Here is a 287,467-nt window from a genome sequence, read left to right on the forward strand (position 1 = left end):
TCTGCTGAAGCCAGGAGAGTCTTGCTCTCCCGGCTTCAGCAAAAGGAACCCGAAGCCTCTGGAGGCTTCAGGCAGCTATCCCTGAAGCCTTCGGAGTGCAGCGTGAGTTCCCGCAGCACGAGAGTCTTGCTCTGTCGACTTCAGTGAAAGGAACCTGAAGCCTGCGGAGCGCAGCGAGAACTCGCGCTGCGCTCTGCAAGCTTCAGACGGCTATCTCTGAAGCCTGGAGAGCGAGAGGGGTCGGTGCACACTGACCCCTCTTGCTCTCCAGGCTTCAGTGAAAGCAACGCGAAGCCTCCGGAGCATGGAGGGAACGCTCCCTCTGCGCTTCGGAGGCTTTGCATTGCTATCGCTGAAGCCAAGGAGCCTGCATTCGCTCCACAGGACGCACACACATTTCCCCTTAATTTTTGGAGGGGGAAAAGTGCGTCCTATAGAGCGAAAAATACGGTACATTAAGTCTCCAGGTTCGATCCTGGCCATCTTCTCTGAGAGAGAGAGAAGTTGCAGAGCTGTTGGGCTAAGTGGACAATCGTCTTTAACGCTTTGTGAAAAGCAGCAGCTTATGTTTCACAAAACCTGTTTGACCAGGAAAGACGGCGACACAAAAGTGCCCACATGTCATAGGGAGGCAGTGCCTGACTCCCGCTTTAACCTTTCAAGTTAAGGTAAGCTAGGACAGGAGACCCAGAAAGAGACTGTCTCATTTTAAAAGGAAACTCCTGTTTCAAACAGCTCAGTTTACACTGGCACGCACGTCTCGCGATCAAGCAAAGAAACCGAGTCGCATTAGAAGTACATCTACTCAGGTTTTTTTTTTTAATTCAATATATTAAATATATATTAATAATTGGAAAAAAGTCACATACTGGAAATTGGAAAGGAGGGATAGACAAATATAAATGTCAAAAAAAAAAAGTTTGGCAGACTTTACAATACAAAGTTATATACACAGAAAGGCAGAAGTTGTCCTGCAAATTTAGGGCGAAGCACATTTCTCAGTGGCTCATACAGAAGAGCCCGCCCCCTCCCCCCGCTTTCCCTCCTCTGCCATTCATTCAACCATCCATTCATCTGTATTTACAAAGCCAACGTGCCCATCCTCTTATATACAACTTTTACACACACAAAAAAGAACACAAAAACACCATCCGACAAAACTTGGCCGCCCCTGACGAAGCGGCAGGTGGGAAGAACAAGCTATCTGAGGGATATGTGCCTGCTTACGGCGAAAACTGGACCGCCACTTCCCCCAAGTTGCACCGAGTTCGAGATTGCAAGCAGCTTTTATGGAAGGGAGTTGGAAAAACTAAAAACAAAAAACCTCATCCAGTCCCCATACTTGAGAGGGAATTCTTTGCCAGGGCCAGGAACATGGATAAAGTAAGAGAAGGCAATTCTTTTTTCTTGTTTTTTTTAAATCCCTAACCAGCCTTTGACTATTAAAAAAACAACAAAAAACACAAAACACCAACATATTCCACATGTATTACACAAAGCTGATCTGTGCAACTGTATGGAATTTAGGCGTCGCATTGCACGTGTGGAGCCGTTGGCAAGTTACATGGGAAAGGCAGCATTATTTAGGGATATTGTGCATGTAACCCTAGAAGGCACACCGGGATATTTCCCCACCCACCCCCCGCTCCCCACAAGGTTAAAAAAAAGAACAACACAAACTCCAAAAAAGTTGTCCGAAGTTCAGAGAGAGGAAGAGGAGACGAGAGAAGGAGAGCAATGTCCCACTAAACTCCAAGATCAAATAGGGTGGGCGAAAGGAGAAAGGGGGGTGTGGAGACATGATAACGCTAGTGGCCTTCATCTTCCGACCACTAGGCTTAAAAATTTTAAACATCCTCTGTAATGTCTCTGGGGGAGAAAAATGTCCCTGCAAAGTCCCCTCCAGGTGATGGGGTGGCAAGGAAATCCCCTCTGCCAGTTTCTGTCCATCTGCCACCCCCCCCAAATATATATATATATAAAGCCACCCTCCCCCCAAACAGGAAGAACCACTGATTCACGGCAGCTTCCTTCCTTCCTTCCTTCGGAGTCCTCAGAAAGGCAGCGTGTCCATGAATATTTTGTCCACAATGGGGGGCGGGGGGACCAGATCCTCGAGCTTCAGGTAGAAGATGCGCTGGAGCCCTTGAGTGCACAGGGTGCGGAGTTCGGGGAGCTTGCCCAGCAGCTTGGAGAGGCAGTTCGGGTGGAGCTGCTCATTGGTGGTGGAAGTCACGTGGTCTTTAAGGCAGCTGACAATGCGGTTCTGGAGGTCTTCAACCTTCTTTGGCTCTTTTAACCCATGGCGGTCTGGTTTGGAGACGTCGGTGAGAAGGAGGAAATGGCGGCGGCAGCAAAAAAAGAATAGGGAAGGAGCTGTTAAACACGAGAGTGAACCAAGGACTTCTCCTGGTATGCCCCGAAGAGGACCTTAAATAACCATAGTTTATAGAGGTCCCGGGCCCTAAGGAAGTCAGATTATCCTCCACCAGGGCCAGGGCCTTCTTAGTGATGGCTCCGACCTGGTGGAATGCTCTGTCCCATGAGACCAGGGCCCTGCAGGATTTAACTTCCTTCCGCAGGGCCTGTAAGACAGAGCTATTCCACCTGGCTTTCAATTTGAACTTAGCCTGATCTTTCCTTCCCTCCCTCTCCCCTTTTTATTAAGATTACCCGTTCCGGGATCCCACAGCTAATTCTCCCCTGGTCTCCTCGCTGGCCCAAATAGGACTAATTTAGTCAGCTAGCCCTGGTGATCACCTAATGTTTATTGGATGGATTTCCCCCCTAAATTGATTTTTGAATTCTGAATTTATTGCTATTCACATTTTATACGGTATTTTATGCTGTTTTTTGTTGCATCAATTAAGTGTTTTAAATTTGTTGTTAGCCACCCTGAGCCCGGATTTCTGAACTGGGAAGGGCAGGGTATATAAAAAAATAAATATTATTATTTATTATTCTCCCTGATGCAGTCAGACATGTTGGACTCCCTAAGGTCCCATAAGTATCTCATGGTGTCCCATGCTACTCAGGTGTTGGGACGTAGCGTAGGAAGGACCAGGAGGACTGTGTCCCTGGGCGCAGATTTTTGAAAGGGCGCAAGGGGGCACAACCGGGTGCCCCCACGACAGGCTCCCTCCCTTGCCAAGCCACGCCTTGGCTGGGCCATAAGGACTGGAGCGGCGGTGCCTTCCAGATATTGCTGGACCCCTCCCTCCCAGAGCAAGTAAAGGTAACGGTAAAGGGACCCCTGACCATTAGGTCCAGTCATAACCAACTCTGGGGTTGTGGCGCCCATCTCACTTTATTGGCCGAGGGAGCCGGCGTACAGCTTCTGGGTCATGTGGCCAGCATGACTAAGCCGCTTCTGGCGAACCAGAGCAGCGCATGGAAACACCGTTTACCTTCCCGCCACAGCAGTACCTATTGATCTACTTGCACTGGTGTGCTTTCGAACTGCTAGGTTGGCAGGAGCAGGGACCGAGCAACGGGAGCTCACCCTGTCGCGGGGATTCAAACCGCCGACCTTCTGATTGGTAAGTCCTAGGCTCTGTGGTTTAACCCACAGCGCCACCCGCGTCCCTCCCAGAGCAAGTAGATCTGATCTATCCCTTTCCCTGAAGGCACCTAGAGATGTCACAAACTGACTGGGAGCCTTAAGCACCTCCCTTCCAGAGATCTGGTGCTTCCTCGATCCTGCCTCTCAACCTGCGCTTTCTGCAGCCGCGCCCGTGCACCCCGGAGAACCACCCCAGTGATGTGGGCGCCGGGCCTACCTGTGATGATGACAAGTGCCGCGAGGCAGGAGAAGGAGGGCACATCGATGTTCATGCGGTGGAGGCTCTGGGAGAACTCGATGATGGAGTCGATCCACTCTCCAAAGCCTCGGACACACTGCATCCGGTGGAGCACCACCCCGTTGCAGAATATCAGCTTGCCTTCTTCTGGCTTGGACCTGCGAGAGAGAGAGAGAGAGCACGGTTTGAGTTGAAACTTGGACAGTGTGTGTCAGTCCCTGGAGGGAAGGGTATAGAGGCAGCGGGGCAAGCCATGGGAGTTTGCCAGGCCATGTTGGCTTGGACTGTGCAGTTGGAGCTCATTGCCAAACGCTGCTGCTTCATTGGAATCCCAGGGTCACAGGCAGGCACAGCATTTGTTCCAGACAGAGGTCTTGAGTCGAGGAGCTTCCTGAACTGGCTGTGAAAGCCATGTCCGCGCCCACTGGGCTCTCCCACCCACCCACTTTGGGGCAAAAACAGCACCTGTGGTCTTCTCTCTCCCACAATTCCCTTGTCCCAGCATGACACGCGGAGACCCTTCCCTTCCAGAGTAAGGAAGGAGAGACTGTAAACAAAGGCTTCCTTTGCTCACAGCGTCCCCTATCAGATGTCTAAAAAGGTAAAGGGACCCCTGACCGTTAGGTCCAGTCGTGGCCGACTCTGGGGTTGCGGCGCTCATCTCGCTTTATTGGCCGAGGGAGCCGGCGTACAGCTTCTGGGTCATGTGGCCAGCATGACTAAGCCGCTTCTGGCGAACCAGAGCAGTGCACGGAAACGCCGTTTACCTTCCCACCAGAGCGGTACCTATTTATCTACTTACACTTTGTGCTTTCAAACTGCTAGGTTGGCAAGAGCAGGGACCGAGCAACGGGAGCTCACCCCATCACGGGGATTCGAACCGCCAACCTTCTGATGGCAAGTCCTAGGCTCTGTGGTTTAACCCACAGCGCCACCCGCATCCCTATCAAATGTTTAGAGGGCCCATAATGCAATAATGTTCAATTCAAGGGCCCTGGGTCTATATATGGAGGATTCCCTTCTCCTCTTGCATCTGTTTGTTTTATTTTGCCGTACTGCCACCGTCCCTGCAACCCGATACGAGGTGACCTACTGAGCTTGCCCCAAATTTAGAGGCTAAGCGGATCACTGTGGGTTTCGTAGGGCAGCCCTGCTGCTGCACATTTACCTGTACGCTAGCCGGAGAATGAAGAGCTCCAAAAAAGCAGATTCCAAAAGCAGGTCTTGATCCTCTTTCGGAAGCTCTAGGAAGCCCTGGATCTTCTCCGCCCATTTCCGGATGACGTCCATCGAGCCTGTCAACAGGTCGTAGAACTGCTGGACGTCGACACAGTCCTCCTTCTCAAACTGGTAGGAGACAGATTCCTGGAACTGGGGAGGGGAGGAAACAAGCAAAAAGGTTGACGAGCAGGCACAACCCAGCTCATGGCCCCCGCACCTGATAACACACTCATTTTATTTTGGGAGAGGGTAGAGAGACGGGCAGGAGTGTAGACACTACCACCAGCACAATGACATTCTCCTTGCTAGCTCTGATAGAGAGGAATCCAGATTGATGAACTCAAGACTCTCATTTGAATGGCCAAATAATGCACCTCAAGCCAGAGATTACTAATAATGGCATAGGAGAGCTGAAAATAATGCCAATGTATTTCACATCTGGCAACCATTGCACCCCTTGGGTTTCAGATAGCACATGGGTAGACGAATGCCCGCGACGGGGTTGGCTCCCGTTGCTCGGTCCCTGCTCCTGCCAACCTAGCAGTTCGAAAGCACCTCAAAGTGCAAGTAGATAAATCGGTACTGCTCCGGCAGGAAGGTAAATGGCGTTTACATGCACTGCTCTGTTTGCCAGAAGCGGCTTAGTCATGCTGGTCCCATGACCCGGAAGCTGTACGCCGGCTCCCTCAGCCAATAAAGCGAGATGAGCGCCGCAACCCCAGAGTCGGCCACGACTGGACCTAATGGTTAGGGGTCCCTTTACCCTTTCCCACATTCTATCTGAAACCAAAGGGATTGCATTGTTTGCTAGGTGTGATTCCCCCCCTCCCCCCAGCTGTCCTACCCCAATATATTGTATTCTCTGCTCACGAGCCATTTCAAGCCATTTCTAGCGTCTTTTCAAGCCATTTCAAGTGTCTAGGCTGCTGATTTGGGGCTGGAAGGTGTATCCAAAAACAACCCCCCCCCTTCAGCTCAGGCATATTCCACTAACAGGACCTGCGGCATCTGTTGGGAAGGGCTTCGCCCTGCTAAATTGCCTAGCCCTTTGCTCCAAGTCATTTCATGGCATGTTAGACTACCTAGGCACTTAAAATGGCACCATTATTTCAGGGCATTTCAGCCTGCCACGGGACCATTTGGGGCATCCCACAAGGAACAAAGTACAAATGTGTTTAATTTATCTGCCTGGCACATTCTCTCTCTCCCCCCCGCCCCAAGTCAGCCATGAGTGCCACAGACGGTAGGAACGCAGATCAGTAAGTACCTTGGAATAATCAAGCTTTGTTGCGCTGGGTATGGAATCTATGTGCGCTCTCACAAGAGAGGAGATGAGGCTGACTGGAGAAGTGTCTTGAGTTTGCTTGGGTTTGGAGGGCAAACGACCACGCCGGCCTTTCAAGCTGTCCGTCCGCACCACTGAGGGAAGGAGGAAGTGAAAAAAGACACACATTCAGAGAGGTGGGGAGCAGAGACGTGCGGGAACTATCCACAGGACTAACCGTGTGGCTTAGGAAGGTTTTTAATCGCAGAATGGAATTTGGATACCGGCCAAAGTGGAGTAGGCATTGGTCTAGTTGCCGTATGCTAGGTACGTTTCGCAAGATGGCGGGTTGGGGTTTAGCCACACCAGTATTCTGTACAGTGGTACCTCTGGTTACGAACTTAATTCGTTCCGGAGGTCTGTTCATAACCTGAAACCGTTCTTAACCTGAGGGACCACTTTAGCTAGTGGGGCCTCCCACCGCCGCGTGATTTCTGTTCTCATCCTGATGTAAATTTCTTAACCCGAGGTACTACAGTGGTAACACTTCAGGTTACATACGCTTCAGGTTACACACTCCGCTAACCCAGAAATAGTACCTCGGGTTAAGAACTTTGCTTCAGGATAAGAACATAAATCGTGCGGCAGCGGCACAGCAGCAACGGGACGCATCATTAGCTAAAGTGGTGCTTCAGGTTAAGAACAGTTTCAGGTTAAGAACGGACCTCCGGAACGAATTAAGTACTTAACCCAAGGTACCACTGTATTTCCAGGTTAGCGGAGTCTGTAACCCAAAGTATTTGTAACCCGAGGTGCTTGTAACCTTAGGTACCACTGTATTTCACAACTGCACAACAGAAGTGCGGAATGCGATACTTGTATTAAGTGGGAGACCTCTCTCGATGCTACTGAACTACAACTCCCATCACCTCTGACCATTGGCCAAGCTGGCTGGGGGCTGATGGGAGTTGGAGTCCCACAGCATCTGGAGGGCTGCAGGTTCCACATGCCTGTTTGACATCTCAAGTGCTGGTCTTGGACAGTCAAAGGAAGCTTGCGACAAGAGTTGCTTCTCCTCCCCTCATGCTAAGTCATTTACATGTCCTCTCTCACTGGCTCTTTGCTCTGAATAATTCTGCTCCTGACCCCACACTTAAAAAGCCCCAAACCCCTTTGTGTAGATCTCTCTGGTCAGAGCGAGGCAATGACACTAGCAGACTGTTGTTAACTAGTGCACCCAGTCAAAATATGGCACAGATCACATCAGCGCAGAACCTAATCACTCCTTAATCCTTCTGACAATTCACGGCGGAAGAGCAGATATTCCTGACTGCTTCAATGGACACTGATGACTGTAAAATGAGATTTAAATCTGCCAGTGATTGCAAGGACCAAACGCATTAAGGTGCTTGCCTTGGGCAAATAACACAGGCCGCAAGCCGATTAAACCCCTGATCTTATTAACACTTTAACCTGCACATCAAACTCAACAAACAGGGACGTCTCTTACCTTCTTTGACCATTCCCACAGCAAGGCACTTCTGGAAACGACAAAACTGGCACCGGTTTCTCCTCCGCTTGTCCACAGGGCAGTCTTTATTGGCTAAGCAGATGTATTTGGCGTTCTTCTGTACAGTGCGCTGCGGGAGACAGAAGAGCAGCGGGGACACTTAGGACTCATCACACGCATATGCGCAAAAACACACGGGGCATCTCCAAGCTCGGTGTCGAGAAAAGACAAAAGGCCGGTTTATTTATTGCAGTGTTCCTACAACCCTGCCGTTTCCAGTTTCACAAGGGTACGACAGAAATCGTACGCCACCTGAGGGCGGCCGCAGCTTCCAGACACAGCTGTGCCTTCACATTTCCGCATCTTGAAAGACCTACATTGGCTCCCAGTACATTTCCGAGCACAATTCAAAGTGCTGGTGTTGACCTTTAAAGCCCTAAACGGCCTCGCCCCAGTATATCTGAAGGAGCGTCTCCACCCCCATCATTCAGCCCGGACACTGAGGTCCAACGCCAAGGGCCTTCTGGCGGTTCCCTCATTGCGAGAAGCAAAGCTACAGGGAACCAGGCAGAGGGCCTTCTTGGTAGTGGCGCCCGCCCTGTGGAACGCCCTCCCACCAGATGTCAAAGCGATAAACAACTACCTGACATTCAGAAGTCATCTTAAGGCAGCCCTGTTCAGGGAAGTTTTTAATGTGTGATATTTTAGTGTATTTTTGGTTTCTGTGGAAGCCGCCCAGAGTGTCTGGGGAAACCCAGCCAGATGGGCGGGGTACAAATAATAAATAATAAAATTATTATTATTATTACTGTTACCATAATGCCACAGAAATGGGGTGATGAAAGATGGAAATGGCACTGAGAAGGTCTGACGTCAGAGAAACCGAAGCGTCCCTCTCTCCAAGATCTGCGATTGGCTCACCTCAACCACTAAAAGTCTGAAAGGTCTTTGTGTGGTATGCATAAGATCTGGGTCTTTCTGCATTCATGCAACTGGAGAACAGTTTAATGCAATATGCATTAAAAAGGGGGCAGGTCTGAGCAGCCGCATCCCTTACCTTTCCTGCCCCAACCTGGCCACAGTGATCCATGCGACGGTCACCTCCAGGCTTGACTACTGCAATTCGCTCTACATGGGGCTGCCCTTGAAGCTGTCCCAGAAACTCCAGCGGGTGCAGAATGCTGCAGCGAGGCTCCTAACAGGGTCTCTGCCATGGAAGCATATTCACCCAGTGCTTTTCCAGCTGCACTGGCTCCCGGTGGAGTACAGGGTCAGATTTAAGGTGCTGGTTTTGACCTTTAAAGCCCTTCACGGCCTAGGACCCTTGTACCTACGGGACTGCCTCTCCCAGTATGCCCCACGAAGGACCTCAAGGTCCATAAATAGCAACACCCTAGTGGTCCCAGGCCCTAAGGAAGTTAGATTGGCTTCAACCAGAGACAGGGCCTTGTCAACACTGGCCCCGGCCTGGTGAAACGCTCTGCCTCAGGAGACCAGGGCCCTGCAGGATCTGATTTCTTTCCGCAGGGCCTGTAAGACAGAGTTGTTCCACCTGGCCTTTGGCTTGGAGCCAATTTGATTCCCTCCCCCTCTTTCTTTCTTTTTTCTTTCTCCTCCTGTGATGAGGCTGCTAATATTTTCATGTTTCAATATTTTAATGTTGTATTTTAATCTTGTTTTTAAGTTGTAATCATTCAACTTGTTTTTATTATTGCTTGTTAGCCGCCCTGAGGCCGCCCTTGGCTGGGGAGGGTGGGGTATAAACAAAAATTAATAATAATAATAATAATAATAATAATAATAATAATAATAATAATAATTGAAGCTCTCGGTCGTGGGACAAGTTAGAAAGTCACACATCCCAAATGGGGCCGTTCAAAATGCAAATCAAACAACTCTGGGTAGAAATCTGAGCATTTTGAAGCAGCTGAATGTTGGGTCTGCTGCACGCCCAGCCAAAAATTATATAAATCTTGTAAATAAACAAGCATTTACTATGCCGCCACCTCCTCCTCCCAGCTATTTTGCAGAAGTAAAGTACCTGAATTACAAGCAACGGGTCACATGGCTGCTTCAAAGCGACAGAGACAACATGGATCCCCGCCATTCAAGTTTGGCCAAGAGAATTAGCTCAGAAAGTTTCAGGATTCAAAATGTCCCCAGCCACCCACCCACAGCTTTGCAAATTCGGAGATCTGGCCATTTGACAATTGGCATGAGGCCACGTCTACCCACAAACAAGTTGGTATCGCAGCTATTCCGTCGCTTTGGCTGCAATGGGGAGGCAAGCTAAGAATCTCATAGGGAATTTCTTCCTCTCCACTGCCCAGCAAGGACATTGTGATCAGCAAATGGAACCCGGTTAAGTTTTGCCACGGCCAGATGATTATTAGCTTGTGGTAACATGGAGACGGGCTTTATCCTTGTGGCACCAGTGTTGCGGAATACCCTCCTTGCCGAGATGTGAGAGACCCCATTAGTATTGGAGATCCGACGGATCCTGCAGACCCATTTGCTCAGGGACACATTTCCCTGAACATGAACGTCTGACCTTATTGTTTCAGCTGTGTTTTGATTACCATGCTTTTTAACTGCCTTGATTTATTGTACATTTTAATGACAGATGCTGCAATGCTCTGTGTAATTTAATTATGCATAGATTTTGTAACGGATTCCATAGTTGTAAAAGGACTCAGAAGCCATTTTTGCATATAAGGGTTAAACAAACAAACAAACAAAATGACTTTGCAGCATCTTCACAAAGCTACGGGTCCCATGGAAGGAGTCACGAGACTTCAAGTGGTGCTAAACAAAACAGGTTTGTAATACAGATATACCCTTAGACACATCTGCTGCTTTTAAGTACCTAGACTTACAGGGGGGTGCTCAGGCACTGCCTCTCTTGTAGAAATGCCAGGGTCCATAATAAATAAACAACAACAACAACAACAATTTATTATTTATACCCCGCTCATCTGGCCGGGTTTCCCCAGCTACTCTGGGCGGCCTCCAGCAAAATATTAAAATACAGTGGTCTGTTAAACATTAAAAGCTTCCCTAAACACGGCTGCCTTCAGATGTCTTCTAAAAGTCTGGTAGTTGTTCTTCTCTTGACATCTGGTGGGAGGGCGTTCCACAGGGTGGGCGCCACTACCGAGAAGGCCCTCTGCCTGGTTCCCTGTAACTTGGCTTCTCGCAGTGAGGGAACCGCCAGAAGGCCCTCTTGGTTTGGTTTGCAAGACCTGCTTGTGTTCCCTAACTCCCTCCCTACTCCTCTGTCACTGAGGTTTTGTGCCCTGAAGTTTATCACCTCCAAGCTTCTAAATGTATATGTTTATAATTTTCTAAAACTACAGTAGAAGTGGGAACTTTAGGAAATGGGGAGGAGGGTTGTACTGTGAGCAGATCAGCCTCCTCCTGGCCACAGGCCCTTGCTCCAGAGTCACTACAGTTAATCCAATTAAATTGTTTTCATTAATTTGTTGTTGCTTGGTCTATCCCAGCGTTTCCCAACCTTGGGTCTCCAGCTGCTTTTGGACTACAGTTCCCATCATTCCTGACCACTGGTCTTGCTAGCTAGGGATGATGGGAGTTGTAGTGCAAAAACAGCTGGAGACCCAAGGTTGGGAAACAGTGGTCTATACGCAACTGTGTTTGATTACCGTATTTTTCGCTCTATAACACGCACCCAACCATAACACGCACATAGTTTTTAGAGGAGGAAAATCCGTAGGCATGCCACCCGTAGGCATTCCCTCCATAACACGCACAGACATTTCACCTTACTTTCTAGGAGAAAAAAAGTGAGTGTTATGGTGCAAAAAATACGGTAATTTGTTCTTGTTGTTTAGCGATCGCAGTGTTTGTTGTTAAGAGCATGGTGCTGATAACGCCAAGGCTGCAGGTTCGAACCCTGTATGGGACAGCTACGTAGCAGGGGGTCAGACTTGATGTTCCTAAGGGTCCCTTCCAAATCTATGGTTCTATTATAAGCAGAATACATATATTAAATCAACTTGACTCCAGAGATTTGCAGGGAGGAGGAAGTTCTCAGAATTCCCCTGCTGAATTCTCAGAACCAGAATCAGGGTAGGCCTTTCTTGGCCAGGAGATCAATAAAGGTAAAGGGACCCCCTGACCATTAGGTCCAGTCATGACCGACTCTAGGGTTGCGGCGCTCATCTCGCTTTAGTGGCCGAGGGAGCCGGCGTACAGCTTCTGGGTCATGTGGCCAGCATGACAAAGCCGCTTCTGGCGAACCAGGGCGCACGGAAACGCCGTTTACCTTCCCGCCGGAGCAGTACCTATTTACCTACTTGCACTTTGACGTGCTTTCAAACTGCTAGGTTGGAAGCAGCAGGGATCGAGCAACGGGAGCTCACCCCGTCGCGGGGATTCGAACCGCTGACCTTCTGATTGGCAAGTCCTAGGCTCTGTGGTTTAACCCACAGCGCCACCCACGTCCCAGGAGATCAATACTGAGGGCTTAATACATAGAGACTGCTTGGCTACTTAAGCATCTCCCTGAACTTTCAGCTAAGAGCCAGGGCCTAGTCCAGGGACAAGTAGCATATGGCCCTCAAGATATTGTTGGACTACAACTCCCATCATCCCTTTGACCATTGAGCCAGGCTGGCTGGGGCCGATCAAAGTTGGAGTCTCACAATTTCTGGAGGGCCACAGGTCCCCTTCCCACCCATGCCCGCTCTGGTCTATTTACTTGTGGAGATGTGTGCAGGCTGTTGCTCGCAGCAGAAAGGAATTCTGCACTCCAGGAAACAACTCCATTCCTAACTTTTGTTGGTTTAATTGTGGAAAGTTACTAGATGGAACAAATGCGAACTTTTCAGCCTCTGAGAGATGGAGGGCTTCCTAAAGGTCCCGTAGCCTGCAGAAAGCTCATCTCCAACCTTCCAAAAATGCTCTTGCCACCTACCCCTGTGAGGGGACAGAGAGCTCTCACAAAGACCTCCTTTATTTGGAGAGGCCAGGGAAAGGTCCGATGACTCATCCCTGTAGCAGTCAACAGAAGAGGCTTCCTCCTTCTCTCCTCCTCCTCCAAAAAGTCCCAGCATGCTTTGCACTGCCTCTAGAGACACATGGAGGACTGGAATGCCTTGCCTAGCAGCATCCAGCACACAGAAGCACGCCCCATACATTTAAAGCACATGACTCTCCCTTTTTTGAAAGAAAAAGTATCATGGGAACTATAGTTTACTCTTTCACAGAGCTATTCCCAGCACCCATAGCAAGCTACAATTCCCAGAATCCTTTGGGGAGGGGGAGTTAAGCGCATTAAACATAGATATAGCTTGAAAAACACCACCACCAGCACATGAGAATGTTCTCAGTTTTGAGGGCGAGCCAGAAAGTTGTTCTTCTTACCTTGAAAAACCCCTTGCAGCCTTCGCAGGTCCGGACACCATAGTGTTGGCACGAGGCGTTGTCTCCGCACACGGCACAGCGCCCCTCGTTGGACCCCGGGCTGCGCGCCTTGCTTGGCGAGAGCGAACTGTCCATTAAGCCGGATCCGTCCAGGACCGGCGAGGCCTGGCTGAGCGGCAAAGGGGAAAAGCTGACCGACGAGGAAGGTTGTGGAAGAGAGAAGACGTCTCCGTCCACCAAGTGTTGGTGGGTGGGCGGCTGCATCTTCAGGGGGCTCTGCGGAGGGACCCCGGGGCTGTGAGCCGAGGGGCCGAAGGAGAAGTAGGAGGGCTGGGCGGAACTACTTTTGGGAGGCTCCGTTGCCGCTGACGCCCAAGGCCTCATGCCCTCGTAGGCGTGCGTGGGGGAATAGGCCCCAAAGGAGTTCTCCCAAGATGGCGCCTGGGAAGTCTGGTAGCTTGGCGTGGATGGGGAAGGGACGGAGCAGGGGCTGCCGTAATAGTCCGAGCCGCTGGAGGACATCGTTTCGTCCAGCTGGCTGCTGAAGGAGCCGGGGTAGCAGCCGTACACTTGGAAATCCTCCAGCTTGAAGGAGGCAGCCGTGGGGTTGGCGGCTGGGATCTGGTAGAGGAAAGCGTCAAATTCGCCGGTGTAATTGTCCATGAAGGTGCTGAAGCTGGGCAGAGAGGTGGCGGCGGCAGTGATCTCTGTGTTAACCAGGTCCATGGTGGGTTTGCCAAGCTCTGGGGTCAAGAGGTCCGCTGGGTAGCGCTCACAGGGGCCTCCGCTCTGAAGCAAGGTCCCATATTGGGTTTGGATACAGGGCATCTCTAGGAGGAAAGGGGAGAGGGAAAAGAGAAGAGAGTCGGCTGTCAGTTATGGGATAGTCGGTCGTATAATGTCCTCTGAGAGGGAGCAGCTGGCCTGTTAGGGAAACTAGGGCACTGCCCCACCAATCTCAGTGTAACCTCAGCCAGCCCCTTGCCTTATGCACAGCCCAAGCGAGTGGTATTGCCTGTTGTCGTCTTCCTCTTTAATTTCAGTGTTGCCCCCTTGTAGGATGGGGGCAAAATTGGTTAGCTCTGCCTCTCATTAGCCCTGCCTGCACCTGCTGTTCGACTCTCTAGCTCCACCTGCTGTTGGCCTCCCTACCTCCCACCCAACCAGTCTCAAAGGGCGCCAGCCAACAGCTGGCAGGGTGGGTGTTCCTAGTCTAGAGACACATCCATTAGCTGGTTAGCACGAGATGTCAGTGGCTAAATGCCTGCTATGAAAGCGGAAGGGGAAAAGGGAGCCCTGCCTAAGAGAGGTTGCTGCTGGCGAGCGCCCTTACAAACAGAGCTGACCCAAGACGTTTTTGCTACCTGAAGCAAGGGACAATATGCCACCCCCTGTCCCCAACACCAGGGGGATGCTAACAGGACCAGCAGCTGAATCCTGCATCCTGACAATATAGGTGAAGCATCTGAGGGTAGCAGGGGGGTTGCTGGGGGTGTCACACGACACACAAGAGCCTGGCTCTCCAACACCTTGCTGCTGCCCCCAGCGATTGCTGACTTGTTATGCCCAATGATAGGGCCTGCCCTGCTCATCTCATCAAAATCTTGGCCCCCATTCATGCAAACAGTTTCTTCAGTTTCCCATACATGTAGGCATGCCAGCCTATTTCATTCATGCAAAGGAGTCCTCTGCTCAAAGGAGGCCTTTACAGATTTGTGGGGAACCTTTTGTTCATGGGAGGAAGGAATTTTGTAGGAAATTTTATCCTGTATTTTCATCTTGCGAACCATTCTGGGATCTTTGGATGAAGGGCGGTATATAAATTTAATAAACAAATCAGCAGGAAACAGAGCCAAGCACAAACTCTGGGCATTCCTAGAGATACGTATCTCCTTTGGGTAATAACAGCACTTTGGGTTAAATGAAAACACCTCCATTTGCCTTTGTAAAATGCACGGCGCCAGCATTTTACTGGCTGCCACTGTCGACTAGAGGCAGATGCAACATGCAGCCAACTATCCAACTTAAAAGAGACTGCCAGGGATCGCTCTTTTGCAACATCTAGTCTCTGACACCCCCGGCTAACAGCAAGAACAAGGTCTGTAGATCTAGCTGGTTATGGGGCATTGTGCATGGCGATGGTCATTTTTGTTGAAAAGGCACCAGAATTCTTAAAGGATTTATTTCCTAGCCGTCTGATCCGATATCCAACAGGTGCATGATCACTGGGTGGAAAGACACAATAGGAAAGACCCTCCTGTTGTCTGCATCATGACTGTTGTGCGTGGGCGATGTTTATTGTTCCTTGCCTAATAGGAGGCACGCAGCTGGGTGAGCTCACTTCCACTCTTATTCTTCCACCTCGCACAAATTTGCTGGGAACCTGCTGTGGGCACAAGCCTTAGGCAACAGTTTCCTTGGTAATGCGGAGAATGCAACCGACAGCACAACTGGGCAACCAACCAACACAAGATCCTTTTAACTTTGAAGCTGAGACGATGATCCTGGCTTGTGCCAACAGAGGATGAGCTTCAAAGGCAAGGAGGAAAGCAAAAATCACATCGCCCCACCTCCAGCAAAGCCACCCCCAAACAGCCAGCTTATATAGGACCCACGAGGCATGCCTAGCAGCTTGCAGGAGCAAACACATGCTCCTTAAGGGAATGGGTATGCTGGTTCACACTATTTACTTCCTTGAGGAGGGCGATGTGGACTGCCTGAAACTGGCTCACCAGTGCAGACATTTGGATAGGGATCATAGATTGGAGAGTAGGAAGGGACCCCAGGGGTCATCTAGTCCAACCCCCTGCAATGCAGGGACCTCAGTTTAAGTATCCATGACAGATGGCCATCCAACCTCTGCTTAAAAGCCTCCAAGGAAGGAGAACCCACAACCTCCTGAGGGAGAACGTTCCACAGATGGATGAGTGAGGGGAGAGAGAGGGGATGAAATATAAATAAATAGGAGGAGGAGGAGGAGGAGAGTTTGGATTTGATATCCGGCTTTATCACTACCTGAAGGAGTCTCAAAGCGGCTAAAATTCTCCTTTCCCTTCCTCCCCCACAACAAACACTCTGTGAGGTGAGTGGGGCTGAGAGACTTCAGAGAAGTGTGACTAGCCCAAGGTCACCCAGCAGCTGCATGTGGAGGAGCGGAGACGTGAACCCGGTTCCCCAGATTACGAGTCCACCGCTCTTAACCTCTACACCACACTGGCTCCCATTTGGGCGTCACTCCTGCTGGTTGAGGACAAAATGGAGATGCCAAAAGGCATTTGTGCAAGGAGTCATGTTCTGGAAGTGAAGGGACAGCATAGGAGCCTGGGGAGAAGTTTTAAGGACTTTTTATTCCAAACACAAAAGGTAGTTATCCAATGGGTTTGAACCAGGGCTGGGGAAACTGTGGCCCTACAGATCTTGCTGGAGCACAACTCCCATAATCCAGGAATTACTGGGCCAGGGCTGGTGGGGAGGGACACTGGGAGGGACACAGAGCCCACAGCTTTGCTTTTAAACAGGCAAGACCACCAAGGTACTGAGGCTGGACTCAAGTCCTCAACTGGTGTTGTTTCAAGATGACGCAATGCTTGGGACTTCCCAAGTCCACCTCCAGACCTTCAGCTTTTCCTTTCGTCCTCATCTTCCCCGATTCCGGATCTCTCAATATTCCCACAATCCAAAGTGTGGAACATAACAACAGTGTGGACTTAAGTGCTCTCGGATATTAGGCTGTTTCCTTCCTATCAAGAAAATAGCTGGACTTGGAAACTATAATCCATAGTCAGACATCACTAACAGTAAGTAGCTCACATGCATTTTTCTTTTCGCTTCCTACCCCCTTAAAGATGGACAGCACACCTACAAAACTGAGAAGAGAATGCTGTCGTTTTGCAAAACTTACTTATTTCGTAAGATTTACGGCTGGCTGATTCTAGGAGGGGGAAAGCGTGAGAGACATTCTTGCTCCATGCATCTCTCATGCACGTAATGAAGAGGAAGATTGTAAAAAAGAAAGAAAGAAAAAAAGGATTATCTGTTGAGTCACACCTTTGCCTGATCACTGCTCACATTGACCTTAAAAAGTGCTTCTTCTGAAGGGCTGTCCTTATCTCTTGAGGCTCAAGCTGGGCAGCAATTTAAGCACTGGCACAGACAAGATACAATAAATCAGGGTGGGGGAACTGCCTTTACCTCCCAAAAGGCACCCTCATGCTGAAAGTGCGCTCTGTGGGGGTTTAACAGCAAATGTCCCCCCGCCCTGTGGAAGAGGAGACGTAACAGGAGTTTTTGGCCCAGGCGAAAACCAAGACAGTAAGCAAGTTGCGGCAAGTTGATAATGTCATTCATATCGCAGACCTTTAAAGGTTAGATTCTGTTTGGTGAAGGAGCTTTAATCGGCAGTAAAGGATCACGGAATGCAGAGATACGCAGAGTTCCAAGGACAAGGTTAAGGAGCTCTCCTTGGCGGGAAACAAACTCCTCTTTGGTTGCAGTGGTACTGGGACAACTGCGGCTACGGACCGGTCAGAAGCACAATCCCTCTGTTAAGCTGCTGTTGGTTCAGCCGGCCTCTGGAAAAGAAGGTAGGTTCTCCCACTGAACTGAACCCGGATGCCCTCCCTCCTTGCCCAGTTTAGAAAGAGTGCCAGGAAGCACACGCCAGATCCCTGTGGCAGAGCAGAGAACCACGTGGGCAGAGGAAGCCGATGGAATGGCAGGTGCTTCGGCTGTAGTGAGAACAGGTGACAAATAAGGGTCCGTTTCAGTTACCTGAATGGGCACCCAAATGTTGACCTTTGCAACACACCTCCTTCCAGGGCAGGAAGTGGCAGAAGCAGCCCCCAGGGTTTCTAACAGGTTGCCACTAAAGTGGCATCTGCAAGGGAGTCGCCATCACCAGTGTTAGAAATTCAGATCTATAAACTAGGCTCTCTTAATCCAAGATTACAGCCACCAAAGCAGAATGTCTAGTTGCCATTTTGGGGCAAGACAGCTCTAAAGTCTTATTTTTCAAACGATGGACTGAGCATGATGGATTGTCAGCTAAACATCTGGCTAGATCAGAAGACAACCTTGAGATAGCTGAAGAACTTTTGAGATCGTAAAGAAGGAAAGTCACTTGATCCAGGGACAGCCCACATATATATTGGCCTATTCCGACCTCTTTTTCTGAATGGTGACACAGACCATTCATAACGTAAGAATATTCTCCGTAACTGTGAGCAAGGCAGTGGGGTGGGGTAACTGAAGACAAGCCACAGCACTTAACTACAACATTGTTCACTACTCCAGCTCAGGCTGCATAGAAAAAGCATTTCGGCTCCTGAAATTCATGCCGATTGTGCAGATAAAATATAACTGATAGAAATCTACAGGATGTGGTATTAGTGTGTAAAAACAGTCAAGATCCAGTGATCCCCAGGCACGAACCTCCAGATGATGGAAATGTCAGGTGCCTTCCTGGCACCCAGGCATCTTCAACTGGTTGCAAGTGGCCGTTAGCCAGGTGCAAAATGCGCCTGGCTAATTTTGAACACTGATCAGGGCCAAAGGTTCCATTTGCCCAACGAGTGGGTGGGCTAACCCCAACCGATTGCTTTCTAAAGAAGAACCTTCTCTGCTTGATACCAGTGTGCTGCCACACTCCCAGCTTCCTTGCTGCCACATAGGCTCGTTATTCTGCTGCCCTAAAAATAGAACCCTGGTACTTAATTGTTAAAGCTTGTTAGGATTTACAGTGCTCTAACACAGCAACAGATGCTACCCTGGGCTCTTCCTTGTGACATAGTATTTATTAGCTCTCTACCCCCCCAGAGGAAGGCCTGACGTCTGCAAATGCAAGAGGGCCATCTCCCTTGGTAGTACAAATCGAGATAGTTCCATTACACTCGCTGGAGATCAAATCTCAGGGATTGCGGCTGGGATGGCAGAGCACAAGATGACAGCCAATACCATTGGGGCTTCTCAAACAAGGGGGCCTCTTAGCAAAAGGAGGAACGGGGAAAGAAGGCTGCAAGGTGAGAGCATCAGTCGAATGGTGCGACAAATAATGCTAACTTTCTATTGATATTTCTGTCTATAGACTGAAGGAGTCCCATGGAGGAGGGATAGGCAATGTGGTCCCCTCCTAACGTTGCTGGACTCCATTTCCCATCATGCCTGGCCCTTGCCTATGCTGGCTGCTGGCTGGGGCTGATGTTGCTGGTGTCTAACATCACCAAGAAGTTAGTACACCTTGGCTACCCCAGGTCCAGAGGTTGATCTACTCAGGTGAGACAAGCAGCCGTCACAGGTCCAGGAAAAGGGAACGCATCATTGACAATGCTCTGAAAACACACTAAATTTGGACAATTCAGGGGTCAGGAAATACTCCCTGCAACTCCTGCCCTGCCCCATAGACTCTAAAGGAATCTCGCAGATCTACACTTGCCTTCTGTAGAGATTCCATACATTTGCTTACTATCTTCTCTGTATGAAGAGCTTTCAAAAGGTAGCACAGGAGATTTTCTGGATGCAAACAGGGCTGCTAGCTTGTGCAATGGGTTTTGTCCCCTTTATTCGCTCTAGCAGCCCTTCCAACCAGCCACCATAGCCGTACCTTCCAGCAGTGTTGATGTATAAATACTGAGCAGGTGACATGCTCGATGTTAGTGTATGATTTTTTCTCAAGGCAGAAAAGCAGGGCGGCAAGGGCTTTCCTGGCCAGGTGGCATGCAAAACATGCTGGCAATACCACACCCACAGTTCATCCCCTTTATGACTGTTACCAGCATGACACGGGGTAGATAGTCACGGGTTTTAACAACGAAGACTATTCTCACAACCTTGTTTAGGTCAGGGCAGATTGCTATCCTGCTGCCAAAACGTAGGGCTGTATTCAGCTAAGTTAATGAATGTGCATGGCTGCATTAGGTTCAATAATTTCTAGGGTTCTACTTTTATGTTTCTACGGAGCGGTTTGGATACACCAGCAGAGGTTCTGCAACTCTTTCCCAGAGTAGGATTTCACCTTGCTCTTTGGGATGCTGCAGAAAGACACCTTTTGTGTTCATGCAAACTCTGGACCAAAACTCTTCCCCCAAAGCCTCAGGGACCGGCCAACTGAACTACAGTGGTACCTCTGGTTACGTACTTAATTCGTTCTGGAGGTCCGTTCTTAACATGAAACTGTTCTTAACCTGAAGACCACTTTAGCTAATGGGGCCTCCTGCTGCTGCTGTGCCACCAGAGCACGATTTCTGTTCTCATCCTGAAGCAAAGTTCTTAACCCGAGGTACTATTTCCGGGTTAGGGGAGTCTGTAACCTGAAGCGTATGTAACCCGAGGTACTACTGTATGGGAAAACCGGGCATTTGTGTGTTGCACTAAGGGACTCACAGCATCCAATGGGGGCTTGTAAGTTGCACATTTGCCTCCAACAGAGGCTCCAAATGCCAGGTGCTTGCTTTGCCTGTGTGCAACAGCACCCTGTGTACTGTTTCTTGCACACAGCCCTCCCCAGCCGTCCAAGAACAGTTAATGGGTGCAGTCTTTCCATAACAACGCATTCACCTCTCCAGCTCAGCCAGCCCTTTCCAGAGCCTTGTTGTTTTCCCAAACACAAATGGCTTCTGTGGCACATCACAAACAAGCAACGGAGGCATGGCTACCTCTTGTACATTCGTGGGCTTGTTTGCTTTTAAAAATTTTTTACGGACGGACCTATCTTGGTACAAGTTGGCCTCTCTTGCATTTCACAGCTGGGGCATTCAGGTGCCATGCCTCCACATTCCTTGTTTTAGAGAAAGACAGACACCAGGAAGCATAAACTACCTTGAAGCACATCTGGATAAATCTCATTAGTTTGGAGTTATTCCAGAGTTAGCCTGAGGATTAATGCTTGTGTGTGTGTGTGTGTGTGTGTACACAAATCTACATTGGTGTAGTTGTTCTGGGTTAGACAGATCATTGCTCAAGCCCAGCAAACTTTCCCCAACAGTGGTCAGAAAATCTGAATGCTCACAGCATTGGCTATGCTGGCTAGTGTATGGAGGGGGCGAAAGATTTCATACCCCTAGTTTAGAGAAATCAACTGGGCACTAACAATATGACCTACTAGCTCCTTGCTTAAAATACTCCCTGCGTTTACAGACTAGACTGCTCAAGAGCACCCCCTGCCGGAAAGCCAAAACAGTAAGGATAGATCACTGTCTCTGCACATGATTATGTTGGTGCAAATTAACCATGGAAGGGTTCCTAACTTCAGAACCAAAAACAGTAGCTGCTGATGCTCATGCATGTTTTAAAGCTACAGATATCAAGGGGGCTTGGAACAGCAAGTTTTACTGTTGGTTTGCTACATATGGGTGAGGTTATCATTCCACTCTATGGAAGAAACCCCCACTGTTTATTGGCCAAGACGTTCCAGCGATAACCGCTGGAAATAATTGCTTGTGCTCAAGCCCACCTGAAGGAGGTGGGTCTAGGTTGATTCCAACCCAGATGTACAACTATCTAGTGGTATTATAGATGGTGGCCACACACTCCCCTCCCCCTGCCTTTAACAGCTATGCAGAAGGCAGAAATCAAACAGGTGAAGCTTCATACAGTTACATGGATGGCATGATGAGGAAAGCTACACCTGAAAAACTTCTGAAGAAGTCGACATGGCAATCAACTCTGTACTCCATGCTGCCAACAACACACAAAAACAAGCTTCCAATAATTAGAAACCAGGCACAAAGTTATTGAGCTGTCAACATCAGATTTCAAGAAGCCCAGATCAGCCACCTGGGATTTTTCCTAGTTCTGATTGTCAGACAATTTGCCCCTTGCTTTAGCCTGCCAACAGCAGTTTCTCCTAATGGAGGGTATTTGGGTGAGATGTAATGAAAAGTAGCAGGTCCCTTTTGTAACTGAGGCTACACGCATCTTTACCACTGAATCCAAAGGGACTTCTTTTTTCTTTTTTTAGTAAACCACATTCTTTGTTGTTTTAATTCCAGTAAAACAAAACAGACCAAGTAGACATCTTCGGGATGGCATCCTCGCTATTGAACACCACTTCCACAGGATGAGCTCATATTAAACTACGATGAAATCCCCCATTTTATAATGATAGACTCAACTGATTCACACACCTAGGTTTTTCACCTTACGTGCAGAAAGTTGATGTGGCCCGGAAAAGAAGGTGCCCGTGATGAATTTGGAACCGTGACAAAAAAACGAAACCCGCTGTGATCTGGCTCCTCAGCCTTTGAAGTCTAGCGCACCAACTTAGAAACAGGAGGAGACCCTGGTAGCTGTGAAAAAAACAGGCTGCCAGGTGCTTGAATTTGATGCTGCACCTGTTGCTCAGAACATGCCAGGAACTGCAAGCCCCTGAGAAGCCACATGAAAGAGGCCATGGCGAAAGGAGCCCTCTCTGATTTACGCTCCACACCACCTGTGCTGACAGCAAGCTGCTTTGCAAATCAAAACTTACAATTACTATTATTATTGAAAGAAGAGCATCTCTTTTTGAGAAGGAGGGGGAAGAAATTGGACGGATAAGAGGGTGCTTCAAAATCTTCCCTCTGCACACTTTGCATGCAAACAGGTCCCCCCGCCCCACCCTTTTCCATCTTGAAGAGGGGTTTCTGCATTCAGGAAGCAAGGGCAGGACCAGCAATTGGCTTTACAAAAAAAATTTCCAACCCGATTAGGATCAAATGTCCCCGGGGACACTCTGCAAAGGCTTTACCTCACGCAGACAAGAATCTGGCACAAAGAGCTCTTCCTTGGTGGCCTCAGAATAAGGAAACAAACTTGAAGTCATGGAGAAACCTGTAAAGGGGGGGGGGGCGGCAGGGCACATTCAGCCTGATAAAGGAAACTTCTGCCTCACTGGAGAGCTGCAGGTGTCTAACAAATCAGTGGCAACCTCAACAAAGATGGAACTCATTATTTATTTCCCCCTCTCCAAAATATGGAGCATTACAAAAACCAAACCATGTTACCAGCCTTGCAAGGGAAGTTTGCAAGGGAACAGTCTTCATTATTCAGAGCCCACTGAGGCTGGCTGCACATTGTATTTTTGGCTATCAAACGTCCACCAGGTTGCCTTCCAGTAATGCAAACTCACTTTCCTTCCAAATCAGACACCATTAAACTTTTGCCCCAATAGACACCCCCCGTCAGATTACACAGCTGTCACAATCAAGGTTTAAATATACATATATAAAGCAAAACCCACTGCTTAAAACTCACCAGCACACACCTGCCAAAACTCCCAGAAGCTCAGGTTACTGCAACTTCATCCTTTAAAATGCAAATGTGGGCTCCCTGAACACTTGAAACAAGTGCATCATTATAGTTTCCTTAGCCCAAACCCAGTCCACCCCCCCAACCCTGCAAATCCAATCCCCTTGCACTTTTCCAGTACAAAAATGCCAACATCTCCTTCAATACATACCACGGGGGGGGGGCAGGGACATGCCCCAATACATCATTTCACACCTTCCTCATTGGATCATATATATTTTTGCAGTTTGATTGAAATTCAGAAATAATTCTCCTGCGTTTATTTCATTTCAACATTTGCTTGCATCACTTTTATCCCACTCAGTTAACGACGTCCTCTGAGTCAATTATACCTAGGAGCCATATGCGGGACAGCTTTCAGAAGCTGCCAACGTAACGTCAGGTTTAATGTTTGCACTATGAAAATGAGCAGCCCTGCAGATCCTGGTAACGCACTGACTCCACCTTAGAGCAACTTTTCGAAGTCTGCAAGCCTAGACACACCTACTTAGGAGCCAATCACTGAGAAACTCCGTGGGGCTTAAATCTAAGGACCGAGTTCTGTTCACCCCCTAAGATGCACCAGGATAAACGAGTTAGATCTGTAAGGGTCCGCTGCACCTCAAGTCCTGGATTTAGAATGCATACATTAAGCAGTGTCTATACCTAGCCTTCCCATTTTGCAGAAAAAACTTTCCGGAGTAGAAGCTTCCCCAGCCCAAAAGATATAACCGCCCCCGCCCCGATCTCCTGCACAACCAACTTTTCACCGTGCAAGAGCACCCCGGGCACAAAGCAACGCGCTACAATCCGTGTACTATAAAGTTCTTTTTTTCCGCCTTCCAAAACAAAACGCACCCCGCATCTCTCCGCACCCCTCCCCATGCAACCCCCCCCTACATCTGCCAAAAAGTCGACCCTCGGGCGCGCATCTTAAGCACTTTCCGGGAGAGGGGAAAAAAAGGAGAGTTTTAAGAAAATCCACGTACCCAAGTCAGCTCAGAGATCGTTTTGCTGCAGTTCCTTCCACTTTTGGGTTTTCTTTTCGAAATGGGTTCTTTTTGGTGGTGGGGGAGCCTTTTCCCCCTCCAAAAAATAAATAAATAAAAAAGTCAAGCTTGCATCGAGGGCTTGGCGGCAGCGATTGCCTTCCTCCTGGTCCGCGGCAGCCCAGAGATGCGCGCGAGAGAGAGACCTGCACGCCGTCTAGACGCCGAGTAAGCCACTGGGGCTCACCAGCCCGTGGCCAGGAGATTCTCTTAAGCTCTCTGTGACGCACAGGCGGAGGGGTGGGCAGGGAAGGAGGGGGGATCCTCTGACGCACGCGCCGGGCTGCAGGCTTCACCATACAAGGCAAAAAGGGGCGGAATGTTCCGGCGCCCGCGGAGCGAGGGGAGGGGTTGGAATGTCTGCGCGGGTGACGCACGCGGGGTTCCATTGACGCACGCCTTGGAATTGTTTGATCTAAAAATAGAACGAGCTGCCCCCGGCTAAAAATAGAGCCCTTTCCCTAAGCCGGGGAGACGAGAGAAAGTGTCATAGGAAAAACCAAAAGGGGGAACGGGAGGATCCAGGGAACGGAAATGAAGGGGCGACGGCAAAATAATAATAATTAAAAAAAAGACCGGGCGATGCAAGAGGCGAGCGCGGTCTTGCAAGGCGAGCTCCTAGCAGCGCTCGGAACCGCGGCTTAGGCAGCTCTCGCAGCGGTGCAGACACGCCGGCAAACCCCCCCCCAGCCGGGCGGTGGTTGCACCCCTCCCTCCTTCCGTCCCTCCTTGCCAGCCACGAGGTTCTCAGGACAACCCCAAACTCCTCTCGCGTCTGTGCTTCCAGGGCCCTCCCCTCCTATAGTCGCCCGAAGCAGCGGCTCCTCCCCTTTCCTGGGAGCAGGGGCCGGCGGAACGCCCCGAGACTTGATTTAGAAGATGCCCACCGGAGAGGGAGCGGAACGGTGCCAAGCGGCACGCGGGGGGCGGGCGATGCTCTCTGCTCAGATCGTTGCAAAAGCCACGACGCCGCCACCATGAATACAAAGAGCTGCTGCCCCCCTCTCAGGAGTATTTGGGGATAATGCGAGCTTTACAAACATGCGGGATTTGGGTTGCAACATTTTGAGCGTTATTTTGCTTGCAAGCGTCGTCCACTCCCTTCTTCAATAACAGCGCACGGTGAATTCAGACGAGGACCCCCCCCCCACACTTTCTTGGCCTGGAGATGGGAAAACAGGATTTCTGCATCCCCCCGCTGCTGTGAAAGGCACAGGGGCAAAAGCCACTACAGAGAAATAAACAGAAGTTGCAATCCTATGGTGAGAGTCAATTTCAGCGAGGGCATGACTTTCGCTTTTCTAACCCCATTTAACCAAGGCTGGGATGTTTTCCAGGTTTTTGCCTTCTTGCAATGCAATTAATTGGCCCCTGCGGCATGGTTTTTAAAGGCACATGACTGAGCTGAAGCTAAGCAGGTCTGGCTACTGTATTGATGAGAGATGGCCTGGGAACCTAAGGCCTTAAGTCCCTATCTTTGGGCGGGGTGGGGGTTAGCTTGGTTATAAAATTAAACAATTACATAAGTAGAATTTTAAAAATATTTAAAATATTTCCCCCCATGCTTTGAAAATGCACTACCACTAAGCCGACAACCCGATTGAAGAAATGTTAAAAATCAAGAGTTTCAGTTCATTTAACCAAGAATAATATTCATATCTGTCAATTAAACAACTTTTCTAAAAAAATATTATGCACCCAAATCAACTATGTACTGTGTTTTCAGATGATGCACACATCCTTTGTAGTACATGTCCTTACTTCTCTCCCATACAACCCAACTAGGGGCAGGATATTTGTTAATTATTCACAAATGTTCAGTACTACTGGCAGCACTAAAAAGTTAGAAACAATAAACCCCGTATTTTTCGCTCTATAAGACGCACCAGACCACAAGACGCACCTAGTTTTTGGAGGAGGAAAACAAGAAAAAAAATATTCTGAATCTCAGAAGCCAGAACAGCAAGAGGGATCGCTGCGCAGTGAAAGCAGCAATCCCTCTTGCTGTTCTGGCTTCTAGGAAAGCTGTGCAGCCTGCATTCACTCCATAAGATGCACAGACATTTCCCCTTACTTTTTAGGAGGGAAAAGGTGAGTCTTATAGAGCAAAAAATACGGTAAATAAAAAAACCAAGAAAACCATACTCTGCACATTTATAACACTGGTGCTGGGGGGAAAAGCTGCAGCGAATCTGAAGCTCACTAGATCTCCAAAGTGGATAATAAATTAGGCTTGGGAAATGAGTGTAAAGACGAGGGCAGAGCCCTGCCAGCTTGCATCAAACATTTGCCCTTTATCACCATCTCTAGTTGGCTGGCTCTGTTTTGGGAAAAAGCCTGGTGGAAACCCCTCCCCCCCCCGCCCCGCGCATGTTTTGCTCAATCAAACAAGGGAAACTAGAGACAAGGGTGACTCAGGAGTCCAGAAAACTAGGTCAAGCTTTCTGCACGTGCCCCAGTGCACCTGTAGCTGGCTGGGTGGCTTTCCTTGCATGCCCCAACCATAAATAATTTTTAAAGAAGTACAGGGGTACCTCGGGTTACAGACGCTTCAGGTTACAGACTCCGCTAACTCAGAAATAGTGCTTCAGGTTCAGAACTTTGCTTCAGGATGCAAACAGAAATCGTGCTCCGGCGGCACGGCAGAAGCAGGAGGCTCCATTAGCTAAAGTGGTGCTTCAGGTTAAGAACAGTTTCAGGTTAAGAACGGACCTCCGGAACGAATTAAGTACTTAACCCGAGGTACCATTGTATTTCTCAAAGCCGGGAACTCTGCCACAAACAAGGCACTGGCAGTCATCCCTGCCTCCACAACCTCAAAGAAGCCTCTTTCTCTTTACCTTCCCAGCCAGCTTTCTAAGCCCACTTCCAAATCCTTATTTTGCTCTCTGCAATTTTGTTTACAAGACCTTAACAGCCTGCCAGTCCCCCCCCCCCCCCAGCTTTTACGGCAAGTTCTGGTAAAACTCTTGAAAAATGGAACTCTGGAATCACTCCCTCTTGTATTTTTTAAGAAACAAACAGGGGGCGTGGAAATAAGAAAAACTTGGGGGGGCACACAGCCCCTCCTAATTCCCCTCCCCCACCTTCACATCTCCACAAGCTAAATTTAACGCAATAAAACCTAAATATATTCTATATGAACAACAGTAATATCAGATAAAACGCAACAATGAAAAATTTTGCTCTGAGCGGGAGTGAGAAGAGGCGGTAACAGCTTTTGTTAAATAAAGATGTTGTCTGTTCCAGTCTAAAAAAAATTTGGGTAAAAAAAATCAATGTTTATTTTTTTGCAAGAACCTTACGGAAATTGCTTTGGGAGGTTTGCCTGAAAAGCGCCAAACCAATAAATATTCAAAAACCTTAGCCTCCACCATCACAGCCTCCTCAAATCAAAAGAGTCAAAGTACCCATTTGGTGCTACTGCCAGTCCTAAATTGTCCACAAAAATTTCCAGGCTATAGTTCAGGTAAGATAACCTGGGAGACAAGTCATTGGAGCAAGCATGCCTTTAAAATACACTTTCTCTTTTCTTTACTTTTCATAGTTTGCATAGCCTGTTCTATTGGGTTGTAATAACCAAGAGTCATAAGAGGAAGCCAACAAACATGTGTGAAGACTTTTCAGGGTTTGGCTCTAGTGGGATTAACAGATTTCATTCAGGTTCATTCACTGAGTCCTGGATTTTGGAATGAACAGGCAGCACAAGAAATCAGAGGGTACTACAATTAACTCTAGACTAGCTGAAAAGCATATGATCATCAGTGCGGGATCTTGCGGTCCTTTGCCAGTAAGAGAAAAATATTTGGGCTGATTTGCCTCTATGGCTCCCCACTACTTAAGTCCCAAATGAGGGTTCTCAATCTGTACCCACTTTCTTTGACCTACTACAGCTGTGCTAATGCTCCATAATGATGATGATGACAACAATAATTTTATTATTTATACGCCACCCATCTGACTGGGTTGCCCCAGGTACTCTGGGCAGCTTCCAAAATATATAAAAACATAAAACATTATTACAGTGGTACCTCAGGTTACATACGCTTTAGGTTACATACGCTTCAGGTTACAGACTCTGCTAACCCAAAAATAGTGCTTCAGGTTTGCTTCAGGATGAGAACAGAAATCGTGCTTTGGCAGCAGCAGGAGGCCCCATTAGCTAAAGTGGTGCTTCAGGTTAAGAACAGTTTCAGGTTAAGAACGGACCTCCAGAACGAATAAAGTACTTAACCTGAGATACCACTGTATTATTATTATTATTATTATTATTATTATTATTATTATTATTATAAAAAAACTTCCCTAAACAGGGCTGCCTCCAGATGTCTTCTAAAGATGGTAGAGTTACTTATCTCCTTGGCTCGGGGGTTGGATAACTCTGTACCCTCCAACATTTATCCAGTGAAAATAGGGGTGCCCTAAGGAAAAGCGGGACATTCCAGGATGAAATCAGGAACCGGGGCAGCTTCTGTAAATCCGGGACTGTCCCTGGAAAATAGGGACACTTGGAAGGTCTGCCACTTTAGCTAATAATCATGACCAACTTGCGTTCATTAACTTCAATGGGTCTGCGCTGAGTAGGCCTTCACTGAATACAACCTCTCTGCTTTGTCAGAATACAGAAGCTGCTGTGGACTAGATTCCTGGGCTTAAATTTACTTGTTGTTGCTGTTTAGTCGTGACTGATTCTTCATGACCCCCTGGACCAGAGCACGCCAGGCACTCCTGTCTTCCACTGCCTCCCGCAGTTTGGTCAAACTCATGCTAGTAGCTTCGAGAACGCTGTCCAACTATCTCGTCCTCTGTCGTCTGCTTCTCCTTGTGCCCTCCATCTTTCCCAATATCAGGGTCTTTTCCAGGGAGTCTTCTCTTCTCATGAGGTGGCCAAAGTATTGGAGCCTCAGCTTCATGATTTGTCCTTCTAGTGAGCACTCAGGGCTGATGTCCTTAAGAATGGATCGGTTTGATCTTCTTGCAGTCCATGGGACTCTCAAGAGTCTCCTCCAGCACCATAATTCAAAAGCATCAATTCTTCGGCAATCAGCCTTCTTTATGGTCCAGCTCTCACTTCCATATTTATTTCCAAATTTACTTGAGAATAGTACAAGTTCAGGAAAGGTTAAGTGAGTAGCCCAGGGCATGTCAGTATCTCTGCTGCAGGGCTCTTGCGAAGCTAAAATGATATTCTGAGTTGCTTATTCACAAGGAAATGAAGACGGGTGGGGAGAAAGATCACTTCACAGTGTGCCAGGCACACTTGGTAAAGCTGCAGTGGCTATACAGAACCTCCATGTTTAGAGCAAGTTAGGCTGCTGAACAACAGCTGCTGGGGAGCAGAAGCGGGAAAGGTCTATTGCCTACAGGCCTCGTTCGGTGAACTTCCCAAAAGGCATGTGACTACCGGCCACTGCAGAAGGCAAGAGCCCAGGGCTAGATGGAGCCGTGATCCAATTCAGCAGAGCTGCTCTTATGTTAACCCGCAGCCCCAAGAACAGCACCAAGGGCACCTGCCTCCTAAAAAGCAGTGCCAAAAAAATGGCAATTCAATAAAATATGGCCTTTCCCCTCCTAGAAGCCAATCCCTCCTTTTCTTTTAAAGGTCACATAATAATACTGCATGGCAAAGACTACTTTGAGGGCAAATGAGTTACAAGCAGGTAAATTAGTTGCAAGTAGGGATGTGGGTGGCGCTGTGGTCTAAACCACAGAACCTAGGGCTTGCCGATCAGAAGGTCGGCGGTTCGAATCCCCATGACGGGGTGAGCTCCCGTTGCTTGGTCCCTCCTCCAGCCAACCTAGCAGTTCAAAAGCATACCAGTGCAAGTAGATAAATAGGTACCACTCCGGTGGGAAGGTAAACGGCGTTTCCGTGCGCTGCTCTGGTTCGCCAGAAGCGGCTTAGTCATGCTGGCCACATGACCCGGAAGCTGCCTGTGGACAAACGCCGGCTCCCTCGGCCTATAGAGCGAGATGAGCGCCGCAAACCCAGAGTCGTCCGCGACTGGGCCTAATAGTCCGGGTTCCCTTTACTTTTACAGGCCCCTACTCGTATAGCCAATGCAAAGGCTGCCGTGCTAACATCATCATCATTATTAAAATTTGTATATCACCCTATACCCGCAGGCCTCAGGGCAGATCACAAGATAAAATCACAATATAAAAACATAAATAGTAAAAGTAAAAACAGCTCAATAACGTTTTTGCCTGGCACCTAAAGGTGTATAATGAAGGTGCCAGCCAAACTTGCCTGGGGAGAGCATTCCACAAACGGGGAGCCACTGCAGATAAGGCCCCGTTCTTGTGTTGCCACCCTCTGGACCCCTGCTGAACTCAGCGTGGCGTACTGTTGAGTAAACATGCATATAAGATCAGGCTGTGTGTATGTGTTTATAAAGCTTTGCCTTAAAAATCCTTGCCCCAGCGGTCAAACCCCAGAGGCCCCAGCCACTTTGCCGGGAGTTTAGTGTCACAAAAACAAAGTCAGCCCAGGGCGGAAGGAGTTTTTCCTCTGCCTGGTCTACTCCCACTCCCCCCCCCCGCTCCCCATTTTCCAACTTGGCGATACATCAGGGGCTGCAACCTCCAAGTGGAATTTTGTAGGCCAAGCATAAAAGACGCCGATAACTCGGCAGCCGGAAAGATTGATGTATTTTCCTATTGTTAAAAATATTTTTAGCCTCGGCAGCCTCTGGGTTTGCTTAAAGGCCTCGCGCCTGTTAAGACCGACTGCGTAACAAGATGCGTTTTTCTTGCATGTTTGAGCCGAAGACTTGGCCGGAATCCCAGAGCAGCTGCTGAGGAGAGGAATGTCATTGTCAATTGGTTGGTTACCCCAGCACTCTCGAATGCTGGGTTTTTTTTTGCGGGGTGGGGGGGACAAACCCTAAAATTTCAGGAATTAAAACCAACAGTGCCTTGTTGGTTTGTTTTTAAAATGTTGGGTTCGTAAATAGATGATAGAGGGATACTGCTAAAATCCAAGTCACAGAATCCTGGCGCTACTGGAAATCTGAAGATGACTTAGCTTAGGGATGCGAACCTGACACCCCCCAGCTGTTGTCGGTACCAACTCTCATCGACCTCGGCCAGGGACGACCGAGTCCAGCAACATCTGGAGTACCATGCCTTCTCCATCTCTGATCTAGCCAACCCTCTGTCCTCAGAGGGGCTCAATTTCTCTGTATCAGGTTCCCCACAGAACACTGTGTTTTCAATATTTTTTTGGGGGAAGAATCATGAATCTAGGACTGGACTCTGAGCATAAAAAGAGCTTAGCCCCCCCCACCCAAAAAACCCTCTTCTTAGATCAGTCACTGATTTCCTTGGCCTAGCTCCCCTCGCAGGTTTTTTGCAAGGATAAAAAATAGAATAACCTCCTCTATAGCATCTTGAGCTCTTTGGGAGAATGAGAGAATCCTGATGTGACCAATGAATTTGGAAATGATTGAGAAGGAATTTTTAAAAATAAAAATAAAACAAAACATTAACTTTCTGTAAAGAATTCTACATATACACTCCAATCCATCATATTTTTATTTTTTTTGACTTCCCATCTTGTTTTCCATGAATCCCCCCCCCCGTTTTCTATCTCTTATGTCCTAACAATTTTACAATAAGTCCTAATTCTTTCTTTACTCGTTATTCAAATCCTTCCCGCAAATTCATCAAACTGTAACATTTCTTTAAATAGTCCAAAATCATTCTGTTGCTTTCAGCTGGCCAGTAAAAATGTACGGTAGTTGACGGCTACTCTAGAAGAAGAGCAGAAAATGAGAGGAGCACCCCCCAAAAGGCAAAAACCAGACTGCTAGGCAGGAGACCTCAGAGTTTAAAAAGCTATTGGAAAGGCACGTATATGTAGACGACAACCAGTCCTCACATTAATTCAATGGAAAGTTCCACTCTGAAACAATTTAAGGGCACTTCGAAGTGGTTTGAGGTCTGCAGCCGTACTGAAGTCTCAGAGCGAGGCAAGCCCTTCTCTTGAAAGCATGGAAATGTGGTTGCCAGTGGGGGTGGAGACCAGGGGAAAACCTACTCAGATCTCTCTGTGCTTCTAGCAAAGCCTTTGTGCCTCTCCTACACTCAAAATAATCTCTAAAACCATCAAGCAAGGAACCTGCTATGTACACATGGAAAACGCCGCACACTGGGTTTCCACTCTTGAACAAACGCGTTAAAACAGTAATTATGTAATTCGAAATTCAGAAGGCAGATTGGTTTTTATCATCCGATCTGGTCTAGAAGTCAGAATCATCTAGGTAGAAAGCCTCAATTAATCAAGTACGTTTGGCATATATAAAGCAATGTTGCAAACTGATTTTCAGGATTCCAGGCACCCCATTCCCGTTCTCTGCCACTACCCATCCAGTTTTCAGCTTTCCCCAGCAGTCAATCAGTATTCCATGTGACTGGTTCTCTTTGGTTGCTCTGAGCCTTTTAATGATTCCCCCACCCTCCCAAATATTTCTTGTACTTGTGCAAATCTATTGGGTTTCCCCAAAGCCTGCTGGTACCTTACGCAGGTGTCGGTTACATAAGGATCAGCACTCTGAGAATGGATATCACTATTGAAGAGGACAAAATTCTGTTTATATCATTATTAATATATATAAAGGGAGAAACACCATCCCTGGCTCAATAATTAAAAGACACTGGAGAGAAGGAGGGAGAAGTCTTTGTATTCACGACCCCCCCCCACTACAAGATCAGTGCACAACTTGATCACTGCTAGATACTAAGTCAAAGATCAGGAACTCTTAGCCCTACAGATCTTGCTAGATTAAAGGCAAAGGTAAAGGGACCCCTGAACATTAGGTCCAGTCGTGACCAACTCTGGGGTTGCCTCTGGGGTTGCGGCGCTCATCTTGCTTTATTGGCCGAGGGAGCTTCCGGGTCATGTGGCCAGCATGACTAAGCCGCCTCTGGCGAACCAGAGCAGCGCATGGAAACGCCGTTTACCTTCCCGCCAGAGTGGTACCTATTTATCTACTTGCACTTTGACGTGCTTTCGAACTGCTAGTTGGGCAGGAGCAGGGACCAAGCAACGGGAGCTCACCCCGCCGCAGGGATTCGAACCGCCAACCTTCTGATCGGCAAGTCCTAGGCTCTGTGGTTTAACCCACAGCGCCACCCGCGTCTTGCTGGATTACAACGCCCATAATCTCTCGTACCAATTGATTTGAAAAATAGTTCAGTTCCAAACTCATGCTAATAACAGGGGAGGGGGGAAAACCAACCCAAACTCTTGTTGTTATGGTTCTAGTGCAACAAAACAAGACTTTTTATTTATTTTTTACCCATCAGACAAGCAGCCAGCCCTATATCCGCTGCCAAGTTGGACCCTGCTTTAACACCCAGCAACACCATGTACCGCCAGCTGCATCCAAGTTATCCCATAGAGAAGATAGATTAACTACACAAACTGTTCCGGCACAGTCTGGTTCTGAAGAAAAGATGGCTTGCGAGCCTGGTACTCGGGGTATGTTCCCAAGGCAACCCTTGCGTTTCAGAGTGTTCCCAACTTATGCGTCAGACTTCAGCGCTTGGAACTGGGTGCCAGGAAGGGTAGCAAGCCGCTTGCTGAGTTATTAAAAGTGTTTCCGTACCAGATGTCTTTTCTCGGAGGCGTCTCAGTGTTCTTCCACCAATCTCTCACTTACACACCCCCTTTAGAGACTTTGGAGTACCATCGTCCAAAAGGAGGCGGGGAGGGGGAAAACGATGTGGCAGTCGCAGGGCCTTTTCGCAGTGGCCCCCAAAACTAAACTTCCATACGAAGAATACAGAGAGGCATCAAACCGTGCGACAACATTATAGAAAACTTCATTAATGTTTCCCCTTGTGAGGCAGGATTTGGATTGATTCATAAGTCTGCCAAATGGATCTTTTACAATATGGATTTTGTTACTGGTTGCTTATGTCCTCATCTGGCAATTTTTTAATTTTTTTTTTGCAGAGGATCACTGTGAATGGGTAGTCAAAGGCTGGGTGAATTCTCATTACCACCACCACTGTCTCGCCTGTTTCCCTCTCTGCCATTGATGGGATGTGCTACTCGTTCCATCCCCGCCCCCCTCCCCCGCCCGCCGAGACACAGCAAATGAAGAAACAGTCAGAAGGAAGTCAGACCCAAGAACCTTTGGTGCTGCCACAAAGGACTCTGGGCATTGCCACCCTTTGTGCAAGGCAGCCAGGCAGCGTTCAAAATCTGCCAGCTGCCCACACTCCGAGACGGAGATGCGCTGTGCAATTCCTGGATTCCAATGCACAAAAGCTACTCTGTCCGCAGGCAGAACAGGGTCCCTGGCATTCTGTTCTGCCCAGTGGCATCTCATTTTACAGAAACCCTGACTGAAGAGAACAGCTGGAAAGTGGGAGGTTGTGCCCCCTCCCCGCAGCCCAGGTGCAAACCGGATTAACGAAAGGTACAAAGTCCTCCTGGCCTGCTAACTGAGTGTTCTAGACAAGAATGTTGCAAGAGTCTCCGAGTTCCTGGCTGGTGTTGCGGGATATTCGAGAGGGTACAGAAACTTCTAAGAAGGGAAACATTCCCAGGATGGTAGGTGGTGCCTCTCTCTGATGAAGACCTCAAAGCTGGGTAAGTAAGCAAGCTGAGGCCCTAGGCCAGCTGTTCTCAAACTGTGGGTCCCCAGATGTTGTTGGACTACAACTCCAATCATCCCTGAGCCTTGCTAGCTAGGGGTGATGGGAGTTGTAGTTCAACAACATCTGGGGACCCACAGGTTGAGAAAGGCTGACGTAGGCCTTTAACCTCCTCAAGACAGGCGTAGCAGGCAGATTTGAAGATACAAAAGTCCTGTGGGCAAGGTGTGTCACAGGAACACCGCAAGGACTCGGGACAGCCTGGGTCGGAACCCCATTCAGCAACAAAGCGGATTTCATAATCTCGGGCCAATCATGGTCTTTCAGCTTGGTCTACTTTGCAAAGCTGGTTTTTAGGAAGCAACAAGTACAGTGGTACCTCAGGTTACATTCGCTTCAGGTTACAGACTCCGCTAACCCAGAAATAGTGCTTTAGGTTAAGAACTTTGCTTCAGGATGAGAACATAAATTGTGCTCTGGTGGCGCGGCAGCAGCGGGAGGCCCCATTAGCTAAAGTGGTGCTTCAGGTTAAGAACAGTTTCAGGTTAAGTACGGACCTCCGGAACGAATTAAGTACTTAACCTGAGGTACCACTGTACATCCTTCATTTGCCACCCCAAGGCCCTTGGAAGAAAGTTGGGATACAAATGCGATAAATAAATGAATGCTGGCAAGTTAAGCAAAATAGCTGGATCCTAGATTTTAGGCTCATGTTATCTGAGGAGGAATTTACCTGTATCCTGGTTTTTTACAGGTGGCACCCAGCGCTTCTCCTTTCTAGTACACGTTTGTGATGTGCTTTGTTTCAGCAATTGTGCTTTATCTAACGTTCCCTCTCTGATCATTCACTGGGTCTGTATATCTGTTAGATTCAATCCAGGCCAGTGAATCTTGAATCGCCCAGCCCCCCGCTTACACTGATTCATGACAAAACTCTGGTAAAGTCTCTCCAGGAAGCAAAATTATTTTGACGTTGGCGGTTCTGTGCTCACGGGGAAAATTTGTGGCGGAGTCAGAACTGAAGTCAGTATGTAAAGCCCATCATTGAAGGAGAGGAGACTCTTAAACCTGTCTGGGGAGAAGCAGGAGATAGCTTTCTCCGCTTCTACAGAAGGAAAAACTAAAAAAGAGAGGCATTCTCCAAAGCGTCCTGACCCCAAATGACTTCTTTATTGTTCAGGAAGTTCCCTTCCCTTAGGCAATGTACACCTGCGGCACATGTATCTAGGGAGTCCTGCCATAAGCATTTTGATTGGCAGAAAGTAAATGTATCTTTCCTGGCACAGGAACACAGGTAGAGGACAAAGTGTACGAACATGTCAAACTGGGTTTTGGAGAGAACTTCCAAGAAAAGCAACACCGTTAAGAGGAAGAGTCCGGATTTGCAATAAAGGCCGTCTTGTGTTTAGGAAACCATACATCCTTTGCCGTAATTGTACCCATCCCCTCTCACATAATCAGGGCGGCTAAACTGTTGATCTTTCCTATTTGCTCAGGTCTGGTTGAAGGGTGGGTGGGGGGAATATTCTCATAGTCTAATGTTGATATCTGGATTGCTGGTGGACTCCAACTCCAATCAGCCCTGGCCAAATGGTCAGGGATAATGGGAACTGTAGTCCAACCACATTTGGAGAGCTGCAAGTTCTTCACCCCTTCTTTAAGCGGGTGGCGCTGTGGGTTAAACCACAGAGCCTAGGACTTGCCGATCAGAAGGTCGGCGGTTCGAATCCCCGCGACGGGGTGAGCTCCCGTTGCTCGGTCCCTGCTGCTGCCAACCTAGCAGTTCAAAAGCACATCAAAGTGCAAGTAGATAAATAGGTACCACTCTGGCGGGAAGGTAAACGGCATTTCCGTGCGCTGCTCTGGTTCGCCAGAAGCGGCTTAGTCATGCTGGCCACATGACCCGGAAGCTGTATGCCAGCTCCCTCGGCCAATAAAGCGAGATGAGCGCTGCAACCCCAGAGTCGGTCACGACTGGACCTAATGGTCAGGGGTCCCTTTACCTCAGATCAGGGCAACCACCACCAATGACCCAAACTAACATCCTTGCTCCTTGGGCATCCCTTGGCAGAGTAGAGAATGGACCCTTTAATACCGCTGCGCTGGATAAAAAACCCCAGTTAGCATAATTATTTATTCCAGGGTAAATAGTTCTCCTGCACATTCCCCGCAGCTCATTTTAATTGGCCGAACTGTTTAAGGCAGTTTCTATTTGAGAAAAACACCCGTGACTCACAACCAAACAAAAAAGTAGCAATGCAGCTCGATAAAATCGTGGATGGAACCATCAGCTCCTTTCCAGGCAGAAACTCAGCCCTTCTATCTAAAGAGCATCGGTCTTATTTCGCTCAGAAGGCTTGTAGCCACAATTAGTTCCTGGGTTCCCCCCCCCCTCCAGGAAAAGGAATCCTTGCAAAAGGAATCCTTGCAAAAGGAATCCGGGCAAAAGGAATCCTTGCTTCGAAGTGTGACTCACCCGTAACAGAAAGTTCCATAGGTTAGGTTATTTGCTGTCTGAAAGGAGTGTTGCCTTTGATCGCACGGGAGCCGGACTGGTGTTCCTCGCTCTGTTCCCTCGCTCTCTCCCTCTTTCATCTCAAGCAAAGCTGCAGGTGTAGCGAACACCTTGGCCAAGAGGAGCCATCTGGCAGGCGGCCAGCGGCGGTGGAGGGCAGCAGCCCGCAGCTGGTTTCAATCATCAGGGGCCGGGCCGGGAACTGCTTCGTGGGGTTTGGCAGGCAGAGCACTGAATGCACGCATGTTTGTGTTTCAGAGGAAGCCAAGCCCACAGCGGCGTCAGAGAAAGCGTAAGGGGTGTCCCACCCACCGCTGGACGTCAGCAGCTGGACAGGCAGCGGCTCGCGTCAGCAGGTCTTGGAAGAACACGCCAAGAGCCATATATAGGCCATGTGGGGAATCCCTTCTAAACCAGGAATCTTTCCCTTCCCCTCCCGAGTTGACCTCCTAAAAACGTCACTTTCTAGCCAAAGCTGGGGGAAAGCATTTGGGAGTCCCAGAATGGCTGGCTGGTGCCGGAATAAAAAAACACACAACAACAACCCTGATGCAATTGAGCAGGCTGGTGACTGTTTTAGCACAGTTATGAAAGAGCTTGTTTCGCCAGAACTGAAGGCCAAACGTTGCAGCGTTGCCCTGATCCACACACTCTTTTCAGCACCCCTCAAAAGTGCTGCTGGTCTCAAACTGACCAAACTCAAATCACATTAAAACTGAATTCCAAGTACCGTATTTTTTGCTCTACACCAGACCACAAGACGCACCTAGTTTTTGGAGGAGGAAAACAAGAAAAAAAAATATTCTGAATCTCAGAAGCCAGAACAGCAAGAGGGATCGCTGTGCAGTGAAAGCAGCAATCCCTCTTGCTGTTCTGGCTTCTGGGATAGCTACACAGCCTGCATTCGCTCCATAAGACACACACACACATTTCCCCTTACTTTTTAGGAGGGAAAAAGTGAGTCTTATAGAGCAAAAAATACGGTACATACATGCACAGTGAAGGCACACTCCCAGACCCTTTGATCCCAGACAATCCCACTTTTCCTTAGGACGTCCCTATTTTCACCAGAGGGCATGGAATTATGCAACCCCCAAGACAAGGAGATAAGGAACTGTGCAACCTTTAGAAGACATCTGAAGGCAGCCTTGCACAAGGAAGTTTGTTTAATGTTTTATTATGCTTTTATGTATGTTGGAAGACGCCCAGAGTGGCTGGGGCAACCCAGTCAGATGGGTGGGGTATAAATAATAAAATCATTATTATCATCATCGTTATTATCGTTATGCAACAGGACATCCCTATTTTCATCGGAGAAATGTTGATCATCATCAACAATCTGAAACAATGCTACTTGAGTCAGTTACCCAGGGGTGCCAAATCAATCACGAGGCCCCAATTCCTACTTGGAGTTGTGCAAGCGGAATTGTCATGCGCACAATGTCTCCCTTTGTTGAACAGAGCAGGGAGGCTGCTCTGCCGTATGCCAAGACCTTTCATTGCTATCTGCACCGAAACACCAAATGTAGGGCTGCCATACCTCTGGAATTTCTGGACATACATGGGAAAAGCTCAACAACTTTGCCAAAAAAAGATCTCAACAACTTTTGCACCCAGATTTTCACTTTTTGAAATATGGCAACCCTAACCAAATGAAAAGACAATGCTCCATCGCAACCCAGGAGGAGGTCAGGTACTATCAGACATTCAAGATGCATGGCAGGGGACCTCCTAAGTACCGTATTTTTTGCTCTATAAGACTCATTTTTCCCCTCCTAAAAAGTAAGGGGAAATGTGTGTGCGTCTTACGGAGCGAATGCAGGTTGCACAGCTATCCCAGAAGCCAGAACAGCAAGAGGGCTTGTGGTCTGGTGCGTCTTATAGAGCGAAAAATACGATAACTGAAGTTCCATTTTCATGACCTGCGGGCAAGGATCAAACACCAATTGGACTACAACCCCCATCATCACCAACCATGGGCCATCCTGGCTGGAGCTGATGGGAACTGGAGTTTAGCAACATCGATAAGCCTACAGACCTGCTATCCCTGGCCTACCAAGAGGAAGCATGCCACAGGAAGAGCCAGCCACAGAGTGGGCACTGGGGCAGCCAGATCAAGGTATTTTACACAAGTCCAATATTAAATTGTATGCCTTTAAATCGGCAAAAGCTATTTTGAAATTCGCTGCTTGTAAAGGTGGAAATCTGGTTAACCCAGCTCTGTGTAGAAAACAAAAACAATGGCCCAGATTTTATATGGTGCAGAGGTTTGGGGTACCTCAAAGGTCTCCGGTCTGGAACCCCCATAGAATTATTTTTTAAGAGTCCTTGTAGGTTTACCCAAAGGTTTATCTGCCATGGTCATGTTGGAAACTCGCATGTTGAGCATAGAGAGCCAAAGAGATAAAAGAATCCTCTGCTATTGGTTTAGAATTCAACAGGTGGACAACACTAGGCTACCCAAAAAATGCCTGATTGAGCTCTCGAATGGATTACCCCTTAAAAACTGGGTACATCACAGTGCCCAACTGATGGGCAAATGTGACTGAGATCACAAGTCACCCAAAGGGGTGTTTGCACATCTGACATCCAGGAAAGGGTTCCCTGCGGTGCAGTCGCAAAGGAGAAGCACACCACTAACAACACTTGCTCTGAGCCAAGTCACTATCCTATCCAGACAAAAGATGTGCTCTCTAGGCCTTCCTCAGTGCTTCAGCGAGTTTCAAAAGGTGAGAGGCGTTCGAGAGAGGAAAAGAAAGAGAAAGGGAGAAACACACAGAGACCCACACAGAGAGGAATCTCATAACTTTCTGAAGCCCATATCTAGGGCAGTGTGTACAGTGGTGCCTCGCAAGACTTCTGTGATTCTCTTCGTCTAGCGGTTTTTTCGTCTTGCGAAGCAAGCCCATTGAAGGATTAGCGGATTAGCGCTATTAGCGGCTTATCTGCTGATCAGATCAGCTGATAAGCGGCTTAGCGGCTTAGAAAAAGGGGGGGGGGAACCAGCAGGAACTCGCAAGACATTGTCATCTTGCGAAGCAAGCCCATAGGAGATTCGTTTTGCGAAGCACCTCCAAAACGGAAAACTCTTTCGTCTAGCGAGTTTTCCGTCTTGCGAGGCATTCGTCTTGCGGGGCACCACTGTACTTGCACCAAGTGGCAAGAGGCAGTATTTGGGTTACCGGTATTTATTTCTTAAACTTATGCCCCACCTTGGATAAAAATATCCAAGGCAGCTAGAAGTTAACCAGTTAACAAAGTGAGTTCAGACAGCATTTCCACAGGAAGGAGCTACACTAAATACTAAATGCCCACTGCCCAACACACACACACACACACACACACACACACGACCGTGCTCATACAATTTCTGGCTTAACTTCGCATCAGCAAGTACTAGGGGCTTGGTTTGTTTTTTAATAACTAAATTTATTCTATGAGAAAAACCACATTTCGTGCTTAGCCAGCGTGATTACAGATACGCAAACACATGCAGTCCATCTTAATTCTCAAGGAAATCTATATGACGGAGGGAAAAAATATAGCACGAAATGGTTTATCCTGCTGGGGACAACCACATTTTAAAAAAAAATATTTTTTTTGAAGCATTGTCAAGGTTTTGTTAGGCTGTCCATGTAGCAATCAGCACTGAGGCTCTAGCAAGAGGAAGAAGCAGCAGAAAAAAATACTTCATTTGCCAGCCAAGCAAATATTTCCCCCCCCCACACCCACCCACTGAAACATATACAATGATGTTCAAGGGCTTAAATCCTAAACATGAATGCTTTGGCATATATGCTACTGAACTCAGTGGGACCTACTTTCAAGTAAACATACTGAAGAGTATAGTGTTAGGTTCGCTCCTATGCAAATGTATTTGAGAGTGACCACTCCTCTGTGAAGCAGCACGTTCACCAATACAAAATCTGTAGTAGCCCAGGAAATTTCCATTATGCGAACAAAATTAGCATCTTCATTTCACTCCAAACACAAGTCTAGACACCCACACTACTATCCAGTGGAATAGTATGCAGGCCACTCCGACATATGTACCCAGCTCCAGAAGAGGGGTTGTGTTTTGTTCTGCCAAGGTGGGATACAGAGTGCCAGACTGCATGAAGGAGATCTACACTGCCTGAAAGCATCTCAATTTGCAATTCAGCTCACTTACTGGAATGGGGGGGATCCCCCCCCTTAATTGGAACAATCTTGTAGAAAGGCAAGACCAGAACTAGCCTGGCCTTTGCCAACTCCAAAGAGAAAGAAAAATGACACAAAAGTAGTCAGGTGGCCAGAACCCTTCTAATATCCCATATATTGTTATTCAAGTGAGAACGGTTGGGCTCTTAGCTGCCAACTTTTCCCTTTTCTTGCGAGGAATTCTATTCGGAATAAGGGAATTTCCCTTTAAAAAAGGGAAACGTTGGCAGCTATGGTTGGACTGCTCTACAATAATACCTGCTCACTGTAGGAAAGAATGGCAGCTTTATGCAGGAGATCTCTCAGTAGAACCCAGAGATATTAAAAACTATGATCAACTAAACCAGTCCTTATGAAGGTCTTCTAAAACGCCATTGCAGGTACCTAGGAGTAAACCCCACAGAAAACAGTGGGATTTACTTCTATGTAGCCAGGCATTGCTTTGCCTTCCCAGCAGGGCTGCCACCCATAGGTGTAGCCAGAATTTATGTTGCGGGGGGGGGCAGGATTTATGTTGGGGGAGCCGAACCAAGCTACCTGCGAGGCAATTGCTCAGTTAGTTAAGTATTTTATGTATCTACTTGATTTAGGGGAGGGGCAGCTGTCGTCCCCCCCCCGCCTCCCTAGATACGCCCATGGTGCCAACTTGAACAAAATATTGAGTGGGGGGCAGGTGAGCCCTGCCCCACATAATCGATCACAAGGGACTATTTTAATGTCAATGCCCATCAACTTTTTGGGGAGGTGGCCCCCTCAAATATTTTATTGCGGGGAGGGCCGAAGGGATCTCCTCCCCTAGGAGTTGGTTCCTATGCTTCCGAGAGAGAAAGGGAAATCGATCTTCCCCACCACCGACGCGCCTCTTCCCCACATCTCACCTGGCGGTCGCTGGCGGTCCTCCATTCGCACCCCTGCTTCCCTCGCTCTCCGCGCTCTTCCCCAGGCGGGCAGTCCGGTGCTGGGATCTGGCCGCGGCCTCCGGAGCCATGCCGAGCCCCCAGCCCGCCCCCCACCCACGCGATGGGTCCCTGACCCCCTTCTTCTTCTCCGCCGCCGCCTCCCGCCCCCTGCGCGCTCGCCCCGGCTGCTCGCTCTCCATCCGTGCGCCGCTTGACTTTCTGCAAACCCCGCCTCCCCGCCCCGGCTTGGAAGGAGCCTCCGTGACGTCAAGGCCGGGCTCCGTTGACGTCGTCGGAATCCCAGCCATCAATGGGGCTAAAAATAGACGCCTCCGAACCCGAAATACTACACGCCCAAGGACGCGCGAGGCTCCCCCGCACCGCGCGCCGAAGCAACGCGCGGCGTTGCTACGGAGCAGGGTGGGGCTGGCTGGGGCTGCCAGGGGAGGGGAGCAGCGCCGCGGCCTTTGTCCCCAGTGGGAAAAGAAGGGCAGGGAGCGCAGCCTTGCAACGCCGCCGGCCCGCCTGTGTGATAGGAATTTTATGGTCTTAGATATATGGTAATGTTCATAATGTATGGAAGTGAGAGAACATTTGGGGGTGGGAGTGGCAGGCTTTATGTTAGGGGGAGGCAGAACCGAGTTATCTGTGACGCAGCTGGTCAGTTACGTATTTTTATTTCTTTATTTACTTGATGGAGGGGGCAGCTGCCTCCTCTGCACCCCCCTGGCTCGCTTATGGCTGCAATGGATTGCTCTGAGGTCACTTCGGCACCAGATTATTTTTTTTTTTTAAAAAATCGTCCCTGTCCTGTATTTTTCATGAACAGAGGTGGCTACCCTACCGGGGCCTCACGGCATACTTGCACCAGTGCACTGATGTTGCAGGTGTTGTAAACAAAAATTGGCCTTTTCCCTTATGGGGTATCCAAGAGCCCATATGGAGTCCTTACATAGGTTCCCTATTGGTAGGAGAAGATAACAGAGGCCAACCAGAGAATATTGAGAAGCAAAGCAGCTAGTAAGCTTGATCTTTATTGAACTGTTGCAACAGGGTGCTCCCCTCACCCGCAGGAAAGGAGGAGGAACCCAGAAAAATGGCACACAAGGCCTTATAAAGACTCTTGAAATTGCCACCCTGTAGATCAAGACCAACCCCAGACATCATCATACATACATCACAGAAGGGGTGTAACCTAAGACCACCCCTCAGATACATCCTACCTACATCACAGAAAAGGCGGTCTAAAACAGAAATTTTGAATGTTGTTTTTCTCCTGTCATTGTTTATCGCCTGTCTGGCAGGTTACTTGTTTGGGTTGCCTAGGGAGCCTGGCCAGTCTTTTGTAATGATAAGTACTTAGTTCCTGGGCCAGGTCACAGGCTCACACCCTATTCAAACACAGACATACCCTTAAGACAGGATTTGTGAGGAAAGAGACAATGGAGAGGTTTCCCACTTTGACCTTCCAGAGAAAACATTTGCTCAGTTTAGGAATCAAAACGGTTCCAGGTTGGTCTTCCCGTGCTGATCTATGTACGTGCTTGGTTGGTACACTTATGAACATTTGTTGTTGTTGTTTAGTCGTTTAGTCGTGTCCGACTCTTCGTGACCCCATGGACCAGAGCACGCCAGGCACTCCTGTCTTCCACTGCCTCCCACAGTTCGGTCAAACTCATGTTAGTAGCTTCGAGAACACTGTCCAACCATCTTGTCCTCTGTCGTCCCCTTCTCGTTGTGCCCTCCATCTTTCCCAACACTAGGGTCTTTTCCAGGGAGTCTTCTCTTCTCATGAGGTGGCCAAAGTATTGGAGCCTCAGCTTCAGGATCTGTCCTTCCAGTGAGCACTCACGGCTGATTTCCTTCAGAATGGAGAGGTTTGATCTTCTTGCAGTCCATGGGACTCTCAAGAGTCTCCTCCAGCACCATAATTCAAAAGCATCCATTCTTCGGCGATCAGCCTTCTTTATGGTCCAGCTCTCACTTCCATACATCACTACTGGGAAAACCATAACTTTTACTATACGGACCTTTGTTGGCAAGGTGATGTCTCTGCTTTTTAAGATGCTGTCCAGGTTTGTCCCACCCCCAAATAAATTCTGGCTATGCCCATAATTGCAGCCTAACAAAATGGCCCCTCTGGAATTTGTCACACAAACATACACATGAATTTATAAATCTGTCTGTCCTTGGCTACCCAGAGCTTAAATACATGACCTTTCAGACACGCATTTGGAGAGGATCTCTAACTTGGCAGACAGACACACAGACTTGTTTTTGTAAAACAAAACTATCAATACAGGACGCAGCCTTTTGCATTGAAATAGGAGACAATCACAGGTGGCAACGCTACGCGCGGGGGCAAAGCAAGCACTCCAGTTTATGGGAGGGGGGGAAAGCTCAACCCCAAAAACAAAGCCCCCCCCCGTTTAGCTACCGTCACGCCTCCTCCTTGTTGCACTTTTAAAAAACCAGGAGCCGTCATCAAATGTATGGGGGCGAAATGAGCTCTTGGCAATTTGGCACTGGACAAAAATCCCTTCCTGAATTTCTCAGGGCGGTTTTTAATAGAAAGCGGGGGCAGCCCCCACTCGACGCTGGCTTGCCGATGAACGTGTGTAGGAGGAGGACGCGGATCGCACTGCGCGGCCGCAGCCCTCCTCCGCCGGAAGCGCGCGCGCTTGGGGGAGCGGAGCAGCGGAGAGCCGGGTGGGATTTGCTTCGGAGCGAGTGCGCAATGGAAACTAGTAGGGAGGTTGCGCCCGGCGGCAGCCCGGTCCTGACTCTGTGTACCTGGAAGTCAGGTTCTCCCCCCCCCCAAATTGAGTGCAACGGGGCTTCCTCGTGAGTAAGTACGCCTAAGGTTGGATTTAGCCCTGTAGAACTTTACTGGACCCGACGGTTTCATAGTAAATGTAGTAGGAGCTTGTTGCAAGGCGGTCGTCCAAATGGCTCTTCCTTGGGAGTAGAGTTTATCAAACTGGGGAACTGGGGCAGAAACTTTACTATCGAGTAAAATATACAGAAGAGGAACGGCTTGTTGGGTGGGACAGTTAAGGTGAGAGTGGGATGTGGTCTTTGCTTAGGGGTTCCCTGGAACTATCTGAAGAAGTGTGCATGCACACGAAAGCTCATACCAATAACGAACTTAGTTGGTCTCTAAGCTGCTACTGGAAGGAATTGTATTATTTTGTTCCTGAAATGAAAGTTATTCCCCTCCCTTTTTTTATCCCTTTCCCTCCCACTCCTTTTGGGCAGCCGCCAAACAGAAGAGAAAGGTCAGCAGCCACCTTGTAGCCCCGCCTTTCCAATGTCGTGAGTTTCCGCCTTTGCAACGATTTCCCGAATCCTGGCTCGCCTCCAAATGTCTGACCGGTTCCGGTTTTGTAAAGATGCCATTGTCGCGCATGGGGCTAACGCGGTTCACGTGCTGCCCTGCGAAAGGCGACTATCCAGGGCGCTCATTTCAATGATGTGTCTCTTCCGTTTTCAGTCCCTCATTAAAAACCACCCATTCACTTAAGAGAAGGGGGGGGGGGAGCCCAAATGTCTCATTGAACAGGCGCATGTGTAGCTAGCTACAGTGGTACCTCGGGATGCGAACGGGATCTGTTCCGGAGCCCCGTTCGCATCCTGAACACAACGCAAGACGCGACGGCGCATCTGTGCATGCGTGGGCCGCGTTTTGCCGCTGACGTTCATGCATGTGACGCCATTTTGAGCGTATGTGCATGCGCGAGCGGCGAAACCCGGAAGTAACGCTCTCCGTTACTTCCAGGTGGCTGTGGAGCGCAACTCGAATGCACTCAACCCAAAGCACATTCAACCTGAGGTATGACTGTAGTGTCATTTTTCTAAAAAAAGAGGTGCTGGAACTCACCGTAAACTTTTCCTTGTTCTCTTAGAATGGCAATGGCGCCCACTTGAGAGGTGCTGCAACTGAGCTCCAGTGAGCTCTGACTGAAAAAGGGTCTCACATATACAGTGGTACCTTGGTTATCAAACAGAATGCGTTCCGGGAGTCCGTTCGACTCCTAGAACCGTGTGAAAAACAAAGCACAGCTTCCGATTGGCTGCAGGAGCGTCTTGCAGCCAATCGGAAGCCGCGCCGGATGTTTGGCTTCCAAAAATCATTCGGAAACTGGAACACTCACTTCCGGGTTTCGACTGTTCGGGAGCCAATTTTTTCGGGAGCCAAGGCATTCCGCTTCCAAGGTATGACTGTGCATGTGTACAGTGGAAACTTGTGTTACGTACCATCTTCCTTGCGAACGCCACAGGTTGTGAGCTCCGCTAACCCGGAAATAGATGCTCCCGGTTGTGAACTTTGCCCCGGGATGTGAGTGGAAGTCGCGCGCCTCATGTTACGAGCGGTTTCGGCTTCAGTACGGACCTCCAGAACGAATTAAGTTCATAACCAGAGGTATAAGTTTTGTGCTCTGGCAGCACATATACTAAAAATATACTATATATCCACACACATATGCAGTGGTACCTCGGGTTACATACGCTTCAGGTTACATACGCTTCAGGCTACAGACTCCGCTAACCCAGAAATAGTGCTTTAGGTTAAGAACTTTGCTTCAGGATGAGAATAGAAATCGTGCTCCGGTGGTGCGGCGGCAGCGGGAGGCCCCATTAACCAAAGCGGTGCTTCAGGTTAAGAACAGACCTCCGGAACGAATTAAGTACTTAACCCGAGGTACCACTGTAATGAACTCCCCCAGAAACGGACAATAAGGGAAAACTAAGACAAGCTGTTCAAAGGATATTAAGCAGTTCACCCATAATCCCCCAGCCTCACTCAGCAGGAAGCAATAAAACAGGCTGAGATTGCAAGTACTGTTAGGTAGATTTTTCTTAATACTGGAAGAGGCCTTTGCTGAATAGGGCAGACCTTTGAGTAAACATTACAAAAGTGTCTTATCCGATAGGGAGCTTTCTGAGGATCGCCTTTTTCATCCCACTTTCAGCTAAGTGCCGAAGAGAAGCGGCTCAGCGGTGCTGAAGGACGCCAGCGTAGAAGCAGTCTTAACTCCAGGTAAGTGTGCAGCCACATGCAGAGCTTATTGAAACTCGCTTCTTGGGATGGCACTGTACAATTTCGCTCCTGAAAATGCCCCCAGGACGGGGGGGGGGGGCAGATTGCCTCTTGGGACATGCCTGCCTGGTGCTTGTCTGGTTTGTTTTCACAAGTCACATTTTAAGCCGTTCTCTGTCCCTCTCGGATATGAAAAGGGATTTGCAAAGGCTAGTTTCACACGTGGCATTTACGTCATAGTGCCAAACTAACTAGAAGCAAAACTGGTTTTATTTTTGAGTAAGCAAGCTTTTCTAATGGGAGATTCCGGGCACTTTACCTAGGGTCCATGTTTACTTTTGGAATGTGGCACAGCGGAGACTCTGGTGTCTTTAGGATATATGGTTTATTTACACATATATAGAACCTGAGTCCACGATAGAGGGGTTCACAGCATCAACACCCTGAAAGGGTCTTGTTTCTCCTATAGCTGCAGCCTTGGATTCAAACAGAAATCAAGCATGGCTCTGCCTCTCTGTCTTCTTCCGGCTTGCGGCTTTACATCTGGCCCACATCACTGCCAACTCCCAACCTAGGCTTTGTCCTTCTAACTCTGACGTCTAGCACAGAGCCCCCTCTCCTTTGTTCTCTTAATGGCCCATCACCCAGGCGATCACCTTGACACAGGAAGCTAAAAAGGTAAAGGTAAAGGGACCCCTGACTGTTAAGTCCAGTTGTGACCGACTCTGGGGTTGCAGCGCTCATCTCGCTTTATTGGCCGAGGGAGCCGGCGCACAGCTTCCAGGTCATGTGGCCAGCATGACTAAGCCGCTTCTGGCGAACCAGAGCAGCACACGGAAACGCCGCTTACCTTCCCCCCGGAGCAGTACCTATTTATCTACTTGCACTTTGACGTGCTTTCGAACTGCTAGGTTGGCAGGAGCAGGGACCGAGCAACGGGAGCTCACCCCGTCGTGGGCATTCAAACCGCCAACCTTCTGATTGGCAAGTCCTAGGCTCTGTGGTTTAACCCACAGTGCCACCCGCGTCCCACGAAGCTAGCCTGGCTTATATTTTAACACTTGCCGGTTCCAGGGTTTAGATGGATCTTGCGTGCAGCCTACTTTCTCCCTGCCCCCCCCCCCACAACTCATAACAATATAATCAGCAGTGGCCTGTTGCCCCTTGGGACTGGTAGGGCGGAAGGCGGGGAGGCTAACAGTAGGTGGTGCCAGAGCTAATGGCAGGCAGATCCAAATCATGCTAGTTTTGCCCCCCCCTCCTCCCTGCTGAGCTCTGCACTCCACTGTTCGAAATCCGTGTGACATGGGAGCTGGTTGCAGGTTTTTTGCGGTGGCACCACACTCCCTAAAGTGCAATGAGTGGTTCAGATCTCTGGCTTCTTCCAGGGATGCAGCCCACAAGGCCCTTTGTTGTTGTTGTTTAGTCGTTTAGTCGTGTCCCCATGGACCAGAGCACGCCAGGCACTCCTGTCTTCCACTGCCTCCCGCAGTTTGGTCAAACTCATGCTGGTAGCTTCGAGAACACTGTCCAACCATCTCATCCTCTGTCGTCCCCTTCTCCTTGTGCCCTCCATCTTTCCCAACATCAGGGTCTTTTCCAGGGAGTCTTCTCTTCTCACGAGGTGGCCAAAGTATTGGAGTCTCAGCTTCAGGATCTGTCCTTCCAGGCCTTATTTCCTTCAGAATGGAGAGGTTTGATCTTCTTGCAGTCCATGGGACTCTCAAGAGTCTCCTCCCTTTACACTTTCGCTTTGTAATTTAGCTTCTGCGAGAGGTCCGCTCTTTGTTGGCTGAGGATGTTCTCACACGTGGTGTTAGAAACACCTCCTGGCACACAAAAAAAGCACGTGTGCTGGATTGTGAACATCAGTAGCATCAGTAATGCGAGGCCGGCCGGCATGCATGGTTTGCCTTCTCATTTCACACCAGATTTAAGTGTCGCATAGGAAAATGTTGTGGTGCAGGCACCTGCGTATTGAGGGCGAAGTGGGTTGTGTTGTTTATGGCGAGTGATGTCATGGGCACTAGGCAAAAGGTGCTGTTGGTGTGTGCAACCTCGTTTCAGGCCGTAAACTGTATCACAATGACCTATTAATCGCTGGGTGATTAATTAATTGATGAAAAATGTGTAGATGTGAAGTTGTACAGTCATGCGGGAGAGCTGCGGTTGCTGTGTATCAGGTGCAATATGCAAAGTCTTTCAGTGCAATCCAGATTACAGCACAAAATGTTAAAGCGGGGCAGGGAAACTGTAACCCAGAACCTTGTTCCTATTTTGTTTTTTGGAGAAATTGGGGAGGATGCTAAAATGTTGCTGCTGTAAATTACTAGAACTGCCATTCTTCAGATTTGAGGCTGTTCCTTTGGCTCTGGAAGTTAAGATCTCTTCGATGTCGCATCTAGCACACATTGCAGCAACTTGGAGGCTGCTTTTGAGGCAAAAATAAATAAATCGGAAATTTCAGCTGGTTCAGAATATATGCTGCTAACTGGGACCTGCTGTACAGAGCCTATTTTGCCAGTATTTAAAATCCTTTGCTAATTAAAAGTGCTGCTATTAAGCTAAGCTCTGTCTGGGTCTAGGAGTTGTGAGGGCTCACCTTTTCCTGCATGGACTAGACTAGCGTTTCCCAAACTTGGGTCTCCAGCAGTTTTTGTATTACGATTCCCATCCCTGACAACCGGTCCTGCTAGTTAAGGGTGATGGGAGTTGTAGTCCAAAAAACCCAAGTTTGGGAAACCCTGGACTAGACTATCTACTGAGACCGTTCTCCGACAACCTGTTCCACGTGCCCTACCTTAAGCTGTGTCTATCCAGGACGGGACCTTTCATGTGGTGGCACCCTGAACGTTTTGACAACCTTCCCATGCATTTCTGCCTGGCTTGCATCAACACTGTTCTCTCCCAGGCACCGTTCTGTTCTCTTGAACCTTTTAGAGCAAATAATATCTTCCCGTCTTTCCCATTTTCAATTTCTTCTATTTGTATCTCTTTACAAATTTGGGTGGTGTTTTGTTTCCGCTAAAATATTTTATCTTCACATTGCTTTAGAAGCTGCGTGTACATCACCTTGAAGATCTATAACCATTTGTTAAATACAGTGGTACCTCAGGTTAAGTACTTAATTCGTTCCGGAGGTCCGTACTTAACCTGAAACTGTTCTTAATCTGAAGCACTACTTTAGCTAATGGGGCCTCCTGCTGCTGCCACGCCGCCGGAGCACGATTTCTGTTCTCATCCTGAAGCAAAGTTCTTAACCTGAGGTAATATTTCTGGGTTGGCGGAGTCTGTAACCTGAAGCGTATGTAACCTGAAGCGTACGTAACCTGAAGCGTATGTAACCTTAGGTACCATTGTATTATAGAGAAGGCAGCCTGTGGCACCCCTGGGAATCCCCGGTGGTTTTCCTTTTGAATTGTTGCTGCAGGACAATTAAGTTTTTCTGGATCGGCTTTAACAAAACCGGCGCCTCAGATTTAAAACAACGAAAGGCACGCGCTTGCAGAGAGCTATAACACTTCTCCACAAAATGCAGGACTTTTCAGTTGTTCCGTGTGCTTGCTGGGGAGAAATGACTGGTGGGACAACACCTCCAAACCACATACTTGCTAAGCATGACGCGATATATTACCTATAGGTGTGTGGTTCCATTTTTCTGCAGTCCCCGAGGTTGCAGTCTGAAGTGGAAGATTGGCACAGGGAGAGGGAGAGGAGCTTCTAAACCCTTACCTCCCAGCCTCCTTTCCCACCACCACTGAAAAATCGCACAGGCCCACAGACGTCTTCTCCCCCCTGTGGAAAAGACTTGCGTACCTATGTATGTTTCCTACCACAGCGGGGCTCAAAGCAGCTCGGAGGCTGGTGGTTTTAGGCAGGAAAGAGCAGCTCCAGGGGAAAGGGTTAAGAAACCCCTCTCCCCTAAGGGAAGGGCCATGGCTGAGTCACAGGGGAAGGGGCAGCGCAACTGCTTCCCCATACACAAGGTTCCAGATTTGGCATCTCCAGGTGGGACTAGGAGAGACCGCTGCCCAAAAGCTTGGAGAGTCACCACTAGTTATTGCATACCCTCCCAACATTTCTCCGAAGAAAATAGGAATGTCCTATTCAATAATAATAATAATAATAATAATAATAATAATAATAATAATATAATTTATACCCTGCCCATCTGGCGGCTTCCAACAGAATATTAAAATACAGCTGTACTTCAGGTTAAGTACTTAATTCGTTCCGGAGGTCCGTACTTAATCTGAAACTGTTCTTAAACTGAAGCACCACTTTAGCTAATGGGTGCTGCCGCTGCACCGCTGGAGCACGATTTCTGTTCTCATCGTGAAGCACAGTTCTTAACCTGAAGCACTATTTCTGGGTTCGCGGAGTCTGTAACCTGAAGCGTATGTAACCTGAGGTACCACTGTACAATAGTCTATTAAACTTTAAAAGCTTCCCTAAAGAGGGCTGCCTTCAGATGTCTTCTAAAAGTCTGGTAGTTGTTTTTTCTCTTTGACATCTGGTGGGAGGGCATTCCACAGGGCGGGTGCCACTACCGAGAAGGCCCTCTGCCTGGTTCCCTGTAACTTGGCTTCTCGCAGTGAGGGAACCGCCAGAAGGCCCTCGGAGCTGGACCTCAGTGTCAGGGCAGAACGATGGGGGTGGAGGTGCTCCTTCAGGCAATAGGTAAAAAAAGGTAAAGGTAAAGGACCCCTGGAAGGTTAAGTCCAGTCAAAGGCGACTATGGGGTGCACCACTCATCTCACTTTAGGCCGAGGGAGCCGGTGTTTGTTCACAGACAGCTTTCCGGGTCATGTGGTCAGCATGACTAAACCGCTTCTGGCACAACGGGACACCGTGACGGAAGCCAGAGCGCACAGAAACGCTGATTACCTTCCCGCTGCAGCAGTACCTATTTATCTACTTGCGCTGGTGTACTTTTGAACTGCTAGGTTGGCAGAAGGCTGGGACACAGCAATGGGAGCTCACCCCTTCATGGGGATTCGAACCGCCAACCTTCTGATCGCCACCCTAAGAAGCTCAGTGGTTTAGACCCTTGCCATTGTTCTTTTGTTGGTATTTCCTCTGTCTTCCAAGCTTGTGCTAATATAATTCTTGCCGCTGTTGTTGCATACATAAATAATTTCCAATTTTCTTTTTTTAAAATCTTGAGTCCACTTGAGTCTCGAGTGACACAAATGAATTCACAAATATCCCCGAGAGACATACCTGCTCCTTCCGAGGGAATGTAACCCCATCCAGAGCAGGCGACACATCACACCCATCCGGTCTGAGGGCTGCTCACCAACAGGCCTTCCGTCTAGTCTAGATTCGGTTTCAGTTTCTCAGCTTTCTGAGGCAAGACATCGATCTGTCACATCCACACAGCGCAGCCCAGAAAGTTTCCGGCTGCAGAGGTTTCCATCTTAGTCCTTTGAACGAGTTAGGTATACAGTCAGTCATATCTCGGAAGTCGAACGCCTTGCGACTCAAACGTTTTTGGCTCCAGAATGCCACAAACCTGGAAACAACTGTTCCAGTTTGTGGACATTCTTTGGAACCCGAACGTCCGGCGTGGCTTCCGATTGGCTGCGGGAGCTTCCTGCAGCCAGTTGGAAGCCGCGCCTTGGTTTCCGAACGTTTTGGAAGTCGAACGGACTTCTGGAATGGATTCCGTTCGACTTCCGAGGTACAGCTGTACTTTAGCATGGGCGTAGCCAGGATTTTTGTTGGGGGTGGGGCAGGACCAATGTGATTGGTTGGTTAGTTAAGTATTTCTATTGTTTTACTTGATCGGGGGGGGGGGCAGCTGCCCCCCGGCTACACCCATGTACTTGAGCCTATTGAAGTCATAGAATTATAGACTTGTAGGGGGACGCGGGTGGCGCTGTGGGTAAAACCTCAGCGCCTAGGACTTGCCGATCGCATGGTCGGCGGTTCGAATCCCCGCGGCGGGGTGAGCTTCCGTCCTTCGGTCCCAGCTCCTGCCCACCTAGCAGTTCGAAAGCACTCTTAAGTGCAAGTAGATAAATAGGTACCGCTTTATAGCGGGAAGGTAAACGGTGTTTCCGTGTGCTTCGCTGGTGCTGGCTCGCTGGCCACGTGACCCGGAAGTGTCTCCGGACAGCGCTGGCCCCCGGCCTCTTAAGTGAGATGGGCGCACAACCCTAGAGTCGGACACGACTGGCCCGTACGGGCAGGGGTACCTTTACCTTTAGGGTTGAAAGGGACAAAGAGGGTCATCCAGTCCAACCCCCTGCGAAGCAGGACTCGAATCCACAACCCTGAGATTTAAGAGTCTCGTGCTCTATCGACAGAGCTGGTAAATCATTGTGCATAAGTGTATTTTATGCTTCACATCCCCTTTACTTCTGAGCCTGACGTATATCCTGCCCATTGAGGATATTTGCTGGGCTCTTCTCGCCCCCCCCCCGCTGGAACTCACTGGAACTCAGTTCCAGCACCTCTTATTTTCTAGAAAAAAATAGCACTGGGTTTTGCATATCCTGATTGCACAGCATTTGTTTGATTTCTGTTAGGGAGAAGGATCCAAGAACAATGGAAGGAAGTGATGACCTTTGCAGTTCTCTTTGCAGCCTTAAAGGGGGGGGGGAGAGAGAGAGGAGAAAGCTGTGATGTTCAGGATGCCAAATATTGGCCCCCACTGCCATCTGCACATGAGAAGAAGAAGAGTTTGGATTTGATATCCTGCTTTATCACTACCCTAAGGAGTCTCAAAGCGGCTCACATTCTCCTTTCCCTTCCTCCCCCACAACAAACACTCTGTGAGGTGAGTGGGGCTGAGAGACTTCAGAGAAGTGTGACTAGCCCAAGGTCACCCAGCAGCTGAATGTGGAGGAGCGGGGAATCGAACCCGGTTCCCCAGATTACGAGACTACCGCTCTTAACCACTACACCACACTGGCTCTCAGTGATAACATGAGGAGATAATAATAATAATAATAATAATAATAATAATAATAATAATAATAATAATAAATTTTTATTTATATCCCGCCCTCCCCAGCCGCAGCTGGGCTCAGAGCAGCTAACAACAGTAAAAATAACACCGTTTACAAAAAATCACAATCAATTAATTGAAATACATTCTAAAATCAATTCATTCTGATGCAAGCTCATCAGATCCCGAATACACAGGAAAGTCCCCAATACACACACACACAACCTTTCACCTTGGGTTTGGGGCAGCATAGCAGGGGATGGGTTGCATTTATTTGTTTGTTAAATTTCTTTGCCACCCTTCATCCTAGGATCACAGGGCGGTTTTCAATACAAAAAGACAAAAATCATAGAATTGGAATGGATCCCAAGGGTCGTCGAGTGCCCCCCCCCCCGCAAAGCAGGAATTGTTTGTCCACCACGATCCTGAGATTTAAGAGTCTCATGCTTTGCCGACTGAGCTATCCATTTTTGTGCATAGAAACAAACAAAAACGATACTCTTCCCCCCCACCCCGGTCCAGTTTAAAAGGCTGTAGATTGAACATTTAGCCAAAGGCCAGGGAGAAGAGGAATGTTTTTGCCCGGCAGCTAAATATATATAATTATATAATAGTAACAATTTATTATTTATACCCCTCCCATCTAGCTGGGTTTCCCCAGCCACTCTGGGCAGCTTCCAACAAAATATTAAAAATACAATAAAACACCAGACATTAAAAAGTTCCCTAAACAGGACTGCCTTCAGATGTCTTCTAAAAGTCAGATAGTTGTTTATGTCCTTGATATCTGATGGGAGGGCGTTCCACAGGGCAGGCGCCACCACCGAGAAGGCCCTCTGCCTGGTTCCCTGTAACCTTGTAGGGAGGGAACCGCCAGAAGGCCCTCGGAGCTGGACCTCAGTGTCCGGGCAGAACGATGGGGCTGGAGACGCTCCTCCATGTATACTGGGCTGAGGCCGTTTAGAGCCTGTGTCCAGAATTGCTATTCCTCTTATGACACAAATTTCACCTTTTCCTGCAGCAGCAACCCCCTGGTGCATTCTCAAAATCTGCTCCAGGGGATTGGGGTACCCTCCAGAGCAGATTGGGGTTAGGAAGGGCAGAGGAATGAGACCTGCGCGTATCGGGCAGTACAGTGGTACCTCTGATTACATACTTAATTCGTTCCGGAGGTCTGTTCTTAACCTGAAACTGTTCTTAACCTGAAGCACCACTTTAGCTAATGGGGCCTCCTGCTGCTGCTGCGCCACTGCCACAAGATTTCTGTTCTCATCCTGAAGCAAAGTTCTTAACCCGAGGTACTATTTCTGGGTTAGCGGAGTCTGTAACCTGACGCGTATGTAACCCAAGGTACAGTGGTGCCCCGCAAGATGAATGCCTCGCAAGACGAAAAACTCGCTAGACGAAAGAGTTTTCCGTTTTTTGAGTCGTTCCGCAAGATGAATTTCCCTATGGGCTTGCTTCGCAAGACGAAACGTCTTGCGAGTTCTTGCGAGTTTGTTTCCTTTTTCTTAAAGCCGCTAAGCCGTTAATAGCCGCTAAGTCGCTAATAGCCGCTAATAGCCGTGCTTCGCAAGACGAAAAAAACGCAAGACGAAGAGACTCGCGGAACGGATTAATTTCATCTTGCGAGGCACCACTGTACCACTGTATATGATTCCTGCAGCCCAATACAACCTGATCACACATTAGCAGGTAATGAAGAGCTGTTGTGGATCGGGCTGAAAAGGAAGTCCGCCTTGTTCTGCGTTTTGTTCTCACAGAGGCCGACCAGAAGCCCATGAGAAACCCGTACGGAGGACATAAGCACAGCCACACTCTTGTGAATCCTAGCAACTGGTCTTCAGAGGCATGTCTTTCATCTCCAGCGCTGAAGGCAGAAAATAGCCACTGTAAGTATCCCAGGAGTGGAAGAGTTGCAGCAAACATTGCCTCCACTCCCCATCTAGAAGAAATCCCAGTGTGATTCAAGAATCAGCTTATCAAAATGTTCAGGTGCTAATGCTCATTTGGGGTGGTTCTCCACTCCAGTGTGCTAACCCCAGACTCTTCAAGTTTCCCTATTTTCCAGGGACAGTCCCGGGTTTGCAGAAGCCGTCTCCTTTTCTGATTTGATTTCGGAATGTGTAAAGGTAAACGGCGTTTCCGTGCGCTGCTCTGGTTCGCCAGAAGTGGCTTAGTCATGCTGGATAAAAATCCACCTGTTCTGAAGCAATTTCTTTGCAGGAGTTGGGGGCCCAGGCTTTAGTTGAAATACTGTGGAGTTGTAAGGGTGAAGAAGCAGGAAATTAGAGCTGGAACACAAAGAAAATAAATGATCATGGTGTGTTTAAGGGATAGCTATTGTATATGTACTATTGAACCAGGATTATCTTTCTCTAGCTTCAGCAAGGCTGTGCTGCACTGCCCTCGTGTGGTGAGAGCTTTAATTAAACCTGAGTAGGATTTCTAGACGCAGTTCTGTATTATCCGACAGCTACTGCAGAATGAGGAACTCTGTTAGGACCACAGTACTGTATCACAATTATCCCCCCCATTATATTTTATTAAGTTTCAGCATTTTTAGCATATATAATCAAAACACAATTATGTCTTTTTCTCTTGTTTTCGTTGTCTTCCCACCCCAATTTCCGTGGAGAACCAGATACACAACTATAAGATGGGGGACACCTGGCTCGCCAGTAGTACATGCAAAAAGGATCTAGGGGGTCCTAGCAAAAAGAAAAGAAAAACTAATGCTATTCTTGGATCCAGTAACAGAAGTATAGTGTTCAGAACAAAGGAAGTCAAAGTCCTGTTCTATTCTGCTTTGGTCAGATCACTCCTGGAGTACTGTGTCCAGTTCTGGGCAGCACAATTTAAAAAGGATATTGATAAACTGGAACTGGGATGCGGGTGGCGCTGTGGTCTAAACCACTGAGGCTTGATCTTGCCAATCAGAAGGTCAGCGGTTCGAATCCCTGCGACGGAGTGAGTTCCTGTTCGGTCCCCAATCCTGGCAACAGCACCCCAAAGGGGACTGCAGGGCCTCTGGCCAGCCTAGTTCCGTACAGGCAGGAACGCACAGATTCCAGGGTGTCATAGATGCTGGGGTCTTTAACCACGATCCCTAGCAGGGAAGAAGGGTTCCAGTTAATAATAATAATAATAATAATAATAATAATAATAATAATAAAAAAATTATTTATACCCCATCCATCTGGCTGGGTTTCCCACTCTGGGCGGCTTCCAACAGAATATTAAAATATAATAATCCTTCAAACATTAAAAGCTTCCCTAAACAGGGCTGCCTTCAGATGTCTTCTAAAAGTCAGATAGTTGTTTATTTCCTTGACATCTGATGGGAGGGCATTCCACAGGGTGGGTGCCACTACCGAGAAGGCCCTCTGCCTGGTTCCCTGTAACTTGGCTTCTCGCAGTGTCCGAACCGCCAGAAGGCCCTCGGCGCTGGACCTCAGTGTCCAGGCAGAACGATGGGGGTGGAGACGCTCCTTCAGGTATACTGGGCCAAGGCCATTTAGGGCTTTAAAGGTCAGCACCAACACTTTGAATTGTGCTCAGAAACGTACTGGGAGCCAATGCAGGTCTCTCAGGACCGGTGTTATGTGGTCTCGGCAGCTGCTCCCAGTCACCAGTCTAGCTGCCGCATTCTGGATTAATTGCAGTTTCCGGGTCACCTTCAAAGGTAGCCCCACGTAGAGCGCGTTGCAGTAGTTCAAGCGGGAGATAACTAGAAGACCTTACCTGGAAGACCTTGGCCAACTACGCAATCTTTGCCGCTCGGCTTGTCCAAGCCTTGGAGGAGGCGGCAGCTCTGACACCGGGCAGATGGCACTCAGAAACCTTGTTTATTGCCGCATCGGAGAATCTGACTCATCAGAGACCTTGGAAGCCCAGCTGGTCCCAGATGATGACGAGGCAAACTGGTGAGAATCCATGTTGCGGATGGACTAGCAAACTTTCCCAGCTCTTGATCCTTCTAACTGGGAGTTTGCCTTGCACCATTTTAAATAAATTCATTCAACCTGAGACCAAGTCCCTTTGAATGGCATAATCTTCTTGGCTCTGGCAGGTCATTGGGCAATTATGTCCAGTTGTGGAAAAACATGGTTTTGTTCTTTCTGTTGTTGAATATTTTCTGTAATCTTGCGTCAGTAAAAAAGTTGTGGGGTTTTGCTTACAAACAGGATTACTCTTATCCATCTTCTCTCTGTTGTTGTTGTTGTTATTGTTGTTGTTTTTTGTCTATGCAAAAAATCAGTACAATGGTACATCAGAAGTCGAACAGAATCTGTTCTGGAAGTTCCTTTGACTTCCAAAATGTTGGAAAGCCACGTCAGACGTTCGGCTTCCAAAGAATGTTTGCAAACCAGAACACTCGCTTCTAGGTTTGCAGCATTCGGAAGCCAAAACGTTGGACTCGCAAGGCGTTCTGCATCCAAGGTCCGACTGTAATTATCTTTCTAGCATCACTTCTGCATTTGTCACTTTGACCAGCAGATGGTGCCAGAGAAGAACTGTTTGTTATATTGTCTAAGGCAGGGGTCCTTTTTCAGCCATGGGCTGCTCCACCACCACTCAGACCTTGTGGAGGGCAGGACTATATTTTTTGGGGGGAAATGAACGAATTCCTATGCCCCACAAATAACCCAGAGATGCATTTTAAATAAAAGGACACATTCTACTCATGTAAAAATACGCTGATTCCCGGACCGTCCGCGGGCCAGATTGAGAAGGCGTTTGGGCCGCATCCGGCCCACGAACCATAGGTTGCCTATCCCTGGTCTAAGGCACCTTTTACTGCTTTGTGTGAATTGGATAACTGCTGACTTGCGTATGGTTCCAAAGATTGCAATAGTTTGAACATTTGGCACGTTTTTTGTGTGTGTTTTGTACCACTTCATGCCAATGTTGCCAGCGAAAGAAGAGTGTCTTGTTTGTGGGCACAAGAAACATTTGAACGATGAAGCCATCACCAAAACACACACATATTGATGTTGAGAATGGGGCAACTATCTGTCTGCCCTTAGATGTCTCTCTGCTTACCTATATGCAGAATTCATCATGCGAAAGGCTGGGCTGGATGAATCCCTAGCCGGAATTAAGATTGCCGGAAGAAATATCAACAACCTCAGATATGCAGGTGACACAACCTTGATGGCAGAAAGTGAGGAGGAATTAAAGAACCTTTTATTGAGGGTGAAAGAGGAGAGCGCAAAATATGGTCTGAAGCTCAACATCAAAAAAACGAAGATCATGGCCACTGGGCCCATCACCTCCTGGCAAAGAGAAGGGGAAGAAATGGAGGCAGTGAGAGATTTTACTTTCTTGGGCTCCATGATCAGTGCAGATGGTGACAGCAGTCACGAAATTAAAAGATGCCTGCTCCTTGGGAGAAAAGCAGTGACAAACCTAGACAGCATCTTAAAAAGCAGAGACATCACCTTGCCAACAAAGGTCCGTATCGTAAAAGCTATGGTTTTCCCAGGAGTGATGTATGGAAGTGAGAGCTGGACCATAAAGAAGGCTGATCGTCGAAGAATTGATGCTTTTGAGTTATCGTGCTGGAGGAGACTCTTGAGAGTCCCATGGACTGCAAGAAGATCAAACCTCTCCATTCTGAAGGAAATCAGCCCTGAGTGCTCACTGGAAGGACAGATCCTGAAGCTGAGACTCCAATACTTTGGCCACCTCATGAGAAGAGAAGACTCCCTGGAAAAGACCCTGATGTTGGGAAAGATGGAGGGCCCAAGGAGAAGGGGACGACAGAGGACGAGATGGTTGGACAGTGTTCTCGAAGCTACCAGCATGAGTTTGAGCAAACTGCGGGAGGCAGTGGAAGACAGGAGTGCCTGGTGTGCTCTGGTCCATGGGGTCACGAAGAGTCGGACACGACTAAACGACTAAACAACAACACCACACCGTCTTTGATTAATCAGGCATCGTTCTAAAAGTGGTAGTCGCTCCTTCTTCCCCCCTCCCCTTTTCTAAGTTGGGACCTGCCATTTAATTCTCCCCTTTCCCCTTCCCATCACATCGTTCCGGGCTTTTATTGGCAGAAGGAGCCAGACAGAGGCTTAATACCCCTTGCACTCTGACGCTTTTGCAGCATGGAGTAGCTGGCATTACAAGGGGAAAGGGGGCAATTGCCCTATCCCTATCGTCAAGGAGGGGATACGGGTAGTGCTGTGGGTTAAACCACAGAGCCTGGGACTTGCCGATCAGAAGGTTGGCGGTTCGAATCCCCATGATGGGGTGAGCTCCCGTTGCTTGGTCCCTGCTCCTGCCAACCTAGCAGTTTGAAAGCACGTCAGAGTACAAGTAGATAAATAGGTATCGCTCCAGTGGGACGGTAAACGGCGTTTCCGTATGCTGCTCTGGTTTGCCAGAAGCGGCTTAGTCATGCTGGCCACATGACCCGGAAGCTGTACGCCGGCTCCCTTGGCCAGTAAAGGGAGATGAGCGCTGCAACCCCAGAGTCGGCCACAACTGGACCTAATGGTCAGGGGTCCCTTTACCTTTATCGTCAAGGAAGACGTCAGGCCGAACCTACCCATCCTCGCTAGTAGCCAATGGTAGCCTCTTCCTGCATGAAATTGTCTAATCCTGTTTTAAAGCTCCCAGGTGACCTGGGTTCTTCCAGATGACCTGTTGCTCAATCACCCAACCTCATTTGTCCGCAGGGTGATTGAACGATGTTTGTTATTTAATGAACATTTGTTCTGGGTTGTGGTTGTTTTTTGGTGTTTTTTTTGTCAATTAATTTTTATTAGTTTTCCAAATTTTTAACAAATGAGCAACAAATTTAACACAGATTTAAAAACTGACTTTTCATTCCCCCCCTTCAAAGTGCTTCTTTCCCCTCCCTCCTGTGCTGCTTACAGTAAAATACTTTTTCTTAATTTCTAATACTTTCCCACCCACAGTTGTAATTTGTTCACGGGGAGATGTGACTTTGCTTCCAAGCAAGCGCAACCCCACATTTCCCAGAGTGTTTCTACGTCACTTTCCTTTATCGGAAAAAGTCTGATCTTTCGTGCGAAGCAAGCTTTGTTGCGCAAAACCTCCCAAATATTCTGTAAAAACGTCACATCACGAATGTGCTGGTGTGGGATTGTATCCCACCAGAAAACTGTGGCAGACTGTGAAATATACTCAGAGTTGAGAGTGGATTTCATGCTCTTTATTCGGCTCATAGCGGTGAGGAGGAATGGAAGTTCCCCCAGAATGTCTGCTTTATATACATTAATTACACAATGGGCTCCAAGTGATTGGCTAATTCCATGATTCACCTGTAGGCCAATCAGGTTGCGGATTCACTTCCACCTGGAGCTGGATTGGGTGGCTCCTGTGGACTAATCAGACTGCTGCATTCTAGATCCTATTGTTCCAGGACCAATCAGACCGCTGCATTCTGGATCCTATTGTTCTAGGACAAATCAGACTGCTGCATTCTGAATCCTATTGTTCTAGGACCAATCAGACTGCTGCATTTTGGATCCTATTCAACTCAGTACATAACAGACTGGAAGCACTTTTTTTTTGCAATGGAAAAACAAGAGCATGTGTTCCCCAGACACAGAGGCAGGGAAGGGGAGCAAAATGGTTCACATTCAGCCCAAGATGTTCTTTAAACACAGCCTAGAATGGTCCCTCACTGCCACCGGAAAAGCTGGGGAGGGAGTTTCCAAGCAGGAATTCCACAAGATCCCACAGGAAAACAGGCAGGAAAAGACGCTGGATGAACCTAGAGTGCGCCAAAAAAAAAAGAAAAAAGTCCCGGACATGTGTCCCTTTGCAGCATTCAGAATAATAAGCTCAAGATGAGGTTTTCTTCTCTCTCTCCCCCCCCCCCCAAAGTCTGCCTGTCGCATTTGCTTCATTGCTGAATCTCATGCCAAAGGCCCTCCTTAGCTAGCTGGGGACGAGGCACAAGTGTGAGTCACAAACAGAAAACTTAGGTCGGGCTCAGATATTTCAAGGCGCTGCCCGGAAAACGGACTCTCCAAGCCTCACGCTAGCGTGGAAGGGACAGCAGTCTAGGAGGTTATTCAGAGTCCATGGCCAAAACTGAGTTAACGTAGCTCACTTGACTGCAGCTGCACTTGGAAGCGGGGGAAATTGACAATGCCAAATTGTTGGGTTTCCCCACCCCACCCCCATTTTTTTAAAAAAATCAAGTTTCTAGGCGGCATCGTTATGAGGAACAGCTTGTGAGAACACATTGATGCAGTTCAGTAATAATTGCTCATTGCTGTTCAGCATGGATCGGAAGGTTATGTGCTGTGTTATCAAGCCTGCTTCGTCTTACTTCGTCTTACAGTGGTACCTCAGGTTAAGTACTTAATTCGTTCTGGAGGTCCATTCTTAACCTGAAACTGTTCTTAACCTGAAGGACCACTTTAGCTAATGGGGCCTCCTGCTGCCGTCGCGCTGCCAGAGCCCGATTTCTGTTCTTATCCTGAAGCAAAGTTCTTAACCTGAGTTAATATTTCTGGGTTAGCGGAGTCTGTAACCTGAAACGTATGTAACCTGAAGCGTATGTAACCCCAGGTACCACTGTAGTTGCTCTGGCCTCTGCTTTGCTTAGTACAGTGGTACCTTGGGTTATAGTGGTACCTTGGGTTCTCCAATGCGGCAATATACAAGGTTTCTGAGTGCCATCTGCCCGGTGTCAGAGTTACCGCCTCCTCCAAGCCTTGGGCAAGCCGAGCGGCAAAGATTGCGTAGTTGGCCAAGGTCTTCCAGGTAATGCTCGCTCTCCCACGCACCCATCAAAGAGATTGCAGATGGAGTGATAACTCTTTCCCTGGTAACAAGAGCAATCACCAACTGTTGCATCGCCTGAGCAAGGCCACCAGAAGTGCCTGTAAGTGCCTATCTCTCCATCTCAGGGTTAGCGGAGTATGTAACCTGAAGCGTATGTAACCCGAGGTACCACTGTATTAGTTTATTAAATTTCTACACAGCCCTTCAACCAAGGATCACAGGGCAGTTTACAATATAAAAACACAAAACATAGTAGCAAACAAAGAGCCAGTGTGGTGTAGTGGTTAGGAGCAGTGGACTTGTGATCTGGTGAACCGGGTTCGCTTCCCTGCTCCTCCACATGCAGCTGCTGGCCAGCATGACTAAGCCGCCTCTGGCGAACCAGAGCAGCGCATGGAAATGCCGTTTACCTTCCCCCCGGAGCGGTACCTATTTATCTACTTGCACTTGGACGTGCTTTCGAACTGCTAGGTTGGCAGGAGCAGGGACCGAGCAACAGGAGCTCACCCCGTCGTGGGGATTTGAACCGCTGACCTTCTGATCGGCAAGCCCTAGGCTCTGTGGCTTTAACCCACAGTGCCACCCGCTGTCCCTTTGAGCTTCAAAAGCCAAGTCCAATTTTTCCTATAACGTTGACAAGCAGGGCAGCTTCCTGTTTCCTCTTGTGTTTCCAGAGCAAAAATTCAGCATGCCTCATTGCCATGTTTTTATGCTGGATAAAGCTTGACATTGCATTTCTACTTGTGCAGCTGTTAACGCAGGGGTAGGTAATCTAAGGCCCGTGGGCCGGATGCAATCCAATCGCCTTCTCAATCCGACCCACGGACGGTCCAGGAATCAGTGTGTTTTTACATGAGTAGAATGTGTGCTTTTATTTAAAATGCATCTCTGGGTTATTTGTGGGGCATAGGAATTCCTTCATATATACCATATTTTTCACTCTATAGGATGCACCGGATCATAGGAGGGGGAGAACAGGGGGGGGGATTCTCCCTCTCTCTGCTCAGCGCCCCTTCAGCGAAGCGGCAGGAGAAACGGAGCCCCTTCCATTTCTCCTCCCACTTGGCTGAAGGGGCGCTGCGCAGCTCTCCCTGTCTGCTGAAGCCAGGAGAGTCTTGCTCTCCCAGCTTCAGCAAAAGGAACCCGAAGCCTCTGGAGTGCAGCGCGAGTTCCCGCTGCACTCCAAAGGCTTCAGGCGGTTATCCCTGAAGCCTGGAGAGCGAGAGGGGTCGTTGCGCACCGACTCCTCTCGCTCTCCAGTCTTCAGCGAAAGCAACGCGCAGTGTCCAGAGCGCTCCCTCTGCGCTTCGGAGGCTTCGCGTTGCTATCGCTGAAGCCAAGGAGCCTGCATTTGCTCCATATGACGCGCACACATTCCCCCTTAATTTTTGAAGGGGAAAAAGTGCGTCCTATAGAGCGAAAAATACAGTATTTTTTCAAAATATAGTCTGGCCCCCCACAAGATCTGAGGGACAGTGGACCGGCCCACGGCTGAAAAAGGTTGCTGACCCATGTGTTAAAGGGACCTGTCAATCACAGGAGGCTGATCTCAGGTGTCAGGGAGCCTTGATTTCTAGATCAGCATTTTGGTCTCCTGAGTTTGAGTGGAAGGCCTTGAAGGAAGAGCTTCCTTGCAACTAACGATATATGATATACAATATCTTTATTGTCATTGTCCCATGCAGAACAATGAAATTGAAAAACTACATAAAACATTCAAAACCCCCTAAAAACTCTGAAACCCCATTTTAAGCTACACTATTACTATAGAGACCCCTTATGCTGCGTTTAGAACCAGAATTGGATTAGCGTAGAAACTGTTTCTCAGGCGGTTAGTCCTGGCCTTTATAACCCTGTACCTTCTTCCAGAAGGCAGAAGCTGAAAGAGATCATTTCCGGGGTGCGCACTATCCTGCGCTATCTCTGCCGCTTTCTTATGGCACCTGGCAGCATAGATTTGATCTAAGGTGGGAAGAGTGCACCCAGTTATTCTCTCTGCAGTCTTTACAACCTGGGATAGCATTGTTTTTTCCCTGGCTGTGCAGCTCCCAAACCACACACACAGACCATAAGTTAATACGCTCTCCACAGTGCAATGGTAAAATGCCATCAACAGGTCCTTTGAAAGATTGTTTTTCTGGAGGATTCTCAGAAAATATAACCTCTGCTGTGCTCTCTTCATCAGGTCTTTGCTGTTTTCTCCCCAGGTTAGGTCATCTCTCAACTCCATTCCCAGAAATTGAAACACCGAGACCTGTTCCACGCACTTCCCCTCAATAATAAATGGCTGAATATTCAATTTACATTTCCTAAAGTCCACAGTGATCTCTTTTGTTTTCTTTAAGGTAAGGAATAAGTTGTTTTTCCTGCACCACTCCCCCAATCCCTTCTCTCCAGACTTTCTCAGCGCTTTACTGCTGCCCTCCAGTTAAATCTCCAGGCATGCCCAGCGTACAGGGCGTGGGATGCTCCCTGGTGCTAAATCCAGTTGCCTCCATGCCTCGCATGCCATTGCAAACCAAGCAGAAGGTGCTTGGTTGTCTGGGGCCCACTGGCCTGTCACAATGGGTTTGCGTCTCAGGACCGCTGCGCCTGCGTTGGCAAAGCTCAGAGCCTCTGGAATGCAACTGTTGTTTTTGCCTTGGCTGGCTGTTGGAACGCCAGGTGGGAAATGCACACCCAGAGACGCTGACGCGCACAGATCTCTGCACACGTCTGCAGACATGCACGAAGGCACTGCCAGGCAGAAGCAGGCAGAATTGACGACAGAGGACGAGATGGTTGGACAGTGTTCTCGAAGCTACCAGCATGAGTTTGACCAAACTGCGGGAGGCAGTGGAAGCCAGGAGTGCCTGGTGTGCTCTGGTCCAGGGGGTCACGAAGAGTCGGACATGACTAAACAACTAAACAACAACAACCCCCTACACAAACTACAGTTCCCAGGCTTTTGTTAAAGTGGTATAACCGTGCTCTAAATGTTCAGGTCATCGTGCCTCGAGATATATTTTTTGATTAAGCGGTATATGAACAAAAAGGGTGTGTGAGCTTCCTGGCTTGCTCTTTCTATAAAGGCACATGGGCCGTTACAGCACAGGGTTTATATCAGGGGTCAGCAAACTTTTTCAGCAGGGGGCTGGTCCACTGTCCCTCAGACCTTGCGGGGGGGCAGACTATATTTTGAAAAAACCCCCCAAAACAAACAAATTCCTATGCCCCACAAATAACCCAGAGATGCATTTTAAAGAAAAGGACACATTCTACTCATGTAAAAACCCGCTGATTCCCAGCCCGTCCGCGGGCCGGATTGAGAAGGCGATTGGGCCGGATCCTGCCCCCAGGCCTTAATTTGCCTACCTAGGTTCTGTTTCCAGAACCTGTCTGGGCTTCCTCTCTGAACAAGATGTTGCCTGGCTGTGTCAGAAGGGGGCGCTCTTGCTGCACAAGCCAAGGTCAAAGGGGTTGCCCAGACAAGCAGGAATGCGCTCTGCATTCCACATGCCCATTTTATACTTAAAATCATTGGAGTTGCATTAAAAGGTATGTCAACAAAGTATTAAGAGAGGGGCTCTTTGGAAGAGTGAAGAAGAGGGTGGGAGCATCTGAAGGGAATATCCCTACCCAGATTTTGGAAAACCTTCAACCTGAGCAATCTTGAGTTCTGGTAAAGAATGGCAGATAGCCTTGGTGTGTGATCGATCACATAACCTAAAGGAAGCCAAGGGACAAAGCGCAACACGCTAACTTTTTGTGATTTGGGTCAGCTTCATTTCTTACACAAACCAAACAGAACACAACCAGCCCATCCCTCCAGTTGTACCAAGGTATTTGGCTACAATAAACATGCAGTGATTGGCCATTTTGCTTTCTGCATTTTTTTTTTGTTAATTATGCTTTTCAGGTTTATACATTTCACCAATTCTACAATCCTTTTAACATTTCAAAGCTCGACTTCCTTCCCCCTCTTTCTGTGGTTCCTTAAATTTATTTCTAATACCTTCTGCATATCCAAATTAATTTAATTTGCTCATTTGTTCAGCTGCTTTAAATGTGTACTCTTACAAAACTGCAGGTTATTACAACAATCCTGCCAATGTTCTTATCTGTTTACAGTTTATCTGTAAATATTCAATAAACCATTTCCACTCTGTTATAAAAAGTTTGTTATCTGGATTCCTTATTCTTCCGGTAAGTTTCGCCATTTCTGCATATTCCATAAGTTTTTGTATCCATTCTTCCTTTGCTGGTACATCTGCTTCTTTCCATTTTTGGGCGAGTAACATTCTTGCCGCTCTGGTAGCATACACGAATAAGTTTCTATACAGTAGTTCTGTCCCTATAATTCTCAAAAGAAAAGCTTCTGTTTTTTTTTTTTTTTTACAATAGCTATTTTAAACATCCTTTTCAATTCATTATATATCATCTCCCAGTAAGCTCTAACCTTACTGCAAGACCACCACATATGGTCAAAAGAACCTTCTTTCTCTTTACATTTCCAACACTTATTTGATTTAGAATTTATACATTTTTGCCAATTTACTCAGTGTTAGATACCTCCGATGGAACATTTTCATATAATTTTCTCTTAGACCAAAAAATGCTGTGCTTTCTGCATACCTTTGCTATCCTTCCGTCTCCGCTCTTTGCTGTGTGACGCTTATTCGTTCTTATGTTGGTTTCTTATTGAAAATGCAATGAAAAATCTACATTTTTCCAAAAGGGAAGTGCCCACATCCCGTGCCTTCTTTCTTTTGCCTTCTCGGGTTGTGCTTTGTTCATCTCTACTGTACGTGGATTTGCTCAGGTGTAAGTCAATGTTGTGTCATCTGCATATCTGAGGAAATATCAACAACCTCAGATATGCAGATGACACAACATTGATGGCAGAAAGTGAGGAGGAATTAAAGAACCTCTTAATGGGGGTGAAAGAGGAGAGCGCAAAATATGGTTTGAAGCTCAACATCAAAAAAAACGAAGATCATGGCCACTGGGCCCATCACGTCCTGGCAAATAGAAGGGGAAGAAATGGAGGCAGTGAGAGATTTTACTTTCTTGGGCTCCATGATCACTGCAGATGGTGACAGTAGTCACGAAATTAAAAGACGCCTGCTTCTTGAGAGGAAAAGCAATGACAAACCTAGACAGCATCTTAAAAAGCAGAGACATCACCTTGCCAACAAAGGTCCGTATAGTTAAAGCTATGGTTTTCCCAGTAGTGATGTATGGAAGTGAGAGCTGGACCATAAAGAAGGCTGATCGCTGAAGAATTGATGCTTTTGAATTCTGGTGCAGAAGGAGACTCTTGAGAGTCCCATGGACTGCAAGAAGATCAAACGTATCCATTCTGAAGGAAATCAGCCCTGAGTGCTCACTGGAAGGACAGATCCTGAAGCTGAGGCTCCAATACTTTGGCCACCTCATGAGAAGAGAAGACTCCCTGGAAAAGACCCTGATGTTGGAAAAGATGGAGGGCACTAAGAGAAGGGGATGAGAGAGCACGAGATGGTTGGATAGCGTTCTCGAAGCTACCAGCATGAGTTTGACCAAACTGCGGGAGGCAGTGGAAGACAGGAGTGCCTGGCGTGCTCTGGTCCAGGGGGTCACGAAGAGTCGGACACAACTAAACGACTAAACAACAACAACAAAGTCAGGAAAATGGGGCACCGTTTCTTTGACTTGGGGAGCTACTTGGCAGGCCTTAAGCCACCTGTGCCCTCCTCCCTTTTACTTTTCCGTTATGCCAACGAAAAAACGACTCAGTCGTAATAAATGTGCTGCGAGGTGTGGGGGAAATGAAGGCAGCGGAAAGATACTGGCGACGTCCCTCAGTTTGCTTCCCCCTCCGAAGGCTTCTAGAGATCGCAGCCGAGGTCACGACAACTTCCCCTCCACGCCGACCGCCATTTTCTTTGGCGTCATCGTGGTTTCCCATCTCCGCCTCGACTTCCTCGACTGTCCATATATGTTTCTTTTCTCCTCAGCCCTGCCTCTTGTGGCTTGCGTTGAGGGAAGTCTCTTTCCTCACAGACGAGGTTTGTTAAAACGAGTAGGTGTTTGCTTCCTGGAAATGCGATGGTGCGGTTAAGAATTGAAAGATTGTAATTTTTTTAAAAAAATTATATTTATTAAAATTTCAGAGAAAAAAAGAATTACACAAAAACAAAAAATAAAAATACATGGAAAATACAAAATACAACAACAACAAAAAAGGAATAAAAAAACACTTAAAAAGAAGAAAAGGAAAATGAATCAATCTTTCTAAAGCTTACATTCATATCCTTGTTTCCCTGACCTCCTCATACCTCCCTTTTTTGTATTCCAGTTCAATTATTTAAGTCAGCAATTTCTTTCCCTCTTTGTTTTCTCATGATCCTTTAACTTAACATACTGTAACTTTAAATTTTCATCTGTTATCAATCCTTTTTTACATACACCTTTATAGCATTACTGCTTAAACTACCTAGCTACATTCCAACATCATTCTAACATTCATTAATTTTGCAATATTTCTGTAAATAGTCTTTAAATTTCTTCCAATCTTCTTCCACCGACTCTTCTCCCTGGTCTCGGATTCTGCCAGTCATTTCTGCCAATTCCATGTAGTCCATCACTTTCATCTGCCATTCTTCCAGTGTGGGTAGCTCCTGGGTCTTCCAATACTTCGCGATGAGTAGTCTTGCTGCTGTTGTTGCATACATAAATAAATAAAGTTCTATCCTTCTTTGGCACCAATTGGCCGACCATGCCCAGGAGAAAGGCCTCTGGTTTCTTCAGGAAGGTATATTTAAATACCATTTTCATTTCATTATATATCATTTTCCAGGAAGCCTTAATCCTTGGGCACGTCCACCAAAGGTGAAAGAATGTAACTTCAGTTTCTTTACATTTTCAACATTTCTTATCGGGCAGATGATAGATTTTTGCAAGCTTGACTGGTGTCATGTACCACCTGTATATCATTTTCATAATATTCTCTCTTAAGGCATTACATGCCGTAAACTTCATACCTGTGGTCCATAACTGTTCCCAGTAACTTGTAATTTTTTGTGTGAGGGGGGGCTGGTGGGCTAGGGCAAGAGGGGAATTCCCTTTGGGGCAACCTGAGGAGGGGGCGTCATCTCCCGGTGGGGGGCAGGACCTGAGGGCACCCCCTCTGTCCTCTCCTATTCTAGGCGAGCGAAGACACATAATCAGGGTTCAAGGACATATTCCAGGTAGGCAAAGACACTCAGGGTGAGTTGGGTATGGAGCTGGGCTGGTGAGGAGTACGTATCCTCCAACATTTCTCTGATGAAAATAGGGATGCTCTACTTAACACAGAACCTAGGGCTTGCTGATCAGAAGGTCGGCAGTTCGAATCCCCGCAACAGGGTGAGCTCCCATTATTCGGTCCCAGCAGTTCAAAAGCACGCCAGTGCTAGTAGATAAATAGGTACCGCTCCGGCGGGAAGGTAAACGGCATTTCCATGCGCTGCTCTGGTTCGCCAGAAGCAGCTTAGTCGTGCTGGCCATATGACCCGGAAGCTGTACGCCGGCTCCCTCGGCCAATAAAGCGAGATGAGCGCCGCAACCCCAGAGTCGGTCATGACTGGACCTCATGGTCAGGGGTCCCTTTACCTTTACTTAACAATGATAACAATAACACTTTTATTATTTATACCCTGCCCATCGAACTGGGTTGCCCCAGCCACTCTGGGTGGCTTCCAACATATATAAAAACGTAATGCAACATTAAAAACTTCCCTACACAGTCATACCTCGGGTTGAAGTCGCTTCAAGTTAAGCCTTTTCAGGTTGCACTCCGCTGCGACCTGGAAGTATCGGAGCACGTTACTTCCGGGTTTTGTTGCTCGCGCATCCGCAGACACTCAAAATGACGTCATGCGCATGCGCGGAAGCAGCGAATTACGACCCGCAGACGCGGGATGCGCTCGCTTCAGGATGCGAATGGGCCTCCAGAACTGATCCCGTTCGCATCCAGAGGTACCACTGTACAGTATCACCTTCAGATGTCTTCTAAAGGTTGAAGAGTTACTCATCTCCTTGGCTTGGGGGTCACATAACTCCACATCCTCCAATGTTTCAATAATAATAATAATAATAATAATAATAATAATAATAATAATATAATTTATTATTTATACCCCGCCCATCTGGCTATGTTTCCTCAGCCACTCTGGGTGGCTCTAATCATCATCATCATCATCATTATAATAATACTAAAGCGATAATATACCAAACATTAAAAACTTCCCTAAACAGGGCTGCCAGATAGTTGTTTATTTCCTTGACATCTGATGGGAGGGCATTCCACAGGGCGGGCGCCACTACCAAGAAGGCCCTCTGCCTGGTTCCTTGTAACTTCGCCTTTCACAGTGAGGGAACCACCAGAAGGCCCTCAGAGCTGGACCTCAGCGTCCGGGCAGAACGATGGGGGTGGAGACGCTCCTTCAGGTATACTGGACCGAGGCCGTTTAGGGCTTTAAAGGTCAGCACCAGCACTTTGAATATAGGGATGCCCTAAGGAGAAGCAGTTCATTCCGGGTTTGGTTTCTGTCAACCCGGGACTGTCCCTGGAAAATAAGGACACTTGGAGGGTGTGGCAGTGTGGTTGCCTAGGGAGAGGGGGTGCAGCCTGGAAAGTGTCCTGAGGGCCAGATAGACAGGCCTGGAGGGCTGTCTCTGGCCCCTAGATGCCCGAGGCCCCAAACTCTTGGACTACAGGATGTTGCAGCTACCTTCTTGCGGGAATTTGTGTGTGTGTGTGTGTGTGTGTGTGTGTGTGTGTGTCTGTCAGGTACAGTTTGTGCTGTTGCTGCAGCAACTACGCCAGGAAAGGCTGCCCCTGACAGAAAATCCCTTTTCCCCACCCAGCTTTTCAAAAGACAGCAAAGGTCTTTTGTCACTTGCCCTTTAGGACTTCTGTGGAGACGCTCTCTTCGCACCCTCGTTTTTGCTCTGGATTTTATCGTTCAACCGATTTCCTTTGTCGGCTCCACATCCCAATTTATGATAGGTATCTTGGCTGGCTAATGCCAAGCTGCCGCTATGTTTGTTTATTGGTTTGGCAAAGAGCTTTTCCCGACTGCTTAAGAAAAGAGGAGGGGAAAGGGAGGGGCCTTGCCTGGACGCAGGGCTTGTAACCCAAATACGGAGGCCAGAAGAACGGCAGAAGGTCTGTCAGGAGCAGATGCACGCAGATGCGTCTTTTCCTCATTCCCTCGGTCAGGCGGCGTCTTGTCCTCGCACATTTTCTAAGTATATCGCGTGGTTTGCATTAGTCATTTGGTGTTGCCCACCTACACTTGGCAACGCTTCCCCAAAAGCCGAATGACGGAGGTTTTAATATTTAGCCCTCCGGAACTGCCACAAATAAACCTGCACAGAGTAGCTCTGCTGGTAGGCATGTTCTCGACGTTTCTGCACTTCCAGTTCACTTGCATCCTAGGCAAAGGGACTTAGAGGGAGTGAAAGGAGATTTCTTCCCTCTTTCCCCCACCTTCCTTGCAAACAAGCAGCAGCAGCAGCGATGCTAGAAGGCTTGTGCTTTCTGGGCATGGTAATTGAAGGGGAAGGGTTCAGCTCAGTGGCAGAACACCTGTTTCGCATGCAGAAGGTGAGGGGTTCAATCCCCAGCTTCTCCAGATAGGGGAAGATGAGTCCCAGGTCTTAAATCCTGCAGCACCTCTGCCAGTCGGTTTTGACAATACAGTGGTGCCCCGCAAGACGAATGCCTCGCAAGACGGAAAACTCGCTAGACGAAAGAGTTTTCCGTTTTGGAGGTGCTTCGCAAAACGAATTTCCTATGGGCTTGCTTCGCAAGACGACAATGTCTTGCGAGTTCCTGCTGGTTTTTTCCCTTCCCCCCTTTTTCTAAGCCGCTAAGCCGCTTATCAGCTGATCTGATCAGCAGATAAGCCGCTAAAAGCCGCTAATAGCGCTAATCCGCTAATCCGTCAATGGGCTTGCTTCGCAAGACGAAAAAACCGCTAGACGAAGAGAATCACAGAATGGATTCTTTTCGTCTTGCGAGGCACCACTGTACTAAGGATTCAGAGCTGATGAAGCGGCTAGGCTGAAGCCGAAAGGTCGCTCAGTTGCGGATATGCCTGGAAGCGAAAGGAAAGTCCAATGCTGTAAATAAAAATATTGCATAGGAACCTGGAATGTAAGACCCATGAACCTGGGTAAGTTGGATGTGGTCAAAAATGAGATGGCAAGAATAAATATTGACATCCTGGGCATCAGTGAACTAAAATGGACGGGAATGGGCAAATTCAGTTCGGATGACCATCATATCTACTACTGTGGGCAAGAATCCCGTAAAAGAAATGGAGTGGCCCTCATAGTCAACAAAAGCTGTACTGGGATGCAATCTCAAAAATGATAGAATGATCTCGATACGAATCCAAGGCAGACCTTTTAACATCACAGTAATCCAAGTTTATGCACCAACTACTGGTGCTGAAGAAACTGAAAATGACCAATTCTATGAAGACCTACAACACCTTATAGAAGTGACACCAAAGAAGGACGTTCTTCTCATTATAGGGGACTGAAGACAGGAGGGCCTGGCATGCTCTGGTCCATGGGGTCATGAAGAGTTGGACACGACTAAATGACTAAACAACAACAAAGGATGCGGGTGGTGCTGCGGTCTAAACCACTGAGCCTCTTGGGCTTGCCAATCGGGAGGTCGGCGGTTCAAATCCCTGCGACGGGGTGAGCTCCCGTTGCTCTGTCCCAGCTTCAGTCAAAAGCGACTATGGGATTGCAGCGCTCACCTTGCTTTTCAGGCTGAGGGAGCCAGCGTTTGTCCACAGACAGCTTTCCGGGCCATGTGGCCAGCAGGACTAAACCGCTTCTGGTGCAACGGGATACTGTGAAGGAAGCCAGAACGCACACAAACACCGTTTACCTTCCTGCCACAATGGTACCTATTTATCTACTTGCACTGGCCTGCTTTTGAAAGGCTAGGTTGGCAGGAGCTGGGACAGAGCAATAGGAGCTCACCCCATTGCGGGGATTTGAACCGCCGACCTTCCTATCGGCAAGCCCACGATGCTCAGTGGTTTAGACCACATTGCCACTCACATCCCCTTCATAAAGTTGACATCTAGTTCAACCCCCTGCAATGCAGGAATATTTTGCCCAAGGCGGGGTTCGTACCCAGGACCCAGAGATTAAGAATCTCATGCTCTACCCAGGCAGCTACTGTGCTGACACCCTAGTGAAGTTTCCACCAACTGGTGGAGAAAGAGTCATTGAAATATTATTACAGTGGTACCTCAGGTTAAGTACTTAATTCGTTCTGGAGGTCCGTACTTAACCTGAAACTGTTCTTAACCTGAAGCACCACTTTAGCTAATGGGGTCTCCCGCTGTCACCGCGCTGCCGTAGCACGTTTTCTGTTCTCATCCTGAAGCAAAGTTCTTAACCTGAAGCACTATTTCTGGGTTAGCGGAGTCTGTAACCTGAAGCATATGTAACCTGAAGCGTATGTAACCCGAGGTACCACTGTATTATTAATAATAACAACAAGAACTACAGCAATAATAATATTTATACCCGGCATCTGGGTAGCTTCCAACACATATAAAAGCATAATAAAACATCAAACGTTGAAAACATCTTCAGATGTCTTCTAAAAGTTGTGTTGTTCTTTATCTCCTTGACATTCGGTGGGTCTAGTCCTCCCAGTTTAGAGGCCCAAACCAGCCTCCTCTTGCGCCTTCTTTTGGAAACAGAGACAAAGGTTAAGGAAAGCAGACCCCCTGTCTGCTACTTGGTTCCCAAAACGAAAGGTCAAGGAAGATGTTTCCTCATACTCTCAGCAATTCTATATAATTCCTGTTGCGAAGCAAGAAGAGAAATGAGAAGTAAAGCAAAAGAGGTTTTTTGTGTGGTCAGCCTGACGACTCTACCAAGCCCAGTTGTTATCTGCAGTGGGAACGTTTGTGAGGACGTCTGCAAAGGGGCCCACACTCCAAAAGTCACACCCCACAGGCCCTTGAACCATTAGAGCAGGGCAGGGGGAACCTCTGGGTCTCTCTGGATCCTACCTTCTGCCTGGCCAATGGGCAAGGTTGATGGGAGCCGGATTTCAACTACATTGGAACCTTGGTTCTCAAACTGAATCCGTTCTGGAAGTCTGTTCCAAAACCAAAGCGTTCCGAAACCAAGGCGCGCTTTCCCATAGAAAGTACAGTGGTACCTCGGGTTACATACGCTTCAGGTTACAGACTCCACTAACCCAGAAATATTACCTCAGGTTAAGAACTTTGCTTCAGGGTGAGAACAGAAATTGTGCTCCGGCGGCACGGTGGAGCTTCAGGTTAAGAACAGTTTCAGGTTAAGAACGGACCTCCGGAACAAATTAAGTACTTAACCTGAGGTACCACTGTAATGCAAAATGGATTCATCCATTCCAGACTTTTAAAAACAACTCCTAAAACAGCAATTTAACATGAATTTTACTATCTAACGAGACCGCTGATCCATAAAATGAAAGCGGTAAACAACGTACTGCAGTCACCCAATCAATCAATCAGTAGCTGAACTGGGTTCCACACAAAACAAAGAGCCGCAAAAATGAAAACGAAAAATAAATAGGAAAAACAGACAGACCTCGGCGTAACACTCAAAACGGAAGTGTGGCACTCAAATCGTCAGCGTAACACTCCAAACAGAGCACGTTTGGCTTCTGAAAAAAGTTTGCAAACTGGGTTCCAAGGTGTTTGAGAACCAAGGTATCACCATATTCCAAGAGAGCCACAGGTTCTCTCCACCTCTCCGTTAGAGAACATTGAAGGGGGCGACTGTAGCATGGCAAGAACCGTAAAGCAAAAGCGATAACCTGTTGGGAAACTGTGTACGTGCAGGTACTCACACAGAGTCAATTAAGGTTTGGCAGACAGCCAGAAGGCAATCTGAAGGAGTTAGTCTGCCTGGTGATAACAGAGACATGGAGACAGCTCCCTGATTGGTCAAGCTCTTTCATGGGAGTGATAATTAATGGCCTACTAACTGAAATGTGTTAGTTCAGTGTTCAGAGGTTCAGAGTTCTGTGTGTCAGTGTAGGAGTTGTGTCAGAGAGAGCTAGCAAAAGATCCGTGTTCTGTTTCTGTAAATAGTCCACTGTGTATAATAAACTACAAGTTCCTGGTTCCTGCTTCGTCTATCCTGTCTGCAGCCAAGTCGCCAATTGCTTCCGTGGATTCTGCGTTTACTCTGCTAGGTCTGGCTAAGGTCCTGCAACTAGTCGGAAAGTTGCGAAACACCAATAGGTTTTCCCAATATAACCTGCCTTGGAAAACGATATAGGAGGAATTCAGAGAGCTGGTGCCCTCCTTGCGGCGGTGATTTTCTGTAGGGCCGCAGCAAAGGATGAACGGGTTAGATCCCTCTCCCCACACACTGCGGCCCCAATCGGGAGACCAATGAGGCAGCTCTTTGAATTCTTAAAAATAAGCATGTTAATTGCTTTCGCACAATTAAAAGAACCTGTTAGATGAGCCTCGGCAAGGTGTGGAACAGATTTCAGATTGCGCCAAGGACAGCTAGGATAACAAAACAATAGGAGCTTCTATGAGATTCTAAAATTTAGCAGTGCACTCCAGTCCGTTTCCAGCACAGAACCCTCCACCTATGGGATAATAGCAATTTTTCTTCTCAGGCTGGGAGTAGAACAACCTTGCAGGAACTTGCAGTGCAGGAAGTGCAGGAATGGCACATTTTCCTGGTGAAATAAACTACAGAGTCTCAAGATGTGGTCTAAATGTAGGTGCTGCAGCCACCAGGCAGAAGTCCAACACGTGCAGGGAATGCCATGGATTGCCACTTTGAGTCCCGTGATGAAGGAAAGGCAGGATGTGAAAGTAGTAATGATTTTTACATAATGAATGAAAAATTAATAATGGCTTTCAATAGCAGATTGGGATGTGTGGTATAATTGATTAAACTAAAAATATTTATACAGTGGTGCCCCGCAAGACGAATGCCTCGCAAGACGGAAAACCCGCTAGACGAAAGGGTTTTCTGTTTTGGAGGTGCTTCGCAAAACAAATCTCCTATGGGCTTGCTTCGCAAGACGACAATGTCTTGTGAGTTCCTGTTTTTTTTTCCCTTCCCCCCTTTTTCTAAGCCGCTAAGCCGCTTATCAGATGATCCGATCAGCAGATAAGCCGCTAAAAGACGCTAATAGCGCTAATCCGCTAATCCGTCAATGGGTTTGCTTCGCAAGACGAAAAAACTGCTAGACGAAGAGAATCACAGAACGGATTATTTTCGTCTTGTGAGGCACCACTGTATAAGGTTATAGCAAAAGGCTAGCCAGACAGAAGGTTTATGTTTGAATTCTGAAGTGTAGGATGTTATACTTTACTGGGAGCAATTTAAGAAAATATTGATATATTTTATTTACATGATGTTTATTTTGCAATGGATCTGTTTTTATGATGTGTCCGACATTGTAAAGATTTATTGAATGTTATTTATATATCTTTGTCAATGCATTCTGCTTCTAAGTGCAATCAATAGATGTAAAGCCCCTTTAAAATGTGTGGTTTTTTTTTGGGGGGGGGGGCTATTGGGTTGTTGTTTAATAATAATAATAAATTTTATTTATACCCCGCCCTCCCCAGCCAGAGCCAGGCTCAGGGCGGCTAACACTAGTAAAATTACAGTAAAATCATAATAGGAAAAGAACCAATTTAAAATACAGGTTAAACTACAATTTGAAATGCAGCCTCATTTTAAAAGTAGCCCATAGATCAAAACCATAAGGGGAGGGAAACATAAGTGTCAGACTGAGTCCAAACCAAAGGCGAGGCAGAACAGCTCTGTCTTGCAGGCCCTGCGGAAAGATGTCAAGTCCCGCAGGGCCCTGGTCTCTTGTGACAGAGCGTTCCACCAAGTTGGGGCCAGTACTGAAAAAGCCCTGGCCCTAGTTGAGACCAATCTAACCACCTTGCGACCTGGGACCTCCAAAAGTGTTGTCATTTGTGGACCTTAAGGTCCTCCGCGGCGCATACCAGGAGAGGGGGTCCAGAAGGTACATGTTTTGTGGTTTTATATCTTTGATTTTATTCTGCGAACTGCCCTGAGACCCCCGGGTATAGGGCGGTATAGAAATTCAATAAGTAAATAAATAACACACATGCCTCAACTGCAGAAATCTAGCAGGCAAAACCTCCGCTGGCATGGAGATGGCCCCGAGGTTTCACCCACAGAATTCCAGCCTATTGGGCTGCTGTTAGAGGAAGGGATGCTTTGCCAGAGACAAGGTTGGCGCTCCTTCTGCCTCAGTCCGAGGTTGCTGCTCACGTTATTTCCTCCTCACTTAGGTTACAGGAGTCGTGCTGCAGGAATATCGTTGAACCGCCAGGCTCCAGGTACTATGACAACCATGGCCAGGTGAGCATTGAGATAACAGCAACACCTGCTTCTTCCTAATGGCGTGACTCCTATTTATAGAGCCAGCCCCTTGCCTCTCCAAACTCCGCCAGCTGCAGATTGTGTGATTACCCAGCAACAATTAAGGCCTGCATCCTGACCTGCTCTTCACCCTCGCAGCAACCCACCTGCTATGTAAGCTCATCAACCGAGAACCAGCCCTAGCCTCAGGCAATAACACTACCCGTGGCTGCGACAGGCGGCCCAAAGACCCATGTGCTGCCTACTAAAGCAGGCAGTTTCTTGCTGTCATACAGGTGCCCAGGAAGATGTCTTATATCACATCAGGCCCTAGCTCAGTAGTTGTCTGCAATGACTGATAGTAGCTCTCCAGGGGTTCAGGCACAAGACTTTTGAGGCTAGGGACGCGGGCGGCACTGTGGTCTAAACCACTGAGCCTCTTGGGCTTGCCAATCAGAAGGTTGGCGGTTCGAATCTCCACGACGGGGTGAGCTCCTGCTGCTCTGTCCCAGCTCCTGCCAACCTAGCAATTCGAAAGCAGGCCAGTGCAAGTAGATAAATAGGTACCACTCCAGGGGGAAGGTAAACAGCGTTTCCATGCGCTCTGGCTTCCGTCATGGTGCTCTGCTGCACCGGAAGTGGTTTAGTCCTGCTGGCCACATGACCCAGAAAGCTTTTCTGTGGACAAACACCAGCTCCCTCGGCTTGAAGCAAGAAGAGTGCCACAACAAAGTCGCCTTTGAGTGGACTTAACCGTCCAGGAGTCCTTTATCTTTTTTTATTATTTTACCTGTAAAGGGACCCCTGACCATTAGGTCCAGTTGTGGCCGACTCTGGGGTTGTGGCGCTCATCTTGCTTTATTGGCCAAGGGAGCCAGTGTACAGCTTCCGGGTCATGTGGCCAGCATGAGTAAGCCGCTTCTGGCGAACCAGAGCAGCGCATGGAAACGCCGTTTACCTTCCCGCCGTAGCAGTACCTATTTATCTACTTGCACTTTGACGTGCTTTCGAACTGCTAGGCTGGCAGGAGCAGGGACCGAGCAACGGGAGCTCACCCTGTTGCGGGGATTCGAACCGCCGACCTTCTGATCGGCAAGTCCTAGGCTCTGTGGTTTAACCCACAGTGCCACCCGCACCCCTTTTTACCTGTAGACACAAGGAATTGAACTTCGGCCTTTTTGCATGCAAAGCATGCTCTATACTCATGTACGACAGCCCTTCCCTCTTGTTTTAAATGCTAAATGGAAAGTACCCATTCATTTGCATGCTAAATGGAAGACAACCCATTCATTTGCATGGGAGGGAACGTTGGGGCAAATGTGTTGCTTTTGCTCACACGGCACTGTGATGGGAGAAACTTTGTTCAGGGATCTGAAGCCACCATCTCAGGGCTTTTTGCAGACTCATTTCTGTATTCAGGACCCGGGGTGGATCTACTATGTAAATCAGTTGATTCAAGCATTGTACTGATAATGCCCAAGGTTGCAGGTTCGAACCCCATATGGGACAGCTGCATATTTCTGCATTATTATTCTTTGGCAATCACTTGTAGTCAAGTATGATTGTCTTACATCAGGGGTCAGCAAACGTTTTCAGCAGGGGGGCAGTCAACTGTCCCTCAACCCTTGTGGGGGGCTGAACTATATTTTGGGGGGAAAATGGAACAAATTCCTATGTGCCACAAATAACCCAGAGATGCATTTAAAATAAAAGCACACATTCTACTTATGTAAAAACACACTGATTCCCGGACCGTCCGTTGGCTGGATTGGGCCAGATCCGACCCCTGGGCCTTAGTTTGCCTACCCATGTCTTACATAAACATGGTTTTAAAAGTGAGTCGGTAAGTGACTGGAGGCCAATTCTGGATCCACACGTCCTTCCACAGTGGGGACATAGGTTTCCAGGCGGGAGTTGATCACACTGAAGGTTTGCCAAGCGTGACTTCCTCTTGCCACGTTTCCCCCTTTCATCCTGAGTTCAAGCGTCTTCAAAACCCATGACACCTTTGGTAAAGGCTGTTCTCCAACTGGAGCGCTCGCAGGCCAGTGTTTCCCAGTTATCAGTGTTTATACTACATTTTGCTGTTGTTGTTTAGTCGTTTAGTCGTGTCCGACTCTTCGTGACCCCGTGCACACCAGGCACTCCTGTCTTCCACTGCCTCCTGCAGTTTGGTCAAACTCATGCTGGTAGCTTTGAGAACACTGTCCAACCATCCTGTCCTCTGTCGTCCCCTTCTCCTTACACCCTCCATCTTTCCCAACATCAGGGTCTTTTCCAGGGAGTCTTCTCTTCTCATGAGGTGGCCAAAGTATTGGGGCCTCAGCTTCAGGATCTGTCCTTCCAGTGAGCACTCAGGGCTGATTTCCTTCAGAATGGAGAGGTTTGATCTTCTTGCAGTCCATGGACTCTCAAGAGTCTCCTCCAGCACCATAATTTTTTTAGTACATTTTTTTAGTATAAACTAAACTATGGGACAGCTGCATATTTCTACATTCTTCTTCTTTGGCGATCACTCTTAACCATGTAAGATTGTCTTCCATAAACATGCTTTTAACGGTGAGTCCGTAAGTGACTGTGGAGGCCAATTCTGGATCCACACGTCCTTCCACAGTGGGGACATTGGTTTCCGGAGTTGGACGAGATAATCCTCAAGGTCCCTTCCAACTGTATGATTCTATAATGAAGCTTAAGCTTCCATAAAAAGGTAAAGGGACTATTAAGTCCAGTCGTGGCCGACTCTGGGGTTGCGGCACTCATCTCGCTTTATTGGCCAAGGGAGCTGGTACACAGCTTCCGGGTCATGTGGCCAGCATGACTAAGCCGCTTCTGGTGAACCAGAGCAGCGCACGGAAACGCCGTTTACCTTCCCACTGGAGCGGTACCTATTTATCTACTTGCACTTTGATGTGCTTTCGAACTGCTAGGTTGGCAGGAGTAGGGACCGAGCAACGGGAGCTCACTCCGTCACGGGGATTCGAACCGCCGACCTTCTGATTGGCAAGTCCTAGGCTCTCTGTGGTTTAACCCACGGTGCCACCCGTGTCCCTCGTGTATGTAAGCTTCCATACATAGCTGTCAATTTTTCCCTTTTCTTGCGAGGACTCCTATTCAGAATAAGGGAATTTCCCTTAAACAAAGGGAAAAGTTGACACCTATGGCTTCCATACCCTCCAACATTTCTCCAATCAAAAAAGGATGTCCAGTGCTATTTTTCTAGAAAAGGAGGTGCCAGAACGCACCATGAACCTCCCTTGTTCTCTTATAATGGCAATGGTGGCAGAACTGAGTCCCAGTGAGTTCTGGCTGAAAAAAAAGCCCTGGGGATGTCCTATTCCATACCTTCCAACATTTCTCTGATGAAAACAAGGACTTCCTAAAGAAAAGTGGGGCATTATGGGATCAAATCAGAAACCAGGACAGCTCCAGGACTGTCCCTGGAAAAAAGGGACATTTGAAGGCTCTGAGCTTTTGGGCCTCTAATCCCGGAAGGGCCCCAGAAACAACTTTAGCTCACTTTGCTTAAAATTGAGGGTGTCTAGTAGACCCAATTTGAGTCACACGACTCAAGAAGAAGAAGAAGAAGAGTTTGGATTTTATATCCCGCCTTTCACTCCCCTTCAGGAGTCTCAAAGCGGCTAACAATCTCCTTTCCCTTCCTCCCCCACAACAAACACTCTGTGAGGTGAGTGGGGCTGAGAGACTTCAGAGAAGTGTGACTGGCCCAAGGTCACCCAGCAGCTGCGTGTGGAGGAGCAGGGAAGCGAACCCGGTTCCCCAGATTACGAGACTACCGCTCTTAACCACTACACCACACTGATGAATTCTTTGTTGTACAGTGGTACCTCGGGCTACATACGCTTCAGGTTACAGACTCCGCTAACCCAGAAATAGTACCTCGGGTTCAGAACTTTGCTTCAGGATGAGAACAGGAATCGTGCTCTGGCGGCAGCAGGTGGCCCCATTAGCTAAAGTGGTGCTTCAGGTTAAGAACAGTTTCAGGTTAAGAACGGACCTCCAGAATGAATTAAGTTCTTAACCCGAGGTACCACTGTATATATTTCAACAATCCCAAAGTCTGAGAGCCAGTAGCATAGATGTTGTGAAGTTGCAGCGATCTTTTGGGAAACAACTCCGTGGAAGAAGATAACAGTGGTAACCCAGGCCTTGTTTGTTGCAGGTTGCAAAGGGGACTCCCAAGGCAGTTGAAGCTTCAGGAGCGCCCCCCCCCCCAATGTAGGGCTGTTGCTGTCCTGGAGTACATTCTAGCTAAGTGCAATGAGATGTGTCCCCTGAAAAGGGTGAAATAGCAGGAGGATTTGTCAGGACTGATTTGAAATAATAATAATAATTATAATAATAATTTATTATTTATACCCCGCCCATCTGGCTGGGCTTCCCCAGCCACTCTGGGCGGCTTCCAAAAGAATATTAAAATACTATGATACATCAAACATTAAAAGCTTCCCTAAACAGGGCTGCCTTCAGATGTCTTCTAAAAGTCTGGTAGTTGTTGTTCTCTTTGACATCTGGTGGGAGGGCGTTCCACAGGGAGGGCGCCACTACCGAGAAGGCCCTCTGCCTGGTTCCCTGTAACTTGGCTTCTCGCAGTGAGGGAACCGTCAGAAGGCCCTCGGCGCTGGACCTCAGTGTCCGGGCAGAACGATGGAGGTGGAGACGCTCCTTCAGGTATACTGGACCGAGGCTGTTTAGGGCTTTAAAGGTCAGCACCAACACTTTGAATTGTGCTCGGAAACGTACTGGGAGCCAATGTAAAACTCCTAGTAGCACTCAAAGCTGGCTCACGTACCCCAGATATTAATGCCATGGTTAAATGTTCTTTGACTTGAAGCAGGTTTCTTTCCAATGTAGCTAATTCTCCATACAGCTGTGACCAATGACCAAGTAATCAGGGAATACCCATACAGCTGAATTTTGCAATTCAATGCTATTTAGAAATAGCCCTGATTTTTTTATGCAGCATCCCAGAAGGGTTTTAGGATCCACAGCATTGGTGTAGAGTCCACTGGCGGTGACTGCTCTTCAATTCCCCACCCCGGGTTGGAAAGGGCTCTTTAAATTTCCCACAATGCCCCAGAGCAATGCTACGTCAGAGGCATTGTGGGAAATTAAAACTGTGGCTTCCAAGCAGTGCTGCTTTCACTGGGCTTCTGTTGCTGCCATTTAGCAACAGGGCTCATCCACAAAGGAGGAGGATTGGCTGTCCATAGGCAGAGAGAGGACATTGCGTGCATCCAATTTCTAAAGGACAGTCCTTGGTTCAAAGGACTGGCTGGTACAAGTTTCTGATTTAAAGATGAAGATGGCAGAGGAATGCAGAGCAGAATCCTTGATGTTCCCCATCAACACCCCACACCCTGGGTTGCAGTCTTCCCTAATATGGTGAGAAATATTGCATTTCTACTTACAGTACTTATTTCTAATGCTAATTATTTCTAGATGTGCAAGGTTTTTGCTTATGTGTAAGATGCTGCCTAAGGTTGCCGCTCCAGATGGTAGTTTGCAGAGGGGACCTCTTCAAAACTGAGGCTCTGGTTTTATTTATTTTTAGGGGGGCAGAGTATTTCTGTACAGTGGTGCCCCGCAAGACGAATGCCTCGCAAGACGGAAAACCCGCTAGACCAAAGAGTTTTCCGTTTTGGAGGTGCTTTGCAAAACGAATTTCCTATGGGCTTGCTTCGCAAGACAGTGTCTTGCGAGTTCCTGCTGGTTCCCCCCCCCTTTTTCTAAGCCACTAAGCTGCTTATCAGCTGATCCGATCAGCAGATAAGCCGCTAAAAGCCGCTAATAGCGCTAATAGCGCTAATTCGCTAATCCGTCAACGGGCTTGCTTCACAAGACGAAAAAACCGCTAGACGAAGAGAATCACAGAACGGATTCTTTTCATCTTGCGAGGCACCACTGTAGCTGTATTTTGAAGCTAGGGACTAATTAGAGTTAGGTTTCCCAGATGATCAGGAAAAAACAAAGGCTGCTCTGTGTACCTTTAATACAGCATGAAGTGCAGAAATCAGCCTTTTATGCTTTTCCACAGCAGAAGCAGTAATGATTAGCACCTGCTAAGGTCTTTGACATAAAAAAAGAAGAAAAAAGATTCACCTGCTGATCTCTGCCTATCTTCAGCTGGTCACTAAAGGCAGAGCAACAAGGGCTTGCAGAAAAGTTGGCAGCCCCTACAGTGGTACCCTGGTTCTGAAACGCCTTGGTACTCAAACAACTTGGAACCCAAACACTGCAAACCCGGAAGTAAGTGTTCCAGTTTGCGAACTTTTTTCGGAAGCCGAACGTGCTCCGTTTTGAGTGTTACACTGAGGTCTGTCTGTTTTTGCTATTTATTTTGTGTTTTCGTTTTTGCGGCTCTTTCTGTTTTGTTTTTATGACTGTGTGGAGCCCAGTTCAGCTATTGATTGATTGATTGATTGTGTGACTGCAGTACATAGTTTACCACTTTCATTTTATGGATCAATGGTCTCGTTAGATAGCAAAAATCATGTTACATTGCTGTTTTAGGGGTTGTTATTAAAAGTCTGGAACAGATTAATGCATTTTGCATTACTTTCTATAGGAAAGCGCACCTTGCTTTTGGAATGCTTTGGTTTTGGAACGGACTTCCGGAACGGATTAAGTTTGAGAACCAAGGTACCAGTGTAATTGAGATAGAAAGGGTTAGTTTCAGATTCCCCCCCCTGCATTGAAAGGTACTTGCAGTAGGGGGCATAAAAACCTGGGATTCTGGGTGCTTATTCCCAGATGTACGGTGATTGTTCGTGGCAAGGGTTTTTGCGGAGAGCTCCCCACCCACCCAGCTAAATGTGTGTGTTTTTTTCTGAACAAGTGGAACAGTTGGTCTCAACCTGCCAGGTGACAGATGGTGAGTGTGTCTGTGTGCTTTCATTCAAGTAAGCCAGGCCCAGGATCAAGCATAAGCCTTAGCAGCCCCCCCACCCCTCCGAAACACAGCCAATTAGTTAGTTTGCTGGGTGCCCTTGGCAGAAGGATGAATATTGGGGGGGGGCACTGGGAGGAAAGAAAAGGTCCTGCCTATTTGCAGCTTCGAAGGGGGGGGGGCAAATCGGGATGTTAAGAGGCCAACAATATCATACCCTCCAACTTTTCTCCAATGAAAATAGGGACTTCCTATTCAGCGATGATGATGATGGTGCTAATTTTGCTGTTCATACCCCGCCACTCCGACTGGGTTGTCCTAGCCACTCTGGGTGGCTTCCAATATACAGTGGTACCTCAGGTTACATACGCTTCAGGTTACATACACTTCAGGTTACAGACTCCGCTAACCCAGAAATAGTACCTCGGGTTAAGAACAGAAATCGTGCTCCGGCGGCGTGGCAGTAGCAGGAGGCCCCATTAGCTAAAGTGGTGCTTCAGGTTAAGAACAGTTTCAGGTTAAGTACGGACCTCCGGAACGAATTAAGTACTTAACCTGAGGTACCACTGTACATAAAAACACAATAAAAACTTTTCAAAAACTTCCCCATGCAGGGCCGTTTTCAGATGGCTCGGGAGCTGGCCAACTCGACACCCTCCAATGTTTTCCCAATGGAAATAGGGACATCCTAAAGAAAAGCAGGATATTCTGGGATCAAATCAGAATCCAGGGTGGCTTCTGTCAATCTGTCCCTGGAAAATAGGGACATTTGGAGGGTCTGCAATATCCCCAACCCCATGTTACTTACTCTTGCACAAGGAAGGCTGGAAGTTCTAAACTCCAGAAACACCTCACAGGTGTAGTTTTAGCCACGCACATAGGCGCCGACTCCATGGGGCCTGAGGGGGCCCGAGCCCCCTCAAAAATGCGTTTGGGGGGGCTCCGCCCCCCCAATAATCTCGGGCGCCCCTCCAGCAGAGCGCCACCGCCGCCCCTCCCCCAGCCCAAAATGCACAGGGTCGGGCTGCCTGCATGCCTCCTGCCCTCCCTCCCGAGCAAAAGCTCCACCCAATTTCCTTCGGAGCTGATTAATAGGCGCAGCACGCTCTCCCCTATTCGCTCACGAGGAGGCGGCACCACTTTATCTGCATATTCATGAGCTTATTTATTATTCATGAGCTTTCGCGGGCTCCCCCAATATTTTTTATAAGTCGGCGCCCCTGGCCACGCACCCACCATGGATCCCAAATTGGAATGAAGCATGGGATGGAGAATGACCTAGAAGGCATTGCCGGGGATTGGCAAGCTTGGGTGGGGTTAGTCAAGGCAGAGGGCCTTCTCGGTAGAAGAAGAGGAGGAGTTTGGATTTGATATCCCGCTTTATCACTACCCAAAGGAGTCTCAAAGCGGCTCACATTCTCCTTTCCCTTCCTCCCCCACAACAAACACTCTGTGAGGTGAGTGGGGCTGAGAGACTTCAGAGAAGTGTGACTGGCCCAAGGTCACCCAGCAGCTGCATGTACAGGAGCAGGGAAGCGAACCCGGTTCACCAGATTATGAGTCCACCGCTCTTAACCACTATACCACTCTGGCGCCTGCCCCGTGGAATGCCCTCCCCATCAGTTGTCAAACAGAGAAACAACTATTTGACTTTTAGGAGACATCTGGTCAGTCTTGTTCGGGGAACTTTTTAATGGTTGATGTTTTATTGTGCTTTTAATATTTAATATTTTGTTGGCAACAAAGGTCCGTATAGTTAAAGCTATGGTTTTCCCAGTAGTGATGTATGGAAGTGAGAGCTGAACCATAAAGAAGGCTGATCGCCGAAGAATGGATGCTTTTGAATTATGGTGCTGGAGGAGACTCTTGAGAGTCCCATGGACCGCAAGCAGATCAAACCTATCCATTCTTAAGGAAATCAGCCCTGAGCGCTCACTGGAAGGACAGATCCTGAAGCGGAGGTTCCAATACTTTGGCCACCTCATGAGAAGAGAAGACTCCCTGGAAAAGACCCTGTTGTTGGGAAAGATTGAGGGCACGAGGAGAAGGGGACGACAGAGGACGAGGTGGTTGGACAGTGATCTCAAAGCTACCAGCATGAGTTTGACCAAACTGCGGGAGGCAGTGGAAGACAGGAGTGCCTGGTGTGCTCTGGTCCAGGGCGTCACGAAGAGTCGGACACGACTAAACGACTAAACAACAACAATTTTGTTGGGAGCCCCCCAGTGGCAGCAACTCAGTCAGATGGGCGGCTAAAACAGCAAGAAGTAGCCTTCGCATTTGGAATACTAGACAATTTCTTAACATAGAGTCGGGCCACTGGGTCAATCTAGGTCAGGATTGTCAATGTTAGGAGCGTAGAACATGTTGGTTCTCCAGCTGTTGCTCATTCTGGAGCATGGCCCATGTTAGTTGATGGCTGAACACTGGGAAGGCCACAGATTCTCCATTCCTGGCTTTTGCTACCTGGGTCTCAGGTAGACCTACCGGGTTTCAGGCAAGAGTCTTTTGCAGGCTTTCCAGGAGCTACCAAGCAGGTGAACTTGGGGCCGTTGCTATGCAGAGCAGATGCTTGGTTGCTGAGCCATGTAAAGGTAAAGGGATCCCTGACCATTAGGTCCAGTCGTGGATGACTCTGGGGTTGCGGCGCTCATCTCGCTTTACTGGCCGAGGGAGCCGGAGTACAGCTTCCGGGTCATGTGGCCAGCATGACTAAGCCGCTTCTGGCGAACCAGAGCAGCGCACAGAAATGCTGTTTACCTTCTTGCCGGAGCGGTACCTATTTATCTACTTGCACTTTGATGTGCTTTTGAACTGCTAGGTTGGCAGGAGCAGGGACAGAGCAACGGGAGCTCACCCCGTTGCAGGCATTTGAACCGCTGACCTTCTGATCGGCAAGTCCTAGGCTCTGTGGTTTAACCCACAGCGCTGAAAGCTCGGAATCGCATTTGCCAAGATACTGTGCTGTTCTAGCCCAAGGCTACAGCTAAGTGCTGCTGATAGCGCCAGTCCCTTCTCTACCTCTGGGAATGCCCCTCTCGCAAGATATTGTTTTTGGTCTGCTGGCGGACACTATTTGAAAATGGCTCTCTGCTATCGTTGGGGTCTGTAATCCTAACTGCACTAAACTCGGGAGTAGCCTTGTTGAACACAGTTGGCAATACTTTCCCATAGGCACACATAGGAGTTGCATTGATAATTTATTTAAAAGAGCCACTGTGGAACTTATTAGAATCTGCACGAAATTCTTTGGCTAAGGCAAATTCACCCTAAAATGAACTCTAAGCATTTCTAAATAAAGATTTATTGCTGTCATTTAGCAGAATTAGTGTAGCTAATGTGGAAAGTTTCCTTTCCCCCTTTGACTCTCTGAATTTTTTGTCACGAGCTCCTAAATTCGTGTTTTATGTGGTTTTTGCCCTTTTCTGTGTGCTGTCTTGAGCAGATGGGTGGACAGGGCCAAAAAAACTGGCAATTAGCACTTCTGAGATTATATAAACACACTCAAATAATCACTTTGCTGTTGGTGCTCTGGAAGTATTCGAGAAGCAACCTTATAATCAGAGACTCTTCTCTTTTCATCTAGAGCAATTTTATCACATTTGTATCCTATGTGGCCCAAGCTGGGCTATACCACTTTCTTATAACCCTTAGGCAGGGTATTTAATTGACTACACTGACATCCCATATTTGTTATGGAACTTGAGTGTACATTTGGCCAAGTGTCTAGGCAGTGATTGGACCCAATCCTGTTTAATGGTGGCCTCTTTCGCACCACAAATTTAAAGCACTGCACCACTTTCGTCCTAGCTTTCCCCCAAAGAATCCTGGGAGCTATAGTTTAAGGGTGCTGTGAGTTCCGGGAGACCCATATTCCCCTCAGAGCTACACTTCTCATAGTGGTTTAATCACCAATTCCTCTTCACTGGGAAATCTTGAAATGGTAGCTCTGTGAGGGCAATAAGAGCCTCCTAACAATTCTCAGCACCCTTAAACTACAATTCCCAGAATTATTTGGGAGAAGCCACAAGTGGCATCATTAAATGTATCATGTGAATGGTTCCAGCTTCAGTTGCTTTCAGGTCTGGGTAGGCCAATAAATTGTGGCTCCAGAGCAGCCTTTACCAGCCAGTGCCCTGCAGGTACCTGGGACTGTGAGTCCCATCAGCTCCACTGTCTGAAGCTGATGGCAGGAACCATGTTGGTGAAGGCTCATACTGATCTACCCAGGCTTGCACCAGAGGTGGAAAGCCATTGGTCCTCCTGATGTCACTGAACTGCAATTCCCATCATCCCGGACACTGACTAGACTGCTGGGAGTTGTAATCCAACAGCATCTAGACACAAGTCCCCTAGTCCTGGGCTTGGCCTTTTAATTGATACTCCCAAAATTGTGAAATAATAATAATAATAATAAATAAATAATAATAATAATAATAATAATAATAATAATAATAATGGTACCCTGCCCATTTGACTGGCTTGTCCCAGCCTCTCTGGGTGGCTCCCAAGATACAGTGGTACCTCTGGTTACGTACTTAATTCGTTCCAGAGGTCTGTTCTTAACCTGAAACTGTAACTTGCAACTTCTTAACCTGAAACTTAACCTGAAACCTGAAGCACCACTTTAGCTAATGGGGCCTCCTGCTGCTGCTGCGCCACTGCCACAAGATTTCTGTACTCATCCTGAAGCAAAGATCTTAACCCGAGGTAATATTTCTGGGTTAGCGGAGTCTGTAACCTGAAGCGTATGTAACCTGAAGCATATGTAACCCGAGGTACCGCTGTATATAAAAACATAATAAAAAATTAAACCAACTTTCCAATACAGGGCTGCCTTCACATGTCTTCTAAAAGTCAGATAGTTGTTTATTTCCTTGACATCTGACAGGAGGGTGTTCCACAGGGCGGGCGCCACTACCGAGAAGGCCCTCTGCCGGGTTCCCTGTAACCTCAGTTCTTGCAGTGAGGCAACTGCTAGAAGGCCCTCAGCGCTGGACCTCAGTGTCCGGGCTGAACGATGGGGGTGGAGACGCTCCTTCAGGTATACTGGGCCGAGGCCATTTAGGGCTTTACAGGTCAGCACCAAGACTTTGGTTCCCAGTACATTTCCAAGCACAATTCAATGTAGGTCTTTCAGGACCGGTGTTATATGGTCTTGGCAGCTGCTCTCAGTCACTAGTCTAGCTGCCTCATTCTGGATTAATTGCAGTTTCCGGGTCACCTTCAAAGGTAGCCCCACATAGAGTGCACTGCAGTGGTCCGAGCAGGAGATAACCAGAGCACGTACCACTCTGGCGAGACAGTCTGCGGGCAGGTTGGGTCTCTGCCTGCGTACCAGGTGGAGCTGGTAGACTGCTGCCCTGGACACAGAATTGACTTGAGCCTCCATTGACAGCTGCGAGTCCAAAATGACACAGGGGCACAGTTACCCCATTCAGGACCATGGAGTGCCCCCCCAATAGTACTTCTGTCTTGTCAGGATTTAACCCAAATCCATTAACCTGCATCCATCCTCCAACCACCTCCAGACACTCACATAGAAAGACCCTTTTCCTCTGTTCCCCACAGTTTCCAGGGATAAGGCAATCTTTTTCAAGTTGAGCACACTTCAGAGTAATTGTCTAAAGCTCTAAAACGGCTTAGGACATACTCTGGAGACCATTACCTTCCTATGTGTTGCGCGACCTGCCAAGCATTTCAAAAGGTCACCTCCAGGCTTGACTACTGTAATTCACTCTACGTGGGGCTGCCCTTGAAGCTGTCCCAGAAACTCCAGCGGGTGCAGAATGCTGCAGCGAGGCTCCTCACGGGATCTCTGCTGTGGGAGCATATTCACCCAGTGCTTTTCAAACTGCACTGGTTCCCGGTAGAGTACAGGGTCAGATTTAAGGTGCTGGTTTTGACCTTTAAAGCCCTTCACGGCCTAGGACCCTCGTACCTACGGGACCGCCTCTCCTGGTATGCCCCACGGAGGACCTTACGGTCCATAAATAGCAACACCCTAGAGGTCCTGGGCCCTAAGGAAGTTAGATTAGCCTCAACCAGAGCCAGGGCCTTTTCAACACTGGCCCCGCCCTGGTGGAATGCTCTGCCTCAGGAGACCAGGGCCCTGTGGGATCCGATTTCTTTCTGCAGGGCCTGTAAGACAGAGTTGTTCCGCCTAGCCTTTGGCTTGGAGCCAATTTGATTCCCTCCCCCTCTTTCTTTTTTCCTTTCTCCTACTGTAATGAGGCTGCATTTTAACATTTTACTGTTTCAATATTTTAATGTTGTATTTTAATCTTGTTTTTAAGTTGTATTCATTCAACTTGTTTTTTAGCCGCCCTGAGCCCAGCCTTGGCTGGGGAGGGCGGGGTATAAATAAAAATTATTATTATTAAAAGCCGGTCGAGAAACTGGCTGCAGCCTTGTAACTCTGTAGAAGAAGCTAGCCGAAGGGGAAGGGTGATTAATGCTTCCATAGAGAGGCCACATAGCACCTGCTCTTTCCAAAGTTAAACGAGAGTTGCCTCTGATCTGGGTTTATTTTGGGCCAGGCAGGACAGTTCCCTATGCAATTAAGGGTGACCGCAAGGGACAGGAACGGAGCAAGGCAGCTGGGACCACGCCCTGCCTCAGAACACGGAACAAACCAAACCCCGCAGGGCAAGCAAAAGCTTGGACTCAGCAGTACTGAGGAAATGCTGAATTACTGGCTTGGGTGGGCCTCCAGCACCCAGCTGGGATGGCTCAAAAACTGGGACAGCAGGAGAAAAGATCCATCTTCCGCAGAAACTGCTGCTTGCCTTCTATCACTGTGCCATTGAGAGCGTGCTCACTTATGGCTTATGTGTGTGGTACGGAAGCTGTACTACCCAGGACAGGATGGGGTTGTGCAGAGTTGTTAAGGCAGCAGAGAGCATTGTTGGCTGCCCACTCCCCACCTTAGAGCAGATTTATGCCACAAGGTGCCATAGGAAGGCACTGGACATAGTAAAAGATCCATCGCATCCTGGTCACTGTCTCTTCGAGCTCCTGCCGTCGGGACGGAGATACAGGACGATGAAGACAAGAACGAGCCGTCTTAAGAACAGCTTCTTCTCCAGAGCGATCTCAGCCCTGAATGGGAAGCCTGGACTTTGAAAGTCATCTAATCTTCCTTGCTGTATTGTACTGTATTGTTTTAATTAGTGTTTTTATAGTTGTTTTGATTTTGTGTGGAGTGCCCTAACTGGGTGGATGGAGCAGCCAAGTAATTTCGTTGTCCCCGAGAGGGGGCAATGACAATAAATATATTATTATTATATTATTATTATTATTATTATATCTGCTTCTCCCAGCCCTTGACGCCCAACTGCGCTTGGCTGTTGTCAAAAGCTTGACAAGTACTGCTCAGGTTTGGGAAGCAGCAACTGTTTGCTGCTTTGGCCATCCGTGAAATTTGAAGATCTGTCTGGAAAACATACTGTATTTTTCGCTCCATAAGGCGCACCAGACCATAAGGCGCACCTAGATTTGGGAGGAGGAAAACAAGGAAAAATTATTCTGAATCCCAGAAGCCAGAACAGCAAGAGGGATCTGGCTTCTGGGATAACCGTGCGCAGCCTCTCCTGTGCGCATTGCTAAAGGGGCGCTGCACAGTTTTCCCTCTCTGCGCAGCACCTCTCCTTCGCAGGAGCAGCGTGTGCAGAGAGGGAGAGCTGCGCAGCGCCCCTTCAGTGAAGCCGGAGAAGGAACAGAAGGGGCTCCCTTCCTCCTCCCGCTTCGCTGAAGGGGCGCTGCGCAGCTCTCCCTCTCTGCGAAGTGCCATTCGCTCCATAAGGCGCACCCCTTACTTTTTGGGAGGAAAAAAGTGCATCTTATGGAGCGAAAAATACGGTTTCTCAGGGAAGCTAGTTCAGACAGACCACGGAGAACTTGGTGCAAAATGAGACTCGCCACCACAACTTGATTGCAAAAAGTCTTTACTATGTTTTATCAAAAGAGAACAAGCAAACACCTGAAACCATGGGTGCATGTTTGTACAAAAAAAGAGCCCACTCCCCTTTACTCGGGTCACATTTTTTTGCATGTATTGGGTGTACTCAGTAACAGCAACCGCCTGTCCTAGCTTAAAGGTTTGGCATCTCTTTTTGAGACACAAATATGCAACTTTGCCTGTTCTTGACGCAGCGTCACCCGCCTCCCCCTTCCTGCAGCTACTTCCTCAGATAAGGTTGAGCTTAGAGTTGCAAAAAAAGAAGTTCCCTTTTTGATTGCTTTTATAACCAGAACATTGCTTTGAACGAGAAGTCAAACTTTTACAGGAATAATGCCACCCTGTTAAGACATTCACTCAGCCTGGCTTCCATTTCTCAGGGACCCAGCAGTTCAGAAGGCCAAGCGACAGGAATCCTCTTAAAGGCTCTGAGGAGATGGAGCCTAAAACCGAAACAAACCCCCAAACTGGGGTTCCTCAGCGGACGTTTCGCTCTTATTTCCTGGTAGCTAGAGAAAGCCTTTAACGTGGCTGACAGGGAGAACACAAAACAACAAACGTCGTAGCCCTTTGCCGTAGTAGCCCTTTGCCTCCTTTAAGAAGCCACTGTATAAAATATCGAGACAAAAAGTATAAAAGCATCAGCTTCTTCTTTTTTAAAGTACTGGAGGAGGAATCCGGCCTCCTGAGGTGACGAGACAGGCAGGATGTGGCCTCCTCTGAGATTAAAGAGAGAGATCAGCAGCTCAAAAGAAAAACCACAATTGCACAGAACCCCGGGGTGGGGCGGGAAGAGGGATTCCCATACGTTGCTGCCAGATTTTCGATATTAGAAAAGCCATTGCAGTACGTGACAAGATATTTGTGGCCACAGATGGTTGGGGGCCTACCTAATTTAATTTGGTATTTCTCCAACACTGACAGATATCACAGGGATGTGGAGACTTAATGCTGAAGGACCCTGGGCCTAAGCCCTTCCCTTGGTTCAAGGTCTGCCACCAAACACAACATACTGCGGTTTTTTTAAAGCCCCTCCCCACCAAAAGCCATTTTTATCCCAGGTCTGGGCTCTTCCTCTAACTCTACCTTTTATATTAACCTCAAATGCTACTTCATGCCCTAGGGTCAACATGCCGTTTCCGCTAATACATCTTCCTGGTCCTAAATCAAAGCCCACAGTCTGCAGGCCACCCTGAACTCTCAATAAATTATTGTGTTCTCCCCCCCCCCTTTAATCCTTGGTTGGTTGGGAGCTGGAGGGAGCACTCCATTTCCCAGTTCTACCCCCCCTTCCTGGAATCACAGGTTTTCTCAAATTTGTGCCTCCTGCTGTTCTTGGACTACAGTTCCCATTATCCGTAGCTAGCAGGACGATGGGATTTGTAGTCCCCAAAAGAGCTAGAGACCGAAGTTTGGGAAACCTGACCTAACCCTTTCAATAGAGCAAGGAACAAACTGAGTAGCATTCACAGATTCGGTTGACCCTGCTCCGTGGAAGAATCTAACTCTTAAAAAAAACAAAAAACCAAAATCCTTCCACGGAACAAAGAATACCAGATCACTCATGCCTCTTTGGCTTTACAATTTGGCGCGTTTCCTTCCGAGCTAATCCCCCCCCACCCTCCATTGCTTCTCTCCTCGAGGTTCGTGACCAGATCTGCCCGACGACCTGGATCCCGAGAAGCACAGCCTAACAATTGCTGGTGCTTGGGATCTTATTGGAAGCCTCGAATCCACCGAGAACCAACCCGGTGGGGTGCTTGAATCCACCTTGCGGGTCGAATAAATAAATAAATAAATTAGCCAACTTTATAAAAGCTGAGACTGCCGGCCACCCCACCCCAAAAAATGCCCTTGCGCGACGCTATCGCCTTTTACAACTGGCTCTCTTCTTCTTCCAGGGAACGGTTCAGCCCGGGGATGAATTTGAGCAGTCTCTTGCGGAAGCTCCCCGGTTTGCTCTTCCGGGGCCTTGGGGCGGCTGCGGAGTTCTTTTGGTCGCATGATCTGTCCCAGAACCGTGCGACTCCATTGCTGCTGCTGCTGCTTGTGCATTTGACGCTGGCGCTGCGGGTGAGCGTTGGGCGCGGGCGCGGGCGCGAGGGCTGGGCGGCTGCGGGGGCAATGTCCAGGGAGTCGGCAGAGTCAAAGAAGCAGGTCTGGTAGACTGAATCCTCGCTCTCGTCCGTGGCGGTGCTGACGCAGCCCACGCTGCTGTAGGTGCTCCCCGATCCTGGCAACAGCACCCCAAAAGGGGCAGCAGGGCCTCCGGCCAGCCTAGTTCCGTACAGGCAGGAACGCACAGATTCCAGGGTGTCATAGATGCTGGGGTCTTTAACCACGATCCCTAGCAGGGAAGAAGGGTTCCAGTTAATAATAATAATAATTTATTATTTATACCCCGTCCATCTGGCTGGGTTTCCCCAGCCACTCTGGGCGGCTTCCAACAGAATATTAAAATACAATAATCCTTCAAACATTAAAAGCTTCCCTAAACAGGGCTGCCTTCAGATGTCTTCTAAAAGTCAGATAGTTGTTTATTTCCTTGACATCTGATGGGAGGGCATTCCACAGGGTGGGTGCCACTACTGAGAAGGCCCTCTGCCTGGTTCCCTGTAACTTGGCTTCTTGCAGCGAGGGAACCACCAGAAGGCCCTTGGTGCTGGACCTCAGTGTCCGGGCAGAACGATGGGGTTGGAGACGCTCCTTAAGTATACTGGGCCGAGGCCGTTTAGGGCTTTAAAGTCAGCACCAACACTTTGAATTGTGCTTGGAAATGGACTGGGAGCCAATGTAGGTCTTTCAGGACCGGTGTTATGTGGTCTCGGCGGCCGCTCCCAGTCACCAGTCTAGCTGCCGCATTCTGGATTAGTTGTAGTTTCTGGGTCACCTTTAAAGGTAGCCCCACGTAGAGCGTGTTGCAGTAGTCCAAGCAAGAGATAACTAGAGCATGCACCACTCTGGGGAGAGAGTCTCTGGGCAGATAGGGTCTTGGTCTGCGTACCAGATGGAGCTGGTAAACAGCTGCCCTGGACATAGAATTAACCTGTGCCTCCATGGACAGCTGTGAGTCCAAATTGACTCCCAGGCTACGCACCTGGTCCTTCAGGGGCACAGTTACCCCATTCAGGACCAGAGAGTTCTCCACACCTGCCCACTTCCTGTCCCCCCCCCCAAAAGAGTACTTCTGCCTTGTCAGGATTCAAGCTCAATCTGTTAGCCGCCACCCATCCTCCAACCGCCTCCAGACACAGTTAGGGCAGATCACAGAGTTGGAAGGGACTACGGCAATGCAGGAGTCTCAGTTGAAGCATCCATGACAGATGTGCATCACAGTCAAAGAACTTTTTCAAAGCCCAGTCCATTCAAAAGCCACTAACGAGAACATGGGAGAAAGAAGTACCGTATTTTTCGCTCTATAGGACGCACTTTTCCCCCTCCAAAAATGAAGGGGAAATGTGTGTGCGTCCTATGGAGCGAATGCAGGCTCCTTGGCTTCAGCGATAGCAACACGAAGCCTCCTAAGCGCAGAGGGAGCACTCTCTCCACGCTCCGCAGACTTTGCGTTGCTTTTGCTGAAGCCTGGAGGGCAAAAGGGGTCGGTGCACACATTTTTTTGTGCCCTCAAAACAGCCATTTCTCGTCCTTGCAGTTGTGAAATGGTTTAGCTCAGGGTTTCCCAATCTTGGGTCTCCAGCTGCTTTTGGACTACTGTTCCCATCATCCCTGACCACTGGCCCTGGTAGCTCGGGATGATGGGATCTGTAGTCCAAAAACAGCTAGAGACCCAAGATTGGGAAACCCTGGTTTAGATCAGCCTTGACCTGGCACCTTTCAGGTGCTGTTGGGACTCCCCTCAGCCGCAGCCAGCATCACCAACGGTCCAGAGTGTTGTAGCACGACATCTGGAGGGTACCAGAACAGAGGAGACTGGCCCAGGTGATGTTTACACAAATGTATCTTTGTCACTCACCACGAACCAAGCGCTGCTCCTGCACCATCAACGACCGATACTCCCCCCATTTTTCATAGAGCGTTTGCTGCAATGGAGAGAGAGGCCAGCATTCATTTGTGTTTCAAAATCTGTTTGATTAATCTTGTCTAAAAGTGGTTCTCCAGGTCTGATTCTTGCACATTTAATTTGCAGGTATACGTAGGCTATAGAGCTTCACCCCCACTTTGAGAAGAAGAAGAAGAGTTTGGATTTGATATCCCGCCTTTCACTCCCTTTAAGGAGTCTCAAAGCGGCTAACATTCTCCTTTCCCTTCCTCCCCCACAACAAACACTCTGTGAGGTGAGTGGGGCTGAGAGACTTCAAAGAAGTATGACTGGCCCAAGGTCACCCAGCAGCTGCATGTGGAGGAGCGGAGACACGAACCCGGTTCCCCAGATAACGAGACTACCGCTCTTAACCACTACACCACACTGGCGACGAGGAAGGCATAGCTGTATCCATCTATCCAGCCACAAAGGCCCAGCAACCCTTTTTTTTGAGAAGACACTGGAAAATACTAATTCGCAGCCGGGTACCACACTGGCCCTGCATTGTATGTAAGAGGTCCCGCTGGCTGCTGTTAAAAGGAAAAGCCATCAGGGTCCCTCTCAGTACCAAACTACAGCTCCCTGCTATGTTAGGCCTGGGTGATATATCGCCCGGGACCGGTAAGGAGGGGCAGACCGTGATGGTGGTTTCTCTAGGCAGTATATCGCTAGGAAAACCACCAGGGTTGCCAATTCCCTCCAGCATGCTGAGGGAGAAAGAAGCTAGACTCGCATGGGTAGGCAAACTAAGGCCCGGGGGCCGGATCCAGCCCAATCGCCTTCTAAATCTGACCCACGGACGGTCTGGGAATCAACGTGTTTTTACATGAGTAGAATGTGTGCTTTTATTTAAAATGCCTACACCCAGAGGGTGGGCTCTGTCTTTCCTCCTGGGGTGAACAACAGGAGGAAAGATGTAGCCCACCTTGCCAGGTGACAGCAGCCAACCCCTTACTAGGAAACCAAAATGTGAGCCAACAAGGGAACAGTTTTCCTGTTGCCTTAAAAGAGACTAAGATGAGTACAGTGGTACCTCTGGTTACGAACTTAATTCGTTCCAGAGATCCGTTCTTAACCTGAAACCGTTCTTAACCTGAGGTACCACTTTAGCTAATGGGGCCTCCTACTGCCGCCACACTATTTCTGTTATCATCCTGAGGTAAAGTTCTTATCCTGAGGTACTACTTCCAGGTTAGCGGAGTCTGTAACCTGAAGCCTTTGTAACCTGAGGTACCGCTGTACTACGTTTCTCTAAAAAGTTGCAAACTTTATCCTAGTCCAACCATTCAGCTGCATGCACTCCCTGTATTTTCACTACAGTGGTGCCTCACAAGACAAACGCCTCGCAAAATGAAAAACTCGCAAGACGAAAGAGTTTTCCGTTTTTGAGTCGTTCCGCAAGACGAATTTCCCTATGGGCTTGCTTCGCAAGAAGAAAGCCCATAGGGAAATCTCCGGGGACCTCTTTTAAAATGCTGGCGGTCGGGAGCAAAGACTTTTGCCCACCACCGGCCTTCAGAAGAGGTCCTAGACCTCTTCTGAAGGCCGGCGGGGGGCAAAAGTCTTTGCTCCCCCCCCCCCGCCTGCCTTCCTGGGACAGCAGAGACTTCTCCGCTGTCCCGGGCGATCTTAAAATGCTGGCGGGCAGCAGCGAAGCCTTCGCTGCTGACCCCCAGCATTTTAAAATCACCCTGGGACAGCGTGGGCTTTTAAAATGCTGGCGGTCGGCAGCAAAGCGCTCCTGTCCCCGGAGCTTGCGGGGCGGGAGGTGGGGAGAAGGGCTTTTCTTCCCACCGCCAGCCTTCAGAACAGCGTTCTGAAGGCTGGCGGTGGGAAGAAAAGCCCTTCTCCCCCCCCCCCAGCCTTCAGAAGAGGTCGGGGGACAGACTGTCCCCGGACCTGGTCTGAAGGCAGTTTCCATAGGAACGCATTGATTGATTTTCAATGCATTCCTATGGGAAACTGTGCTTCGCAAGACGAAAAACTCGCAAGAAGAAAAAACTTGCGGAACGAATTAATTTCGTCTTGCGAGGCACCACTGTATTTTGTTTTGTATTGTGTTGTACAAGCCAGGTGTTTGCATTGACTGACTTATTTCAATAAAAACAAGCTCATCTCCAGTTCTGACACTTCTTCGTTTGTTTTGCTGTGTGTTCTTCACGGAAACGTCATGTGATGGCCTGGGAATCTTGATTCAGAGGCTGAACATGAGGAACTCCAGCCTGCACAGGAGTCCCCGCCTCCAGGGCCGGCTGAGCCGGGGCAGGGCCTTGAGTCTGAAGGGCCCTCACCTGTGCTGGATCCTCGGGTGCAGGCACCTGCTGAGTCTGCTCTGGCTCCTGAGGTGATGGAGGACCCATTGCCTGCAGGAGCTCCACTCTCAGCCCCATCAGGGGAAGCTGAGGTTGCCTCTGGGTCCGGTGACCCTCCAGCCTCTCCTGAGCTGCAGAGGTTCAGGGCAGAGAGGTGGAGGGAACTAAGTTCCTGCAGGAGGAGTGCTCGTCTGCAGGCCAGGAGAGGCGAGTCACCTGTGGACCAGGGCTGCCCTATGCCTCGGGGCAGATAAAAGCCAGCCAGCCCCAGTCCCAAGTTGCGGGAGCAATGTTGTTGGTAGCCTGTTCCTGCCTGAACCCTGTCCTGCTCTTCTGCCGGAGCTCCTGACCTCACCCGACTCCCTGCCTTGGACCCAGTTTCAGCTTTGACGGACAGCCTCCATAGCGCACCCTCGACCTCGGACCACGCCGCACGGTAACCCCCCGGGACCAGCACACGTCACTCACCTTGAGGTACTGCAAACGGGCTTCCAGCTCTGCCCTGCGGATGGAAGTGCCGTACAAGGTCTCTAACCTGGACAGGACAAGAATCTGATTAGTGGTGGCTGGTTAGGGACAGTTTCTCCACCCCTGTGGACAGGCAATGCCTTCTGGGTAGGCTGGCCCTTCCCCCCAAATAATCTCCCACACACTCACCTGAGCACGTTCCCAGACGCTTTGATGATCTCCACAATCTCACGGTGTCGGATCCCCTCCACATTGAGCCCGTTCACGCCTGTGATCGTATCCCCTGCGTTAACAAAAAGCCAGAGAGGCCGCTGTCATTTTCAAAGCCTGCAAAGGGAAGAAGAAACCCCTAGCTCCCTTTGGCATTAGAGGATCTGGGCTGGGCTGTACGTGCTAACTGCTAGCACTTTTTGCAAAGCTAAGCAGGGTCTGGGCTGGTTACAAACCGGATGGGGGACCACGTGTTGAGATTCCTGCATTGCAGAGGGATGGACGACTCACAGGAGTCCATTGGAACTCTGTGATTATAAATCCCATCAGCTGTAGCCTGCATGGCCAACAATCAAAGATGATGGGAGCTGTAGTCCAATAGCATCTAGCGATCACCCCGTTGGTTACTGCTGTGATTGTGCACCAAGGCAGGAAACTCGGTGATGTAAACAGAAGCTTGTGACCTGTAGAAGTTATGCAAATGGGCCCCATTGCTTCTCTTGCTTAATTTGTTCTGCTCTACTAAGTCATGGGCCAAGGAGCCCTGTTAAAGAGCAGAGATGCCTAAGCCAAGACAATGGGGGAGATGCTGCAATTTCAGATTTCACCAGGCGCTGCCCACATACTGTATTTTTCGGCGTATAAGACGCCCCCTATTTTCAGGGAGTAAAAATTTAGAAAATGGGAAATGCCCAGAGTTGCTGAGATATTTTTTTTAGGGGGGATTGCGGAAAATCGCTTGCTCGCCCGCGTGACCTACACTGCCACTCGCACGTGTCATCGCAAACGCCACCAATCCGCTGTCACCTCGCCTGCCCAGTTGCCGCACCAACAGCCAATCAAGCCCAGCCCTTGCCACAGCCACCAATAACACACCCAATCGCCGCGGAGGGTCTCCGGGTCCCGGAAGGAACATATAACACGTCCCTCAGACGCACTATCCGTGTATAAGACGAGCCCCACATTTTAATATGATAGTTTAATTTTAAAAAACCTCTTTAACACGGAAAAATACGGTACTTTCACACATCATGCTACCATCTTCAGGGCTACAGAAATGCCACCTTCTAAAAATAAAATAATAATAAAAATTGGAGGACAGATTCTTGATTTGGTAGCTGCTCCCATTGCTTGGTCCCTGCTCCTGCCAACCTAGCAGTTTGAAAGCACGTCAAAGTGCAAGTAGATAAATAGGTACCACTCCAGCGGGAATGTAAATGGTGTTTCTGTGTGCTGCTGGGGTTCGCCAGAGGCAGCTTAGTCATGCTGGCCACATGACCCGGAAGCTGTATGCCGTCTCCCTCGGGCCAATAAAGCGAGATGAGAGCCGCAACCCCAGAGTCGGCCACGACTGGACCTAATGGCCAGGGGTCCCTTTACCTTTAACCTATCGCATTCAGCAGCACTTTTGTGGAAGGTCGTACACACACAGAACCCTGGATCTATGTAAAATCATCTGCAGTGCAGAGAGAAGAGTAAAAGACGCCCTTGGAGTAACGGGAACGAAGGAGAGGGAGCAATGCTAGCACAGCTCAGCCCTGCGAAACACCTGAGCTTGCCACTCCACCTGCTGCCAACGTGACCCTGCGAAGACAACATCAGCTCTCCGGGGAGAAGAGCAGCTGGGCTCATTGTAGAGGGGAAAGTCACATGCATTGCCCTGTCTTATGGAGCTGCCGACGGCTTTGAACCTGCCCCTGCAAGAAGCGAATCGGCGCGCCTTCGACAGAAATGCAGAGCGTGGGGAGAAAAGGCAAATCACAAGGGCCCTCCAGAACCTGAAACCAGGCACAGCCCTTGACCCACCAGCCAGCGTTCCCCAAACGTGGGTCTCCCAGCTGTTTTTGGACTACAACTCCCATCATCCCTAGCTAGCAGGAACAGTGCTCAGGGATGATGAGAACTGTGGTCCAAAAACAGCTGGAGACCCAAGTTTGGGGAATGCTGCATTAGGACTTCTGCAGCGTATCTAGAACTGCAAAAACTTCTGAAATTTGGGGGAGGGGGGAAAACATGCCCCACCCCACATAAAGGAGCTATGGAATATGCATTGAGATTTCTAGTGGACGCCAGGTTTCTTGCCTTCTATTTATTTCCCCAGAAGCTACCTAGATCAGGGGTCAGCAACCTTTTTCAGCAGGGGGCCGGTCCACCGTCCCTCAGACCATGTGGGGGGCCGGACTATATTTTGGGAAAAAAATATGAGCAAATTCCTATGCCCCACAAATAACCCAGAGATGCATTTTAAGCAAAAGGACTCATTCTACTACTACTACTACAGTGGTGCCCCGCAAGACGAATGCCTCGCAAGACGGAAAACCCGCTAGACGAAAGGGTTTTCTGTTTTGGAGGTGCTTCGCAAAAGGAATCTCCTATGGGCTCGCTTCGCAAGACGACAATGTCTTGCGAGTTCCTGCTGGTTTTTTTCCCCTCCCCCCCTTTTCTAAGCCACTAAGCCGCTTATCAGCTGATCCGATCAGCAGATAAACAACTAAAAGCCGCTAGTAGCGCTAATCCGCTAATCCGTCAATGGGCTTGCTTCGCAAGACGAAAAAACCGCTAGATGAAGAGAATCACAGAATGGATTATTTTCGTCTTGCGAGGCACCACTGTACTACTACTACTAATTTATTATTTATACCCCGCCCATCTGGCTGAGTTTCCCCAGCCACTCTGGGCGGCTCCCAATCAAGTGTTAAAAACAGTGCAGCATTAAATATTAAAAACTTCCCTGACTCATGTAAAAACACGCTGATTCCCAGACCGTCCACGGGCCGGATTGAGAAGGCGATTGGGCTGCATCCGGCCCCCGGGCCTTAGGTTGCCCACCCCTGACCTAGACACACTGACTTTTGATCAAACACCACACGGATAAGGGTTTTGATCAGTATTTGCTTAGTTTCTCCAGCCCACCCTGTTTGAAAGCAAGCGAGTTTTACAAGGGTGAAAACTCACAAGTAGTCCATTAGGTTCAAGATGCTAAAGCGTGACATCTCTTACCTGGTTTCAGGCCAGCTACCTGTGCAGGGCTATCATCATGCACACGGCATACGAAGGTGAACATCTCCACCCGTTTTGTGTTCTGGTGGTGGAGCCCGTAGGTCTGAAAGGAGCAGAGGAAACAAGAGTTGGTTGGTTTTTTAAATGAGGTCAGACCGCAGTCACCCAAATAATGTGCAAGTTCCACTGTTAGAGATGCAATAGGGATAATGCTTCTCTAAAACGTACCGTATTTTTCGCTCTATAGGATGCACTTTTTCCTCTCTAAAAATTAAGGGGAAATGTGTGTGTTATGGAGCGAATGCAGGCTCCTTGGCTTCAGCAATAGCAACGCAAAGCCTCCGAAGCGCAGAGGGAGCGCTCCTTCTGCGCTCCGGAGGCTTCACATTGCTTTCGCTGAAGCCTGGAGAGCGAAAGGGGTCAGTGTGCACCGACCCCTCTTGCTCTCCAAGCTTCAGGGATAGCCGCCTGAAGCCTTCAGAGTGCAACGCAAGTTCCCGCTGCACTCCGCAGGCTTCAGGTTCCTTTTGCTGAAGCCGGGAGAGCAAGACTCCCCTGGCTTCAGCAGAGAGGGCGAGCTGCGCAGCGCCCCTTCAGCCAAGTGGGAGGAGAAATGGAAGGGGCTCCGTTTCTCCTGCCGCTTTGCTGAAGGGGCGCTGAGCAGAGAGGGGGAGAATTTTTTCCCCCTCGTTCTCCCCCTCTAAAACAAGGTGCCTCCTATGGTTGGGTGCGTCCAATTTTTTTCATTGTCGTATATTGAAACATTTTTGGCAGAGGGTAACTGAAACCATCAACAGAACTGTACGGAACAACCTTACATTTACAGAGGAAAATATCCTCTTGAATTATATACCCAGCACATGGAACCTTACAAAAGGACAATACGAATGGACTCTCCGTGCCCTTACCAGAGCAAAAACACCCATCCTGATGAATTCGGAAAATAAAAATGCGGCTCCCTTCTATGATTGGATTGAAGACTTAAGACAAATTCGCAACATATGAACAACTTGCATATAAACGCAGACTTGCCATGGACAAATTCATTGATATTTAGAACCCACTTTTACAAATATACTGTAATAGGTTAAGAACTGGTGAAGTACAATAACCTTGCAAAATATACAGATTTTGGTTCCCCCCTCCCCCCCTTTGTTCCCCCTCCTGCACGGGTTCTGTTTCTCTTTTTTTGTTTTTCTTTTTGGTTTGTGTCTCACCACGTTTAGTGCACATATAGTTATGTATTTTTGAAATTTCAATAAAGATGTTACACACACACACACAAAGTTCCACTGTAGTTTGAGAGCTATCTGGCAAGGTCGATAAATACAAACAAAGAACAATTGCCTCCTAGCAGCTCCAGGATATACGAACACACTGCAAACTATAAGACAAAACCTCCCCTTGCCAGCGTTAGAAACTCAGATATATAAGGAATGCCCAGTTGCCCTTCTAGGGACGCGGGTGGCGCTGTGGGTTAAACCACAGAGCCTAGGACTTGCCGATCAGAAAGTTGGTGGTTCAAATCCCCGTGACGGGGTGAGCTCCCGTTGCTCGGTCCCTGCTCCTGCCAACCTAGCCGTTCGAAAGCACGTCAAAGGGCAAGTAGATAAAAAGGTACAGCTCTGGCAGGAAGGTAAATGGCGTTTCTGTGGGCTGCTCTGGTTCGCCAGAAGCGGCTTAGTCATGCTGGCCACATGACCCGGAAGCTGTACGCCGGCTCCCTTGGCCAGTAAAGGGAGATGAGCGCTGCAACCCCAGAGTCGGTCACGACTGGACCTAATGCTCAGGGGTCCCTTTACCTTAGTTGCCATTTGGGTGCCAGGCAGCTAGAAAGTTGTATTTCCCCACCCCCTCAAGAACCTTTATTGAACTAAGAGAACTGAAAGTTGTATTTTTCAATTGCCCTTTTGGTTCCTTAAATCCGTTCTGATGGTGCAAATAAAAAAATCAGAATTCTACAGGATGTGTTGTTAGTGTGTGTAAACGGTCCAGATCCAAGGCTCCTCATCAGGCGTGCACCTCCAGATGTTGGAGACATCAGGCCCCATGTTGGCTCCTGGGCATCTTCACTTGCGACCAAGTGATAGCCTGGCACCTGGTGAATTTTGAACGCTGCTCCCACCCCTCCCCAAAATTGGTACTACTATTTCCCAAGTAGGAAGAGATGGATTTTGGAAATTGAGAGCATGATGAAATGCCTGAGTAGCCCGATTCAAAGACGCCCCCCCCAAACCTAATTACTGAGTTTAAAGTTGGAAATTGCCCTTTTGCTCCTTGAGATTCAACAGCTTAAAAAACGTCAGATCCAGAAATATCTTTTTTTAAAAAAAAGGTACTCAAAGCTCATGTATTGCAACCCACAACACACCTGAACCCTTGTTGAATTCTGGACTCACTGGGTTAAGAGGGATTCCCTCTGAACTCACCTGAATCTCAAAGCCAAAGGCTTGAGCCTCTTCCTTCTCCAGTGTGATCACCTTCCTGGAATGAACAAGAGGAAAGGGGTCAATTGCTGAGATTTCCCAGGGGACGCCAAGAGACCATCTTTTCCATAGCTGTGTGCGATTTGTCTTCATTTGCCTGCCTGCATGTGCTGAGCACACTTCGTCCCCAAACAACACCCCCCCCCCCGGCTAAGTTACAGAAGCTTCCTTTGCTTGCAGGCTCACCAATTGCTCTCCAAAGAGATTCTTCCGAGAGCCTTCAAAATAGGGGCCGGTGGGAGGGGGAAAACAAAACAAAAAAACCCCCAATACTCTACACAGCATGGTTTACCAAACTTGGGTCTCCATCTGTTTTTGGACGACAAATCCCATCGTCCTTGGCCTCTGATCTCACTGGCTAGGGATGATAGGAGTTGTAGTCCAACAACAGCTGGAGATCCAAGTTTGGGAAATCCTGATCTATGGTCAAGCAGCTGGTCCAAGTTTTTGCCTTGCACTAGGACATCTTCTGATGCCTTACACTCCCTCCCTCCCCCCAGTTTTAAGCCGACAAAACAAACAGGATGGGAGTGGGCTTCTGTATAATCCAGCTTTGACAAATCCAGGCAGCGGCTCAGAGTGGGCAAAGCTGACTGTGGGTGGATGTAGACACAGGAATCAAAACAGAAACCTAAGTACAGAAGGGGCAGGTGAACCAAACAGTAATGGCAAATTGGGATACCTACTGAACAGGTAAACCAGGGGTGGAGAATGTGTGGCTCTCCAGAGTTTGAGGAACTGCTTACTGAATTTTAATTCCATGCAACTCATTGAAAAATGGTGCTGTATGAGTTTTTGCAGGAGCCACACTTCTGGGTCCCCATGAGTATTGTTAGTTCCCAAAGCTGCAGCCGTTCTGAATTTTTGTGCCCATCTAGGAGTTTCTCATTTACTATTTGGTTATGATTTAAAAAACAAAAAGTAACTTGACATTTCAAATCATGGGTATTTTTGGCTTACAGAGGTTCAACACAAGAGTAGAGTAACAGGAGAATACGGTCATACCTTGGTTGACGAACGCCTTGCGAGTCGAACGTTTTGGCTCCCAAACACCACAAACCCGGAAGTGAGTGTTCCGGTTTGCGAACGTTCTTTGGAACCTGAACATCCCACGTGGGTTCTGATTGGCTGCAGGAAGCTCCTGCAACGAATTGGAAGCCACACCTTGGTTTTCGACCATTTTCGGAAGTCGAATGGACTTATGGAATGGATTCCGTTCGTGAACCGTGGTACAACTGAACATCTATTAACAGAATATGTTCTGAGCGAGAGTCACTGGCAATATTTATTAAACTGCACGAATAAAGATTTTAAAAGATGTCAAAGTTGTGCAATCCTTTTCAAGGTCCAGCAGAAAAGTTGCCAAATACAATACACTCCTAATTAAATAATAACATTTGGGCTGACTTCCCATTGGTGAGCCAAATTGAGAAAATTATTCACATTTATGTTGTAAACTGCCCTGTGATGTTCGACTGAAGGGGCTAGGACACTTTCGCAAGTGATACCAAGAAGCAGCGTTTCCCAATCTTGGGCCTCCAGCTGTTTTTGGACTACAACTCCCATCATCCCTAGCTAGCAAGACCAGTGGTCAGGGATGATGGGAACGGTAGTCCGAAAACAGCTGGAGACCCAAGTTTGGAAAACGCTGCCAAGAAGGGTATTTGACTTCCATGATCTGTGGATCAAGTGAAAGGGGTTGACGATTACCAGATGTCCTCAACTTGAAAACAATTTTAGCTGTGGCTTAAAGGGAAGGAAGATGGGGCCTTTGGGCTGCTCCCGGATTCCTGAACGATGTGCAGACACAGAAAGGCAGCCTATTTGTTGCACGCACTCGTTTCACACAACGTGCCGCCTCGTCGACTTGCTCAGGTGTGCGACAGACAAAAGAGTCTTCCTGCTCCTGACAAGATGGTTTAACGAGACGGATTCAGCCTATTCCAAGGCAGCTGGACCCAGTCAGCCTACACCTGATCACTCAAATTTTCTTTCCCCCTCATTAACAAATTAAATCAGCACTCAATCAGCCCCAGAAATAAACACACTGGAAGGTGTTTCTTTACACTTCTGCATGTGCCTGAGCAAGTTACCTTCTGTGAACCAACATTCTCCCTCTTGTGTAAAAGCTGCTGTTCCATGCAGAGGCATAGCAAGCCCAGGTGGTACCCGGTGCGAAAACATTTTCTGTCACTCCCCACACACATCGACAGCTTGGGGTAGGCTTGGGAGTCGCGGGCGGGCACCGAATGCCCCCCCTCTCAGCAATGACACCTGGGGTAATCTGCCCCCTTTCCTACGCCTCTACGCCCCCACGACTCCCAAGTACCCTGAGCCGTTGGGGGAAGGGGGGGAAGCTATGCCGCTTTGCTGGGGTGCTGGCAAAGCTGTACATCTCGTCCTCTCAGGAGCCACGGCTCCTGTCCGCCCCCCTTCCATATATGTCAGCCTTCCCTTTTTTTACAGGAAATTCCCTTATTCCAGCACCATTTCCTGCTGCTATCCCGGATTGTTAGATATCCCGTAGACTGTCCCTGGGACAGATGAGTCTGCTGATCCCTTTTTTCCGAGGCTTTTCTTGTTGTTTAGTTATTTAGTCGTGTCTGACTCTTCGTGACCCCCTGGACCAGAGCACGCCAGGCACTCCTGTCTTCCACCGCCTCCCGCAGTTTGGTCAAACTCATGCTGGTAGCTTCCAGAACACTGTCCAACCATCTCGTCCTCTGTCATCCCCTTCTCCTTGTGCCCTCTATCTTTCCCAACATCAGGGTCTTTTCCAGGGAGTCTTCTCTTCTAATGAGGTGGCCAAAGTATTGGAGCCTCAGCTTCAGGATCTGTCCTTCCAGTGAGCACTCAGGGCTGATTTCCTTCAGAATGGAGAGGTTTGATCTTCTTGCAGTCCATGGGACTCTCAAGAGTCTCCTCCAGCACCATAATTCAAAAGCATCCATTCTTTGGTGATCAGCCTTCTTTATGGTCCAGCTTTCACTTCCGTACATCACTACTGGGAAAACCATAGCTTTAACTATACGGACCTTTGTTGGCAAGGTGATGTCTCTGCTTTTTAAGATGCTGTCTAGGTTTGTCATTGCTTTTCTCCCGAGAAGCAGGCGTCTTTTAATTTCGTGGCTGTTGTCACCATCTGCTGATCCCTTAATTTCAAATCTGAAAGTTGACAGCTATGCCCCTTTCCTGGCTCGCCGTAAGCGGCTCCTGCCGGTAGCGGAGGGATCCCTCTGCCGTCCATACGGAGCTAGTGGCAAACCGCTACGCACAGTGCATGCGTGGTACATAGTGGTTTGCCGCCAATGCCTCCTGAGCGCCATTTGGACAGTGGCAGGATCCTTTGCTCACAGCTGCAGCCGCAAACGGGAGGATCCTTCTTATGCGGCCGCGGCGGCGCGATGGCTGCTTGCGCTGCCGTGCCCGGAGTGGCGGGGCGAGCACCCCGCAGGATGTGTTCTTGTCACACACACCCCAGACATAACACCTGGGGTGCACTGCCCCTCCCTCACGACACCACTGGTTCCACGAGAACTTAAAGGTGACACAAAAGCATTTTGAAAATGGCAAATGAATAAATTTTGTTAAAGAGGGGTAGGGGAAGCACTCTGTCAGTTTCATATCCTCACCTCTACACTTTAAAAGTAAAGGTAAAGGTAAAGGTACCCCTGACCATTAGGTCCAGTCGTGGCCGACTCTGGGGTTGCGGCGCTCATCTTGCTTTATTGGCCAAGGGAGCCGGCGTACAGCTTCCGGGTCATGTGGCCAGCATGACTAAGCCGCTTCTGGTGAACCAGAACTTTAAAAGTACAGTGGTGCCTCGCAAGACGAAAAGAATCCATTCTGTGATTCTCTTCGTCTAGTGGTTTTTTCGTCTTGCGAAGCAAGCCCATTGACGGATTAGCGGATTAGCGCTATTAGTGGCTTATCAGCTTATCGGATCAGCTGATAAGAGGCTTAGCGGCTTAGAAAAAGGGGGGGAGGGAAAAAACCAGCAGGAACTCCCAAGACATTTTCGTCTTGCGAAGCAAGCCCATAGGAGATTCATTTTGTGAAGCACCTCCAAAACGGAAAACTCTTTCGTCTAGCGAGTTTTCCGTCTTGCGAGGCATTCGTCTTGCGGGGCACCACTGTAGCCTTCCACAAACTTGTGTCCCCCCAAAAGGTGACCGGCTACAACCCCGTCAGCATCATCAGGCAAAATGACCGATGGTCACAGATGATGGGACTTGGGGAAGTCTGCTTCAAGGTACGATCGCAAAGGGGTTTAGGTAGCGATTACACTTGCCACATGCCCATACAGCCTCCACCAGCCCCCAAACTTGAACAGGAAGTGGTGCTTTTGTCGATGTGTAACATTCCTAATTAACTTCTGAGCCTTCCGCCCTGAGGCAACAAAAGTCAGCTAAATCGTTAACAGAAAAGGAGGCCTTCCAAACCACGCTCTCATCCCGAGAGGCGTCTAATGAACAGATTGCCAAACCGAGCTAGATCAGACCATGCACCCCAGACCACAAAGTACCACACACAAAAGGATTCTTACACTGTAATTCTCATCGGGGAACCAAGCCAGCCAGAAGACAACTAAACCAGTGTTTCCCAAACTTGGGTTTCCAGTTGTTTTTCAACTACAACTCCCATGATCCTTTGCTAGCAAGACAAGTGGTCAGGGATGATGGGAATTGTAGTCCAAGAGCAGCTGGAGACCCAAATTTGGTAAACACTTAACTAAATCAAAGAAAGGGGATACTGAGTGGGGTTTTGTGGTGTGTGTGTGTGTTTCTCCTTCCAAGTGGTTACTTTTGGTGTGCCCAACCCTACATTTTTTGAACTGGGATCAAGCTACAGCGCTCCAAGCTCTGTTTCGGAAAGAGGGTAATATCACCAAAAAAGGTAAGCTTTCTGCTTAGATTTCACTATTCTGGTGCCGTCCAGATGTTCTGGACTCCAACTCCCATGAGTCCCAGCCCGCGTGGACCATAATCAGGAATAATGGAAGCTGTAGCTCACAACTTCTGGTCGGCCCCATCCAAAATCTGCTCCAGGACAGCTAAGAACAAACGATTTTGTGGGGTGCGTGAATTGAAGACTGGCCTGGGTCACAGACTGTGTAGCAAAGACTGGGCACAAATCATCACGAAGAGCTGAAAATCCTTTTGAGAGGGGGGCTTCTTCCCAAGGACTAAACTGTCAAAGTGGGCCTGCCAATTAATGCTGCCTTCCCAATGGGAACCTGCAGCAGCAGTTAGTAAAACTGTATTTGTTTACATTTTAGAGAATTGGGGGGGCGGGAATGGAAGGACCTAAAGCAGGCACCCACAAATTTGCCCCTCCAGATGTTTTGGGACTACAACTCCCATGATCCCTAGCTAACAGGACCAGTGGTAAGGGATGATGGGAATTGTAGTCCCAAAACATCTGGAGGGCTGAGTTTGGGGATGCCTGACCTAGAGGGACCCACAAAACCTTTGGGCATCACATTAGGGGATGCACAGGAGCTGTGTGTTTTTTTTTAAAAAAGGAGTTATTTCATTTTTTAAAATCACAAATGGAGGGAAGGCAGGCGGGGGTGGGGACACAGGTCGGCCACGCTGTACTACAGTAACACAGCCACTAGCAGTTTGGACTGCATTCAGGATCTTAGAACCACAGGATTTTAGAGCTGGAAGGGACCACAGCGGTCATCTAGTCCAACCCCTGCAGCGATCTTTTTACCCAAAAGCGAGGCTCGAACCCACAACCCTGAGATCAAGAGTCTCCTGCTCTACCAACTGAGCTCTTGGGGAGTTTGCAGGGGTCAGCAAACTTTTTCAGCAGGGGGCCGGTCCACTGTCCCTCACACCTTGTGAGGGGCCGTACTATATTTTTTTTTGGGGGGGAAATGAATAAATTCCTATGTCCTACAAATAACCCAGAGATGCATTTTAAATAAACGCACACATTCTACTCATGTAAAAACACCAGGCAGGCCCCACAATAACCCAGAGATGCAAATAACCCAGAGGGACCTACATTGGTCCCCAGTACATTTCCGAGCACAATTCAAAGTGTTGGTGTTGACCTTTAAAGCCCTAAACGACCTCGGTCCAGTATACCTGAAGGAGCGTCTCCACCCCCATCATTCTGCCCGGACACTGAGGTCCAGCACCGAGGGCCTTCTGGCGGTTCCCTCCCTGCGAGAAGCCAAGTTACAGGGAACCAGGCAGAGGGCCTTCTCGGTAGTGGCGCCCTCCCTGTGGAACGCCCTCCCACCAGACGTCAAAGAGAAAAATAACTACCAAACTTTTAGAAGACATCTGAAGGCAGCCCTGTTTAGGGAAGCTTTTAATGTTTGATGCATTAGTGTATTTTAATATTTTGTTGGAAGCTGCCCAGAGTGGCCGGGGAAGCCCAGCCAGATGGGTGGGGTATAAATAAATTATTATTATTATTATTATTATTATTATTATTATTATTATTATTATTAATAATAAAAGGACACATTCTACTCATGTAAAAACATGCTGATTCCCAGACCATCTGTGGTCCGGATTTAGAAGGCGATTGGGCTGGATCCGGCCCCCAAGCCTTAGTTTGCTTACCCATTGTTCAGATGAAGCAGGAGTCTGTTAAAAATGATGACATGGGAGTCTACTTATTATGAGTAGTTTATCTTGGGACTGAGAGGGACGGACAGAGAACGGAATTCCACCCAGAGCCCTAAGCTCAGAGCAACCCCAGGCTCTCGCAGAGGACCTCAGAGGACCAGGCGCCCGCAGATTAAAGCAGATGTCACTCTCAAGACTCCCCTGCAGGGAAAGCCAAACACCTTGCCTATGTTTTGGGAATTAACCCCTGTTCCTGTCAAGCGCACCCCAGGGGTGGGGGAGAATGTCAAAGACTCCCCAGATGATCCGCCTCCTTTTAGAAATCAGTCAAGCCATTGTTGCTATTGTGAAAGAGCAGCTCATTCAGAGGCAGGGATGAAGGCCCTGTCATTAAAGCCCCTCCCCGAAGGCCATTCACACCCCCAGAGACCATCCGCTGAGCTGGGAATACCCTAGAGGGTGGCAGCATGTGTGGCAACAGCTGTGATCCGGGATTAAGGAGCCGCAGCGGAAAAAATGAACTAGAGAGCGCAGGGAGGCAGGGAAGGAAGAAGACGACCGTCTGGATGCACCATTGTGATCGGATGTGCTTTCTGTTGAGTCCACGGGGCAATCACAAATACCGCAAGGCTACATGCTTCGTCTGACTTACGAGATACACACACACACACAGAGATAAGAGTAAGCACCAAAAGCAGCAAAGATAATTTGCTGATTCCGCTTAAATTCTCCTAGAGGAAAGGAACAAAGGAACTTACCTGTGCTGCTCGGGTGACTGGCTGAGAGATCGCCATTTGAATCCGGAGCCCTGAGGAAGAGATGGCAAGAGGTAAACAAAGACCGCAATTAGTCAAGGCATGCCTCAAAGTGCGTTCACACACACACACAAAGACAAAAACACCCAAGGATTGAATAAGGTAGAGGGCTGGACCAGGAGAACTATTTCACAGTTTCGAAGCCATGGAAAAGCCACAGAGGAACAGGTGCTGAATGACATCTGTTTGCACATGATCACGATTTTATTATTTTTACTCTGCCCGTCTGACTGGGTTGTCCCAGTCACTCTGGGCAGCTTCCAGCATATAAATAAGAAACATAATAAAACATCAATCATTAAAAACTCCCCTAGTTGCCAGATCTAGTCACCACCCCTTTCTATGGCTCTGAAGCACACTACATAACCTTGTACAGTGGTACCTCGGGTTAAGTATTTAATTCGTTCCGGAGGACCGTTCTTAACCTGAAACTGTTCTTAACCTGAAGCACCACTTTAGCTAATGGGGCCTCCTGCTGCTGCGCAATTTCTGTTCTCATGCTGAAGCAAAGTTCTTAACCTGAAGCACTATTTCTGGGTTAGCGGAGTCTGTAACCTGAAGTGTATGTAACCTGAAGCGTATGTAACCCGAGGTACCACTGTAAAAAGGAATCTGCCCACTCCAGGTGGTGTTGGACTACAACTCCCATCAGCCCCGATCATTAGCTACGCTGGCTGGGACGGATGGGAGTTGGTGTCCATCAAAAGATGAGCCTATTGCTAGAGCTTTAGCATAAACCAGATTATTTAAGGGGGCTTTTCTTAGAACAGCCCTGGTTCAAATGTTTTAGATACTTGGCCCGGGACTGCAACTGCAAGGAGAGGGTCTTAACACCCACCACCAAATCTGACGCCAAGCATACAAGCTCCAAGTCACGTCCTGAACATTGCAGGCTTTTAAAGCCAAATGGCTCAATGCCATTGGGGGGGGGGACGAGAAGTCCTTGAGAGAGAGAAAGCCTGTTTTATTCAAAAAGCCCCATTTTTTGGAAAAATGAAATCAATTGTCCGGCCCATCCCAAACAGTCCCTCTCATTGTTGGGTGTTTGAGCAGAGCGGCCCACCCAGTGCATGCTGGGAGCTGGGGAGAGGGCCAAAGAAGCACATCTATTTGCATAAATAGATCCCACTCCCCACCCAGAGGTGGGCGGCAGATCCACATTCCGGTTCCCATTGAGCACTCGGAACGTAAGACTTCTTGGCAAAGCCGCCCGGCAGCAGTTGGACGGAGCGACAATGCGCCGTCTCTTGTGAAGTTTTCCAAGTTGCGCGAGCATGCAAACATATGCGTCTTTGGGGCGTTTTTTCCCCCAGCTGAACTCCACATCGTTGCCGGGAGAGGCCAAGAGGCAGAGGCAGCAGGTTTCTATTAAAGAGCCACACATGCAATGGGGATCGTGCTTGAAAGTTAACATCTGCTCTTGCATGGGATGCAAACATTTCCACACGCCAGCCAGAGCCTGCCTGTAAGCAGAAAATGTGTCTCTCTCTAAGCCGCTGTTTTACACCAGCCTAAAATGACCTCAGAGGGATGCGGGTGTGGGTGGTGCTGTGGGTTAAACCACAGAGCCTAGGACTTGCCGATCAGAAGGTCGGCGGTTCAAATCCCCGCGACGGGGTGAGCTCCCGTTGCTCGGTCCCTGCTCCTGCCAACCTAGCCGTTCGAAAGCACATCAAAGTGCAAGTAGATAAATAGGTACTGCTCCAGCGGGAAGGTAAACGGCGTTTCCATGCGCTGCTCTGGTTCGCCAGAAGCGGCTCGGTCATGCTGGCCACATGACCCGGAAGCTGTACGCCAGCTCCCTCGGCCAATAAAGCGAGATGAGCGCTGCAACCCCAGAGTCGGCCACGACTGGACCTAATGGTCAGGGGTCCCTTTAAAATGACCTCAAGGCTTAGATCACGGCCTTTTGGCTCACAGATCCTCGTAATAGTTTTGCAAGTCTATCCAGTGTGAGCTCCTTGGAGCTGCATTGGGTTTTTGGGAAGAGCGTGCCACTGTTTCGCAGCAGAGATGAGGATTTAGCTCTCTGTTCCGGAAAAGGTCTAGACCCAGTTATTGGGCCAGAAAAAGCTGCTTCGAGTTTGGATACAATACAAGTGACTCGCCCATTAATGAAGCGGGATAACTGAAGGACCCAAATCAAAGGAGGCAGAGGGCCAGAAGTGGACACTTAGCCTAAGTCAGGGGTCTGTAAACTTTTTCTGTACACTGTCCCTCAGACTTTGTGGGGGGCCGGACTACGTTTTGAAAGAAATAAAAAGATTGAATTCCTATGCCCCACAACAACCCAGAGATGCATTTAAAATAAAAGGACACATTCTACTCATGTAAAAACACGCTGATTCCCAGACTGTCCGCGGGCCGGATTTAGACGGCAATTGGGCCGGATCCAGCCCCCGGGCCTTAGTTTGCCTACCCATGGCTTAAGTCAACCACTGAGTTAGGTACACCTAAACCCATTTATTCTGATGGGCATCAACAGGCCTAACTGCGGTGCTGGATTGAGGCCTGTAGTTGCAGAAAATAACTCCCCAAGGTATTCTTGAATCCACTTGCAGAAGCAGATTGCCAGGGCAGGAGAAATCCCAGTTGCCTGGTGGTCTAAGGAACCTACACACCCAAAGCTACACACTCCTGGGATCGTTTTAGATAAGGGGTGGGGATCTTAAGGCTGAGGGGGTGGGGGCCAACTAGAATTCTCTATCTGGCCCTCCAGATTTTTTCCAGTGAGGGGGGTCTTAAAAATACGTTTTTGGGTGCGAGGAATTCAAATCTTATTATTTTTGTGACTGCACAACATTTAGCTTGGTCAGTCTATGCTTACAACATACCCTCCAACATTTATCCAATGAAAATAGGGACACCCTAGTCAACAACAGCAGCAGCAACAACAACAACAATAAATTAATAATAAAAATAAAAATACCACCACACCCATCTAACAGGGTTGCCCCAGCCACTCTGGGCGGCTTCCAACATATATAAAAAAGTAATAAAAAATTAAAAGTTAAAAAACTTCCCTATACAAGGTTGCCTTCAGATGTCTTCTAATGGTTGTAGTTACTAATCTCCTTGTCTTGGGGGTCACATAACTCCATTATCCTCCCAACATTTCTCTGATGAAAATAGGGACTAAGGAAAAGCGGGACATTTTGGGATCAAATCAGAAACTGGGACGGCTTTATTAAATCTGGGACTGTCCCCGGAAAATAGGGGCACTTGGGAGGGTCTGTTATAACTGCAATCATTTTTAAAGATTTCTGTGCAATTTTATGCATGTTTCACTTACAAAGCAAAACCAAGCGATATTAATTTACCCAAAGTCCCTTTCGAATTCCCTGGTCGCGTTACAACTTTTAAGCGGCCCTCATTTCTGGAAAGTTGAAAAATTCAACATGCCCTATTGCGCAGGCACCTCCGGTTTTGTACGGCTGCAGCGTCCCGTACAAAGGGTCAGAGTCATATTCATTGCTCCATCTACTCTGGCCTCAGGCCTCACCCATCACTGGCATGCAACGCCCCCCCTCAGAATTAATGTGGCCCCTCTGGGTGAAAAAGAGCCGCTCCTTCTGTTTTTAGAGCTCTGCTCCAGACTGATCCAGAAAAGTCAACTGGATCCAGTTTCAGTCTTCTGAATGCTTCCTCTCTTTGCACAGCCTTTCGAGTTAACTGCTCCCACGCTTTGCGGGGGGAGTCCAGCTCACTCGAGTCCCACTGAAAACCACGTGGTTTGGTTTCTGGGTGTGGGCCGGCGCCACGTACCGCTAGCTGAGCAGAGAACAAGCCAATTTTGCTGCTCGGCAACTGGAGCCAACTGACCAGATACCGTATTTTTCGCTCTATAAGACGCACTTCCCCCTCCTAAAAAGTAAGGGGGAATGTGTGTGTGTCTTATGGAGCGAATGCAGGCGGGAGGCTCTGCTCAGCGCTCCCTTTAAAGAGCCGCTCTTCGGCCAGGAGAGGCTGTGTGCGGCTATCCCCTAAGCCAGGACAGCCAGTGGGATCGCTGCACTGCGATCTCGCTGGCTGTTCTGGCTTCTGGGATTCAGAATATTCTTTTCTCGTTTTCCTCTTCCAAAAACTAGGTGCGTCTTATGGTCTGGTGCGTCTTATACAGCGGAAAATACGGCAGTTGTGGCAAAGGGGAGAAAGGAAAAACCTGGGAGAAAGAAAACTGCCTGGTTCCCTGTAACCTCACTTTTCGCAGCGAGGGAACCGCCAGAAGGCCCTCAGCGCTGGACCTCAGTGTCCGGGCAGAACAATGGGGGTGGAGACGCTCCTTCAGGTACAGTGGTGCCCCGCAAGACGAACGCCTCGCAAGACGAAAAACCCGCTAGAAGAAAGGGTTTTCCGTTTTGGAGGCGCTTCGCAAAACGAATTTCCCTATGGGCTTCCTTCGCAAGACGAAAGCCCATAGGGAAATCTCCGGGACAGCGGGGAAGCGCAGCGTCTTCCCCACTGTCCTCGGACCGCCTCCGAAGGCTGGCGGTGGGGCGGAAAGCCCTTCTCCCCGCGCCAGCCTTCGGAAGGCTGTCCTGAAGACTTGCGGTGGGAGGAGGGTTTTCCTTCCCACCGCCAACATTCAGAATGCTGTTCTGAATGTTGGCAGTGGGAAGGAAAAACCCTCCTCCCACTGCAAGCCCCGGGAACAGAGGAGAAGCGCTGCGCCCCTTCCCCTCTGTTCCCGTACCTGTCCTGAAGGCTTGCGGTGGGGAGAAAAGCCCTTCTCCGCACCGCCAGCCTGGCAAGCGGTTTCCATAGGAACACATTAATTGATTTTCAATGCATTCCTATGGGAAACCGTGCTTCGCAAGACGAAAAACTCGCAAGAAGAAAAAACTTGCGGAACGAATTAATTTCGTCTTGCGAGGCACCACTGTATACTGGACCGAGGCTGTTTAGGGCTTTAAAAAGAATAAGCAAACTGAAGAAGAAGAAGAAGAAGAAGAAGAAGAAGAGGAAGAGGAAGACAGCAGCACCGACAGAAGCTGCTCCAAATGGCAACCAGCTGAGAGAAAGAGGATGCAGGAAAATCCCAATTATTCCCTTTCAAGCCTGCCTCCAACGCGGCAAGCCATCCCTCTACTCTGGTCCCCGGGAGCCCAAAGATGCAAAAAACGAAATAAGCCGTCTTGGACCTGCAGAGACTGCTGTCTCCACCAGTAATTAAACACAGACCCCGATGTGAACATGTGCTTCCAATATCCAGCTGGAGGCGGCACAAAAAAAAGAAGACACATCTTTTGGGTTGAAGAGGGTGCGAGCTGGCAGAGTCGGAGCTGGGTGCAAGGAGGAATCACCCTTTAGATATGGGGCGGGGTGTGGGGAGGTTGAAGGCTCCCTCTCCCTGCCACCAGGCTCCCTCAATTGGTGGCACAACGCGAGGCACAACAGTCCAAACGCATGCAAATAATTCCACGCAGCCGTTTTGAAAGTGAAATGAGCTTCTCCTACACATTATCTTTGTGCTCTGGCTCCTCCCCATCAATGGGGCGGACGGCTCCATAAACAAACAGGCCTTTTCATCTCCTGGCCGAGAGAGCGGCGGTTTCCTGCTGTGAGGCGCAGGGTGTTTTTAATTCTTATTTTTGCCTTTTCCAGGGTCACAGTTTTACAGAGATCAGAGGCGGCAGACAGATCAGAGGCTGCGCAAGAGAAGGGCAAACAAGGAGAAAAGAGATGGGGCAGTCTGAAGGGGGGACCCAGATGGCACCCCACCCCTGCTGGGACACCCCGGGGGAGAGGCACAGGAATCAGGGGACTTCACTCTGGGAAAGGGCTATAGGTCAGCAGTAGCAGAATTGGGGCTCTCAATTTTCAGCCCCAATTTGGCGCACATGCTCCCCAGTAGAGCTGGGCGATATATTGATACAGTAGTACAGTGGTACCTGGGGTTACATACGCTTCAGGTTACAGACTCTGCTAACCCAGAAATAGTACCTCGGCTTAAGAACTTTGCTTCAGGATGAGAACAGAAATCGTGTGGCAGCGGGAGGCCCCATTAGCTAAAGTGGTGCTTCAGGTTAAGAACAGTTTCAGGTTAAGAACGGACCTCCGGAACAAATTAAGTACGTAACCAGAGGTACCACTGTGCCTTGGTTCTCAAACTTAATCCGTCCCAGAAGTCAGTTCCAAAACCAAGGCATTCCAAAACCAAGGAGCGCTTTCCCACAGAAAGTACTGCAAAACGGATTAATCCGTTCCAGACTTTTAAAAACAACCCCTAAAACAGGAATTTAACATGATTTTTACTATCTAACGAGACCACTGGTCCATAAAATGAAAACGGTAAACAGTGTACTTCAGTCACACAATCAATCAACCAGTAGCTGAACTGTCACAAGAACAAAACAAGAAAGAGCCACGAAAACAAAAGCACAAAATAAATAGCAAAAACAGAGAGAACGCAGCGTAACACTCAAAACTGAAGTGTGGCACTCACATTGGAAGCGTAACACTCAAAACGGAGCACGTTCGGCTTCCAATAAAAGTCCGCAAACCAGAACACTTACTTCTGGGTTTGCAGTGTTTGGTTTCCAAGTTGTTTGAGTACCAAGGCGTTTGAGGAACAAGGTATCACTGTATATTGGAGAATCACAGACTTGTCGAGTTGGAAGGGGCCACGGGGGTCAACTAATCAAAACCCGGCAATGCAGGAATCTTTTGCCCAGTCTGGATCTAGACACATCCAAGAAGCGTTCCAGTTAAACGCATTGCAAACTTCGAGAAATCAGGTTGGCAAGAAGGGATCTCCACAGCGCCATCTGGTGTCGCATTGTTAGAATGCATAAACAATACATAAAGGTAAAGGGACCCCTGACCATTAGGTCCAGTCGTGGCTGACTCTGGGGTTGCGGCGCTCATCTCACTTTATTGGCCAAGGGAGCCGGCACACAGCTTCCGGGTCATGTGGCCAGCATGACTAAGCTGCTTCTGGTGAACCAGAGCAGCACACAGAAATGCCGTTTACCTTCCCGCCGGAGCGGTACCTATTTATCTACTTGCACTTTGACGTGCTTTCGAACTGCTAGGTTGGCAGGAGCAGGGACCGAGCAACGGGAGCTCGCCCTGTTGCGGGGATTTGAACCGCCGACCTTCTGATCGGCAAGTCCTAGGCCCTGTGGTTTAACCCACAGCGCCACCCGCCATAGCTTTAACTATACGGACCTCTGTTGGCAAGGTGATGTCTCTGCTTTTTAAGATGCTGTCTAGGTTTGTCATCACCTTTCTCCCAAGAAGCAGGCGTCTTCTAATTTCGTGGCTGCTGTCACCATCTGCAGTGATCACGGAGCCCCAGAAAGTAAAATCTCTCACTGCCTCAATTTCTTCCCCTTCTATTTGCCAGGAGGTGATGGAACCAGTGGCCATGATCTTCGTTTTTTTGATGTTGAGCTTCAAACCATATTTTGCGCTCTCCTCTTTCACCCTCATTAAAAGGTTCATTAAAAGGTTCATTAAAATACAGTTATACCTCGGGTTAAAGTCGCTTTGGGTTAAATCTTTTCAGGTTGCATCCCACAGTGACCCGGAAGTAAAGGAACGGGTTGCTTTCGGGTTTCGCCGCATGCGCAGATGCTCAGAATGACATCACGCGCATGCGCATTGAATCGTGATCCACGCACCCGTGGGTTGCGTTCTGCTCATGATGTGAACGGGGCTCCAGAACGAATCCCGTTCGCATCCAGAGGTACCACTGTAATATATTATTATTATTATTATTATTATTATTATTATTATTATTATTATTATTATTATTAATGAGATATCTCCAGGAATGGCTGCTATGAAGTTTCCTCCTCCTAATCAGGAGGCGTGTTGAGAACTGTAAAAATGCATGAGGTGCACTCCTTTTGAGGACAGATAATAAGAATCTAGCACCCTTGAATCTGGCAGTTTGGGGTGCAATTGTGAAGCACATCTCTCCCATTTTAATTTTGAAGGAAGCAGAGTTCAGCTATCGGACATCTGAATGACGCAGAGGTACGTGGAATGCCGCAAAATGCGAATAATTCTTCACCTGCGGATTCACCCCAGAGGTAGAACCATCAACAAGCCAGGTGGGTTTTAATAGAGCATCCGTAGAGCTTGATACAGAAATTGCACAAAATGGAGAAAAAAAGGAAAGTACACAAATTTCTGCTTTGGGGATTCATTACTGTTGGGGTTTCTTAAAGCTTTTTTTCAGGAACAATTGAAAAAACGTCCACAGTTCTGCTCCCAACCTCAGAACAGTTTCTGAAGCTAGCAAGGAAGTCTTGTTTTGAAACAACTTCGCAAATTAGCCGCCACCACACAAGTCCCTGACACAATTGTTCTGCTTCTTTACACTTATGTCATTCCTGTTCTGAAAAACAGTGATGTCAAGGTGTTGGGGGGGGGGTTGCACTGACGTCATTCCCCCGCAGCAGTTGGGCCCCCGCTCCGTCTCCCGCCCCCCTATTAAAAGCAACAAATTGTATAACTCGTTTAACGGAACTTATTTCTAGACAGTTTCTCTGGCGCTCAAGCCCATTTGTACAATAGCTCGCAGCATTCAAAGTTCCTTTCAGCAGCTGTTATCTCTGCGTGCAGTAACAGGCTGCCATAGCCACAGGATACTATTATGGGATGTGCAGAGCTGCACAGGAAATGAGTCCTTATTTCCCCCAACTGTTGCCGCAACCAACACAAACTTCGGCTCAGAGGCGTAGCGCTTGGAGGCCAAATTGCCTCTGCAGCGCTATATTTACGCTACAGCTTAGAGCAGGGGTCGGCAAGGCGTACCGGGCAGGGGTTGGATCACTCCTGCGGAGATCCTCCGAGGGCCGGACAGGCACAGTGCGACACTGGAAATTGTGTCTGTGCATGTCCATGGCGCCAGAAATCGCTTCTGCGCACACCCAGATGCATGAAAATCGCGCCTGCAAAGAAGTGATTTCCGGCACCGCGGACATGCACATAAATGATTTCTTGCGCCACGGACATGCCCGGAAGAGATTTCTGGCGTCTGAGCACACACAGAAGTGATTTCCGGCATCTGGGCATGTGCAGAAGCAATTTTTGGTGCTGCAGACATGAACAGAAGCGATTTCCAGCATCTGGGCATGTGCAGAAGCGATTTCCGGCATCTGGGCATGCGCAGAAGCGATTTCCGGTGCCGCAGACATGCGCAGAAGCGATTTCTGGAGTCTCTGCGCCGCACTGCGCCGGTTTAGTGCAGTGTGTGGAGACTCACTGAGCAGGCGGCTCAATTAAATGGCCTCTGTGGGCCGCTAGTGGCCCATGGGCCACAGGTTGGAGACCCCTGGCTTATAGGCTAGCCCCGCACCATGCATTGAAAGCACATTTACACGACTTTAACAGTTGTGGCTCCCTGCTTGCAAAAAAAAATCCTGGGAATTATAGTTCATCACAGAGCTACAATTCCCAACGCCCTTAAACTACAGTTCTCAGGGATCTGACAAATGAACTTGGAAAAAGCCAGATTTGGAGAGATAGAGTTTTGTTTGGCTTGGAGATGGGGGGCTGGATAGACCCCCCTATGTAGGGATGTTTTGACTTTTCAAGTCTGGCAATGGACCGTGAGGAGTTTGGGGTTGTGGGGGTCCTCAACTCTGGAGGGACCTTGAAACATGCTTTTAAATACCACATGGAGTTCAGTGTGGACTATGGAAAAGGGGCTGATCTGTCGAGAAGGGACAAAAATACTGTCTAGTTGGAGTTTCCACGAGTGAAAGGACCAGGAGACAAAGTAAAGTACAGGTATAAATATGAAGAAGATCTGCGGAAGGGACATGGAAGAGACTTAAGGGCCTCGGACATAAGATTACCAGGTTAATGAACTAGATGGATGGGATAGAAAGGACTGACAAAACCCGGGACCAGGAGGAAGAGACGTTGGATGAAGATTGGAAGAAAGTTTTTAAATTTTTTTTTTATTTAGGATTGTTTTGTAAAATTAATGAGTATTAGAAAAATGTTGGAACGAAATTATTTGGCTTTAGCAGAAATGTTAAAAAGAACTATGCAAGAATATGTTATGGTTATGAGAAATTGGTATAAATAAGATTTAAGTTTTAAGTTTTAGGGTTTTTTATAGTAGGATAAGGTTAAAATAGATTAAGGTAATTTAATGACAGTATATTATGAAAAATGGGAAGGATTTGCTGTGATAATTAATAACTAGAATACAAAAAAGGGAGGTGTGAGGAGGTCGATGAAATAAGGCAATGATAGTTAAGGATTTGGGAATACTGGATTTGTTTTTAAATTTTTGTGGTTTATTTTTGTTTTTTGATGTGTTATGTGTTTTGTTTTTGTTTTTTATCGATTTGTATTGTTTGATTGCTGTTTGTTTTTCCCTTGTTTTTTTTCTTTTTTGTCTTTGTTTTTTCTGTAATTTTAAAATGCTTAATAAACATTATTTAAAAAAAATAAAAAATAAACTACAGTTCTCAGGATTCTTTGGACAGTTAAAGTGGTCCAATTGTTCATCGCAGTGGGCCTTCTCAGTAGTGGCACCCTACAGCCTCCCATCAGATGTCAAGGAGATAAATAACTACACGGCAGTTTTTAATGTCTGATGCCTTATTATGCTTTTATATGTGCTGGAAACCCTGCCAGATTGGCAGGATAGATATTATTATTACTACTACTACTACTACTACTACTACTACTACTACTACAGTGGATGCTTGGGTTGCGAATGTCATCCGTGCGGGATGCAGGTTCGCAACCTGCAGCGTCCACAACCTGCAGCAGCGCGTCTGCGCACGTTGTGATTCGGTGCTTCTGCGCATGCGCAAAGCGCGATTTAGCACTTCTGCACATGCGCGACCGCCGAAACCCATAAGTAACCCGTTCCAGTACTTCTGGGTTTCGGCAGTCCACAACCTGAAAAAACGCAACCTGAAGCGTCTGTAACCCAAAGTATGACTGTATTATTCTTATGTTTTATCGCTTTATTATTAATATTCCGCTGGGAGCCGACCAGAGTGGCTGGGGAAACTCAGCCAGATGGGCAGGGTATTAATAATAATAATAATAATAATAATAATAATAATAATCTGGAAACTAAGTCTTATGAGGAACGCTTGAAGGAGCTGGGTATGTTTAGCTTGGAAAAGAGGAAACTGATAGGATATATGATAGCCATCTTCAGATATCTTAACAGTTGTCACGAGGAAGAGGAAACATGCTTGTTTTCTCCTGCTCTGCAGGGTAGGACTCGAACCAATGGCTTCAAGTTTCTGAAAAGGAGATTCTGACTAAATATTTAGAAAAACTTTCTAACAATAAGAGCTGTTCAGCAGTGGAGCAGACTCCCATAAGAGGCTGTTGACTCTCCTTCCTCAGAGGTTTTTAAGCAGAGGTTCGATGGCCACCTGTCATGGATTATTTAGCTGAGATTCCTGCATTTTGGGGGTTCTTAAACAGCTAGCCTTTTCTTTTTAAAGAATTTCCAGTAAAAGACACATCACAATAACTTTCCTTAGAGGGGTTGTTGGCAAAGGGGGTTCCCAGGTGGTCTATAAGATGCTTTTCATGTTGAACTTGAGTATGGATATCCATGCAGGCACACATGCGCCAGAATATCAATGGAAACATCCCCCGGGTATCACACAAAGTGAGAAATTAGTAATAGTTGGAATTTATGCACCAAATGATAGTCGGAATTTTATAAAACATTGGAAGAAAGAATGTTTGAATTCATGGACCAGAAAGTAATTCTACTTGGAGATACTAATGGAGGTAGTCTCCCTAGAAATGGATAGGACAATAAGGAAAAACGAAAATAAGGAAGGGAGACTATAATTTGATTGACATGTGGAGGTTTAAACACCCACTGGACAGAGAAGTCACTTTTTTCTCAGAGCCACAATCAGTCTGCCGGAAGAATCGACTTGATATGGACATCCAGTGATTTATCATTGAGGATGAAGAAAACAGATACGGCCTAGGTCACTTTCAGACCACAATCCTGTGTTAGTGGAACTGAGCGAAGAAGGGAAAACTCCAGAGAGGAGGTGGTTAAATGAAGGAATTTTGGACAACAAACACCTCACAAATAGTGGGAAAAACTTAAAGGGACTTTTAAAATTTAATTTAAATCCGGGAACGGACCTGAATGTGGTATGGGACACAAGTTAAAGCAGCAATGCAAGGGTTTTTTTTTTTATACAACATGCTCTTCAGGTGACTTTTAACCTTTTAAAAAACACACAGGAGCACTGAGCAAAGCCTGAGAAGGGCCTTGTGCCTGTGAACTTTAAAGAGGAAAAGGAAACAGGCAAGCGTCCCTTTTTGCAACTGATGTGGTACATGCATACTTTGTGCTTTAGTAATTCAGCCCTGAAGGAGCCACGCCAAAGCCGGGTCTGGGATCCGGTAATGAGGGCATCAAAGGTTTTACAGGGGGAGGGGAGAAGGCTTGGAGGAAACTTTGCAAAAAAGGAAGCTTTGCCATCATAAGACCCAAAACTCTTATACTTTATTTAAAAATGGCACCTGTTGAACTAATATGTTGAAATTGGCACCGCTGATCAACCCGATGGGGTCTGCGGATGCAGGAAAGTTTCAAACCGATCCAATAAGAATTGGCAGAGGTCCAGCAATATAAAGGAGGTCTGAAATGGAGGCTTCCACCTCCCATTTTAAAAATAGCCAGATCATTTATTTATTTCCCATTTTGGTGAAACCTAGTTTGACTCTTGGGGACGCGGGTGGCGCTGTGGGTAAAAGCCTCAGCGCCTAGGGCTTGCCGATCGAAAGGTCGGCGGTTCGAATCCCCGCGGCGGGGTGCGCTCCCGTCGCTCGGTCCCAGCGCCTGCCAACCTAGCAGTTCGAAAGCACCCCCGGGTGCAAGTAGATAAATAGGTACCGCTTACCAGCGGGAAGGTAAACGGCGTTCCGTGTGCTGCGCTGGCTCGCCAGATGCAGCTTTGTCACGCTGGCCACGTGACCCGGAAGTGTCTCCGGACAGCGCTGGCCCCCGGCCTCTTGAGTGAGATGGGCGCACAAACCCCAGAGTCTGTCAAGACTGGCCCGCTCGGGCAGGGGTACCTTTACCTTTACCTTTAGTTTGACTCTTATTCAGGCCTCTCAAGGAAAGCAACTGGATGAAATTTTGAGCAGCGGTTCAAAACTTAAGGTTTTCCTGCTCTCTTAAAGTATATGGCAGTACGTATAGTGGTACCTCGGTTTACGAACTTAATCCGTTCCGGAAGTCCGTTCTTAAACCAAAACCGTTCTTGAACTGAGGTGCGCTTTCCCTAATGAGGCCTCCCGCCACCAGTGCCCTTCCACCATTTAGATTCCGTTCTTGGACCAAGGTAAACTTCTCAAACCAAGACACTATCTCCGGTTTTGCGGAGTGTGTATACCAAATCGTTCTTAAACTGGACTGTTCTTAAACTGAGGTACCACTGTACTGGAAAAATAAGTACCGTACATAGCTCTGGGTTTGAAGTGAAGATTTTGCCAGGACCACCATGTTTGCGGAGAGAGCACGTGCAGCGCCTATTCCTTCCGTTATGAAATATGCCAGTGTGGCGCAGTGATTAAATAGGGGCTTGCCAATCTTTTGGGGCCTGAGATCACCTTTGGAAACCTACTCCAGTCTCATTACCAGTGTTATAAACTCAGATATATAAGCTTGGCGCCAAATGGCTCCTTTAACCAGGGTTAAAGTTGCCAAAATGGAATGTCGTTGCCATTTTGGGGCAAGACGGCTCTAAAATCTTATTTTCCAAATGATGGACTGAATGTGATGGATTGTCAGTTAAAGATCTGGCTGGTTCAGGCAAGAACCTTGAGCTAGGTTAAATAACTCTGAGAACTTAAAGAAGGAAAGTCACTTGATCCAGGGATGGTCAACATAGATATTGGCCTATTCCAACCTCTTTTTCTGAAGGGTGAAACAGACCATTCATAAAGTAAGAATATTCCTCATAACTGTGAGCAGGGCCGAGGGGTGGGGTAAGAGAACCTACAACATTTAATAATATTAATATTAATAATAATAATTTATTATTTATACCCCGCCCATCTGGCTGAGTTTCCCCAGCCACTCTGGGCAGCTCCCAATCAAATGTTAAAAACAGTACAGCATTAAATATTAAAAACTTCCCTGAACAGGGCTGCCTTCAGATGTCTTTTAAAGATAGGATAGCTGCTTATTTCCTTCACATCTGAAGGGAGGGCGTTCCACAGGGCGGGTGCCACTACCGAGAAGGCCCTCTGTCTGGTTCCCTGTAGCCTCACTTCTCGCAATGAGGGAACCGCCAGAAGGCCCTTGGTGCTGGATCTCAGTGTCCGGGCTGACATGATGGGGGTGGAGATTTAACTATAAATGTTGTTCACTGCTCCTGCTCAGGCTGCACAGAAAAAGCATTTCGGCTCCTGAAATTCATTCTGATTGTACAGATAAAATAGAACTGATGGAATTCTGCAAGATATGGTATTAGCGTGGGGAAATGTCATGATCCACTGATCCCCAGATGGTGGAGATATCAGGCACCACCCTGGTGCCCCGATATCTTTACTTGCTCTCAAGTGGCCAATAGATAAAGGTAAAGGGGCCCCTGACCATTAGGTTCAGTCGTGGCCGACTCTGGGGTTGCGGCGCTCATCTCGCTTTATTGGCCAAGGGAGCCGGCGTACAGCTTCCGGGTCATGTGGCCAGCATGACTAAGCTGCTTCTGGCGAACCAGAGAAGCACACGGAAACGCCGTTTACCTTCCCACTGGAGCGGTACCTATTTATCTACTTGCACTTTGACGTGCTTTTGAACTGCTAGGTTAGCAGGAGCAGGGACCGAGCAACGGGAGCTCACCCTGTCGCAGGGATCTGAACCGCCCACCTACTGATCGGCAAGTCCTAGGCTCTGTGGTTTAACCCACAGCACCACCCACGTCCCTTTTGCCAGCCTATATAGAAAGTCTTAAACCAAATTGGACCAGTGATCTGACTCAGTAGAACCCCCATGTTCCAGATTCCTGGCTAGATGCAGAGGGGCTTTCCAGCTACCTTTGGTTACCAAGGCTTGCTTGAAACCCCACTGGCCAAAATGGGGCTGGCGATAGCCCAACGGCTTCTTTCCGTGTTCAGAATAAAGGTAAAGGTAAAGGGACCCCTGACCATTAGGTCCAGTCGTGGACGACTCTGGAGTTGCGGCACTCACCTCGCTTTACTGGCCGAGCGTACAGCTTCCAGGTCATGTGGCCAGCATGACAAAGCTGCTTCTGGCAAACCAGAGCAGCGCACAGAAACGCTGTTTACCTTCCCGCTGGAGTAGTACCTATTTATCTGCTGGCTGATAGCCAGGTGCAAAATGTGCCTGGTTCCTGGTTAATTTCGAACACTGCCTCCTGTATACCCTATTCTCCTTCTGAACCCTATCAGCCTCACACTTGATACCCGAAAAACACACGTCGCCACACGGTGACTGCAACCCCCATTTCATACACACCATCACAAACGCCCCACTCAGAATAGCCTGCAAATCCCCGCTGCAACCCTAATCGCCTACCCCACCTGGCAATCTTGCACACATAGACCCTTAATAGAACCTGCTATTTTAATAACTCTCCTTCTCAAAAACCAGAAGAATTCATTAAATAAATAAAAACACCCTGCCTTTTAAGACTGGCTACGGTTCTCTCCTGTTGGCACAAGCTCAACAAAAGCAAGAAATTAAAAGCGAAGTCGGGTGCTTAAACAGACCTGCCCTGTGATCAGTAATGACTCTGCTCCATGATCACAAATGGCACTCGCTTCCAACATTGCTTTTGCTTGGCCATTCAGTTTCCAAATGCACATGGGGAAGACAGACTCTCCTGGGACAGGGACACACACACAAACACAAAATACCCTACCTTTTCCTGGTCTTGTATTGCCCTATTAGAGCCTTATTGTACTGCTAATGTTCTTTTGATCAGTGAACCATTCTAATGATGCATCTCAAAAATGTCAAGTACTCATATTTTATCTGGAGAACTTGACCAAACTAATGTCCCAGGAATTTAGGCTACTAATATTGTTGGCAATTGTTCCCTTTCTTCCCTAAGCTGGTGATCCAAGTGGTTATCTAGCTTAACAACTGGAATAACTTTTGTGCTTTTCAGAAAAAAATGATTATTATTTGTGTGTACGATGAGGGTAGGAGGATAAGTTAAATACGCTGGACACAAGAAGCATTTGAAGTTCTCCACATTTTCCTTCACTCGGACCACCAACCCCTCCTTGTCAGAGCAAAGAAAAGGTCGTAGGAGACCTGGACATATTTTGTAGATAGGCTACATCAGTTTTGGCAAACCTCTGGCCTGGGCATTTGCCAGTTGCCAACTTTTCTTACACTGAAAAAGCACTGAATCTGCAAATTGACCTGGTCAACAAGCTAAGCTGCTCAGCAGCTTGGGGGGGGGGGAGTCTGGTGTTAAGCCACTTTTAACTGCAATCCCACCAGACAGAGTTTACCACAGGAGCCTGACGACTTGCCTGAAGCAACATATGTGGTTGAAAACCATATTGCATGCGACTGCGGAGCTCGTGGCACTAGTACCAGATGTACTGGCTTTGCATTTTGCCAACGGGACCGGCTTCAGTTCAGATTTAGTTGCTGCTGCAAAGTTCAGGAGCTGCTTCGAGAATGAAGCAGGAAAGCTATGAGAAAAGGCGCTAGCAACTTTGCAGTTTGCCGGCTGATTTAATTGCTTTCTGGAAGATCAAGCAGGAGCGACAAATATTCCAGGTGTGTGTGTGTGTGGGGGGGGGGGTGAAATGAAGAGTTTTAAAATAACAGCCTTCCTCCAGGTAGGGCAGCCTACGGTCACATTTTCTCCACGCATTTAAAGCACTTTTACACCACCGTTAGAACCATGAATCTAAGAAATCCTGGGAACTGTAGTTTGAGACGGGTGCTGGGAATTGTGGCTCTGCAAGGGCTAAGCTACTGTAGACAGGATTCTTTGGGGGAGCCATGACCGTAAAAAGTGGTATACAGTGGTACCTCAGGTTACAGGTACAGAAATCGTGCTCCAGCGGCGCGGCAGCAGCAGGAGGCCCCATAAGCTAAAGTGGTGCTTCAGGTTAAGAACAGTTTCAGGTTAAGAACGGACCTCTGGAACGATTTAAGTACTTAACCTGAGGTACCACTGTAAATGTTTTGAATGTATGTGACCTCTGCAGCTTTCTCTAACCAGTTTTATTTTCACAACAACCTTGTGAGTTAAGTTGGACAGACAGATGTTGACCGACTCAAGATCACCGATTGAGTTGTGTGGCAGAATGGAGATGTGAAATTGGATCTCTTCCAACCCTCTAACCCAACCTCCAGAGGTTGTTGGATTGCAACTGCAATAATCCTTGCCCCTAGGATATGCTGCCAGGGGCTGGTGAGCATTGTAGTCCAGGGGTCAGCAAACTTTTTCAACAGTCCACTGTCCCTCAGACCCTGTGGGGGGCCGGACTATATTTTTTTTGGGGGGGGGACACAAATTCCTGTGCCCCACAAATAACCCAGAGATGCATTTTAAATAAAACAACACATTCTACTCTTGTAAAAACACACTGATTCCCAGACCGTCTGTGGGTTGGATTTACAAGGCGATTGGGCCAGATCTGGCCCCTGGGCCTTAGTTTGCCTACCCATGTTGTAGTCTAAACACATCTGGAGAGCAGCACATTGGGGAAGACTGATCTAAGGCATATTCACATGGGGTAGAAATGGAGTACAAAAGAAAGTTAGAGCAGATGTAGCCACACAGACTACGGAAGCAGATGACAGTCATTGAAATGCAGGAAAACAAGGGATAAGTCCATATACAGATGAGAGAGAAGGAAGTCCTTCCTATAGGAGGAGAATCAGGGTGTCTTTACTCTGTGGTTGGAAAAAGAGCGTAACCAAATGCTATTATTTTTATTTATTTACTAAATTTGCATGCCACTCTTCATCCATGGATCTCAGAGCGCCTCACAAATCATCACACTTCTCATTAGCTAATGGATAACCCCCGAATGAGATACTGTTCAAGTAATTACCCCAAGATGCTGGGATCAAGTAACCGGTGATCAGCAGGGTTCGATCTGCCTGTGAATAGATAGTGGGCACCTCAAGCTTATATGGCTCTTTGGCCAGAGATTTCTGATCACATTTAATTTCCCAAAACTGCTAAGCCTTGCACACTCTACACAGACCACAGTTCACCTGCAACTTAGAAGTCATAGTTGCATCAATTCTCCCTCTCTCAAGTTGCTGTAGCTTTCCAAGGAACCCAATCATGTACCTCTAGCAGCAGGAAATGGAACGAGGACCACAAAGTTTGAAAGGGAGAAATTGCCGAATGAATACTGCATCATTTCCTCACCCTATTGCCACTTCTCAATAGGTTCCCTTCAGATAAGGAAACATCCCGTGCAAGCTTTGGAAGTGCCCAAACACCACAACTGTCTAACCCAGATGTCCATGTTCCACGTTAAACACACAAATAAAAATACCAGTGAGCTCAATAATATTGTCTTCTAGGTACAGTGGTGCCTCGCAAGACGAAAATAATCCGTTCTGTGATTCTCTTCGTCTAGCGGTTTTTTCGTCTTGCGAAGCAAGCCCATTGACGGATTAGCGCTATTAGCGGCTTTTAGCGGCTTATCTGCTGATCGGATCAGCTGATAAGCGGCTTAGCGGCTTAGAAAAAGGGGGGGGAAGGGGAAAAACTAGCAGGAACTCGCAAGACATTGCCGTCTTGTGAAGCAAGCCCATATGAAATTCGTTTTGCGAAGCACCTCCAAAACGGAAAACTCTTTCGTCTAGCGAGTTTTCAGTCTTGCGATGCATTCGTCTTGCGGGGCACCACTGTATTAAATATGAGGTGCATTTTTGCATGGAGTCTCTTGGGAACATTTGTGGGACAGAAAGTAGGTGCCATTTTTAAAGGCGAATGGACATCCCAGCCAGGAGTGGCTCTAAGTTGCATCCCCACATGCCCCATGCAAAGAAGCGTTGTCTGGAACAAAAAAAGCAACACCCCATATACCAGGGATCGTGAATGTGGTGGTCTCCAAATGCAGCTGTACTCCCAAGTCCCATCATCCCCAACCAGCCAAGGATGATGGAAGGTGGAGTCCAATAAATATCTGAAGAACCCAGCGGGTCATAGGTTGACACACATGCAAACACATCAAAAGTAAAGGTAAACGGACCCCTGACCATTAGGTCCAGTCGTGACCAACTCTGGGGTTGCGGCGCTCATCTACTTTATTGGCCAAGGGAGCCGGCGTACAGCTTCCGGGTCATGTGGCCAGCATGACTAAGCCGCTTCTGGCGAACCAGAGCAGTGCATGGAAACGCCGTTTACCTTCCCGCCGGAGTCGTACCTATTTATCTACTTGCACTTTGACGTGCTTTTGAACTGCTAGGTTGGCAGGAGCAGGGACCGAGCAACGGGAGCTCACCCCGTCGCGGGGATTCGAACCGCCGACCTTCTGATCGGCAAGTCCTAGGCTCTGTGGTTTAACCCACAGCGCCACCCGCGTTCCATCAAAAGTACCCCTGGAAAAGGAGAGTCTCTTCTTTCTCTCTCTCCTGGTAAAAAGATTTTGGGAGGTCCAACGGCTGCATCACCAGCTTCAGATAGCAGCCACTAATTCCGTCTGCATAGCACCAAAAGCCACAAGTTGTGTTTGCATTTTACTTGTACAGTGGTACCTCGGGTTACATATGCTTCAGGTTACAGACTCCGCTAACGCAGAAATAGTGCTTCAGGTTAAGAACTTTGCTTCAGGATAAGAACAGAAATCATGCTCCGGCAGCGCAGCAGCAGCGGGAGGCCCCATTAGCTAAAGTGGTGCTTCAGGTTAAGAACAGTTTCAGGTTAAGAACGGACCTCCGGAACGAATTAAGTACTCAACCCGAGGTACCACTGTACTCACAACCACCTTGCTAGGCAAGAAACGCTGTCCATTTATATAGGACAGGCATTAAAAACCACCTGAACTAAATAACTACAGTAGTCCACAAGAGTGAGAAAAACAAACAAACAAACTATCCTTTTTGGGCAACAATGCGCAGAGCCCTGAAGGGAGTTCGACTGTCCCCACAAATGGCAACTTAGGAGAAGATGATTCCTGCAATTGCAGGGGGGCTGGGATGGATGACCCTCGGGGTCCCTTTCCAACTCTAGGCTCCCAGGTGAGCCACGTGGGCAAGCAAAGCCGCGCCAGCAGTCTTCCTTTTGTCCCTTGCGTCGCCCAAGCAGAAGGAGGCGGCAAGGGGAAAATCCGTGTCAAGAGACCTCGTCTCTCCTTCCGCACCAGGGAGTCCCGACCCAGGAGCACCCCGATTCCCACTTCGCCCCCCATCGCGGACTGGAAGCGCGCCTCGCAGGTGCTCCGAGGATGCGGGGGAGGACTTAAGCAGGACTTTGATCTCGGGGGCGCGCATCCGAGATGGGGGGGGGGGGGAGGGCGAGGTGAAAGCATGGCTGGGAGGCTTTGGAAGGAAGGAAATGTCTCCAAGGAAAGCAGCCGGGAAGAGGCGCAGGAGGGGGGCGACGTCCCCGCGTGTTTTTCCATCTCCCGTGGAGTTGAAGAGGGAAATCCCGGGCGGGTGTCATTCATTCCTGCCCCGATCCTCGGGGGGAAAGTGATGGGTGGGGTGGGGTGGGAATCGGCAGAGGCGTATTATTAGGGTCCGGAATGGGACCCGCCCTAGGACTGGGGTCTGTTGGCTTAGGGCGGCGGGGAGCGCGTAACGTGAGAACGCGGCGCGTGTTCGCGAGACACGGGTCTCGGATCCAGCCCCGCGCTTCCGTCCGTGCAGAGAGGGGGGCTCTCACTCACCCTCCGGGCTCGGGGCAAGGTGCCCCCCGAGGCCGCCAGCGCCCTTTCCAGCTCCAGCTCCGACGCTCGGCCGCCGAGAACACCGGCGCCCGCCACACTCGACGCCGGCGCCGCCGCCTCTGAGTCGGGCTGCCCCGGCCGGAGCCTCCGGAGCCTCCGCAGGGTCATAGCCGGGGGGCCGGAAAGGAAAAGGGGGCGGCGGCGCTGCACGGAGCTATATGGGCTCTTGGAGGAGCGCCGGGGGCGGAGCGTCGCGGAGACCACGCCCTCCTCCCGGCCAGGCCACGCCCTCTCCTCGGCTTCTCTCGCCAGCTGTGTCTCTCCCCGCCTCTTTAGGGCCGGCGGAGCCACGCCCTTTCCAGTTAGGCCCCGCCCACTCGAGCCCATAGCCGGGAACGTCCCCGCCTTCTTTCCGGAGTAGAATGGGAAGGGACCCCCAAGTGGTCATCTAGACCAACCCCCTGCAATGCAAGAATCCTGCCGGGCTGGGCTCGAACCAGCAACCTTCTGGTGAACAGCCATTGCGCCAGGGACCCATTGCGCGGCCACAGAGGTTCAGGAGGAGGGGAATAGCCCCGTTGGTTAGAGCGGGGTGTTGATATTGCCGAGGTTGCAGGTGCGATCCCTGTATGGGCCAGCTGCATATTCCTGCCTTGGGGTGGGGTGGACTAGATGATCCCCAAGAGTCCCTTCCAGTTCTAAATGGGGGTTCTCTGGCCGCTCTCCAAGCCCATGCAGCGGTTCTCAACCTGTGGCTCCCCAGATGTTGTTGGACTACAACTCCCATCACCCCCGAGCTCCGGCCTTGCTAGCTAGGGGTGATGGGAGTTGTAGTTCAACAACATCTGGGACCCATAGGCTGAGAAAGGCTGCAAGGAACCCTTTTGAGGCTTTCCAGAGGTTCCCCCCCTTCCGAACCTTCTCCTGTGAGTCACGACCACCTCAGAAGAAACTCCGCCCCGCTTCCAGGAAAATAAAAATTCCCCTTATCCTTCGTAAAGGAGCCTGGATTGGGGACCAGAGGGCGCCCTCCCCCCTCGTCTGCCTCTTGAACTTCCAAGGCGCTAGACCTCAGTGTTCTTGCAGAGGACGCCCCGCCTCGCCTGCCTCTTCAACTTCCAAGGCGCTAGACCTCAGTGTTCTTGCAGAGGGCGCCCCCGTCTGCCTCTTCAACTTCCAAGGCGCTAGACCTCAGTGTTCTTGCAGAGGGCGCCCCCCCCGCCTGCCTCTTCAACGTCCAAGGCGCTAGACCTCAGTATTCTTGCAGAGGGCGTCCCCCCGTCTGCCTCTTCAACTTCCAAGGCGCTAGACCTCAGTGTTCTTGCAGAGGGCGCCCCCATCTGCCTCTTCAACGTCCAAGGCGCTAGACCTCAGTGTTCTTGCAGAGGGCGCCCCGCCTCGCCTGCCTCTTCAACTTCCAAGGCGCTAGACCTCAGTGTTCTTGCACAGCCCGCCAGGGGTGGGGCCGGAGAGTCTCGGATTGCGCGTAAGAAGCCCTTTCCCGAGAGATCCGGATTGTTTCAATTGTCTCCGGTGTGACGACAAGACAATGCTCTTTTTATGCGGTCCAGGTAGCGGGGCTTCCGCTGCGGGTCTTGCCTTAGCCTTAGGCTGGGAAACCGGATTTTGGCCCCCGTTTCTGCAGCCATGAATGCCATCCTTGTGACAACAAACAAAAAGCTCTCTCTCTCTTTTGCTTTTGCATACAAATCCGAAATGCCTGCAAAGGAATTGTTTTCCGAACAAACGAGGATTGTGCTTTTGCTCTCTTGCAAACCCTGCCCCAATCTTCGTTTGTGGCAAGGCGACGAGACAATCCTCATTAGAATTTATTGATTTGCAAATTATAAGACAGCTCACTTCCCCCTTGGTCGTCTGCATATTTTGTTCCTGGGGACCGGAGGGCGGCGTGTGTGCATATGGGAAGGGTTTGGACGTTGCTTGAAAGAAAGAAAGCAAAGGAAGAGAAAAAGGACTTGGTTTATTTATTGCACGCCGATAAATAAATATTGCACGCAGACCAACTCTCTCCTGTAGACAGATGCGGTTGAAATATGCCCCGGGACTGTATACCGGTAAATATAACCCTGTATTTCTGTATGTATGTATTTTTAAATTCTCGCTCGTGCTGCTTTCGCGTGCGATTATATGGTAACGTAGTGCCCTCTGCTGACCAAACGTCTCATTTTTATGGGAAATGTTCATAAATAGTTAGGAAAGCCCATAAGTGCGCTAAGTATTCCCTAACGGAAATTGAGATGGCCTGGTTGTATTAGTTACAAATCACACATTAGAAATGCGGATCATTTACCAATGTTCACAGCCATCACTTTATCCCTTTGCAATGAGTTCACTGGCTAATTGTGTTACACATGAAGGAAAGCTTCCTTTTGTTTGCTATGAACCTACTGCTAATCACTCATGATGCCCTCTAATTCTAGTATCTTGGGAGAGGATAGATTCTCACTGCCCACTGTTAATGCTTTTATAGACTTCTATCATAGAATCTTTCAGGTTATTCCCCCCTCCCCAGCGTCTATTGCCCCAAACTTTGCCGCGGTTCTACTACTGTAATTCAGGTAATATCTGCTGTCTGTAGCCTGAGATTTCTGTCTTCTGTGGCTTGCAGCACAGCTAGGAAAGTACGGTGGTACCTCGGGTTAAGTACTTAATTCGTTCTGGGAACATTTCTCTATGTTTCCTGATACCAAGATGAGGGATTCCTTTGGAATGCAGATAGAGAGAATTGATAAGAATAATGATCTGTTGTGGGCTTGATGGAAGTGTACAATAGATGAACTTTCTTGCTTTGGCTCATCTTCCTTTTTCTTTTCCCCCCTATTTTTCTTTTTTCTTTTCTTTTATCTTTCCCATAGTTGCTTATGTTCTGCGTCATGTACTTCAATATTTTTTGTAGTTTTTTGTAGGTCCCCCCCCCATTACTATTAAGGAATTTTCCTTTGTAATTTTGGTTGTCTATATTTATATGCGAAAGGCTGGGCTGGATGAATCCCTAGCCGGAATTAAGACTGCCGGAAGAAATATCAACAACCTCAGGTATGCAGATATGCAACCTCAGATATGCAGAAAGTGAGGAGGAATTAAAGAACCTTTTAATGAGGGTGAAAGAGGAGAGCGCAAAATATGGTCTGAAGCTCAACATCAAAAAAACCAATATCATGGCCACTGGGCCCATCACCTCCTGGCCAATAGAAGGGGAAGAAATGGAGGCAGTGAGAGATTTTACTTTCTTGGGCTCCATGATCACTGCAGATGGTGACAGCAGTCACGAAATTAAAAGACGCCTGCTTCTTGGGAGGAAGGCGATGGCAAACCTAGACAGCGTCTTAAAAAGCAGAGACATCACCTTGCCAACAAAGGTCCGTATAGTAAAAGCTATGGTTTTCCCAGTAGTGATGTATGGAAGTGAGAGCTGGACCATAAAGAAGGCTGATCGCTGAAGAATTGATGCTTTTGAATCATGGTGCTGGAGGAGACTCTTGAGAGTCCCATGGACTGCAAGAAGAGCAGACCGATCCATTCTGCAGGAAATCAGCCCTGAGTGCTCACTGGAAGGACAGATCCTGAAGCTGAGACTCCAGTACTTTGGCCACCTCATGAGAAGAGAAGACTCCCTGGAAAAGACCCTGATGCTGGGAAAGATGGAGGGCACAAGGAGAAGGGGACGACAGAGGACAAGATGGTTGGACAGTGTTCTCGAAGCTACCAGCATGAGTTTGACCAAACTGCGGGAGGCAGTGGAAGACAGGAGTGCCTGGCGTGCTCTGGTCCATGGGGTCACGAAGAGTCGGACACGACTAAACAACTAAACAACAACAAAATTTATATGTACCTGTTTAAAGCAAAAAAAAAGTTTTTAAAAAAGTACTTAATTCGTTCTGGAGGTCTGTTCTTAACCTGAAACTGTTCTTAACCTGAAGCACCACTTTAGCTAATGGGGCCTCCTGCTGCTGCCAGAGCACGATTTCTGTTCTCATCCTGAAGCAAAGTTCTTAACCTGAGGTAATATTTCTGGGTTGGCGGAGTCTGTAACCTGAAGCGTATGTAACCTGAAGCGTACGTAACCTGAAGCGTATGTAACCTTAGGTACCATTGTATTATAGAGAAGGCAGCCTGAGGCACCCCTGGGAATCCCCGGTGGTTTTCCTTTTGAATTGTTGCTGCAGGACAATTAAGTTTTTCTGGATCGGCTTTAACAAAACCGGCGCTTCAGATTTAAAACAACGAAAGGCACGCTTTTGCGGAGAGCTTTGTAATAACACTTCTCCACAAAATGCAGGGCTTTTCAGTTGTTCCGTGTGCTTGCTGGGCAGAAATGACTGGTGGGACAACACCTCCAAACCACATACTTGCTAAGCATGACGCGATATATTACCTATAGGTGTGTGGTTCCATTTTTCTGCAGCCCCCGAGGTTGCAATCTGAAGTGGAAGATTGGCACAGGGAGAGGGAGAGGAGCTTCTAAACCCTTACCTCCCAGCCTCCTTTCTTAACCTGAAGCACTATTTCTGCAAAGTTCTTAACCTGTAGCACTATTTCTGGGTTAGCAGAGTCTGTAACCTGAAGCATATGTAACCTGAAGCGTATGTAACCCAAGGTACCACTGTATGCATTTCCTCACGGATTGGCCACTGTAGTGCTTGTCGTTTGAAATAAGCTAAATATGCTGTTCATCCTCTTCAGGGTGAGTTCCAAATCCCCCACATGATGTTCTCCTTTGGATGTACTGTTTTTGAGAAGATGTCTTAATCTTGCTGCACAGACTGCTAGTGAAGAAACATAGACCCCTTTTCTAGTTCCCTTTAGTGGTTGTACTGGTTGCCTGTTCAAATACTCACTTGAAAACGGAAACTCAAAACCAGGCTTCCTCAACCTTTGGCCCTCCAGATGTTTTGAGACTACAATTCCCATCATCCCTGATCACTGGTCCTGCTAGATAGGGATCATGGGAGTTGTAGGCCAAAAAACATATGGAGGGCCCAAGTTGAGGAAGCCTGCTCAAAACCAACTCTTTCTTTTGTTACTGTCTCACCATAAAGCTGGTTTCCCCCTTACTTTGGATTCCTTCAAGCTGTTGCTGAACAGGATTGCAAGGAGCTGTGGTCCAGGCTGGGGATGCTCAGTGCTCAGAAGTCAGCCCCCAATAAGATGTGGTGAGATTTTAATTCTTTTTCAGACCAGCGCAACTCTTCTGGAAAGTGAAAGTTTTGTTCATAAATTGGCCGTTCGGCAAGAACCCAGCACCCAAGTCCCTTTATTACTTCTTTCTTCTCAACTCTTTCCCTCAGACTGGCAAAGCAGTGAAACCAGGGAAGATCACAAGTGATCAACAAGAAATTGGGTTGCAGGGCAGAGGAGACTGGAGGTTCCCTAACCCTGCTAAAACCTTTTATCTCTTGCGGTTGTATTTTTGGGGGTGGGCTTGGCACATAGCTGTCAACTTACAGATTTGAAAATAAGGGACCAGCAGCCAAAATAAGGGACCTGCAGCCTCACCTGTTCCAGGCACTCCAGTCTTCCTGTCCTCCTGCAGTCTGGTCAAACTCATGCTGGTAGCTTTGAGAACACTGTCCAACCAACTTTGTAACCAGAGGTTCAACTGAATAGAATCCGAATCACATGCACCACAAGGCCTATGCAGCCTCAGCTTAAGATGGCTCCCCGGCCTGGCTTTGCACTGCAAAGTTTGCAGCAGCACGTGCAACAAAATGGCGTCCAGCATTCAAAAAACCCCTCAGCTTGCATTAACTAGCCACACACAGGGCATGCAAGCTCCACCCCCCCAGTCGTTCTTAGACTTCTTATTGGGTGAGCAACACAGCCAAGCAACACAGTTGGAGCCTCCCTCCTCCCTGGCCGGCAGGGAGGGAGGGAGAGGAGCTGCTTCCTTTGAAATTTAAGGGACATCATTTAAGGGACATCCATCAATAAGGGACAGCAGCGGGACATGGCGCTGGAATAAGGGACTGTCCCTTCAAATAAGGGACACTTGACAGCTATGGCTTGGCAAAGAGGAAGCAGCCAGAAGACACAGCCTGCGCCTATTAATGCCTCTGCGGCGGCTGCGTTTGGCCTGTACTGCACAAGGCCTGGCAATCCCTTTTGACAACGCCACAAGGCATGTCCTCCTCCTGCTCAGCTTGGGCGCACAGCAGCTGGTCTTAATTTTTAGCAAGGAATGAACTCGTCGCCAGCAGCCAAACATTTCTTTGTTAAGAACAAACACAAGAGCCGGGTGTCTGGGGACAGCTGGCCAGCAGCTGTAGGGAGATTGCGCAAGAGTCGGGTGTTTGGCATTTCGGAAGCATCTCCCAGAATGACGCGAGTCTCGCATGCTTTTCTCTTTTGGGGTTGTTCCTTGGAATGTTCTTTGGACGGTCCCAGGGATCCCCTTGCTATCGCATCCAGGGCTAGAAAAAAAACAGCAAGGATTCCTTGCGCAGGGTCATTTACATTAATATGATGCGTTTTGAGCCAGAGCTCTCTCTTCTCTGAGCCCAGAATGTTTCGTTGAGCCTTGGAAACAATTCTCATGTCTTTTGGGGTGGGGGTGGGAGGGAAGGAACTAGAATTTCCAAATTCTTACTCAGACAAGTTTTGTTTTTTTTAAAATGCCTTTTATTGAGTTTTTCACAAACAAAAAAACACACAATCTTTTACAGTCATCATTTTATGTCGTCTTATTTACACTGCGTATATTCATGCCCAGACTTCCTTCCTTCCCTGCTTCGGTTTTCTTAATATATGTCTTCTCTTGTAGATTCTTACTCACCTTCTATACACATCACAGGATTTATGTTAACCCTGCTATAGTTTTTAAACTTCTACAGTTAGTTCTTATATATGCCACAAATTTACCCCACTCTTCTTCAAACTTTGTCCCTTTTTGGTCTCGAATTCTATACGTCATTTTAGCTAATTCTGTATACTCAAAAAATTTGGCCTGCCATTCCATTATCATTGGGGTCTCCTGTAATTTCCATTTTTGGGCCACAAGTATTCTAGCTGCTGCAGTAGCGTGTTGGAATAATTTATGGCCCTCCTTTTTTACTTCCTCCCCTATTATCCCTAATAAAAAAGCCTCCGTTTTTTTCGGGAATGTATACTTGAGAAGTTTCTTCAGTTCATTATATATTAAATCCCAAAACTTTTTCATCTTTTCACACTCCCACCACATGTGGTAGAGATCCCCATCTTTTGATTTGCATTTCCTACAGGCTTCATTACTCAATTTATACATTTTTGCCAATTTAACCAGGGTAATATACCACCGGTACATCATTTTTCCTAAATTTTCTCTTAACTCTTAACTCAGACAAGTTTTAAAAGTTGATTCCTCCTTGATTTCATCTGGCTACCCCTGAATCAGTCGGTCTAGGTTTACATCTTATCTCAGGGCTGGGATAATCAACAGGAACTTGCTGGCACAACTCTGAACGCTTGGCATAGTTGTGTAGAATAGCGACAACAGCCTGAAAAAGCGGAAGCTACTGCTGGTCATGCACCGTAGCATGTGCGCATGCAGAAAGAGGAACCCGGTGAAGCCCAACATTTTGAGGAATGCGGCAATCAGTATGCCCCTTGCAGTTGTGGCATATGGCTTTCACTTACCATATTGGCCCAAATATAAGCCACACCTGCAAATAAGCTGCACCTTTAAAATTGAAGGGGGGGGGAGGGAAAAAGACAATAACCAGGCTGCTTCGGGGGGGTGTGTGCCACTTTGCCGGCAGCCTCCCCTCCCCTTCCCCCGAAAGCTCGGGGGAGGCTTGGGGGCTGTGGGCAGGTGGTGCGCCATTGACCTACGCTGGGAGAGCCGTAAGGTAGCAAATGTAAGCAGCGCTATAACTTTCCAGAGTCAGAATTTGGGGGAAAAAGGTGAGGCTTATATTTGGGCCAATACGGTACAGTGGTACCTCTGGTTACGTACTTAATTCGTTCCGAAGGTCCGTTCTTAACCTGAAACTGTTCTTAACCTGAGGTACCACTTTAGCTAATGGGGCCTCCCACTGCTGCCGCGCCGCTGCCGTGCGATTTCTGTTCTCATCCTGAAGCAAAGTTCTTAACCTGAGTTAATATTTCTGGGTTAGCGGAGTCTGTAACCTGAAACGTATGTAACCTGAAGCGTATGTAACCCCAGGTACCACTGTAGTTGCTCTGGCCTCTGCTTTGCTTAGTACAGTGGTACCTTGGGTTATAGTGGTACCTTGGGTTCTCCAATGCGGCAATATACAAGGTTTCTGAGTGCCATCTGCCCGGTGTCAGAGTTACCGCCTCCTCCAAGCCTTGGGCAAGCCGAGCGGCAAAGATTGCGTAGTTGGCCAAGGTCTTCCAGGTAATGCTCGCTCTCCCACGCACCCATCAAAGAGATTGCAGATGGAGTGATAACTCTTTCCCTGGTAACAAGAGCAATCACCAACTGTTGCATCGCCTGAGCAAGGCCACCAGAAGTGCCTGTAAGTGCCTATCTCTCCATCTCAGTTCCACAGACATCAAATGTTACCTGCGTAAGTACATTTCCTGGATTCATGCTGATCTGCTGACATGTACAATATAATCATAATAATTCATTATCTCTACCCCGCCCATCTGGCTGGGTTTCCCCAGCCACTCTGGGCGGCTCCCAACAGAATATTAAAAACATGATAAAACATCGAACATTAAAAACTCCCCTAAACAGGGCTGCTTTCAGATGTCTTCTAAAAATCAGATAGTTGTTTATTTCCTTGACATCTGATGGGAGGATGTTCCACAGGGTGGGCGCCACTACCGAGAAGGCCCTCTGCCTGGTTCCCTGTAACCTCACTTCTCGCAGGGAGGGAACTGCCAGAAGGCCCTTGGAGCTGGACCTCAGCGTCCAGGCTGATCGATGGGGAGACGCTCCTTCAGGTATACTGGGCCAAGGCCGTTTAGAGCTTTGTTGATTTGTGTTGCTATCCAACAGATGCATCTTATTCCTTTATACAGTGGTGCCCCACAAGACGAATGCCTCGCAAGACGAAAAACTCGCTAGACAAAAGGGTTTTCCGTTTTTGCGTTGCTTCGCTAGACGAATTTCCTTATGGGCTTGCTTCGCAAGATGAAAACGTCTTGCGCTTTTTTAAAAAAGCCGCTTTTTTAAAAAAAGCCGCTTGAAGAGGCGCAGTTGCGACGGACCGTGCTTCGCAAGACGAAAAACATCACAAGACGAAAAGACTCGCGGAACGATTTTTTTTTAAAAAAATAAAATATTTATTAAAGGTTTTAAACAATATAACACCAAACACATAAAACACCATCACCAAAATAAAAAAATACACACAGAACAAAAGAAATACAACATAATTAAGTTTCAAAAACTAGATTTCCATAACCTTCTTTTCAGACCCCCTCACATCTCCCTTTCCTGCGTTCCCGTTTACAAAGTCATGTTCAGCAAAACTTCACCTTCTCTCAAATCTTGTTTTAATTTGTACCTTTCAAATATTATGTCTCCAATTTTACCCTTTGTTATCAAATATATAAATATTTAAGCTTGACATAATATTAATCAAATTTCATCTTTGTTCTTATAGTTCAGTTATTTTCATACTTCTTTCCACTAAATTACTAATGCCAAGTTATCTTTGTATCCTGCATCATTCTAGCATTCATACAATTTACAGTACTTTTGCAAGTAGTCCTTAAATTTCTTCCAGTCCTCTTCCACTGTCTCTTCTCCCAGGTCTCGGATTCTGCCAGTCATTTCTGCCAATTCCATGTAGTCTATCAGTTGCATCTGCCATTCTTCCAGAGTGGGCAAATCTTCTGTCTTCCAATGTTTTGCAATAAGTATTCTTGCAGCTGTTGTCGCATACATAAAAAAAGTTCTATCCTTCTTTGGCACTCTCTGGCCGACAATACCCAAAAGGAAGGCCTCTGGTTTCTTAAGGAAGGTATATTTAAATACCTTTTTTAGTTCATTATAGATCATTTCCCAGAAAGCCTTAACCCTTGAGCATGTCCACCAAAGGTGAAAGAATGTTCCTTCAGTTTCTTTACATTTCCAACACTTATTGTCTGGCAAGTGATATATTTTTGCAAGCTTGACTGGGGTCATGTACCACCTGTAAATCATTTTCATAATATTTTCTTTCAAGGCATTGCATGCCGTGAATTTCACACCGGTGGTCCATAACTGTTCCCAGTCAGCAAACATAATGTTATGGCCAGTGTCTTGCGCCCATTTTATCACGATAAAGCGGAACGAATTCTTTTCGTCTTGCGAGGCACCACTGTAGCTGAAAAAATGTTGCTTGGGGTTCGTGATTTTGCTCAGGAGGCTTTCGCTACTCAGGAGGCTGATGGATGTCTACCCTAGAACCCTTTTGAGCACCGGGTCACCTGCTTTTTCAAGGCAAACTTCAGCCCCTCTTGGGGCATGCGGTTACGTGCTTCAGTACACGGGGAAACCCTGATCTAAATGAATGAAAATTACTTCTGCAGTTGTTCAAACAGCTGGAACACGTGCTCAAAAGGGTTCTAGGGTAGAAATCCATTAGCCTCCTGAGCTAGAATCACGGAACCCCAAGCAACATTTTTTCAGCTATAAAGGAATAAGATGCATCTATTGGATTGCAACACAAATCAACAAAGCCCTAAACGGCCTCGGCCCTGTATACCTGAAGGAGCGTCTCCACTCTCATCGATCAGCCCAGACACTGAGGTCCAGCTCCAAGGGACTGCGAGAAGTGAGGTTACAGGGAACCAGGTGGGGGGCCTTCTCGGTGGTGGCGCCCGCCCTTTGGAACGCCCTCCCATCAGATGTCAAGAAAATAAACAACTATCTGACTTTTAGAAGACATCTGAAAGCAGCCTTGTTTAGGGAAGTTTTTAATGTTTGATGTTTTATCATATTTTTAATATTTTTTGTTGGAAGCTGCCCCGAGTGGCTGGGGAAACCCAGCTAGATGGGCGGGGTATAACTAATAAATTGCTATTATTATATATATTTAGGTGCTGGGCAAAAACATTGCTCTTCTCCCTGGCCTTTGGCTAAATGTTCAATCTATGGCCTTTTAAACTAGACGGGGGTGGGGGGGGTAATCGTTTTTGTTTGTTTCTGTGCACAAAAATGGATAGCTCAGTTGGGAAAGCACGAGACTCTTAAATCTCAGGATCGTGGTGGGCAAACAATTCCTGCTTTGCGGGGGGGGGGGCACTCGACAACCCTTGGGATCCGTTCCAATTCTATGATTTTTGTCTTTTTATATTGAAAACCGCCCTGTGATCCTCGGATGAAGGGTGGCATAGAAATTTAACAAACAAATAAATGCAACCCATCGCCTGCTATGCTGCCCCTAATCCAAGGTGAAAGGTTGTGTGGGTGAGATAGAAATAATCTACACCGGATGGGTGGGGTAGAAATAATCAATTATTATGATTATATTGTACATGCCAGCAGATTAGCATGAATCTAGGAAATGTACTTACGAAGGTAACATCCGATGTCTGTGGAACTGAGATGGAGAGATAGGCACTTACAGGCACTTCTGGTGGCCTTGCTCAGGGGATGCAACGGTTGGTGATTGGTCTTGTTACCAGGGAAAGAGTTATCACTCCATCTGCAATCTCTTTGATGGGTGCGTGGGAGAACCAGCAATACCTGGAAGACCTTGGCCAACTACACAATCTTTGCTGCTCGGCTTGTCCAAGCCTTGGAGGCAGCAGCTCTGACACCAGGCAGATGGCACTCAGAAGCCTTGTTTATTGCTGCATCGGAGAATCTGACTCATCAGAGACCTTGGAAGTGCAGCTGGCCCCAGATGACAACAAGGCAAACTGGTGAGAATCCCATGTTGGGGATGGACTAGCAAATTTCCCCAGCTCTTGATCCTTCTAAGGGGGAGTTTACCTTGCAGCACTTGAAATAATTTCGTTCAATCTGAGACCGAGTCCCTTTGAATGGCATAATCATCTTGGCTCTGGTAGGTCACTGGGCTGCCGAGACCATATAACACCAGTCCTGAAAGACCTACATTGGCTCACAGTACGTTTCCAAGCACAATTCAAAGTGTTGGTGCTGACTTTTAAAGCCCTAAATGGCCTCCGCTCAGTATACCTAAAACAACTATCTGACTTTTAGAAGACATCTGAAAGCAGCCTTAGGGAAGTTTTTAATGTTCGATGTTTTATTGTGTTTTTAATATTCTTTTGGGAGCTGCTCAGTGTGAAACTCAGCCAGATGAGCTGGGTACAGTGGTGCCCTGCAAGACGAATGCCTCGCAAGACGGAAAACCCGCTAGACGAAAGGGTTTTCCGTTTTTGAGCTGCTTCGCAAGACGATTTCCCCTATGGGCTTGCTTTGCAAGACGAAAACGTCTTGCAAGTGTTCCGATTTTTTTCCGCTCCCCCCCTTTTCTAAGCCGCTAAGCCGCTAATAGCCTTTTAGCTGCTAATCCAATCCTTTAATAGCCGCTAAATCGCTAATAGCGCTAATCCACTAAGCCGCTAATAGGGTTGCTTCGCAAGACAAAAAAACCGCTAGACGAAGAGACTCGCGGAACGGATTAATTTCGTCTTGCGAGGCACCACTATGTATGTATGTATGTATGTATGTATGTATAAATATGTTGTTGTTGTTCCCACCCAAATGATGCCCGAATAAAGGTTAAGGGACCCCTGACCATTAGGTCCAGCCGTGACCAACTCTGGGGTTGCGGCGCTCATCTCGCTTTATTGGCCGAAGGAGCCGGCGTACAGCTTCCGGGTCATGTGGCCAGCATGACTAAGCCGCTTCTGGCGAACCAGAGCAGCGCACGGAAACGCCGTTTACCTTCCCGCCGGAACGGTACCTATTTATCTACTTGCACTTTGACGTGCTTTCGAACTGCTAGGTTGGCAGGAGCAGGGACCGAGCAACGGGAGCTCACCCCGTCATGGGGATTCGAACCGACGGCCTTCTGATCGGCAAGTCCTAGGCTCTGTGGTTTAACCCACAGCACCAGAATACAGTCTTGTAAACAAGAGTAATGGGGGCTGTCAGGAGAGGGATGAGGAACCTGTTGATTTTTATGCTGGGTCTAGAGGAGACTGCTTCCCCCCCCCCCAGCCATCTTGGTTTTGATGGTGGGCATAGAGGGACATGGGCAAGCCTCTCCACCCCTCCTTTACTGGCTCACTCATGTAGCTGCATAGAATTACCCTGGGAACCTGTACTCCTCCAATGTTGTTGGACCATAGTTCCCCCGACCCCTGACTGTGCTGGTTGGAACTGATGGGAGCTGGAGACCATCAACAGCTGGAGGGTCACTGCTTCCCCATCCTGGGGTACCAGGTGAACGCTACAATACAAGGCTGCCATAATATATGTAAGTCTTTAAAGTTCCACATTTTTCGCTCTGTAAGATGCACCAGACCACAAGACGCACCTAGTTTTTGGAGGAGGAAAACAAGGAAAAAAATATTCTGAATCTCAGAAGCCAGAACAGCAAGAGGGATCGCTGAGCAGTGAAAGCAGCAATCCCTCTTGCTGTTCTGGCTTCTGGGATAGCTGCGCTCCATAAGATGCACACACATTTTCCCCTACTTTTTAGGAGGGGAAAAGTGAGTCTTATAGAGCAAAAAAATACGGTACCTTGTTTTTGCTTGTGGAGATGAACATTGCTACCTGCCTTATTAGGTGGGGATGGAGAAGCCTCCCAAAGTCGCCAGAGGGCAACTGCCATCTTCCCTGACCACCGGCCAGGCGGGCTGGGGCTGATGGGAACTGGAGTCAAACAGCATCTCACAAGGTCAAAGGTATCATGTCCTTTCATGTTAAAAAAAGGTACAGTGGTGCCTCGCAAGACGAAAAGAATCCGTTCTGTGATTCTCTTCGTCTAGCGGTTTTTTCGTCTTGCGAAGCAAGCCCATTGACGGATTAGCGGATTAGCGCTATTAGCAGCTTTTAGCGGCTTATCTGCTGATCGGATCAGCTGATAAGCGGCTTAGCGGCTTAGAAAAAGGGGGGGAAAGGAAAAAAACCAGCAGGAACTCGCAAGACATTGTTGTCTTGCGAAGCAAGCCCATAGGAGATTCGTTTTGCGAAGCACCTCCAAAACGGAAAACTCTTTTGTCTAGCGAGTTTTCCGTCTTGCGAGGCATTCGTCTTGCGGGGCACCACTGTAAGATATTTTGATACACTTCTGTGGGGTTTTTGTTGGGTACACAGTGCCAGATAAACACCTTCAACCCAGGTTTTTACCTAAATAGCCACTGTTGCTATACCTGCCCTTCTTCAGAGCATAATTAATTTCTGCTTGGGAGTTCAGGATTTGGCAGACTCTGGAAACTTTTTAAAAGTGTGAAGTATAAAAAAGCGAGCAGTATATAGGCATTAGAAGGGTGGGGCAGACCTCCCTCTAGAATTAACAAATACTGGAAGTAATTTGCAACGTTCATGATTGCATGGCATCTGTGAACAGCATTCAGGCTTTGCACCTAGAAAAAATATACCAGAGGTTGCTCAGCTGAACTCTTCTTTGTGACTACAGTTCCATTGTGGAACTGAAGAGGCATAAGAGTACCTTAAATATATGGTGTGGAAGTGACCTCTATCTACAAATCTAAGGTTGGGCTTAATTGCTTAATGCGCAAGACAGCTTTGGGGGAGGAGGGGAGAGAGAGATACTTAGCTGTATATGCAAATAAAGCAAATATGGAACCAATATGTAGTGATTACAGGATCAGACTAGGAACAGGCCCTCAACCCGAAAGGGCCCAATCCTCTCAGCAATGAAGAGCACACCGGATAACCACATTCAATCTAATCTACTTCACAGGGTTATTGCGGTAATAAAAGGGGGAGGGCACGTGTATATTCTCTCACATTCCCTGATGGAAGCGAAGGATAGAAATAGTATCTTATTTAAATCCCCATCTTGTCTTGTCTTTCACTCCCTGCAATTGCCCCTTTTCTTTTGTGGCACCTTACAGGATTCCCTTTCCCCAGCCATCATCAGGAGGGTGCATACTGTACAGTGGTACCTCGGGTTACATGCGCTTCAGGTTACATATGCTTCAGGTTACAGGCTCCGCTAACCCAGAAATAGTGCTTCAGGTTAAGAACTTTGCTTCAGGATGAGAACAGAAATTGTGCAATGGTGGCACGGCGGCAGCAGGAGGCCCCATTAGCTAATGTGGTGCTTCAGGTTAAGAACAGTTTCAGGTTAAGAATAGACCTCCGGAACTAATTAAGTACTTAACCCAAGGTACCTCTGTATTTACTCAAGTCTAACACACCATTGAATCTGATGCGCAACTCGATTTTCAAAACCTTGAAACCCCCCCCCCCCCAAGTATTTGCTGGCGAATGTAAATATGCCATCAAATCTAATGCACATCTTAATTTCCGCAACGTAATTAGACAAAAAAAGAGGTGAGCATTAGATTTGAGTAAATACAGTAATTTGTTCTACTTCTCATACAAATACAGAGTTGGAAGGGACACTGAGGATACCTAGTCCAACCCCCCCCCCCCGCAACGCCAGAATGTGCAGTTGTCCCTTATGGGGATCGAACCTGCAACCTTGGCATTGTCAACACAACACTCTAACCAATGAGCTATCCACCTCTAGTCATTCTGAGGATCAAGAAGGAGATTCATAGGGCACTGCATGCTCTTTTAGAAATCCTGCTCACATCGCTGTCTAGCAAGGTGTGCTTCCGTAGCGTCCTAACTTCACAGCAGTAAAATTAGAAACAGAAATCATGTGGAATGTGTAGTGCGCATCCATGCGCAAGTCTCTCCTGGCCTTGTAAAAGTAATGCCTTGTTGTTGAGCCTAAGTAGCATCTTGCAGTCTCCAACTGCATGTTAAAAGTATAGGAAAACAGAATTATAGGGCATTTGGGGAAAGCCGATTAGAATGCAAAAACTGAGGCCCAGATGGCGATCTCCCATTGAAACTGACCCCTAATTTCATTGGGTTGATTCTTAAGGGTGGATGAAGCACCATAATATTGTTAAGGGATAAAGGGGGGCAATCCTCTCTCACAACATGCTCCGTTCACGGGGGCTAGCAATGTGGTGAGGTTTCTAATCGCAGAAAATTGGATGAGCAGGTAACCCACACTTCTGCCATAAAAGAAGCTTAAAAGAAGCAAAATTTATGCTACCAGACTAATGGAAGGGTGGGGAGGGGAATTCTTAATTTCTGTTAAGCACACTCCACAGGCTTAAGGCTGGATAAACTCGTTACTGCCACTGGAAACCCTCAAGCAGAAATCCAAGATGACACTTTAACATGAGTAAAAGATTTAGCTTTTTATTCCTCCTTCTTATGCTTCACATCTGTCTACTGCCAACAGTTATTAGTCAAATACCATAAATGGAGTGGAAATATGGGGCAAACATATTTGTTTGGCAGGAAGGGATAAGGAATGACAGGGTGACTTCCCGGTTTAGGAGTAACTGCTCCCCCCAAGTCTCAGGTGAAGGTGCTCTGGCTTCCCCTTGCATAAAGCAAGTTACCGTATTTTTCGCTCCATAAGACGCACCTGACCATAAGACAGACCTGGTTTTTAGAGGAAAACAAGAAAAAAAAATATTCTGAATGAAACAGTGGATGTATGGATTTTTGTGGTTCATGCTGTGGCCACAGACATGATATGTGATCTGATGGTGAATTTGGGGTGGCCCAATGCAAAAATCCTGAGGATCCATGTGGATCCGTGCTTTATAACCACATTTTTGCGCCATTGAATGAAACAGTGGATGCATGAATGTTTTGGTGCAGGCTATAGCCACAGACATGATATGTGATCTGATGGTGAATTTGGGGTGACCCAATGCAAAAATCCTGAGGATCCATGTGCTTTTACCTCCCCCCTCCCAGGCAGCCTCCTTTATCGCTAGCATCCCTTATCTCCCTCCTGATCGCTTGCTGATCAGCTGCTCAGTGGCTTCGTTTCAAACCCCCTTCCCTCTTTCTATATAAAAAAAAGGGCACGATCTGCTTTTCGCCCCTGGGCAATTCGGCTCCAGGGACCACACATTCGCTCCATAAGACGCACAGACTTTCCTCTTACTTTTTAGGAGGAAAAGTGCGTCTTATGGAGCGAAAAATACGGTATGCATAATGTGCAGTGTGATCCAATACATGGTTACTCAGAATTAAGCCTGATTGTTTTCACAGGATCATACAACTATAAGAGTTGGAAGGGGCCCTAAGGGTCATCTAGCCCAACCTTCTGCAATGCAGGAATCACTGCTAAAGAATCCCCCCAACAGATCCAACCTCAGTTTAATAACCTCCAACGAAGGAGAGTCCACCATCTTCCAAAGGACAATTTCCCAAAGAGTGACGGGTGGCTTGGTCCATTTGCAGTCTGTGTCAATGTCACCTGCGGCCACTCCTAAGTCTATGGTTATTAACCAGAAAAGAAAAGATCGCAGAGCTGAAGTGAATAAAAACAAACTTTTAATAATGTACAACAGAAAATTGGACAGCCTCATTCTTATATTAAAACAAAAGATTTCTTTACTATATTACATGTATTTACATTTGCATACTGAGGAGGTAAAGTGTCTAAGTGGCTATTTTACAGTCTTTTTCTAATAAAACATACAAAACCTGAACGAAATATAAAGATCAAGTAGGAATCAGGGGTAGGTGGACGAGAAAGTGGGAAAAGGGGGGGGGGCAGGGAAGAGACAGACAACAGTACCAGAATGATCTATTCTGAAGCCAGTGTGCCACCTGACAAAATCTTAATAGTACCAGCCAGGAACCCACACCTTCCATCTTCTAGATTTGAAAAAAAAGCAGTGAATGAACTATTTTCCATTTGGAGGTTTGACGTCACCAGATTCTTTCATGTCTGCCTTGATGCCAAGATGAAGCTAGTCGCTCGTTCCCAAATGGAATTAAGAACTCAAATTTCATCCTGTGACTTACCTGAACTTCAGACCAGTGGACTAAGAACTTCATGGTTGTCTGGCTACAGTTAAAACCAATAATTGGTTTTGGTTATTGGTTTTCTTCACTCTCCTAGGTGCCCTTAGTTTATGCCGTCTAAAAAAAAGATCTCAGCAGTTATTGTAGCTGCACTGTTGGGTATGTCTTTTATTTGAACCTTTCACATTACTAAGAAGAAAACAAGCACAACGGAGTGCAACTGTGTCTGTTTGAATTTTAAGAAGAAACTAGTGGCCCTCCGACTTGCCCACTTCTTTCTGATCTGTGGGGAGTGGGACGGGAACAACAGTCCTTTGAATGTGACATTAGGATTTCTATCCCTATTTATCTTTGTAGCAGGAAAACCTGTCCTCCTTCAGAACTGCTGCAATTTGCAGTGGTGTAAATTGCAACCCCAGCCAACGTCTACCTGTCACTGGTCAGATATATGTTAGAAGAGAGAAATGTGCTAAACGAGCATTTAGCCATGTAATGGCACAGTGCTTTTTAATGCTCTTTAGCTAGCTGCCTTGCTCCTCTTCTGATAGCGCTCCGGAGCAGCACTGCTGCAAGAGGCTACTGCGGCCTCTTTGATAAATGCATATTATGATGACTCTTGAAGCCAATCGTTGTGATACAGCCTATCCCTTTTACCTTTCAAGGTGCAGCGCTACACAGTTGGCTTATTCAGAAGGACACAACAGAAGTGTGTCTGTGTAGCGGTGGCAAGTTATTGTAAGATATCAATTAGGTGAGTTGTACTGCAATTCAAGCTGCTTTTACATCAGGGACAGTCATCAACATGCCCTTCAGATGTGTAGGCTACAGCTCCCATCATTCTTTGGCTATTGGCCATGCTTGCTAGGGATGACAGGAGGGCATCGTGCTGTCTGCCTCTGCTTTACATAGAAGTAGGTTCTCATCACACTTCCAAGCGGTGTGCTTAACACTGCAATGCCATAAAGTTAGAGTGTACAACTTGCTTCTTGGGGGAACACTCAGAATGTTCTTAGGCACCATGTTACACTACAGCTTCCTCAACTCTTCCAGCCACCAAGGCCAAGCAGTTTCAAAGGACAATGGCTCCCTTGTTACTTAAAACCAACTAAGGAGAACTTAGCAATGGAGTTATGTTACCGCTGCGAGGTGGACATGTGCATCTTCCAAATTTAAGCCTCCATGATGTACTATCTTCAGCCTCCAATGTCAGCAACCAAGTTGTCCATTTTTCATTGATGGGAACACATGATCTAGACAAATGTCGAGGTGCTTTCCATCTTAGAACCAAGTTGTAGAGGTGATTTGGTAAGCTGTGTCCATTTGCTGGAGAGGTGTGGTAGCCTCTGGCTCAAAAGCAATCAGAAACAGAATCACAGAAGGCAGCAGGTTTTACGAGAAGGGCAAACTCCACTTGTCCCTCCGTGAATAAGAGCGCCTGAGATTTTCAAAACACAGCCCTGGAGGAAGCTACAGTTTGCTTCAAACCAAAAAGAGCGTGTAAAACTGACTCCAATGCACAACACGACAATGCTTCAATTTTACACACTGACATAGTTGAGAACAAGAGAAGGGGCTGAAGGAGGAAGAGACAGAGACGAACACCTACACCCACAGACAGCAAAACACACAATGTTTTATATACGGTACTTAAAAAATGCCCTGTCTCAGAGTGGACATAATGTCTCCTCTCAGAAGTCAGGGCCCACAACTTGAGTAGAAACAGTTCCAGTGTAAAATTGAGCTGTGTGCATTTTTTTTCAGTATTTTTTTTGTGTAGTGATTTCTTTAAAAAGAGAACGAGAGGTAATTATCAATTTTACTTCTCTTATAAAGAATAGTAAAAAAAGTTAAAATCCAGACCCTCCCAATTAAATAAGAATTAACAAACAATAGTCAAACCATTCCAGTTAAAAGTTATGGCTTCAGGAGTTATCTACCACAAACACCCAACCCACATACTATGGAGTTTTCAACGCATTATTTGCATCATAATACAGTCTTGGGCTGTTCCCAAAGCAAACACGACAGCCAAATCAGTCTTACTACACCCTGATCATTTAACTGAAACAAAATGCATGCAAGTTAATCCATTCCAAACTCTCCCCCCCCACCCCATTCCAAGTGACACATAATCACTTCCAGAATACGGGAGACCATATACATATATATATATATACACACACACAAACATATATATATACACACATACATACACACGCACACACGTACACTTTTAATAATAAAAAGTTTAGTTTTGCAGTCATCATTCCTTAAGGGATAAATCTTCACAGGAAGCCTCTGAATACACGCTTTTGCCACAGATGCTTCATTAGAGAAATGTTTAAAATGCTAGAGTTGTTTCTTGAGAAATAGAAGGGCAACGATCCTGAAAGGTCAACCGCTTCCCCCAGCCCTACTTTTGCCTTGCTTCCTTTAACCAGGAGAACCAGCACTGATTTCACCTGACACCTATTCCTTCTTCAGATTGGACTGCCTGCTAAGCAGCTGTTGCCACCCAGCCCTGACAACACAGAAGGACCATGAAACTAAAAAAACCACACACACACAATAAAACCTATTCCCTGCTTTGAAAAGAAGGGAAGGATGGCAGTGAGATAGTTTTGTGTAGTGCCCCGATGGGTCTAAAAATTGGCAGGGAGGATACCCTCACACCCTTCCCTAGCGAGAGGAAAAAGAGATAACGATGCTCAACGTGTGGGACAAAGAGAGCACGAGCACCTGCACTTTCACACGAGGACACTCTACATTTGCACATGCACAGGGGCACAAGCGGACACGGTCATACCAAAGGGGCACAGGGACACGTACCTTTGCACATGCTCACGCTGCTGAACACTAGTGGCTGCGGTGGCTTAGGATCTGTCAAACTAGGAAAGGACTAAGAGCTTCACATGGCCAGACAAGGGAGCACCCAAATCTTATGTGCGCATGTGTGTGCATATGGTGGTCCTCAAGCACTTCCCCTAAGCCAGAGGGCTGTCTCCGACAAGCACGTCGCCAGGATTTACAGGGATTTCCATCAGAGGAACAACAAGATACGGTTGCGGTCAACTTCTCTCTCTATACAACAAGCCCATCCTTACGCTCTCCGGAGGGCATTGGAAAAAAAAAAGATGACTTTCACTCGTGAATCAGGAAGGGAGCCAAGTCTGTGGGTGTCCACTTTCCTCACCTAACCTGCACACCAAGTTGTCCAGCTGATAGGAGCAGGCTGTGTAGAAATACGAGGTAGACCTTCTCCACCATTCATCAATTCTAGCATGGCAGCTTTTGCGCAGCTTCCTCGGGAAAGGGGCTTGCGGACTAAACTTTCACATCCTCGTGGAGACTGAGATGAGAAAGAGTTTTCTTGATGCGCAACGCTGTTAGTCGTGCTGCTCCATTGGCATACCAGCACTCGCGCATCATTTTCCCCATAACTCGCAAAGACTAAAAACGAGGGGCGGGGGGAGAGAGAGAGAGAGAAAGAAAGAAAGAAGACATCAGGGATCTCTCAATGGCATATTCAATGCACTGTCTCTTTCAGCCTACATAGGGCTCGTTGCATATGCTGTATGGGTATGTTTTATTTCGCTACAGACAGCATAGCATACGAAGGTCGATCCATGCCCAGACATGGCCTTTCTAATTCCCTTCAAGTGGAGCATTTCTCTATCCCTGAGAGCAGGGTTTTCCAGTCACCATGTGGCCATCACACAGGTGGTACCACCTGCATAAACTGGCTTCTGTTTACCGACACTATCCACTAAATTAAGGAGAGGAGCAACCGTATTTTTTGCTCCATAGGGCGCACCAGACGATAGGGTGCACCTAGTTTTAAGGGGGGGGAATAAAGGGGGGAAAATTATTTTCCCCCCCCCAGCCCCAAAGAGCAAAGAAGCCAAGACAGGGAGCAGGATCCATCCCACTGGCTGTCTTGGCTTCCTCTTTAGCCGCGCGCAACCTCTCCAGCCGGGAGAGGCTGCGTGCGGCTTCGTTTTTAGCCGCTGGGCTGGGGCGGGGGAAGCCCGAGCTTCCCCTGACCCCAGCCCCCAGAACAGGTCCGGGAGCGGCGGCAAGGTTGCGCGCAGCCTTGCCGCCGCTCCCGGAGCTTGTGGGGCTGGGGGCGCGCTCCTAGGGTTTGCGGATAGCTTCCCCTGACCCCAGCCCCCAGAACAGGTCCGGGAGCGGCGGCAAGGTTGCGCACAGCCTTGCCGCTGCTCCCGGAGCTTGCGGGGCTGGGGGCGCGCTCCTAGGGCTTGCGGATAGCTGCCTGAAGCCCGGGGAGCACAGCGGGAGTTGGCGCTGTGCTCCCCGGGCTTCAGGCTGCTATCCGCAAGCCTTCGGAGCAGGGTGGGAACTCCTGCTGCGCTCTGAAGGCTTGCGGTTGGCTGCCTGAAGCCTGGAGAGCGAGAGGGGTCGGTGCTCACCGACCCCTCTCACTCTCCAGGCTTCAGCGAAAGCAACGCGTAGCCTCCAGAGCGCGGAGGGAGCACTCCCTCTGCGCTTCGGAGGCTTCCCGTTGCTATCGATGAAGCCAAGGAGCCTGCATTCGCTCCATAGGACGCACACACATTTCCCCTTCATTTTTGGAGGGGAAAAAGTGCGTCCTATAGAGTGAAAGAATACGGTAGATCTTGCAAAGGGGTTCTCGAGACCAGACAATCATCCAATTGCAAGTGCACAGCAAGACCAGACAAAGCACTGCACAATTGTCTTCAAAACTTTTTTTTCTTTTTTGGCTTGGTCAGATTTTTACCTGCCCCGCATCTGATCTCAGGTGTAGGGCAGGAGGGCATGGCTTGGCTGAAATGACTAAGAATAAGAATAAGACTAATGGTTTACTCCCAGACACATTAAATGCTCAGCGATAAACCAAATTCCTATTAGATTTAATTCCAATAATTATTATCAAGATCAATAAAAACAACACACACGGCCAACGTGGAGAACAATTTTCTAAGTGTTTTCAAACTGCGTCAATCAGCCTAGATCAAATGGGAGTACAGTGGTACCTCGGGTTACATACGCTTCAGGTTACAGATTCCGCTAAACCAGAAATAGTACCTCGGGTTAAGACCGTTGCTTCAGGATGAGAATAGAAATCATGCTCCGGCGGCGTGGTGGCAGCGGGAGGCCCCATTAGCTAAAGTGGTGCTTCAGGTTAAGAATAGTTTCAGGTTAAGAACGGACCTCTGGAACGAAATAAGTACTTAACCCGAGGTACCACTGTATGGTCATTCAAGTGTTCTAACACACACCATATCTCAGCTTAGTGTGGCGCTGGACCATTTCAAAAGAACCATTTGAAATCGCATGCTAAAAGCAGGGTGCTTGGTGGAACATTAAGAGAACTGTTATACAGTGGTACCTCGGGATAAGTACTTAATTCGTTCCAGAGGTCTGTTCTTAACCTGAAACTGTTCTTAACCTGAAGACCACATTAGCTAATGGGGCCTCCTGCTGGCACCGCGCCGCTGGAGCCCGATTTCTGCTCTCATCCTGAAGCAAAGTTCTTAACCTGAAGCACTATTTCTGGGTTAGCAGAGTCTGTAACCTGAAGCATATGTAACCTGAAGCGTATGTAAGCCGAGGTACCACTGTATTGTGTTCACTCCACCATCTGGACCATAAATCACTGACCTGTTTCACACGTTGTTTTTAATCATAGTGAAAATAAATTATGCTATAATGTGAAATAGCAGGCACTTCCACAAGGCGTGGTCTGGCTTGTCGTGTTGTCCGCTTGCGGTTTCTAATGGTTTAATGTGACGTGCGAACCAGGCCACTGACTGCAAATCAACTCCTTTGTCTCTCAGAGGAAGCAGAAGTTGCACTTTCAGAATCCCAAAAGATGATACTGGTCTCACATAGCTAGCCACCTCCTTTTAGCACACTGAAATCCTGCCTTCTCTAGGTAGTTTTGGTTCTCCGTTACAAGAGCATTCAGGCTGCCATAAAAAGCTTGCACAGGCCTTGCTCACAAGAGTTATGAGAACAGAGGGCTAGTCTTTCCCTTTCTGCCCTAGCTAATGCGGCAAATTATTAGTATTAATATTGTCGGTACCTCTTGTTCAAGAAGCGTCAAGTTGTTATAGTCTTTGTCACAGTCTAACTGTACCTCGTAACTCTGCCACCAGTTGGGAACATTAGGCCGTAGCTTCTGGTCACATACAACCTTCCGCATTTCTTCTATGGAGGGGTCAGACGGTACAAGGTCATAGTATGGCAGCTGATATTCTTCATGAGTACCTAAAAGATTGAGGATGGAGAGAGAGAGAAAAGCTAGTCACACGCCCCAAACAAGAAACTATGCAAAACAGAACTGTTGCATCCGTGTGTGTGTGTGTGTGTAATCTTCAACAAACTCAATCAGAAATTAGAGAAAAGTTTAATGACATCACATACATTAAAATTCCTACACAATTAATTGAAAAAGCACTGCTGTACCCACAACTGTATCCTATCTTACATTCCATTCAACCAGAGTTTTCCTCCATTCATGTTCAATCTGTCTCCCAGCTTCTTTCCTTGCCGAAAGGCTCTGGAGTATACCAGAGAAGCCAAGAAGCCAAGCGGGAAAGGGTACTCAGGGGCAATTGTGTCAATGGCCCGAGCTGTGCGGATGTTCCACAAGTTGGCCAGGGTTTTGACAGCAGCGGCAGCCGTACCTCCCCCACCATTTCTGCTCTGTATTCTGCTCTGGTCAGACCTCACCTGGAGTACTGTGTCCAGTTCTGGGCACCACAATTCAAGAAGGACACTGACAAACTGGAACGTGTCCAGAGGAGGGCAACCAAAATGGTCAAAGGCCTGGAAACGATGCCTTATGAGGAACGGTTAAGGGAGCGGGGCATGTTTAGCCTGGAGAAGAGGATGTTAAGGGGTGATATGATAGCCATGTTCAAATATATAAAAGGATGTCACATAGAGGAGGGAGAAAGGTTGTTTTCTGCTGCTCCAGAGAAGCGGACACGGAGCAATGGATCCAAACTACAAGAAAGAAGATTCCACCTAAATATTAGGAAGAACTTCCTGACAGTAAGAGCTGTTCAACAGTGGAATTTGCTGCCAAGGAGTGTGGTGGAGTCTCCTCCTTTGGAGGTCTTTAAGCAGAGGCTTGACAACCATATGTCAGGAGTGCTCTGATGGTGTTTCCTGCTTGGCAGGGGATTGGACTCGATGGCCCTTGTGGTCTCTTCCAACTCTATGATTCTATGATTTCTCTATATCCAGCACAAATCTGAAATATTTTTAGGACACAATCCAAGCACTTTGCAGAGCTGCGAGGCAACCACATCATCTGCAGCTTGTGGCAGGTGAGGAGCAGCAAGTTTCCTGCAATCAGGACAGAGTTGAGGACAATGCTACCAATGACAGTGAGACTAGCTTGATTCCCCCACTCCCTGGAATGCCCTGTTTTGGAGCCTTCCACAGGCAATGCTGCTGATGGCACTTGGTGTTAGGATATAGTTCCATTCCACCTTAAAAGGGTACAGGCATGACGTTTGTGTATCACATGCCTGTTTACTCCCAGCACAGTCTGCTGGGAACTTCCGTTGTATGTTGCTATTGGTATGCATCTGTTTTCCTGGACACGGAGGCAAGCAGTCATGTTTTCCTTTGTTCCTGAACTACCGTATTTTTTGCTCTATAAGACTCACTTTTTCCCTCCTAAAAAGTAAGGGGAAATGCGTGTGCATCTTATGGAGCGAATGCAGGCTGCGCAGCTATCCCAGAAGCCAGAACAGCAAGAGGGATTGCTGCTTTCACCGCGCAGCGATCCCTCTTGCTGTTCTGGCTTCTGAGATTCAGAATAATCTTTTTCTTGTTTTCCTCCTCCAAAAACTAGGTGCATCCTGTGGTCTGGTGCGTGTTACAGAGCGAAAAATGCGGCACGCTGAATAAAGCTGTAAATATGCTCTCTCTGTCTCCATTGTACGTTGTGGATGATTTATACACCCTGCTGACAGAATGTGCACAGGTCTCGAAACGTACCTGAGGCTCATGTCGCTAATTGACTGATGCTGTTCCACGGGAGACCGGTGATCGTCCGGAGCCAGCTGGGGACCTGCCTGATGCCCCCCGTCTCCCTGGCAGTATCCCAACAACAGGCATTTGGAAAGGGAAGTGCTGTACCAGGAGAGTGACATGTGTCACTCTGTTGGTGGCTGTTGGCGGGTGGGCAGCACAGCTGGGGGAGCTGAGCAGAGGGATACCTCTGCCACATCCAGCATACCCACCCTGCAGCCCAGAGTGGGGTGTTAAATTACTCTGCCCCTCGTTCACATGGGCTGCTTTTGCATAGTTTCCACTCAGCTCAAGTCCTATGCTTTCCCTGTTCTTTCTCATCTCCTACTAAAGGTAAAGGGACCCCTGACCATTAGGTCCAGTCGTGACCGACTCTGGGGTTGTGGCGCTCCTCTCGCTTTATTGGCCGTGGGAGCCGGCGTACAGCTTCCGGGTCATGTGGCTAGCATGACTAATCCGCTTCTGGCGAACCAGAGCAGCGCACGGAAATGCCGTTTAACCTTCCCGCTGGAGTGGTACCTATTTATCTACTTGCACTTTGACGTGCTTTTGAACTGCTAGGCTGGCAGGAGCAGGGACCGAGCAACGGGAGCTCACCCCATCGCGGGGATTCAAACCGCCAACCTTCTGATCGGAAAGTCCTAGGCTCTGTGGTTTAACCCACAGCGCCACCCGCGTCCCCTTCATCTCCTATTAAGACACCCAATAATTGGAGAAGCAATCAGCTTTCCTCAGTCCATGACAAAGAATACAATGGGGGGGGGGGTGTTAAATCATAATGCCCACTGCTTCACCATCAAAATAACACACCAGCATATTCTTGAAACTTTACTGAAACAAAATATGCCAATATGTGAATTACCAAACATGCACATGTGAACTCAGATTAGGTCAGGTGATGTTGATTAATACTTCATGTTAATGACTCAGTGCATCCAAGAAAACAGGAACCACCATTTTAAAAGTCATCTAGAACAGAGACTCCACCCACCAAAGACATGTCAATAATCCCCACCAAACCCATTAGTGAGAGTCTGATTAAAATGCTGAGTCAATGGGAACAACATGATCTTCTGAATCAGCAAGACTACTTCCTTCTCCAAACAAGACGGGCAGAGCTCCCATGCTCCTCCTAATTACATCTCTAGTCTACATCCTTTTAAAAATTTCTGTGCATTTGGATGGCACTGTTTTATTGCAACATTTGGAGCAAGCAGAAACCCTCTTAATTTCTATGCAAAGAAAAGAAAAAGAAAGCCATTACCTCCTGAGTTGCATCTCCGAGCAATTTCCCAATAAACTAGTCCCAGGGCATAGATATCAGCACATTTAAATGAATCAAAATGTTTCATGTTAATTGTTTCATCAAGAACCTCGGGAGCCATGTAGCTGAATCAAAATAAGAACAAATCACATTCATTACTATGACATCTATTGTGGCTAAAATCTAATACTATTATGGTATCTGAGAGTAATACAGAGGTATCATTTGCTGTAACTATGGCTCAAGAATCACAATTTTCAGGGCAGGCCCCTTGTTTGAAAGCCCATTCAACTGAACTGCACATTCTGACAGAAATTATATTTTTTTAAAAAAAATAATTATTGCCTTTATGTTAACCCCCCCCCCTCAAGATGACATGAGCAGCAGGGGGCGGAACTTAATGTTCAGTTCATATTTTGGAGTGTGTGTGTGTGTGTGTGTGCGTGCTCATGTCTTCTTGAGGGGTGTGTGTGTGTGTACATGAATGAAATGATGTGAGCAGTCATGTCCAGCACTTTCCAACAATTTCAAAACGATGCCCATTGTTTCTGCCACCTCCCAAAATGCTTGAGAGACTACTCATGTCTAAAAAAAATTAAAAAAAGCTGTTGAAACAACTGAGAATAATAGTTGAAGTAAAATGCATGAAACCCTACTGTAAGTCATCCCCAATTGCTTGAGAGTATTTTTGTGTGTGGGGGGGTGTGTGTGATCACAGATAAAAGCGCAGTGCAAATTCTGCTCTTCTGAGTATGGGATTCAACTAGTCAAATGTCTAAGCCTAATGTTGCATGTAGGCAAAACAAACCAGTTAGCATTTGGCAAGCGTCTGATCTAGGAGAAAAGCAGAGAGAATATAAACCAGGGTTTGTCAGCAGCTAGGCTAGGCTAGGGCTGGGTGATACATCAATAAATCGTCCAAAACTGGATTGAAACCCATATCTGTTTCATAATTTTTGACCTGGCAATATATCACAAATCATGATGTATGCATGTGTGCGTGTGCGCGCACACGCTATGCAAAAAACACAATGTGGGGAAAACCATGAAGCCAGCCAATGCCTCTAATTTCACACATTGTGACATATCAGTATATTGCAATGCTAAGCTGGTGATATCACGAAGCTGAAAACCAGATATCAGTCAGCCCTAGCCTGAGCCAATCCTCTCTCCCCAACCACAAGTAAAAAATTTTGGCCAAAGACACACCAATTTAGGCAGCAGTGGGGGAGAGGACTCAAGTAAAACAGAACTGGGATGGGCAGAGAAGTTCAAATTTCTCCCTGGTCTCCACCATTCAATGAGCAGGGAGGGAGTGAAAGCCTCACTTCACAGCTCATCTACGTTGATCAGCTGAGGGCTAAGTGTCCCTCACCTCCGTATCTCTGTGTGTCTCATGTGTGTGAATTCCGCATGCCCGATTTGTGTGTGTGAGAGAGCATGGGATGACCACATTCGCCATTGGTATGCTGTCCCTTGGCGGTTGGACAAGGGTCAATGTAGCCATTTGGCCAAAAATGGTCAGGCAGCCCTGCTATAGATGAAGCAACTGCAACAACTTTGGGTCATATTTTTGGCTCTTCACCCAAAGCCGTCAACACTGAACCCCTGATCTGCTGAGCCACCATTTTCTTACCGCTTTGTTCCAACCCTCTGATTGGGGGCTATGTCAATTGTATCAGTAACAGCGTCATGGCGGACAGCCAGACCCAAGTCAGCAATGGCACAAGTTCCAGTCTTCTTCACCAGTATATTCTTGGATTTCAAGTCCCGGTGAGCAATCCCAGGTTTTCCTAGTAAAACGCAATGAAAGAGAATCCTACAATTGTCCTTCGGTGTAATGATAAAATTATTTGCCAATAATAACGTCTAAAAAGGAGCAGACAGCACCACAAAAGCCGCAAAGCTCAGTCAGTGTTAAAACTACAAACTACAAAGTGTTAGCTATGAAGGAAATAAACAAGATCTCTTATCAGACTCAGTGCAAGAGCCAGCCAAACTGCTCCTAGATAGGATAGCAGCCTTGTGCAGATATACATTGTTAAAACGATAGTTTAGCAGATATGAACAAGCACTGGAACGGTAACTTCTTGGGAAACGAATCCTGATCATCTCAAAATGCAGTTCCTCATGATTTCTAATGTAGGGAATTGTGGTTTATACAGGTTGCTTACTTGTTTTACCCTAAATTCTACTAGTCTCATTACCCGCCGACTTAAACTTCCTTCCTGCTTTCATCTGAAGAATGAGCTACTTCGTCTTCCTCAGTTTATGCTGATCTTAAGAGAAGCCCTGTCGCTTCCTAAACGACCTCTGTACGCATCTGTCAAACCTGTTTCTTACCTTGGGTTCCCACAATTTCCATGTGCAGGTGTGCTAGTCCACTGGCAGCGGACAGAGCCAATTTAATCATCCCCTCGATGGTTACAGTGTATCGGTTGAGGTAATCAAACAGAGAGCCATACTCATGGTAATCGGAGACCAACCACAACTGAGTCCAAGTGCCATTATCTGTTGGCAAGGCAAACGGGAGAAGGGCCCATCAAAAGGGTGAAGAAAATGGCAGCCATACTTTTGCGCTAGAATTCATTGACGAGCAGCAGGTAGCATATACAACAAAAGGCGAAACAGTTGAGAAAAATCTGTTTACTGTATAGAATAAAAGAATTGTGGAGTTGGAAAGGATCATTGAGTTCAACCCCCTGCAATACAGGAATAATGCAGTTGAAACCTGGAACCCTGGCGTTACCAGCACCACGCTCTAACAGAGCTATCCGGCGTGAATATGTTTGCAGACATTTACTATGGGATCTACTAGGTCAAGTTCAAGGCTGCTGTGCTAGTAGTATACAAAGCCCTGAATCACTCAGTCCCACGATGCCTTACTTTGTACACTCTAAGTTGATCACCAATATCAGTTTCAACAATTTTTTATTGGTTTTTACACTATTTTCCAGCATAACATCCTTTTAAACATCATTTCGAAATTTTTGGCTATCATAGCCTAAGACTTCCTTCAGCCTTGACTGATGGTTTTCTAAAGTCTTTCTAATTATGCATTTTGTTACTATAATTATTGCAATAAACTCAAATTTCCAATAGATCTATTCTTAATTCTTTTCACAATAATTTATAAATTACTCCTTACAAAACTTCTTTTAAACCTACAAGCGACGTCAATTGATTACAACTGCTTTCCAAATATATCGAAAACTTCTTCCATTCCTTTAGGAAAGTCTGGTCCTGCTGGTTCCGAAATTTCCCTGTTAGTCCCGCCATCTCAGCATAGTTGATCAGTTTCTCTTGCCACTCTTCTTTAGTAGTTGATCACTGATATCACTGGGAGGAGCACCATTGGTGACTATTTACAGGCCCCAAGCATCACTCATGTCAACGAGGAGTCATGCCTACAGTGTCATAGGTCCAACTCTATGGAATTCCCTCCCACAAGAAATTGTATAGGAACCATCTCTACTGAATTTGAGACACTTGGCCAAAACCGCTTTATTCTAGGCCTTTAAATACTTGAGGTTTTATATTTCGGAGGTTTAAATTTTGGCGCCAGTATGGCATAGCGGTTAGCATATCAAACTAGGGCCTGGGAGACCAGGGTTCAAATCCCAACTGGGCCATGAAGCTCACTGGGTGACCTGGGGCCAGTCACTACCTCTCAGCCTAAGCTACCTCACATTTATGTCTAAGTTTTGTATATTTTATTGCTGTACAGTGGTACCTCGGGTTACATATGCTTCAGGTTACAGACTCTGCTAACCCAGAAATAGTACCTCGGGTTAAGAACTTTGCTTCAGGATGAGAACAGAAATTGTGCGGTGGCAGCGGGAGGCCCCATTAGCTAAAGTGGTGCTTCAGGTTAACAACAGTTTCAGGTTAAGAACGGACCTCCAGAACGAATTAAGTATGTAACCAGAGGTACCACTGTTTGGTACTTGGAGACTTATATGGTGAAAAGCTGGAATTTTTAAAAAATAAAAAATAAAATAAACATTGTCTAATACCCTAACCCTACTTCACGTTCATCACCTTGCCCCTATTTAGGACATGTAGCAGTTTCAATATGGGCCACACTACCTCCCAGGAAGTAGCAAGCTAACAGACCAGATCTGTCGCCAATAAGCCCTACATACACGAGACAAACTGGAACTGCTGCGAGCGGCAGACCCCAACAGCACTGGTCCTCGCACACTTCGCCCCAACAAAAAGGGAGGAACAACAGAAATTCTCCCTGTCACTACTGATGGTCATGATCTCTAGCAAAGGCAGTAGACAACGATTCCTGGGAGACTAAGGAGAGGGTAGGGCTGGGCGATATATCACCCGAAACCAGTTTGAAGTCCATATGATACCGGTTTCATACTTTTTGACCTGGAAATATATTGTGAATCATGATGTATGTTAGGGTTGGGTGATGTATTGTCCAAAATGGGTTCAAAGTCCATATCGTGGTATTGGTTTCCTAATTTTTGACCTGGCAATATATCACAAATCATTGTGTATATGTGTGTGCTCCATGCAAAAATCACCATGTGGGAAAACCGTGAAGCCAGCCAATGCCTCTACATTCATATTCCAGACGTTGTGATATATAGGTATATCGCGATGTTCATAACAATGTTGAAAACCAGATATCGCCCAGCCCTAGGAAAGGGATGGATCCCTGAAGCTGCCTGACTTGGCTGTCAAGAGAAGGCAGTGTGTGATATATCACATGCAACGTTCTTTTACTCCTGCTGTATAAACAGCTCCAAAGTGAAGCACATTGTTGTGGCATTACAGGAGCAAACGACTGGTGTCCCCAATGGCCAAGCACACATACACACACACAACACTGCATACACTTGAAAGCAACTCATTTTATACCAGCGCTCCTTGGCATCATCAGACAATGAATACTCTTTAATAGCTACTAATAAGAGCAACTGTTAACCTTCGTTTCCTGTTAAGATTATCAATTTTGCATGAGAGGCGCAGGATCAGGTCTATAATGCAAGAGCTGTTTCTCAAAACTGGCAATATCCAAGCTGGTACAGAGAGATGAATTTTAAAAAGCGCACTAAGCTTAAGTGATTTCTATAGCAGCAGAAGCATCCGTCATGGGCTGGGTATGTTTTCCAGGTTGAGAAACTGAACAGCTTGGACAGAAACGGAGGAAGTCAGATGACTTTGCCGTGAATGAAGTCCTAGGACTTACTTAGCCCCAAGCCACCCCAAGGGAGGTTTTGCTTGAACACTCTCACAGAAAAACTAATAAATGAGCCAGTCACAAAACTAGAAGCTGGTGAAAGTCAAAAGGCAGGAGCCCTCACAGTGTGTGAGGTTAATTGTTTCTGAAGGCCCGGGAAAAGTTACTTGTACACTGGTCTGCAATAAAATCAGTTTTGAGAAGGGAGTTATTTGAACTAGCTGAATTTGAATAACCTTTTGAAGGGGGAATGTGACATGCTGCTTGGGAAATGTGCCAGTGTAATACATCTGAACTCTGCACATATTCAAATCACGTCAATGTGACCAATTCTGCTTTGTTACGACAGTTAGCAATCAGAAGCCAAAGGCTGTGACTGCTGCCCATCTGCAAGAACGAGAGGGGTGGTTCTGGTTGCTCTATGCTTCACCCACCACCAGCCAAATGCAAAGCTGCCACTGTCATGGACAGACATAGGCAAAGTGATACTCAGAGCTGTTCTGATAGCCACTGCTGCAGTTTCCTGTGCTCAACTTAGAGCAGGGGTATGAAAACTGTGGCCCTCCAGTTGCTGTCAGACTCAAACTCCCACCAGCCTCAGTTGGCATGGCCATTGGTCATGGTCGAGGCAAGCTGTAGTCCAGAAACATCTGGAGGGCCAGAGGTTCCCCACACCTGGGTCTAGAGTTAACTCACCTAAGGTTGAGCTCTCTCTCCTCCCATCTGGTTAGCCCAAATTGATTTTTCACATTGAGTGCTTCATGATGACTCCCTTGAATTTTCCAGGTAAGGACCTGAGAGTGGCCCTGTGTCTCTTTTATCATTGATCAGAAAGGAAGATTAAACCAGGTGGAGTGTCTATCATTGTGATATGGGGGGCAGGGAGAGGAGGGGAGAACTTCCTCAGTTAATTTTGTCTTATGGAAGCCTTAAGATACAGAAAGACAACAGTATACCTCCCTTGCCCATAATCCTTTAGCTTTCTAGTTTCTTTGCCTTTCTTCCTCCATCAGAGTCAGTGTGAGGTTTTAGCCCTATCGAAACTGGCCTCTCACCAAAAACAGTAAAAAATTAATTGTGCTGTGTTGTTGCTTTGCCTCTCAGCACTTAAGGCATTCACGAACATTTCAGGATGACACATCAGCGCAGTCAACAGACACAAAGGCTTCAACATCGCCATGAAACTATAATGTAGACTGCAGATAGCACAAAGCAATATTTTAAAATACAATCTGTAACTCTGGTTTGTTTACTGGAATGCAGAAGCAGCACGATACCTTTGTTGTCTGCAGCGATAAACCCCAAAATATTCTCATGGCGCAGCATGACCGTTTGGTAGATCTCGGCTTCTCTGAACCAGGATCTCTCTTCCCGCGAAGAAAAGATTTTCACAGCTACATCGCCGCCACGCCACCGGCCACGCCACACTTCCCCAAAACGACCTTTGCCGATTATTTCCTGCAGGACAATTGTCCGAGCCACAGTGCGCTGGACAAAGAGCGGCAAACCTGCCGGCAAAAAGTTAAATTAGAGATAGGGAAGACAAGGCCAGTATAAAGAAGAAAGTAGGCCAAGTTTGGTTATGACGTACAGTGGTACCTCGGGTTACAGGCGCTTCAGGTTACAGACTCCACTAACTCAGAAATAGTACCTCGGGTTAAGAACTTTGCTTCAGGATGAGAACAGAAATTGCGTGGCAGCGGCACCAGGAGGCCCCATTAGCTAAAGTGGTACCTCAGGTTAAGAACGGACCTCCAGATCGAATTAAAGTTCTTAACCCGAGGTACCACTGTATTCAAGAGTCCAAATCAAAGATTTCCTGCTCTTATTAGGGCCTGATGCAGCAATTATCTTCTAAAGATCCAAAGTGTGGATATCCTCAAAAGAAGCATAGCAGCCATGTCACTGAAACAGGAGCTTGAGTCTGCAGTCCTATGTGCACAACCGGCCTTTGATATTGTGGCTGGCTGACAATGCTCAATATGCAGAAAGAAAGGGTTGAATTCAACATTGTGCTATGCTGAATGTTCTGTCTAATGCCAGGCAGAACAACCCCCCTACTCTCCACCTGTATGCCATTCTGGGGTTCTCCTGACCCCCGAGCCAATTTGGGGGGTCACACATATGGGAAAAACATGTTGCGCAAGTGGAAGCCCTTCCACAGGGCTTCCACTTACAGGGTTTGTTAGTGGAATATTCATGCAGCAAGAAAGGGAAGTGTTGAAAAGGATCCCATAGGGCAGGAAGCCAAGGTGGCTTGGCTTTAAGTACTCAAGAGCCTCTTAAGACGTCATGTGCAAAAAAGAGGTTCCTTCAGCTTTATAACAGATGTGAAGATAAATAGGTACCACTTTATAGCGGGAAGGTAAACGGCGTTTCCGTGTGCTGCGCTGGCTCGCCAGAGCAGCTTCGTCACGCTAGCCACGTGACCCGGAAGTGTCTCCGGACAGCGCTGGCCCCCGGCCTCTTAAGTGGGATGGGTGCACAACCCTAGAGTCGGACACGACTGGCCCGTACGGGCAGGGGTACCTTTACCTTTACCTATAGGCAATCCATTTAAAACTTCAGTGTCCTGTGTGGTGCCTATGAGTAGAAAACTGGCACATTCTCAATTCAGATTCCATTTTAGCAATCGGTACAACTAGACCATATTTGTGGCTTGCCCATCGCTCAACCTCAGTCAGTCCTGTGTGCAAAATGGGGACACTGACAATCTATCCTATATGTCGTTGGCAATTACTGAGATATTGAGAAGCATTTTGAATGCTCTAAATGATACGCTAACTTGTGCCAAAGATATGCAGCAGATGTGAATGTAGCTATGCCAGGCCTGATTTGAACTATAATCTACACTGGGAAGGTGATAAGTCACATGGGCACCTATTGCAGCACATAAGGAAGTGGAGCATCCTTCTTTTCCTACTCATTTTTACCCCTGCTGTGCAACAGAAGGGAAAGGAAAATAACTGCTGAGAACTTGACTTTGAGGAAGAAAGCGCTCTCTTCTTTAACTTCATAACAAATGCCTACTCCAGACGAGAACAGCAGCCAATTTAGGGCCACTTGCTTCTTGCTTTCAGCGCCTATTGTTTAAACTGCAACACTAAGAAGGAGAATGGTTTCAGAATTCCATCATATTAAAGAAAATGATTTAATAATAATAGTACTTTTATTATTTATACCTCGCCCCTGTGGCTGGGTTTCCCCAGTCACTTCGGGTGGCTTACAGCATATATAAAAACATAATAAGGTGAATATACTGCATTTTTACTAATATGAGAGCCATATAACATAGCTTAGCAACATTTTTAAAAAACAAAATGTTGCATAAAAAGGAAGGCCTTTGTACCTGAGCCAGAGCCAGAGGTAGACAGATCATACACTAGATCTTGAAGGGTTTTGTCCTTGGATAGACACATCTCGCAAGATGGATCTTCCATGTCCAGCCGCTGACGATTGTGATATACTCGCTGATGGTGGTGAAAGACAAAAACCACTATGATCAAAATGACGAACACAAGGAACACTGGGCCTGCAATCACAGCCACAAGCTCCACAGGTCCCCAGCCAGAAGGCGTTTCATCATCTTTCCGATGCCCTTGAGGAGAGACAAAGAACAAACGTTTCACCTTCAAATTCAAAACCAGCATGCATGCACTAATTTTAGGTTGTATTTTAAAAGTGTGCAGAAAGGTCTGTGATGATGAAAACCAAAGGTATGGAGCAAAGAGAGATGAAAGATATTGGCAGGAATTTACACTGGTTACACTGAGGATGTGCACCCTTCCTTCAGCGCAGAGACCATGAGAATCCCCTCCTTGTTTTCAACCAACTGCAGTTTGTCATTTCATCTGAATTAAAACAAACTGCAGTTAGGAGAAAATGGAAAGTAGGAGGAGGCTTTTGCTCATAACACTAAATCAGGGTTTAGCGTTATATCTGAATCAGGCCACTATAATACTGAAAGAAAGTCTAAATGAATGGGATTTTTGTTTTCAGTCTCTAGGTTTTCAGAAGTCTCTTCTCACACTGATATAGACAACTAATGGAATGTTGATGCAAAATAAGAAGACAAGCATTGCTTCAAAGTAACATAAGCTACTTCCATGGACTTATCCAGCATCTCCTTTATCCCCTCTCAAGAGTTTACTGCTTATTACTCAAATTGACTCCCTTTTTAAAATCCCAGAATCATGAAAATTTGCTCACTTCTATTGAAAGAGAGCTCTCTTAGGCCTTAAGTAACTATATGGCAGAAAGGCGCTTCTCAGGTGTGGCTTTTGCTGTTATAATGTTTTATGAAAGTCAGAAACTACTTGCATAAGCAGAAACTTCACTCCAACATGCAGCAATCGTCTACTTAACAGAACATAAAGCTGTTGAGTCCATAGAAGATATGCAGGCTAAGCGTATTAAGCATAACTTCCATAGCTGAGAAAATAGTCCCTCTTCATCTTTCCTAATTATGTAACCCAAATGTTTTGCTTTAAGTTAATTCACACGTAAGTCTTGGACTGCATACACACCATATATTTAAAGCACATGACTTTCCCCAGCAATCCTGGGAAATGAGTTTACCCCTCACAGCGTTACAATTTCCAGGATTCTCCAGGGCAAATAATGTGCTTTAAATGTATGGTGTGCAGACAATCTAAGCCAAACCATAGTTTAGTGGAAACACACAAGTGTGTGGTTTCCTGAAGAAAAGATTGCAGCCTGTGTCTTCCTTCCTTCCTGTTGCTGCACTACCCAGATCTAAGCCATGGTTTGGCCAAATGTGTTGTCCAAATCTGGGCTTGTGGTTTGTCTCCTCCATAAGCTATAAACTCAAGAACAAACCTTGTGGTTTGTGTGTAAATTTACATATGCTTTCTAATTACAAAATAAACTTCGGGGGGGGGGGGAGAGACACACAATTCATGGTTTGTCTGGAGTGGGACTAGCCATGAGTTCAGCAGACACACGAAGTCAAACCATGCTTTAGCTCACATAGGAACCCTAACGCTCATGCATTTGCGCTGAGCCATGGTGTGGTTTAGCATTAGAATTTAAGGCACTGTAAATATGCATTAACCTTAATCCCCAAGTTTTACAAACACATCGCTTTTCTGTCAAGTCTGCCATGCAGACAGGCTCTCTATGATCTGACAGGAACAAGGAGTTGCAATGGAACTTGATGTCACGAGGGGGAGCCAAAGGGATTCTCACGTGTACTTTTCACCCTCTGCAAATAAGAACAGAAGAGCAGCCGGGCAGCCTATCATCCTGTTTCCCAAAGTAGCAAACCAGACACCTACGGTCTGAACTGCTCCTTGCAGGCAAGCTACCTTGAAAACAGTATAGAGCCCTCATGACTGCTAAACACCGAAAGGTAAATTCATGGACGACAAGGCTAATTCCTTTTTAAAGCCATCCGAGTTGGTGGCCACCACAACATTTTATGGCAGTGAATTCCATAATTTAACTATGTGCTGTGTGCACTTTTTGTTTGTCCCAAATTTCCTACCATTCAGCATCATTAGATGATCCTGCAGTCTAGATTTAAGAAAGAGAAAAAACCCCTTTTTCATCTACTTACTCTACACCAGGGTTTCTCAAACTTGAGTCTCCAGTTGTATTTTTTGAACTACATTTCCCATCATCCCTGACCACTGATCTTGCTAGCTAGGGATGATGGGAGTTGTAGTCCAAAAACAGCTGGAGACCCAAGTTGGGGACACACTGCTCTACACCATGCACAATTTTATAAACCTCTTATTCTGTAACCCCTTACCTTTAGTCTAAGCTAAAAAGCCCCAAACAATGTAAGCTTTCGTCATATGAGAGTTGTCTAGACCCTGGATCAAAAGCCTGCGAGGCAGCATTCAAGTGAGAGGGTCTAATATACAATCAAGAAATTTCATGCATAATTTAACTCCTGTCTAGGCCCTAAACAGGGTGCTAAAACTTGCATAGCTGTGAATATGCCAAAGGGCGGATAAGGTATTTAAATGAAAATCTAGCAGGATATGTGTGCTCAAACCTGTTTGGCTGTTCCACATAATATCTGTGTTTATAATGCTAACTGTTCTTATCCATTCCCTCCCCCCGCCCCCAATTTATATTTTATTATTTTCCGTCAAGAGAACAACACAATAAAAGCACAGTCTGGATACAATCACAGACGCATATCAAAAGAGAAAAATAAAATTCCAATCAAACTCTGGTAGCAAGAAAAAAAATTCTAAACATATTAAATACAATGTCACTAATATGAAACCAAATAAAGAATTCAAAAAAATCCCAGTTAAGAAACTATATCAGGCTCAGGTGCCTTCAGAGTATACAGCTGTAAGAATAAAATAGCTACTGTAAGTGTGCACATAAACCTAATTTTTTATTTAAATTACTAATTTAAAAAGAAAATCCCCACCTTTGGTTAATCACTCTCTACTGCAACTGAAAAGCAAAATAAATAAATAAATCAGAAGTTTTTATCTGACTTTCACCAGAAACACTCAGGAAATGAAGTCTTCATTCCCTATGTATTTCTGGTGAAAATCAGATAAAAACTAGGTAGGTGAACCATCAAGGCTTGATTTCTGTCAAAGTCTGAATTAACTTTTTCAAGCCATTATCATACAGTTTAATAACAGTGTTCCAAGAACGTTTATCAGAATCCTGATATTAAAGTTCCAGATGAAAAACAGGTTCAGCTCTGGTTTTGGAACTGCCCAATCTCAAGAGGGTGGCAATTTTGACATTTAAAGCATTATACAGCTCAGGATCTGTATACCAAAAGGACTGTCTTCCCCATATCAACATCAGAGGCCTTTTTGTGTGTGTCACCTCTAAGAGAGGGTCCAGAGGGTGGCGACAAGAGAATGACCCTTTGTGTAGCAGCTGCCTATCTATGGAATGCTCTCCCCAAGGAGACCTGCAGGGCATAAACTTTTTCATTGTTTTGGTGCCAGGCAAAGACGCTTGCATTTTCCTAGACATTTTGGCAGAACAAATGACTGGATATCTGTATTATAATTATATATTTAATACACTTATGTTATTATGTTATGTTATTATGTTATTGTATTTTCATTCCGGTAGTAAATCATTTCAGGACATTTTGGAGCAGTAAGTGGTATATAAATTTAATAAACCTAACCAATCAGCTTCTTAATATGGCTGTTGCCCCCCCCTCTGATACACAGCTTAAATCAGGGGTCAGCAACTTTTTTCAGCCCTGAGCCAATCCACCATCCCTCAGACCATGTGGTGGGCTGGACTATATTTTGAAAAAAATATATGAACGAATTCCTATGCCCCACAAATAACCCAGAGATGCATTTTAAATAAAAGGACACATTCTACTCATGTAAAAACACCAGGCAAGCCCCACAAATAACCCAGAGATGCATTTTAAATAAAAGGACACATTCTACTCATGTAAAAACACCAGGCAAGCCCCACAAATAACCCAGAGATGCATTTTAAATAAAAGGACACATTCTACTCATGTAAAAACACGCTGATTCCCGGACCATCCAAGGCTGGATTGAGAAGGCGATTGGGCCACATCCGCCCCCCCCCGGCCTTAGGTTGCCTACCCCTGGCATAAATAATTTCCCTTGAGACTGGATTCTGTTGTGGGGATAATCACATTTTCCCTCTACGCAAGCTCCAAAATTGTGTCACTAAGAATGTGGTGCTGGCTTTCAAAATAGTGCATATGTTGCTTTTGGCTTTTCTAAAAATGGAATGTGGTTGTACAAGGGTCATGGGCATGTATTTGCAATGCCATTAGTGACAGCAAAACCACTATTTAGCCCACCCCATTTTGTGAACTTTTACTGCATAATTTTCAAAAAACGCATTCCATGGTTGTGTGCTCTCCTACCAAACTCATAAAAAGAGGAAGGATACTAAATCTGCCTGTGCCCTACTATTTCAGAATGCAGTATTGCTCATCTATCCAGCCCAACTTCCAAAGGGGGAAAAAGTGAGAGCTGCGGAAAAAAGAATGGTTTTCTCATCCTCTTATGTGGGAAATGGATGTTGTCCTCTGACAGCCATGTCTGAAGAGTGGTCAATAAATATTAGCAATTAAAAAATACACACCCAAATAAGTAAAAAATAAACTACCCCCATGATCCTTTGAGTTGGTATTATAAAACAAAAAAGAGAAATACTGGTGGCTGGATTTAGCAAGCACAGCACCAAGAATAAAATCAGGCGTTTCAAAAATTGTATTTTAAGAGACCCACACACTGCCCTCTTCCCTTCAGCTCACTTACCACTGGGTACCAGAGGATCGATTTTGTTACAGTAGTCTTCGTAGCAGCAGTGTGTATTGCGCACATCTTCTGAACTCAGGCAGAAGAAGGGTTTTCCAGCAGGTATCAGCTTGGCTTTAGGGATACAGGTTCGGACGTGATGCATCAGCCCATTCACATTTGTTATTGAGACCATGCAGGCTCCGTCTGTTTCACATGTAGTGTTGCCTTGGTTGCATTCGTTGCACTCGCACAATAAAGCTGAAGAGACACAGAAAAAGAACGCTCTTGTTAGCAAACTCCCAGCTGAAGCACAACTTGTGGTCCTTCTGCCCTAAGATGGGACTCCAGATTGCGCCAAAGTTTCACCAAGATGCACCTGGCTTTAAAGCAGGACCAGTAACATTACAGAACGTTTTGAACACAAATAGGCCAAGACTACATGTCCAACATTTACTGTTATGTTCTCAGATTTCCCATCTGCTAAAATCCATAAAAGAATGACTCATTCAGTTCCTAGTTCTTATAATTCTATATTGCCACCAGGAATAAGACAAGCCTCTCACTCATAGCTACTCTTTATAGAAAACACTCCCATACTTAAGGACTCTTCAGTAAATTCAGTTTGGAGAATCTCTCAAACTGATGCACTTTCCCAATACAGCTATGAACTACTGAAAATATATGTGGGCTTAGCTACCTCAATCAGCCAACTGCAAAATATTTTTAAATAAATATCAGTGCTTCAGAATATCCCATGCTGGACACTGACTATCAAGGCATTCTTTTCAGCTAATTTGTTTCTGCTCCGCCAGACTAACTTTAAGTGCAAGAGAAGCAAATCTGCTGAGATATGGGCCCTTTGTCGAGAATTTCAACGTGTGTGTGTGTATCAATGTAAAGGTATGGCGAGCCAGCGCAGCACACAGAAACACCGTTTACCTTCCTGCCAGTAAGCGGTCCCTATTTATCTACTTGCACCTGGAGGTGCTTTCGAACTGCTAGGTTGGCAGGCGCTGGGACCGAGCAACGGGAGCGCACCCCGCCGTGGGGATTCGAACCGCCAACCTTTCGATCGGCAAGCCCTAGGCACTGAGGCTTTTACCCACAGTGCCACCCGCGTCCCACATGTATCAATGTACTACCATGCAAAACACCTCCCATTAAACAAACCCACCCCCCACTATCAACCCCTGAAAAGGACAGGTTCGTTTCCTGTAAGATACTGAACAGCTGGGTTGAATATCAATGACAAAGGCACGATTCAAACTGCTATCTGCAGCGAAAGACCCAGCATCCTACCTGTTATTGGGAAACTTGAAAGCCATCAATAAGCTTTAGTACAGTACCAAGAAGTTATCTGAAGCAGCAACTCATTCTCTAGAACAATTTTTTAAAAATAACTCCAATATTCCCTTTATCATGGCAAAGCAGTTGGGGTGGGGAAGCGAAAAAACCAAAAACATCAGCCTGCATCACTTTGGTTAAGTCAACTCAAAAAAGATCGTGGCAGTTAACTGCAAACAGTTAAGTGTGAGATCCCAATAAGTATATCACAGTGATTCCATTCATACACAGACATACTCAGAAGTCAAACAGAATCCATTCCGGAAGTCCATTCCACTTCCGAAAAGTTCAGAAACCAAGGCGCGGCTTCCGATTGGTTCCCAATTGTGCAGGCATGCCAGAAACAATAGCGGAAGCTGTGCCGAACATTTAGCTTCCCAAAAAAGTTCAAAAACCAGAACACTCATTTCCAGTTTTCGATCATTTGGGAGCCGGAACGTTTGACTCCCAAGGCGTTTGGGAGCCAAGGTATAACTGTATTCAAGGTTGTGACCAGACAGCAGCACTGGGTGAGTGTTCCTCAGCCCCTTGGCATTTGTGCTATGGGGCTCTGCAAGGTACAATTCTTTCCCCAGTGGTATTTAATACCTATATGAAGTTGTGGGGTGTGGTCATTAGGCGTTCTGGAGCGAGGTATTGCCAGTATGCTGATGCAGTATTCTTCTTCTCTATAACATCTGACTCAGGAGAGGCTGTGAAAGCTTTGGAACAGTGTCTTGGTGGACAGGATGAGGGCCAATAAACTGTGTTTAAATCCTGGAAAGAAGGCGGCTCTTTAGGCAGATGGTACCCGTGTTTGGGAAATTGGCGAGCTACCCATTCTGGATGGGGTTGCAATCCTTGGATACACCTTTGTCATTTGAGCCCCAAGTTTATTCTGTGGCTTTGACCAGTTTCATCTAGTTTGCCAACTACGGCCGTTCCTGGACAGGGATAGACTGACCACTGTAGCCTTGTGGCTAGATTACTGTAATGCGCTCTATGTGGGGCTGCCCTTGGTTCAGAAGCTTCAGCTGCTGCAGAATGCTGCAGCCAGACTGCTGATGCGAGTTTCTGGTCACGAACACGTGACACCATTGTTAAAACAGCTGCACTGACTGCCCATCTGCTACTGAGCCAGGTTCAAAGTTCTTGTACTGATTTACAAAACCCTAAACAAGATGGTTCCAGGATACCTCAGGGATCTCCAGAACCCTTATATTCCAGCTTGATCACCAAGATCATCTGAAGGAGTGTCTTTGGTCACTCCTGAGCTGGTGAGGCTTGTTTGACAACAGTGAGAAATCAAGCCTTTCGTGTCATCAGCCCCATACCCTACCATTAGAGATTCAGAGAGCGCCTTCTGTGCCAACTTTTAAATTCCTGCTGAAAACTTTTCTGTTCTGCTGGGCAATTAAGATTGCATCCCCCACAATGGTCTACTGATGTTTGTTTTTATTTTCTTTTTGCTTTTAACTTGTTTTTTTACCTTTTACGATGTTCTCATTTGGTTTTATGTGTTTTTATATTGCTGTAGACTGCTGCGATTTTTTTTTTTGATACAGCTGTATATAAATACATTTTATAAATAAATTAATAAGTTGCTGATGACATCTGGATATAGGCTTTCAACATCAACTGTACCACAAACTCCCCCGGCAGCCTAGGGCAAGCCACACTCTCTCAGCTTTCTTCAGCAAAGTACAGTGGTGCCCCGCAAGACGAATGCCTCGCAAGACAAAAAACTCGCTAGACGAAAGGGTTTTGCGTTTTTTGAGCTGCTTCACAAGATGAATTTCCCTATGGGCTTGCTTCGCAAGACGAAAAACGAAAATGTCTTGCAAGTTTGTTTCCTTTTTCTTAACACCGTTAATACAGTTGCGACTTGACTTCGAGGAGCAACTCATAGAATGCGGTGTGGTAGCCTTTTTTGAGGTTTTTGAAGACTTTGGTGATTTTTGAAGCTTTTCCAAAACTTCTTTTGCAGCCATTTGGTAAGTTAAACTTTTAAAACTTTTTGGGGGTGTTTTGGATTTTGGGTTGGGGTGTTTGGAATTCAAGGACTTGGTGTTGGGGAGGGGTTTGCAAGAATCTGGAAGTTTGTTTCCCCCCCCCTGCATTTTTATGATTTTCTGTGACCATTGGGCCACTCTGCTGTTTTTTTAAAAAAATTCTGGATTTGAATTTCTGTGTGGTGGGTGGCTGGGGGAACAGTTGAGGAGGGGTTTGCAAGAATCTGGAAGCTTGTGTGGTTTTTTCTGCATTTTTATGATTTTCTGTGACCATTGGGCCACTCTGCTGTTTTTTTAAAAAAAATTCTGGATTTGAATTTCTGTGTGGTGGGTGGCTGGGGGAACAGTTGAGGAGGGGGTTCTTCAGCAAGAAGCAAAGAGTGGAAGAGGAACCTTCTTCGAGTTGTCCCCCAGAGTCTTAGAAAATGTACTGTACACATTGTTGATTTTTAAATGTTTTTCTGTCATGTTTAGAAACTTAATTTATTGTTCCTTCAATTTTTGAAATGCTCTTTACAGTATGTGTGACTTTAAAGAGCACTTAATAAACTCTTGTACCAAATCTGGCTTTGTTTGGACTTTTTTTGACCATAGGAACGCATTAATTGAATTTCAATGCATTCCTATGGGATTTCGTGCTTCGCAAGACGAAAAATTCGCTAGACGAAAAAACTCGCGGAACGAATTAATTTCGTCTTGCGAGGCACCACTGTACAGTAGGGACCCACACTGCAGAGTTGTATTAAGGATTGCTGAGATCACAGATGAATTTAGATAATCCTCCAAACAATGGTTTTGAAGGATGGCAATGTGGCACAGGCTTCCACTCTCTTCCTTCCTCCTCACATCCCAATCCCTTTCTCCATTTACAGGTTTTCTCCAGCTGTGAGAATTAGACAACCTACAGCTGCTAACTTCCAAACTACTTCAAATACACTTCAAACCATGATTTTAGAAGTTAGTGCTACCCTGCCTACCTGATTCAATGTCACAGCAAACTGTGGCTGGAAGAAAATCAAACTGAAGATGGAACTGGCATGCAAGGAAAGGGAATGCATGTCCTCATGTTACCTCCTTACTACTCTAAACTATGGCTTGGACGATTGGGTTATGGTTTCTCAACTGTGACAATGAGAAAAAAGCTCTGAACAATTTTACAGGGCAATCCTACTCAAAGTAAGTCCCATTATGTTCAGTGGGTCTTCCGCCATATAAGTGTGCAATGAATATAATAAATGCTTTTGTTAAACGTCATGTGAGAGCAGACTCATGCTGCAAGGGAAAGATAGAAAAGGGGATGGGAATTTCCAGATGGGAATTGGAAGACACGCCCCCCCCCCCGTCCTGTTCTCCTATGCAAATGTACTCCAGGACTTATTGATCAGTTATTCCCTTAACAGGGCTGAAAACAGGAAATAACCCTGAATTACGGATTTCAGGGAGTAGAGGATTTACAAAGAACAGGGACACACAGAATGAATTGCAGCCTCCTGCCCAACATTTCTCCCTTATAAATGTTCTCACCTTGCATTCATATATCAGAAAAAGCAAGTTTGAGAAGACACATTTGCCAAGAATGCACATAATTCCATCCTGAATCTCGCAGGTACATGATGCCACTTGTTTTCTATGAAGCAACAGCCACTTGCTACACTATGGGATAAAGAAAGCATTCTACCCTTTATTCAAATGCAAGGCAGCTGCCAATTTTCGTATCTCAAGCCTCCAAGCAAAAGCTGTTCTTCTCTCAAGGTGGCTGGAAAAGAAAATGCAGCCAAATCCTGAAACAGCAAGGATGAATATAATAATGTCAAGGAGAAGGGTGGGTGCACGTAATGAGCACGCCATACTTTCTACAGCTGTCATCAGATCCTGTTTCCCCAGAGGGGATAAAGAGCATGTACGTACCTGCAGTGTGGAGTTCAAGGCAAAAAGTTGGTTGCAACTTTTTAAAAGGAGAAAGAAAAAGCTCTGTGATTAACTATTGCCCGCTCTTAACAACAAACTCCTCCAATCCTTAGGAAGACGTTATCACACTGTCAAGTCAGTTCAGAATACCCTTCAGAGGCAATGAATACATCTGACAACCTAAGCAGGGTCAGGCCCAGGTCAAGCCCTGGAACGGTGGTTCTAAGGAAATATCCAAGATGTTGCAGGAAGTGATGATGTGTACGCAGACAGTCTTCTGTATCAGCACCACAGTGAAAGCTCTAGCCTAGCACACTGGCCTGACAGGCAGAGAGTGACATCTATAGTCTTGGTGAACTCTGTGACTCCCAGGGGGGAAACTGGCTAAATACCAACCTTGTAATTACCGTATTTTTCACTCTATAGGACGTACTGGACCATAGGACGGGGAGAACAGGGAATTTTTTATTTCTTGTTCTCCCCCTCTAAAACAAGGTGTGTTCAAGGTGCATTCACCCAAAGCCTCCGGAACGCAGCGGGAGTTCCCGCTGCGCTCTGGAGGCTTCAGGCGGCTACCTTGGAAGCCTGGAGAGCAAGAGCGGTCGGTGCGCACTGACCCCTCTTGCTCTCCAGGCTTCAGTGAAGGCAACCCGAAGCCTCTGGAGCGCGGTGGGAGTTCCCTCTGGGCTCCGGAGGCTTCAGGTTCCTTTTGACCTGCTCTTTGGGGCTGGCGGTGGGGGGAGGCGCTGCTTTCCCCCACCGCCAGCCTCAAAGACTCTTGAAGCCTTTGGAACGCAGCGCAAGTTCCCGCTGCGCTCCAAAGGCTTCAGGCTTCGGGGACAGCCTTTGGAGCCTCTGCAGGGCCCCTGCGGAGGCTTTGCGCAGCCATCCCCAAGCTAGAACAGCGAGACGGAGTGCTCCACAGCGCTCCGTCTTGCTGTTCTGGCTTCGCGGACAGCCTTTCTAGCCTCTGCAGGGCAGCAGGGTGAAGGCACCCCGCTGCCCTGCAGAGGCTTTGCGTAGCTAACCCCAAGCTAGAAGAGCGAGACGGAGCGCTCCGCAGCGCTCCGTCTCCCTGTTCTGGCTTTGGGCTTAGCCGTGCAGCCTGCATTTGCTCTATAGGACGCACACACATTTCCCCTTAATTTTTGGAGGGGGAAAAGTGTGTCCTATAGAGCGAAAAATACGGTACATTAAGGTCTCACATCTTCACCTTGCAGTTGCAACTGGATGCAGCTTTCTGATTTTCCCTCTCAAACAGGACCAGTAAGCTGCAAGACAGGGGCTGCATTACAAGGTAATGAAGATCCTACTTGAGTAGGATTTTGACTGGGCTAACGTAAGAGTTATGGAAGGTAAGCTATTAAGAAGAATCACTTACAAACTAACAGAAGAAGTTAAAAATAAAGTTTTCAATAGTAGTTCACAAGAGATAAACATAGATTAGTACTTCAGCCTTGCTGTCTGGCACAGGCAGATATCCTTTCTATTTTGGGATTGGAAAAAGGAAATTGAAGACAAAAAGACTCTGATGTTCCAAGATGGAGAGAGAGATACTATGCATTTGAATTATTTTGAAGGGGAGACCTCATTTTAATATGAAAATTCAAACAACTCAATTAAGGTTGAGACTGTTGGTGGTCTTTAGGTTAATCAGTTTTCGGCGGCAGCTGTGCTGCCTTCTCAAAAGCTCTCTGAGAATGCAGCTATGCAAGGCAACAGTAGAAACTTTCACTCCTAAGTTTAGTTAAGAGAAACAACGGGTTTTTGAGTACACTTTACTATAGAGCCATTAAGTGACTTTGATTCTGACAACAAATGAAAGTCTAACAAATTATTGTTGGTATAGTGCAAGTTGGAGACAAGATTAAATTGAAGAGATAAGAAATAAAGGGGCAATTTTCTAGTTCTCTCTTCCTGAGCATCCAGCAAGTGCAAACACAATTTTTAATTCCAAGCCGTGAGGAGTGGAAAGAAAGGAGGGATCTTTTTTATTTTTTGTAATGGCAAAACGACAACCATTAAGAGCAATTCCATTTGGTTTATTTCTGCTTTTGACGAATATATGCAGTTCGGCCCATGTTGTTACTTAAAACACCTTAAAGTGACTAACATAGGCTTTAGAAGACCAGCAGATGCATGAAAACAAGCAATCCAGAGTCTACAATTCTGGATTGTCAATATCAGGGCTTTCTATTTTAAGAATACAACCTTTGGGAGCCTGCTTGTATTCTCCCCTTGAAAGGAGTGCAAGATGACAAAAATGTTGTCATCTCATTTTATAGATCCAATAACCCTGTGAAGTAGCTTTAAGCTAGGACAGTGACTTGTCCAACACTCCTGCCATGTAATCAGTGCACTACTAGACTTGTAGCAATTCCTGATGAGTCTTCTTAATGGGTTAATGCCTGTTAAAGTCCTGGCTCTGCCTGGCATACTAAATAGATGATACAAACATGTCCTGTTCTCTGACACAAAACGTCTAGACCATCCATGCTAAGCATGTACAGCACCCTGAATGCCCATTGGCTGGATTCCGCTGAATGTTTGGTTTTAACTGTGTCTATTCTGTTTATATGCATGAATGTACAGAAACATCTGTCAATGTTGGGTAGCATCTGATTGCAATCGTTGACACCTTGTCTGTAGTAACTGGTTTACTGAAACCAGTTTACATGAAAAAGGCTTCGAATTAGTATTTGTGTGTATCTTACTTGTGTTGTCTACAACAGCACTTGTGTGGGCACAGAACTCCCATATTAGAAACTGCACTAGTTTGGAGAGGAGATGTTAGCTTTCCATACTGCTGTACAAAATAGCTAACATAAATACCACAAATTAAAAACTGCAATTGTTATCTTTGAAAGCCAGTCATGTGCTACAGGTAGCTAATTTTCCTATATATTACTGAGTCGTCTGATAATTAGTAATATTGCAGGTTTTACAAACTATCGGGGAGAATGATATATAAACAAACCCGAGACACATACTTCCTTTTCCCAGAGCTACTATAAGGATGTTAAACTTAGGAAAGCAAGAGAAGAGAATATATTCTTATATTAAGGTGGGAAAACACTTTTGTCCCCCCACTTGCCAATCTGATTCTACCGGAAATCAACAAGACTTGCATTTGGTGCTGAATTTTAACAGCACTGAATTCAAGCCTTGCTGCAAATAAATAATTGGGAGTGCACTCTTAAGCTGTAACATCCCAATTGTTCCTTGGCAGTCGTGGGTTTACCTGTCCTGCAAATCAAAACTACAAAATGCAAATACAAATTTTCAAGGCTGTAGCCACTATTTACAAAACAAAGAAGTTACCCAAACAATACAGATGATTACTTATGAGATCTCTAGAATTTTGTCTCATTTCATACTTCTTCAAAATCAGAATGGAGACTCATTCATAGATTGTACCCATAAATCCCCTTCAGTGCCTTGGTTTTCTCTCTCTTGCTTTCAAGAATGGTGTATTCCTATTTATCTTAAAAACATGATTCAAAATGTTATCATTCGTTTGATAATGTTGGAATGAATACACACATACACAGAGTCACAAAAAACTCTTCAATTTGTTTGATTTTTTTCTAAGTTCTTAATCATTTTCGTTCAAACCTGAATCATATGATAACCGGAGAGTGATGGCTGGTTAAAGTTGGCCAAAAATGGTCTTGTGAGTCAAATTAGGTGGTCTGGAGGACCTCATTTGTCATATAAGCTAAAGGTTCTCCACCCTTGTCTTAAATACACCAAAGGCCAGGACTTAGATGTTTTTGTACAAAATGCAAAAATGTGAAGCTTTTCCCCACTCTTCACTTGGGACTGGGCAGGATATCCTCTAAATCAAATACTGTACGTCAAATTTTTCTTACATAAGTGGTTGAGCTTTTTTCCCAGTCCAATTGTTCACTGCAATAAAGTTTCCTTGTTGGAAAAGGGCTCCCAAGTCCCTTATATTTCTAACCAACAAAAATATACATCAACTTGCTTGCCTGTGTTAAATCACTTGTCCATCAACCACACTGAACTGACTCTCCTCCAATTTACAAAAGCTTCTTTGCCAGAAGTAGTGTTTTACTTGCCAATGTTTACTGCAGGTGGATAGGGACGGCTTAAAGGCCTTCTGCAATTCCTCTTCAATATGCTCTAAGGTTGTGTCTGGCAGCTAACCTTATAACTGATTTATTTTTTAGAAGGGGGGGGGACGGGGAGTGAATATACCTCAAGTAAGAGGTACCAACTAGCAGAAGGGTTTGCATAGCTGTCCATATTTTGGATAAGTCTACTCTGGGGTTTAGGGTAAAAAGGTAAAGGTACCCCTGCCCATACGGGCCAGTCTTGCCAGACTCTAGGGTTGTGCGCTCATCTCACTCTATAGGCCAGGAGCCAGCGCTGTCCACAGACACTTCCGGGTCACATGGCCAGCGTGACAAGCTGCATCTGGCGAGCCAGCGCAGCACACGGAACGCCGTTTACCTTCCCGCTGGTAAGCGGTCCCTATTTATCTACTTGCACCCGGGGGTGCTTTCGAACTGCTAGGTTGGCAGGCGCTGGGACCGAACGACTGGAGCGCACCCCGCCGCGGGGATTCGAACCGCCGACCATGCGATCGGCAAGTCCTAGGCGCTGAGGTTTTACCCACAGCGCCACCCGCGTCCCACACTCTGGGGTTTAAAGGTACATTAATCGGCCTTTGGTATTGTTTTATTTTAAATTGTGATGCACTTTGTCATTCTCTTTATAAACCACACTTTTTATGAAATAAAAAAAAAATACTATGAAATCCTTGCTTGTCTGCAACACCTAGATAATGCAGCCCTGTTTACCAAGGTTGGTGATTTCACATGAAACAGGTACGTCAGCCTTAACACCCCAGGGCAGAAGGAAACATGGGCAGCGGGGGGCGGGGAGAGGGAGAGGGAGATTAGAAAGCAACTTGTGCAGTTCTGGTACTTCAAGTTTTGACTAGCGACGGGGAAAAAAATCTCCCCGTTTCAATAAAAGCAAAAGCAAAGTTGGTATTATTACGATTATTTCACCTTGGAGAATGTTGCATGCTCAGAATCCAACAGGTACTTAAGAGGCCAGTGGCAAGTTCTTTTCACAGAATGATTGAAAGTGCAGCTGGGAATGTTTGGGCAAGCCCAATAAAAGAAATAACTGAACAAAAGCAAAATTCAGACCAGACTTTTTCTAGCAGTTAGCTTGGAAGCAGGGTAGAGACACCATTTATAAAGTGGAACATATAATCCACTTAATTAAAACAGAATTCCTGGGTTGGACACAATAAGGTTCATGTGATCTTTATCTACATCTGTGATAAAATGTCTAAAGATGCACTGAAAGAAAGGTGTAACACAAGCTTGCTGGGAATTGTATTTCTGTCTGTTTGGCATGTCTGTGTCTGACATTCTGCTCCAAGACAGACACAGCCCCAAAAGACGCTGTTTAAACAAGCCTAGCTAAGCTTCAGAGCCTCCGAATAAAAGCTTTGTTCTTGCTCAAGAGATCTATAGAGTATGCATTTCTGCTGAAGTGAACTAGCTGACACTGATTTCATCAGACCTAACATACATCTTGCGAAGACACAAGTTCAGTGAGGGACAGAAGGCCCAGCTCAACTTTGCTTCTGCCACAAAGCAAGCTGTAGAACAAATAAAGGGCAGGATTCAACTAAGTTGTTGCGTGTGTGGAACCAAGTCCACTAGCGCAACAGTACACATATCCCACATAGCACTGCACTGAATTCCACCTTGGGGCATCTTCAAACTCAATCAATCTGCACTGAAGGGAGCTTTTCAAAATGAAGACATACTTGGTGAATATATAAACCACCCTTTGGTAGAAAACTATCAGGGATTCATATAGTTTTAAAATAGTAAATAGTAGTAAAATAGCAAAACACCAACTCAGAACTGCAATAAAATATCAGAAACAACGCTCATAGCATATTAATAGCATTTAAACAGAATGGCTAAAACTGGCCTCAAAACCATGATTGAGTACCTGGGCAAATTATTATTATTTATTTGGAGTATTTACACCCCTGCATCAAGGTTGCAAGGAACGCAGGTGGAGCTGTGGCTTAAACCACAGAGCCTAGGACTTGCCAATCAGAAGGTCAGCGGTTCGAATCCCTGTGACGGGGTGAGCTCCCGTTGCTCGGTCCCTGCTCCTGCCAACCTAGCAGTTCAAAAGCACGTCAAAGTGCAAGTAGATAAATAGGTACCGCTCCGGCGGGAAGGTAAACCGTGTTTCCGTGCGCTGCTCTGGTTTGCCAGAAGCGGCTTAGTCATACTGGACACATGACCCAGAACCTGTATGCCGGCTCCTTCGGCCAATAAAGTGAGATGAGCGCCGCAACCCCAGAGTCAGCCATGACTGGACCTAATGGTCAGGGGTCCCTTTACCTTTTTATCAAGGTTGGTGTCAAGTGAGCTTCTCTGGGGAAGACATTCCAAATATGAGCCAAATATGGAAAAATAATACACATAGCCTATTCCTGGTAACTACCAATCTAATTACAGAGGGTAGGAGGAAGTGGACTTTAGGTACTTGAATCCAAAGCTCTCTTAACACTGTTATAATCAATACAAACTGAGGCAAGGGCTCCTATTTTGGAAACTGCTCTTAGAAATCCTCTTCTGACTTTCACACTAAATGTGCAGAGGTCCTATGTGTCCAAATCACTGGGGCGGGGCTTGCATTTCTGCCCTTGTCCTCGTCTGCAGTTTGAGCCCTCATGTGTTTAGTTGAATATCTGCACCAGCATTCAAAATTCACGATACCCCACGTGCATTTTGCACCTGGCTATTGGTAACTTGCGACCAAGTGAAGATGCCTGGGTGCCAGGATGGTGTCTGACATCTTCACCATCTGGAGGTGCATACCTAGGGATTCTTGGGTCTTGACTATTTTTACACTAGCAACACACCCTGTAGAATTTTATCTATTATATTTATATATTTATATATTATATTATATTTGCACAATCAGAATGAATTTCAGAAACCAAAAAGTTGTATTGAAAAATAAAACTTTTGAGCTGTCTGGCCCCAAAATGGCAACTAGGCATTCAGTTTTGGCAACTGTACCCCTGGTTTAAGGAGTCATTTGGCACCTAGCTTATGAGAGTTTCTAACACTGATCTGCACACGCTTTCCATGTCCAAAAAATATGCTACAGCTCTGTTTCTCTTCAAATTTAGGAAGCAGTGGCTCCTTTCTTTTTGTTGGCAGGACTGCTAAGAGTGAAGAGGTAAGATAACTTTTCCTCACAATGCACAAACATACATATATAAACATAAAAACAGAATTTAAAACTTTAATGCAACCAATAATAATAAAGCGGCCAGCACAATGAAACAGAAACAGTCCAGTAAGACCATAAATATAGTAACATCAGAATAAATCAGCGCCATGAATTTCTGCATGTTTTCAAAGTCTGCTTTAAAACTGATAGGAATGGGGCTTATCTGATCTTCAGGTTGGAACAGAGTTCCACAAATGCAGGGCCACCAAGAAAGCCTTCTCCCACATGCTTGCCAACTTGATTACTCTCAAGAGGTGGGCCTGCAACCAGGGCCTCATAAGCAGGTCTCAATGTGAAAGCGGTCTGGTGTGATTGAAAGCCGTCCTTCAAGTAACTTTGTCCCAAACTATTTAGGACTTTAAAGGTAAACAACATTCCAAACTGGATCTGTGAACTCACTGGCAACTAACACACCTGATCTAATGCAATATTTCCTGATTGCTTGGCAGCAATCACAAAAATAGGAATTTACAATAACTGCAATGCTTAGTGTGTCCCGTCCCCTCCGGAGGAATAGATCCTATAAGATTGGTATGTCACATCAATCAACTAAGGTCAAATATTCCAAGAAGCTAAGAAACCACTCCTCGTTCAGCATCCCACACCAAGAATGCTTGTTTATGTGTGGCCTATTTTTTATTGCACCAGAGTGCCATCTGATAGCCAAAGAATTAGGACTCTTTGCTTTGAGGCTTGTAGGAGTCAAACTACGCAGAGAAACAGACACATATTTTAAGATTAGTTGGGAGAAGGAAGTAGCAAGTGGAGAACAGTCTTTTAAGAGTGGAAAGGCTTAAACCTTTCTTTCCCACCCATCTTTCTGTTGCTTACAGCTGCAGAGGAAAATTATGCAACATGTAGGTTGGCCCCAATGTTTTATCTCAACTAACAACAAATCTGCAGCATCTCCTGCTAAATGACACAATTTTAAAATGTGTGCACACAAGATAATGTTAAGCTACCCCAAACAGATTTGTTTTTTAGAAGTGGTTATTATTGGAATCATTAAGTGAGATATTTCCTAGACAAACATATTCAACATCAAATATCTGTATGGAGTAAAAGATAAAAGGGATTGGGAAGAAAATTCTATCCAATGAATGCAGCAGAAATTGGCATTGGGTAAGACAGTAGCTTATGAACAGGCAAGTTATTTCACTTTACTGTGTTTAAAATAACACTATAGGAATGCACTAACACACACAGAGTGATTTATGAACTATTCTTTCTTCAAGAATTAAGCATCTTTTAAAAACCTCATTTTAATTTGAATATTGACCAAATCCACACTGGCTCCATAGTACTCCTGGTTTATTCATAAATGGTCAATTCAGTAAGAAAACGTACAGCAACTAAGATTGGTTTTGAGGCTTTGATTCAAATACTTATATTATATATACAATATTGCTTTAAAGGCTTAGCAGAGGGGCCTTGAGCTGCTAACTCTCCACTTTAATTTGTTTATGTTATGCCCTCACTATTAAGTGAAAGCTCGCCTTAAGAGAAATTATCTCCTTATGGTCTGCACTTCGGGAATGCAGCTGCAGAGAAGCACTCTGGATAATATTGTAAGAGGAAATAATCTTACTCGTGGACACCCTTTAAACTGCTTGTTTGACCATAGGGCTAAAGTTTTACTTGAGGCCATTTACAAGTGCAGTTTCCACAGCGGCATGCAGATTGGGATATCAAACCAGATGGCCAAAAGTGGGAGGAAAATCTCAGGGTTCTGGCCAAGATGTGTGAAAAGAAGTTCAAGGACGGTTTTTTTGGACAGTGCACCCAATTTCCAATTAAGTGGTATCTTTCTTGGAAAGTAATAAAATATAAATTATGTTCTATTCTGAACTAAATAAATCCTTGTTCTGAGAAATATCAGCAAAGGAATCCACAACTTTTTACTTTCAAGTAACAGCTAAGCTTCTAAACATGTAGGTTTATTAATCATACAGGACACTGCATGCTCAGAAGCTACGGAAACAGCAAGCTGAATTATGTTTTCATACAAAGTAATTAGGAGGCTGTTTTATTCTTATGTAAAAATACATATAGAGAACAAGTGAAAGCTACTGAAAATGAACCTTATTACCAGAGCACAGAAAGCATGTTATGCTTACTTAAAGAGACACCAATTACCACAGTTAAGCTTCAAGCAGTTCATGCTGTTTACTATTATCCTTTTAAAATTGGCTTTCACCCACCCCTTTCTCTTGCAACTTGGCAAAATTGGTTCCTTGCACACACCTTTTCACAAACATCAGTTTTTATTTGCACATTTGTCCTTGCCCATAAAACCATGCTGCATACACACCTCACTGAGGAATCCTATTAATAAAAACGCACATTGCAGCATTTGCTGAAAACAATTGCTGTCAACCAAAACAAAGCATCAAAGACTATGGAAGTCAATTTCCCCATTCCTATTTATTTTTTCAACAGGCATGAGTTTGAAGGAAACCAATAAGAACTTTTCAGAGCAGAGTGAAGTGTGACATGAATGGAGAGGCTCAGTCTTCAGTAGGCTTCACATACAAAGTTAATCTGCTCCCTAATAATTTCACATTTAACAGTTAAATAAGCACCCACTAGCCCTTCTGAAATCCAATTTCACCTTATGCTGGCAATCTGGATATTTTTAAAAATTGGTTTGAACAACCGAAAGCTGGAACAAATGAATTGAGAACTAAACTAAGAGATGGAGGATTAAAAAGAACAAAATATCACAACAATGCTATGAAGCAATATTATTACTGTCAATTTCATTGGATTCTCATTTGTTAGTTCCTGTATCATGTACAGTAGTCAGAACATCCAAGCACCCATACTGTATATGTTCTCATAATTTTTAAGTTTTTCTCAACACACAAAACTTAGCTAAATAAAATTACTGGAAAGAAGCAAATGAGATTTGTAGCCCGATCCTAGGCATGTTTACTTAGGACTGGCATACTGGTGTGAAGAGTTCAGTGGAGCTACTATCTGCTTAGCTGTGCATAGGACTGCAGCATTAGGGTGAAATTAAGCATGCTATTGACTGACTGACTGACTGACTGACTGATTGATTTTTATCTCCTGTTGTTATTTTTGATGCTGCCATTTTCTACTGTTCTTACTGTCTGGTTCAGACATTTTCGGATTTTCTATTTTTTTTTAATTGTTAGCAGCTTATTTGTTAGCAAAAATTTGCCCATTTGTTAAGTTCTAATAATGGAATTGTTTTAGAATTGCGGCTCTCCTCTACACTGGGCTGTAATGTGAACCTTGTAGCATATCCTTTTAAAAAAACTTTAATTTAAGGGAAAGCGAGTTCACAAGAGTTCAATGCTAAAAAGCAAATGTTAATTAATCAGAAAAGGGAGCAGGGCTTTAGATAAAACTGATGGGAACACCTGATAGCAGAACCCCTTTAAAGCTGTGTTCTTTCCAATGGCAAACAACAACCTTCAGAAACCATGGCAATACACCCCTTAAAAAAAAAGAGATTAAGCCACACAGCCTTGGACACCATCATTCAGGAACGTGGTAAGATTGTATTTATCCCTCTGCAAACTTATACTTCAGAGATAACATGCTGCCACCTATCCCTATATGTTGATCTTTTTTACATCCTCCTTTGAAGCACCCATTTTATATCTTTGTACCAGAATAAGCCCAGCTCTGCAAATGTCCTGGGGAATAATCTTGCTACCAGTGTTCTCCAAATTCAAAATTTCCAATTAGCTGAATGAGGCATTGCCAGACTCTGTCCTCCCTCTTCCAAGAAACTGAGATATCTTGCCACAGCAACTATCTGGCAGAAGAAACCATCTGGATACACGTGTTCCTTATTCACAACAAATTCTTGTACCCAGAAGACTTTCTGGAAGTGCCCAAAGGGAAGGGCAATGATATCTAAGCTGACTTTGCCATATAGTAAACTGACTGAGTAGCTTGATGATTTATTTAGTACATTTATATCCTGTTTTTCCCCATCACAGAATCCAAGACAGCAGCACACACACAACTCCCAGAAGTTCTCCCATCTGGGCACTGACGCTGACCTGGTTGGTTTCAGCTAGGTGGCTGCCTCAGGTACCCTCAGTTCATGACCTGGGATATCCAGGTCATCAAAGAGATCCATAACAAGAAATGATTGAGAACTGGCCAACTTATGACAAGCTGATTGGTTCTACATGTGGCCACATCACCTTTAACTAGTTACCCATGTGGCAAAAATCACTCACAGCGCATTCCAACATTTCAAAGTGGAATTGGCTTTTCAGGGTCTTGAACAAAACTCTGGGTTGTCCTGAGATGCATCAATATATAAACAGACTAGCTGTCTAGTGGCATACAATGCTTAGCCCTACCTGATCAAAAGCTTTGTTAAGAAACAAGACCTTCTCAAGGCTGATGCCCCACACCTCCCTTTGCAATACATTAACAAACAGGTCTGCAAATAAGGAACTGGTTTTTGACTGGCTCCTTATGTGATGATGTCTTTGTTAAGACAGCAAGGGGGACTCTCGAGTCATCAGGCCTGAGGACACTTCATGGTGAAACCAAAACATTCTCAGAGGCAGGCTATTTGGGGTGAACTGGAACTCCACTGTGGGCCGATAGTGGGCTTTAAGTCTCATACCATGCCTCCTTTTTTAATGTTAAAATTCTGGAGTTCTACATACTTGTTGACACAATTAACAACCATCACGCCAGCCTATTGATTAAAAACATGTTTTTGAAAATCATTCCTCGCCAAGTCTGATCTGCAGAGGGGTTGGCAGAAGCAAGGAGCCTGAACAGGGATTGGGTTCATGTGACCTCCATTACACTCCCCCCCCCCAAATACACACAAACACACACACGAGAAAGGCATCACAGATCCGCAAGGCCCCTAAAAAGAAACACAACCCTCCCTCCACCCCTCGAGGAAATCAGGTGTTCCTCCAGTTGGCCATTGTCTCTCTTGACGAATCGGGCTCCAGATTTCGATGCCAGCCACCCGTCCCCCTAGATCAGGGCTGGGTAGATCTCTGCCAGTGTTTTTACGGTGGTTGTAGATCGCAGCCTCTTGGAAGTCGCACAGCCCTGCCCTAGATGCTTCACAATTATTTTTATTTTATAATTATTTTCATTTTTTCAGACCTCCCACCCCATATCCCACCCCCCAGCCTGCACCTCGCAACCCAAACCCCAACCCAACCCCCCAGCTCTGCTAAGGCACGGCAGCCCCTCAGCAAGCAGCCCCCCAACCCTCGCGTCCCACGGCTGCTGGGAGCGAAGGATCAAAGGCAGGGTTTCTATGGAGGGTCCGCAGACCCCCCCCTCCCTATAATCTGACAGCTTGAGTGGATTTCTCGGTGGATTTCTCTCTCACACACAGACAGATCCCCACCCCTCAGGGATGGGGACCCCGCCTCTCCACCCGAGAGGCCCTTCCTCCCCAACCCCGCGACGCCTCCGCTCTCCGCTCCTCGCCCCAATATTTACACGCCCCACCCCGAGCTGAAGCCGCCGCCGCCATGTTGGATGAGGTCCCTTACTTCTTCTTCTTCCTCTTCCTCCTCCTCCCCTCTTACCTTGGGCCCCGCGGTGGCCCCCGAGAACCAGTAGGACGAGCAGCACCAGCAGCGTCTTGGGCCCCACGGGCCGCGGGCGGCGAGCCGGACCGCCCGCCATGGCGACGGCCTCGCGGCAGGAGCTGAGGCGCAACCGGCAACAGCCTCGCTTTCGCCCTCAGCTCGCGCGGGGCGAGAGAGGCGCGAGAGGCGGCGGCGGCGGCGCGAGCGCGAGACGAGGCAGACAGCAGAGCGGCAGCGGCGGCGGCGCCTCAGCAGCTAGGGGAGGGCGGGGTGTGCGCATGCGCGGGAGGGAGAGTGCGCGGAGATAGGGCGAGAGAGGCGGCGAGGGGCTTAAAGGGGAAGCGGCCCTTTGTTAAAGGAGAGCGGAGTCGGGGAGGGAAAGGCGGAGGGAGACAAAGGGGAGCGAGTGTGTTTGTGGGCAGGAGCTTGAATAAAATATTGGGGGGGGGGGCGGACAGGTAAGCCCCACCCCGCATAATCGATCGCATGATTTTGCGGTGCGCGCACACTATTTGTTTTTTTTTAAATATTTTTTTATTCATTTTGACATATAAATGATAATACATACCACAAAACTTCATCACTTATATAATCATTTTTTTTGGACTTCCATCAGCACCTCTGATGATCCACCGTTTTGACCCCTTCTTATGCATTTCTTAAATTCATATTGCCTTTAACTATTTGAACTAACCGTACTCCCCCCTTATCCATTTTTGCAATAATTCCAATAATACTCCTTACAAAACTTCTTGCAAACCTACAAACGTAGTCTGATCATCACAAATACTTTTCAGATAGTTTGTAAATTTACTCCAGTCTTCTGTGAATTTCTGGTCCTGCCAGTTTCAAATCCTTCCTGATAGTTTGTCCAATTCTGCATAGTCCATTAGTTTCGTCCTCCATTCTTTCGTCGGTAGTTCTTCTTGCTTCCATTTTTGGGCCAATAACATTATTGCTGCTTGCACACACTATTTGAATGGCAATGCCCATCAGCTTTGACCTGGGTTGAGAGAAAGCCTGGTATATATAAAAAACCACATTTCTCTAGCTAGATTTTTCTAGTACAAGGAAACACTTCTTCAAGAGGGTAACACAAAAGCACACACTCAAGTACATTTGAATCAAGTAATTGTTACATTTGAAGCTCAACATCAAGAAAACGAAGATCATGTCCACTGGTCCCATCACCTTCTGGCAAATGGAAGGGGAAGAAAAGGAGGCAGTGAGAGATTTTACTTTCTTGGGCTCCATGATCACCGCAGATGGTGACAGCAGTCACGAAATTAAAAGACGCCTGCTTCTTGGGAGAAAAGCAATGACAAACCTAGGCAGTGTCTTCAAAAGCAGAGACATCACCTTGCCAACAAAGGTCCGTCTAGTTCAAGCTATGGTTTTCCCAGTAGTGATGTATGGAAGTGAGAGCTGGACCATAAAGAAGGCTGATCGCTGAAGAATTGATGCTTTTGAATTATGGTGCTGGAGGAGACTCTTGAGAGTCCCATGGACGGCAAAAAGATCAAACCTATCCATTCTTAAGGAAATCAGCCATGAGTGCTCACTGGAAGGACAGATCCTGAGGCCGAGGCTCCAATACTTTGGCCACCTCATGAGAAGAGAAGACTCCCTGGAAAAGACCCTGATGTTGGGAAAGATGGAGGGCACAAGGAGAAGGGGACGACAGAGGACAAGATGGTTAGACAGTGTCCTCGAAGCTACCAGCATGAGTTTGACCAAACTGCGGGAGGCAGTGGAAGACAGGAGTGCCTGGCGTGCTCTGGTCCAGGGGGTCACAAAGAGTCGGACACCACCATGCTGGTAGTATAAAGGTAAAGGGACCCCTGACCGTTAGGTCCAGTCGTGGCCAACTCTGGGGTTGCGGTGCTCATCTCGCTTTACTGACCAAGGGTGTACAGCTTCCGGGTCATGTGGCCAGTGTGACTAAGCCACTTCTGGCGAACCAGAGCAGCCCACGGAAATGCCGTTTGCCTTCCCGCCGGAGCGGTACCTACTCTCACTGGTGTGCTTTCGAACTGCTAGGTTGGCAGGAGCAGGGACAGAGCGACGGGAGCTCACTCCATCGCGGGGATTCGAACCGCCGACCTTCTGATCGGCAAGTCCTAGGCTCTATGGTTTAACCCACAGCACCACCTGCATCCCTGCTGGTAGTATAGGATTCAAAATTAAAAGGTGTCTGGTTGCAACAGAAAGTCAAAGCGCCATTCCTCCCTTTTCTAGCTACGGTACACGCACACACTGTGCTACTGGTCCCTTGGGGACCGTGTGTACTATTGGAGCAGTTGCATTCCAGACTTAAAAGAAAATCCCCATCTTAAATTCTCTCTGAAGGCTCAGCTCATGATTCACTTGCGGAATTCCTCGTCTGCCTGTGTTCGTACGCAGAGTTACACCAGGCCTCTCTGGAGCTTAAGGAGCAGAGATTGTGTCCAGCTGCAGCAGCCTTGCCAAGAGATGCACAAAGAGTGCAAATAAGGGATCGCTGGAAAATGAGAAATCTCCCTGGAATGAACGGAGGAGGAAGCGTTTCAGAGAGAAGTTGGCAATACTTCATCGAAACGAATTTGTTCCCTGTCCCTCCGCTGTTGTCACAGAAAAACATTTGTCCGTAGCTACAGTGCTTTGCTGGCTCAGCATATAGGCAAAGAGGAGATAAGCTAAATGAGTGGTCCACAAGGGGGGACATAGGCTTCCCTAAAGAAGCTGTATGGGCAATACCAGAGTTTCCCTCTTACCCAGCGTAGGGGAACCTGTGGCCCTGCGGTGATGCTGTATCACATTCAGCACACTGGCTGGGACTCATGAGAGATGAAGCCTGGAGGGCCGCACGGTGGGGTCTTTAGCATATGCGCCGCTGAGATGTAAAGATCCACCCAGCGCCCCCAAATTTAGTTTAGCCCCCAAATTAACTTTCATTATGCTTATGTCAAAGGGACACGGGTGGCGCTGTGGGTTAAACCACAGAGCCTAGGACTTGCCGATCAGAAGGTCAGCGGTTCAAATACCTGCGACGGGGTGAGCTCCCATTGCTTGGTCCCTGCTCCTGCCAACCTAGCAGTTCGAAAGCATGTCAAAGTGCAAGTAGATCAATAGGTACCACTCCGGCGGGAAGGTAAATGGCATTTCCGTGCGCTGCTCTGGTTCGCCAGAAGTGGCTTAGTCATGCTGGCCACATGACCCGGAAGCTGTATGCCGGCTCCCTCAGCCAATAAAGCAAGATGAGCGCCGCAACCCCAGAGTCAGCCAGCACTAGACCTAATGGTCAGGGGGCCCTTTACCTTTACTTATGCTTATGTCAGACACCATGCAACATAATATTTTGATGCAAGAGTTCACGTGCACAGCACAGTTGAGAATGACAAGTGCCGCCATTGTGAGTGACAAGCACCGCCAGCTTTGGTAAATGAGCGCACAAAGTTGAAAGTCATTTAGTGGAACAGTAGGTATACATTTTAGTAATACCTAGGTATATATGTATTTTGTTTTTCTAGCTTGATCAAAATTATTTATTATTTCATAACAGGTAGATAGTTAAGAGCTTAGGTGGCTTCAGCGGTGGGCACCTGGCGCCCCCCAGAATTTGGCGCCCGGGTGCCCCGCACCCTTGCACCCCCGGGTAAAGACGGCCCCGGGGCCACAGCTTAGTCAGCCCAGCTGTAAGCCTTCCCATTGGGTGTTAACCCAGAGTAACTTAGCCCTAGCTCTGTCTGATTCTTATTTTTATTGTTAATTCTGTTCCAGCACCAGTGTAATGGTCCTTTATGAGTTAAGACAGGTGTCAGCAACCTTTTTCAGCTGTGGGCTGGTCCGCCGTCCGCCAGACCATGTGAGGGACCGGACTATATTTTAGGGGAAAATAACGAATGAATTCCTATGCCCCACAAATAACCCAGAGATGTATTTTAAATAAAAGGACACATTCTACTCATGTAAAAACACGCTGATTCCTGGACTGTCCGCGGGCCGGATTGAGAAGGCGATTGGGCTGCATCCAGCCTTCGGGCCTTAGGTTGCCCACCCCTGAGTTAAGATAAGCAAAGCTACTGGTCCTTGCCCCGAGGAGCTTGCATCCTAAGCATCAAATGATTGCTGTGGGGTTGCTTTGCTTGTTTGTCTAGCGGGAGGCTGATTATGACCACACTGAAGATGCTATGTTAGCTGTTTGATGCAGACCACTAGGACATTTTAGGGAGGGGGAGGCAGTGGTGTAGCGTGGGGGTGCAGGGGGGGCCGGCCGCACCGGGCGCAACATCTGGGGGTTAGGGGACGCAAATCCACAGGTTAGGGGGCGCAAATTACTTGCCTTGCCCCGGGTGCTGACAACCCACGCTACGCCACTGGGGGGAGGTATGAAATGTTGAGACAGCCAGAGTGATGGAGGACAGTTGTACATGCAGAGGCGCAAGGAGAAGAATACCATTGATGGGAGGCATCGTTGCCCCTGCACAGGACTCTGGTATCAACAGGGTTTAGGGAAACATAATGTATACCTTCTTTGCTTTACGTTCCATTCATGCAGGCCCTTCTCCTTACAAGCCTATGGAAATATAGGTGTCTTCTTGCTTACTTGGGGGTTACGTTCCCAAGTACTGCACATCTACCTATAGTGGGAATACCAAAACCTCCGCCCCAAATCCACAAAATTCCACCACAGTCACTCCCTCCAAACCTCCTTTTCCAAACTCCGATTCTCCACAGGCATCAACATTCGGTGCAAAGGCTGATGGGATTGCAGTTGCAAAGGCTCCTGGCATTTTACTGCTCTTTCTATGCCGTTTTTGCACTATTCCTACTCTTTTCAGGCTGGTATTTTTTGCTGTTTTGCGCCTTTTGGCCATTTAAATAGATTGATTTAATCCTTTCTCGGCACTGTGCGGTTGTGCACTAGTCAAGCGTGCGTTAAGTGGGGAGACTCCCGTACATCCATCCTGCTGTGGTGGGGAACCTCAGCCCAGTGGGCTGAATGTGGCCCTCCAGGACTCTGTCTGGCCCTTGGAAGTTTCCCCAGGCCACCCCCCCTCACTGGCCCTATTTTGCACCCTGAGTGTCCTTGAAGTCTGATGATGCTACGCTCTCACTTGCCTGCATGGAGCAGAGAGACAGATGTGCAATTGTGTGTAGAATCTAGCAGAGATAAAAATAAAAATTACAGTTGTTACCCCATTCGCTTTTGCCTCTGGGTCCTTCCCATCATGGGCATGTGGTTCCTCAGACACTTTCAGTTCCCTCAAACACGCTAATAAGACTTCATAGTCCTCTATCCTAGCCTACCAGCTCCCTTTCAGTTCATTTTCTGTGTGAGATAGCTGCCTTCTCTCAAAGTAACAAGCTGTCTTGTGAGAAGATACATCCAGTGGCGTAGCGTGTGGGGTGCCAGGGGTGCCGGCCGCACCGGGCGCAACATCTGGGGGGGGCGCGCTCGCTGCCTCCGGAGTCGCCGAAGAGCCTCGGGCGCAGGCTGTAGCGGAGCCGCATGTCTCGCAGAACCGCCGAGCTGTGCGCGCGTCCGGGCTGAAGGCGCCCGGCAGGCAGCGGCTCTCAGCGCTCTCAGCGGAGGATGCGCCAGGCAGCCCCTCCTCACAGCCCCGCCTCCGCCGCTGCTGCTGCAGCTGCTGGGCAGTTGCATTTTCCTCGCCTCTCTGCCCCCCTCCTCCTCCGGGCAAGCGGCGTCGTTTGGGCGGCAGCGCCAGCGGCAACTCGCGGGTTGGGGGGGGTGCAAATTACTTGCCTTGCCCCGGGTTAGGGGGCGCAAATTACTTGCGTTGCCCCGGGTGCTGAGAACTCACGCTACGCCGCTGGATACATCAGCCCCTCCAAAATATTTAATACACACCGAAACCCTTTACATGCTTTAATTGGATCATATATTTTGGATTTTCCAAGGTAGGAAACCTCTGTTGAGGTTGAGAGGGGGGATACAAGTCTATTCCAGAAGGAACTGCAGGTTTAGTTGTGTTTTACTCCTCCCCTCCAAAATATTTTTTATAAAGGGGGAAAAAAACATGTTTTCCAAATCTGTTTTTAAAGTTTGGCTTATGGAATTGAATATCTAATAGGTCACTTCCATTTTGTGTACTTCTTAATGTTTTGCAACATTACTGGAATCAGTGACAGGGGGAGGGGGGAAAGCACATATTCCAGGAAATGTCATTGCACCATCTGGACTTTTATCAGAAAATCAAACCAAGGAGTCATTTCAACAAAAAATTTGGCCTAAGTTATTATGTCGTCTCCATCTGCTTTCCCACCCTTCTTCTTCTGGCTATGTTTGCTTCTGTTATCAGCAGGAAACTCCTAGATTCTAGAAGAAGTGAATTGGCTGATAAGCGCCTGGGTGATGCAGGGCATGTGAGTTCATGGGCTGTTCTGCTTCAAACAATGGCTTTGGCATTTCCAGTGGCTGCAAATGTGATGTGCGTACATTTGAAGCTGTATATTGTGGTGCTGTGGTCTAAACCACAGAGCCTAGGGCTGGCCGATCAGAAGGTCGGCAGTTTGAATCCCCATGTCAGGGTGAGCTCCCGTTGCTCGGTCCCTGCTCCTGCCCACCTAGCAGTTCGAAAGCACGTCAAAGTGCAAGTAAATAAACAGGCAGGAAGATAAACGGCGTTTCCGTGTGCTGCTCTGGTTCGCCAGAAGCAGCTTAGTCATGCTGGCCACATGACTTGGGAGCTGTCTGCGGACAAACGCCGGCTCCCTCAACCTATAGAGCGAGATGAGCGCTGCAACCCCATAGTTGTCTGCCACTGGACCTAATGGTCAGGGGTACCTTTACCTTTACCGGGGGGGGGGGAGTAATAAAGTCAGGTGTTGTACAGGTGTGTTTCCCCACCCACCTGTCAAAATTGGCACATGACTGTGCACGGAGGGGGGGGGATGGATGGATGGACGGACAGACAGAGACTAAGCAGGATTAAACCCCCTGCCCACCAGCTAATAAGCAAGGAGCTCCGTCCTTCTGTCTGCAGAGATTGGCGGCACATGCAACCTGTCTAGTCATGTCTCCACCTGATCTCAGGTGTGACGGTAATTGGCTGTAGTATGGGGAAAGGGAGGGACGCGGGTGGCACTGTGGCTTAAACCACAGAGCCTAGGACTTGCCGATCAGAAGGTCGATGGTTCGAATCCGCGTGACAGGGTGAGCTCCTGTTCCTTGCTCCCTGCTCCTGCCAACCTAGCAGTTCGAAAGCACGTCAAAGTGCAAGTAAATAAATAGGTACCGCTCTGGTGGGAAGGTAAACGGCGTTTCTGTGTGCTGCTCTGGTTCGCCAGAAGCGGCTTAGTCATGCTGGCCACATGACCTGGAAGCTGTATGCTGGCTCCCTCAGCCAGTACAGTGAGATGAGCGCCCCAACCCCAGAGTCGGTCACGACTGGACCTAGTGGTCAGGGGTCCAGTCATGGATGACTCTGGGGTTGTGGCGCTCATCTCGCTTTATTGGCCGAAGGAGCCGGCGTACAGCTTCCGGGTCATGTGGCCAGCATGACTAAGCCGCTTCTGGAGAACCAGAGCAGCGCACGGAAATGCCGTATAACCTTCCCGCTGGAGCGGTACCTATTTATCTACTTGCACTTTGACGTGATTTCGAACTGCTAGCTTGGCAGGAGAAGGGACTGAGCAATGGGAGCTCACCCCGTCGCGGGGATTTGAACCGCGGACCTTCTGATTGGCAAGTCCTAGGCTCTGTGGTTTAACCCACAGTGCCACCCGCGTCCTCAGGTGGAATCTAGACACATATTAAAAAATGTTGTGAAAATGCTTTTTTAAAAAAAAAAACCAACAACAACATTGTGAAAAATATATTGAATTTGTCATGGCTCACCATTGCTATCTAGTGTCACATTTGTATAATTCACTTCACAGCACACTTAAAACGTTTTATAATAAGACAGCAGGGTCTGTTACTGATTTTGCTGATTTGATGTAAGCCACAATTTAGCACACTTCTGGTAGTATGGGCATCAGTAGATATGGAGACAAGAGGTCTTTTCCAGCACATAGACCCCTGGAAGTTTGGGTCCAGTCAAAAGTGACTATGGGGTTGCAATGCTAATCTCACTTCAGGTTGAGGGAGCCGGCGTTTGTCCACAGACAGCTTTCCATGTCATGTGGCCAGCATAACTAAACTGCTTCTGGCGCAACGAAACACCTTGATGGAAATCAGAGCGCACGGAAACACTGTTTACCTTCCCACCACAGCGGTGCCTATTTATCTACTCATGCTGGTGTGCTTTCAAACTGCTAGGTGGGCAGGAGCTGGGGCAGGGCAACGGGAACTCACCCCATCATGGGGATTCGAACCAACAACCTTCCGATCAGCAAGCCCAAGAGGCTCAGTGGTTTAGATCACAGCCCCACCAGGTTTATTACACTCACGTTATTGATGTGCATCTGCATGCTTCTGATTAAAATTAATATGCAGCAGAGCTGCTGTACCAATGGGGTATGGGGGAGGGGATATCTTTGCTAGCAACTTGTTGTTGTTGTTGTTGTTTAGTCGTTTAGTCGTGTCCAACTCTTTGTGACCCCCTGGACCAGAGCACGCCAGGCACTCCTGTCTTCCACTGCCTCCCGCAGTTTGGTCAAACTCATGCTGGTAGCTTTGAGAACACTGTCCAACCATCTCGTCTTCTGTCATCCCCTTCTCCTTGTGCCCTCCATCTTTCCCAACATCAGGGTCTTTTCCAGGGAGTCTTCTCTTCTCATGAGGTGGCCAAAGTATTGGAGTCTCAGCTTCAGGATCTGTCCTTCCAGTGAGCACTCAGGGCTGATTTCCTTCAGAATGGAGAGGCTTGATCTTCTTGCAGTCCATGGGACTCTCAAGAGTCTCCTCCAGCACCATGATTCAAAAGCATTGATTCTTCGGCGATCAGCCTTCTTTATGGTCCAGCTCTCACTTCCATACATCACTACTGGGAAAACCATAGCTTTAACTATACGGACCTTTGTTGGCAAGGTGATGTCTCTGCTTTTTAAGATGCTGTCTAGGTTTGTCATTGCTTTTCTCCCAAGAAACAGGCATCTTTTAAGCTAGCAACTAGAATGGGATAAATGCTTGGGAGGAGAAGGAACACCATGACATACCATCTAAATGTCCTTAAGTTTATCAGTTTGCTAACTTGTGGCTCAGCTTAACCTCCACTTTTGGAGCTGGAGCCCTTAATGTGCAAATATTTGTTCACCCACCACTTGATAAAAGCATCCAGCCATAACCACAGGGAACTCAGAACTTCCTAGGCAAATAAATTGTGGAGCCAGCCATAATATTTCGGATGCACATACAGCCTTGATAGCTAACTGGTTGCTGATTGCAAACTATTGCAGCTCTTTGAGCTCTTAGGAACATAGGAAGCTGTTTTATAAGGAGTCATGCTAATGCTCTGCATGAGAGACTGGAGTTTAGTATTACAGGGGTAGCAGTGTGTTGCTCTCTAAATGTTGCTGGACTACAACTCCCATCATCTCTGACCATGCTGGCTGGGGCTGATGGGAGTTTGCAGCAGCTCTCCAGAGTGGTAGGCAGGAGTCTTTCTGTTCCCTACCTGGAGATGCTGTGGATTGAATGTAGCATCTTCGGCATGCAAGGCCCTTTTCCAGTGGTGTAGCATGGGTTGCCAGTGCCCGGGACGGGGCAAGTGTTGGAGCTCCCAGTGGACTGGGCAGCTGGGGTATTCAGAAGCATTACTGACTGACCATGGAGGCAGAGCATAGCCATCATAGCTAGTAGCCATTGATGATCTTATCTCCCATGAATTTGTCTAGTCCTCTTTGGGACCCATCAAAGTTAGTGGCCATCCTGCAGGAGCGAGCCCCTTAATTTAGCAACGCTATTCCCACCCTGGTTACGCTTGGAGGCTGAAATTTTCCCCAGTCTTGAGCCCCACTTGTGTTCCAGGCTGCACTTGCAGTTTACATGCTCACAGGTTGTCCCATTCATTTCTATGGAGAAAGCAAACCCGCTTTTCTTTATGCATGTGGACCGGATGCAGAAATCTCGGTGAGCCCTGGAGCCCTCACTCACACCGGGACTGAAGCATGAGCCAGCAGATTCCAAGCGTAAGGATTTAGGAGCCGATGCCATTTTACACGGGGCACACTCACTCAACAATTGGGAAACGCTTGTCTACGAGCGCTCCAATTGGAGAACAGCCTTTACCAAAGATGTTATGGGTTCTGAAGACACTCGAACTCAGGACAAAAGGGAGAAATGTGCTAAGAGGAAGGCACATTTGGCAAATCCATACCGTGATCAACTCCTGCCCAGAAACCAATGTCCCCCACTGTGGAAGGACGTGTGGATCCAGAATTGGCCTCCACAGGCATTTACGGACTCATTGTTAAAACCATGTTTATGGAAGACAATCTTAGCCGGCTACGAGGGATCACCAAAGAAGAAGAAGAAGAAGAAGAAGACAACACACAGGGCAGAGTAAAAAGGTAAAGGGTAAAGGGACCCCTGACCATTAGGTCCAGCTGTGGCCAACTCTGGGGTTGTGGCGCTCATCTCGTTTTACTGGCCGAGGGAGCCGGAGTACAGCTTCTGGGTCATGTGGCCAGCATGACTAAGCTGCTTCTGTCAAACCAGAGCAGTGCACGGAAACGCTGTTTACCTTCCCGCAGGAGTAGTACCTATTTATCTACTTGCACTTTGACGTGCTTTCGAACTGCTAGGTTGGCAGGAGCAGGGACCGAGCAATGGGAGCTCACTCCGTCGCAGGGATTCGAACTGCTGACCTTCTGATCGGCAAGTCCTAGGCTCTGTGGTTTAACCCACAGCGCTGAGTCCTTGGTGGTTATATCTGCACAATAGGCATAAATGTCAAAACTTGTTTGCACATTTCACATTTTTAGGTGTATACTTTGATTACACACACACGCACATGGGTGCCAGCTTGAATAAAATGGGGGGACAGGTAAGCCGTACCCCACGTAATCAATCACAAGACACAGCGCATGTACACTATTTGAATGGCAGTGCTCATCAACTTGTGGGGGGCCTGTCCCCTCCTATGCACACACATGCACATATCCGTGTAAGAATATATTGCATGAAAAGTGGCACATCATTTCCAAGAGTCAGTGAACCTAACTTTGATGTGTCACAGTAAGGTAAAGGTAATGGGACCCCTGACCATTAGGTCCAGTCGTGGCCGACTCTGGGGTTGCGGTGCTCATCTCGCTTTATTGGCCAAGGGAGCCGGCGTACAGCTTCCGGGTCATGTGGCCAGCACGACTCTGCCGCTTCTGGCGAACCAGAGCAGCACATGGAAAAGCCGTTTCCCTTCCCGCCGGAGTGGTACCTATTTATCTACTTGCCCTTTGACGTTCTTTCGAATTGCTAGGTTGGCAGGCGTAGGGACCGAGCAACGGGAGCGCACCCTGTCGCGGGGATTCAAACCGCCGACCTTTTGATCGGCAAGTCCTAGGCTCTGTGGTTTAACTCTCAGTGCCACCCACGTCCTTTATGTGTCTCAGTACATTCTGGTTAATCCCAAATATAAAAAACATTTCAAAAGTATGTGTCTGATGGAGGGAATCCCAACTTCAAATTCCAGCTCAGCTATAGGCTTGCTTTCATGTCTCTGTCCCTTGGCAAATATATCTGCAAAGTGTACAAGCCCACCTTTTTATTTTAACTAGTCCACCTGTCTAAACATCCCTGTTGGCTATTTGCAACTTAAAAGAAATAGGGAACCATGGTAGGGTTTCACTGGGGAATCATTACTTGCCATAGGTGAGTGGAGAAGGATTTATTTACAAACCAGCAATTAGAGTTCTTAACTCCCACTAGCCTTAATGGGATTTAAACAGCCCTACGTTGAGATCCAGCTCTATTTTTGTCTTCTCCATGTTATTAAGAAATTTTCTTTTTGAACCCTTTCTGCCATTTTCCATTCTTTTGTGCTCCTTCCCATGACAGATCATTCGATTACCTTCAGTTGCTTTCTTTCTTCCCAAACAAAAGCCTGTAATTTCAACTGTCAATGACCGCCCCCACCCCCGAAAGTTCCCCCTGCAATTTTTCCTCTTTCTGCAAAAATAATGCGGCTTGTACAAAATGACAAACTTTGTGGGTGCTTTTTTCCGGTACAAATTTAATAAATATAAAACACATTTCCGTGCAAAATAATTACATTTCTGAAGCAACTTGAGGTTTTTTCTGTGTGAAATGAGTTTACATGTCTTTCACATAGGTTCAACTCAGCTGCCCTGTCGTGGATATATTTTGAGTGGGAATAAATGTTTCTGAAGGATGGATAGCAAGGGAGATTAATTCTTTCGGGGTGACAATACAGCTTGGAGTTTGATTAAAATGGGACAAGTCCTCCAACCCCAATTCCATCCCCCCCAAATTGGCAGTGTTACACGCACCAGGGCATCCCGTCTGCAAGCTGCTCATGTGCACTGGCCTGATCCGGCACAGGAAAACTAATGCACACAGTGTATGCAATGTGCAAACAGCCCTGCCAGGCCTCTAATCTTGGCTCACCGGGTTGTTTGGGGCAAACCTAAATTTCCTGGACTGGACATCATATATGACATCTGGAAGCTTCAAGGCATGGCTGAAAGGAAGAAGAATCAGGAGTGCCCTTAAAATGAGCCCCTGATTCTTCCTTAAGAGTCATGGCTTGAATTCAAACCAGGGGTGCAAGGAAACATTTCCCCTTTGCAACCCAGCTTGGAAGTACAGTGGTACCTCGGGTTAAGAACTTAATTCGTTCTGGAGGTCCGTTCTTAACCTGAAAACTGTTCTTAATCTGAAGCACCACTTTAGCTAATGGGGCCTCCTGCTGCTGTGCAATTTCTGTTCTCATCCTGAAGCAAAGTTCTTAACCTGATGTACTATTTCTGGGTTAGCGGAGTCTGTAACCTGAAGCATCTGTAACCTGAAGCGTCTGTAACCCGAGGTACCACTGTAAGGCAGGGAGAGCCCTTCTTGTCCAAGGCAACACATTTTATATGGGAAGCCTCTGGGGGTGAAGGATGAGGCCAGGGAGTTGCTAGTGACCATTATACTGTAATGTAGACCTTATCCCAATTGACAGAGCTCACCTGTTTGCTCATACTGTGCAGCACAATTGTATTATTATTTTTTTAAAAAAATCGCACATACCCAGGGTTATTTTGTAGGGCTTTTCGTAGGGGAGTCGGGTTTAAATGCAACGCAGAGAAAATAACACTTTTGCCTCTTCCTAACCATCCAGATGGGACGCGGGTGGCGCTGTGGGTTAAACCACAGAGCCTAGGACTTGCCGATCAAAAGGTCGGCGGTTTGAATCCCCGTGACGGGGTGAGCTCCTGTTGTTTGGTCCCTGCTCCTGCCCACCTAGCAGTTCGAAAGCACATCAAAGTGCAAGTAGATAAATAGGTACTGCTACGGTGGGAAGGTAAACGGTGTTTCCATGCGCTGCTCCGGTTTGCCAGAAGCGGCTTAGTCATGCTGGCCACATGACCCGGAAGCTGTACGCCGTCTCCCTCGACCAATAAATCGAGATGAGCGCCGCAAACCCAGAGTCGGTCACGACTGGACCTAATGGTCAGGGGTCCCTTTACCTTTAACCATCTAGACAGCCTTCCATGCTCGTATATGTCTATACACCCCAGGCTTAAATTGCGGTGGCATAGAACAATTGTCTACATGTGCGTGTGAATCTACAGTGGTACCTCAGGTTACATACGCTTCAGGTTACAGACTCCGCTAACCCAGAAATAGTGCTTCAGATTAAGAACTTTGCTTCAGGATGAGAACAGAAATCGTGCTCCAGCGGCACTGCAGCAGCAGGAGGCCCCATTAGCTAAAGTGGTGCTTCAGGTTAAGAACAGTTTCAGGTTAAGAACGCACCTCCGGGACAAATTAAGTACTTAACCCGAGGTACCACTGTACTCCTGTTTTTGCAAGTCTGTGCCTCTTCTGCTCTCTCTTTCCTTTTGTAGGCACATATGTGTGATGCAGACAGAACACACACACACAGATCCTATAGGCCCAATCTAAATACCGGCTTATGAATGGTCCTTAAACTGGTGTTTCCAAGGTAGCAGGCCCTTCGGCAGAACAGCTGTACTCTTTCCAAGCAGGATCCCTCCCCATTTTTCAGGCGTTGGTGGCGAGACGGGCTGGCGTCAGGTTACAGATCCAGGGGGTATTTATATTAACGCATGTTCTCGGAGAAGTGGGTGTTTCTTCTCCCTCCCCCCCCGCTCACCCCGCTTTTCGTTGCTAGAGAAAACAAATTAAAGACGCCCGAAGCAAGTCATCTGTTCCATGAAATTCTCCTGCAAAGGATCGATCCCAGCCAGGGGGCTCTGAACCAAATCCTCTTGGCCGGGTTTCAAACAAAGTTTGCTGCAGCCACAGACAGAGGCCAGGACTAGCACACTGGAAGTGGAAGAAGTGACCTTGAACTTTCTCGCCGAGCCAAACAGTCAGAAATTTGATCCCTGGTCCCAGAGCTGGTCCCTGCAGTTACGAGTGTTGTTTGGGTTTGTCGAAGGAGTCGCTGAGTTTTTTCAGTGTCTTTTTAATCCTCAAAGCTGTGAGTCGGGCTGGGGGGCTCTGGAACCAGCATTCTTTCATGATCTTGGCCAGGGCGGACAAAGTCTGGGAAGCAGGGGTGAGGGGAGACAGAGAAAGAAAAGAAGGGGAGGAGGAGGAATATTATTTTCACACAGGAACAACTGCAACATTCAACTACTATAGGCTTTCCTCTAGTATAATTCTACGTGATAAGAATCCTGTATATGTATAACGTTGGTTAGGGATGTGTGAAACCCTCTTCCCCACCACTCCCAAATTTCACTAATCCATACCCTCCAACGTCCAGGTGATCCAAACTGGGATGCTAATTTTATTTTGGTCCCTTGTAGGAAGCAGATGACTCACGCCAGAGGTCAAGACAAAAAGAAGAACATCTTTTGGTCCAGCATTCTGGTGCGAACCAGCTGAATTGCACCAGAGTGCTGGACCAAAAAAAGAGAGACATTCCAGGATCCAATCAGAAGCCAAGAAAGGTTTCTATAATTCCAGGATGCCCCACTTAAATTGGTTAGAGTGGTATGCTAGTCACACCAAACCCTTTTTTCTCTCTCAACATGCTTTAGATGTTTCTCCTGAGTGGGAAACTCCCAAATTACCACAGAATTTCATTTTAGAAAAAAATTAGGTGGCGACTCCAATCCCAGTTCTGATCACGTCTCATACAGCAATAGGCCAGGACATTGTATTTTGGGGAAACTGAGATGGCAGATGGGAACTGTGCTTGATTGCTGTTTAAGGAGCATGTCCACCCTCATCATTCAGCTCGGACACTGAGATACATCTCTGAGGGCCTTCTGGTGGTTCCCTCACTGTGAGAAGTGAAGTTACAGGGAACCAGGCACAGGGCCTTTTCGGTAGTGGCACCCGCCCTGTGGAACGCCCTCCCATCAGATGTTAAGAAGATGAGTAACTTTTTAACCTTTAGAATACATCTGAAGGCAGCCCTGTATAGGGAAGCCTTTTAATGTGTAATGTTTTATTATGTTTTTATATATGTTGGAAGCTGGGTGAGAAGCTCTTCCAAGACCCGAGGCCAGTGCCCAACTTGGCCACCTGCTGGCACTGGGCTTAAACTTTAGCAATGACAGGATCCTACAAACCTATGATTAGACGTTTTGCATTTATTTAAAAGGTCCCAGGTTCAGATTTGGCTGCTCCAGGCAGGGCTGCGATACACTCCTATCTGAAACGCTGGCAACTGCTTCAAGTTAAGAGTAGAGGCACATGGACTAATAGTGCGACTCAGCACACAAGCAGATTTCTGCGTTCCGAGAAACAGTTTTTGCCTCTCATTTGCAGACAGGAAAAGGGGAGGTCCGGAAAAATTACACTTATAAAAGCAGCCAGGAGACTAATTTGCACAAGGCTGTATTCCAAGGGAAGGGGCTGAGGGGTGTGAGTGGGATTTTCAAATAGGGTTTCCAGTTGAAGTGGCAGTTAAATGTGGCTCAGTCTGTGTGAGGAAGCTGGATCTCTGAAGACTGAGGGAGACTCTCAATTTAACCGATGCGGACAGAAATATCTTTTTTTCTGAGCGAGCCAGAGTAATTGATGCCATCTCTGCAGCCCTGGGGCCATCTCTCTACACAACCAATAATTCTCAGGGGGGAACTGCTTGGAAGCTTTCTAAGCATTCAGCCTAGGGTGTTGGAAAGTGAGAACAATGTGCAGATATCCGTACAGAGCAGCCCACTTCGGGGGGGGGGGTGAGGGTCCCATATGGACAGCAAGAGCAAAAATGCCAGGGAGCTGGAAATAAAATGTCCACCCCACACCTCACTGACTCTCTGCGGGGTCACAATGCCCAGAGGGGAGCTGGCAGCTATCATGGCTTTTGTGTTGTTTGTAATCTGCCTTGGAGATCATTAAAATGAAATGCAGAGTATACCTCTTAAAAATAAAAATAAAAATGATGATGATGATGATGATGATGATGATAATAATAATAATAATAATAATAATAATAATAATAATAATAATTTATTTATATCTCGCCCATCTGGGCGGCTCCCAACAGAATACTAAAAACACAATAAAAGATCAAACATTAAAAACTTCCCCAAACCAGGGCTGCCTTCAGATGTCTTCTAAAAGTCAGATAGTTGTTTATTTCCACAGGGCGGGCACCACCACCGAGAAGGTCCTCTGCTTGGTTCCCTGTAACCTCACTCCTTGCAGTGAGGGAACCGCCAGAAGGCCCTCGGAGCTGGACCTCAGTGTCCGGGCTGAATGATGCGGGTGGAGACGCTCTTTCAGGTATACTGGGCCAAAGCCATTTAGGGCTTTAAAGGTCAACACCAACACTTTGAATTGTGCTCGGAAACGTACTGGGAGCCAGTGCAGGTCTTTCAGGACCGGTGTTATATGGTCTCAGTGGCCACTCCCAGTCACCAGTCTAGTTGCCGCATTCTGGATTAGTTATAGTTTCCGGGTCACCTTCAAAGGTAGCCCCACATAGAGCGCATTGCAGTAGTCCAAGTGAGAGATAACTTAGAGCATGCACTCTGGCGAGACAGTCTGCGGGCAGGTAGGGTCTCGGTCTGCGTACCAGACGGAGCTGATAAACAGCCGCCCTGGACACAGAATTAACCTGCACCTCCATGGTCAGCTGTGAGTCCAAAATGACTCCCAGGCTGCGCACCTGGTTCTTCAGGGGCACAGTTACCCCATTCAGGACCAGGGAATCCTCCACACCTGCCTGCCCCCGTCCCTCCCAAAACAGCACTTCTGTCGTGTCAGGATTCAACCTCAATCTGTTAGCCGCCATCCATCCTCCAACCGCCTCCAGACACTCACACATAACATTCACTGCCTTCGCTGGTTCTGATTTGAAAGAGAGGTAGAGCTGGGTATCATCTGCATACTGATGAACACCCAGCCCAAACTAAATGGAAGATCAACTGAATCCCCCCCCCTCCTTTTCTCTGCTGTTTGGATGCGATCTGCAGTTGCCCAAATCTCACATGAACACTTGGCGATAAACATTGCTACCAACTCAGGCCAAGCCTTGGAACAGAATGAGTTATGGTTTCCGCCTTCTTCTGTGGATTATGCTGCCTTGGATGGTCATAAGTATGGAAAGGGTCTTTCGTAACCCATTCTGGATCCCACCCCTCTTTCATATATTCATTCAATACCCTATTTGGATGGCTTTTCTCTCATATTTCTGGATCTGCTATAACGACTCAAGAGTGTACTGATACTTTGATATATGTTTTCCTTATTGTGCAAGAATGAATTGCATGAAAATAACTTCTTGGGAGCCGAGCATAAAAATCCGACAAAGTATGAATTAATCACACGAAAGCTTTATATCATGAATGTAGGCAAATTAACATTGGAATAACATTTTAAATATTCATTTTAATCTCTTTTTTTGGTATATGTTTTATGTTCTGTACATCTGTACGTCTATAGACCACTGAAGAAGACTTATGGTTGAATTGCATTTGGTTTAGTTATGCTCAGGCCGAGTTGCATTTTTAAAATGAGTATTTAAAGGTTTTGTTAGTGTTAATTTGTTCATGCTATAAAATTTCCACATACTTAGTTTATATCATATTACTTTGTAGAATTTTATGTTCCAAACCCAATTTTTCTTTTTTTCCCTTTTGCTGGGACATATTTTCTCTTTGTTGGGTTTAGTTTGCGTGACAATAAGTTCCTTTACAGGCTTGGCATCAGTACTAATATTCCCTGGGCCCCCAGCACCTGGTGCCATTCGGTTTCCCACCCCCCACTTGCCAAAGCAATGCTCAGGAGAACGGTGGGAAATTAAAATGGTGGCTCAGTCCACCCATTGCTGATGGCAGCCTTGCCATCTTCTGTCAGTGGCTTGTCCATAGCTGTCAACTTACAGATTTGAAAATAAGGGACCAGCAGCCTCGTAAATAAGGGATCAGCAGCCAAAATAAGGGATTTTCTGAGCACAGGTATGTTCAATTTCTGAGCCCCTCCGAGCCAAAGGCAGAAAGCCCAGCCAGCAGCCAAACAAAGCCTTAAGCGGTGGTTCCCACAGCACAGCAACCCGGCAAAGGGGATGCAGCAAGGAAAACCACCTCTCCACTGGGAAGCGCTGAGCAAAGGCGAGTCCCCAGGCAACGTGGCCGATTTGATCGGCACAAGGCATGCAAGCTCCACCCCCCAGTCATTCTCAGACTCCTTATTGGGTGAGCAGTGCAGCCAAGCAACACAGTTGGAGCCTCCCTCCTCCCTGGCTAGCAGGGAGGGAGGGAGAGGAGCTGCTTCCTTTGAAACCCGGGAAATTTAAGGGACATCATCAATAAGGGACAGCAGCGGGACACGGTGCTGGGATAAGGGACTGTCCCGCCAAATAAGGGACGGTTGACAACTATGGGCTTGTCGCGGACAGGAAAGCCGGCCTGGGATTACCAAAAGGCCCTTTGCTGAAGTCCCCCTCAAACCCAGTGCCAACGCTGCTTCTTTCATCTGCCTTCTCTTCATTCAATCTTATATGAATTTTCTAAAAAAAAGCAGCTCAATACTATTCATGCTTACTCCGATGGAAGCCCAGCAACAATTTGTACTCCTAAGCAGATGTGTTTCTGGTGTCGCACAGCTTCAGTTCACACTTCTGGTCCGAAGCGTACAAAGAAAACAGCGACACACTTTTAAAATCCCACGTTGAACCTGATCCATTAGGTTTGCAGACTTTGTGTCTGTTCACAGTGAAAAAGCAGGAAGAACTGGTGGCAGCACTTGCATTTTTTCCCTCCTGGGTGTGTGGTGGAAGGGTTATACAACTGCTTCGCCATGATAACAAATCTAAACAAAGCTCAGGGAAGGGTGGTGGAATGCGGTCCTGCAATGAAAAATCTGGATCTGTCTGCATAAGGAAGCAGACACACAATTCCTTTAACAGATTCTCATGGGTGAAAAGCCTCAAGCCACACTCACTTAGCCTATCTCCTGCAGGCACCTTAAATGTGGATTTGTGAATCAGTTCACATTGTGATTTTTTAAAAAAAAAAAAATTCCATGCTATAGGAAGCTGAAACGTTTCCCTTATAGGTTAGTGTTACGGGTATCAGGGGGTTGCTCGAGAGCAATAAGACAAATGCCTCCCTGGCCTGTTGTAAAGCATTGTTAAAAGGTAAAGGGACCCCTGACCATTAGGTCCAGTCGTGACCAACTCTGGGGTTGCGGCGCTAATCTCGGTTTATTGGCCAAGGGAGCCGGCGTACAGCTTCCGGGTCATGTGGCCAGCATGACTAAGCCGCTTCTGGCGAACCAGAGCAGCGCACGGAAACGGAATTTACCTTCCCGCCAGAGGGTACCTGTTTATCTACTTGCACTTCGTGCTTTCGAACTGCTAGGTTGGAAGGAGCAGGGACCGGGCAACGGGAGCTCACCCCGTCACGGGGATTTGAACTACGAACCTTCTGATCGGCAAGTCCTAGGCTCTGTGGTTTAACTCACAGCGCCACCCGCGTTCCTAGATAGGCCATGATAGCTGGGGCTAATGCAAGTTGGAGTCCAATAGCATCCTGGGGGTTGCCCATCTCTTACTTGCACAAAGCAACCAAATCCTGGTTTTCATGTATTCACAGTGTGTGCACTTTTAATTCTTATGCTGTGGAGTATAGGGTCAGGTTCAAGGTGCTGGTCTTGACCTTTAAAGCCCTTTGTGGCTTAGGCACCTCGTATTTACAGAACCGCCTCTCCTGGTCTGCCCCACAGAGGACCTTAAGGTCCATGAATAACCATAGTTTAGAGGTCCTGGGCCCTAAGGATGTCAGACTATCCTCCACCAGGGCCAGGGCCTTTTCAGTGATGGCTCCGACCTGGTGGAATGCTCTGTCCCATGAGACCAGGGCCCTGCAGGATTTAACCTCCTTCCATTGGGCCTGTAAGCCAGAGCTATTCCGCCTGGTCTTTAATTTGAATTTTATTTCCCTTCTCTTCCCTCCCCCTCCCCTTTTATGAAGATTACCTGCTCTGAGACCCCACAGCTAATTCTCCCCTGGCCTCCTCGCTGGCCCAAGTAGGACCAATTCAGCCAGCTAGCCCTGGAGATTATCTAATGCTTATTTCCCCTAAATTGATTTTTGAATTTTATTGTTATTCATGTTTTTATACTGTATTTTATGCTGCTTTTACAATTAAGTGTTTTAAATTTGTTGTTAGGCGCCCTGAGCCCGGTTTTTGAACTGGGAAGGGTGGCGTATAAATAAAAAATTATTATTAATGTTAATATTATTATTATTATTGCTGTGGAGGGCAGAACCACTCTGAGCTTGAGCCTTATCTCCCGACCACGCAAAGTCCTGGCCATCCTCTCTCTGAGCTCCTGAGATTCCACCCGGCAATGCCCACACAGATTCATATTCTTATCTTCGCAGCAAGGAATTTCCTTATTTAATTAACAGGAAAGATAAGTGGAGATCACCAGGGATGCAAATGTTGTATCCAATTGCTACAGGGTGATTGCAAATCTACATGTTATAGATTTGGCAGGGGGACCCCCCCAAAAAAACCCTAGAAATGGGAGGATTTTGACTATCTGGGATGTGAAGGGAGAAATGCGAGCTCCAGAGGAATTGTTGGGCTAGCTCATGCAAAAAACAACAACAATGACCTGGCCAAGCTAGGGCCATTAAGAAACAATACAGGGCCATTAAGGACCATTGGCAATGCAAGAGAACTGTCCCCACCCCCTTGCCCCAGGTGTGAACAGAGACAAGGGGTTTGGAAGAGTTCAGTGGGTGACAGGAAAAGAGAGTCTTGAACATGCGCTGCTGGGAAGAAGGAAGAAAGACTGGGATCCATCTTGGGCAGGCTGGCTGAAGGCTGCCAGGCAGAGATACTTTGGACTCTAGGGTTGCACTGCTGTGGGGTGCAAGCCCCTCTTGAAATGAGCGTGTTGTAAGAGCTGTACTACCTCCATGGACACTTAAGGTGTAAACAGGTGGATAAATCATATTTCTTAAAGTGACGACAGTCTCCGCTGTGTCTCCATTCTCCCAAGGACCACAGACCCTGTGTGAATGCCTGGAACCCCCTGGAATCTTGCTGCAACTCAGCAGGGAGAAGGGGAGGCACCCAATTTTTGTAACACACACAACACAGAATGCTGTGTTCCTTTGTTGGGTCCTTTGTTTCTTGCACACTCTGCAGTGTGCCTTAATGAACTACAGTTTCCAGGATTCTTGCATGGGATTCTTGTGCATCCAGGGCAGCTGTCTACCAACTCCACTTGGTACGCAGGCTGAGACCCTACCTGCCCACAGACTGTCTCGCCAGAGTGGTGCATGCTCTAGTTATCTCCCGCTTGGACTACTGCAATGCACTCTACGTGGGGTTACCTTTGAAGGTGACCCAGAAACTACAACTAATCCAGAATGCGGCAGCTAGACTGGTGACTGGGGGCAGCCGCCGAGACCACATAACACCGGTCTTGAAAGACCTATATTGGCTCCCAGTACGTTTCCGAGCATAATTCAAAGTGTTGGTGTTGACCTTTAAAGCCCTAAACGGCCTCGGCCCATTATACCTGAAGGAGCGTCTCCACCCCCATCGTTCTGCCCTGACGCTGAGGTCCAGTGCCAAGGGCCTTTTGGCGGTTCCCTCATTGCAAGAAGCAAAGCTACAGGGAACCAGGAAGAGGGCCTTCTCGGTAGTGGCACCCGCCCTGAGGAACGCCCTCCCATCAGATGTCAAAGCGATAAACAACTACAGAAGACATTCAGAAGTCATCTTAAGGCAGCCCTGTTCAGGGAAGTTTTTAATGTGTGACATTTTAGTGTATTTTTGGTTTCTGTGGAAGCCGCCCAGAGTGGCTGGGGAAACCCAGCCAGATGAGCGGGGTACAAATAAATAATAATGATAATAATAATAATAATTAAATGTATGGTGTAGATGTGACCCGAGGCTGCCGACTGACATCTTAGATGTTATGAACATCCTTTCTCTCTGGGCACAGAAGGTGCCGCTCAGTTTCCCCTAGGGCTGGGTCCCTTGATTTGACATGGAAGCCCAGTTCACATCCAGCTATGATGTCAAACGCTCTCCTTGTTTCCTTATAAGGTGGAGGACAGGGGAAGAGATAGAGACCTGGCTCACTGGTCTCTTCTCCTTGGCTGCATAGAGACCCTCCCTACTTAGAACAAAGCGAGTCTTCACGCTGTATCACTCACCACGTCTGAGTACAACCGATTTGGAATGGTGGGCGTCTGCTGGTCGATGCAAACCACTTTCTTCATATCGTCAAAGCTGGGATCAATTGGCACCATGTCAAAGAAAGGAGGCTTGTAATCTTCGACAATCCCTGCGATATGAAAAGATGGAGCAACAGGGAGGGAGGGAGAGGGAGAGATGTTTGAGGTCAGGGTGTGCAGATCTATAGGGCATTCCATCCATGTTGCTGTACACCAGACTGTCTAACTCATCTGCAAATGTGTGCAATATGTACCTTGGTCTGCTGCAGGCCCAAAGCTAAACTTGAGAACGAGCAAGAAATGGCACACAGGGTGAGGATTTGCAGACAGAGGGATAAGGTAAAAGGACCCCTGACCATTAGGTCCAGTCGTGACCGACTCTGGGGTTTCGGCGCTTATCTCGCTTTATTGGCTGAGGGAGCCGGCGTACAGCTTCCAGATCATGTGGCCAGCATGACTAAGCCGCTTCTGGCGAACCAGAGCAGCGCACGGAAACGCTGTTTACCTTCCCTCTGGAGTGGTACCTATTTATCTACTTGCACTGTGACGTGCTTTCGAACTGCTAGGTTGGCAGGAGCAGGGATGGAGCAACGGGAGCTCACCCCGTCGCGGGGATTCGAACTGCCATCCTTCTGATCGGCTGGTCCTAGGCTCTGTGGTTTAACCCACAGTGCCACCTGCGTCCCTAGACAGAGGGATATGTTGATCCAAACAGAAGGCTCCATTTCCCTTTCACTTCTATGGGGAAATGGTCTGCAATCTGGCTGGGGGATACATGCAAAAGGAGTCTATCACACTAGACAATGGTGTCACTAGGAACACAGGACAGGTTTAGCTGTAGTTGCAGTGATGGTGTCTCTAAGTGAATCTCTTTACTTTCTTCCATATGAGAGAATGTTGCAAGGAAGGCACATTTCTGAAACTTGGTTGAGCAGTCTCCACTGAGAATAATTCAGCAGGGGGTACGGAGATACACTATACCTCTAGAGTCCCCTTGAAATATACATGACCTCACGGAAACCCTCCCCCTCCCCCTTCCTGTCATCACCATATCAGCATGGAAAGCCTTAATCCACAGAAATATTCTTTACAGCAATGATGAGTGTTTCATCTGTCAGCATATTAAGGATGCTAGTCAATTGTGCAATTTTAAAACAATACGTTTGCTAATGTTGCCTGGGAAAAGTTATACCGAACCTATCTGGCTGCTGTTCCTTTCGGCAGCTGTCAAAAGTGTTTTGAGAGACAAGTAAAGTGCTTCAAATCATTTCCTGTGTTTTGAAAACCCCGGCAAAGTTAGGAACTTGTGTCATGTTGATGGCTAAAGGCATGCAGACCTTAAGGGGGGGACAAAGCTTTAGCTTATGGGTCAGCAACCTTTTTCAGCAGGGGGCCGGTCCACCATGCCTCAGACCATGTGGTGGGCTGGACTATATTTTGGAAAAAAAAAATGAACGAATTCCTGTGCCCCACAAATAACCCAGAGATGCATTTTAAATAAAAGGACACATTCTACGCATGTAAAAACACGCTGATTCCCGGACCGTCCGTGGGCCGGACTGAGAAGGCGATTGGGCCGGATCCAGCCCCTGGGCCTTAGGTTCCCTACCCCTGCTTTAGCAGCTCTTTATCCCAGCGCTGCCCCATCCTGTGGGAATCTACAAAGCATGCTATCAGCTCCACACAAATTCTGTTTGAAACATAAAGGGATCTGATAAAGTAGTAAGACCCTGAATGTTCTGATATGCCTCCGTTAAGTTTTTGGTGGCCATTATATTAGAGACAGTTAGAAGCATGTGACAGCAGCTTGTTTGTATCTTTCCACAGGCCATGGGTAGGCAAACTAAGGCCCGGGAGCCGGAGCCGGTCCAATCGCCTTCTAAATCTGGCCCGCGGACAGTTCAGAAATCAGTGTGTTTTTACATGAGTAGAATGTGTGCTTTTATTTAAAATGCATCTCTGGGTTATTTGTGGGGCATAGGAATCCGTTCATTACAGTGGTACCCCGCAAGACGAACGCCTCGGAAGACGAAAAACTCGCTAGACGAAGGAGTTTTTCGTTTTCTTAGCCGCTTCGCAAGACGCATTTCCCTATGGGCTTGCTTCGCAAAACGAAGCTTGCCCCGCAAGCTCCGGGGATAGCGGGGAAGCGCAGCGCATCTTCCCCGCTGTCCCCGGACCTCTTTTGAATCAAGGGGCGGCGGGGAGAAGATCGCTTCTCCCCGTTGCCAGCCCCTCTGTCCCCGGACCCCTTTTGAACCAAGGGGCGGCAACGGGGAGAAGCGATTCTCCCCGCTGCCCCTTCCCTTGCTTTAAAACAGGTCCGGGGACAGAGGGGAAGGTGCGCGGCGCTTCCCCTCTGTCCCTGGACGGTCTCCATAGGAACACATTGATTGATTTTCAATGCATTCCTATAGGAAACTGTGCTTCGCAAGACGAAAAACTCGCAAGAAGAAAAAACTTGTGGAACGAATTAATTCCGTCTTGCGAGGCACCACTGTATTTTTTTTTAATAGTTCGGCTCCCCGCAAGGTCTGCTGAAAAAGTTTGCTGACCCCTGTGGCTGATTGGGGAACTGCCCCACCAACCTCAGTCTGGCGGCCTCATTTTTCTAACAAGCAGTGGAGAGGGCAGCAATGCCTGTCACATTCCTCCTCCTCCGTCTCAATGTTGCTTCTTGTGGAACTCAGCAAAGAGAAGGCGGGGGGACGGGACTAGAATTAGGATGGCTTCACCTGTCATTGGCTTTGGCGCCACCTGCTGTTGGTCTCCATGCCTGCTGCCCTACCAGAAACTAGCTGTGATTTTGTGAGATGATTTTCAAAGCCTGAAACAGACAGGCAATGATTTGTGGGGAGCAGGGGTTCAAGCAGATATATTTTCTGTTGCTACCTGCGGCGCATGTACAGCATCATCAGGTATGTAGCGTTAATTTGAGAAAGAAGAGCCCATTCACATTTTAGAAAGCACCAGGATCGTGTCTGCTCATAATTATCCTGAAGATGACCTTTCAGCCTTTCTACTGACTGCTGCTCATATGGAGATAGCCAGATGTTGGAAAACCAGCCATGGGTTGAACACTGATTCTTGGTATAACAGAGTATGGTCAATAGCATTAGCTGAGAAACTAACATGTCAGGTGAGAGCGGCAAAGGGCAAGCACAACCAAATTCCTTTTATAACATATGGCAAATGTTTATTGAATACATAAATTGTTCAGACTGTGGCAGGAATCCACCCAGCACTCATGGGAAAATGTGGCATGATCTCTTAAAGGACCCCTGACCATTAGGTCCACTTGCGGCTGACTCTGTGATTGCGGCGCTCATCTCGCTTTATTGGCCGAGGGAGCCGGAGTACAGCTTCCGAGTCCTGTGGCCAGCATGACTAAGCCGCTTCTGGCGAACCAGAGCAGTGCACGGAAACGCCATTTACCTTCCCACCAGAGCAGTACCTATTTATCTGCTTGCACTTGGACGGGCTTTTGAAGTGCTAGGTTGGCAGGAGCAGGGACTGAGCAACAGGAGCTCACCTCGTCACGGGGATTCGAACCGCCAACCTTCTGATTGGCAAGTCCTAGGCTCAGTGGTTTAACCCACAGCGCCACCCGCGTCCCTGGCATGATCTCTTAAGAGTTCTTAAATGAAACTTTAACACATGGCATGATAAAAGTCTATAATTTTATCAGGACAACAATTGCTGTAACAATTGTTTTCTCAAAATCGATCTTCTGTACCATGAAAATAAATAAAAACAGTATTTAAATTTTTAAAAAGAAAGAAAGCAAGCATTAAGATCTTGAAGATGGCCTGAAGACTTTATTCACAGATCAAGGGAAGCTGAGATGCTCCAGCCTTGCACTGTGATCAGCTAGTCATCACCCTCATTTTGCAATGCACTGACGTTTTTGATGCAAAGATATCAGGAAATTTCAAAGCTATGGCAAGCAAGATAACTGCATGTTTTTGGCACATTGTAATCAATTCCATTCGCATTTTTCTGGTTTACTTAATACATTCAGTGGAATAGCATAGCCAGCATAAGATAATTGCCAATGAAGCTGAGGAGTTTGGCAAGAGAGGGGGAACGGGCCATTTGTTCAATAATGTCATAGTGCTGAAATCAGCGCAAGAAGAAATGGCGCGATTGCCGAAGAACAGCCGTATTGTTGATGGCGCAAACCCATCACATTGATACATGCCCTATGAGCCAAACGTGTGTATGCCTCTCATTAAACACAAGCAAGTGCATCCACCAGCCATGGTAATCTACGCTAGACTACTGCAATGTGCTTTCCATCATCATCATCATCATCATCATTTATTACTTTTACCCTGCCCATCTGGCCGGGCCACCCCAGCCACTCTGGGCAGCTTCCAACGGGATATTTGAAGACTGAGTGGAAACATATACCTTGGTTCCCAAACATAATCCATTCTGGAAGTCCGTTTGACTTACAAAAACGTTCAAAAACCAAGGCGCAGCTTCCGATTGGCTGGAGGAGCTTCCTGCACGCAATCGGAAGCCACATTGGACATTCAGGTTCCAAAGAATATTCGAAAACCGGAATACTCACTTCCGGGTTTTTGGCATTCAGGAGCCAAAACATACGAGTACCAAGGCGTTTGAGAACCAAGGTACGACTGTAGTTGAAAATGGAACCACAAGGCTTTAAAACTATGGTTTTCCCAGTAGTGATGTATGGAAGTGAGAGCTGGACCAAAAACAAGGCTGATCGCTGAAGAATTGGTGCTTTTGAACTCTGGTGCTGGAGGAGACTCTTGAGAGTCCCATGGACTGCAAGAAGATCAAACCTATCCATTCTGAAGGAAATCAGCCCTGAGTGCTCACTGGAAGGACAGATCCTGAAGCTGAGGCTCCAATACTTTGGCCACCTCATGAGAAGAGAAGACTCCCTGGAAAAGACCCTGATGTTGGGAAAGATCAAGGAGAAGGGGACGACAGAGGACGAGGTGGTTGGACAGTGTTCTTGAAGCTACTAACATGAGTTTGCCCAAACTGCGGGAGGCAGTGGAAGACAGGAGTGCCTGGCGTGCTCTGGTCCATAGGGTCATGAAAAGTCAGACACGACTAAATGACTAAACAACAACAACAACAAAAGGCTTTGAAATGGGATTGGCTGTAGAGACCATATCTTTCTAATCTTTAAATAACTTCACTGGCTGTGGTTCCATTTCTAGGCACAATGAAAAGTCCTGGTGCTGATCTTAAAATCCCTAAATACTTTGGAACTTAGGTTCCCCTGAATGTTATCATCATCAGAGACCCTTCTTGAGACTCCCGACTGCCTGAAGTTAGGTGTGTGGTGACTGGAGAGAAAGAGCCTTTCATGAGTGGCACACCACATTTGGAAAATCTTTCCCAGGTAGAATTGCCCGATGCCACACACCTCACAACTTCCCAGTGCCGGGCAATGTTTTTATTTGCACAGGCATTCATAATAATAATAATCATTTTTATTTATACCCCGCCCTCCCCAGCCAAGGCCAGGCTCAGGGCGGCTAACAAGCAATAATAAAAAGAAGTTGAATGAATACAACTTAAAAACAAGATTAAAATACAACATTAAAATATTGAAACATTAAAATATTAAAAAGTAGCCTCATCGCATGAGGAGAAGGAAAGGAAAAAAGAAAGAGGGGGAGGGAATCAAATTGGCTCCAAGCCAAAGGCCAGGCGGAAAGAAATCAGATCCTGCAGGGCCCTGGTCTCCTGAGGCAGAGCGTTCCACCAGGCCGGAGCCAGTGTTGAAAAGGCCCTGGCTCTGGTTGAAGCCAATCTAACTTCCTTAGGGCCCGGGACCACTAGGGTGTTGCTATTTATGGACCTTGAGGCTCTCTGTGGGACATACCGGGATAGGCGGTCCCGTAGGTACGAGGGTCCTAGGCGAAGCTGCATGCTCCCGGTGCAGTGTGTATAGGGGTGTGTGCGGTGCAAATCTGGGGCCAGCCGCGATGGTACCCCCCTCCCTGATGGTGCCAGGGGCTGTGTGCCCCCTGCCCCCCGTTCCTCCGTCAGTGCAGGCATTCCAGCATATCAGCCAGCTGGTTTTAAAGTGGTGCCTCAGATTATTTCTGCTGTTTTTACAGTGGTACCTCGGGTTAAGAACTTAATTTGTTCTGGAGGTCTGTTCTTAACCTGAAACTGTTCTTAACCTGAAGCACCACTTTAGCTAATGGAGCCTCCCGCTGCACGATTTCTGTTCTCATCCTGAAGCAAAGTTCTTAACCCGAGGTACTATTTCTGGGTTAGCGGAGTCTGTAACCTGAAGCGTCTGTAACCCGAGGTACCACTGTATTACTCTTTTGCATTATTTTAGATCTGGGTGCAAAACTGTTCTGTAATTTGTGAGCTGCTCTTAATAGTTGTCGGACAAAGAGCAGCACTATAATTTTTGGACAGATAAGATTTACAGGAATCCCGAGAGAACCTCTGTTGAGCAGTGCCTATACCATGGCAGCCAATATGAACCCTAACATGAAAAAAACCTTGCTGTATTCTTGATAGATGGGTACAACGTCACAGCTCAAGCCCATTTGCAGATGGATGGATATTGAACATGTGGCCTAGGACCACTCTGACGACTTCATAATGTTGCTTTTTCAACATGTGTTTCTGAGGCCTTTATCTGAAATTCATGTTGGAAAAGCAGAGTTATGAAATAGTTTTGAGTGGTGTTTGATGGACAGGGGTGTAGAAAAGATACAGACAAATGGTGAACAGTGGCAGTAATGTTTCATGAGAATTCTAAGGTCCTTATCACCAGAATGCCTCTTAGTTCCAAAAACAAACAAACACAATTTTGAGAACTACTAGCAGGGAAAAGGTCATAAAGGGCTACAGCAGTTGTAAAGAGCTGCTTTGAACTTTGCTGGGTGTAAGCTTGTCACAGTGATTGCTGATAGCACTGATATTTTAATCTTGTTCCTATATCACGGGGAAAACATGTCCATGTAATCTATTGCAGGCAGTGACAAATTGTGATATTAAGCCATGGAATAATCAATGGCTGGCGGGTGCAAAATTACAGTCTTTTGCTATTTGCACACACCCTAGCCAAATTTGACAATACGGGTGGTTTGTTTGGCAACAGGAAATCCAGATCTGAAACGCTGAGAAGTGGGGCATTTCTGGATTCCAAGAAAATGTCAGGCTAAAGACCGGCGCTTTCCAAACTGTGTTCCTAGTGACACATTATTGCATGGGTAGGCAAACTAAAGAGGGACGCGGGTGGCGCTGTGGGTTAAACCACAGAGACTAGGACTTGCCGATCAGAAGGTCGGCGGTTCAAATCCCCGCAACGGGGTGAGCTCCTGTTGCTCAGTCCCTGCTCCTGCCAACCTAGCAGTTCGAAAGCAAGTCAAAGTGCAAGTAGATAAATAGGTACCGCTCCGGCGGGAAGGGAAACGACGTTTCCGTGCGCTGCTCTGGTTCGCCAGAAGCGGCTTAGTCATGCTGGCCACATGATCCGGAAGCTGTATGCCGGCTCCCTCGTCCAGTAAAGTGAGATGAGCGACACAACCCCAGAGTCGGTCATGACTGGACCTAATGATCAGGGGTCCCTTTACCTTTACCTAGGCAAACTAAGGTCCACGGGCCAGATCAGCCCCAATTGCCTTCTGGATCCAGCCCACAGACGGTCCGGGAATCGTCACATGGATCACCATTGCGCACATTCTTTCCCTCTCCCTCACATGGCGGCGGCAGCGCTCCTCCCTCCCTCCTCCTGGCTTCTCCCCGCCCTGCCTAGAGGAGGAAGGGGGCTGGGCTTTGTTATTGCCAGCAACAGCAGCACTTGAGCGGCCGCCATTTTAAGCAGCCCCTCTCTGGAGCCCTTTTGTGCACCGCTCATCGTCCCGCCGCCAGCCCCCACCGCTCGCAAGACACAGGTAAGCAGTCACCGAGGCTCGTGGTGCTCTTACATAATTTTTTTTCTTTGCAAAATATAGTCCGGCCCCCCACAAGGTCTGAGGGACAGTGGACTGGCCCCCTGCTGAAAAGGTTTGCTGCCACATTAGTGTGTTGGCTGCAGTGTGTAGGTGTGTCCTGCAAATGCTCCCCACACTCCTCCCCGGGCTGGAAAAGGGTTAGTTTAACACCTGTTTTGCTAGTAAAACTGAATTACTGTGTATCTTTGGGCGGAAGATGCCTGATTATCCTCTCCCAAAACAACTACAGTGGTACCTCGGGTTAAGAACTTAATTTGTTCTGGAGGTCCGTTCTTAACCTGAAACTGTTCTTAACCTGAAGCACCACTTTAGCTAGTGGGGCCTCCCGCTGCCACCACATGATTTCTGTTCTCATCCTGAAGCAAAGCTCTTAACACAAGGTACAATTTCTGGGTTAGTGGAGTCTGTAACCTGAAGCGTATGTAACCCGAGGTACCACTGTACTCTATTCCGAATTTAAATATGGAAAGCCTAATGCTGGTGGTCAACAAAAGAGGTTTAAAGACTCTCTCAAGGCAAATCTAAAAAATGGCCTGCGAGCGCTCCAGTTGGAGAACAGCCTTTACCAAAGGTGTCATGGACTTTGAAGACGCTCGAACCCAGGACAAAAGGAAGAAACGTGCCAAGAGGAAGGCATGCTCACCGTGATCAGCTCCCACCCGGAAACCTATGTTGCCACTGTGGAAAGACGTGTGGATGCAGAATTGGCCTCCACAGTCACTTACGGACTCATTAATAAAACCGTATTTATGGAAGACAATCTTACTTGGCCACGATGATCGCCAAAGAAGAAGACGACTCGCCTTTTTTCCTAAGCTTACAAAACCCCATAACAAAAAAGGATTTGGTTGCACAACTCAGCAGGAAGTTTCACCTGGGCTAATGGTCCTGTGAGGCTGACCAGGGTGCAGCCACCCGCCCTCAAAGCTCAAACTAGTCTCCAACTCCGACAAGTTATTTTCAAGGGGTTGCCAACCAAATGGCAAGAGGCCAGGTTCATTGTTCCCAAAGCCTTGTGCCTTTGGCGCCACCTGGTGGCCAAAATCTCCTCTCACCTAGAACCTCTGGCAGCTGGTCTTTTGTTTGTTAATCCATTCCAATGCTAATTGGCTCCATATGTCTTTAGCACCGGAGACTTTAACCATTTGGGGCTTGCTGACATGGTGTTTTCTGGGTTTCTTAAATACTGATTGCCCCAATGCCCAGTGAAATGTCGCACTGTGCCTTGATATAACTAAAAAAAAAAAAGAACTGTCAAGGCAGTGGACGATCAGGCCCATCAAAACAGTAATCAAAGCAAGCAACAATTTCTCTATATTTTTTGTATAGGACTCCACATTTGGTAGAGATTGTGTGTGTTTCTGCCGGCATATGTGTGCAGGCATATAGCCACATTAGGCACTTAACAGTTAACAGGCATCCAATTAAGGCCGTGCACTGTGAATATAATAGGCTTATTAATGGGCAGTGCCTATTCCAAAAGAGAGATATAGGATTAGCCCGGCCAATCTGTGCTTTGACTAGGAGATTCTTTTTGCTTTTTAATTAACAAGTGTTTTCTTTTCAGCCTCTCATTTCTGGGGGCGGGCAGGGCTGAGAATTAGCAAACTGCTGCTTCACCTGTAATAGAAATTCCCCACTGGGAAAGGTCAGGGTGAATCCTGGCGGGCATCATTGTAAACTGAGAAGAATCCAAGCCACAGGAACAAGCTAAACGTCATGATCTCAGGACGCATGGTTCTGAATCTTGGACCTTAGTATCAGGCAGACTGTGCCTCCAATACCTTCCCTATGGGCAAGAGATCGGGATGGGTTTATTATTACTAATAATAAACAATGTAGCTCCTTTCTCCAAAGAGCTCAGGGCAGTGCACATGGGTCTCCCTCAACCCACAGTTTATCCTCCTAACAACCTTGTGAAGTACCGTATTTTTCGGTCTATAACACGCACCTGACCATAACACGCACGTAGTTTTTAGAGGAGGAAAACAAGAAAAAAAATACTCCTAAACGAAACAGTGGATGTATGATTTTTGTGGTTCATGCTGTGGCCACAGACATGTGATCTGACAGTGAGTTTGGAGTAGCCCAATGCAAAAATCCTGAGGATCCATGTGGATCCGTGCTTTGTAACCACGTTTTAAGTGGGGAGGGAAGGAAAAGCACTCAAGGGACAAGGAGCACGCGTGGTTGGGGGATGGAGAAGGATGCTGCTAATAATGAAGAAGAGGGGTATAAGGGGAGAAGGCTCCTCTCCTCTCCCACTTTGCTTCTTTAAAGCAAGCAGGCTCTGCTTTTCTTCCTCCTCCCCGCTCATCCCCGGCTTAGCGAGCTGAAAAACTTTGCTGCTATGTAGCGAGCTTTGCTCCTTTAAAGAAGCAGGCTCTCTTTCCTTCTCTCCTCCCCACTCAGCTGCTCCTCTCCCACTTTGCTGTTTCAAAGCGAGCCATGGAGGAGGGAAGGAAGGGGAACCATGGATCCTCTGCTCACGACTGCAGCAGATCCCCCCCGCCACCCACAGGCATTCCCTCCATAACACGCACAGACATTTCACCTTACTTTCTAGGAGGAAAAAAGTGAGTGTTATGGTGCAAAAAATACGGTATGTTAGGCTATGAAAAAATGATTGGCCCAAGCTCATCTAAGATGCTTCCAGATGGGTTTTCTGAGTTGTACAAGACCTCGCTGTTATCTAGCACCTTCCAGTGCAATTAACATACGAAAAACGATGGAAAACTGTGCTGTAAAGTGCAGAACAACAACCCCTTGCTGACAATGTTGTGTAACCACCACACAAATCTATCTGGAAGAATGCTCAATAAACAACTAGCCTAGAAGCTGCCCAAAATAACTTCCATGCCTGGGGGTGGAGATCAGAACTCAGGTCTCCCCGGTCCTAACCCATCTCTCTCACCAGTAGTACATTGTCTCTCATTTGGCATTTCCTTACTTTTTTACTCTGTTCTTCCCTGCATGAAGACTAAATAGCAGCCGCCCCAGATCTCGGTCTACATCATTCCAAGCAATTTACAGGGAACTTGCATGCACTGCAAAATTCAGCAAACCCTCCAAGTGTCCCTGTTTTCCAGGCACAGTACTGGATTTACGGAAGCCATCCAGGTTTCTGATTTGATCCTGGAATGTCCCACTTTTCCTTAGGACATTAAAAGCAGAGACATCAGCTTGCTGACAAAGGTCCGTATAGTTAAAGCTATGGTTTTCCTAGTAGTGATGTATGGAAGTGAGAGCTGGACCATAAAGAAGGCTGATCGCTGAAGAATGGATGCTTTTGAACTATGGTGCTGGAGGAGACTCTTGAGAGTCCCATGGACTGCAAGAAGAACAAACCTATCCATTCTGAAGGAAATCAGCCCTGAGTGCTCACTGGAAGGACAGATCCTGAAGCTGAGGTTCCAATACATGAGAAGAGAAGACTCCCTGGACAAAACCCTGATGTTGGGAAAGATGGAGGGCACAAGGAGAAGGGGACCACAGAGGACGAGATGGTTGGACAGTGTTCTCGAAGCTACCAGCATGAGTTTGACCAAACTGCGGGAGGCAGTGGAAGACAGGAGTGCCTGGCGTGCTCTGGTCCATGGGGTCACGAAGAGTCGGACACGACTAAACAACAAAACTTTCACTGGATAAATGTTGGAGGGTATGGAATAGGATGTCCCTATTTCCTTCAGAGAAATGTCGGAGGGTATGAGAATTGCACAGCACCATATTCACCCTGCAAAGCTCCCTAGCGAAGATCAGGTTCTGGCCTCTTTCCTACATGCATGCAGACGGGGAGAAACAGGACAAGAAGCCGTTTCTCGGAGGCCTCTGCATCCTTATGGAGACAGGAATGGCTCTGCTGCGATTCCCCTGCAGGACTGGCTGGGGGATAGTAGAAGTTCCATGGACGTGGCCCATTGCCAGGCTGAGCTGCAATGCTGCTTGTTTCCTAATCAGAGCTGAACAAACAAAGTGCTGATTGAGTCTAATGGTCCCTTTAATCAGTAAGCCTGGCGCTGACACTAGATTACAGTGTTTATAATTTACAGCTAATCACTCGCGTGGAAAAGGAAAATAAAAGAGAAGCCTCCATCCAACTAGACCAGCCAAAAGCCTTCGCATTAACAAGCCTGATTAGTGATTATTTCTGCGCAGGGAGCCAAATGCAAAAGGAGATGGTGGTGTATGGCTTTGAATTCTCTGGCTGCAGCTGCTATTTTCAATCCTAAATTGACAATTTAGACAGGCTGGCTGCGTGAGATGTTACAGCAGGGGCGGGAAACTGGATCTGGCTAGGGGAGCCAGATCTTGATCTCCCTGACCCACCCACTTTTCAATCACATGTCAGCATGATTTTGGGGGGGGGGGGACAACGACAACTGTTTTTTGCCCGCATGGTTTGAAATAAAACCGTGCAGGAAAAGGCACAGCTTGCAAAATGCCAACATTGGAGCATTGGAGATTGCAAAGCCGGGCATACAGCACTCCACGTGACTCTGGCCAGGGACAGATGAAGACCCATAGAGAACAAGAACCGGGTACGTTTCCGAGCACAATTCAAAGTGTTGGTGCTGACCTTTAAAGCCCTAAACGGCCTTGGTCCAGTATACCTGATGGAGCGTCTCCACCCCCATCGTTCTACCCGGACACTGAGGTCCAGCTCCAAGGGCCTTCTGGCAGTTCCCTCACTGCGAGAAGCCAAGTTACAGGGAACCAGGCAGAGGGCCTTCTCGGTAGTGGCGCCTTCCCTGTGGAACACCCTCCCACCAGATGTCAAAGAGAACAACAACTACCAGGCTTTTAGAAGATATCTGAAGGCAGCCCTGTTTCGGGAAGCTTTTAATGTTTGATGTATTATAGTATTTTAATATTCTTTTGGAAGCCGCCCAGAGTGGCTGGGGAAGCCCAGCCAGATGGGCGGGGTATAAATTATTATTATTATTATTATTATTATTATTATTATTATTATTATTACTATTACCCCTATGAGAAACCCACAAACAGCATTCTCCACACTTCTGAGTCCCAGCCACTGATGTTCAGAGGCATGCTGCCTCCTATAGAGGAGAGAGGCATCGTACCAGAAGCCGAGCACTGCATAGAATGGTAAAATGCATATGGCCACTTGCTATGGGATGGAGACAGAACGTTCCAGAGGTATTTGCTGGCGGGGTGGGGGGAGTCCAGATGGGACTTTGGATGTCCTGGGAGGAATCTAGACACATATAAAAAACGTTGTGAGAATGCTTAAAAAAAAACAAAAAACACTTTGAAAAATACACTGAATGTGCCATAGCTCACCATTGCCATCTAGTGTCATATTTGTATAACGCACCTTACAACACACTTAAAAGGTTTGATTTGCAGCTGTATAGCCGAGTCCCTGATCTAATAAGACAGCAGGGACTGTTACTGCTTATCCTGATCTGATGTAATCCACTCCGGGAACCCTTTTGGTTCATGAACTGGTTAAAAATGCTTAGCGCACTTTTAGAGAAAAGCTTGGAAAACGAGCCACACGCTATGGCTTAGGACAAGGTTGAGGAGCCAGCAGTCCCAACAACATATGGACAGCCACAGGTTTCCCATCTCTGGATGGAAAGAAGTCATTTATGGCCATCATAAAAAGAGTGGGATTGACGAACCAACTTGATTATATTTGAACCTTGAGATAATGGTCCCCTTACCGTTAACGACAGTTCTCCGGGCTATCTCCCAGAGGACGAGGCCATATGCCCAAATGTCGGTCCTCTTGAAGGATTCAAAGCGGTCCATTTGAATCTGTTCATCTAAAACTTCAGGCGCCATGTAGCGTTTTGTGCCCACCCTTGGGTTGTTGCCAATGTCCAAGTAGTCGCTGCTCTGGGAATGCATGACTGCCAGACCTGAGGGAGAGACAGGGCCAATGGTTAGAAGAATGCTGGTCTATGATGGCAACTGATGAGCCTGTTACAACATCCTGCCAACTTATGCCAAGACTAAAGCATATACAGTGGTACCTCGGGTTAAGAACTTAATTCGTTCCGGAGGTCTGTTCTTAACCTGAAGCTGTTCTTAACCTGAAGCACCACTTTAGCTAATGGGGCCTCCTGCTGCCGCGCCACCGGAACACAATTTCTGTTCTCATCCTGAAGCAAAGTTCTTAACCTGAAGCACTATTTCTGGATTAGCGGAGTCTGTAACCTGAAGCGTATGTAACCTAAAGCGTATGTAACCCGAGGTACCACTGTATTAGTAACTGAATTACCGTTTTAAGCCTGTCTGAACAAAGCTGCTGTACGTGTTACTCATCAACAAGTATTCTGAGTGAGTAAATGTTTTTATAATTTTACAAGACTGTGTGTGATTATTGTTTTAAGGGAGGGGGAAGGCGGGTGCAATAGCAGGAGAATCCAGTCTGCCTTAAAGCACCCTGGATTACTAAAAGGCTAAAACTAGCCTATCTAAGCTTCCCTTTTAAGCTGCAAAGGGATGCACTCTGCTGGACTCACAAACACGAGAAAGGATAATATCCAATAAATATACCCTCACCTAGCAACTATTCACATCCCTACATGAAAACCACACCTCTATTCTGGCTTGGAGTGGATAGCAGCACTGACGGAGGAAGGCGGGTTCAGTGTGCACCGGATGTCAGTCATGACAGCAGGTGACATCGCCATGCCACGCCCCCCCCACGCTCGCTGCGTGGGCAGTGCCCCCAGATGTTTGCTGCACGGGCGGCAGGTTGCTAGGGACGATGCTGCCGCAGGCGGCAAACATTGCCCCCACACGCTCGCCGTACTGGTGGCTAGCCCCACCCCGTGGGCCAGCTAGCTCCGCCCCCGCGCCTCCAGGTGCCGGGGCACGTAGCTCCACCCCTGGCTAGCAGTCTACCTGCCTGCCTTTCTGTGTGCCCACTTGTGTGTAATCACTTGGAAAGGGGACGCGGGTGGTGCTGTGGTCTAAACCACTGAGCGTCTTGGGCTTGCCGATCAGAAGGTCGGCGGTTCCAATCCCTGTGACGGGTTGAACTTCCGTTGCTCGGTCCCTGCTCCTGCCAACCTAGCAGTTCGAAAGCACACCAGTGCAAGTAGATAAATAGGTACCACTGCAGTGGGAAGATAAACAGTGTTTCCATGCGGTTTAGTCATGCTGGCCACATGACCCGGAAAGCTGTCTGTGGACAAATGCCGGCTCCCTCGGTCTGAAAGCGAGATGAGCGCCACAACCCCATAGTCGCCTTTGACTGGACTTAACCGTCCAGGGCTCCTTTACCTTTACCTTTCTTTTTAATCATTTGGAAGATGCGAGAGTCAGACTTCCCCATGACTCTCTTCTTCCCCTCAAAAGCTTCCTAACTCCTTAAGCAACGGTTGGACCAGCATTCCAGTGTCCCACCTCAGCACCTAAAGTCTACTTACCCAGATCAGCGATGCAGCACTGCTTGTTGTTCTTGACTAAGATGTTCCTACTCTTTAGGTCCCGGTGAGCAATGGCTGGCTTGCCCTGGGTACCAAAGATCTCCACGTGGAGATGGAGGAGGCCGCAGATGATGGAGTTGGCGAAGAGCAGGCAGCTCTCCACATCCAGCGCTGTGTGCTGAAGGTAGTCGTAGAGGGAGCCGTGCTCATGGTAGTGGGTGATCAGCCACAGCTGGGTGCTGGAGTTCCTGGAGGTCATGTCGGAGGCAATGAATCCTGCGGACGGTTGAAGGAGGGCAGAAATCAGGAGTGGACCCCACACAAGGGCATGTATGATCAAAGTGCTTCAGAAAGAAATGCAAAATGGCTGCCTGTTTTCCCCTAAGGAAATTTTAGGAGGGGGTTGTGAGAATGAGGGGGTATGTGAAATAAGAAGGATGGAGGAGAAAGGGAGAGAAGCAGGAAAAGGTGAAGCTAGGACAGGCATAGGCAAATTCGGCCCTCCAGATGTTTTGGGACTACAACTCCCATCACCCCTAGCTAACAGGACCAGTGGTCAGGGATGATGGGAGTTGTAGTCCCAAAACATCTGGAGGGCTGAGTTTGCCTATGCCTGAGCTAGGATAACTAGGAAGGGATTGCAGAGGAGCAGGCAAGATTAAAAACTGAAGGAGGGCATTGGTGAACTGAGAATAGATGCTATGCTGTTAGACGCACAGCCCATTATCCCCAATTCTCTGCTCTGACGGGCAGTAGGCCTCAAACTCATCCTTCATCATTCCAAACAGAGGCATCTCCCAGGTTTGCTACCTGTGACTGCACAGAGGCAGAAGGAGGAGAAAATAAAGGAGATGAGAGGTAGGGATGGACAAATACTGCCGTTGCGGTTTTGCTTAGTTCTTCATTTTTCAACCTTTCCGTACTGGTTTGTGACCTCTGTTTTCAAAAGTACCTATTAAAATTCACCAGCATTTTAGGGCTTATTTCTCCTAATATACAGATTTTTGTGGCAAATTTGCCCAATATATACATACTGCAAAGCACATTCATATTTTTCCCTAATACAATGCACTTCTGTATGTTATCTTCCCAAGGACACGCATTTTATGCACTTTGCCTTAGTATATTCATTTCTGTACACGTTACTTGGTTAGTGAAATGAATGGCAAAATTCAGAGATTGTAAATTTTGAAGACTTTATATACAGTAGTACCTTGGTTCTTGAATGTAATCCATTCCCGAAGTCTGTTTGACTTCTGAAACGTTCGAAAACCAAGGCGCGGCTTCCGAATGGCGCAGGTGCCCCAGAAACAATAGCCGACAGCTGCACCAGACATTTGGCTTCCGAAAAATGTTCAAAAGCCAAAACACTTACTTCTGGGTTTTTAGTGTTCGGGAGCCGAAATGTTCGAGTACCAAGGCATTCAAGAACCAAGGTTCCACTGTATATATATTTAGTGCTTTTTTAAAAATAAAGGTGTTGGAGCTGCACTCTGGCTAAAAAAAAAAAAACATCGACAATACTGATTTATCTGTGCAGACATTTCTGGAAAAACTGCCCCATTTCTGCTCACCTAAGATGTTGTCATGCCTCAATAGCACTGTGTTATAGATCTCTGTCTCACGGAACCACGACTGCTCATCCCGGGACGAGAAGATCTTGACCGCCACATTTTCCCCATGCCATGTAGCACGCCACACCTCCCCATATCGTCCTTTGCCTGTTTGGGGTGGGGGTGACAGTTTTCACATGAGGTTTTGCTTACCTCCATCTAGGTTCATCATCTTGAGCTGGTGCATAAACATACACTAAAGAATGTTAGCATACATCTTTCCTTTTACCCATTTTTACCCGTTGTTGTCTTTTTAATTGTATATATTGCTTGTTTTAGGGACGCGGGTGGCGCTGTGGGTTAAACCACAAAGCCTAGGACCTGCCGATCAGAAGGTCAGCGATTCGAATCCCCGCGACGGGGTGAGCTCCCGTTGCTCGGACCCTGCTCCTGCCAACCTAGCAGTTCGAAAGCACGTCAAAGTGCAAGTAGATAAATAGGTACCGCTCCGGCGGGAAGGTAAACGGCGTTTCCATACACTGCTCTGGTTCACCAGAAGCAGCTTAGTCATGCTGGCCACATGAACCGGAAGCTGTACGCTGGCTCCCTTGGCCAATAAAGCGAGCTAAAGGCCAATAAAGGGTAATAATGGAGATCTCTCAAGCTGACCTGGTTTATGGTGATCTACAAAACTGGCAACCTTTGCTTGGACAGTCCATTCCCCTAAAATACAGGTCTCGCACAGCATGAAGAAAACCACAGGCCAGCACAAGGTGTGGTCATATCAACTGTGCTAATTGGATCTGGGCTTTGAGCATGGGATTTTCTGTCCCCAACCGAAAACTGGAAGGGTGACAGTTGCATAACTGAGCATGAGAGACAGACAACGTTTAGAAGATTCCTTATTGCTGTCAATACACATGCAATTTTTCCTCACTCAAAATGAGTGATGGATAAAGTGGTTCTGAAGGTACCAGTTCAGTCACTGTAAAAAGCATAGAAGCCCAACTGTGATGACAGCAAATCGTGTCTCTCCCTGCAGTCCCTGGAAGAGTTTTTTGAACTGTTTTCAAAATGTTTGCTTAAAAAAACAAACATCCTTGAACACATGAACAAATTAAGTTCACCTTTAAGGTTAGCATCCAGTTGGATGAGTGGGTAACAACAACAACAACAACAATTATTTTTACCCTGCTCATCTGTCTGGGTTTCCTCAGCCACTCTGGGCAGCTCCCAACAGAATATTAATAATAATAACAATAAAGCGACAAAACATCCAACTTTAAAAACTTCCCTAAACAGGACTGGCTGCACAATCTGTGTGAACAACACCACCTTTCTTGGGCTTGCTATTTGTGATGGCAACTCCACACAATGCTGAGCAAAGGAATGGCTTGAGAGTCCAGAGTTTAGGAGAGAGCTGGAAAATATGATCCTGTTTTCACACGCGTTAGGAAGTTCTCGGTTGGTGACAGTGGCATAGCGTGGGGGGTGCAGGGGGGGCCGGCTGCACCGGGTGCAACATCTGGGGGGGCGCACTCGCACCCGCAGCTCTCTGCCCCTACCTGGCTCACTCACTCTCTCTCACTGCAGTGCTGGCTGTGCGAATCCGATCCAAGCCGCTGGGTTGCCGCCCACTGTAGAGGGGGTGGGTGCCAGGCGTGCGGTGCAGAGAGAGAGCGAGGGACTATCTGGGGGAGGGACAGTGCAGCGGCCGCCCAGCGCAGCGCTGAGCGCGGGAGAGAACCACACCAGCCCAGCCCAGGCAGCAGCAAGAAGAAGCTGGCAGCGGCGGCAGGTTAGGGGTTGCAAATTACTTGCCTTGCCCCGGGTTAGGGGGCGCAAATTACTTGCCTTGCCCCGGGTGCTGACAACCCACGCTACGCCACTGGTTGGTGACAATTTGCACACCGGGTTTCTTGCTGCTTACCAACGCATTCAACCAGGCTGATCTGCCGAGCCACGGTTCTTTGGACGAGGAAGGGGAGCCCAGAACCGCTCCCGGTGGTGCAGTCATCGTTCAGCAGGTTCTAAATGCAATTTGAAAAAAGCGGTGACACACAGAGGGACGGCAAGCGAGACACACTTCAGGGAAATGGCAACAGCTAACAAGGATCTACCAAGCCGTATTCAATGCACTTTTGTCACAGAAAATACCCAGAGATCTACAGCTGAAATTGCATAAAGAATCAAATAATCAGAATCATGAGAATCATTTCAATGCTTTCAATATCTGCCTTTCTCGTCCCAAACAAGCTCTACTCTAGAACGCCGATTTCAAAAACCGGCGCTGTAGAACTCTGTGACGTCATACACTCTGGGGCAGTTGTGGCAGATGGTATAGTTAGTTGAACAGTCCTAACAGTTAGAGCAACAGGTTTGTTGCTGCCTGCCTCAGAGTACCAGAGTACCATTCGGTGTGTGAATGTTAGTTAGTCTTAGATGCAAATCTACGTAAGATCTTTTAGCAACTTAAGAATCACCTACCTGAATTGTATACAGTGGTACCTCAGGTTACATACGCTTCAGGTTACACACTCTGCTAACCCAGAAATAGTGCTTCAGGTTAAGAACTTTGCTTCAGGATGAGAACAGAAATCGTGCTCCGGCGGCACGGTGGCAGCAGGAGGCCCCATTAGCTAAAGTGGTGCTTCAGGTTAAGAACAGTTTCAGGTTAAGTACGGACCTCTGGAACGAATTAAGTACTTAACCCGAGGTACCACTGTATTTAATCTGCCAGTGCAAGTACATCAAGTCATATGTTATTTAAATTTAAAAAGAGAGTGTCTTGCATAGTTTTTATAGGTGGGGAAGAGAGAATTAAAGTGTCAAACAACCGAGGGCTGCCTTTTTAAAAACAATTTTTAATTTAATTGATTTTTTAAATTGATTTTTAAACAAATGCAATAACTATTAAACGTCCAGCAGTAAATCTAATGGTGTTTGATTGTATCTAGATATAGACTTCACATTCAACAAACATATTACTTTATGTAACCCATCCACTGAGAACATTGAGCGGTTGGTATAAGAAGGTCTTGATTTTGGTTAAAGAAAGGGGTCCACATTTCTTGGAAGGTTTCTCTATTTGTTATGCCTTTAATTGCCTTCCTGAGTGGGACCCAGGGCTGTCTTCTGCAAAACTCTGCTAAACGGGAACTAAATTCCCACAGGAAAAGCAGGATGAGGGGAAAAGTCACAGGCCCATGCAGCAATGGACTGCCTGTACTCTGAGCAGGTGGTCTACCTGCCATTTAACTTTCCCACAATGCCCTGGGGTGAATCAATTCCAGGGTCATTGTGGGAATCTCAAATGGCGGCTGTTCCCAGCTATACCCAGCAGAGATCAGAGCACCAGGCATTTATTTTTAAAGGAGGATCCATCAGTGAGAGGACCTGCTGGAAAGTTTAGGCTCAAAGGATTCTTCCCTAAGGATTCTGCGAGCTGCTGGCACCGATCCTGGTTTGAAGCGCAGCCAGGAAGCTCAAACCAAAACCTTTCACCAGCCCACCATCAGCAGCAAAGCGAGATTCTGGGCGATCACAGAAGCTCAAGGGACTTCAGGTGAGCTTGCAGTCCAATGCCGGGTGGGACAGAGGTGCTATTACAGTGGTTCCTTGGGTTACAGACGCTTCAGTTTACAGACGCTTCAGGTTACAGACTCCACTAACCCAGAAATTGTACTTCGGATTAAGAACTTTGCTTCAGGATGAGAACAGAAATCGCACGGCGGTGGTGTGGCAGCAGCGGGAGGCCCCATTAGCTAAAGTGGTGCTTCAGGTTTAGAACAGTTTCAGGTTAAGAACGGACCTCCAGAACGAATTCAGTTCTTAACCCAAGGTACCACTGTACTGAGTACAGTGGATCCTCGGGTTGTGAACGTGATCCGTGCGGGAGGCACGTTCGCAACCCGCAGCGATGCATCTGCGCACGCACGGGTTGCAATTCGGCGCATGCACAAAGAGCGATTTAGCGCTTCTGCGCATGCGCGACCGCCGAAACCCGGAAGTAACCCGTTCTGGTACTTCTGGGTTTTGACGTGTCCGTAACCTAAAAAAACGCAACGTGAAGCGTCCGTAACCCGAGGTATGACTGTACTTACTTTTAAGGTACTGTCACCAAGCGTGGATGCCTTCAGTATGAAATCCATGTCCTCCAGATCATCAGACCTCAGCCGTATCCGTCTCTGACGGCTCTGGAACACCTTGCATACAAACAGCCCCACCAATGCAGCGAGAACCAGAAAAGTGAAGAGGGGGACCAGGGTTATCAGGAGAAGGTTCTCAAGAGAAGGACTCTCTTCTTCAGGCTGATTTTCTTCACCTGGTTGGAAATAAAGGAAATGAACTCAGTTATTGTCACTTTTCTAATGGTGAGGAGTCCCCTTGGCATTGTCACTTTTCATCCCTTAGTACAGAAAGTATTATTTCAAAATAATTTTTAAAATTGATTTTCTTTTCTCATAACAAATATCCAACATCATTACAAAATATTCATTTTCCAATTTCCCCCCTCCCTGTTGACTTCCCTCAGCTTCCATTTCTGGTCTTTACATCAGATGATACATTCTGCTGTTTGTATATAATACTGTGTTATCTTATTGTTATACTTCTTGTCCTCTATAAATAAAATGGTAAATGTTTTTTTAAATCCTGCCAATGAGTCCATTTTTGTTGTTGTTTCTGCAAATATATTGTAAAGGGTTCCCATTCTTTTTCAAAATCACTATTGTCCTTTTCACACAGTTTGTCCGTTAACTTTGCTAACTCTGCGTAGTTCATAAACTTTTCTTGCCCTTGTTCTTTTGATGGTACTTCTCTGGTCTTCTAAAGGTAAAGGTAAAGGTAAAGGGACCCCTGACCATTAGGTCCAGTCGTGACTGAATCTGGGGTTGCGGCGCTCATCTCCTTTATTGGCTGAGGGAGATGGCGTATAGTTTCCGGATCATGTGGCCAGCATGACTATGCCGCTTCTGGCGAACCAGAGCAGCGCATGGAAACGCCGTTTACCTTCCTGCCGGAGTGGTACCTATTTATCTACTTGCACTTCATGCTTTTGAATTGCTAGGTTGGCAGGAGCAGGGACCAAGCAACAGGAGCTCACCCCGTCGCGGGGATTCGAACTGCCGACCTTCTGATTGGCAAGCCCTAGGCTCTGTGGTTTAACCCACAGCGCCACCCGCATCCTTTCTGGGCTTCTAGTTTTGTGCCATTAATATTCTTGCTGCTGTTGTAGCCTACATATATAATGTCCGTTTTTCTTTCGGCGACTCTTGTCCTAAAATAGCTAACAAAAAAAGCTTCTGGTTTTTTAAAAAACAAATGTTATTTTAAACATCCCCCCCCCCAATTCATTGTACAGGGTGAGTCCTTTAAAAGAGGCCCCGTGGATACAGAGTACACATGTTCCATGGGGCCTCTTTTAAAAGACTCACCCTGTATATAATTTCCCTTTTTTTAAAAAAATATTCTTGTAATCCCACCACATGTGGTAAAATGTACCTTCCCCTTCCTTACATCCGAGTACAGAAAGTATTGATCTGATATGTAGAGATCTTTCCTATTCTGATTAGTTTAGGACTGTTCTAGAAGGTTTATTTCTATGTGAGAGAAACAGGAAGAAGGTTTCTGATGGGTTATTTCTCTGGGAAGCTGTAGATAGCTGGTTTGAATTGGTTCTGTTATGTTTCTGTCAAGGTCGTACTGACTATAATAGTAAGACCAGGAGAAGCACGGGTCTCATTCACATTCTACCTCTTTGTTCTGGTGTTCTGTTCTGTATGCTTAGTGTTAAGGTTAAGCCTTATTATCAATTTATAAGTTTTAATGTTTTTTGCTGCAACTGGATTTTTATGGACCATGCCAATCCTGAATGTACTGGGTTTGGGACCATTATGTTCATTTACCTTCAGTATCAGTAAAGTTCTGCTGGATGAAGTACAATTACTTCTTTGTCTATTTTTTTGGAAACTCTGCTATGTGTTTAAGTTTTTTTCCTGCTCCCCACCTTCAATGGACGACAGACATTCACTCCAATCAAATGACAATCCAGCTGCTACCTGTGGGATCTCCTACCTATGGGAGCTAATAATGATCCATAGCTGTCAACTTACAGATTTGAAAATAAGGGACCAGCAGCCTCGAAAATAAGGGATCAGGAGCCAAAATAAGGGATTTTCCGAGCACAGGTATGTTCAACATCTGAGCCCCTCCGAGCCAAAGGCAGAAAGCCCAGCCAGCGGCCAAACAAAGCCTCAAACGGTGGTTCCCACAGTGCAGCAACCTGGCAAAGGGGATGCAGCAAGGGAAACCACCGTCACCTCTCAGCTGGGAAGTGCTGAGCAAAGGCGAGTCCCCAGGCAACACGGCCGATTTGACTGGCACAAGGCATGCAAGCTCCACCCCCGAGTCGTTCTCAGACTCCTTATTGGGTGAGCAACGCAGCCAAGCAACACAGTTGGAGCCTCCCTCCTCCCTGGCTGGCAGGGAGGAGGGAGAGGAGCTGCTTCCTTTGAAACCTGGGAAATTTAAGGGACATCATCAATAAGGGACAGCAGCGGGACACGGCGCTGGGATAAGGGACTTTCCCGCCAAATAAGGGACGGTTGACAGCTATGTAATAATCCTCGAGGCTAGGTCCCTGCAAGAGAAAGCATAGCTGTACCTGGTAACTGGATGGTGCGATTCAAATTACACATGTCGGTTGAGCAACATATTATGGCAGTATTTGTCGTGTGGGAGCCTCTGCAGAACTCAGACATGGATTGAAGGCATCCTTTCTTGTGGATCATTACCCCCTCGGTCAGATGCTTGCTCACAAAACACAGCTTCCCTGTACAAGTGCTATTGAGACAGTTTGGATGTTCACACACACAGTTCACCAGATCTGCAGAAAGACAAAAGAAGGACAGCGTTTCCCCCTGATGTTTGAGCCTTGATTCTTCCCTGCCCAGTAAGGATGATGGAGAAACGTGGTTCAGATTTTGCCACAAAGCTACCTGATTTGTATTTTCCAAAACAAGATGTGCAAACTGAATCACAGCTAGCCTTTGAAATCTACACGTCTCTGAATTTTGGGATGCCGTTCCCCAGCCAAATTACATGTACAAAAACGTAAAAATTCAGGGGAAGTGTGCATAAAATGCATACACATTAGTAAAAATCCCCCTGCAACAAGCATCAGCTGAGCCGAGTCAGGGGCCTGAGCCTGCCCTGGCTCCAGATTACCTCATTGCCTCACTTACAGCTGCTCCACTACCAATTGGGTCAGGAGAGGCTGAGGCGGCCTCTGGGTCTAGTAACCCACCGACATCTCCCGAGCTGCAGAGACCGAGGTCTGAGAGAAGGAGAGACCTGAGTACTCGCAGGAGGAGTGCTCACCTTCAGGCGAGACAGGGAGGTTAGTCACCGGGGAATCAGGACTGGCCGTTACCCCGTCAGAGACAAAAGGCTGCCGGACCCTGCCCCACATTCAACATTGCTGCTTGCTGGAACCTGCCTGTTACCCTGTGCCTGACCCAGCCCAGTTTCCTGCCTGGGCCCTGTTGGACTGTCACTTCAGCGCAATCCTCCAGGGGCGAGGTCCGATCGCAGTGTGGCGGTGCAATCCTCCCAGCGGGGGGCTGACTGCAGCAATGTGGCAATGCAATTTGTTCAGGGGGGATTTTGTCCGTCCCCCCCAGATGGCACCTGGGGCATGTCGCCTCCACCACACCTCCCTTCATACGCCCTTGTCCATACTCCTAGCCCAACCAAAGAACACTACAGCCACAATATGCTCAGTATTCTGTTTAAAAGGTCCCGGAGGCAGGAACAATGAAAGTGGTACATACATGGCCGAAATATTGGGAAATTTTGGAACAGGAGGGAGACAAATTGAAATTACAGAGTTTTGAGAAGCTGAAGGTCAAAGTACGAGATTGGCTCCATTATTATCAAATAATGGAGGTTTACAAACAGGACAGGAAAATTGGCTTCCAGGTGGAAAAATCTAAATTAGAAACAGAATTGTTAGAGCCCAATACTAAGAACTTGTCAAGAATGTACAACTTGCTGTTGAAATGGAATGCACAAGATGAAACAGTGAAATCAGCTATGATAAAATGGGCACAAGATATTGGTCATAACATTATGTTTGCTGACTGGGAACAGTTGTGGACCACCGGTATGAAATTCACGGCATGTAATGCCTTAAAGGAAAATATTATGAAAATGATTTATAGGTGGTACATGACCCTAGTCAAGCTTGCAAAAATATACCACTTATCTGATAATAAATGTTGGAAATGTAAAGAAACTGAAGGTACTTTTTTTCACCTTTGGTGGACGTGCCCAAAGATTAAGGACTTCTGGGAAATGATATATAACGAAATGAAAAAGGTACTTAAATGTACTTTCCCTAAGAAACCAGAGGCCTTTCTCTTGGGCATTGTCGGCCAATTGGTGCCAAAGAAAGATAGAATATTTTTTATGTATGCTACAACAGCAGCAAGAATACTCATAGCAAAGTATTGGAAGACACAAGATCTACCCACTCTGGAAGAATGGCAGACGAAGGTGATAGACTACATGGGACTGGCTGAGATGACTGGCAGAATCCGAGACCAGAGGAAAGAGACGGCGGAAGAAGATTGGAAGAAATTTAAAATCTATCTTAAGAAATATTGCAAAATTAATGAGTGTTAAAATGTTATGATTATAGAAAGTAAGTGGATTACAGCTATAAAGATTAAATTAAAAGAAAAAAAAGAATACAACTAGATAAAATTAAGGGTGAGGATTTGCTGAATTAAATTCGAAACTGGAATGCAGAAAGGGGAGGTATGAGGTGAAGTAAATTTTAAGAAAATAAGGTTTTGAAATTATACTTGTTTGTTTGTTTTTGTGTTTGTTTGTTTGTATTTTATAATTTGTGAAAACTTAATAAATATCTTAAAAAAAGAGAAAAGAAAGTGGTACATACAGTAGGACCAAGCGCTTGATAGAGCACCCTTGCTAAGACTCAGAAAGTCTAGGTGTGATCAGTTTTCCCCCAGGTGAGACTGCAAGACCATCTACTACATACTCTCCAACATATCTCTGTTGAAAATAAGGACAGGATCTTGAATATAAAATATGCTGATTTGGGGAGTATCCTTAGCAGCTGTAGCTACTCAGGCTAACAGATCACTGCTTCAGCGGGGCCTGGTCATGAAGCTAAGTGTTTCTAAGAAACAGCAGCCTCTTTGGCAAACAGCTGTTTTTGCAAGTGGTCCCAGTGCTAAAGTCTGTGCCTCTCCCCACTCTGCCTGACACAACTGTCTCCCACTCACCTTTTCCTCCAGCCGCCTCCATGTTTCTTGGGAGGCTCATGATGGCCACGAAAAGGCCAGCGATAGCTCTTTGCCGCATTTTCTCTACAAAAAGGGAAGAATGAGTTAAGGAAGGGGATCCTGAAAGAACATTTCAGACACATAGGATAACAGCATTTGTCTCACCAAAGATATGCTACATGGAGATTTATACATTTACCTATTTTTAAATGTATTCAGTAATAATAATAATAATAATAATAATAATAATAATAATAATAATAATTTATTATTTATACCCCGCCTATCTGGCTGGGCTTCCCCAGCCACACTGGGCGGCTTCCAACCAAATATTAAAATACAGTGATACATCAAACATTAAAAGCTTCCCTAAACAGGGCTGCCTTCAGATGTCTGCCCTAGAATATGTGGGGCATGGAACCAAACGGAGGGGAGGTGACCACAGTCTTAATCTCTCAGGACCTGGTGTGCGAAGTTGAGTCTTGTTGAACTGATGGGGAACACTGACCATAGTGTTATACAGTCGTACCTTGGATCCCAAAGGCCTTGCAAGGCGAACGTTTTGGCTCCCGAACGCCGCAAACCCGGAAATGACTGTTCCAGTTTGCGAACTATTTTTGGTAGCCAAACGTCTGATGGGGCTTCCACAGATTCCGGTTGGCTACAGGAGCTACCTGCAGCCAATCAGAAGCTGCGCTTTGGTTTCCAAACGTTTTGGAAGTCAAATGGACTTCCGGAACAGATTCTGTTTGACTTCCAAGGTACGACTGCATACTTATAGATTTGGGGGTGGTACCCTCTAAATCCTAGAAATTAATAAATGGTAGGATTTTGATTATTTGGGGTATGAAAGGAGAAAGACAAGGTGCAGAGGAATTCCTGAGCAAGCCTATGCAAAATGACCTGGCCAAGCTAGGACCATTACGAAAAGAATACAGGGCCTTTGAGAGCCACTAGTAATGCAAAAGAACTCTCCTTCCCCCTTGCCTTGAGGTGTGAACAGAGACTGGGAGTTTGGAAGGTTGGCAGGGTGTGAGGTGACAGGACAAGAGAGTTTTTAGTGAGTGTTCTAGGAAGAAGGAAAAAGGAAGACCGGGCTCCATCTTGGGCAGGCTGGCTGAAGGCAGGCTGCAGTGCTGTGGGGGACTAGAGGATGCCAGCACAGTTAACCAGAAGAATCAGGTCACTATTAGAAGCAAGAAGGCATCCTTCAGAGAACAGGATGTCTTGTCCAAATGAGAACAGCACTTCTCGTCGTTCATGTTTAGCACAAAGGTGTTGGGCAGGGAGCTATTCTGCAGGTAGGTCTGCAAAGAGAAGGCAGGCTTTTGAGCAGCCACTGTCTTCTATTCACTGACTCTTCATGATAAAACCCTATCTGGAGATGATGGTGTGCTAAATTAGAAAACCTGCCCATCACATGGGGAGTGTTCTGAGCTGCAATTGTGGATATACAGTCGTACCTTGGATCCCAAACACCTTGCAAGTCAAACGTTTTGGCTCCCAAATGCTGCGAACCGGCGTTCCGGTTTGCGAACGTTCTTTGGAACCCGAACGTCTGACCGGGCTTCCACGGCTTCTGATTGGCTGCAGGAACTTCCTGCAGCCAATCGGAAGCTGCACCTTGGTTTTGGAAGTTGAACAGACTTCTGGAACGGATTCCGTTTGACTCCAGGTTCCACTGTACTGGTTTTCACTTTTGTTGTTTTTAAAGGAGAGAAGAGTTTCTAATTTTGCTTCTTGGAAAGATCTGGCCTCAAAGGATGCTGAGTTCATCCTGCACTGTTGTGCGATTGGATTCTTTTTCGTGCTACGCTGCCTGGCTGTGCTCCAAGCTGTCCCTTCTGTATCTCCATGAGCTGAGGCCAGCTGTTGATTTCAGGGACTCAGGGGTTTTGTCGCAGGCTTATCACTAACATAAAAATACTCTTTGCAGGAATCCAGAAATCTTCCAGCTGCTCCACTGAAGAGACAGGAGTGGGAAGGCGGTTGGGTGGGCTTTTCTGTTTTGTTTTTTTGGATTGCTTGTTTGTTCATTTCCTTGTGAAACAGAAACTCTTGCCAAGCTAAGCCCATGGGAGTCTTGACCTCACCCATGCCCCTTCCAATTCCTGCAAGCTTCCCCTTCGTCAATACAGGCAAAATTTGGGTCCTGAGAGTCTGAGACCGTTCTTGTCCTGCGTCGCCCACAAATTCCTAGCATAAACAAGTCACCACTCAGCTTCCTGCTATTCAAGAATTCCAGCGTGTAGTCAGGGCGTTGCAGCCCGGACAGGAATCAAGATTGTATAGATTCTGTCCTTGATGTTTGGGGGTGGAAAGGGAGATATGCAAGCAAAGGGAGTTCAACCAGTCTGCAAAGATCTATCAGAGAAAGGCATATGCTGCACGGCTCCAGCCTTGGAAGAATAGAAACTCCCCCAGAAACAGCTTGCTTTGTTTTTGCCGGTGGAGGGGAAGTTGAGGCTAAAGCTCAGGGAACATTGGCCTGTAAATAGTGATATCAGAAAGGAAGACTAAGATCAAGATTCTGTACAAAGGGAATGTTGGCTCCTCGCAGATCAGAAGTCTGTATCGAGACCTGGTCCTCCCCTCTCTTCTCTGGCACAACGCCCCCCCCCCCATTTCAGTCTTTGGGCTCCTCCAGACAACCTGTTTACTGAGCATGCAACTTGATTTGCTTGCCCAAAGCATATACATAGGTTAGACTGAGCATTTGTTCTGGTTTGTTTGCATGGAGGTTATTATACACAGGGCTTTTTTCAGCCGGAACTTGCAGGAACACAGTTCTGGCACCTCTTGCCATTATAACAGACCTTCCAAGTGTCCCTGTTTTCCAGGGGCAGTCCTAGATTTACAAAAGCAGCCCTGGTTTCTGATTTGATCCCAGAATGTCCCGCTTTTCCTTAAGCCAGGGGTATCCAAACTTTTTTCAAAGAGGGCCAGATTTGATGAAATGAACATGCATGAGGGCCGAGCAAAGTTGTTGACCTATTTTTAGGATTGAAGTTGTTGAGTTTTGGGGGATTTAACCACAAAGTTATTGACCTTTTTTTAGGACTGAAGTTGCTGACCTTCTTTTAGGGTTGAAGTTGTGGAGGTTTTTTTAGGATTTTACCCCAGGAAATAAACTGTCACAGGGGCCGGATTAAACCAACCAGCAGGCCAAATTAGACCCTGGAAGCGGGGACCCCTGACCATTAGGTCCAGTCGTGACCGACTCTGGGGTTGCGGCGCTCATCTCGCTTTATTGGCCGAGGGAGCCGGCGTACAGCTTCCGGGTCATGTGGCCAGAGTAGCGCACGGAAACGCCGTTTACCTTCCCACCGGAGCGGCACCTATTTATCTACTTGCACTTGACGTGCTTTCAAACTGCTAGGTTGGCAGGAGCAGGGACCGAGCAACGGGAGCTCACCCTGTTGCGGGGATTTGAACCACCGACCTTCTGATCAGCAAGTCCTAGGTTCTGTGGTTTAACCCACAGGGCCACCCGCGTCCCTCATGCCTGCCTTAGGCCATCCATATTTTCATAAGAGAAATGTTGGAGGGTATGTTATAAGAGGACAAGGGAGGCAATCTTGGTGAGTTCTGGCACCTCTTTTTCCTTAAAAAATAGCACTGGTTATACAACCATCAGCATCCATTTGATCTGCTTGCAGCAGGATAGTTATACGCCTTCCATAACAATTAGTTCATTCCACACCTTTGAATGCATTTATCCATCACTCAAGTGTACCTCCAGACTGTGACTCTTTTTGCAAGTTTCAGGTGCATACCAGAGCTTTGCACAGGCAATTATGGATTAAAGGGCTCTGTTTCCCCAGCACAACAAATCCACTTTAAAAGAGAATTGGCCTTTTTGCGGCCTGGAAAGTGTGGGAGGAATAAATGATTAATGGGAATGTATGTAAACATAAATCAGGATAAATACTCATTGTCGTACAACTGCCCCGCTGACAAATCAGACTGGATGCTCAATAGAGACATTTTCTGTCTATCATCTTTCCTCCCACTCTGTTCTCTATTTCTGCTCATTTTCATCCTCTTGGACAGCCCGGCAGCTACAACACTTCAGCATTGCCTTTGCTCCAGCTGCTGAATCCCAGATTTTTCTGTCCGGGATAGGGAACCTTGTGACCTCGTCATTTCACAACTGGCCTGATCTCTAGTTCTCATAGACACTGTCTGCATCAAAGTCTCTGGAGGATGCGCCAAAGAGGCGCCTTCTCGTGTCTACTGCTCTCCAGATCCTTCTTGAATGAGACCAGGGAATCGTCAAATCGAGCATTTCTATAAATCGGCTCCATCACAGCCCATTTAAAAAGGTAAAGGACCCCTGGACAGTTACGTCCAGTCAAAGGCGACTATAGGGTTGTGGTCTTCATCTTGCTTTCAGGCTGAGGGAGCCGGTGTTTGTCCACAAACAGCTTTCCAGCTCATGTGGCCAGCATGACTAAACCGCTTCTGGCACAACATGACCCCATAATGGAACCCAGAGCGCACAGGAATGCCGTTTACCTTCCCGGCGCAGCGGTACCTATTTATCTACTTCAGTGGTGGCCAAACTTTTTTCAAAGAGGGCCATATTTGATGAAGTGAAGGGCCGTGAGGGCCGACCAAAGAGCCAACCAAACCCTTTTTTTAGGACTGAAGTTGTTGAGCTTTTTTTTAGGGTTGAAATTGTGGAGGTTTTTTACCCCAGGAGCTGGGACAGAGCAACGGGAGCTCACCCCGTCGCTGGGATTCGAACCATTGACCTTCCGATCAGCAAGCTTAACAGGCTCCGTGGTTTAGACCACAGGGCCACCTGCATCTTTTTTACAGCCCTTGTACAGAGAAGGAGATAGGTGAAAAGTTGTGTGCATACTGTTTTGCCCTCTGTCAAGCCAAAGGAAGCTACAGAGGAAACTCACCGTCACAAATTTTGTGGCAAATAACATATGGGTAGGGATGAAGAATCTGTCCATTTGGATTCTTTAAGTTTTGCATTTTCCCCATCATAAATTCAATTCTCTCACATTCCTGCAGCAATTTGTGATTTTTTTAAAAGATAAAAATTGCTCGTGAAAAATTGTTAGTATTTCAATGTGAATTTCTCTTAATAACCAGGTATTTGTACACAGTTTTTACTAATGTACACATTTTTGAAAGCAACTTCCTGTAAAGGGCATTTTTGTATGTTATTTTCACTAATATATGCATTTTACACACATTTCCCCCCAGTATATGTATTTTTGTATTCGTTGGTTGGCTAGAGAACCTCACTGCAAAATTTGGAGACATGCAGATTTTGAAAGATAGCTGTGTTTCGGTTTGCATATTGATTCGAGAAGCACAGATTGGGTAGTTTCTCACCGAAAGGCAAACAGAATTGAATTGCTTCTCCAGCTCTGCACATGGGCCCACAAAACGCATTGCCACAGCACATTCTGACAACCATCAAGTTTGGCTGTAACACTGGCAATAAACCAATATTAGGGAAGTCAGTCAGTCTGTGCTTGTGAATGCGCTTTGAGCAGTCCTCACTTTGCTCCACCCTTTCTGGAGTGGGGAAACATATAATGGAGCTGATGGCTTGCTATTACGTGCAAACCAGCACTTGCTATCTGATTCCTCCAACCATGCCATGTGAGCTGGAAAACAAGAACAAACCTTGGCTTCCGTTTGTGTTACATCTGGAGATAAAAACCAATGAGTGCTGGTTTGTAGCAGTCAGCCAGCCACTCTTAAGTTTGTTTCCCCACGCTAGAAAGGGAGGAGTAAAGTGTGGACTGCCTGACCTGCACGTCCCAGTGTGTAGGTTGTGTGTAGAATAAGTTCCCCGACCATGATTTATGGCCAGCGTTTTATGTGGATGCAGCCAATGATGATGATGATGATGATAATTTATTTATACCCTGCCCATCTGGCTGCGCTTCCCCAGCCACTCTGGGCGGTTTCCAACAAAATATTAAAATACAGTAACGCATCAAACATTAAAAGCTTCCCTAAACAGGAATGAGTTCTGGTCCCAAACCAGGTGAAATCACATCGTATTCTTACAGTATCTTACTATGTAGTTCATGTTATTGAATGTGTTTTCTTCTCATTTACATATTATGTATCGAAACTTGAAAAATCAATAAGAATAATTGTTAAAATAAAGATATCTCATCCTGTAGCCTACTGTCCACAAATGATTGGTGGCAGCTCTTCATCCAGTCTCAAGTTAATTTTCCCGGACCAGTCTGTGTGCAGCCAGGAAGCCGCCTAGCGTAAAATCAAGTGATGCTCAGAACCTGTCAACCTCAGGTATTGACTTCTGCAAATTCACCCTGAGGCAGAAGGGTGAGCAATAGCAATCTGGTACAAGTGGATAACAGGAATGCAGCATCTCTCTCTTTCTCTCCCCTTCCCTTTTTATGACATTAAATAAATATTTCTATTTATATAGCCACAAGGGCGAATGTTTACTGCACCTTCGGATTTGCCAATTAAAAGAACTTACTGTAATGTATTTATTTTTTCATTACATCTGCTTAATCGTCCCATGTTCTACTAAGAAGCATGCTTTTTGCCACAAGCTGCCAGAACAAAGCCCAGGGCCTCTTCAGGGCTAACGCACTGGAATCTCCAGCAGTCAGGAAGTGGGATTTCCGTGACCTGGCATGGGCGGTTCTTGCAGGAGGGGATAAAGGATGTCGTAGCTATGACAGCAAATATAATAATAATAGTGTGTGTGTGTGTGCACTTAACAGCTTTTGAATGGATTGCCATAGCATCACTTCAATGGTCTATCTATCTATCTATCTATCTATCTATCTATCTATCTGATAATCCCAGTCATCTATTGCATGCTAATGGGAACCGAATACCTGTATTTTTGGTCACTAGATCACTGCAGATGGTGACAGCAGCCACAAAATTAAAAGACGCCTGCTTCTTAGGAGAAAAGCAATGACAAACCTAGACAGCATCTTAAAAAGCAGAGACATCCGTATTGTTAAAGCTATGGTTTTCCCAGTAGTGATGTATGGAAGTGAGAGCTGGACTATAAAGAAGGCTGATAGCCGAAGAATTGATGCTTTTGAATTATGGTGCTGGAGGAGACTCATGAGAGTCCCATGGACTGCAAGAAGATCAAACCTCTCCATTCTTAAGGAAATCAGCCTTGAGTGCTCACTGGAAGGACAGATCCTGAAGCGGAGGCTCCAATACTTTGGCCACCTCATGAGAAGAGAAGACTCCCTGGAAAAGACCCTGATGTTGGGAAAGATGGAGGGCACAAGGAGAAGGGGACGATAGAGGACGATATGGTTGGATAGTGTTCTCGAAGCTACCAGCATGAGTTTGACTAAACTGCGGGAGGCAGTGGAAGACAGAAGTGCCTGTCGTGCTCTGGTCCATGGGGTCACGAAGAGTCGGACACGACTAAATGACTAAACAACAACAACAGACAAATGCATGGAGTATAGCTCTACCAATGGTTCTTCTTGGTCATGACAGGTAAATAAAGGTAAAGGTACTCCTGACCGTTAGGTCCAGTCGCGGATGACTCTGGGGTTGCACGCTCATCTTGCTCTATAGGCCGAGGGCGCTGGCATTTGTCTGCAGACAGCTTCCGGGTCATGTGGCCAGCATGACTAAGACGCTTCTGGAGAACCAGAGCAGCGCACGGAAACACTGTTTACCTTCCCGCTGGAGCGGTACCTATTTATCTACTTGCACTTGACGTGCTTTTGAACTACTAGGTGGGCAGGAGCTAGGACCGAGAAATAGGAGTTCACTCCGTCGCGGGTATTCGAACCGCCGACCTTCCGTTCGGCAAGCCCTAGGCTCTGTGGTTTAGACCACAGCGCCACCCGCATGCCTGACAGGTAAATGAACCCCCCCCCCAATTCAGTGTGCCTCTGAAGGCCAGTTGTTGGGAACAAAAGCAGGAGAGGGCCATTATTGCCCTCATGCCCTGCCAGTGAGCTTTCCAGAGATATTTGGTTGGCCATTGCATGGGACGCAGGATACTACACTAGAATGACCCTTGTTCCAAATCAGCAGGGCTCATCGTACGGTCATCGTTTTTGACATTTAAAAACCCCTTAAATGACCTGAAGCTGAGCAGGAAGTGGAACTGATTATACAAGTCGGAACTTGCTGCCAGTGCAGGATTTTGCTGCTGAATGGAACGGGTGCTAACATTTGGCATGTGCTGATGTGGGTGCACTGAAGCCACACACCAGAAAAAATGCAGCGGTCATTGCGGTTTGAGGCTTGTGAGCCGGCCGCATGGTGAAGCAATTGCACAGTTGCTCCACCGCAGGCAGAATTTGGCAGGTTTCCTCGTAAGCCACATTTCCTGCTTGCCAGCTTGCTTACGGGAACGGATCCCCATTTCCACACTCACAGGACCTCCTCTTTGTACCTTTGTCACTGCTGGGATTCAGCCACATAGTGGATAATTCGGACGGCACAATGAAAGTTGACTTGGCACTCTTGTGTAACAAACAATCCCCACACCCGCACATATCCAAACCCACGCCCAGATTTTGCTATAAGGAAAGTGATGGGAAAAAGCACTAAAAAGTGTGGGATGACATGTGCTCGACACAACATCATATAACCTCCCCACAAACGAATCAGAATGAACGCTACATGTTATGTACTGAGCTGAATCCTAGACCAATAGGAGCCAGAATTCAGCAGTCTGATTGGTCCATAGGAGCCACCCAATCCAGCTCCAGATGGAAGTGAATCAGCGACCTGATTGGCATGCAGGAGAGGCCAATCAGACTTCTGGAGAAGGTGAATCCGCAACCTGATTGGCCTGCAGGAGCAGCCAATCAGGCTTCTGGAGGAAGTGAATCCGCAACCTGATTGGCCTATAGGAGCAGCCTGGAATTAGCCAATCACACGGGGCCCATTGTGTAAATAATGTGTATGCTGTATATAGCTAGACGTTTTAGGGAAAGTTTCATTCATTGCTACTATGAGCTGAATAAGGAGCATGAAATTCACACTCAACTCCGAGTATATTTCCTTCTGGTGGTTCCCTTGCTGAGAGAAGCCAAGTTACAGGGAACCAGGCAGAGGGCCTTCTCGGTAGTGGCACCCGCCCTGTGGAACGTCCTCCTACCAGATGTCAAATAGAAAAACAACTACCAGACTTTTAGAAGACATCTGACGGCAGCCCTGTTTAGGGAAGCTTTCAATGTTTAATAGATTATTGTACAGTGGTGCCCCGCAAGACGAATGCCTCGCAAGACGGAAAACCCGCTAGACGAAAGGGTTTTCCATTTTGGAGGTGCTTCGCAAAACAAATCTCCTATGGGCTTGCTTCGCAAGACGACAATGTCTTGCGAGTTCCTGCTGTTTTTTTTCCCTCCCCCCCTTTTTCTAAGCCGCTAAACCGCTTATCAGCTGATCCGATCAGCAGATATGCCGCTAAAAGCCGCTAATAGCGCTAATCCACTAATCCGTCAATGGGCTTGCTTCGCAAGACGAAAAAAACGCTAGATGAAGAGAATCACAGAACGGATTCTTTTCGTCTTGCGAGGCACCACTGTATTTTAATATTCTGTTGGAAGCCACCCAGAGTGGCTGGGGTATAAATAATAAATTATTATTATTCTTTTATTATTAACGGAAGTGGTGTGCGGTGTTGGCAAACCAAGTCAGCAATGCAGCCCCTGACCTGCCCCCCTGCTGCTGGGCTGGCTACTTCTGCCCCCATCCCAATCTGTAATATGTCACGAGTATAATACTCGTTGTAGGATCTTTGTAAGGATTGCTGAGAAGATGATAAGAAGAAAAGTCCTCTATAAACGCCAAGTACGGTTCTGTGGCTGGAAACCTCCAACGCATTTGTTGGTTCCGCTTTTTGAGGGCCAAAATAGTACTCATGACTTGGTTCCTTTTTTAAATTAAAAAAATAAATCCAGGGTGTGTGACTTCAAGGATGATATTTGGCCTTGTTTCAAGGTTAGGGGCTGGAGAATTTCCCACGGGTGCAGTCCTCCCTGCAATGACCAGCTGTTTTTAAAAGCCAAGTGCCTGTGATGGAGTGAAGTGTACACAACTGGGTGACAGATTCGCAACCTAAAGTCACATCTGCACCATGCTTTTAAGGTGCTACGATGCCACGTTAAACAGTCATGGCTTCCCCTAACCAATTCTGGGAGTTGTACTTGAGAATTGTGGATCGAGGGCCCGACCCCGCTATGTGAAATAAATACACAAGGACACGTGATATAAGGTTAATGGGCAAGAAAAGGCCACAACTTTATTGATTACAGCAGTGAAAAGGTATTGGCTTAGGCATTGGATGACTATAGGTGGTGGGTTTATTCAACAGTAGGTGGAGCCTGTTGATGCTCATCCAACTATAGGCTCACCCCCTGATGTCACCGAGGGTCGTGCCATGGCCTCCCGCCAAGCAGGCATCGGACGGAATACACGACCGCCAGTTTCCTTTAACGGAATAACCCACGGTAGATAGCATAGGCGATGGCCACACCTAGCCCTTGACACAGCACAAAACACGAATCCAATGCCTAACCTACCCACCAATACCACAAAAGTTGTGACGATTGCTACGAGGTAGGCGAAAAAAACCAAAAGGCCTAATGCCTAATGGAAAAATTCCTACCAGGCCCCCCAGACAACCGGGGCGACCAACCTAAGGTCCATAGCAAGGCCAAAAACCTAGACCCTGAGCTAAATGGGAGTGGAGGGTGTGTGACTCGCTGAGGGACGACGATGAATGAGGGGGAGGCGGAGCTGGCACCACAGCATTAAGCTGCTACACACGCCCCCCCGGAGGCACCTGGTTGGCTACCTCTGGTGGGCGTGGGTGCCAGCCAGGTAAGGAGGGGAGGAGGCTAATGCCCCCTACCAGGGGCGGAGCTCAGTCTCCTGCCCACAACCACTCCCCTCTCTTCCAGGGAGGAGAGTCTTTGTTGGCAGGCCCCTCTTCCGCTAACAGTGCTACAACTCTCGGAGTTTCCTGTGAAGAGGGATTTATTATTACACCAGCCACAGCTCTGGGAGGGAAATAGGGACCTCCTAACCATTTTCAGCATCCATAAAACTACAGCTCCCAGAGTTCTTTGGGGGAGAAGAAGACACAACTGTTTAAAGTGGTATCATAGTGCCCTAAAAATGTAGGTGGCCTAAGAGGACACCTAGAGTCACAGGTTAACAGGTTTAGAATTGCCCAAGAAAGATGTTAAATTATTTTTGTATGTCACAACTGTTGCTCAAATTTTACTAGCTAAGAAATGGAAAATGCAAGAAGTACCAACTGTGGAAGTATGGCAGATGAAGATGGTGGATTTTTTGGAGCTAGCCGACTTGACCGGAAGAGTCCGTGACCACAATGAGGAGGAGTACCAGGAAGAATGGAAGAAATTTAATGCTTATTTAGTTAAATACGCTAAGTTAAATTAATTGGAAAAAGCTTGCAAGTACCAAATAGGCTTGATTTATATATGTAATGTGATGAATTAATATGTTTAATGCTGAATTGTTCTGGGGATTGCATCTAAAGCCAAAACTGTGCATAGTCAGGGCTTTTTCTTCAGCAGGAACTCTCTGGAACTCAGTTCCGGCACCTCTCAGTTGGGCGCCATTGCCATTATTAGAGAACAAGAGAGGCGTTCATGGTGAGTTCCGGCACATCTTTTTCTAGAAAAATAGCACTGCATATAGCCAAACCTCATTTTCCCTGGAACCCTGTACCCTTTCTGCCCTCTTTTTAATTGTTTTACAATTTTTTGCCACGCGCGTAAAGCTAAATGCGCACAAGTTAAATGCATGCAAATTGTGGGCTTACTGCAATAGTTTTGCTCAGGTCTGAGTTTTATTTACTTATCTGAACAATTTACAGTGGTGCCTCGCAAGACGAAAAGAATCCGTTCTGTGATTCTCTTCGTCTAGCGGTTTTTTTCGTCTTGCGAAGCAAGCCCATTGAAGGATTAGCGGATTAGCGCTATTAGCACTATTAGAGGCTATTAGAGGCTTTTAGCAGCTTATCTGCTGATCGGATCAGCTGATAAGCAGCTTAGCAGCTTAGAAAAAGGGGGGGGGGAAGGAAAAAAAAACCAGCAGGAACTCGCAAGACATTGTCGTCTTGCGAAGCAATCCCATAGGAGATTCGTTTTGCGAAGCACCTCCAAAACGGAAAACTCTTTCGTCTAGCGAGTTTTCCGTCTTGCGAGGCATTCGTCTTGCGGGGCACCACTGTATATGCCACTTAATTATAATCAACTCTAATCAGGGTGCAAAAAGATAAAAACCAGATAAAACTATAAAACCAGAATTTCGTTAAAATGCCTGCGGGAATAGAAAGCCTTCAATAGGCCTGATGTCATCTTGTGCTACTTTTACACTGCTAAACTTTTGTTTTGAGAAGCTGTGATGGCTAGGTACAAATAAACTGATCTGATCCAATGGCCTTACAGGGGCTCCCTTAGATAGGCATATGTATTACTTTAGTTGTGAAGCACACAATTCACATTCCCACCCGCCATTCCACACTTTACAAGGGTGTCTACATTCCTGATGTGTTAGACCAGATGTTTGTGTCTCTCCAGATGTTGCTACACTACAACTCTAATCAGCCCCAGTCAGCCTGGACAGTGGTCGAGGAAAATGTGATTTGCAGAAATACTCTGAGCATGCGCAGTTTTGCATTGTAGAAACTGATGTAAATCACAGCATAGTTTCTGTTGTCATGAACGGAAATAAAATGAGATTTGCTTTTGCTCACAAAAGTTATGTGTACAGTACAGTGGTGCCCCGCAAGATGAATATCTCGCAAGACGGAAAACCCACTAGACGAAAGGGTTTTCCGTTTTTGAGCTGCTTCGCAAGACGATTTTCCCTATGGGCTTGCTTTGCAAGACGAAAACGTCTTGCGAGTGTTCCGATTTTTTTCCGCTCCCCCCCTTTTTCTAAGCCACTAATAGCCTTTTAGCCGCTAATCCGCTAAACCTTTAATAGCCGCTAAGCCTTTAATAGCTGCTAAACCGCTAATAGCGCTAATCTGCTAAGCCGCTAATAGGGTTGCTTCGCAAGACAAAAAACCTGCTAGACTAAGAGACTCGCGGAACAGATTAATTTCGTCTTGCGAGGCACCACTGTATTAGGCAAAATTGCATAAAGGTGTGACTATTAGGGCAAATCTGTACCATGACGCTAACAAATTTTTGCAAACTTAAATAAATTCACAGACTGGTGTGGAAATGCAGAGAATTGAACTTAAGGTAGGAAAACTGAGAGAAAGCAAAATTGATAGATTCGTCTGTTCCTAGCTGGAACCAGACACTGGGGTGCAAACCTAGGCCTATGAATATGAGCCTTTGCCAAACAGCTGCAAAAACAGAAGGGGGAGGATATGATTTGAAGTGGAAAAATGAGGCGGGGGGGGAGTGCTTAACCCTTACCCCACCCACTACCATCCTCCTGCAACCTCCTCCTTTCAGCTCTGTTTTCCTGCAACATGGGAGGAATTTAGCATCTCACTAAGGCAATTGTTTGATTGCCAGATGGAGCAATCCTCTTCTCCATTCCCTGCATAATGTTCTGGTGGTTCTTCGGACTCCTTCCCTGCATCCAGCCAATTTTAGGGGGGGCGCATGGGGGAGGAGAGGGGGGAATAGCCCCATTGTGCAGGTGGAAGCCTTTGAACAGGGCTTCCGCTTTTGAATCCTGTGCAACGACTCACATCTGCAGTGGTAGCTGACTTAACTGTAGCTTCCTCAGGAACCAGTCAGTTAGGAAATTTCTCTATACTACCTGGAATTTTAGGAATTTCTCTATACTACCTGGAATAATAAAGTTGTATCCTGTGCTTTGTCAGGTTGCCCTTTCACTGTGTTCAAGAATGCTACACTAACTATATTTTTAACGGACATGCCTATCAATTTCAGATGAAGACAGAGACAAAATCACTGCAATGGGGGGGGGGGGAGCCAGTGACCCTCTACATGTTGTTGGGACTCTCTACTGCCATGAGGCCCAGCTAACATGGCCAATGGTCCAAGGCAATGTGTGTTGTTGTCTAAACACATCTGGAAGGCACAAGGTTCTCCACCACTGCCATAAATCCTCTTAAAAGGTAAAGGGACCCCTGACCATTAGGTCCAGTCGTGGCCGACTCTGGGGTTGCAGTGCTCATCTCACTTTACTGGCCGAGGGAGCCGGCGTACAGCTTCCAGGTCATGTGGCCAGCATGACTAAGCCACTTCTGGCAAACCAGAGCAGCGCACAGAAACGCCGTTTACCTTCCCGCCAGAGTGGTACCTATTTATCTATTTGCACTCGACGTGCTTTCGAACCGCTAGGTTGGCAGGAGCAGGGACCGAGCAATGGGAGCTCACCCCGCCACAGGGATTCGAACCGCCGGCCTTCTGAATGGCAAGTCCTAGGCTCTGTGGTTTAACCCACAGCGCCACCCGCGTCCCATTACAATCCTCTTACAGCTGCTCTTATACCTGAAGGAGCATCTCCACGCCCATCGTTCAGCCTGAGGGCCAGCTCCAAGGGCCTTCTGGAGGTTCCTTCACTGCGAAAAGTAAGGTTATAGGGAACCAGGCGGAGGGCCTTCTCAGTAGTGGCGCCCGCCCTGTGGAACACCCTCCCATCAGATGTCAGGGAAATAAACAACTATCTGACTTTTAGAAGACATCTGTTTAGGGAAGTTTTTAATGTCTGATCTTTTATTGTGTTTTTAATATTCTGAAGGGGGCCACCCAGAGTGGCTGGGGAAACCCAGCCAGATGGGCGGGGTATAAATAAAAAAGTCATAATTATTATTGTGGTCAGCTTTCACTGCCAGTGGTCTGGCAACCCCCCCCCCCCAGATTCCCACGATCCACAAATGAAATATTTCAACCCACCCTGGAAACATCTGTTTCGATTTTTCTCCGCGAATTGGTCTGCTGTCTAGCATTGTCCTTGTGGCAGTTTTGCCCAAGGATTTCGCCATAATCCCCAGCTGAGCTGAGCTCAACAAGAGTCCAAGCAATGGCCAGTTGGTTTTGTGGAGGAGCTCAAGGGAGCCGGTCTGTCCTGTCTGAGAGCCAGGCTAGAGAAAACCGAAGATGCTAAATGCTGCTAGGAATTTGATTTCAGCAGTGATACATTTCAACCTTTTCTCCATTCTTTTATGTGGGGCCTGGTGCCTAAAGATCGGATCTTAGAAATTCCTGTTTTGCTTGACAGCTTCTTTTAAAAAATCCCCCCTCAAGTAAAAATGAAAATGTCAGAAAACATTGAATCCGACTTACCCAGAAGTCTATGTAGGTGGAAGAGAGTGAAGCTTAGGCACGTCCTGTATCCTGCTGCCTTCCTGCTTTCAACGGGCCTCGGCTAAAAGTTTTCTTCGGTACCAAAGTCTGAAGTGTTGTTGTTTTTTTAAAAACACCAGCAGATGCATGTATTTAGATCACCCTGGGCAGCTCCTCATCATTCTCGGATGCCTGGCCTGATACAGAATCATGGGTCTCCTTTCCGATGACCGTGCGAACCTTCCTGAATTTTCCAACTTTAAAGGCGCAGCGTCCCCTGATTCAGTCTAAAGCTCCTTTCTGGCAAAGCGTATCCCAGGGAGGAGGCCGGCGTATCGAAAGCAGGGTTGATTAAATGGGGAGCAGGAGCCAGGATTCTTTTCTACAGTCAGTCCCCTCTGCACTTTCCCTCTCGCTCTGAAAGCAGTGGTTTGGCAAGCTCTGGAGGTGGGAGAGAAGTTAAAAATGTTTCTTATTACTGCCTCTTCCTGCTTGGCTTTTCTCCACCACTGCCAGCTAATAAAGCATTTCCTATTGCAAAGCACAGATCTACACACACACACACACACACACACACACACACACACACACACAGTCCCAGTCCCTCCCTCCCTCTCTCCCCCCAGAGCACAGTAGGGTCCTGCGCAATTATTCTTCATGATCTCCTATTTCTGACAACTAAGTGATTCTTATTGCCTCACCTTACTCTGTTTCATTCCTCCAGCTGGTCAGTTCCTTTCCCCCCTTGTTTTCGTTTTCAGAATGCCGTTGACTAATTCAGGGGGTGGGAGTGGGGGCTTTCAACCAGATCATTCTCTGTTTCACCAGTCTGGGCAGAAAAATTATGCCCTATTTCTGTCAGGCAACCAGAACAGTGATCTAGCCAGCCACCAAAACCCACAGTCCTGGCTACTTTGTGGATAGGCTTTGTGGATGCCTTGGGCCAAGTCTCTTAATCTGGAAGGACAGAGGTCTGTGGACCAGACAAGGCAGTGACCTTGAAGAGAGACCCTATGTTAGTTGAGAATTGGAGTATGCTTGGACCCCCAGAAAACGAACCACCATCTGGAGTTGCCTCTGTCCAGATTGTTCACCCACAATGCATCAGGTTCCACTCTGGCTCTTGACAGTGTATCTCCAAATTTTGTCTTGGCTCTGTCCTCAGCCCAGTGGCCCTGTATTTTTGCAATCAAAAGCTCTCATTCCTTATTGACCAGCAGTACCACAGGCACTGGCATTTATCTGCTCTGGACATGGGACTGATAAGCGAATTTTGGCAGTCCCTACCATTCTTTTTAAAGGACCAGTAGTACCAACCAGCCGCATCTCATGACTGTTCTGCTTTCATAGCTTCGGTAATTTTGTGTAAGTCAACTCTGGAGACTAAATATAAAGCTGACCAACATTCTTGACTACGGGATGAATGTCAATGCCACACTGCAGCAACTCTTACAGAGCATTGATTGATTGATTGATTGATTGGTCGGTCGATTGATCGACTGCACTTCTAAGCCACCCTTACTCAGTAAACATCCCAGGGCGGTTTACAAATAAATAAAACAGGCCAACAAAACACAAGTAAAATCCAAAACCCTAAACCAAACACCCACCCACAATTTCCAGCTGTACAAACAGCTGTCAAAGGACATTTCCAACACGAAAGGGCTTTGAAAAAGCTACTACATATATATAACTGGGACTGCAACAATTGGTTTTCAGTTCCCTCATCCAGTATTATGGGATGGTGTCCAGTGGTCTTCTTTGAAGATGGGCACTTGGAAGAACACTTTTTGGCAAATTTAAGCTATGCGTACTGTACCATTAATATGTGACCCTAAATTCTTGCACACTTACCTTTTACAGTGGTACCTCAGGTTACATATGCTTCAGCTTGATGTTGATACCAGGATAGATCCTAAACAGTCTGTCTGTTAGCACTTAGAAAATGATGCAGTGATAGTAATAGACCCAGCATAGGTTTCTCAAAACCAAGTCATGCCAGATGAATCACATTTCCATTTTTTTTTATTAAGCTTGGGGGAGCAAGGGAATGCTGTGGAAGGAGCTTTCAGTAAGGCTTTTGACAAAATCAGCCATGATATTCTTGCAGAGGAGCTGGTAAAATGTGGTCTGGATGAGGTCATTTTTAGGTGGATTTGTAGCTGGTTGACTGACTGAACCCAAAGACTGCTCACTAATAGTTCCTTGCCATCCTGGAAAAAAGTGGTAAGTGGGGTTGCGACACAATTCTGTCCTGGGCTCATGGTTGTTCAACGTCTTTGTAAATGACTTGGATGACTAGCTAGTGCTATTCTATGCTGCATCAACAGAAATACAGTGGTACCTCAGGTTAAGTACTTAATTCGTTCTGGAGGTCTGTTCTTAACCTGAAGCTGTTCTTAACCTGAAGCACCACTTTAGCGAATGGGGCCTCCTGCTGCTGCCGCACCACCGGAACACAATTTCTGTTCTCATCCTGAAGCAAAGTTCTTAACCTGAAGCACTATTTCTGGGTTAGCGGAGTCTGTAACCTGAAGCGTATGTAACCCGAGGTACCACCGTATAGTGTTCCGATCGATGGAAGTGATAGTTTTGCTCTCTTTTGCCTTGATCAGAATACACCTGGAGTACTGTGTCCAGTTCTGGACAACACAGTTTAAAAAGGATGTTAATAGACTATATGGAAATGGCGGAAATGACTGGCAGAATTCGAGACCAGGGAGAAGAGCGTGTGGAAGAAGATTGGAGGAAATTTAAAACTTATTTACAGAAATATTGTAAACTTTTTGAATGCTGATGATGTTGAAATGAACTGAAGGGGTTCTAGCAACAAGGTAAAATGTAAGATGGAATTGATAATAGATAAGCTAAATTGGATATGAATTTGCTGAACCAATTTTTAAAAGGGATACAAAAAAGGGAGGCGTGAGGAAGTCAAGAAAATAAGTTAACTAAAGATGAGAAATTAAAAAAGAGGGAGTTTTGTTTTCTTTTATATGTGTTTTTTCTTTTTCTTTTTTGTGTTTAATGTTTGTATTTTTGTATTTTGTAATTTTGTATTTTTCTGTTTTTGTATTTTTCTGAACTTTTCTGTTGATAAAACTTAATAAAATATTATAAAAATAAAAAAATAAAATGAAAAGGATGTTGACAGGATGTTGAACGTGTGCAGAGGGCAACCAAGATGATTAAGGGTCTGGAAACCAAGCTTTATGGGGAACAGTTAATGGAACTGAGTATGTTTAGCCTGGATAACTGTTTATGGCTAAGATATGGCCTGAGACGAGATATGATAGCCACCTTCAAATATCTAAAGGGCTGTCACATGAAAGATGGAGCAACTTGTTTTCTCCAGTGTGCTAGTTTGCCATTTGACTGCACATTTATCTCAATAACTGGACTAGTATGTTATGTTGTGTGCCACTTGGATTAAATCAGTATATCCAGTGCTTTTCCTCCCTAAAAAAATGTTTAGGGGTACTGTCATTTTCCCACTCATATTGAAATACTGCCCCTCAATAAGGCCAAACTTAGATTCACAAAATGTTTGGGGTTATGCATCCCCCTGCGTCCCCCCCACCTGTGAAAAGAAGCACTTAGCATATCTGATATAAAATAAAGACTATGCATATATTTATTGGAATGTATGAGAGTCTGAAGTGGTTGTTGTTTTCAAACCACGTTTTGAAGTTGATTTCAAGTGTCGAAAAATTCAAATTTTGACAGAATGCAGAAAAAGGACAAATAGTCAATTTAACGTAAGCTGCCAGTGACATGACAGGAGTGGAAATAAAAAGGCCAGAATGAAATAGTCCTCTGAAATGTCCTGCTATGAGAAGCTATGGGGACAGACCCTTTCCAGACACTGCAGAGTTATTTAAGAATAGGTTGCTAAACTCCCCTTATCCTGTTTCCCCAAATGTGTGGGTTGATTCATATCAACTGAGTTTAGAATGCCGCTCAGTTTTTAAAGGGCTGTTTCATTATCTCAGCCAACGACTTTTTGGATGGGAAAGAAAACTTCGTTGAGTCTGCATCCCTCAATTGGAAATAAACAGTTTTGATCTGATAAAAAGCAGGTCTGTTGCCATGCAGGCAGGAAAAGGAAGTCCCCTCCTTGCAGGAAATGTGTCTTGGAATACCTTTTGCTAATCGCTTTAGCCATCTTTCCTCCTTCTTGGAAATCTCAGCTGCCCACCCCTTCATAATGGAGTCAGTTGGTCCCGGTCTATTTCTGAATCCATCTTTCATTACTGCTCCTTTTAACAGTGGAAGTGCATTTTTCAGCACAACCTCGTGACATCCGTAGGTTTCCCCCCCCTTCCTTTTAAAGGATTATGTTGTGCAAGATTTCTCTCTTTTCAGTCTCCCCACTACCTCACTTTTCATTCTTTTTAAGTGTAACCCCCCAGCACTCTAAAACCACAAGACAGAGAGAAGTGGAGTTGCTCTTTGTCAGATACCGACAGAAACTCATCATGTGAATTTTCCTTGTCACCCAGCATGAAGTTTCGGCAATGAGAAAGCTTTATCTGTTAAATCAGCAGCAATTAAAAGCATAGGAGCCATGTTGGGGGGGGGGGAGGCAGAAACTCTAAAGAGAGATAGCATTCAAATGTCATGAAGGCTCTGACTGGTCATGAGGCATAAATTAGGAAAACTATGTAAATAAACACTCTGATTGCTTATTGGTACATTATATACATACAGTGGTACCTCGCAAGACGAATGCCTCGCAAGACAAAAAACTCGCTAGACGAAAGGTTTTTCCGTTTTCGATTTGCCTCGCAAGACGAATTTCCCTATGGGCTTGCTTCGCAAGACGAAAACGTCTCGCAACTTTGTTTCCTTTGTCTAAAAACAAAGACATGTTTTGTTTATAAAGTTAATTTATTTTCCCTTCAATTTTTGAACTGCTCTTTACAGTATGTGTGACTTTAAAGAGCAGTTAATAAACTGTTGTTGTACCAAATTTGGCTTTGTTTGGACTTTTTTTGACCATAGGAACGCATTAATTGAATTTCAATGCATTCCTATGGGATTTCGTGATTCGCAAGACGAAAAATTCGCTAGACGACAAAACTTGCGGAACGAATTAATTTCGTCTTGCGGGGCACCACTGTATAATAAAACACTAATACGGGTTAGTGTAATGGAGTCATGGCAAAGCGCAGGGAAACCATTCATTGAACCATGTGCTCTCTCATGTTCATGGTGCCATCTTAAACACTTAACTGTCATGGTTTCCCCCAAAGAATCATGGGAAATGTAGATGTTAAGCCTGCCGGGTATCGCAGCTCTGTGAGGGGTGTGTGTGTCTCCTAACAACTCTCAACAAACGAAAAACCTCAGGATTCTTGAGGATAAGCGATGATGGTTAAAGAGATATAAGAGTGCTTTTACAAGTATGGTTGTGACCTGTTATTAGGACTGCTCTATATGATCTCTTGGGATTGGTGTGTGTTGCTGTCTTTACTTTGCAAATAATTTTGCCCAGTATCCATTGGGATTCCCAGATCTCAGAGGGTTCTCGTATCTAATTTCAAAGTGAACCACATGCTATTTCCTCCCCCCTATTTCACTGCAGGATTTGGAGAAACAAGCTTGGCGGTTGTTGCTTTTTTTTAATATATAAAAAGCTTTTCTTTTGTTCTCTTTGTAAATGTTGTGCAGAATTAAAACAAATACTTCCCTGTCTGAGGCTATTCCTGTCACTGCAAATCCCTGATGGGAAGAGTTGAGTTCCCTTGCAGTATATATGAGACTTGTAGACTCATAGGTTTGGAAGGGACACTGAGGATCATCTAGTCCAACCCCCTGCAATGAAGGGATGAAATATACTCGGAGTCGAGTGTGGATTTCATGCTCTTTATTCAGTTCATAGTAGTGAGGAATGCTAATTCCCCTAAAATGTCTGCTTTATATACATTATTTACACAATGGGTCCCATGTGATTGGCTAATTCCGGGATTCACCTGTAGGCCAATCAGGTTGTGGATTCACTTCTACCTGGAGCTGGATTGGGTGGCTCCTGTGGACCAATCAGATTGCTGCATTCTGGATCCTATTGTTCTAGGACCAGTCAGGCTGCTGCATTTTGGATCCTATTCAATTCAGTACATAACAGGGGATATGCAGCTGGCCCCTACGGGAACTGAACCTGCAACCTTGGCATTACCAGCACCGTGCTCCAGCCAACTGAGCTATCCTGTTTGTTTGTTTATTTGGATGGCAGATTTTAACCAACCCCTTCAAATAATGTTTTCCAGGGCGGCTTACCTAAGAATCAATAACCGTAATCCGCATTCTTAAATACAATGCAGGAGAAATAACAACAAGATTAAAAGCAGCAAAACAAAAGCAGCAAAAGTTAAATTGCATTTTAACCTGTATTTTAAATGTTTTTTCTGAGATTTTAATTTATTGGCGTTAGCCGCCCTGAGCCCAGCTCTGGTTGGGGAGGGCAGGGTATAAATTATTATTATTATTATTATTATTATTATTATTATTATTATTATTATTTCTGAAGTTTGGGCAAAAACTGTGGGAAAACCGCCTGTGCGTTGTTACAACCAGAGTCAATAATTTCTCATCAAGCGGACAAAAAACGGCAGCCGAACTGACTCCCACACACGAGCTCTTGAGGAGAAACATGACATCAGTCAGGCATTGCAAAAAAGATTTAAATGGAGAAAGGGCTGGGAGGAGGGATTTCAGAATTTAGATTTCAGAAAGATGTTTTGTTCAAGTGTTCAGCTTCCCCCCTTATGTTGTTTGGAGGGTGGGAATGGTGGGAATAAGTGAAATTTTGCCTTATCAGGCCTGCCAAAATGAAGCGACAGATGGACTCGGTCTCAGAGGTAAAACAAAATAACTTCGAGGCCGATCCTGCTCTCTTCTGAGGAATGGGCGTTAAGGGAAACAGGAAGGCAACAGGGTTTGTTTTTAAAATGGAGGGCCTTGAGGGAAACAAAACAGCCCACATCCAAATACAGTGGTGCCTCGCAAGACGAAATTAATTCGTTCCGCAAGTTTTTTCTTCTTGCGAGTTTTTCATCTTGCGAAGCACGGTTTCCCATAGGAATGCATTGAAAATCAATCAATGCGTTCCTATGGAGACTGTCCGGGGACAGAGGGGAAGCGCCGCGCGCCTTCCCCTCTGTCCCCGGACCTGTTTTAAAGCAAGGGAAGGGGCAGCGGGGAGAATCGCTTCTCCCCGTTGCCACCCCTTGGTTCAAAAGGGGTCCGGGGACAGAGGGGAAGGTGCGCGCGCCTTCCCCTCTGTCCCCGGAGATTGCGGGGCTGGCAACGGGGAGAAGCGATCTTCTCCCTGCCGCCCCTTGCTTCAAAAGAGGTCCGGGGACAGCGGGGAAGACGCGCTGCGCTTCCCCGCTATTCCCGGAGCTTGCAGGGCAAGCTTCGTTTTGCGAAGCAAGCCCATAGGGAAATGTGTCTTGCGAAGCGGCTAAGAAAACGAAAAACTCCTTCGTCTAGCGAGTTTTTCGTCTTCCGAGGTGTTCGTCTTGCGGGGCACCACTGTAAAGAATGGTCACAAGGAAGGGCTTGTGCTTCCCTTAGCAACTGTGGCCTGGCCTGACCATGAGGCAAAGGTCAAGGTGGAAGAACAGAGAATACCACTTCGGGCAAGACTTAAGGGAACTGCCTTTTTCATGCCCCCCGTGATGATAATAATAATATTAATAAAAAGTTTCCTGCAAATAGAAAACTAGCACAAGAAACGAAGGAATGGGCTAGAACTTTTCTACTGCGTTGGAAGTGTAAAAACGTTCTTCCACATGTTGCGAACGTGTAAAAGGGTATTGGGAAATGATTTATAATGAATTGAAAAAAATGTTCAAAATTACTTTCCCCCCAAAAACAGATTCCTATTTTTTTAAAAAAATGTTTTTATTGATTTTCCAATAAAAAACATCCAATTAATATATCCTATCATAATACTCCAATTAAAATTAAAAAGACCAAATTATAGTCCAGTTTATAATTATTAATTTTTCAGAGCTCCCCATGGTCTGGATCTCTGAAGCGTATCTCCAAACCAGATTTATTTTTGCTGGGGATAACCCAGATGGAAATTCCCAGGTGTCAGAAAAGGTTATTTATGTATGCTACAACAGCAACCTGTGTTCTGCTAGTCCCAAAATGGAAAGTGATTGAGGTCCCAACTAAAGAGGATTGGAAACTTAAGTTGACGGATTATGCACAACTTGCAGATTTAACATATAGAATAAGAGAGCAAGAAGAACATACGTTTGAAGATTGGAAAACATTGATTGAATATATGGAAGGGAACTGTGTACAGCTGAAAACGCTGGCAACATGAAGATAAATTCAAAAGAATAAATAATGATTGATGGGTGTAAAAGTGGAAAATTGGTTTGAATGGTTATACAGTGGTACCTCGGGTTACATACGCTTCAGGTTACATACGGTCCAGGTTACAGACTCCGCTAACCCAGAAATAGTACCTCGAGTTAAGAACTTTGCTTCAGGATGAGAAGAGAAATCGTGCAGTGTCAGCGCAGCATCAGCAGGAGGCCCCATTAGCTAAAGTAGTGCTTCAGGTTAAGAACAGTTTCAGGTTAAGAACGGACCTCTGGAACGAATTAAGTATGTAACCAGAGGTACCACTGTAGTAAAATATGCAGGGATGTAATGATATGTAAAATGAACCATGGAAAGAGGAGGGAAGTCATTGGATATTTTAAAGTCCGTAAAATGTTTATTTGAAATGGTAAAGCAGAAAAGATAATGAGAAATATTGCAAAAAAGAACTTTTCTTCTCCGTGTGCTTGTTTTCTATGTGCCAGGTATTCAGCAGTGGCGCATGACTGGGTGTAACAGCAGCAGGGCCCTCCTGGAGGCGATGTCCCCATCATCTGGGTGGGGATGAATCATGGCAACATGGCCGCAAGCCTGGGGAAGTGCCTGGGCTGTGGTTGCAGCCCTGCAGGATGCTCACAGCCCAGCAAAGCCGCCACCAAGCCTAATGCTGCCTCAACGTTGTGCCTCAACACCTTACCTTGCCTCATTCCATTCCCCCAGGCACTTTTCTCCATCCCTGGCTCAAGTTTGAGAAGTACAGTGGTACCTCTGGTTGTGAACAGGATCCGTTCCGGAGGCCCGTTCACAACATGAAAAGCCCGCAACCTGAAGCGCTGTATCTGCGCAGGTGCGCAGTGCGATTTGGTGTTGTGCACATGTGTGAAGTGCGATTTAGCGCTTGTGCACATGCACGAGCGGCGAAACCCGGTACTTCCGGGTTGCTGCGGGACGCAACTTGAAAAAAGTATCATGAAGCAAACGTAATGACTGTACCGGGAGCCAGTGGCATAGCAAGGTCAGGTGGTACCCGCCGCGGAAAATTTCTTGTCAGCCCCCCATTGAAATCTGGTTGGACTTCCAAGAGACTGTGATCTACTCACAGTATAAAAAGACTGGCTGTGATCTACCCAGTGTCATTGCCCGGAATTGTTGAGCTTTTTTGCTTTTTTTAGGGGAGGGTTGGCCAAAGTTGTTGAGATTTTTATGGAGTTTCATGGTTTGGGTCCTGAGTTGAGGAAGATTCTGCTATGGGCTATTTAAATTGCATTTTAACCTGTATTTTAAATCCCCCCCTTATTATGTTTCTACTGTAATTTTACTGGTGTTAGCCACCCTGAGCCCGGCTCTGGCCAGGGTATAAATAAAATTTATTATTATTATTATCATCATCAATCTTTATTACGGTCCAGAGACCCAACAAATCGTTACAAAGCAATACACAATTCATACAGCCTACCTCCAGGTTAAACAAACATTTTGTTCAGAATATAGGGATCATTGGTTCTTGCAACCACCGATAAAAACTTTGCCACTGCTAATGTTCTAGCGTTTGTCCGGTCTTCCAATAGGAACCTGACATAGTGAGCCTCTGATTTTCCCGGGAAAGGTACCAGCAAGGGTAATATCAGTTCAGCCCTGGCTTGCTCTTATTTTGCACAGTGCAACAAAATATGTTTTATGGAATCGATGTCTTGAGCATATGGGCAAAGTCTGTCCTGGTAGGGAACTCCTCTCAACCTGCCATCCAACACTGCAGAAGGAAAGGCGTTTAGTCTGGCTTTGGTGAAAAGCCTTCGATAGTTTGGTACTGTCAGGTTTTTAATGTAAGATGTTAAGTTAAAGACATGCCCATATTGTACTCCTACTGCCAGCGGACTACAGACTGTGTGCGATCGAGATCGCAAGTCACTGTGCATTATCCCATAATCTTTGCCATAACGTCTTTAGGGCGTTACCCAGGTAATACTGTTTGGGGGGGGGGTGACAGACCAATAGAGGTGGCTTTTTTAGCCATGGTTTTCTGCCATTTGCTGACAAATTCCTCATTGGTCAAGTGTTGGTACAAACCCTTCCCTAGATCAAACACGGAAATCCTGAGCCAATGTTTTAGGGCAGCCCACCACGCTTTAGTTGAAATTGGGCATTCACCAGCTTCTAACAGAAGTATGGAGTTGGGGACTGCAGTTGGGTACCAGCAGCAGAGATTGTAGAAATTTTGCCTGAAAGCCATCTAGCTTTGGCAGGGTTATTATTATTATTATTATTCTCTCCTTCACTCCCCCCTCTGCTTGTTTGCTTACCTGCCTCCTTCCCGTCCTCTCCCTGCCTGTTTGCATGCCTCCTGCAGCAGCCCAGGAGCGTGGGGCTGTCAAAACGAAGGGAAAAGGCCGCCAGCAAAATGCCACAGCTCCACCCCTTCCCCCAATGGATCGTGGTAGGCGGGAATCACGGGTGCGCGTTGCACCAAATGTCACCCCCTTGGTAATGACACCCCAGGCAGACTGCCCCCACCACACCCACCTTATTCCGCCCCTGCCAGTAGCAGCCATCCAAGGAGACCTGTGCTCTCTGAAATATACTCGGATTCGAGAGTGGATTTCATGCTCTTTATTCAGCTCATAGTGGTGAAGAGGAATCGGAGTTCCCCCAGAATGTCTGCTTTATATACATTATTTACACAATGGGCCCCACGTGATTGGCTAATTCCGGGATTCTCCTGTAGGCCAATCAGGTTGCGGATTCCCTTCCACCTGGAGCTGGATTGGGTGGCTCCTGTGGACCAATCAGACTGCTGCATTCTGGATCCTATTGTTCTAGGACCAATCAGACTGCTGCATTCTGAATCCTATTGTTCTAGGACCAATCAGACTGCTGCCTTTTTGATCCTATTCAACTCAGTACATAACACTCTTTTTACTCTTTAAAAAACAAGACCCCCCCCTTTATATACGAGAAAGAGACAGACATGCCTGTTGTGCTCACAACCTGCTTGCAAGTTTCCTGTAGGCATCCGGTCGGCCTCTATGAGACTAGATGGGTCTCTGGCCTGATTTGGCAAGGTTCTTCTTATCCTTAGCTTCCCCCTTTCTCCTTCCCCACCAGACGCTGAAGACAAACTAGGACAGTGTGTGCAGAGCATCTATTTCCCACATCCGTGTGCCGCCCGCCCCCATCCCATATGGGTGCTGTGCTGGAGAAGTTAGATAAAGAAAAAAACAGGCACAGAGCATGGAGATGAAATTATAAATCTTCCCCCTGAAAGCACTTTTTTTTTTTACACTGGCTGGTTCTTCAGGTACTCAGGGCTGGGGGAATGGTCGGGAAGAAAGGGAACTTCTTCTGTGTCGCCAAGAATTGAATTTCTGTAATAATAATAAAAGGGGGGGCAGTCTTAAGATAAAGCCACCAGAACTGTTACTTGCTAATAAAAATATTGACAAATACAGAAAGCTGAATCGTAGAGTTGGAAGGGACACTGAAGATCCTTTTGCTTCCAAAGCAGAATTCTCAAATTGGGAGGAGGGCAGGTGCCCCAGGTGGCAGGTTATGGGGACACCTGACCCCATCCTGCTCTGATGACGACATTTGGGAGAGAGAGAGAGAGAGAGAAAGAGTCCTGTGAACCAGACCAGAGTGACATTTGAATGAAGAATTGGGCTATGCAGCTGTACCTTTTTTCCTTCTCAAAGAATTCCAAGCACTGTAGTTTGTTAAGGGTTGCTGGGAATTTTAACTCTGCAACGGGGAACACTACAGTTCCCAGAATTCTTTGAGGAAAGAAATGTGCTTTGGGTGTGCTTTAAAGTGTGCCCAAAGCCTGTGTCTACTGCAGCCCCACTCTAAACCTTTTTTTAGACACATCCATACTGTTTTTTCTCTTTTTAAATAATTTTTTAATTAGTTTTGTTTAATATATCATTTTCAACAGTACCGTATTTTTCGCCCTATAGGACGCTCCGGCCCATAGGACGCACCTAGTTTTTTGGGGGGGAAATCAAGGAAATTTTTTTTATTTCCCCCCCCAGGTTTGCGCAGCCATCCCCAAGCTAGAAGAGGGAGACAGAGCGCTCCGTCTCCCTCTTCTGCCTTCAGGGACAGCCTCTCTAGCCTCCGTGGGGCAGCTTGTGGGGCTGGCGGGGGGGGGAGAAGCAAGCTTGCTTCTCCCCCCCTGCCAGCCTTCAGATCAGGTCGGGGAATAGCGGGGTGGCGGCGCTCCGCTTCCCTGCTATCCCCCGAGCTTGTGGGGCTGGCGGGGGGGGGGGAGAAGTAAGCTTGCTTCTCCCCCCCCCGCCAGCCTTCAGATCAGGTCAGGGAATAGCGGGGTGGCGGCGCTTCGCCTCCCCGCTATCCCCCGAGCTTGTGGGCTGCAGGGTGCTGCCCGCAAGCCTTGCGAGCCCGCGGGACCTCCCGCCAGGCTTGCAAGGCTTGCGGACAGCTTCCTGAAGCCTGGAGACCGAGAGGGGTCGGTGCGCACCGACCCCTCTCGTTCTCCAGGCTTCAGCGAAAGCCTGCATTCGCCCCATAGGATGCACACACATTTCCCCTTCATTTTTAGAGGGGAAAAAGTGCGTCCTATAGGGCGAAAAATACGGTAATTAAACATACTTTTACATCTTATTCATTTTTTTTGTCTTCCATCAATCCTGTCTGAAAATTTTCCAATTTAATCTCTCAGTATGCATTTATTTTCCCTATTACATTTCAAACTCATAAGCAATATCTCTATCTTTTTCTACTTTGTAACACTTCGTATATTTCTCCTTACCAAACTTCTTGTAGTCCTACTTGTAGTCCTAGGACTACATACTGTTTTTTCTCATTCCGTTCATCAGCGCTCTGTCTTCATCCTTACCCCTTCGGGGTCCATAGTTTAAGGGGAGATTGGACCAGTCAGATTCTTAATCTTGATGGGTCCCTAGGGCATGTCGGATGGGCATTCTTGGCCTCCCCCGCACTGCTACAGCCCATTAATGCTGCCGCCTGAGGCAACACTTCAGTCAGTTGCAAGCAGAATTAAAACACTGCATTCTCCGTAGCAATATTGCACTGCCCATCCCAACACAACAAAGAAACCCGAAGTGAGCCTCTTCTATTGCAGTAGGACTAGTAAATCACAGAAACTGGGAGGAGGGGAAGGGAACTCTACAACGGGCAGGTGGCTGTCATTTTCTCCTGAGTTTTTGATGTCAAAAATAGTCTCCGGACATCAAGTGCTGCTGCTTTGGTTAATTTAGTGATATGTTGCAGTGATGTTATACATTATATTCTTGTGTGTGTGTGTGTGTGTGTGTGTGTGTGTATACAGTGGTACCTCAGGTTAAGTACTTAATTCGTTCCGGAGGTCCGTACTTAACCTGAAACTGTTCTTAACCTGAAGCACCACTTTAGCTAATGGGGCCTCCTGCTGCTGCTGCTGCTGCACCGCTGGAGCACGGTATATATACACACAGTAGTACCTTGGGTTACATATGCTTCAGGTTACATATGCTTCAGGTTACAGACTCCGCTAAACCAGAAATATTACCTCAGGTTAAGAACTTTGCTTCAGGATGAGAACAGAAATTGTGCTCCGGTGGCGCGGCAGCAGAAGGAGGCTCCATTAGCTAAAGTGGTGCTTCAGGATAAGAACAGTTTCAGGTTAAGAACAGACCTCCAGAACGAATTAAGTACTTAACCCGAGTGTCAGGGAACTGCCATCGGAGGAACAGGTGGGGAAAGGGCTCATGGAGGCTGGGAGGGACTCAGCAGCGAAAGCAGGGACCAGCAGGGGGAGAGATGGGTCTCTGGAGGAAGGTCTCATGAATGCGGAGAGAGACGCAGCAGCTAAAGCAGGAACTAGCAGGGAAGGGGAAGGATCTCTGAGGGAAAGTGAGCAAGAGGGAGGGCTCCGGGACACGTCCAGCGAGAACCGTGGGGAGGTGTCAGAAGCTCCCATAGGGAGACCCTTTCCTCGCCGGAAGCTGTCACGTCGTGAGTCCAGAAGACGTGTTTCCGTTAAGGAGCTTCTATGTTGGAAGCGCTTCCGAAAACAACCACTGTCGGAATCTGCAAGTGACTAGGGCAGACATGTCTGAGGAGCTCTGTCACACACAGAGGTTTGTGGAGTTGCACAAACTCTGAGGGACCACGTTTTTACGCACAAGCAGCTAACCATCCCATCACACCGAGGTACCACTCTATATATAAAATCTTTACTGTACTTGGGCTCTGATTTTTGTGTGAACCACTTTGAGCACAGAACTGCTTGTGGCATATCAATAAACTGACTGTGAAATTGACAACTGACTGTTTTCACAGTGACACATAGCTTGCTCGGGAGAAGACATCATAAGAACGTCAAGGGACTGCTAATGTGTGTGACATGCACTCTTCTTATGCACACTGTGCAACCCCAAATTTTGAATTAAATCTTCAGAAAATATTTAAGTACATCTTTCCAGTAAGTGGAGACTTTGGGTGCTCCTGGGGCTCAGTCACAGCTGGGGAAAGAGCCCTGAGCTGTTGATTCAACTTCTTTCCCTTACTGCTGTCTCCTTCCTCCCTTCCTCCCCTACTACAGTGGTACGTCGAGTTACAAACGCCTCAGGTTACAAACGCCTCAGGTTACAAATGCCTCAGGTTACAAACTCTGCTAACCTGGAAGAGTTACCTCAAGTTGAGAACTTTGCCCCAGGATGAGAATGGAAATCGTGTGCCGCCGGCAGCAAGAGGCCCCATTAGTGAAAGCACGCCTCTAGTTAAGAACAGTTTCAGGTTAAGAACAGACCTCCGGAATGAATTAAATTCGCAACTAGAGGTACCACTGCAGTCCCTCTGCTGGTCTTGGTGCAGCCTCTGCATGCAGAGATTTCCTCATTTAATTTGGTCTTTAATGACACACTTCTTTCGTTTGTTGCAGGATTATGTGATATATTGGGTCCTCACTTAAAGAGGGCACGTATTGCGGTGAGACCTGGACAACCGACACCCTGTGTTGTGGGTGGGTACATTGGTCAGGCACAACACCTGATTGGTAGGTCCCTCGAAGCTGGGAGCAATCTGGCCAATGGGACACAGTCTAAACAGTTCAAGGGACCTATTTATGCCCATGCAAGTGACCCAGAGCTTCCTCTTTCGGCGCATGCATTCAGAACACCCGCCCACCTCTCCCTACTTTTAGGGCTTTGCACGTGACCTTGCTATGCCGTCGTGTGTCGTCTGTTATTGGCACAGGGGCACGGCAGGAATTTTCCCCACTTGGCTGATTGGCTGTTGCCATTTGGGTTTCGCCTGCCGCGTAGCAAATCGTCACAACTTGTAAGGTTGCGGATGCGCTCTGGTTCAGGTGATAGGGATGGGAGAACACTCTCGCCATCCCTATGTGAAGGGTATTCCGTTAAAGGAATCCAGGGACTCGATATTTGGTCAACCCCTGAGAGGGGGTTGTGCCCGTGCCTGAGTCCAGGGGGACATTTGGGTGGCAGAGATAGCCTGTTCCTGGCTTTCCGCTTATCCAGGTGTTCACCCTTGGCTGGCCTATGCTGGAACCCTGGGTCAGCGCTACCTGTATAGCAGGGAGCTAGTCGAACCAGAGCCTATGCAACCAGTCACTTTCTGTAATCAATAAAGTTGTGGCCTAAATTCTGCCAGAAACCAAACCAAAAATTTGAGTCAAGTGTGAATTTATTTAGGGGGGAGGTTTCTGGGTCTGAACACACAAAATATTACACCTATGCAGTGGTGCATATGGGGTGAGATTCACCTAACCAGCCCCATCAGTGGAATCTCTGTGCAAGGACACAGAATATGTGCAGCCGGGCTTCTTCACTGGTTGCCACATGTCCTCTTTTTCCAGGACACGTCCTCTTTTTCATGGGTACAGTCATCCTAGTGATCCATGGTTAAAAGTCGGCAAATATGTCCTCTTTTTTGCTCTTCAAAATATGGCAACCCTCCCTGTGTGCCCCCAGCAGGAAGAGGGGGTGTTGTTCTGTCTGGCAAGCTGGAATGTTTGTGCAGACGGAATGCTTGGAAGTGGACATCACTGAATTCCAACCCTCGTCTTTTACATACACACCTGAGCAAAGTTGTATTGGAGCTAGGGATGGGCAGACCTGCAAATGTCATTTTCTACTCATGCAGTGTTTTAAGCATGCAAGATTAATTCCATTGACATTTGAACCTGTTTGCAATTTATAATTCCCAGTATCCTTAAGGGAAGTCGTCATGATCATTCATCTGGTACAAAATGGATATAATTGGGTGGTTGTATATGCTCTGTGGGTGGCGCTGTGGTTTAAACCACTGAGCCTCTTGGGCTTGCTGATCAGGAGGTCAGCGATTTGAATCCCCGTGACGGGGTGAGCTCCCGTTGCTCAGTCCCTGCTCCTGCCAACCTAGCAGTTTGAAAGCACACCAAAAAAGTGCAAGTAGATAAATAGGTACCGCTGTGGTGGGAAGGTAAACGGCGTTTCACTGCACTGCTCTGGTTTCCAGAAGCGGCTTAGTCATGCTGGCCACATGACCTGGAAAAACTGTCTGTGGACAAATGCTGGCTCCCTTGGCCAGTAAAGCGAGATGAGCGCCGCAACCCCAGAGTCGGCCATGACTGGACTTAACTGTCAAGGGTCCTTTGCCTTTACCTTTCTATGCTCTGTAAGGGCCGCAGGTGGCGCTGTGGTCTAAACCACAGAGCCTAGGGCTTGCCGATCAGAAGGTCGATGGTTCGAATCCCTGAGACAGGGTGAGCTCCCATTGCTCAGTCCCTGCTCCTGCCAACCTAGCAGTTTGAAAGCACATCAAAGTGCAAGGACAGTGGTACCTCGGGTTAAGTACTTAATTCGTTCCGGAGGTCCGTTCTTAACCTGAAACTGTTCTTAACCTGAAGCACCGCTTTAGCTAATGGGGCCTCCTGCTGACGCTGCACTGACGCTGCACAATTTCTGTTCTCATCCTGAAGCAAAGTTCTTAAGCTGAGGTACTATTTCTGGGTTAGCGGAGTCTGTAACCTGAAGCGTATATAACCTGAAGTGTATTTAACCTGAGGTACCACTGTAGCTAAATAGGTATCGCTCTGGCAGGAAGGTAAACGGTGTTTCTGTGCGCTGCTCTGGTTCGCCAGAAGTGGCTCAGTCATGCTGGCCACGTGACCCGGAAAGCTGTCTGCGGACAAACGTTGGCTCCCTCGGCCCGTAAAGCGAGATGAGCAATGCAACCACAGAATCTGGACTTAACTGTCAGTGCTTTACCTTTTCCTTTAAGTGCTCTCTACCTATTGTACAAATGTTTCAGCAGCTGGGTTACACGCATATATTTTACTATCACATTAGCCTCTAAGGCAACAAAGAATTCTGCATGATTCTGAAATACTCGTGGGTGTCTTTTGCGGTTTTAACTGTTTATGATATACAGCACTAATGCTGCAGAATTCTGTACAGGTTCAAAAACATCTCTGGAGACTCTGACAATTGCTTCATTTGTTCCTTTGAGAGCTTTCCTGACTGTTTTCATAGCAATGTTAACAGTTGCTTGGAGATATTTTGGAAATGCTAGGTTAGAAAAAAATGAAAATACAGAAGCTTGGCACATATAAAAGGTTTGGGAATTTGTATCCATTTGCTATTTCAGCATATTGTGTAATGCCGCTATAGAACACTCCCACTGAGCCATGTTTCTGGGATTTGGAGGAGCAGAAAACAGATTTTTTTTTTGTTATTGTTTAGTTGTCTCTCAAAAAAACCTTCAAGTGGTTTATAACAGCATCTATGGAGAGAGTGGACACGGGTGGCGCTGTGGGTTAAACCACTGAGCCTAGGACTTGCCGATCAGAAGGTCGGCGGTTCGAATCCCCGCGACGGGGTAAGCTCCCGTTGCTCGGTCCCTGCTCCTGCCCACCTAGCAGTTCGAAAGCACATCAAAGTGCAAGTAGATAAATAGGTACCGCTACGTCAGGAGGGTAAATGGCGTTTCCGTGCGCTGCTCTGGTTCGCCAGAAGCGGCTTAGTCATGCTAGCCACATGACCCGGAAGCTGTACACCGGCTCCCTCGGCCAATAAAGCGAGATGAGCGCTGCAACCCCAGAGTCAGTCACGACTGGACCTAATGGTCAGGGGTCCCCTTACCTTTACCTACCTTATGGCGAGAGAGATCTTGATCAGGATCATGGTACATGATGTAGTGTTTTGTTTTTAAAACTCTTTCTACCTGAGCTGCAGTCCAGTAGAGACCATCTCCCCAGGCCTGGGAAGCTAGCATTGGCTCTCTTGGTGGTGACTGCAGTCCTAAGGAGTCCCTGCCCTCCTAGGAATATGGTCAACTTGCTCATCTCTTCTCTGTCCAAAGTAAGTGGCTTTAGCGGCCTCATGGATTTTTATTTATGTTTAACACAAAGGTATCGGCACAGAACTATTTTGTAAGCTTCCTACAATCTAATCCGGTCCTGTTGGCGGTGATGGGAACAGCAACAACCAAGCAGACACAGCTCTGAGGTTTTGTTTATTAATAAACGCACATACAGCAATCACTTTCAGTTTTATTAAGGGTTTCCTAAAATCAAGAAGACGTAAAGGGCCCCTTCTCCTTTTGCCCTGGCCCACCCTACACACCCAGTAATATAGGGCGGGCGCTTAATCATTGCAAAAAGAAGAAGAGGAGGAGGAGGACGGGCATCACCAACATAAGAGGATAAACAAGGGCAGATTTGCATGGAATGTGCGTATCATATATACCAGGCATAGGCAAACTGGGCCCTCCAGATGTTTTGGGACGACAACTCCCATCATCCCTGACCACTGGTCCTGTTAGCTAGGGATGATGGGAGTTGTAGTCCCAAAACATCTGGAGGGTCGAGTTTACCTATGCCTGATCTATACAGATGCAATTTTAGAAATAATTACTATAGTTCACATAGAAATACAGTACACCTCATCATAGCAGGGAGGACTGGAACCAGGTGACATCTTAGCCCGCTGCCCAGGTGTTAACTGTCAACGTGCACCTGTGCTATTTACCTCTTAAACTGGGCTGGCACCAGAGAGCTCTTTGAATGGAGCAGGGACAGCCAACATGGTGCCTGATCGTAGGCCATGGGAGTTGTAGCTCACAACAGCTGGAGGGCCTCCTGTACTCTTGGAATAGAGCACTTTTGTAAAGTAGGACACAGAGCCACTCTAGCAGCAAAATAAGCTCTCTCTGGACAAGGCATCAGGAAGGGCAAGGACTGGGCTCCTGTTGCGCTGTGTGCAGCTGTCCCAAGTGAAGTACGTCTCTGGGCATGAAAGGATTCCCAGCTACTGGAGCGACTCTGCCCACCAGCCTGTCCTTACTGAGAAGGTCTATAAAGGCCTACTGGCTCCCTCTTGGAAGACCCCCTCAGGTCAGCCCGGACAACCTGTGTGCATAAAAGCAGAGCTAGGATGGCCTGCCCTGTCCAAATTATCCAAGATATGTCACCATCATGGGGTTTTGCGGCACCATTTTCTGAAGTGAACTTTAGGTGGTTCCTACTTGGTCCTAAAAGCACCATACTGCAAGCAGGAGAAGTCCACTTGCAGATGTATCCCTGGGGTGGAAGAAGGAACTCATCAACATTTGCAAACTCCTCTCACCATTAAATTTGCTGCTGGTTGTGTAGCTCCTGTTCCCCGGAGCTGTTTATTTCTGAAATTTGTGATCCTTTGTGCTTTTTCGGCCAGAGGGCTGAATTTCCTCAAGGCTAACCTTTTGGAGTCACATGGTAGTGGTGGGTGGGATCCAACCAAAAGTGGGTGTGGACACAGTGGGAGTGGCTAAAGCTGGCAGTGGGTAGGGCCACCTCACCCTCTCTCTAGTGCCCCAACACATGTGCATAAACATCCCATGCATCCATGCATACACATGTACAGCACATGCCATACACACACACAAGCAAAACAAACATACTTTAGTCATCCAGTCAGTCATTCCTTCTCTGTCTCTTTCTCTCTCACACACTGGTTTGGAGGGGATCCAAAATTTCCGCGGTTAAATAATGAACCTGCCCTCTCAGGCTCTCTCTCTCTCTCTCTCTCTCTCTCTCTCTCTCTCTCTGTGTGTGTGTGTGTCCCTTTCCTCTCCCTGCAAACAATAAGGCTTGGAAAAAAGCATTGCGGAGAAATTTCGACAAATCCCAACTTTACTGTAAGGCTTACGGTACAGATGGGATTTGTCAGGAACTTTTTGCCAAGTCAGCAAAATGCAAAACGGTTGTGAGACAGGGGTATAGTTGACAGGGCTATGGCAAAATCTGAGTCTCTTTGCATCTGTATGAGAACTGTGAATATTTTGAGAAGAGCACATTGGGGCCTTGCTAAGGGTGAAGACGGAAGTAATATTTAAAGAGAAGTTGCTGGGGATTCTATACTTATAGAGACTGCGCTCATCTTCCTCCCAGCTGCACAGTTTTCAGGACAGGTGTTAAAAACGAGGACAAAACCGCTTTGGAGATATGGGAGGTGACATCACATGTGCTATTGTGCTATCTGGATGACATCACAAGTGTTAGCCACAGTCCACTTCTGCTGCCCACCATCCCAGAGCTTGAAATCTGGTGCAAGAGAGTGGTAAAGGTAAAGGTAAAGGGACCCCTGACCATTAGGTCCAGTCATGACTGACTCTGGGGTTGCGGCGCTCATCTCGCTTTACTAGCCAAGGGAGCCGGCGTACAGCTTCCGGGTCATGTGGCCAGCATGACTAAGCCACTTCTGGCGAACCAGAGCAGCACACGGAAATGCCATTTACCTTCCCGCCGGAGTGGTACCTATTGATCTACTTGCACTTTGACGTGCTTTCAAACTGCTAGGTTGGCAGGAGCAGGGACCGAGCAACGGGAGCTCACCCCATTGCAGGGATTTGAACCACCGACCTTCTGATTGGCAAGTCCTAGGCTCTGTGGTTTAACCCACAGCGCCACCCGCGTCCCAAGAGAATGGTATATACCGGTAATTTGCACTAAAGGTGGAAAGGGCATTTCCAACCCAGCTCTGCTTATCTACCAATGTAACTTCCATCTTCACCTTAACGTAGAAAGAGTTTCCTTGGAAGGAACAAGGGCTTGGTGAAATTGAAGTCTTAGGGGTGAACTATATGTCACACCATCAGTGTGAAAAGGAGTGGATTTTGGTAATATGGTGCCCTGAACAAGGATATATATTTTTTTGCCCCCTTTCTAATAATTCCTTTTGCCTCCTTTCACAATAATTCCTTTTGGTACGGTTGCTTTTTTATGGAACATCTCAGTAGGTACCTGTATAAATATAGGTTGTTGTTATTTTGCACCCCTTCAGCTTGGTGCCCTGAGTGGGGGAACTCCCCACACCATCCTAAATCCAGCGCTGATGTGAATGTATGTGGCCGTTCCCTGATTCCTTTTTAAACAGAACTGCTTTGAGAGAAGGGAAATTAGAGAGGAGAAGTGTGTGTTTGTGTGCATTGGGGGTGTGTGTTCCAAATCCTCTCCAAATTCCCCTCTGCCCTAGAGCTCTGTACATAAGGGCAAACACACATCTGAAACCTGGGAGAATGGGAAATGAGGGTTGATGAGAATGGGTAATTTGGAGCTGAGAAATGGCAGGCAGGTTGGGGATTAAACACTTTTCACTTCCACTGCTCTACTTTGCGTTCCCTCCTGCAAGAAGCACCCAAGTCCTTTTCCACGCATCCCATTTGTTAGTCCCTTAGCCTGGCAAAAGCTGGTCAAGAATGATGAGTGGGCAATAATGTTATCTAAAACCACTGGAGTAGAGACTTCCGGGGAGAGGAAGATGGCGGACGAGTCATCTACTGTCTACACTCCATTGACAGAGATAATTATGTGGTGATTAATGACAGCCAAGCCATAAATCTTGGTTATTATCACATTCTCTCTTGGGAAACAGGGAGAACAGGGATTAAGTTCTGATGCTTTGAAAAAGCTGCTTTCCACACTGGGAGATCGAGATGTTTTGGGGGATCTGGATAGAGGTGAGTGACTTAAAGCAAGGAACCTCGATTGTGCTCAAACACTACATAATAGTCCTTAGGGTCAGTCATCAGGGAATAAGGTAAACAAAACATCCCTTTTAAAAATTACTTTTGAGACTGATGAATTATGACGGAAGTGATCTATCTGCGAGTTGAAATTTACACTTGGAAAGTGAGCTGACTGCAGTTTCTTTTCCCAATCTGTCCAGCTCCCCTCCCTCAAGCTGTTATGACTTTTTGCCTTTGCCTTTGCCTTTCCCCTTTCCCTTCCCTTTCTTCTTGGGTTTCCCTTCCTCCTCCTCTTTCTTCTTCTTCGCTTCTTTCAACTCCTTATAGCGCCACTTTGGCAGCTCCAGCATGTGTTTGTCTTGAGAACGTGGCGGCACGTTCTCCTTGGGTGGTGACTGAGCAGGCGACTTGGTGAGTTCAATTTTCGGGACCGGGTAGATGCTGTTATGGCGCATGCGCAAGGGGAACGACAGCAGCTTGACGATGGTGCTGGGGGGCCGGTAGGGCACCAGAACCCGGGTGGGTGTCATGAGCTGGCCATTGCAGGCCGACGCACTAACCATGGATTTGGCATCAGGGTCCGGCGTGTACTCCTTGAGGATCTCGGGCACCGAGAGTCTCTGCTTCCCCACTTCCGGCGGGCTGTCAGGGCAGACGGTTTGGCAAGCAGTGCCCACGAACGGACTGGCCAAGCAAGTGGTCATGCGCACCATGTGGTCCATCACACCATCCGGCTCAGGGTCGTGCGGGAAATTTATGGTGAAGGTGGAGCATATCGTCTCCGACAGCCGCTTGGCTCTGGATTTTGTGGCCATTGCTTGCGCCACCAGCTCGGGCAGAGCGGGCCACTGCGGCAAGTACTTGCTGCAGAACTGCTCGGCGCACGGGCGCTGCAGAAGGGTTCGGATCCGGACAATTGTTTCAAAGCGCCCCGTCAGGGCTGCCCATTCCCGCGCCGTCTTTCCTTTCACTGGGTCCACAGCTGCGAGGTCGGCTCCTAGGAGAAATCGCAAGGTTTTAGGGAGCCTGCCGTAGTCCATTCCCTTTCAGTATATAGTACAGAATGAACGGGGCAGGAGATGGGGGTAGTTCAGTACTGAGACTCCGTACCCCCCAGAGAGAGCTTGGACTGGCTAGATGAACAAGAGTGCCCCCCAAGAACCCCCCCAGGGATAACACCTTAGAGCCCGGAGCCTGGTGGTGGGACACTTAGGAGAAATTAGTGGAAAGGATGAGCTGGAAGCTGATAAAAACAGGGCACTTGAGCGATCAAGGGGCAACAGGAGAAGGAGGGTCCTCCAGGTCAGGATTAAAAGCTGAGAGCCAGTGGGTGTGCAGACCGTCCCAGTCCTGATGACTTTCCACCCCTTGTGACTCCCTGCTTGTGGAGGATTCTGCATGTTGCTGAGCAATGCGTCAGACTGGCCCTGAGTAGGAGGCCATCCCCTCGAAGCAGCCTTCGTCCTCCAGGGAGGGATCCAGAATGAGCGGCTAGAGGGGAAGGGCATGCCTAGGGCTTAGTTTCAGCAATGCCTTCATTGAGATAAGACAAACCAGGGACATTGCTTGATTGCTGTTTTCCCCCCTGCTAATAAAAAGCTAATTGCATCCCGTGCCTTCTGTGTGTGTGCCTGCCCTGGCTCATTGACAGCACCTTGACACCTGAGCTCCTCCTCCTCCTCATCATCATCATAATAATAATTTATTATTTATACCCCGCCCATCTGGCTGGGTTTCCCCAGCCACTCTGGGCGGCTTCCAACAAAACACTAAAATACAATAACATATTAAGCATTAAAGGCTTCCCTAAACAGGGCTGCCTTCAGATGTCTTCTAAAAGTTTGGTAGTTGTTTTTCTCTTTGACATCTGGTGGGAGGGTGTTCCACAGGGCGGGTGCCACTACCGAGAAGGCCTTCTGCCTGGTTCCCTGTAACTTGGCTTCTTGCAGCGAGGGAACCGCCAGAAGGCCCTCGGCGCTGGACCTCAGTGTCCGGGCAAAACAATGGAGGTGGAGACGCTCCTTCAGGTATAAGGGCTTTCAAGGTCAGCATCAACACTTTAAATTGTGCTCGGAAACGTACTGGGAGCCAGTGCAGGTCTTTCAAGACCGGTGTTATATGGTCTCGGCGGCCGCTCCCAGTCACCAGTCTAGCTGCCGCTTTCTGGATTAGTTGTAGTTTCTGGGTCACCTTCAAAGGTAGCCCACATAGAGCGCATCTGACTATTTGACCATTCCTGCCATGACACCTGCATGGGGCTCATTGCACATGGTACTGGCCATATAACTTTTGCATGCCTTAATTGCACAAGTCCTTTGGGCAGGAAAAGATCTCCCTAGTTCTCCTGTGCTGGAACCAATGGGAAGAGTCCTTCTGTGGGGTGAGAGCAGCTATTTTTTTGGGAGGGGGGTGACTTTCATCTGGTTCATGGTGAGTAAGGAAGTGGTTAAAAACCCCTAACTTGTAGTCTTGATCCTGAATCAGCACACACACACACACACACACACACACACACACACACACACCTCTTTCCTATTTGGACTAAATAGAAAAAAGGCACAAAACCTGCAAGCGTGTTTAATTTGGCCCACAGGTTGCCACTAGATGGCACTGGGGCACTCATGAACCGGTCACATGTTGTCCTTTGCAAGGGCCTGCAGATGGCAGTAGGTACAAAGTGAAAAGGCATCTACAGAGTTAGATCGAGAACGTGAGCAGACAGAGCTTCTGGTTTCCATCACTGGCACAGGAGTGGAAATACTGGAGTACAGTACTAGGATTGCAAATACTAAGGGGGCTTATCAGAAGTTACGCCTAATGTGAGTTATTCAGTGTTGACAAGAGGTGAGTGAAGAGTCACTAGCTATCGAGAGACTCTTTGGGAACTCAGTCTTGAATGAAACCTCTGCTTTGTGTTTTTGAACAATTCAGCCTTTTTCTTTTTTTAAAAAAAAATTTTTTATTGGGTTTTCACATTTTATATAGACAAAAACAAAAACACAAAAAACAAGTAAACACATAAACAAAGAAAAAAAAAAGAAAACAACAACAAACATATATACTTTCCCGAAAATGTTATTTCCTAACCCTGGTCATTGACTTCCCCCTACCCCCTCTCTTGCATCCCCATTTCCAAATTTATGTCAGCAAATTGGCATTTCCCTGTCTTAATATTAGTCCTTTTATAAAAGCAAACAAAATTAATTTTTTCTAAGTTGGACCTCAATTCCCTTCCATCGATTTCCCATTTTGTCTTGAATAATGATCTTTTTAACCAAATCCCATAATCATGAGTGTTGTTAGAACTTAATTTTTCCCTCCCTCCCATCCCCGGTTTGCGTCCCTTCCCAAAGCATGTCCAAAATAACAGTTATTAGCCCGGGTTCCTCACGTCCGAGGCCCTCCAGTCTCTTTCAGTCCCTCTCCGCCGGTCTTGTTGGTAATCCTTTATGCCAGTCGTCACATCTCGAAAGAGTTCTTTCACCATCAATCCAAAGTCTCTTCCCATATTTGCAAACAGCTGCTGAAGAGTTTCCACAAGGCATGAATCTTGAAGGTAATCAAAGTCAGAGTCTATGTGGAGGCCCCGATTATATTTCTTTATTTTAAATTCCTTAATTTCATAGACTCCCAGGGCCTCCACTTTCGTCTTCTGCATCTTTCGTGGATTTATAGTAGATTTACTCCAATAATCTCCTTGTTTGTATTCCACAGGCGTCAGCTTCTGCTCAGTATTTTCCCACATCACTTCTTCTCTTTCTTGTTTTGTCTTCTCCTCTTCTTTTATTATCATTTCTGGTTCAGCTGTGGATTCTTTCTCATTGAGGTCCTCGTTACATTCAGCAGGACTACTTGTTTCAGAAGTCAAGGTCATCAATTGTTCACTCATAGCCGTAGTCTGCTCTTGTAAGATTCCAACCAAATAAAACATCCTTTCGATTTCTCCCAGTATCTTTCCATCCACAGCCATTGTAGTTCCACAGAATTCCCTCTAGAGGGAATCTGGTTACTTAGTATTCTTTTCCCCAACAGTCCTCTGTCTTGTTATTGTTTCTTTATTTCCAACAATTTTAGATCAATTGTAACTCTTTTTAATCCAGAGGTAACTTAGGTAGCAATTTTCCACTATTAACAGTCCGTTTGACAGCTTTGACAGCTGTCAAACTCTGCACTTCTTAAACCAGCTCCAAAGCAGGACGCTCCCGGGCCCGGGAGGGGGGGTTGTTTACAACAGAGCATAAAACATCCAACACTCCTCTCTCCTGCTCAAAATTTCCAAATCTTGGAAGTCACTGTCTTTTTTAAAACTCACCCTTTACAGGGTAGGCACTCCAGCTTAGTTCTTTTTTCGTTGCTCTAGATCGTCTGCAAGGTAGGGGGTGCGGACTTCCTTTTAGCACATCCCCCGATCGTCTCAAATTCAGTGGATAAATTTCTTAAAAGCCAAGTCCAAATTACTCACGGGTTGTTTTTTCAGCCGAATTTCAAGGAAGGAAGTCAGCGCTCTCCGGTCATGGCTCGCGGCTTCGCTCAGCAGAGGTAGCGATGGACTCTCAGTGCCGCGCCACCCCCCGTATCCCCTCCGCAGCCTTTAAAAAGGCTCTTCGCGAATCAGGGGGGGCGCTTAAGGCACCCGCCGAGTCTTCAGTCCGCAGGCACCGCGCCTGCGGTTTTAAGGGTCCCCGTGTTGCCGGCACGGCAAGACCCGTCCCCTGCTGAGCCGATTCCCTCCGGAGCTCGGAGGGAATCCGCCATTCCCAGATCGCGTCAACCCCGGAAGTCCCAATTCAGCCTTTTTCAAACACAGTCGTACATTGGTTCTCAAGTGGAATCCATTCCGGAAGTCAGTCCGGCTTCCGAAAACGTTTGAAAACCAAGGCACGACTTCCGATTGGCTGCAGGAGCTTCCAGCACTCAATCAGAAGCCACGTCAGAGGTTCGGCTTCCAAAAAAAAAAAAAAAAGTTCGCAAACCGGAACACTCACTTCTGGGTTTGCGGTGTTTGGGAGCCAAAACGTTCAAGTCGCAAGACATTCAAAAACCAAGGTACGACTGTGGATCAAACAGGAGAACTGTATTTGCTTTGGAGGCTGAATGGTAAGGGAAAAACATCCTTCCCTTGGATTTGTTTCCATAGGTAAGGCATGCCAGGGTGTTTGAGTCATCTGTCCCTCCTCACACTCAGGGCATTCTCAGACAGCTGGCAGGGCCCATTGCTGATGTGTTGATAATACCCTCCAACATTTCTCTGATGAAAATAGGGACGTCCTACTCAACAACAACGACCACAACATTTATACCCTGCCCATCTGACTGTGTTGCCCCAGCCACTCTGGGTGGCTTCCAACTAATAATAATAATAATAATAATAATAATAATTTTTTATTTATACCCCACCCTCCCCAGCCAAGGCCGGGCTCAGGGCAGCTAACAAGCAATAATAAAAACAAGTTGAATGATTACAACTTAAAACAAAATTAAAATACAACATTGAAACATTAAAATATTAAAATGCCTCATTGAAATGCCTCATCGCAGGAGGAGAAGGAAAAGAAAAAAGAAAGAGAGGGAGGGAATCAGATTGGCTCCAAGCCAAAGGCCAGGCAGAACAACTCTGTCTTACAGGCCCTGCGGAAAGAAATCAGATCCTGCAGGGCCCTGGTCTCATGAGGCAGAGCGTTCCACCAGGCCGGGGCCAGTGTTGAGAAGGCCCTGGCTCTGGTTGAAGCTAATCTAACTTCCTTAGGGCCCGGGACCACTAGGGTGTTGCTATTTATGGACCTTGAGGCTCTCCGTGGGGCATACCAGGAGAGGCGGTCCCGTAGTTACGAGGGTCCTAGGCCGTAATATAAAAGCATTAAACATTAAAAAACTTCCCTATACAGAACTGCCTTCAGATGTCTTCTAAAGGTTGTACAGTTACTTATCTCCTTGGCTCGGGGGCCAGATAACTCCATACCCTCCAGCATTTCTCTGATGAAAACAGGGAGGTCCTAACGAAAAGCGGGACATTCCGGGATCCAATCAGAAACTGGGATGGCTTCTGTAAATCCAGGAGTGCTCCTGGAAAATAGGGACACTTGGAGGGCCAGACTGCTGTTGCTTGGCTCTCTAAGCAGCACCAAGTGGCTGGGTCTAGCTGCCACCTTAATTTTCCACAATGCTACCGACACAGCGTCATTATTGGGGCATTGTAGGAAATTGCAATGGCAGCTAGATGCAACAGCCGCTGTTGAACACTTGAAGGATGAGCAGCAGGTGTTAAAAAACGAATTTAAAAATCCTTTCCTCCTGAACTGGCTAATGAGGAGTGACATACCTGCCATGAGCAGAGCTGCAACACAGTCGTTTCTCCCCTGTACTGCAGCCTTCATGAGTGCAGTCAGACCCCGCAAGTCTCGCACCTCCAGCTCCAGTGTTGGATAGTAGTTCAGAAGATAGTTGAGAATAGTGATGTGTCCTTCATGGAGAGAGAGAGAGATAGAGAAAGAGAAAGAGAGAGAAAGAGAGAGAGAGAAACCGTGTTAGGCATTGAAATGTTTCCCAGAGGTTTAGCATGTACTAAAGACCACAAGAGATAACACACAATGGATTACCGTATTTTTTGCACCATAACACTCACTTTTTTCCTCCTAGAAAGTAAGGGGAAATGTCTGTGCGTGTTATGGAGGGAATGCCTACGGGTGGCGGGGGGGGGGGATCTGCTGCAGTCATGAGCAGAAGATCCATGGTTCCCCTTCCTTCCCTCCTCCGTGGCTCGCTTTGAAACAGTGGGGAGGAGAGAGGGACAGAGAGCCTGCTTCTTTAAAGGAGCAAAGCGGGAGAGGAGAGGAGCCGCTTACACTCATGTAAGCGGCTCCTGTCCGGTTGGCTCCTTTAAAGCAAGCAGGCTCTCTGTCCCTCTCTCCTCCCCACTCAGCGGCTTTTCTCCCACTTTGCTGTTTCAAAAAACATGTTTTAGAAAACATAGTTTTCTAAAAACTATGTGCGTGTTATCGTTGGGTGCGTGTTATAGAGCGAAAAATACGGTATTTTCCCATCCATGTAGACTTTCATTTCCTCTGGGAATTGAGTGGCCAGGGCTGTCTTAAGCATATGCGGCGCCAGGGTGCAAAGATCTGCCCAGTGCACACACCCCGGTTGCCCAGTCCCAGGTGCACCGGATGGCAGAGCCGACCAGCCACCTCAGCGTCTCGCGGCGCAGAGCCACCCGCAGCAGAAGAGACCACTGTGGCGTGCTGACCGATGGGTGGGCTCTTCCCCAGACTCAACTCTTGGGGCCCAGACTCTCTTTTTTTTAAGTAATATTTATTAAATATTAAATATTTATTAAAGTTTCAAAAGGTACAAAAAACAAAACAGAAAAGCAAAGAAAAACAGAAAAAAAATCCACTTTTAAAATCTCATTTTCAATAACTTCTTTTCACGACTTCCCCACACCTCCCCTTCTTCTATTCCAACAAGTTTTTATCCCCAATGTCTTAACCTTAATTTGTTAATGTGTTTATTTGTATTAGATTTTAACCCTTAATTCATTATTATATTTAGTTCAGTTTATAAATCAACTTTTAGTTTATATACCTTAATCATATGTAAAGAAAACTTTTTCTAAGGTTGACCCTGTTTCCCTTCCACGAATTCCCCATTCTTATAAT

The 287,467-nt window shown here is 47.1% G+C and overlaps 5 protein-coding genes and 2 long non-coding RNA genes across 11 annotated transcripts in view; 2 read left to right on the forward strand and 5 right to left on the reverse strand.

Annotated features, from left to right (window-relative positions):
• Positions 1–789: 789 nt before the first annotated feature.
• Positions 790–42,840, reverse strand: NR4A1 (nuclear receptor subfamily 4 group A member 1). Of its 3 annotated transcripts, none has more exons than XM_082212551.1 (7): positions 42,691–42,840; positions 13,181–14,010; positions 7,796–7,925; positions 6,289–6,440; positions 4,969–5,171; positions 3,780–3,958; positions 790–2,310 (listed from the first exon to the last, which is right to left on the reverse strand). In XM_082212551.1, exons 1-7 carry the CDS (start codon positions 42,713–42,715, stop codon positions 2,054–2,056), a joined length of 1,776 nt encoding a protein of 591 aa, XP_082068677.1. In that variant the 5' UTR covers positions 42,716–42,840; the 3' UTR covers positions 790–2,053. The 3 variants fall into 3 exon arrangements, with proteins under 3 accessions (XP_082068677.1, XP_082068678.1, XP_082068679.1); XM_082212552.1 differs by lacking the exon at positions 42,691–42,840 and adding an exon at positions 37,574–37,773; XM_082212553.1 differs by lacking the exon at positions 42,691–42,840 and adding an exon at positions 24,430–24,681.
• A 2,504-nt stretch (positions 42,841–45,344) lies between these two features.
• On the forward strand, positions 45,345–121,768 carry LOC309526688. Of its 2 annotated transcripts, XR_014216839.1 has the most exons (4): positions 45,345–45,559; positions 47,685–47,752; positions 78,818–78,887; positions 121,621–121,768. It is a non-coding gene; the product is annotated as an uncharacterized lncRNA (long non-coding RNA). The 2 variants fall into 2 exon arrangements; XR_014216840.1 differs by lacking the exon at positions 121,621–121,768 and having other exon boundaries at positions 78,818–79,338.
• On the reverse strand, positions 93,724–134,680 carry TAMALIN (trafficking regulator and scaffold protein tamalin). Its single transcript, XM_082212752.1, has 8 exons — positions 134,495–134,680; positions 113,621–113,670; positions 106,216–106,270; positions 103,787–103,889; positions 100,766–100,859; positions 100,577–100,643; positions 97,728–97,794; positions 93,724–96,101 (listed from the first exon to the last, which is right to left on the reverse strand). Exons 1-8 carry the CDS (start codon positions 134,660–134,662, stop codon positions 95,629–95,631), a joined length of 1,077 nt encoding a protein of 358 aa, XP_082068878.1. The 5' UTR covers positions 134,663–134,680; the 3' UTR covers positions 93,724–95,628.
• A 19,533-nt stretch (positions 134,681–154,213) lies between these two features.
• Positions 154,214–193,466, reverse strand: ACVR1B (activin A receptor type 1B). 2 transcript variants are annotated; one of them, XM_082212584.1, is made up of 9 exons: positions 193,271–193,466; positions 175,177–175,416; positions 170,256–170,504; positions 168,184–168,414; positions 164,050–164,217; positions 163,343–163,499; positions 161,707–161,831; positions 158,479–158,663; positions 154,214–155,861 (listed from the first exon to the last, which is right to left on the reverse strand). In XM_082212584.1, exons 1-9 carry the CDS (start codon positions 193,368–193,370, stop codon positions 155,736–155,738), a joined length of 1,581 nt encoding a protein of 526 aa, XP_082068710.1. In that variant the 5' UTR covers positions 193,371–193,466; the 3' UTR covers positions 154,214–155,735. The 2 variants fall into 2 exon arrangements, with proteins under 2 accessions (XP_082068710.1, XP_082068711.1); XM_082212585.1 differs by having other exon boundaries at positions 158,533–158,663; positions 193,271–193,464.
• On the forward strand, positions 178,190–237,145 carry LOC309526674. The gene is made up of 3 exons (XR_014216823.1): positions 178,190–178,475; positions 236,305–236,495; positions 237,041–237,145. It is a non-coding gene; the product is annotated as an uncharacterized lncRNA (long non-coding RNA).
• ACVRL1 (activin A receptor like type 1) lies at positions 204,752–258,052 on the reverse strand. The gene is made up of 10 exons (XM_082212600.1): positions 257,505–258,052; positions 242,242–242,325; positions 239,595–239,816; positions 237,034–237,254; positions 234,861–234,960; positions 232,952–233,098; positions 231,378–231,653; positions 229,662–229,859; positions 215,984–216,114; positions 204,752–207,890 (listed from the first exon to the last, which is right to left on the reverse strand). The coding sequence occupies exons 2-10, from the start codon at positions 242,318–242,320 to the stop codon at positions 207,756–207,758; spliced, it is 1,509 nt and encodes a 502-aa protein (XP_082068726.1). The 5' UTR covers positions 242,321–242,325; positions 257,505–258,052; the 3' UTR covers positions 204,752–207,755.
• An 18,267-nt stretch (positions 258,053–276,319) lies between these two features.
• ANKRD33 (ankyrin repeat domain 33) overlaps positions 276,320–287,467 on the reverse strand; it is a 26,173-nt gene continuing 15,025 nt past the window's right edge. The window contains exons 4-5 of the mRNA XM_082212671.1: positions 286,132–286,272; positions 276,320–280,809 (exon numbers count right to left, since the gene is read on the reverse strand). Of these exons, the coding sequence (XP_082068797.1) occupies positions 280,031–280,809; positions 286,132–286,272 (920 nt within the window). The 3' untranslated portion in view covers positions 276,320–280,030. The remainder of the gene's footprint in view (positions 280,810–286,131; positions 286,273–287,467) is intronic.

Source organism: Podarcis vaucheri, assembly GCF_965113315.1.
Source record: "Podarcis vaucheri genome assembly, chromosome: 2".
In the NCBI taxonomy this organism is placed as follows: Eukaryota; Metazoa; Chordata; class Lepidosauria; order Squamata; family Lacertidae; genus Podarcis; species Podarcis vaucheri.

Bases quoted from the DNA above. Each gene is read 5' to 3' on its own strand.
- NR4A1 (XM_082212551.1), bottom strand. From the start codon at position 42,715: ATGGAGGACCGCCAGCGACCGCCAG. The intron at 6,441-7,795 runs GTAAGAGACGTC...TCCTTCCCTCAG, and splicing joins TGTGGGAATGGTCAAAGAAG to TGGTGCGGACGGACAGCTTG. The intron at 2,311-3,779 runs GTAGGCCCGGCG...TCTCCAAACCAG, and splicing joins GGCACTTGTCATCATCACAG to ACCGCCATGGGTTAAAAGAG.
- TAMALIN (XM_082212752.1), bottom strand. From the start codon at position 134,662: ATGACCCTGCGGAGGCTCCGGAGGCTCCGGCCGGGGCAGCCCGACTCA. The intron at 113,671-134,494 runs GTGAGTGAGAGC...TCTCTTCCTCAG, and splicing joins CCTTGCCCCGAGCCCGGAGG to GGCTCCGGATTCAAATGGCG. The intron at 103,890-106,215 runs GTGAGTTCAGAG...TGCTCCTTTCAG, and splicing joins CCTTTGGCTTTGAGATTCAG to ACCTACGGGCTCCACCACCA.
- ACVR1B (XM_082212584.1), bottom strand. From the start codon at position 193,370: ATGGCGGGCGGTCCGGCTCGCCGCCCGCGGCCCGTGGGGCCCAAGACG. The intron at 175,417-193,270 runs GTAAGAGGGGAG...GTGTCTCTTCAG, and splicing joins GGGCCACCGCGGGGCCCAAG to CTTTATTGTGCGAGTGCAAC. The intron at 168,415-170,255 runs GTACAAAGGCCT...TTTTGCCGGCAG, and splicing joins TACCTCTGGCTCTGGCTCAG to GTTTGCCGCTCTTTGTCCAG.
- ACVRL1 (XM_082212600.1), bottom strand. From the start codon at position 242,320: ATGCGGCAAAGAGCTATCGCTGGCCTTTTCGTGGCCATCATGAGCCTC. The intron at 234,961-237,033 runs GTAAGTACAGTC...AATTGCATTTAG, and splicing joins TTGGTGACAGTACCTTAAAA to AACCTGCTGAACGATGACTG. The intron at 233,099-234,860 runs GTAAGCAGCAAG...CACCCCAAACAG, and splicing joins CAGCCTGGTTGAATGCGTTG to GCAAAGGACGATATGGGGAG.